Genomic DNA, 288,358 nt, shown 5'->3' with positions numbered 1-288,358 from the left:
CAATGGAGCCTGATGCTGCTGAAAAGCCATTGGACCCAGGGTTAATTAGCCTGCCATTCTCATCTGTCTCATGTTGCCCTTTAAATACAGACGGACCTGCCCAGGGGAGGTCTGGGAAAATGATTGGTTGCCCACTCCACAGAAGGGAGCAGCCAATTATGGGACATTAAAGCCCCAAGTGGGTTGATTCTGTGGCATTGCCAGTGCTTTGAAAATGACAGAACTGCCCTCAATCCTGTGCAGAAACCCACCAACTCTTTGGAGGCAATGTTGCTGCTCCATAGTCCATGCATTAAAGCACAGGTGAGGATCAGCAGAGGGCGTTTCCCCTCCACCATGGTGGAGCTACCAGCCCAGGTCCTGTTTATTTGATCACTGCTGTGCAGGTCAGCAAAGCCTGCTTGTTGAAGCCCACTCAGAGTTTCCAGCCAGATTCAGCAGCACTCACCTCTCCTACTTGTGATGCCAAAGCTCTCAAGTTGCCACCCTCTGATTAGACCACCAGCTTCAGGGGCCCAACCACCATCCTTAATAGGATGGAGAGTGTGGAGATGGCCAATTAGGAGGTCGTGTACAGGAAAATTTCTTCATGGTCTTTCCACCATCAAGTGTCCACCTGGTCCTGCCATCAGGGACATGAAGTCCACAGAGAAATCCACTCCTTCATTTCAGGCCGGTGATTCTTCACCGTTCTTGTTACCTGAACCATTTCTTATATTTAACATGATTACTGGCTGGTCGATATATCAGTTTTCTGCAGCTCCATTGCTCCAGCTAACCTCCCATATTATTAATATGTGTTCTTACTTGACATTGACTTTGAGTTGCGAATGACACTGGTGGGACATTTGACACACAATAAATTCTAACAATCCGCGAGTGCTGGGGTGATGTTTGCGCACGGGCAGCAGAGTTTTAAATGAGAAAAGTTTACAGAGTGCGGCAGTTGAAAGACTGACCAAGAATATGTTGGAATAGCCAATTCTGAAGGTAAAACAAAAGGGTTTCAACAACAGCTGAGCTGAGACAGAGGCAGCGTTTGGCTGGCATGTCTCTGTCTGCACAGTAAGAGTTTTAACAACACCAGGTTAAAATCCAACAGGTTTATTTGGTAGCAAACACCATTAGCTTTCGGAGCGCTGCTCCTTCGTCAGATGGAGTGGAAATGTGCTCTCAAACAGGGCACAGAGACACAAAAATCAAGTTACAGAATACTGATTAGAATGCGAATCCCTACAACCAGCCAGATCTTAAAGATACAGACAATGTGGGTGGAGGGAGCATTAAGCACAGGTTAAAGAAATGTGTATTGTCTCCAGACAGGACAGCCTGCAAGTCCAGGAGGCAAGCTGTGGGGGTTACTGATAATGTGACATAAATCCAACATCCCGGTTTAGGCCGTCCTCATGTGTGCGGAACTTGGCTATCAGTTTCTGCTCAGCGACTCTGCGCTGTCGTGTGTCATGAAGGCCGCCTTGGAGAACGCTTACCTGAAGATCAGAGGCTGAATGCCCGAGGCATTCAGTGAGGCATATTTGTTTATTAAGGCTATAGGTCTTGCAATTCGACCTGAAATTGAACATCGGGCATTTGTTAATTTCAAACCGCTTTGTGAGTTTTCATCTAAATGGAAACATTTAATCATGTAATGAGCAGTGTGTTCAGGAACGAAGCTCTAATCTTTTGGGGCAGATGTTTTATTTTCCAATTGTTCATAAATGTGGCTTTTCAATCTCAACTCCCACTCAGCTGCATGAAAATTGGCTTCCATCTCCACATCTTCATATCTTAACAGTAGCAGTTTTAAACCAAACAAAATTGAATTTAGCACTTTGGCTGTTGTGTGTCCCACTAATTAAATAGCTCTCTGCTTCTTGGCTGAACATAAACTAATACACTATAAAGACTCTTTTTTCTCTTTACTGGGCCTCTGATATTTATGAATGGATGCTATTTTTCCCCATTTATTATAAGGATTTTACTCCACACATTCGTGATAGCTTGTGCATCCCAATGAATTAGATCACGAAGGTATAAACGAAATAAAGGCCAAAGCTTTAAAGGGAGGCTGTCTTTATCAAAAGAAAATTTGCAAACCTTTTTGGTTTGGGGAGGAAAAAAGACCACAGTTTCCTCTGTTAAATTTGTAATCCAAGAGAGCCACCGTTTGGTCGTCACCAAAAAATGGGTTTGGATAGATTGGTCATTATAAGGACATGCAGGGACGTTTGTTATAACTAAATTAAGTAGATTAAGGTATAAACAAATAGTTCGCATGTTATCAAGTTATTGGAAAAAAATCACCACACAAGTAGATTAATTTGTGATTTAATGGAATGTAAACTTTCGGCAGCTGAATCTTTTAAACATATTCTAAATCTCTTAACAATGCAGAGCAGATCGAAGCACAGCCAAGTGTTACTCAATGTCAGCTTGATCTCAGGAATAATATTCATCCAAGTTTATTAATCCCTAGCTTGTAGTAGGGACTGCTGTAGAAAATCATTTAAAAATAAATAAAACGCATTCAACAAGTGAATTGCACACATTACTAATCCCTGGATTGGCAGAGCTTCCATAAAGGGAAGACACTAAAGGCTTATAACCCAGAATAAACAAGAATGAGTATCCTATTTTGGTATATTTGCTGTGAGTAAATGTGGAGTTAGCACTCTTGTAATTCTGATACCAACATGGACATTAACAAAGTCGAATCAGGCCTCAAGTGTAATGGCAAATGAAATGTATTCAAGATCAGCTGAAAAACAATTTAAAACTATTGTATTTTCATATGATTCATAAAAAACTGAGAAATAAATGTTATGAGAATGTTCATCTGGAGTCTTCCATGTTACTGCAGAACTGCAGGAGCCGGCACAGTGGTTAGCACTGCTGCCTCACCGTGCCTGGGACCTGGATTCAATTCCGACCTTGGGTCATTGTCTGTGTGGAGTTTGCACGTTCTCCCCGTGTCTGTGTACGTTTCCTCCGAGTGCTCCGGTTTCCTCCCACAGTCCAAAGACATGCAGGTTAGGTGGATTGGCCCTGCTAAATTTCCCGTTACTATCTAAAGATGTGTAGTGGATTATCCTTGGCTGTGGTAAATGCCAGGGGGAGGGGGGGAATCGGTTATCGGGATAGGGCTGGTGGGTGGGCCTGGGTAGTTTGACTCTTTCAGAGAGTCGGTGCAGACTCGATGGGCCGGATGGCCTGTTTCTGCACTGTAGGGATTCTATGGTTCTATGATTCTATGTCGAGCAATGGTCAATCTTCTAATCTCACTAAACTACTGACCCTCTGACCCCCGCGACACTCCAACTCTTGCCTGGCCCTCGAAACTCCTTGACGATCGGAGGGGCGGGGTGGAGGGCTGCACGAGAAAGCTGTTAAATAAATGTAAGGCATTTATTTGTGGACAGGAGAAACAGAAATGCTGCTTCAGGCCACACATAGGAATTACAGCCCACAGCTGCATCGATCTTCCCCATGTAAACCTGCAAAATGTCCCAGAAGCTCCCACCACCACACTTCACCACCACCAACCTCCAACTCCCCAACTACTGAATGCCCGACAACTTGCTTGATTGCCAGTATAACAGCCTCAAGACTGCTTGATCTTCATAGATCCAAAGGAGGCAAGCTGTGGATTCTCACATCAGGTTGCCAGTTAGCTGTTGCAATGTTAGTGAAGCCGCAGTTGTTAAAATAGGTCAGTACAACTCCTGGGCAGATGGCATGTGTCTCGTCCTGCCTTTCCCTTCAGGAGTGAGATTCAAGTCGTCAATCCAGCCACTCGGGAAGGGTACTCACCAAGAGTGTTTTCTCTTCATTTCACTGTTTGCATTCTCAAGGTAGCAACGAGCAAGAATGATCAGGTTTTTTCTGGAAAACTGAGAGGAAGACATTAGTCGCTCGGAGTACAAAATCTCTCACTGAGATTCCTCCCATTTCAGTGGGCAAGAATGATTAATTCCCTCAATTCAATTTTCTATAAACTGGACATCTCCTTCCAGTCTGAACCTCCATCATCAGTTGAGTTGAAAGATTATTACTGTTGAGAAGTAAGGAACATAGAATTGCGTTGTACAGACAGCTTAGGAGATTCAGGACTTAAAGTGCAACCTTCAGTGAAATATTTATGTGAAATATTTTGGGAGCACACAGCAAGGTATGAAAAGTATCAAAAGGGTTAAGAACATTGTGTTTCAAACTATATTATTCACTGGAAAAGATAAAGCAGACAATCTAAAGCCTGGTGCATCTGTATCCGATATTATGCTACAGCCTACAAAAACGCCCACAATTAGAAGAAGCATTCACAGTGTAATTCAGTTTTCTAATTGGAATGACCAAAGTTCAACAGAAGGAAATTTTTAAGTAATTATAAAATACTTGCTGCTTGTCGTGTTTCTTTATTTGATTTTATCTCTTCCACGCCCCTTCCCACCCCCCACCCCGCACTCTTCCGGTCATCACCGTAAGGGATTCTTGACAGGCTATGATCCCAGGTGTTTCGGCACTTTTAGTGAATTTATCATGTTAAACCTAGTCAGTCAGGATCAACGGGCTATTCGAACAAAGGGCACCCACTGTCAAGCTCTATTCTATTCTCAATTAATAACAGTGTCTGCCTTGGTTCAATGATAACCCTCTCATCTCTGATTCAGTAGGTTGTAGGTTCAAGCTGTATTCTGGAGACGAGAGAATATAATCAAGGCTGACACTTCAGTGCAGGGCTGATGCTGGATTGTCAGAGGTGCTGTCATTTGGATGGAAAGTAATGCTGCGTCTTCCTTCTCAGGTGGGCATTCTACAAGGAAACGCTAGGCTGTGCATTCTGTAATGCTTGGCAACACTTGTTCCTCAATCAACATCGTTAAAAAAGGATCATGGAGTGATTTATCTCATGGCCATTTGTGGATTTTTTTTCTGCATAAAATAGTTGTTGTGTTAGACTAGAATACAACTGTGATGATAGTTCCTCAAGGATGTGAGAGGCATTATATAAATGCAACTTCTTTATTTCTCAGTTCTGAGGGTAAAGTGAAGCTATGAATATAATGAACGAATCATGATTGATATAGGTTGTCAGCAGATGCATCAAGGAAAGGGAGGTGATGAACTGAACAGTATCTGAGATAGTGGCACAATTGAAACAACATTTTATTTAACGATGAGTGCATTGACCTTGTCCACTTACGCACAGTCATTGAACTTCTTGCAGCACTGCACCCAGGTTCTAAGGGTCACAGTGAACAAAGAACAAAGAACAATACAGCACAGGAACAGGCCCTTCGGCACTCCGAGCCCGCGCCGCTCCCTGGTCCAAACTAGACCATTCTTTTGTATCCCTCCATTCCCACTCCGTTCATGTGGCTATCTAGATAAGTCTTAAACGTTCCCAGTGTGCCCGCCTCCACCACCTTGCCCGGCAGCGCATTCCAGGCTCCCACCATCCTCTGTAAAATACGTCTTTCTGATATCCGTGTTAAACCTCCCCCCCCTCACCTTGAACCTATGACCCCTCGTGAACGTCACCACTGACCTGGGAAAAAGCTTCCCACCGTTCACCCTATCTATGCCTTTCATAATTTTATACACCTCTATTAGGTCACCCCTCATCCTCCGTCTTTCCAGTGAGAACAACCCCAGTTTACCCAATCTCTCCTCATAACTAAGCCCTTCCATACCAGGCAACATCCTAGTAAACCTCCTCTGCACTCTCTCTAAAGCCTCCACGTCCTTCTGGTAGTGTGGCGACCAGAACTGGATGCAGTATTCCAAATGCGGCCGAACCAACGTTCTATACAACTGCAACATCAGACCCCAACTTTTATACTCTATGCCCCGTCCTATAAAGGCAAGCATGCCATATGCCTTATTCACTACCTTCTCCACCTGTGACATCACCTTCAAGGATCTGTGGACTTGCACACCCAGGTCCCTCTGCGTATCTACACCCTTTATGGTTCTACCATTTATCGTATAGCTCCCCCCTACGTTAGTTCTACCAAAATGCATCACTTCACATTTATCAGGATTGAACTCCATCTGCCATTTCGTTGCCCAAATTTCCAACCTATCTATATCCTTCTGTAGCCTCTGACAATATTCCTCACTATCTGCAAGTCCAGCCATTTTTGTGTCGTCCGCAAACTTACTGGTCACCCCAGTTACACCTTCTTCCAGATCGTTTATATAAATCACAAACAGCAGAGGTCCCAATACAGAGCCCTGCGGAACACCACTCGTCACAGGCATCCAGCCGGAAAAAGACCCTTCCACTACCACCCTCTGTCTTCAGTGACCAAGCCAGTTCTCCACCCATCTAGCCACCTTTATCCCATGAGATTCAACCTTTTGCACCAACCTACCATGAGGGACTTTGTCAAACGCTTTACTAAAGTCCATATAGACGACATCCATGGCCCTTCCCTCATCAACCATTCTAGTCACTTCTTCAAAAAACTCCACCAGGTTAGTGAGGCATGACCTCCCTCTCACAAAACCATGCTGACTATCGTTAATGAGTTTATTCCTTTCTAAATGTGCATACATCCTATCTCTAAGAATCCTCTCCAACACCTTCCCTACCACGGACGTCAAGCTCACCGGCCTATAATTTCCCGGGTTATCCTTCCTATCCTTCTTAAATAACGGGACCACATTAGCTATCCTCCAATCCTCTGGGACCTCACCTGTGTCCAGTGACGAGACAAAGATTTGCGTCAGAGGCCAAGCGATTTCATCTCTCGTCTCCCTGAGCAGCCTTGGATAGATTCCATCAGGCCCTGGGGATTTGTCAGTCTTTATATTCCCTAAAAAAGCGAACACTTCCTCCCTTGTAATGGAGATTTTCTCTAACGGGTCAACACTCCCGTCCGAGACACTCCCAGTCAACACATTCCTCTCCTTGGAATGACCATGTCAGCTATCTGATTCCATTGTATTTCCAGTCTGAGGTCTCTGTCAGAATTGATAACCTGCTTCAACAGGTACACAATCCAGCTTTATGTTGTGTTAACCTCACACGTGCTTATGCCACTGGCTAAGGTGTGCAACTACCCGATAGGATGTTTGGCACACTGGTCTGCATGCAACTTTCATTTGAATTAACAGGCAACATGAAGCTTACATACCGTCTTAACAAGAAGTAATGGGCACAGGTTAATTGTACGTTGCTATTTCCGTACCCACTTTCAGGTGCAGTTGAATTTGCCCCTTATCTCTCCTATCTAACCCACTGGGCTGTGACTTCCAAGCAATTACATTCAGAATCAGATTTCCACTCTGTTCCTGGTTACTTACCTTGAAACGATATATAGATTGTCATGGCAGGAAGCTGAGCCCATCGACAGGAGGGCACACACCACAGGTCGAGGGGGCACTCACAGTTGGAGCCAGGGAGTTGAGTAGAGCAGTCGCATTGTAATTTAGTCTGACCTTATGGTATATATTATCCTTATTGTTTGGCAATAAAGTCTTTGTTGCTTCAAGCCACTTCGAGTAACCCTCGATCTGTTACATAATTGGTGATAGCAACCCAGATATATTTCTCAGCTGCAATGGAAGAGGTGGCAGAGCAAATAGGTGCCACAGGCATGTTGCCAACACACAGCAGCCCTGCAAGAAAAGATTTAATCACATCACCAGGACTGTCAAGATAAGAATTCACTGGATATCTCTCTTAGTCTGTGTGCAGCCCTGTTTTATGCCCAGTAATATCAATCTGCCCCTTCTCTGACACTCATACCTTCCAAACAAAGCAGGAGTCTTTATTGAATCTCATATAGTTTGCACACACACATATCGCCTGCTACTACTCTCACTGCAACTTCACCAGCACTTGCCGCATTTCCCCCATTGGGTGCATGCTGATTTGCTTTCCACATACCAAAAACCGTTTGACAGGGTGTGCAATAATTAAGTTTGATTCTCCTTGCAGGAGAAATTAGTAGTGAACAGAAGGGAAAGTTAAAAAAAAAACAGGAGGAGGACCAGCCTCTGTACAACCAGTGATCCCAATGGAAGCGGCTGCCATTGGCATAGAATAATAGAATCATACAGCGCAGAAGAGGCCCTTCAGCCCAGCGAGTCTGCACTGACACATTAGAGGCACCTGAACTCCCAACTATTTCCATTTGCCAACACTTGGCCCATAGTGTTGAATGTTAAGTCGCGCCAAGTGCTTATCCAGGTACTTTTTAAAGGATGTGAGGCAATTTGCATCCACCACCCTCCCAGGCAGCACATTCCAGACCATCACCACCCTCTGGGTAAAGAAGTTTTTCCTCACATTCCCGCTAAACCACCCGCCCCTCACCTTGAATCTATGAACTTATGATGACAGAAGACAGAGAGGATTGTTTTTCAAACTGGAGGCCTATGACCAGCGGTGTGCCACAGGGATCAGTGCTGGGTCTACTGTTCTTTGTCATTTATATTAATAATTTGGATGAGAACTAGATTAGTAGGTTTGCAGATGATACCAAGATTGGTGACATAGTGAACAGTGAAGAAGGCTCTCTCGGATTGCAACGGGATCTTGATCAATTGGGCCAGTGGGCCAATGAATGGCAGATAGAGTTTAATTTAGATAAATGTGAGGTGATGCATTTTGGTAGGTTGAATCGGGGCAGGACTTACTCAGTTAATGGTAGGGCGTTGGGGAGAGTTACAGAACAAAGAGATCTGGGGGTACACGTACATAGCTCCTTGAAAGTGAAGTCACAAGTGGGCAGAGTGGTAAAGAAGGCAGACAGCATGCTTGGTTTCATTTGTCAGAACATTGAATACAGGAGTTGGGACGTCTTGTTGAAGTTGTACAAGACATTGGTAAGGCCACATTTGGAATACTGTTTACAGTTCTGGTCACCCTAATACAGAAAGGATATTATTAAACTGGAAAGAGTGCAGAAGGGATTTACGCGACTTAATGGTTTGAATTATAAGGAGAGGCTGGATAGACTGGGACCTTTTCCCTGGCGGGTAGGAGGCTTAGCAATGATTTTATGAAGGTCTATAAAATAATGAGGGGCATAGATCAGCTAGATAGTCAACATCTTTTCCCAAAGGTAGGGAAGTCTAAAACTAGAGGGCATAGGTTTATGGTGAGAGGGGATAGATACAAAAGGGTCCAGACGGGCAATTCTGTCACTCAGAGGGTGGTGAGTGTCTGGAACAAACCTTCAGAGGCAATAGTAGAGGCAGGTAAAATTTTGTCTTTTAAAAGCATTTAGACATTCCATAGGTAAGATGGGTATAGAGGGCCAAATGAGGGCAATTGGGACTAGCTTAGTGGTAAAAACTGGACGGCATGGACAAGTTGGGCCAAAGCGCCTGTTTCCATGCTGTAAACCTCTATGACTCTATAACTGACCCTTCAACTAAGGGGACCAGGTGCTCCTTATCCACTCTACCCATGTCCCTCATAATCTTGTGCACCTCGATCAGGTTGCCCCTCAGCCTTGTCTGCTCCAACAAAAACAACCCAAGCTTATTCAACCTCTCTTCATAACTTAAGTGTTCCATCTAAGGCAGAAACCTGGTGAATCTCCTCTGCACCCGCTCTGGTGCAATCACATCCACCCTATAATGTGGTGACCAGAACTGCACACAGTACTCTAGCTGTGGCCTCACCAAAGTTCTATACCACTCCAACATGAATTCCTTGCTTTTGTAATCTATGCCTCGATTAATAAAGGCAAGCGTCCCATTTGCCTTTTTCACCACACTACTCAGAGTACGACACCACACTACTTCAGAAATCTGTGGACAAACAAGCCAAGGTCCCTTTGTTCCACAGCACTTCCTAGTGTCTTACCATTCATTGAGTACTTTCTTGTCAAATTACTCTTTCCAAAGTATATCAACTTACACTTTTCAGGGTTAAATTCCATCTGTCACTTATCTGCCCATTTGACCACTCCGTCTATATCTTCTTGCAGACCAAGACACTCTGCCTCATTTTTAATCACCTAGCCAATCTTTCTGTCATCTGCAAACTTACTAATCCTACCTCCCACATAGTCATCTATGTCATTTATATAAATAACGAATAATAGGGGATCCAACACAAATCCCTGTGGTATGCTACTGGACACTGGCTTCCAGTCAGTCCTGGCATCATTGATACAGAGCAGGCATGTGGTATTGTAGATGATCAGATCAGAGGCAAGTCACTGCGGTGTGTTTAAACATTTTCCTTCCCTTTCTTTTGTAATTAGCACAGTCGTACACACAATTACACAATCAGGGTGACACCCTAATGCATCATTGCACTGTCACATTTCATATTGTTTACTCCTAGCCTTGTGTGCCAACTCTTGTCTCTCTTTTTTCTAAGTGCTTCAAGTTAAAGTTAAGTTAATTTATTAGTGTTACCAGTAGGCTTTCATTAACACTGCAATGAAGTTACTGTGAAAGTCCCCTAGTCGCCATACTCCAGCGCCTGTCTGGCTACATTGAGGGAGAATGTAGCCAATGCACCTAACCAGCACGTCTTTCAGACTGTGGGAGGAATCCAGAGCAAACCCACGCAGACACAGGGAGAACGTGCAGACTCTGCATAAGACAGTGACCCAAGCCAGGAATCGAACCAGGGTCCCTGGTGCTCTGAGGCAGCAGTGCTAACCACTGTGCCACCCTGCTTGCATGTGCACCTGAGAAGGAGAATCCTCATGAAGATACAAAACCCCTTTCTCATCCTTCCAAACACCAGCAAAGAAATCAGCACCTTGTGCGACATAGATGGTGAATGAGAGATGGTGATTCATTAAGCATAAGCAGATGGCCCAGTAAACAAAGTATTGGAAATCTGACTCTTGTCTTAATTCTGAGAAAGTGCTGGCTGTGTACGAGGAATTTCTCAATGCATTGAACTGCCTCCCGGGGAGATTCCATTACATGGTAGAAAGTGTGGATAAGCACACACCAACTCGTTTTGGATTTGGACACATGGCATTGATATTCTGCAGTCAGCAATTGAGTCTTTGATCACCTTTGTGGATGCTATCGCCGAGCTCCACCTGCAGGATTCTTTTACACCATTTATGACATCTCTCATGGATGCTGATAGTGAAGTCATGCAGCTTTAACCTCAACCACTTACACAAGTTGAGAGACTAAATGAAGAGAGGCTTCAGTCAGCTCAAGAATCTCCTCAAATGTTTGCCTTGCAATGTGTGAGAGTGCCAAACTGTAGTCCAATTGTGTTGGAGAATGGACATGTGGACATTTCTCAGGGTAATGAGATATTTGGACCTTCACACCACCTCAACCAACGCCCATCCTTGTACAAGAATATCAGCTGGAATAGATTGCCTGGAATTCACAGGTTTACTGTAATCTACAGTTAACAACGAACACTTTATGAATGCTCGATTAAGATTCAGCGGCCTCTCATCTTTCATGTTGTAACACCTCATGGGAGTATTAAAGTCAAGGAGCAGGACACTACTTCGTGTTAAGCATGTATATAAATTTTGAAACTTAGAATCAGCATGTAGAGGGGTGGCACGGTGGCACAGTGGCTAGCACTGCTGCCTCACAGCGCCGGGTTCAATTCTGGCCTCGGGTCACTGTCTGTGTGGAGTGTGCACGTTCTCCCTGTGTCTACATGGGTTTCCTTTGGGTTCTCCGGTATCCTCCCACAGTCCAAAGATGTGCGGGTTAGGTTGACTGGTCATGCTAAATTAACCCTCGTGTCAGGGGGATTAGCAGGGTAACTATGAAGGGGTATGAGAATAGGGGCTAGGTAGGATTGTGGTCAGTGCAGATTTGATGGGCCGAATGGCCTCCTTCTGCACTGTAGGGGTTCCAACTTTTTGAAACTTTTTTGTGCAGGGAGTATCGTTATATCTTGAAAACAACTCTGCTCTTTGGGAGGATGCAATTTATTTGATTGTGGAAGGAATGGGACAGATGTTGGATCTGACTATTAAGAGAGGGTAACAAAATGGTTCAGTTGGAGCACTTTTAATGAACTGCTCGTAATGAGCCCTGCCTGCAGGAAATTGCAGGAACTTGTTTCCCATATCCTCGGTGTCTGTTCACCCACTGTGCTGAAGGTACTTCTCAAATGGCACTGCCATGTGTTGTCTACATTCCAGAGCAAATTGAGTAGTATAGGATTCAGCACAATCATATATGATGCTCTTTGTAGTCTGTGTTTGCAGGAAGCCTCCCATGATCTGTAACTGGTTCTAATTCTGGCGACTGCCAGAAAACAACAATGCTAAAATGGTCGTGGCAAGATAAGTTCAGCACTTGAATTTCAACTTCCTTCCTGTTTGGATTTCAGCACGTAGAGGGAGCTAATGTTGTTTCGGCATGGATTTTTATCCAAATAGGCCAATGGAAATGGACATATCCAAACATTAAAATTATGTACAGAATGAAATAAACAGGTTTTAGTAATGAAAGAAGTGTGGCCTTTTGACCATACATAATGCATGACCTTTCAATCAAACTGCCTGCTTAGATTTTGATGAAGGGGTGCAGATCAAAAGTAACTTAATATGAAACACATGGCAATCTTGTCACGCAGGCAATTTCTTTGTTTAAAATGTACTGCATCCCTTACATGCCTGATGTAAAGGCAAAATACAGACTGAGAATTATCATAACTGTAAAAATTTCTGTGTGCATAGCATAGCGAGAAGGACAACTGCAAACTCACTTATGCATATAAAATTAGGTTTGTCTTTCAGAGACGTGAATCTAAACTAAACCATAAAAAGAATGGTTGAGGCAGGAGATATACCAGTGTTTAGGATGAGTCTGAAAGGGCAAATGAAGGGATCTCGGAACAGGTTTGGTAAATGTGATGAGAACAACTTGTTTGTGTGGAGAATAAATGTCAAAATGGACTGATTGAGCCAAATAACTTGGATGCATTTCTCTGAAAGGTTACACCCTCACATCTACAGCTGAAACCTTAGGTTAACCTTGCTTAAAATTAGACCTTAAAAGTATGCGGTATGGTTTATTTTAAACAGGCATACACCTTCACTAAAATGAAGGCATAACATTCAAATAACCAAGGATAAGAAAAGGACGAGGGTGCCAGTTCTTTCACAGATCACAGAAACTTGACTCATCATGGGGCTGTGTGAATCATCTTTCTCCAAATATTGAGGCAAAGTTTGACTGCAAACTTACACCCGATGTTATTTATCTTTATCCAAGTTGTTCCCAGGGAACAATATTTCCATGGAATCAGCAGCTTGGAAGTAGAGTGTAGCTGTATGTGTGTCAGAGTACAACATTAAATCTAATGTTTGCTTTTTTTAACCTTTAGCTTTAATTTACTTATATTGATCATCTCAATTTTGGGAGGATGTCTATTATTTAATTGGTTCACTATTAGTCAATTTGAGCAGTAAGAGGAAAATTTATTTATTAACACATAAGATAGTTGAACTTAAAAGAGACTTGTGGTGCAAAATGTAGATCCATAGCACCAAAAAAGCAGTATGAGATGTCCTGCTTCTCCTATTACATTTTGGGTACTATGACTGGTTATAAAGTTCCACAATGGTATCTGCGGCACCCCTTCCCCTGTGTGCCTTGCCAAATAAATATTTGATGAGAGCATCAATGTGCACAGTGAGAGTCCACCAACCAAGTGAACCTCTGGGCAGCCAGTGCTGCCATTTTGTAGCTCTACAGACCAGCTAACACCATCTGTACACACATTTAGCAGCAGGCGACACTTCGACCAGTCCTATTTTAAGAGATCATTAGCAGCAGGGCAGCATGGTGGCACAATGGTTAGCACTGCTGCCTCACAGTGTCAGGGACCCAGGTTCAATTCTGGCCTTGAGTGACTATCTGTGTGGCGTTTGCATGTTCTCCACGTGTCTGTGTGGATTTCCTCTGGATGCTCCGGTTTTCTCACACAGTCCAAAGATGTGCAGGTTAGGTGGGTTGGCCATGTTAAATTGCCCCTTAGTGTCAGGGGGATTATCAGAGTAAATAGGGTAGGGTATGGGGATAGAGCCTGGGTGGGATTGTTGTTGGCGCAGGCTTGATGGGACTTTTTCTGCACTGTCGGGATTCTATGAACTTACAGATTTAGTTGCTGTTTGATTTTTACTGACTTGTGAATTTGTGCAATTCATTGGTGATTTGAATAAGTTTTTTAAGTTGCTAAAGTTTACAGGGAGTAATACGGCAGGTGCCTGTAAACTTTGACTGTGATCACAGGGCTTTTGCACAAACCACGTGCTCCAAGGCACGGGTGTGGGAATTTGCATTCCCCTTTGATATACGGATCCATCCCCTACGGACAAGCCCTCCATATACTCAGGATTTGCTTGGATGAGGAGGATCACAACAGACACCTCCAGACGCTGAAAGATGCCCTCATAAGAACAGGATATGGCGCTCGACTCATCAATCGACAGTTCCGACGTGCCACAGTGAAAAACCGCACCGACCTCCTCAGAAGACAAACACGGGACACGGTGGACAAAGTACCCTTTGTCGTCCAGTACTTCCCCGGAGCGGAGAAGCTACGGCATCTCCTCCAGAGCATTCAACATGTCATTGATGAAGACGAACATCTCGCCAAGGCCATCCCCACACCCCCACTTCTTGCCTTCAAACAGCCGCACAACCTCAAACAGACCATTATCCGCAGCAAACTACCCAGCCTTCAGGAGAACAGTGACCACGACACCACACAACCCTGCCACAGCAACCTCTGCAAGACGTGCCGGATCATCGACACGGATGCCATCATCTCACGTGAGAACACCATCTACCAGGTACACGGTACCTACTCTTGCAACTCGGCCAACATTGTCTACCTGATACGCTGCAAGAAAGGATGTCCCGAGGCATGGTACATTGGGGAAACCATGCAGACGCTACGACAACGGATGAATGAACACCGCTCGACAATCACCAGGCAAGACTGTTCTCTTCCTGTGGGGGAGCACTTCAGCGGTCACAGGCATTCAGCCTCTGATCTTCAGGTAAGCATTCTCTAAGGCGGCCTTCATGACACATGACAGCGCAGAGTCGCTGAGCAGAAACTGATAGCCAAGTTCCGCACACACGAGGACGGCCTAAACCGGGATGTTGGGTTTATGTCACACTATCAGTAACCCCCACAGCTTGCCTCCTGGACTTGCAGAATCTCACTGGCTGTCCTGTCTGGAGACAATACACATCTCTTTAACCTGTGCTTAATGCTCCCTCCACTCACATTGTCTGTATCTTTAAGACCTGGTTGGCTGTAGAGATTCGCATTCTAATCAGTATTCTGTAACTGGATTTTGTATCTCTGTGCCCTGTGTGAGAGCAGATATCCACTCCATCTGACAAAGGAGCAGCGCTCCGAAAGCTAATGGCATTTGCCACCAAATAACCCTGTTGGACTTTAACCTGGTGTTGTTAAAACTCTTACTGAGTTTACCCCAGTCCAACGCCGGCATCTCCACATCATGACTACCTTGCAACTCTGCCAGCATTTTAAATCAGGCATGTAAATCAAAGCACTCACTTAGCAATTGCCCCATGTGCCTCTGTCTGTCCAAGTGCTCCTGCACATTGCTGCCCTAACGGCAGTAGCATCGCTGGTTTAAGACTGCTGACCCCTGGTGGAGGCAACTGCAAATGGCTTTGGAGGATTATCTTGGGCACCTCTATATGGGGCAAGAAAACCCAGCTTCAGCATAACTGGCAGCAGTCTGGGCTGCCTGACTGATGGACAACAATAGGGGGCATTGGCAGACTGGCAGTGTTGCAAGGACGAAAGCTGCTATGCTGAGAGAGAACAGTAGGCATTTGTTTCACAAAGCCACTGTCACTCCCCAGGGGCAGTAATCCCAGTAGTGTGTTTGAAGACAGACTGCCGGACTGCTGTGAAACACTGTAAACCCCTTTGAACATTCCTCTGCAGCCTTGATAGCAGCGTGCTGAATTTGCATGATGGAATTCTGGACTTCTACTGCAACACCCAGACTTTGAGTGGCTTCTGCTCATGCTGCAACCGAAGCCAAGACATCAAACCACCAAATGCTGCACCATGGTTGGGTCCACGTGTATGGTAATAGAGTTGGCAACCACCCTCATTCTGGAAAGGATGACTCAAAGCTCTACTCAAAATCCTGTGTCGACTTGGTGCCAGACCTCTCTCTGCTCCTTGACATTTTACACAGGCTTTCCGACATGTCAATGTACCAAGTGTTTTACTGTGCATACCAATCAGCCTTCTTTTGAACTCTGCACCATCAGAGCTCTTATCTGAGCCTTCTACAGAATTAGCATGGCCAATGCACCTAACCAGCACGTCTTTCGGACTGTGAGAGGAAACCAGAGCACCCGGAGGAAACCCACGCAGACATGGGGAGAACGTGCAACCTCCACACAGACAGCGACCCAAGCCAGGAATCAAATCCATGTCCCCTGGTGCTGTGAGGCAGCAATGCTAACCACTGTGCCACCGTGCTGCCCATGTGCAGTGTCATGATCTGAGCAGGTGAATGTGTGTAAGATCATGTCTCTTCATCATCATCATCATCTCCTTCCTCTTCTATCTGTTTCCCCTCCATCACTGCAGTTCTTGAGTATCTGGAAGGAGAAAAGCTTGTATGGCTGTGATGAGAGGAGAGGCCTGGGGAACGTAAGGGGCACTTACATCATTTTAAATCAGATGAAATTATGGGAAGTATGGTGTGAGAAGGAGGTTAGGTACAACAATACCATCTTCAGTTCTCACGCTGGCCATGGCCTGGCCAAGAATCATATAACTGATGGCGAGCACCCTCTCCTCCATGGGGGTATCAACAGGCAACCATGCCTGCTAAATGTGTTAGGATGAGATGAAGTTGCGAATGTTAGTTATGGGTCCTGATTGATAAGAGATTGGTAGATGAGTGATGGTAGTGTGGTAAAATTAAGCAATGTTGACAATAGCGGTAGAGTTGATGGGATATTGTATTTGAAGATGTGTTTACTCAGGTTGACTGCTCATGTATGGTCATTGAACATCTTCTGAATTATTTGGAGCGCGATTCTCGGCATTGACCACCAGTTTACTGGTCCTACTGCCTTATGGGAAATTGTCTGCTCGATCTCCAGAGTTCCTCTGGAAAAAGCATACTGTTCCTCCACTCTACTGCTTTGCCTAAGCCTGAAGTGCGATTCTGGGAAATATTGGAGTCCACCTATTTTCTGCCATTCAGATCAAAATCAGTAGAATGATTTCCAGCACCTGTTCCAGCTACAAATCAGCTCCCTTTCTAAGAAGTACAGTCTTGCTTTTATGAGTGCAGGCTAACTTAAAACAGTGTTAGCCTCTCATGATTGGGGGACTCTGTTGAGCCATGCAGCGACAAGGCTAACTCTGGCTGTATGCTGCAATTGAATAAATGATCAGGCAGCTCAAAGTTGGTACATTAATTGCAAGCAATAGCTTCAGGTGAATCGTGCTTATCTTTGTGGGCTATCTACCTTAGCCCAAATGCTATTCAGCCTGCAGGTTATTACTCTCAGAGCATTGTCTCTCAGAGCATTATGAGGATGAATATTTTTGTCTATAGAATCTGTTACAAAAGCTGTTGGCATAGGGTGGCACGGTGGCAGAGTGGTTAGCACTACTGCCTCACAACGCCAGGGACCCAGGTTTGATTCCCGGCTTGGGTCACTGTCTGTGCGGAGTCTGCATGTTCTCCTCATGTCCACATGGGTTTCCTCCGGGTGCTCTGGTTTCCTCCCACAGTCTGAAAGACGTGCTAGTTAGGTGCATTGGCCATGCTAAATTCTCCCTCAGTGTACCCAAACAGGCGCCGGAGTGTGGCTACTAGGGGATTGTCCCAGTAACTTCATTGCAGTGTTAATGCAAGCCGACTTGTGACACGAATAAATAAACTTCAATCCTTTCAAATCACTTGCTCCATTTCAGTGACACTCCTCAACAAATGTCTGCAAATATCCTTGAGGCCATGAGATTGCCCAGAGTCAAAGGCACATTATTCTAGCAGATGGGTAATGCTGACCCACTGGAGGTTCAGTAAAATCAAAGCAAGTTGGAAGGTCTCGGCCATTCTGTTCAAAGTGAACAATTTAATGCATAAACACTGGAATCAACTCTGTTTCAACGCAAAATATAAAGCAGCCTTTCCGCACACAAATGTTTTAACAATAAAACTTATGAGAAAGTGTGACCTTAATACCAGTCTCACCAGTTGAAATACACAGAACCGTAGGAAGGACAATAAGTGCATCTCAGTTATCAAGGGGGCGATTCTCCCATCCCGACTTGCTAATTGTTCAGCGCGGCGGCCCAGGAGAATCGTGTGTGGCCGATTCGCAGGATTGGCGATGCGATCTCGACGCGCGTGCATCTCCGAGTGTCGGATATCCGGCGAGGTCGGGACCACGCTGGAAATCAGCAGGAACAGCAGGTAAGTGATTTTAATCTACTTTTAATCTTATTTTAATGTCATTAGCGGGCCCGGGATTGAATTCTCCAGGCCCGCGAGCATCTCTAACCCCGTCAGTGCAATTTCACTCCGGCGGGGTTCACACTAGCTCCCCACTTCACTTCACTCCACCCCACTGGAGTGAAGGGGAGGCAATCAAGGCCCCGCAGGTGATCGGGCAATGGGGGGATGGTGCCCCCTGGGCATGGGCACACTGGCAGTGCCAGACTGTGACCCGGGCACTGCCCAAGGGGCAAAGTGCCCATGCTCAAAGGGCACCTTGGCACTGCCCACCACGCATGGGTCAGTGCAAAGGGGGCTGGGCCTGGGGTGCGGGGCTTTGGGGTGATCGGTGGTGGTAGGGGGTTCCTACTGCCACTCTGCATTGGGGTGATCGGGGCTGGAGGGAGGCTAGTGATCTGGGCAGGCCGGGGGGTCTGCCTCCCGTGGGGAGGGGGAAATCTGCCAGGGTGGGGTGTCTGCTATGGGTCTGCTTCTCATGGGGAGGGGGATTTGTGGGGTGGGGGGGGGGTGATCGTCACTGCTGGGGGGGCGCTGGAGATCGGGGTGCTCTGGGATGAGAGGGGTTCGAGGCTGGCCTGGGAATGGATGGGCAGAGCTGCAATCGGGCCGTGGGGGGAGCTGGGGTGGCAGAACTGCGAGGGTCCTGGGCTGGCCAGCAAACCAGAGGCTGACAGATCGAGGCCACTGCGCATGCAGTGTGAACAGGCCCCGCCCCTGAGCTTTTAGTGATATTCACGATTGTATTTCGCATTGTGGGAGATTCAAGTCTGAACTCCCACTGAAAAACAATCGAGATTTACACTAGTTTTCCTGCGAATTCAGCACTTGGAGCATTTTTGGGAGAATCGCCCCCCAAAATTTTTTTAATTTTATTTCTGAATTCTGCAACTCTTTTATTGATTGTCCGTATAGCATAGCTTTCACAGAAGATTTGATTGTAAAACAAAATGTATTTTAAGAAGGCGCATTCCCTATTGTGTTTGCCATCACCACCTTCTCAAGGGCAATAATGGATGATCAGTCAATGGTGGTCTAGCCAATGACTCCCACATCCTGTGAAACAATAAATAAACATTGGAGTATGAGAATGTTTGACAATTATAGTGGAATACAGATGCTGTGCATTTTTTTAATGTGTGCAGATCTGTGTTATCTGAATTTCTGTGCTGATATTTTATCTGAAAACCATGCTTTGATGTATTTCTTAAGTTAACGGAAGGTCATTTCTTACGAATTTCTTGTCTGTTTTCTTTCCAAAAACTGAGGATCTTAAGGAAAATTTTGTTCAAATTAAAATCCATACGGTTCCCGGATCCAACCTCACGCCAATCAACACCAATCAACTGCAAAACAAGGAACCTCACTGAACCACACAGCACAGAATGATACCCAAGATCCACTGGGCTTATCCCAACTCTTGAAACAGCTGTCCATTTCGTCCCTCACCACCAACCCTGCTCTTACCTATTGCCGTGTAATTGTTTTCTCCCTTGAGTGCAATTTCCATATATGAGGAAATTATTAACATTCCCTTCACACAAGTGATCCCTGGCCACCAACAAAGTTATGTTCATCCTGGAGGTAATGTCAAGTAGTTGGCTTTGAGATGTCACCCCTGAGCATGTCAAAATCCAAAGAGGTTAGGCATATAAATTATCTGGATGTCTAGAGAAAGAGATATGGATTGCTTGCACAAACAGTGAAGTTAATTAGGGAGGGAAGAGTAAGTGCCAATTGAGGCAAGATTAGAAAATATGAATTCTGAATATTTCATTTCAATTTTTCCATCAAACTAAGTTTTTTTGGGTTAAAGTCAGTGAGAGTATGCTGAACAAAATAGGCTCGCCATCATCTTCACATAGCTATATTAATGCGGGCACTGCAGAATGAAATATTGGCATAATTTCTGTCATACAGAATATGTATACTTGTCTACCAAAATAGGTTTATGTGTAAATCTCAAGGACAGCCCTTTTTATTCTTGGAATAATTAATACCATGAGGGCTAATTTAATTCTGTTGTTCTAATGTAACACAATGTCCCTCATTTATCAATGTATACCTCTTATTTTTATGCCCAAAGGGAGATGCCACCAGCAATGTGAAAACTAGGTCATACACAGTTGTGATAGCAACATCTGAAAAAGGTGATACAGTATTCCAATCATTGTCATTTTATGACTGTCATTTCGGAAATCGTTCAGCTCCCAAACAACAAGAGAAACAGTTCCATCTTTATAATTGGGTTTCTTCATTTTCCTTATCCCACCAGCTATTATTCTATCACTGGCGGTTAACTATTTGAAATAAATGGATTACTGCTGGCGTTAAATTAATGCTGCTCGAAAAAAACCAGTCTTAAGAACTGCAGTTCTATGTAAAGTGCTACAGAATTTATGTTATAGCTCTAAAGCTGGTGGATATTAATTTCTTTCTCACAAGCCTCTTTTTTCAAAAATTGCCTTCTATCATTGCTGCTGCAAAGTTTGTGTCAAGATCCATTTAATTTGTAATCCACAGGGTTCTCAGTGATTAATTCAAGGGGATGTAAGACATGCAGGTTGTTTAAAACTATGACCTATAGCACTAAGATAATTTGGATGTCAAAACATATCCTTGAGCATGAAAATAATAATTGCTCCGGCAGCTAGTTTGTCCATTCAAACAAAATCATGATCCAATTAATTTGAATCCAAAAATAAGCATTGACTTATTTGGTTTACTTCATAAACTTTTACAGGTCTTGGCAGTATAACATTTACAGATTTATGAGTTTTCATAGCTGAGGAATGACCAGGGACTTGGCGATATAAAGGATTCAGTCGCCTGCCTTTTTGTACTATGGGAAAAGCCTTAAAAATCCATACAGTTGTAATGTTATTGCAACATCAACAGCAAAAAAAATGCATGTTTATCTGAACAAATGTACTAAATAAAACTCAACAAAGCATTAATTGCTCTTTTATTTTCACCCTAATCCAAATTCCATGTTCTAAATATAAGTTTACCTTCTCATAATGCACTTTAAATTGATTTCAAATCATAACATGCAAAACTATTCCAAATGCAGACTGCAAAGAAGCTGAGGATTTAGCTGCAGCAAAAGCCAGCTTTAAGGGCCTTAAGGGGCTTGATCCTTCAGTATTCCACATCTGGAAAATATATTCCAAACTTCAAAAAAGAATAAACTCAATGACTGATCCTCTCATTGAAGCCATGATATTTGCCAGAATTTTGAAACATGCTTGTCCTCATTTGCTTTTGTCACTCAATTGAAAATGCACGTTCCCTCTAATGTTTCGAGAAGGTTTTTTAGCTCCCAAAGTTTAGTTCCCCAGACTATTCCCCATGTCAAGCTGACTTGCCCTAAACCTCTGCACCGCTTAAAACTGATTATTAGGCCCTGCGCTGCGATTCGCCAATTTACCTGAAGGATTTGAAACATCCAGATGACTTTCATTTGTGTAGGTTTCCTCTCTTTGGAATCTCACACAGGTGAGGTTGGAAACACAGTGGAATCAAGGAGGACATAATGACCAGTGTTGTAACAAGCACCTTTAGTTTGGAAAATATTTCAAAGTACTACGCAGGAGTGTACAGACAAAAATGCCAACTGCACCAAAGAAGGAGATATTAATTTCATATGTAGCCCATGGAAAAAAAAAGATTGTTACAATCCCAGTTAGTGTTACTACAGGACGGGATGATTGCAGATTGGAACACTCACTCAAACGATCACAACTTTATTTTAGAAAATGTGGAGGGAGAGTGTCACAGGACCGCTAATTAGTTTTTGACAACAAGAAAAAAAACATTAATGAAACATGAAAAATTTGATTATGGTACAGTATGTAGGACAAACAGAGGGACAGAAAGCAAGTCCCAGCAATTAAAAAACAATCAAAAATCAGGGAATGAGATCAAGGAGATTTCCAGGAAGTTAGGAGGGAGGGTTTCAGATATCTGGACCATTAGGGTCTCTTCCAGGGCAGGTGGGACCTGTACAAGAAGGATGGGTTGCATTTAACCTGGAAAGGCATAAATATTCTGGCCAGGAGGTTTGCTAGTGTCATACGGGAGGATTTAAATTAGTTTGGCAGGGGGATGGGATCCAAAGCAAAGGTGAACTAGCTGAAGGGGAACCAGAGAGTAGGGCCAGTAAGACTCAGAGAAACAGCAGGCCAGGTGCTAATCAAAGAGGTCTAGTGGACTGAAGTGCGTTTGTTTCAATGCAAGAAGTGTAACAGGTAAGGCAGATGAACTTAGAGCTTGGATTAATGCTAGGAACTATGATGTTGTTGCCATTACAGAGACTTGGTTAAGGGAAGGACAGGATTGGCAGCTTAACATTCCAGGATGCAGATGTTTCAGGCGGGATAGAGGGGGATGTAAAAGGGGTGGGGGAGTTGCACTACTGGTTAAAGAGAATATCACAGCTGTACTCTGGGAGAACACCTCGGAGGGCTGATACAGCGAGGCAACATGGTAGAGCTCAGGAATAGGAAGGGTGTAGTCACAATGTTGGGAGTTTACAGTAGGCCACCCAACTGCCAAAGGGAGATAGAGGAACAGATATGCAGGCAGGTTTTGGCAAGGTGTAAAAGTAACAGAGTTGGTGTGGTGTGGAGATTTTAACTTCCCCTATATTGACTGGGACTCACTTAGTGCTAGGGGCGCGGATGGGGCAGAGTTTGTAAGGAGCATCCAGAAGGGCTTCTTGAAACAGTATATAGATAGTCCAACTGGGGAAGGGGCCATACCTGACCTGGTATTGGGGAATGAGCCCAGCCAGGTGATCGATGTTTCAGTAGGGGAGCAGTTCGGGAACAGTGACCACAATTCAGTCAGCTTTAAGGTACTGATGGATAAAGATAAGTGTAGTCCTCAAGTTAAGGTGCTAAATTGGGGGAAGGCTAATTACAACAATATTAGGCAGGAACTGAAGAATGTAGATTGGGAGCAGATGTTTGAGGGCAAATCAACATCTGGCATGTGGGAGGCTTTCAAGTGTAAATTGATAGGGATTCACACCTTGGTGAGTTGATGATTCTCCGGCACTCTGTTCATTCACCATCTTCTTTCGGTCATGGGTTCTTTGTTGCACCTCAGCCTTCAGTTGCCTGTAGGCTTGTTTCCTCTCACTTGAGTTTTGATGGAGCTGCCAGTTCAGAAATGCCTTGCATTTGCAGTCAAAGAGATCCAGACATCTTTGCAGTCCCTTGCTTGGATGATGATATAGTCTATTATGTACCCCTACTTGGAGTGGGATTGTTGCCATGAAGTTGTCTGCTTGTCCTCCTGACGGAACAGGGCGTTCGTAATGTCCAGGTCATGTTCTAGACATTTTGTCAGGAGGAGGACTCTATTGGCATTTGTTTTCCCCAAGCTTTCTTTGCCTAACACACCTTTCCAAAGGTATGTGTACCTCACAACTCTAGCACTGAAGTCGCCGAGGAGAATCAGCTTGACTCCCTTTCGGATGTGGGACAGAAATTGGTCAAGGCAGTAATCCAATGCCTCTTTTATCTCACAGTAAGGAGTCTCACAACACCAGGTTAAAGTCCAACAGGTTTATTTGGTAGCAAAAGCCACTAGCTTTCGGAGCGCTGATTCTTCGTCAGGTAAATGGGAGTTCTGTTCACAAACAGGGCATATAAAGACACAAACTCAATTTACAAAATAATGGTTGGAATGCGAGACTTCCACTCAAAGACTCGCTTCCACTTAAAGACTCACATTCCAACCATTATTTTGTAAATTGAGTTCATTGAGACATCTGACCAATTTCTTTTATGGCAAAGCCAAAAAACTAGAAATTGGGTAAAATAATTCTCTCCACAATAACACTGGCTACAAAAGTATTTCAGTGGCTGACAAGTTCTCTTGTAAAATTGTGAAAGGCAATTGAGAAATGCAAGGTTGTTTCTATTTAATACTTGATAACACATACTTGGAAACAAAAGTAATATGTGTCTAAGGGATAATATAATTACAGCAGCAACTTCCAATTTAGTCATACCTGCCTTTAAAAATATAACTGTTTTGTATTAGTGAAGGTCTGAGCTTCAGTCTTCGATCGAAAGCTTCGCTTTTGCCATTTGGCCCCAACATTAGTGTCTCCCAATAAAAACTGTCCAATTCCAATGCTTCCTATTTCTAATTATGAAGCGGTGCTGCTGAAAGGATTAACTTTTATTGTCCTTGTATTCTTCCAGGAGCCTTTCATTTTCTGGGGTCTAGCAGGGGGGTGGGTGAATGTTTTTCTAAAGCTCTAGTGAACAAATTTACTGATTGCCAGTTTTGGAAGGTGAGTGAAGTGATTGTAGCTTTTTAGGGGAGGGGTGGGATCTGAACCATGGTTGTTGCTAGATGTCCACTGACAGCAACTCAGTTGCCCTTCTGCCAGTTTCAATGTGGGGTTTTGCCCTTTGGATAGTAAGTCAAGGCCAATGTAATTAAGGCTTGTTGAAATTGTTGAGATTGAGGAAGATGGGCTGCACTTTTGGGAGCACATCAGAGGTTGGTCATTGCTGTCGTTGGTCATGCAACAAGTATCAAGTGAGTAGTCTGGCTTTCTCCTGGAAGATGTGAATATGCCAACCTGCTTTGCACAGGCACAAGTTTTCAGCCATGCATGAAGACCCATTCAGACAATTGTTCCCCCAAAGTGTTGTTGTTGAGGTATTCCCACATGTGATATTGTTTATTGAAGTCACCAATGTAAATGGCTGAGTGTGCTGCAAGCGAAGTTGCAATTTTGGGCAGAGACCATTTAGTGGCTGGAAGGCATTTGTGATGGTCAGCTTACATATTTTATTGTTACGGCCATTCGCGCTGGCGGGATTTTCGCATCCCATTGCAGTGAACAGAGATTTGGCTGGCCACCAAATTCTCAGACCTTGCTGCAGTGGGAGTGTGGCATGAATGGCTGATAAGATCACGCCCTAGGTCTTTTGTGTCTGGTGAGGTTTTCTTTGACGTAGGTGGCTGGGCTGTATATCTTGTGATCCCTGTTTGCGATGAGTTGGTAACTGGGAATTTGGACTTAATGGCTGGTGAGATCCACATGGTGACTTTCTTCCAGAGTACCTATGTTCACATTTCTGTCAGAGTTTTATTGTGAGTGGTGTGTGATTTGCCTTGGATTGGCCTTCAATGCTTAGCTGAGCTGATATATTCTTGTTGCTGAAGGAAAGGAGAAAACACTCTTCATATGATCCTACTGATAAAGCTGTTGTTTAATTATACTAATATAATATCTTGCGCTTATTTAATGTATAAGATGCAAAGCACCAATTGTTCATAAGGGGTAAACGTATTGTGGCTTCACTTATTAAGGCCAGGCACATAAGAAGCACGGTAGCACAGTGGTTAGCACTGCTGCTTCACAGCTCCAAGGACCTGGATTCACTTCCCAGCTTGGGCCACTGTCTGTGTGGAGTTTGCACATTCTCCTCGTGTCCGCGTGGGTTTCTTCCGGGTGCTCCGGTTTCCTCCCACAGTCTAAAGATGTGTGGGTTAGGTTGATTGGCTATGCTAAAATTGCCCCTTAGTGTCCTGAGATGCATAGGTTAGAGGGATGAGCGGGTAAATGTGTAGGGATATGGGGGTAGGGCCTGGGTGGGATTGTGGTCGGTGCAGACTCGATGGGCCAGATGGCCTCTTTCTGCACTGTAGGGTTTCTATGATTCTGAGACGGTTCTTTAATTTCACCCATTGATCTGTGGGATTTTCATTCTTACATGTTACCCCCGGTTGCATTTGAGATTTTGTCCTCGATGCAGTGAGACTGAGCAGTGGTCGAGGAGCTGGAATGATTTGCCCTTGATTATGTCTCATCATTGTGGCTTTCACAGGAACTTGTTTTGGAATAAATCTTTGCCACCTCAGCAGTTGCCACATATCTTATGTGGGATCCCTGGGTGCAGACATGTTCCAACTGGAAATCTGACATTCTCTACCTGCATTCTTATTGTGCATGTTGGTCATCTTCTTTTGTAGTTTTAACAGTTGCTCTCTCATTTCTGAGAGAATAGAATAGGTTAGAGTTGGTAAATTAGTAAGTGTTGGTCTACCAAACCTGAGCTCTGTGCTGATGGAATAGGTGCACTGATAGGTGTCACTCTCAGACGTAACATTGCAATGTGTAGATCTTGTTTGGTCTGTCGACATCTGTGAGTTAGGTATTTCGCCATGCAAATCATTCATTCAGCTAGGCTGTTGGATCCAGGGTAATGAGGAGAAGTAGTGTAATCAATATTCCACTTCTCACATATACCCTGAAAAGGCTTACCAATAAATTGCGGATTGTTATCCGTAATGATCTCCCTCAGTACACCAAATGAACTGAGAGCAGCACTTAGAACGTACGTGACAGTTGTTCTTGACATATTGGGTGGAATTTTACAACCTCTGCAGCCCCTTAGCCATGACCCTCTGTGACTCTGCTATGTTCTCAAGGGCTGCCATAACCTGCTGTGTCATTGCACTGTCCTGCTGGGTTGCTTGCAAGCTCTGGAGCCTTTCATGGGCAGCAGAATCTCAAGAAGCCTGTTGAGGGCCTCAGCAGTGGGCCTCTGGGACTCCAGTGTGGCCTGCTGTGACTCGGCCATAGCTTGGACCCTGCAACTCATGGTGATGATTTCTTGCCCAAGGCTTTCCACTGCAGATGCCATCCTTGAAATTTTGGGAACCACACAAAACAGGCAATAGCTGGTCGACCTGAAAGCTCTGTGACTCCTCCCAACAGCCTCACAATCGATCCAGTATTGCTGTCAGCGCCTCCTGCATTCCCTGGCTCTGTTGCTGAGGCCTCGGACATTCCCTCCTCCACCCGATGTACATTAGCAGATGTGTCGTGCACACACCAGAGAGTGACCCAGATGCTTCTCCACTTACTTGACCCACCGATGTGAGAGTCTCTGGGGTGATGAACTGCGAGGTGGAAGCTGAATCAAAACTGGTGCTGGCCTCGGAGGTCCCATCAGTGGCTTCCTCTGAGGAGTCTTCCGAGCTGTCATGGGAGGATGGGTTGGAGCAGCTGTGGGGGGGTCGCGTTGCCAGATGGACCGTCGCGTCGGGGTCCCTTCCTGCAACACAGGGGCTGCACGCAACTTACTTCAGATAGCTCCAACAAGTGGAGGATTAGCAGGTGCTCACTTCTGCGCTCCAGCCCGACCTGGCTGTTACTCATAGTGCAGATCACCTCTCCCACAAGCTTCAGTGCCCACTCCTCAAAGGGGGTGAGGACCCGATCTCAGGAGCACCACATCCTGTCCTCACCCTCTCCTGGTGATTATGGGCATTCTTCTCCTGTGGGGACAGAAGGAGCCATGTAAAATCTGATGCCAAGAGTCCTGGAGCATATCAGGGGGTGGCCCTCAGAGGGCAAAGGTTGTGAGGCTCTTGGGGTTGAGGTGGAAGGAGGTGCTAGGGAGTCAGGAGCTGGAAGCATGCAGGGTGCTGGGGGTGGGGGGACCTAGGGGTCTTTTGGGGGAAGATACTCGATCAGGTTATTTCCAAACTCTGTCGCCGGGGACTCGGCTCCTCCCTTTGCGACTGGTTCTGTACAAAGAACAAAGAACAATACAGCACAGGAACAGGCCCTTCGGCCCTTCAAGCCTGCACCGATCATGTGTTCCAAACTAGACCATCCGTTTGTATCCCTCTATTCCCAGTCTGTTCATGTGGCTATCTAGATAAGTCTTAAATGATCCTGGTATGTCTGCCTCAACCACCTTGCTTTGTAGTGCATTCCAGGCCCCCACCACCCTCTGTGTAAAATATGTCCCCTGCATATCTGTATTGAACCTTGCCCCCCTTACCTTGAACTTGTGACCCCTTGTGTTTGTCATTTCTGACCTGGGAAAAAGCTTCCAACTGTTCACCCTATCTTTGCCCTTCATAATTTTATAAACTTCTATTAGGTCGTCCCTCAACCTCTGTCTTTCCAGGGAGAACAACCCTAGTTTACTCAATCTCACCTCATTGCTAATACCCTCCATACCAGGCAACATCCTGGTAAACCTTTTCTGCACTCTCTCCAAAGCCTCCACATCCTTCTGGTAGTGTGGCGACCAGAACTGGACGCAGTATTCCAAATGTGGCCGAACCAACATTTTATATAACTGCAACATCATATGCCAACTTTTATACTCTATGCCCCCTCCAATAAAGGCAAGCATGCCATGTGCCTTCTTCACCACCTTTTCCACCTGTACTGCCACCTTTAAGGATCTGTGGACTTGCACATTCAGATCCCTCTGTGTGTCGATACTTTCTAACCCACAGACCGCACTCAGCAAGGATAGGTAACAACACCTCCTCCACGATCATCTGCAACATTGGTGCCTCACAAGGCTGTGTCCTTAGCCCCTTATTATACTCCTTATGCACCTGCGACTGTGTGGCCAAAATGCCCTGCAACTCGATTTTCAAGTTTGCTGTTGACAACACCATAGTGGATCGGATCTCAAATAATGTCGGAACGGAGTACAGGAAAGAGGCAGAGAATCTGGTGAACTGGTGCGATGACAATAATCGCTCCTTCACTGTCAGCAAAACAAAAGAGATAGTCATCAACATCAGAAATTGTAAAGGAAACATTAACGGGGACCAAGTAGAAATAGTCCAGAGCTTCAAGTTTTTAGGTGCCAGATCACCAACAAACTGTCCTGGTCTGTGCATGCTAATGCTATAATTAAGAAAGCCAATCAACACCTCTACTTTCTCAGAAGACTAAGGAAATTTGGCATGTCTGCTATGATTCTCACCAACTTTTACAGATGCACGATAGAAAGTATTCTTTCTGGTTGTATCACAACTTAGTGTGGCTCTTGCTCTGTCCAAGACCGCAAAAAACTACAATGGATCTTGAACGAAGCTCAGTTCATCACTCAAACCAGCCTCCCATCCATTGACACTGTCTACACTTCCCGCTGCCTTGGAAAAGCAGCCAGTATAATCAAGGACCCCCGCGCATCCCGGACATACTCTCTTCCACCTTCTTCTATTGGGAAAAAGATACAAAAGTACCAACCGACTCAAGAACAGTTTCTTCGCTTCTGTCATCAGACTTTTGAATGGACCTACTTCGTATTAAGTTGATCTTTCTCTACACCATAGCTATGACTATAACACTACATTCTGCACTCTCTCCTTTCCTTCTCTTTGAACGGTATACTTTGTCTGTATAGCGTGCACGAATCAATACTTTTCACTGTACACTAATACATGTGACAATAATAAATCAAATTGAATCAAATTCTAAACACTCACCCTTGCTGCCCGGATTAGGTCATTCAGTTTCTTTTGGTACTGCTTTCCAGTCCTCCTGGCTAGTGCCCTGGCACTCACGCATGCTACCACCACTTCCCAGGCTGCTTTGCCATCCCTTCCCGTGGGGCGCTACCCTGCTGGGGAGAAGAGAATCTTCCATCTTGCCTCCACAGCCTCCAGCAACCTGCCCAATCAGCATCTGAAAATTGCGGGGGGCTTCTTCCTTGAGACCATATCATTCTGCACTGCCTCCCTGTCTATCCATCCTTGGGGTTTTTATGGATCTCTCCCTTGTTAGGGCAGATCAGCTGCAGGCAGTTTGGGTGGGTCATGCATCCATTAGAGTATTCCAATGAGCTTAATGCATTTTGCTTTGTTACCATGGAGGGGAAGCAAAGTCAGCACTTGTAGGTGTGCTGATGGGGGAGGAGGGGTGGGGAGCATGGGGGAAATGTGCTTCTGTGATGATTGGGTGCAGGGGAGAGAGAGGGTCATGTCACTCAACAATCGGAAGCAGGGGGATGATGAGGGGCTCGTGTGCAGGGGAATCCCAGGGGTGGGGGGGGGGGGGGGGTGGGATTGGGGATCGGTAATGTTGGGGGCTAGGGTCCCTGATATCTGTGGGGGGGGGAGAGGCTGTATCAGGCCCAGGGGGGTTCTGTCAAGATAACTGCTGTTTGTTAGCTTTTTCTTTGCATGTGCAGTCTGTGGCTCCAATCTGAGCAGCAGGCTGCCTGGTGAGTTAAGCCCTGCCCATTGTTTCTAAAGGCTAGAAACAATCTAGCCCATATTTGCAACGTCAAATTCCATAAGATTGGGAGTGAAAATACACCCAAACATTGGATCAGGAACTCTCCCATTTTCACATTAGCTGGACACTTGGAAAAAATCTCATAAAATTCTTCCCATTGTGTAATTGTCGAATGAAGGGGCCTGATCCTCTCTTGAAGAATACACTTAACGCACATCCGATGTTCTCCTTTTGTGTTCCATCATATTCCCTATCTCCCTCGTCATCCAAGCAGTCCTGTTTGGTTTTACTGCCCTTCTGTCTTCCTAAATTGCAACTCACCCAAATCTAAAATATCTTAGATCGCCTTCAGTTGCAGCAATGTTTTTTTCCCAGCTACTTCATAATTATATTTATATTTATAATTATTATATGAGGAAAGTGGTATTTTCTGGGAGATTGAAAATTCACAGAAATATCAGATAGAAGATTTTTAGGCCCAGGTGTTCAATAGTCAGCAGATGGGTTCGAGGTGTACTAACTGAAGTCCAGTAACTGAAGTCAGGAAATTGGCCTCATATAAGAAAATGACAGGGGTGGGTTTAGGAAAGAATTGCATTAAGTAAAAGCAAAATACTGTGGATACTGAAACCTGAAACTAAAACAGAAAATGCTGGAAAATCTCAGCAGGTCTGACAGCATCTGTGGTGAGAGAATGGAGCCAACGTTTCGAGTCTGGATTACCCTTTTTTTAATTTGCTTTATTTTTGTCACATGTATTAGCATACAGTGAAAACTATTGTTTCTTGCGCACTATACAGACAAAGCATAACATTCATAGAGAAGGAAACGAGAGAGTGCAGAATGTAGTGTTAAAGTCATAGCTAGGGTGTAGAGAAAGATCAACTTAATGCAAGCTAAGTCCACTCAAAAGTCTGATGGCAGCAGGGAAGAAGCTGTTCTTGAGTCGTTTGGGTACGTGAGCTCAGACTTCTGTATCTTTTTGCCGACAGAAGAAGATGGAAGAGAGAATTCCGGGGTACATGGAATCCTTAATTATGCTGGCTGTTTTGCCAAGGCAGCGAGAAGTGTAGACAGAGTCAATGGATGGGAGGCCCCTCTGTGACTGGATCCTGAACTTCTTAACCCACAGATCACAATCAGTAAGGATAGGCAACATCTCCTCCACGATAATCCTCAACACCGGTGCCCGACAAGGCTGTGTTCTCAGCCCCCTACTATACTCCCTTATACACTTACGAATGTGTGGCCAAATTCCCCTCCAACTCGATTTTCAAGTTTGCTGACGACACCACAGTAGTGGGTTGGATCTCAAACAATAACGTGACAGAGTACAGGAGTGAGATCGAGAATCTGGTGACCTGGTGCGGCGACAATAATCTCTCCCTCAATGTCAACAAAATGAAGGAGATTGTCATCGACTTCAGGAAGCGTAAAGGAGAACATGCCCCAGTCAACATCAATGGGAACGAAGTAGAAAGGGTCGAGCGCTTCAAGTTTTTAGGTGTCCAGATCACCAACAACCTGTCCTGGTCTCCCCATGCCGACACTATAGTTAAGAAAGCCCACCAATGCCTCTACTTTCTCGGAAGACTAAGGAAATTTGGCATGTTAGCTAGGACTATCACCAACTTTACAGATGCATCATAGAAAGCATCCTTTCTGGTTGTATCACAGCTTGGTATGGCTCCTGCTCTGCCCAAAAGGGGCTTAGAGCTCCGAAAGCTTGTGTGGCTTTTGCTACCAAATAAACCTGTTGGACTTTAACCTGGTGTTGTTAAACTTCTTACCAAGATCATTCATCAGAGCTCAAGTATTAAGTAGGTTGAAGGGTTTTTGCCATCTAAGTGTTTACTGTGATTTAAGGTAAATTGCCTTGGGTAGGAAGGAAAAACTGCACTTTAAATGATATGTAATTTGAATTCCTCAAAATATTTAGATTCATATCCTATGTGAACTATAATTTCCATTAACGAACAGTAAGTTCTCAAATATACAATAACATAATTTTTGGAAACAGGAAAAGACTATATTGTTCAGTAAGCCCATTTCGCTTTCATGAATCCCAATTGATGACTCCCTTACAATAGCCTGGGAATAGCTTGGAGGCACATTGCATTATAGCAGTGGCAAAGGAGTGAAAAGGGGTAGCAATTACCTTGTCTGGTGTACTTCACAACTCCTGAGCACCAGGCAGAAAATTGCTGCAGGGCCTCTCAAGGGGTGTTACACATTCTTGCACATACTGTGAAGGTTATTCAACATGTAAGTCTCCTTACCACTTCTGAAACATGTAATATTCCTTCTTGTCTTCATGTGGCCTTTTCACCTCGCCCCTATTAAAAGAGCATTATATTTCTTATAGAAAAGAATCGTGGAACGATGCAGCATGGAAGGAACTTATCTGTCCACACTGTCCTATGTTAGCACTTTAAAAGAAAGCCCTGGTCTTTCCCCACAGCTTTGCATATATGTTAGTTTTCATGCATATACTCAATTCCCTTTGGAAGATTACCATTAAATCGACTCCCATCACCATTTCAAGCAGTGTATTCTGATCATAGCCATTTACTGCATAAAATCTCTCATCTTCCCCTTGGTTCTTTTACAAATTATCTCAAAACTTTGGTTACTGACCTTCCCAACAGTGGATACAATTTTGCCCTGACCATTATATCAAGTCTCTTTTAAATTTCATTAACTTTCCCAGATCACTGAGTGGTTGTGGGACACTCAGAAGGGGGAGGATGAACAGCCAGAGGTCATGGTCCATATTGAGGCCAACAGTGCAAGTAAGAAGAAGGATGCAGTCCTGAAAGTCAAATATAGGGAGCTAGAAAGTAAACTAGAAAGCAGGACTTCAAAGGCAGTAATTTCAGGATTACTCCCAATGCCCCGTGCTAGCAAGAGCAGCAATAAGAAAATAGAACAGTTGAATGCGTGGCTAGAGCGATGGTGTAGTAAGGAGGGATTTGGATTCATAGAAACATAGAGGATAGGAACAGGAGGAGGCCATTTGGCCCTTTGAGCCTGCTCCGCCATCCATTACGATCATAGCTGATCATCCAACTCAACAGCCTAATCCTGCTTTTTTCCCCATAACCTTTGATCCCATTCGCCCCAAGTGTTATATCCAGCCGTCTCTTGAATCCATCCAATGTTTTGGCATCAACTACTTCCTGTGGGAATGAATTCCACAGGCTCACCACTCTTTGGGTGAAGAAATGTCTTCTCACCTCTGTCTTAAATCGTCTACCCTGAATCCTCAGATTGTGACCCATGGTTCTAGACTCCCCCACCATTGGGAAACTTTTACAGTCTTTTACTCTCACCAAACTTTTCGGGGCGGCACGGTAGCACGGTGGTTAGCACTGCTGCTTCACAGCTCCAGGGACCTGGGTTCAATTCCCGGCTTGGGTCACTGTCTGTGTGGAGTTTACACATTCTCCTCGTGTCTGTGTGGGTTTCCTCCGGGTGCTCCGGTTTCCTCCCACAGTCCAAAGATGTGCGGGTTAGGTTGATTGGCCATGCTAAAATTGCCCCTTAGTGTCCTGACATGTGTACTTTAGAGGGGTTTGCGGGTAAATATGTACGGATATAGGGGTAGGGCCTGGGTGGGATTGTGGTCGGTGCAGACTCGATGGGCCCAATGGCCTCTTTCTGCACTGTAGGGTTTCTTTCTTTCTTTCTTTCTTTTACTCTCACCAACTTTTACAGATGCAGCATAGAAAGCATTCTTTCTGGTTGTATCACAGCTTGGTATGGCTCCTGCTCTGTCCAAGACCGCAAGGAACTACAAAATGTCGTGAATGTAGCCCAATCCATCACGCAAACCAGCCTCCCATCCATTGACTCTGTCTACACTTCCCACTGCCTCGGCAAAGCAGCCAGCATAATTAAGCACCCCAAGCATCCCAGACATTCTCTCTTCCTCCTTCTTCCTTTGGGAAAAAGATACAAAAGTCTGAGGTCACGTACCAACCGACTCAAGAACAGCTTCTTCCCTGCTGCTGTCAGACTTTTGAATTGCATTAAGTTGATCTTTCTCTACACCCTAGCTGTGACTGTAACACTACAGTCTGCACTCTCTCGTTTCCTTTTATATGAACAGTATGTTTTGGCTGTATAGCACACAAGAAACGATACTTTTCACTGTGTACTGATACATGTGACAATAACAAATTAAATCAAATCAAATCAAATCCTTCCTGCATCTACCCTCTCTAGTCCTGTTAGAATTTTGTAAGTCTCTATGAGATCCCCTCCTCATTTGCCTGAAGTCCAACGAAAACAATCCTAACCTAGTCAATCTCTCATTATAGATCAGTCCTGCCATCCCCGGAATCAGCCTGGTAAACCTTTGCTGCACTCCCTCGACGGCAAGAACATCCTTCCTCAGAAAAGGAGACCAAAACTGCACGCAATACTCTAGGTGTGGCCTTACCAAGGCCCTGTATAGTTGCAATAACACATCCTGTACTCAAAACCTCTCACAATGAAGGCTAACATGCCACTTGCCTTCTTTACCGCCTGCTACACCTTCAGTGACTGGTGCACAAGGACACCCAGGTACCGCTGCACACTCCCCTCTCCAATTTACAGCCATTCAGGTAGTAATCTGCCTTCTTGTTTTTGCTTCCAAAGTGAATAACTTCACATTTATCCAAATTATACTGCATCTGCTATTGATTAACCCACTCACCCAACCCATCCGGATCCTTCTGAAGGATCTCTGCATCCTCATCACAGTTCACCCTCCCACCCAACTTGGTATCATCTGCAAATTTTGAGATGTTACATTTTGTTCCCTTATCCAAATCATTAATAATAATGTGAATGGCTGGGGTCCCAGCACCGATCCCTGTGGCATCCCCATTAGTTATTGCCTGCCAATTTGAAAAGCACCCATTAATTTCTACTCTTTGTTTCCTCTCTGCCAACCAGTTTTCTATTTATCTCAATACAGTTCCCCCAGTTCCCCCAATCTTACACGATAATCTCTTATCCAGGACTTTGTCAAATGCTTTCTGAAAGTCCAAATATACCACATTGACTGGCTCCCCCTTGTCGACTCTACTAGTTACATCTTCAAAGAATTCCAACAGATTTGTCAAGCATGATTTCCCCTTCATAAATCCATGCTGACTCTATCTCTCTCAACAGATGCTGCCAGGCCTGTGGAATATTTCCAGCTTTTGCTGTTGTTATTCACTTCTATCAAAGAATTTCTTTTTACACAGAATCTACAGTGCAGAAGGAGGCCCTTTGGCCCATTGAGCCTGCACCAATAACAGTCCCATCCAGGTCCCATCCCCATAACCCCATATATTTACAGTCCTAATCTCCCTGACAATCAACTAAACCTGCACATTTTTGGAGTGTGGGAAGAAACCGGAGCACCCGGAGGAAACCCACGCAGACACAGGGAGAACATGCAAACTCCATACAATCTGTCACACGAGGCCAGAATTGAACCGAGGTCCCTGGTGTTGTGAGGCAGCAGTGCTAACCACTGTGCCACCGTGCCGTCCACGCAGACAGATATCGAAATGTGTTTGCCCCCACTATCGAAAGTAGTGCCCCGAAATGTTGGTCTCCCAAAAACCAGGGTTAGCATGAGAAAGAGCATAAAATCATAGAATCTCTACAGTGCAGAAGCAGGCCATTCAGCCCATCGAGCCTGCACCGACAACAATCCCACCGGGGCGCTATCCCTGTAACCCCCACCATATTTACCCTGCTAGTCCCCCTGACACCAAAGGGCAATTTAGCATGGTCAATCAACCTAACCCGCAAATCTTTGGAGTGTGGGAGGAAACCGAAGCACCTGGTGGAAACCCACACAGACAGGGGGAGAATGTGCAAACTCCACACAGACAGTGACCAGAGGCCAGAATTGATTCCGGGTCCCTGGCACTGTGAGGCAGCAGCGCTAACCACTGTGCCACTGTGCCGCCCTTCTGAGAGGTTTACAAAGATTCTGTTGCAGAAAACAATTTCTCTCTCAAGGCAGAAGTATCGTACCCTGAGAATGTCAATAATCCTTATGGTATGGTGTATGAATGCCGTTATTACATGCAGAACTGTGAGGTTGAAGTGCCTATTAGCCTGAAGTTAATTTCTGGCCAATTATCTTCTGCTCAAAGTATGAAATGGAAATCATTTTAGGAAAATTGCTGTCTGCAAACATGTGGAAACACATTAATTCACTTCAAAATGAATACGTTCACCTAACAGGCAGCCGAGGAAGCAGTCATCTGTCTCAAGACCCTTGGGATAGCACAACTGGGACAGAATTAGTGCGTCAGGACAAGATCTAGAAACATTAATAAGGACAATTGTGATGAGCTCTGCATCAATAATTTGCAAAACGCAGCACTTTCCGATTGTTGAATAGAACAACGATTTTAAGATTTGTAAATATGTCAACATACTGGTTATCCTGAGGATTCTGGGGAAGCCTTAAATGGCACAGTAATTTAACAGGGATTTATTTTGAATTGGGCAAACAGATGTAGTAATCTGCCACTGTGAGTAAAAGCTGCTATTACTGGCATGATGCAATGTTTTACGATTGAATAAAGTCTCCCATATTGTGTCCCGGCATTTGAAGTTTATCTGAAATATTGAAAACTGTTTACATGGATTGCTTTTGGCAGGGCTATGTGCAGCGCTGAATCTGTTTTTATTAACCTTCAACACCAATAATAACCGTTTACTTATCAAAATAAAATATTTTGATTTCTATGTCGGATGAAGAAGTCGTAGCTGGAAATTAATCACAAGTAAAAGCATCCTCATTTTATGCATTAAATGTACATTGCAGTTCATGTTGGACTCGATACTTAATATGTTTAAAAATCATTAAAAGCTACAAAAAGGTGTTGCCTGTGGTTGACCTGAGTTTTCTTGCAGATCAAAACACATCCCTGTCTCAAGAATGAACAAAATGAACTTAGCAGACTGATGTTGACTCGACGCCCTTTCCTGAAAGCATTCCAAAAAGGAAATTTCAAATTAAATGGGTCATTCGGATGCATTAGATACAAAGATACTACCTACTTCAAACTCTCAAGGTGTGAAAGTTATCATATAGGACTTATAGAACATAGAACATAGAACATTACAGCGCAGAACAGGCCCTTCGGCCCACGATGTTGCACCGACCAGTTAAAAAAAAAAACTGTGACCCTCCAACCTAAACCAATTTCTTTTCGTCAAGCTGGTTACCCAACTTATTTGAAAAAGACTTAGGACTTGTAACAGGTCACATGGTGAAACAGGCGTATTTCTTGCCTGCCTTTTAAACAGCATAAAGCTGTTCTGCAGCCATAAAACTAGCTGAACTTCAACTAAGCAGCCAAATTAATAAACAGTAATACCTTGGAAGATCGGAGAAGGACTCTCCCCAACTTGTTTCAACTTCAATTTCACCTGAGAACCAACCTCCTGGCAAGACTTACTGAAAATCCTCTGCAGTACAAGTCCTTCACTTCAGCTAGCACATCAACTCATCTAAGAAACTACTAGCCTGCCATAAAAGAGAGACTGTGACAATCATACATTGTAATTGTAATGTTTCTTTCCCCCCTCATTGGTAAATAATCTTTGTGTGAGTGATAGTGTGGGAGAGCTGAGCAAGTAAGACCTCCCATTTATTTTAAACGTCTAGTGCAGGTGTGTGATCTGATGTCCCTCTCTGTTTCAAGGAGACAACCATCATCCCAGTACCAAAGAAAAGCCAAGCAGCGTGCCTTAATGACTATCGTCTGGTGATTCTGACATCCATCATTATGAAGTGCTGGGAAAGGCTAGTCATGGCCCAAATCAATTCCAGCCTTCTGGACTGCCTGGACCCACTACAGTTCGCCTACCGCCGCAACAGGTCCACGGCCGATGCCATCTCCCTGGCCCTGCACTCAACCCTGGACACACCTAGTCAACAAAGACACTTTTATGTCAGAGTCCTATTTATTGACTACAGCTAAGCCTTCAACACCATTACTCCTATGGAACTCATCTCCAAACTCCGTAGCCTGGGCCTCGGCTCCTCCTTCTGTGGCTGGATCCTGAACTTCCTAACCCACAGACCACAATCAATAAGGAAAGGTAACAACACCTCCTCCACGATCATTCTCTCAACACCGGTGCCCCACAAGGCTGTGTTTTCAGCCCCCTACTATACTCCTTATACACCAATGACTGTGTAGCCAAATTCCCCTCCAACTCAATTTTCAAGTTTGCTGACGACACCACCGTAGTGGATTGGATCTCAAACAATGACGAGACAGAGTACGGAAATGAGATAGAGAGTCTGTGGCAACAATAATCTCTCCCTCAATGTCAACAAAACGAAGGTGATTGTCATCGACTTCAGGAAGGAGAACATTCCCCTTTTTATATCAACGGACACGAAGTAGAAAGGGTCGAGAGCTTCACACTTTTAGGTGTCCAGATCACCAACAACCTGTCCTGGTCCCCCCATGCCGACACTATAATTAAGAAAGCCCACCAACACCTCTACTTTCTCAGAAGACTAAGGAAATTTGGCATGTCAGCTACGATTCTCACCAACTTTTAAAGATGCACCATAGAAAGCATCCTTTCTGGTTGTATCACAGCTTGGTGTGGCTCCTGCTCTGCGCAAGACCACAATAAACTACAAAAGGTCGGGAATGTACCCAATCCATCACACGAACCAGCCTCCCATCCATTGACTCTGTCTACACTTCCGGCTGTCTCGGCAAAGCAGCCAGCACAATTAAGGACCCCGCGCATCCCGGACATTCTCTCTTCCACTTTCTTCTGTCGGGAAAAAGATACAAAAGTCTGGGGTCACGTACCAATCGACTCAAGAACAGCTTCTTCCCTTCTGTCGTCAGACTTTTGAATGGACCTACCTTGCATTAAGTTGATCTTTCTCTACACCCTGGCTATGACTGTAGCACTACATTCTGCACTCTCTCCTTTCCTTCTCTATGAACGGAATGCTTTGTCTGTATAGTGCGCAAGAAACAATACTTTTCACTTTATGCTAATACATGCGACAATAATAAATCAAATCAAATCAAATGATAAATTACCTTCCTTACTTTTAAATTCACAAAAGGTTTGCCGCTAGAGTTATTTACATCACACTGAGGGTAAGAAAGTACCTTTTCCTCACATACAGAACAGACTGATCATGGGCAGTAAGAAAACATGTAAATTTTGCCCATGGCAGCATGATAATCACAGATTTTAATTCAATACACATTTGTATTTTGTATGTATAACCTGTAATATATACTGCTTGTAGCACCTCAGTTATCACGAATGATCCTAATCAATTCATCCTCAAAAAAGCCACTCACTGCTTCATCATTACAGATATGCTGTTTTCACATCAGATTTCCTTGAAAATAGGAGAGAATATGAAATAAGATGAAATTCTTTGCGCTAATAATGCTTTATTTTTTTGAAACTGTAAGAAACAGGTTGGATTTTCTTTAAATTGTAGGGATACTATTAGATTTTACCTGTTATGTGAGGATGTATAAGTCAATTTAGATGCAGCCACTACTGAATTGTTAAATTAAGGCTGACCTTAAAGCAATGGTCGGCTTGGACCGAATTATAATACATGTGATTGCCCACCGCAAAGAACATTAATCTGTTGATAACAAGTTCTGCAGAAGGAAAAATCTGCAACTAAATTATCCTTTTGAGAAGCAGGTGATTGTTATGGAATGGTGCAGATATATAATTACAAATTTAACTTGGTAAAATAGTCATGAGTGAAACATCATTTAAAAAAGAAGTTAGAAGTCACAGGCACAGATCAGGCAGCCAAACTCTGTTGTTTATACATTAAATAAGTGAGCAATTTTAATCTCCTTTTCTGAGGAAGGATGTTCTTGCTCTCGAGGGAGTGCAGCAAAGATTTACCAGGCTGATTCCGGGGATGGTGGGACTGATGTATAAGGAGAGATTGACTAAGTTAAGATTGTTTTCGCTGGAGTTCAGATGAAAGAGGGGGGGAATCTCATAGAGATTTACAAAATTCTAACAGGACAAGACAGGGTAGATGCTGGGAGGATGTTCTCGATGGTCGGGGGGGAGTCCAGAACCAGGGGTCATAGTCTGAGGATTCAGGGTAGACTATTTAAGACGGAAGTGAGGAAACATTTCTTCACCCAAAGAGTGGTGAGCCTGTGGAATTAATTACCACAGGAAGAAGTTGATGTCAAAACATCGAATGTATTCAAGAGACGGCTGGATATAGCACTTGGGGTGAATGGGGTCAAAGATTATGGGGAAAAATTAGGATTAGGCTATTGAGTTGGATGATCAGTCATGAATGAATGGTGGAGCAGGCTCAAAGGGCCAAATGGCCTCCTCCTGCTCCTATCTTCTATGTTTCTTTGTTTCTATGTTAAAAGGGAAATCTTGAAGGTAATTACCTGCCTGAGATCTATAAATGTAAGCACTGTCATGAAGTTGGGAGTTACGGATCTAATGTTGCAAGGCTAAGACATAATCAAATCAGTGTTGAATAATAACTATAGAATGTAACTGCGAAGCGTGCAAATTGTCAATATAAAAGGTGTGAGAAAAAGATACGAAAAGTATTTGTTGGAACAGATACTTCAGAATTTGATTAAGATCTGATTAACTTGTATACCAAGCTCAGATCTATAATATATTTGAAACATGTGAATACAACTCTCAAGGTTTTGTCGTACTGACTTCAATGTACATTTAATTATTGTATGCTTAGTAAATCTGCGACCACTGGCACTCAATGCCGTTTGATTTGAAGAATAAATTTCACTCATCTTTAGCAGTACAATTTAGAATCTGCAATAAAATAGACTCACAGTCCATGCTTCTATTCTGACCAGCAGCTTTACAAAGGTAATTTTTCTAAGGTCTCAGCAGCACAGGAAGCAATTGCATTCCTTGGCCAATTTAGCCAAAAGTTCAAAATGCAGCAAAGGCAATGGTAAATTCATCCCAGTTCCAGATGACCAGAGGCTATTCTCCCTTTTGAGGGGGAGAGCTGACAGGTGGTGATTTAACTTGAGGATCTTCACATCTCAGACGAGAAGCAAGGTCCAGAAAGTCGGGCCTTCATGAGTAACCTCAGCCCGTATGGGAATTGAACCCACACTGTTGGCATCGCTCTGCATCACTAAACAGCTGTCCAGCCAACTGAGTTAAACCGAACCCCTCACAAAATGCGCAATTATAGTTCTTTTAGTCTTAAGAAAACATTCAGGCGATATACAGCACAGCTCTTGGATCACAGTCCTAGCATTACTGCTTCATTCTAAGATTGAACACTGATGCTTTTGAGAATTGTTGCTTTTGCTAGACAACAGTGTTCCCCATCTGCGGCACAGAGCAAGATCCCAGATTGAGGCAACAAATTTAAATATGAAATAGCAGCATGGCTGCCAATCATGCCGTCAGTTCAAACTCTCATTTTTCATGTTCACCTTTCTAGTTTCTGTCTGTCCTCGCCAGTTCAAATTGATATGCGTAACACAGCCCCCCTCGGCCCCTGCCACCACCTATGCCTCTCCTGTCAGTTCACAGTTAGGAACATTTAAGCGGTTATTGGATAGGCACATGGAGCACACCAGTATGATAGGGAGTGGGATAGCTTGATCTTGGTTTCAGATAAAGCTCGGCACAACATCGTGGGCCGAAGGGCCTGTTCTGTGCTGTACTGTTCTATGTTCTAGTTATCCACTGTTACCACCCACTTTAGCATCACAGCTCCTAACTTGGCTGCATTGGGGGATCAGTAGAAGGAAGAAATTCTCTTGCATGTTTTGCAGTATCAGGAATCCTGATCTCAAAAGAAGAATGCTGCAGGAACGTTGCAACACTCCGAATCAACAGATGAGGTAGCCAAAGTAAGGAAATTTTCCTTTAATTGGTTCAATGATTCCTTGTGGTTCAGGCTTGAGTGTATTGTTCAAATGTAAGTTATCACTCAGTCACAAAATACAGTAGCTATATTGTTTACATAATCAAAATATACAACCTTATATCCTGCAATCCCAAGTGATCAGACTTAGCTTCTGTAGTCTGGGCTTTAAACTGCCGCGATATCTTAACGCAACTTATTATTCATGAAGTTCAATGAGTGATTTACAGGCTCTGCCCCTGTAGGTGATACTTGAAGAGTTGGGTAGATAAGGTGCTTGGAGGTTTGTGATGTCTCTCCAACACCTCAACTTCATCTCTGCCTGTTCCTGATGAAGTGTCTACATATATTCAGAGCCGTCTTGAACGAACCTTCTCCAGTCACAAGCCATGGACTCCTTTGAGTCAGCAGGGAGTTAGGCATCAGCAGGGATTAGATCTCTTCAGGAATGTTTTGAGGACATTCCTAAAACATTTCCGCTGCCCTCATGGGAGTCTCCTGTCATATCCAAGATCTGAATCAAACAGTTGTTTGGGGAGTCTGATATTGGGTATATGAATGACATGCCATACACAGCAGAGCTGGTTTTGAGTGATTCGTGCCTGAATGCTGGGTATCTTGGCTCGGGAGAGGATGCTGCTGTTGGATCATTTTGCCACTGGATTTGGATGATCTTGTGAAGGCACCACTAGCAATGCTTCTCCAATGCTTGGAGGTGTCTGCCTTAGGCTGTCCAATTTTCCAAAGCATATAAATGTCTGCTGGGGATTACTGGGTCTTAGTTTAGGATTAGAGATCTGGGTCCCCAAGTGTTCTCTTCCTTAGCTGTCCAAAGGCTGTCCTGGCACATTGAAGATGATAATGAATCTTGCTGTCATCTGACCTCATCAAGAAAAGTTTCCCAATGGTTCACATTCTTCAGGATCTCACCAAGGATCTTAATCAAAGGAGGAAAGTGTTGTGCTGTGGAGCTGGTTATTCAAAGATCTTAATTTTCTGGGCTTTTATTGGAAGCCTATTTTCTCATTTGATTTGGAGAAGGAGTCAACAATGACCAGGAGCTCTGTTCTGAGTGAGGGCACACATAAGTTCATCTTCTGCTCCTGCTTTGGTTGTGTCGCCATCACAGGCTAACATGCACAAGCTGCAAACATTTATGTGATTAGCACAGACTGAATCAGCTACAGCCCACTGATATGGTAGTCATGATAATGAAAAGCTTATAAATGGAAATAATCCAAAAATCGGTCTTTGAAGATGAGGCTGTGATATTTTGATAGTTTTGTTCTATTGAACAACTGTCCTTGGGAAGAACTATTGTTGACACACTGTCTTGGAAATAAATAATCTGCGTCGTTTGTTTGGACATTGAAGCTCAATGATACATGTTAGAGTGATTTTTGTTTTGGATTGAAGAATGGGTTAAAGTGTAAGAAAACTCCATTGTTCCACTAACCTCCAATGTCAACACAAATGCTTATCTGATAATCACATTGAGATGTGATTAACTTTGACAGTACACAAAGCAAATTCAAACAGTATGAGTTCAGTGCCTAGTTTTGCTGCCTCAGTGGTTTAAAAAATGGTCACAGTTTAATTGTTCCTCATTACATCTGTGATCCACAATTGGATTATTCTGTCATTGGGGGTCATTGCGCTAAGATATCAGCCTCAGGATCTGCATGCATTCAAAGTACCCAAGTTACGCTGCTGATTGTACATCATAGTCTGGTGACAAAGGAAAGCAGACATGCCAAGTACTCAGCTCACCAGCAGCTTTATTTTTAATGTTGTAAAAATGCCAAGGACTTCCTTCTGCAACCCACTTTCAACCGCATTAAAAGGTTCCATTATATGTTTCAGGGAGAGCTGATAAGCTTCATCACCACATAATAAATGTGGTTTGGCACTAAACTGGAGTTATAAGGCACATTATGAACTGAGCTATTAAGAGAAGCCTGATATCTAATGGCACGAGGGAATCAAGTCAGGATTCCAGTTACACCATTGCTTTCATGTCAATGTACAAAAAAATACTGCTACACATAGATAGTGTTAATATCATGCACTGTTAAATTACCCTTATTTATCTGCCACCGAATTTCATTCAGGGCTTTCTCTTGCTGGCCTTATCAAAATTCCTCCCCAAACAGTTACTGACAGTTGACTAGCCATTTATCACATCACCACTTGTGAGACAATGGAGCTGGATGGCTGCATTGTTCTGCTTATGTAACAACAATCATTATATGTCAGAGATTAGTTTAATGTGTAGATTGTTTTGAGATCTTTCAACATAATAAGGTTATATATAAATAGAAATATTTTTCTTTTCATATTATTAGGTAACTCAGTCCATCACGCAAACCAGCCTCCCATCCATTGACTGCCTACACTTCCCGCTGCCTCGGTCATGTATCAAGCAACTCATGAACAGTTTCTTCCCTGCTGCCATCAGACTTTTGAATGGACCTACCTTACATTAAGTTGATCTTTCTCTACACCCTAGCTATGACTGTAACATTACATTTGCACCTCTCCTTTCCTTCTCCCTTATGTACTCTATGAACAGTATGCTTTATCTGTAGAGAGCACAAGAAACAATACTTTTCAATGTATGTCAATACATGTGACAATAATAAATTAAATAAAGGAATTGTGAGTACGCATTTCACCCCTGGAGCCTATGTCACCATTCAATAAGATCTGTGAACCTAACTTTATATGCTCACTGTGCACCATTTCTCTTAATACCATTGGATACTACCTATTAACGCTTGTTTTTTGTCAGCATTGCTTTACTTGAATGCTGGGTTCATTTGGCACAGCCTAACACACCCGAAAGCTGATGGAGTACACAGAGGACTGGAGCATAGAATGTACATGGGGCTGACAATGTTTGGTGTTGGTGGTGACAAAACCAGGATAAAGGTCAGGGTGTGACATGCGGTATTTAATAATATTCTGTGACACTAACAAGATATAACTAATATCTGCAGGGCTACAATCACTGGCCAATCTAACACACTGGGATCAATGCAATCTTGTCTCCAGTGCACAGAATCCAAAATGCTTCAATACTGAGATGCCCCACCTTAAATTATTCCCATTCTTCATGTAACCATTGAGAGACCTATACCGACTCATTCTTCATCTGCAGACTTAAACTAAGTTTGGAAGGTCAAAATCTATAGGTCCAGAATTTGCGATCTCCATGGTGGTACTCAGAAGGTACCCCAGAAGATGCGCTTGAAGTTTAAACTTCTGTTGGGAAGTTACTTTGCACTTGGAACCATCCTAAACTCCGATTTAAATTGGAGACTTCAGACCATTCTAACTTTCTTAGCAGAATAATTATGCAGAAATGGGTAGAAGGATTAAAACTACTACTTACTCCGAGGTAACTTATGGAATTGACGAAAAGATATCCAACCCTGACTCCCCCAAACTCCCTCACACCCCCAATTAGCTCCCATCCCCCCGACTACCTCCATGACTGCCCGACTACCCCCGACCATCCTGATGATATCCCCCACCCCTTTTGAATACTCTGATGACCCACTGGCTACCTCCAACCCTCTGACTGGCAATCCAACTCCCTCCCATCCGACCCTCTCACCATGCTAAACCACCAAAGCCAGCATACACCCCCACCCCATCCTGTCCACTTACCTCACACACTGACTGACTCCCGAGCTTCTCAAAGTTCATTTAAAGCATTAATTGCCCATCCCTAATTGCCCTTGAGAAGGTGTTGGTGAGCCAGCTTCTTGAACCGCTGCAGTCCATGTGGTCTAGGTACATCAAGGTGTTGTTTGGGAGGAAAATCAACAACAGTCAAGGAACAGCAATATATTTCCCAAGTCAGGATGGTGAGTGGCTTGGAGCAGCCCTAAATTGTACTACTCACTTTCATTATTCAAAGAATAAATTTTTGACATGTTTATTGTCAAGTTACGTTAAAACCATAGAGACTTAGAATGGCTATTAGACCACTTTTATGTTGGAGAGTTTGGATTTCAGCTGGTCTTCCCTCTGTGACACACATGTGCCTGGTACTTTTGTTTTTGAAATACCTCCAAAATCCACAATTATTAGTCTTTATTAGACTGTGTGATTTCCTCCCATAGCTAATGAGCTTGGTGCGTGTGATTCCTACCATGACTGATGAACTTTGGCCTGTAGCTGTGTGAGTTCTGACTCCCGACTTCACGCACCCATGACCCCAGCGCTTTCCCTGCTCTGGCCCCCGGTCCCCGTGCTACCACTGCTCTCATTGCCGTCCCACTGCTCTAAGCCCATGACAATCTCTGGCCCGCTGCAAAGACTGAGCACGGCGCAGGCCCACCATCACAAGCTCATTTACGCCTTGGGAGTGGAGTAAAGAATCAGCCCCTTGATCTTAAAGGAGCCGTGTCCTAGGAGAGAGACAAATAGGAGAGAGTGGGGGATTGTCTGGTATTCTGGAGGTCCATCAGTAGCCAGATACCAGTGACAAACTTTTACTCCAGATCTGATTGCACACAGGCACAGACTGCTTCAGTATCTGAGGAGTTGCAAATTCATTGCGAACACTGTGCGACCGTCAGTGAACATCGCCAAATCTGACCTTCCTTTGGAGGTGAGATTGTACAACCACAGCTATTCTCTCAAATACTAATATCATGAAGAGATAATGGTGTAATGCTAAGGCAAAGTAGTCTGAATGCTGCAGATCAAAAATAAAAACAGAAAATGCTGGAAATTCAGCACCTTGATGCACTACTGCCACCAGGGAATTTCCTAAGTCGTGGTCAGGAAGTGAGCCTGTATGCAGATCAGTTGCCTGCTGTACCGAGGCGGGCAACCAATTTGAAATATTAAGGCCCCAGTTAGGAGCCAGTAGGCAAGACCACCGGCACTTTGCCAGCATCAAGGTGACCTGCTGCACTATGCAGCTTCATGGAGGCAGTCTGCCAGCGGCAGCCCAGGCAGCCACCTGGGCCAGAGGCTCCAAAGCCAAAGAGATGGCCACGAGCAGGGAAAACAACCCCCGCTGCCCCAGTGATCCTCCATGAGGGATTTCCTCTGCGTCTCTCAGCCTCCTAAATTATTCAGTTTCCATTTGTTTTCTTGGAGGTGCCCCGCGGTCACTTCTGCCTCAGCAGCACTCACCTCTTCCAGTGGGGCTGTTGAGGCTTCAGGACTGCCCACCTTCTGATTGGCCCAGCAACATCAGGAGCCCTGCTCTGTCCTTAATCAAATGGCTAGCCTGGAAGCAGCCATTTTGGAGAACATCTGTGGTCAAACAACTGAACCGGGCCTACTGTCTCCATGTGGAAGCTCAAGACACCCATTTGGTCATGCCCATTGGGTCTTGATGGTAAAATTCAACCCAGAGCTTCATGTCCACGACCTTTTAACGAACGGTCAGAAACCTCAAATGGTTTCCCTTTCCAAAGTTGCTACCCGACCTGCTGAGTATTTCCAGCATTTTCTGTTTTCAAGCTGAATTGCTCATTAGTGTCCCAAGATGTGTAGATTAGGGAGTTAGTGAGGTAAATACATGGGTTTACAGGGATAGAGCCTGGGTGGGATGCTCTGTCGGAGTGCTGGTGCAGACTCAATGGGCCAAATGGCCTCCTTCTGCACGATAGGAATTCTATGATTCCATTGCAAGGCTGTGTATTTGCTTGCTGTGGGATCTGGCCGTGCATGGATTGATTGCTTAATTTCCCTGCATAACAACAACAACACATCAGAAATAAGAATCATTGCCTGTGAAGCATTTAGGTGAGTCATCAAGATGCGATAATGCACAATATAACTTGCAGTTATATTCTTCCCTCTTTCAATACTGCCTTGCATGCAGCCCTGTCTTCCATTCCCACTTGAAAAGTTGATTTACTGATGTTGAAGTCTTTAGCTAATTGTCTCTGACTTTTGGAAGCACCGCTCTATATTATTCCACTTTAAAGAGTAAGTTCAGATCATTTGATTGTTTTATGGATCCAGGAGGCAACTTGTCTTTTTTGTTGTTGAAGGTAAAATAAATGTTCCCAAATTCCCAGAAGTATTTATACGAGAGTCTACAAGCACAGTTGCAATTGAACATTTAACTGATAGATTGTTTGAAGCAATCAAACAATGAATGAATCATCATCGAAGAATAGGAGGTAAGGATCGGTCACATTTGAAGGAGCTGCTCGGTAGCGACACAAGAATTTAAGCGTGGCACCATAATAAGAGGTCAACTTCCGGGATAGAGTTAAAAACACAAAACCCATATGTTACCATTGATTTTTAAACAGACCTTTAAATGTATGGTTCACTGTGCATCGTAGCTATGATGTGGAGATGCCGGCATTGGACTGGGGTAAGCACAGTAAGAAGTCTCACAACACCAGGTTAAAGTCCAACAGGTTTATTTGGTAGCACAAGCCACAAGCTTTCAGAGCGCTGCCCCTTCATCAGGTGAGTGGGAGTTCTGTTCACAAACAGGGCATATAAAGACACAAACTCAATTTACAAAATAGAACTCCCACTCACCTGGTGAAGGAGCAGCGCTCTGAAAGCTTGTGGCTTGTGCTACCAAATAAACCTGTTGGACTTTAACCTGGTGTTGTGAGACTTCTTACTCACTGTGCATCAGCAGTGATACAGTGGGAGGACTCTCACCTCTTACCAGAAGGCTGTGAGTTTGTGTTCCATTCCAGACACTGGAACATGTAATCTAATGCTGGCCCGGAGTGCAGCGCTCCCTCAGTCACGCACTGCACTACCAAACATATGGTATTTTCAAATGAGAAGTCAAACTATGGCCCCATCTGCCTTGAAGGATGAAGTTAGAGAGCCTACACACTATTTTGAAGAACAACAATGGTGCCTTGGCCAATATTTATCCCTCAATCATTAAAATAAACTGAACTGGATATTACCAGCTTGCTGTTTCTGGGGCAATGTGCATTTATTTTTTAGTTCATGGGATGTGATATGTTGTTGGCAAGGACATGATTTATTACCTAGCTTTAATTTCCCATGAGGCTATGATAGTGGGCCACCTTCTTGAACTGTTAGAGTTCATCAGATGTAGAGACATCCACAAGGCTGTTAAGAGGAAGATCCCAGATTTTGACTCAGCGACAGTGAAGGTATGGTAAAAAGGTAAAGTCGCCATTGTCTCAGATGACCATAGGCTCCTCTCCTCTTTGAGGGGGGAGAGCTGACTAGTGGGGATTTTAAACTGAGGATCATCACACCTCAGGCGAGGGGCAAGGTTGAGACAATGGGCCTTCATGAATAACCTCAACTGGTACATGAATTGATCCCGCGCAGTTAGCGTCACTCCTCATCACAAACCAGCCGTCTAGCCAACTAAGCTAAACTGACTGTGGCAAGATGGTGACAAGTCAGGATTGTATGTGACTTTGAGTGGAGCTCAAGATGTTGGCTTTTCCACACATCTGTTAGCTTTAGATACAGGTTAGCAATTTGAAAATTGCTAGTGAGGCCTTGGTGAGCTGCTGCAATAGAAACATAGAAACTAGAAGCAGGACTAGGCCATTCGGCCCTTAGAGCCTGCTCGACTGTTCATTTTGATCATGGCTGATCATCAAATTCATTATCCTGACACCCGCTCCCCCCACCCCTTCCCCCTATGTTCTGGACTGCCCCATCATTGGGAACAATTATTTCTGAATCTACACTGTCTAACACTGTTAGAAGTTTATACGTTTCTATGAGATATCCTCTCATATTTTCTATGCGATCTCCTCTCACTCTTTTAAACTGCAGTGAATATAATCTTAACCAACTTCGTCTCTCCTCATATGACAGACCTGCCATCCCGGGAATCAGACTTCATTGTACTCCCTCTGTAGCAAAGACATCCTTCCTCAGGTAAGGACACCAAAATTGCACATGATACTCCAGATGTGGCCTCACCAATGCCCTATACAATTGCAGTAAAATATTCCAATCCCAAACGCAAATTCTCTCGCTATGAAGGCCAAGATATAATTTGCCTTCTTTACTGCCTGCTGTATCTTACTGCTGTAAGTACCTGCTGTAAGTGCGAAAGTAAGTCGCACTTACTTTCAGCGACTGATGCACGAGGACACCAAGGTCTCGTTGAGTATCCATCTCTCTCAATTTACACCCATTTAAGTAATAATCTATCTTCCTATTATTGCTACCAAAGTGGATAACCTCACATTTATCCACATTATACTGCATCTTCCATGCACATACCCAAACACTCAGCCTGTCCAAATCACACTGAAGCATCTCTGCATCTTCCTCACAGCTCACCCTCCCATCCAACTTTGTATCATCTGCAAATTTGGAGATAATACATTCAGTTCCCTCTTCCAAAGCATTAATACATAACAAGAGTGGTTGGGGTCCCAGCACAGGTTCCTGCGGAAACCCACTAGTCACTGACTGCCAATCAGAAAAAGATCCATTTATGCCGACTCTTTGCTTTCTATCTGCGAACCAGCTTTCTTACAGATGGCACACACTGCTGAAAGTGTGCTCCAGTCGTGGAGGGAGTGAGTGTTTGAAGGTTTTTGAAGGTCTGATCAAGTGGTGCATGGACTGCATCATTATCTGAAGTGTTGCAAATGGTGGCAAACTGCGCAATCATCAGCGAATATCCCTGCTTCTAACCTTCTGTTGAAGAGAAGGTCATTGATGAAGCAGCTGAAGATGGTTGGGTTGAGACCATTGCCCTATAAAAATTCCTGTGGTGATGTCCTGGAACTGAATTAATTGGCTTCCAACAGACACAACCACATTCCTTTACTCGGTATGACTCCAGCCACTGGAGAGTTTCCCATGGTTTCCATTGACTTCAGTTTCGCTCGGGTTCCCTAATGCCACACTTATTCCTATGCTGCCACAACAACAGAAAATGCTGGAAAATCTCAGCAGGTCTGCCAGCACCTGTGGAGATGCCGGCGTTGGACTGGGGTAAGCACAGTAAGAAGTCTCACAACACCAGGTTAAAGTCCAACAGGTTTATTTGGTAACAAATACCATAAGCTCTCGGAGCAATGCTCCTTCGTCAGATGGAGTGGTCTCTGTTCTCAAACAGGGCACAGACACAGAAATCAAATTACAGAATACTGATTAGAATGCAAATCTCTACAGCCAGCCAGGTCTTAAATGTACAGACAATGTGGGTGGAGGGAGCATTCAACACAGGTTGGAGGGAGCACCTGTGGAGACAGAAGAGAGCTAACATTCCTAGTCTGGATGACACTTTATCAGGGCTGAAGACAACTGGAAATAGGATGAGATTTACACAGTTGTAGGGGGTGGGGGGGCTGTCAGAGCTTGTTAGAGGGACACCGTTTGGTGGCAGCAAGGGAGAGATTGGCAAAGACTTCATGGGCAAAAAGGCAAATGGAATGTAAATGGGGATGATCAAGGCTAAAAGGGGGGCTGATAGCGGCACCTTAAGAGATCAGGGTGTGTTAATGGCAGATCGAAGATAAGCAGTGTGTCAAAGGACCTGCTAACAGATGGCCCTAGTGGGGTGGAGTGGGAGAGGACAGACAGTGACAGAGGAAAAAAGGTGGAAAGCAGGATAAAAAACGGGGAATGGAAAATAAATGAATGGAAGAAATGAAAGAAAAAAAATGATGGAATTGAGGTGAAGGTGGAGGGGGAGTTGACAATCTGCAGCTGTTGAATGTAATACTAACTCTGATTCGGCAGTGAAGATAGGGCCTCTGAGAGAGATGGCTGCTGCTGAGGAAGCAAAGGAAAAGAATGGTTCCTCCTTTTTGAGGCATTCTTGGGAGGTTGATTATTGAATATTTCTTTATGTGTGTAAAAAATGCACGGTCCAGAGAACAGGGCAGGGTGGGGGGGGGGGGGGGTGTAGAGGGGTGGGTAGGGAAGGAGACCTGCCAGTGGTAGCATTACGGTCACAGAAGCATCATTTGCTGCTGATGGCTCCCCTCTATGTTAAATCCTGTTGTACTGAGGTTCCCCTCAATAACCGCTCTTTATAAAGTCTATTCCTTCCACACTCCAAACATTGACTGCCCATTCTGGGTGGATCCCAACAGCTCAGCCCACACCAGAGGTCACATTACCCATTCCGTTAAAGAGGCTATGCCCCAACATACATAACACCCTGCATCACGAAGCCTGCCACTCTGATGCACCCTCCTAGAGACCTGCTAGGAACTCAACCCCTGCACAGCCGATGGCCTCTCCATGTGAGAGGGTTGGTGTTTGACTCCACACTGGGAAAATGTCAGCAACCCCCAAAAGTTTCCCTTAATTGGGCTATTAATGATTTAAATTGGGTCATTAATGATTCGGAAAAGTGGGACAGCACCAGGAAGGTGACCAAATACATGTTCCAGCTCCCCCCACCCAGCCACCCACATCCCTTCCTACCATCCAGTGACACCCATGGTTTACAACTTACAAACAAAAGGTTTCATGGTGTTCCAGTTGATAAAAAATTCACACCCACTCAATACGTTTGATTGAGAATCACACCCCAATCCTTTCACTCTTCTGTCCTTGCTAATGGACACCATTTCAATTGATGGAATCTTCATATTTATCAACTTTAGATGAACACATCCAGTAAATTTAGCCCAATACCATCGAGTGCAATCAATTTTCTCGACATTGGTTGCTTGGTGCCACCACGCCTTTTTTAATCTCTCACTCTGCTTTTCTGCTGTTTCTTTTATGAGGTCGAACAAACTCTCTGGATTTTATGAGGTCAGCTCTAGTTAAACATTCAAGTGAGCTGCTGGCCCACACTGAGCCTGAAATATGAGGGTCCATCAAAGTGAATCTGAGGAAATCACAAACTGGGAATACGTAATTTTGGAATATGTCCCACTGACAAGCTGCAGGAGTAGTACAATGAAATTCTTATCCTTTCACAGCCTTATGCATACTGAATAATGTAATAATGTATCCTGACTCTATAAGAGCTCTGAAATTGCCAGCCTCCACTCCCAAAGTGCAATGTCATTTGCTTGTAAAATGGATTGGCGAATGGGGGGTGAAATCTGACTCAGACTGATTATTCATGTGTCTTGTAAAATTCAAGCAGCATCTTTGATTTTAGTTAAGATTGGTGCATTAATTTAATTAGCATATTGTTCCTTTGATGTCGGGAAGTGTTCCATTGAAAACCCTCGCATGTTCAGTGGAGATGTGCGGAGTACTGTTAAGGAAACAAGATAAAATAAAGAATTTACACCGATAGAAATCCTTCACATCCTCAGGACATTACTAAGCCGGTCGCACCACTGAAATGTCAAAATGATGTAGACCAAACAGTCTGTTTCTAATTAATTAGAATTGTATATTAAGTACGTTTTGCATTTGTCCAGCAAAATAGAATAGAAAGTTGTGTAACCAGGGAAAGAGAACACCGAAGAGATTTGCTTTTAGAGTCATAGATGTTCACAGCATGGAAACAGGCCCTTTGGCTTTTGGTACATCTGAAGTTAATAGCAGGAGGTTTTAAATGCTAAAGCAGCTATTTAGTGCCTTAATTTGTTATAGACTCTTCAATTTAAAATAAAAAGATATAAGCTTAAAAGAAGAGCTGGGAAAGGCTGGTCTCACCTTCTTGTCCCAGAGTGAACTAAACTGGCAATGAGGGCCTCAAAAAGGTATTAGGTACCAGCGGTGTAGTGGGAAATTTTGAGATGCAGGATCTCTCAGAAAATACATTGGCCATATAATTTCCACATCTACAATTACATTGTTTTCCTGTGCATTCATCATTTGAGTCCCCTAAACAATGCTTTTTAAGTAAAAAATATTTGTGCCAGTAAGCATTTTATTCATAGAAATCATAGAAACCCTACAGTGCAGAAGGAGGCCATTCGGCCCATCGAGTCTGCACCGACCACAATCCCACCCAGGCCCTACCCCCACATATTTACCCGCTAATCCCTCTAACCTACACATCCCAGGACTCTAATGGGCAATTTTTAACCTGGCCAATCAACCTAACCCGCACATCTTTGGACTCTGAATGATGTGACATTTTGAAACATTTGTCTTCAACATGTCATTATGATTGAGAATGATGAAGGGGATGAAGGGGTTGACGAATGAGGAGAGATTAAACAGTTTGGGCTTCTAGTCGTTGGAGTTCAGAAAGATGAGAGGAGATCTGATCGAGGTATATAAAATTTTAAAAGGGATTGATAAAGTAATTGTAGACCAAATGTTTCCTCTTATGGGACAATCTAGAACAAGAGGTCACAGGTTTAGGTTGAGAGGCAGCAGATTTAAAACTGAAATAAGGAGGAACTACTTCTTGCAGAGGGTGGTGAATCTGTGGAACTCGTTGCCCCATAGCACGGTGGAGTCTGAATCATTGAATGGTTTCAAGAAGGAGATGGATATATTTCTAATGAAAAAAGGGATGAAGGGATATGGGAAACAGGGCGGTATTTGAGATCAGAGAGAGATCAGCCATGGTCTGATTGAATGGCAGAGCAGGCTCGAAGGGTCGAATTTGCTTACTTCTGCTCCTAATTCCTATATTCCTACGCTGTTCATTATGCAACAGTTTAATTATTTAATTCAGTCCTGTTGAAAGCATGAATTGCAGAAAATGTAACTTACTTCTGACTGGGGGATGGTACATGGCAGGGTCACTGCTTTTCTGAAATTATATTCATAACCTGGGTGTACAGGGCACAATTTCAGAATTTGAAGATGATGCAAAAACTAGAAGTATTGTGAACTGTGAAGAGGATAGTAATAGACTCCAAGAAGCTATTGACAGGCTGGTGGAATGGACAGACATGTGACAGATAAAATTTCATGGAGAAAATTGTGACGTGGTACATTTTGGTTAGAAGACCGCGAAGATGAAGGGTATGATTCTAAAGGGAATAAAGGAGCAGAGGGACCTGGGTGTCTATGTGTATCAATCATTAAAGGTAGTAAGAAAGGTTAATAAATTATACTGAATCCTGGGTTTTATAAATTGGGGCACAAAGTACAAAAGCAAGTAAGTTATGTACCTTCATAAAACATTGGTTTAGCCTCAACGGGAATTTTGTGAATGTTTTTGAAAAGGTGAAAATAAAATTACAAGAATGTTTTGAATGATGAGTGACTTCCGTTCTGTGGATAGATTGACAAAGCTCGGGCTGATCTCCTTGGACAACAGACGGTTGAGAGGAGATTTGTTATTTAAAATCATGAGGTGTCTGGAGAACGTAAATGGGGAGAAACTGTATCCATCTGCAGAAGGTCGAGGACCTAAAGATGATGAACAAAAGAACCAGAAACGACATGAGGAAAATCTTTTTCTGCAACAAGTGGTTTGGATCTGGAATGCACTGCCTGAGGGTATGGTGGAGACAAGTTCAATTGCAGTTTTCAAAGGGAACATTATCTGAAAGAAAAATATTTGAAAGGGCTACACGGAAAAGATCAAGGCGTTGGAACAGCTGAGTTGCTGTTGCAGAGAACTGACACAACAACAATGTGCTGAATGTCCCCCTCCTGTGCTGTAACCTTCAATGATTCTATTCTAGATTTATTCAAGGTAGCTGTTAGATAGCCAATGCACCTATCCAGTACATCTTTCTGACTGTGGGAGGAAATCCACGCAGACACAGGGAGAGCATGCAGACTCTGCATAGGCAGTGACCCAAGCCGGGAATTGAACCTGGGTCCCTGGCATTGTGGGGCAACAGTGCTAACCACTGTGCCACTGTGCATTAAGAGTTTTAACAACACCAAGTTAAAGTCCAACAGGTTTATTTGGTAGCAAATGCCATTAGCTTTCGGAGCGCTGCTCCTTCACCAGATGGCGTTGGCCGGCATCTCCACATCATGGCCACTGTGCATGGCCAGTTTATGTGCAGTAGATTCCACGTAAAGGTGTCAGCAGGGAATTAAAAATACGAGACCATGTCTCACATCCTTAGGCCGTTACTGGCAAGGAACTAATGTGAATCACTCTCTCCCCCCCTCCCCCCTCCTCACACACTCTCTCTCTTTTCCAACACATTCTCTCCCCCCCACCCCAACCCCACCGCCAACACTGTCTCTCACTCACACAAAGTCTCCAGTAACTCAATTACTCGGATGCCAGTGGACTTCACTGCTCCAGCTACCTCTCCCAGGCCCCTCAGTGTTGCTCCAACTGCCTGTCCTGGCCCCCACAGTGCTGCTCCGACTGCCTCATGCTTCGGGCTCTGAAACATGTACTCAATACTTATCTTCCCCCTCTTTGCTGCTTATCCAGTCACAAGCTAGTTTCTCTTTGTTTTGTTGTTGATAGACTCACTAGTGAGTGAGCTGTGGTGCGCTCCAGCTGCATTACACTACTCTGAGGCACAGAATCCACATAAGCAAGCAAATTAGCAACTCATTGAATTATAAAATCCCCACAGTACAGAAGGAGGCCACTCAGCCCATCGAACCCACACCGACAACAATCCCACCCAGGCCCCATCCCCAGAACCCTATGCATTGACCCTGGTAGTCAACCTGACACTAAGGGTCAATTTAACATAGCCAATCCACCTAACCTGCACATCTTTGGACTGTGGGAGGAAACCGGAGCACCCAGAGGAAACTCACGGAGACATGAGGAGAACATGCAAACTCCGCACAGACAGTTACCCGAGGCCGGAATCGAACCCATGTCCCTGGCACTGTGAGGTAGCAGTGCTAACCAATGTGCCACCCTATAACTGGTTCAGACATGAACCTGAATATTTTTCATTTATGGCAAGCACACAGGCTGGAAATAAGGCTGCCTGCTGTGGGGTTTAGGAGGTGGTTTATACCATTTGACCCTGTCAATCGGACAGGCCTGCGAGAGTTTGGGGAAAATTGGCTGTCCAGTGAAGCTTCTCAGTCTCACCTGCTCTTTCCATGCACTGCAGTGTACTGCACGGTTTGACACTGTTAGGGGACCCCCTCTAGGGGTCCTGCATTGAGTTGAATCCAACTAATACAAAACCTGTGAGAGACAGTGTGTAGTAAAACTCTTTATTTGACCAATGCGCATTGGGAGAGAGATGCCGGATGCATTCCAACTTCTCTCTAAAATTACATCACATGATCACATTTGATATACTATTTTTGAAGATTTGTATTCCCCACCCAATCTGTCATACAAATTGGATGGTCCAATTACATTAATACACATTATTTATCTTGGCCAACAGCATTCTACCTCTTGGCATAACTAGGAATTCATTGGCTACTTAGACCCCAAAAGTCTTTCCTTCATTGCTTAGCAACCTGCTTACGCACATCTGACAGGTCCAAGTTTCACTCCTGCCACCTGCATTCTGTGGAAGCTGAGGGAGTCACCCTGTCAAACTGGTTACCTTATCAGGCCAAGCAGGAGCGGAATGCTCCTAATCATTTTAATTAGCAGTCGAATCTTTCTATTCATTATCTAGTATCTCACAGTTGCAAGGTCTTCCAAAGCCTCTCACTGATTAAGTTCCATACTTCATTGTTCCATTTGAATTTGGCTTGTCTGGTTCTGCTTTTTCCCACTATGCTGTTGGGTAGTTGCTTTTGACCAAAGCTCACAAATATCTTCAAAATTACATTTGAAAGTTATAATACTTGTTGAAAATTCATTAGCATTAATTATATTGTGTTTAAGGCAATTCCTTTGTATAATATATGTAGGAGGCAGATTGTGGTACCTTTGGTAAATATAAGGCACATTATGTTCCCTATTTTAGACTAGTCCACTTTGTTTTAAAAGCCCTTTCATAAGCAGGGATTTCAGCATCCTCTGCTACAGACACCATAGCTTCAGGATGAAGAATAGAGTTAAATGCGGTTGTGCCCTCACCCTCATTTTGTTTGGCAATTTCTTCTCCATGCTCCTGACCTTTGTCTTCGCTGCAGATTTGGAAGGAGCTTATCTGAATACAACATCATACAACAGATTCTACAATCTGTACAGACTGAAAGCTGAGACAAAATTACAGCACGTCTTGATCCGAGAACTCCTCTACGCTGATAATGCTGTGCTAGTCGCTCACACGGAAACTCTGCTCCAGAGACTCAGAGATTTTCTCTCCCATGTCTGTAAATTGCTCTCTGTTACCATAAGCATTAGAAAATGGACATGGTTATGGGACAGACTCTCACTTCTCTGTCCTTTGATCACAAGTAAGATCCCCATTAGAACTTGTTAGCAAGTTCTGCCAGCTTGGGTCCACAGTGATAGACATCTCTTGATGCAGAACTCAATACACGCAGGGAGAAAGCAGCTTTGACCAGCTCACATAATGTGCATGAAATAACATCAAGCTAACTCTTACAACAAAGATCCTAATTTATGAGGCCAGTGTTCTCAGCACTTTGTTGTATAGCCATGAAACATGGGTGACTTATCAAGAAAAGAAGCTCAACAACTTTCATCTTCACTGTTTGTGGCGCATTCTGTGCACTTCTTTTATTCGTTGTGGGTGTCGCTGGCTGGGCCAGCATTTATTGCCCATCCTTGAGGGCATTTAAGAGTCAATCACATTGCTGTGGGTCTGGAATTGCGTGTAGGCCAGACCAGATAAGGACACCAGATTTCTTTCCCCAAAGGGCATTAATGAACCAGATGGGTTTTTATGACAATCAGCAATGGCTTCATGGTCATCATCAGGCCTTTAATTCCAGATTTTTTGTGACATTCCACACATTTGTGAACCAAATGGGTTTTTACACAGTCATCATTAGAATTTTTAATGGAATACAAATTTCACCATCTGCCATGGTGGGATTCAGACCCGGGGCCCCAGAGCATTATCCTGGGGCTCTGGTATACTAGTCCAGTGACTATACCACTATGTCACTGTCTCAGGGAAGGAGAACTGAATCACCAATGAAAAGCTTCCACTTTCCCATTCTGCACCAACCCCAAGTGCTTTCTGATCCTCAAGATCACAGCCTCCTATTTCTCTCTGCATGCTCACTGACCATCCATTCATAGATTTAATTTTCCTTGCCTCTCCCACACCTGCTCATTCATCCGCTAATCATAGTTTCCCCCTTAATTTTCTCTGCTGCCACTCTTGCGAATTACCCAAGAGTTCTGCAGTTTAACCAGCCAGTGAACTCCTGGGTGATCTCATGGTGATGGGGAAGCGGAGCAAAGATAGGTTGTGGATAGCAACAAGCTATGAATTTGACAATTTTTTAGTATTTGTTTGAGAGTTAGACTGATGGAGAATGAATGTTCGTGCCGTTTTGCTGTATTTATTTGGAAAAATTAATTGGCGGGAGCAGAGGATGGTGGCACAAGTCTGAACCTTTACTTAGGGTAGCCAATGCTCGTGCATGCCCTGTATGGAGTGAACTTCACTGAATTTCAGCAGACAGAAGTCCTCCCCAACCCACATTGCATTGCGGGTCAATTGATTTACAAGCCTTTATCAGAAGCAAATGACAATAAGGATATTCAATTGAAGATAGCTATTCCTTTCATAGTTTTATTTTCATTTTATACCTTTGGGATTTTTCATTTGTCACTCTTCTTAAAACGAAGAAGATTAATTATAAAATATCAGCTGAACAGTGCCAGGTCTGCTTGTGCAGAACTGCACTTAAACTGCGTATGCATCATAATTTGACCTCAGATCATTTGCTTCAATTTATGATGTCGTAAGAATGCTATAAATGTAAAGTCGCCATGGTCCTGGATGACCGTAGGCTGTTCTGCCCTTTCAGAGGGCAGGAGCTGACTGGTGGTTATTTAACTCGAGGATAATCACACCTCAGGTGAGGGGCAAGGTTGAGATTATATAGCAGGTATAAACTAATTGGGAGAATTGTAACTAGTAGTATCCCACAAGCATTTGTGTTAGAGCCTCGATACTCCTGGAATTTATTAGAAATTTTGATGATGAAATAGAAAGTCATAGATTTAAATTTGATGATTGGCCATGCTAAATTCTCCCTCAGTGTACCCGAACAGGTGCCGGAGTGTGGCGACTAGGGGATTTTCACAGTAACTTCACTGCAGTGTTAATGTAAGCCTACTTGTGACACTAATAAATCAACTTTAAAACCTAAAAAAAGGATGAAACAGAGAGATGTGGTACTACATCACAGGCTTTGAGGATAGTCAGCAGCAAACTGCCAACAGAATCCATGGTGCCACAGAAGCAGCAGAGGTGCAACATTCAAATAAAGCACTGTATTAGGGCCACTAATGATTGTTAGCATACAGGAAAGTGTATATATTGTCTGTTGCTATGTGCTGATGACAAGATTGAGTTTAGTTGTAATTGAATACCTTGCTTACATTCAGACATGAAGAATGGCTGTTTAAGTGATATGTCAAAGATCTGCTCACACGCATAGGACCAGGTTGTAAAAATCAAAGGAGAACAGAAAATTGGGAAAGACGCAGCACATTTTCATCCCATAAAGTGTATTAGGATGAAAGAGCACCTCGAGATTTATGATCACATATTTAATATTAGAATCCAACATAACCCTCTCCCAAGGCTTGGATGAAGTGCCGGATGCATAGTTATAGCAAAAGCCAAAACAGTTTATTGAACAGAAACACACATTTAGCAAGTAATTTTCTGTGTGCACAGAATGCACATCAAACCTGCTGGTCACTCTCTTCACACGACACAGCACTGTGCGTAGTAAAGCAGGATATTAATATGGTTGCTCGCCAAGCCTAAAACATTCTGTTAATTCTCGGCCGTGCTACTTCCAGGCACATATAAATGACTGTTTAGTCTTAGTATTGTGACATTTGGAAACCCCACAAACAATTGGCCCTGTGATCATTGATGAGGAGTTTGTATTTGCCACTCTAATATATTTAATGGTAGCAGCAGGTGATGGGCAAAGTGCCACCCTTTCACTCTTCCAGAAAGATCGGCCATTCCAGACTGTCTGTTACCATAGAAATTAAACCACCATCTTGGTGAATTTTAATTTACAGACTCTCCAGGGTCTTTACCTTTACATAATAGTTTTTGCAGAGAAAAAATAGGTTAATTTTGCTATAGTTATATATATATATATATACATATATATATAGATATATGTACATTTTGTCTGCATCCAGTTTTTCTCTCTTTGCTCTTTGCAATGACTTGGTTGGAATGACTATTGCTCTGTCTCTTTCTTTCTCTTTTTTGCAGCATGTAAAGCATTAGTTTAGTTTCATGAAGCTCATTTTGAGGCTTTGGCATAGCCAATGAAGAAAAGAAAAAGGACTTACATTTAAATTTAGTCACCTCTCCTAATGTCTTTGTCTTTGGCTCTTATTCCTTGATTACATTCCTGTGAAATGCCTTGGGACGTTAAACCATGACAGCAGCACCATATAAATCCAAGTGGTTGTTATTATAGAGCACCTTTCATGAACTCCATAATATCCAAAAGCTTTTTAAAGTTAATGAAGTATTTCTTGAAGTAACTCACTGTTGCAATGTAGGTAAATGTGGCTGGCAATGTGTGCACAACAAAGATCCATAAATAGCAATGGGGTAGAATAACAATTTGCATTTACACAAAGCTATCCAGCAGAATTTGATATCAAGCAACATGTGGAAATATTAAGGCAGATAATCAAAGGATTGGATAGAGGGGTAAGTTCCAAGAAGGGACATGAGAGACAAAGAGAGAGAGGGAGAGAGAGAGGTAGAAATGTGGAAAAGTTCAGAAAAGTAATTCCAGAGATTAGTTAAGGTGTGAGACCAGAAAGGAGAGCATTGAAATGGTTGAGTCAAGATGTAGGAAAGGCATTGATGAAGGTTTCAGCAACCAATGACTGAGGCAGAGGAAGCTAAGGGCGGTTTTACGGAGATGGTGTTAGGCGATCTTGGTAAGAGAGCAGATATGTGGTCAGATCTCATTACATAGCCAAATGGGAGATCAAAGTTGCAAACTGACTGGTGCAGACTCAAAGAGTGGTCAGGGAGAGCGATGGTGTGAATGGATAGGGAAGAGAACCTGTGCAAGGTTCTGATGACATTGGCGTCAGTCCTTCCAATAGTTAGAGGAAATGTCTTCTGATTCAATATTGGATATCAGACAAACAGCATAAAATTAAAACAAAAACAATGGAGGGTTTCAGCAAGGTGACAGGGAGGTAGAGCTCGGTGTCATTCGGGGTGGTGTCAATGAGGGGCAGTATATGGATGGGAAATAGAAGTGGCCTAAAGGATAAATTAGCTGACCAGGGCCTCAATGCAAAGGGAAAAGTATTCATTGGTCAGTCTGGTAAACATTTTTCTTTCCCACTGAATAGCATTCCAAAGTCCCTACATTACACCAATTTCTTGAAGTGGACTTAATGATGGCAGTCCCCTTTGGTGATTTGGACACTTCTGTTCTGCTTCTCTAGCATCGTAATTTATTTTGCCGTTCCCATCCTCTGGTACACTGGGAGTCAAGAGATATGGAGAAAGTGAACCCGGGGTCAAAGATTAGCCGTGATCTTACTGAATGTCCTCCTCCTATTTCTAATGTGACAATCTTTGTCTAAGTCCTGAAGCTCATCAACTGCACCTTTAGGATTTTGCTGTGCAGTTTTCAGGTTACAGTATGGATGTATCTTGTGACCACAGGCAGCGATGAAAGGCTGCTTTTCCAAAGCTTTGAAAAGGAAAGTATCTCTGGTTAAAGCTGAGTTGCCAGTTGCCAGCTTCCAAAAACATTGTGAATGATCTCTGTGAATGTATTCCTGTGCAACAGTGAATAAGGAACACAAACTGCAAAGAGCCACATGGAAGTAGAGTTTCACAATGGCTTAATGCCTTCCTTATACCTTCTAAGCTCTAATGTGTTGGACATTAAAGTTGCTCCAGTGAAATGGAGTGTAGCACCTGCCATTTGTGATCGTGTCTCCAGTTGGAACCTATTTCCTTGACTTTTGTGCAATCCTGTCGGATCAGATGAACAATAGTCTTGTGACATTGTAAGTTGAAAAAGCACGTGAAGTGACAGACACATAAACAACCTGCTGCTCATGTATCAGTAAATGTGTCTCTGCAAGTAGGTTATGTTTGTATTTGATGTGTACAACATACTGAAAGTATGAATGTGACAATACTATCAATTGCACATTGCACCTTGAATATGGCCTCCATTGAAGTATGGGGATGCATGAAATGTAATGAATGAACAATAAAGTTGCCTGAGAGCTTGCCAATGGTGAGCAGCAAATATCTGAAACTCTAAATAATAGGCTGATAATATGTTTGGCAGAATTATTTTGAAAGCATATGCTTGTTGTACCTGTTAATTCTCAGATACTTTCGACCATAGAACCATAGAAAATTACAGCTCAGAAACAGGCCTTTTGGCCCTTCTTGACTGTGCCGAACCACTTTTTGCCTAGTCCCACTGACCTGCACTTGGACCATATCCCTCCACACCCCTCTCATCCATGAACCCGTCCAAGTTTTTCTTAAATGTTAAAAGTGACCCCGCATTTACCACTTTATCCGGCAGCTCATTCCACACTCCCACCACTCTCTGCGTGAAGAAGCCCCCCCTAATATCCATTTAAACTTTTCTCCTTTCACCCTGATGCGCGATATAACACACGAGAGGCGTGATGTACTCGGGAAATAAAGGCTTTTATTGCCAACAATAACAGAGCTACCATATACAGTACACGATCCCAGACTAAAGGGTCACCAGGCAGAGCAGTGACCTTTATACCTCTCCCAGGAGCGGAGCCGACTGGGGTGTACCATAACAACTATATTAACAGGTAAAACAGCCCAACCCTAACCCCAACAGTAACATATATACAGACTCATAGTACTGGCCAGACCATGGCTCAGCACTACCTAGTGGGAACCAACAATGGTTCACCACATTCACCCCTCCTTTGAAAACAAAGGCCGGCGGGGTACAAAACACAGAACAATTGTCCATTTGTCTATAAGTTCAGACGGTCTGGGGGACCGCACCGTCGCTGTGACCTCCTCAACAGCGGCGATGACACCGGTGTAGGCACTCGCGGTGGCGTTCTCTCCAAGGCGGTGTCCAGCGACTCCTCCAGTGCCTCACGGGCCGGTAGACCCCGAGGTGGTGACAATGCGCTGAACTCGGGCACGCCTTGAAGTGGCGACCATCTCCTGGACTCAGGCAAGCTGTACACGGGAGTAAGAGGGTTAAGTGGTGGTCCCGATACTGCCCGCGCCGTGTCAGGAGGGGAAAAAATGGTTGGGGGGTCCCTAACAGTAGGTGTGGGAGCGACAGGGGTTTCCAAGCCCCCTGCTGGCGCCAGATCTCGAATCAAGACCGTGTCCTCTCGCCCGTCAGGATATGAGGGTTGGCGTGGAGGAGATGGACCTGTTCAACCAAAGGGTCGGACTTGCGGGTCCGAACATGTCACCGCAGGAGGACAGGTCCTGAGTACGTCAACCAAGACGGTAATGAGGTCCCAGAGGAAGACTACCTTGGGAATGAAAACATTCTCTCATGAGGAGTAGCGTTGGTTGCCGTACACAGGAGTGAGCGTATGGAGTGGAGCGCATCAGGGAGCACCTCTTGCCAACGGGAGACTGGAAGGCCTTTTGACCTCAACGCCAGTAAGACAGCCTTCCAGACTGTAGCATTGTCTCGTTCGACCTGTCCGTTAGCCCTTGGGTTGTAGCTCGTGGTTCTACTAGAGGCAATCCCATATGAGAGCAGGTATTGCCTCAGTCATCGCTCATGAACGACGAGCCCCTATCGCTGTGGGTGTAACAGGGGTAACCGAACAGGGTGAAAAGATCATGAAATGCCTTGATAACCGTGGCAGCGGTCATATCAGAACAGGGAATGACAAAAGGGAATCGTGAGTACTCATCAACATCATTGAGGAAGTACACGTTCCGATCTGTCGAGGGAAGGGGGCCCTTAAAGTCCACACTCAGTCTTTCGAAGGGACGAGTGGCCTTAACGAGTTGTGCCCTGTCAGGTCGGTAAAAGTGCAGTTTGCATTCCGCGCATACCCGGCAGCTTCTGGTTATGGACCTGACATCCTCCACCGAGTAGGGTAGATTCCGGGCTTTTATGAAGTGGTAGAGCCGAGTGACCCCCGGATGGCAGAGGTCATTGTGGAGAGCCTGCAATCGATTCTCCTACATACTAGCGCATGTTCCACGCGACAGGGCATCCGAGGGCTCGTTGAGCTTCCCTGGACGATACATGATATCATAATTGTAGGTGGAGAGTTCGATTCTCCACCTCAAGATCTTATCATTCTTGATCTTACCCCGTAACGTGTTGTTGAACATGAACGCCACGGACTGCTGGTCCGTGAGCAGAGTGAACCGTTTGCCCGCCAAGTAATGGCGCCAATGCCGAACGGCCTCCACAATGGCCTGGGCCTCCTTTTCCACCGCCGAATGTCGAATTTCAGGGCCTTGGAGGGTGCGAGAGAAAAAGGCGACGGGCCTGCCCGCCTGGTTAAGCGTGGCGGTCAGGGCGAAATCAGACGCATCACTCTCCACCTGGAAGGGGATGGACTCATCGATAGCGTGCATCGTGGCTTTCGCGATGTCGGCTTTTATTCTTGCAAAGGCTAAGCGAGCCTCTGTTGCTAGGGGAAAAGAGGTAGACTTGATGAGCGGATGGGCTTTGTCCGCGTAATTGGGAACCCACTGTGCGTAGTATGAGAAGAAGCCTAAGCATCTTCTCAGTGCTTTGACGCTAGTGGGCAGGGGAAGTTCGAGGAGAGGACGCATATGGTCTGGATCAGGGCCAAGGACCCCGTTTTCCACCACGCATCCGAGGATAGCTAGGCGGCACGTGCGAAATACACACTTCTCCCTGTTGTAGGTCAGATTCAGGCGAGATGCAGTGCGTAAGAATCTAAGAAGGTTGGCATCGTGGTCCTGCTGGTCATGGCCGCAGATGGTGACGTTATCCAGGTACGGGAAGGTAGCCCGCAGCCCGTTCTGGTCCACCATTCAGTCCATAGCACGCTGGAAGACCGAGACCCCATTCGTGACACCAAAAGGAACCCTTAAAAAATGGTACAGGCGACCATCCGCCTCAAAGGCCATGTATTGTCGGTCCTCTGGGTGAATGGGGAGTTGGTGGTAAGCAGATTTTAAGTCAATGGTGGAGAACACCCGGTACTGCGCAATCTGGTTGACCATGTCAGAAATGCACGGGAGGGGATACGCATCCAGCTGCGTGTATCTGTTGATGGTCTGACTATAGTCTATGACCATCCGGGGTTTGTTCCCATTCTTAACCACCACGACTTGCGCTCTCCAGGGACTAGCGCTAGGTTGGATGATCCCTTCCTTGAGGAGCCGCTGAACTTCAGATCGAATGAAGATCTGATCTTCAGCGCTGTAACGCCTGCTCTTTGTTGCGATGGGCTTGCAGCCTGGCACGAGATTCTGGAATAGGGAGGGTGTGGTAATCCTAAGTGTTGAGAGACTACATGTGGAGCACGTTGGGCAATTTAGAGGCTGCGGGTCTCCCACTGAAAGCGGAGGGAGTGGCCCACCGTACTGCAGGGTTACACTCTTCAAGTGGCCCATAAAATCTAGTCCTAGGAGTATTGGCGCGCAAAGGTGCGGTAACACAAGGAGCTTGAAGTTCTCGTAGACTGTGTCCTGCACCGTCAGATTGACCACGCAACTCCCTAGCACGGTGACAGACCGGGACCTTGACGCCATCGAAATTGTCTGCTTGACAGTCCGAATCTGGAGCCCACACCGCTTCACGGTGTCTGGATGAATGAAGCTCTCCGTACTCCCGCTTTCAAACAAACAATAAATCGGGCGTTTGTTTACCTGTATGTCCATCATGGACTTGTCGAGTCTGTGAGGCTTGGCCTGGTCCAGGATGATCGACGCCACTGTTGGTTTGTGGGCACAACTGCAGGCAGCTGAGATGGTTGATGATGACCCCTGCTGGTCATTCGCGGTCGGTGCCGACCAACATGGCTGCCTCCATAGGTCGCATGTGGACGATGGCGCCAAAACCTGCGGCCCCTGCAGGTCGCACGTGTCTTGCGACTCCGTCGTTCGGAATGGCGACGTCCTGGAATCACACATGGTAGAAGACCTTGAAGATGCAGAAGACAAGGAGGCCGGCTCCGGGGAGTCACACGCCGCACTGCTGTTCTTGGATGGAAGTTTGGACTGGCATACCTTGGAATAGTGCCCCTTCTTGCCGCAGGCAGAGCACAACACCGCTTTAGCTGGACATCGCTGCCGAGGGTGTTTCACCCCCCCACAGAAGTAACACTGCGGGCCACCTGGAGCTGCTGCCGTCATCAGGTCTGAGGCTGGGAACGCAATCGCGCAGTTTTTCGGTCCCGCTGAATGAAGTGGGGTCTGTGACTGCCCCTGCCACGCTGTCTCCACGTGGTCGTCGGGGTACATCACCAGACTTTTGGAGGCCGTTTCTAGAGCATCAGCTAACTCTATGGATTTAGTGAGGTCGAGGTTACCTTGCTCCAACAGCCGAAGGCGGATGTACGACGAGCCGATTCCCGCCACGAACGCATCTCGAGCGAGGTCGTTCATGTACTGGTCTGCCGACACTGACTTGCAGTTGTAGGCTCTGGCTAGCTGTTGAAGCTCGCACGCGTACTGTTCCGTCGTTTCGCCGGGCTGCCGCCGTCGAGTGGCTAGAAGGTATCGAGCATGCATCTCATTCGGCGGTTTGTTGTATCGCTTCTTGAGAAGCTCGAGGGCCCCTTTGTAGTCAGTGGCCCCACGGATCGCTAGGTATACAGCGTCGCTTACCCTCGCGTGGAGGACCCGGAGTCTGTCGGTGTCGTTGTTGACCGCTGTGGAGGCGTCGAGGTAATCCTGGAAACACTTCAACCAGTGGTCGAAAGTGTTCGATGCGCCCGCCGCACGTGGGTCCAACGTAAGCCGTTCGGGTTTAAGCATTAAGAATTTATTTGTTGGCAATAAAATTGATGCGCGATATAACACACGAGAGGCGTGATGTACTCGGGAAATAAAGGCTTTTATTGCCAACAATAACAGAGCTACCATATACAGTACACGATCCCAGACTAAAGGGTCACCAGGCAGAGTAGTGACCTTTATACCTCTCCCAGGAGGCGGAGCCGACTGGGGTGTACCATAACAACTATATTAACAGGTAAAACAGCCCAACCCTAACCCCAACAGTAACATATATACAGACTCATAGTACTGGCCAGACCATGGCTCAGCACTACCGAGTGGGAACCAACAATGGTTCACCACACACCCCTAACCCATGCCCTCTGGTTTTTTTCTCCCCTAGCCTCAGCGGAAAAAGCCTGCTTGCATTCACTCTATCTATACCCATCAAAATCTTATACACCTCTATCAAATCTCCCCTCAATCTTCTACGCTCCAGGGAATAAAGTCCCAACCTATTCAATCTCTCTCTGTAACTCAGCTTCTCAAGTCCCGGCAACATCCTTGTGAACTTTCTCTGCACTCTTTCAACCTTATTTAAACCAGTTTGCTTACTCTAAGGTTTTACCCCGGTGTCCTTATTTGCGAGATGGACAAAGGACAAACACAAGTAAAGGTTCAACAAGTTTATTAATAATAACACTATTAACCCTCAAATTACCCACATAAAACAAAAGGATACCCCAGATTCAAGTATACTGCCTGCAAAGATGGTTTGGTTAATCCTGCAGGCTCAATTCTCTGAGTCCCTCTGGTCCGTCGTCACGAAGGTGAGTCTCGATGGCAGCTTCTTCCTTCCTTCCTTCTCTGGTCAGTCTTCCGAATGGTCAAGGTCGTCTCCCTCATCGAGTCTTCGCTGCTGGTGTGTCTGAAATGTGTTTCTTTATCCCCCTGGCTGCTTGCCTTTCCAGAAACTTCTCTGGCTTCTGGCCAATGAGGTCCCAGGAGGGGGTTCCAATACCCAGTGGGTTTCTTGATGTCTGCCTGACAGGGCACCAGGGTCCGCCCCCAGGTGTCCATCTCCATGCTGTTGCTTACATGTAACTGCAGGAACTTTCGGTGACAGAAAGTCTGGCCCGATCTGGGCTTCTAACAATAGGCCGGTGCATTTCAATGAGGTGCAATGATCTCCTGCTAAGTATCAGTAGAGTGCAACGACCTTTGATGGGTGGTTGATGTGTCAGGCCCAGACATGTTTGTGTATTTGTACAATTGGCCTGCCTGAGGTTTGACTGTGTTTGATTTTAATATGCCCAATTCTTTAATTTAGGATATCCAATTCTATCAGCCTTAAAACTAGGCCCTGTTTATATCACCACATGCTTTATTATATCAGATGCTTAGCATGATCTCAAGTAAGGTACCCAACATGACACCATTCTGTCACATCTATTATCACATCCATTGCAACGTTACTTTGCAAAGTTGACTTATTATGCAGCAGGAGGATAAAGAGGCTGAGTTACTACAGATGGCAGAAGGGAACAGCAAAGGGGAGGGAGAGGTGGTGGCATCACAGTATTGACTCTGGACTAGTAATCCAGTGAGTGAGTGTAATTTTCTGAGGACGAGGTTTCGAATCCCACCATGGTAGATGCAGTTATTAATGGAGAGACAGGGAAGTCTGTTAGATGGTGAAAATCTCAGTAATGAATTGAATTAAATTCAATTTAAAAAATTCTAATAATGACCATGATTGTTGATTGTAGTAAAAACCCTGGTTCACTGATGTCCTTTATGGAAGGATATTTGGCATTCTTACCCGATCTGGCCCACATATGACTCCACAACAATGTGGTTGACGCTGAACTGCCTCTGAAATGGCCCAGCAAACCATTCAGTTCAAGGGCAGTTAGGGGTGGGAAATAAATGTTAGCCTTGCCAGTGATGCCCACATCCCATGATAGAATTTTTAAAAATATACAAATTATGCACAATAGATAGACAATCTGTTCCTGCTTGTCTCAGCTAGGGAATGTTTATTGTCCAAGAAGTAATCCATCTAGTCTCGCAGCTCTTTCAAATAATGGTGACATGGTATGTCAGTGCAGATATTCATGGAAAGACAGGGAAGTCTGTTAGCCAGTAACGCAAGTGATCTGGAGGCCATAACTTATTTAAATACAAAGGCCAAATACCGTGGATGTTGGAATCTGAAGTAAAAACATGATATGCTGGAACTATGCAGCAGGTCAGGCAGCATTCATGGATCAATTTGTTCAGAGATTTGTGGAGGTCATAGACCTGAAACGTTAGCCGGAATTCTCCCACCATTCGACATCAGGGAATTCCAGTCATTAACTGTTCCTCTCACCACAGATGCTACATGACGTGTTGAGAATTTCCAGTATTTCCTATTTTTAATCCTTCTTTAAATGAATCAGTGCCGACCCTCCCAACAGTTGGCCAGATTTACTGCCTGGCCTGGGGACAGGGGTAGAAATTAATGACAGGATGTCACAGCTGGAGATCCTGGGTTACCTGGGCTCCGGTGTTATCTGGATGATATTTTGGTGAAGGGCTTCACCGAGGACAAGTATTTGAAGAACCTTGAAGAGACCTTCAGAAGGTTGCAGGTACATGGCCTGCAAGTGAAGAAAGAAAAATGAGAATTCTTTAAGGATTTGATTGAATACATGGGACACATCATTGATAGAGGGGGACAAAGGCAGCAAAAGCAATGGAGGCCATCATGAAAGCACCCAGATCACAGAATGCATCACAATTGTGATCATTCCTGGGATTGATAAATTATTATGGTGAATTTGTGCTGGATTTGAAACCTTTACACTGATTGCTTGGTAAAGGCTGACCATCCAGATAGACCCAAGGGTGTGCTTTATGAAGTTCGGAAGTGTTACTGAATTTCAACCCAAAACTGCCATTGCAATTTAAATTCAATTAATTAATTTGGAATTTAATAAAAAACTAATCTAATGAAACCACTGTCATGAAGACCCATCTGGTTCACTGATGCCCCTTACCTCGATATCAAGAAACGGATGAAGGCACTGAATACTGCAAGGGTTTTGGATCCTGACAATATTCTGGCAATAGTACTGAAGACTTGTGCCCTAGAACTAGCTGCGCTCCAAGCCAAGCTGTTCCAGTACAACTACAACACTGGCATTCACACAGCAAAGTAGAAAATTGCCTAGGTTTGTCCTGTACATGAAAAACAGGACAAATCCAAAATGACCAATTGCCGTCTCATCAGCCTGTTCTTGATTGTCAATAATGTGATGAAAGGGGTCATCAGCAGCACAATCAAGCAGCACTTGCTTTGCAATCACCTGCCTTCTGGCAGGATCACTCAGCTCCTGACTTCATTACAGCCTTGGTTCAAACATAGGCAGAAGATGTGAACTGCAGAGGTGAGGTGAGAGTAACTGACCTTAATATCAAGACAGCATTTGACCTTGTGTGGCATCAAGGAATTCTAACAAAACTGGAGTCAATGGGAATCAGGGTGAAAAGCCTCTGCTGGTTGTATCTGGCACGAAGGAAGACAGTTGTGGTTGTTGGAGGTCAATCATCTCAGTTCTAGGATATCATTTCAGAGCTCCTCGGGATAGTGTCCGAGGCCCAGTCATCTTTCAGCTGCTTCATCAATGACCTTCCTTCCTTCAATCATAAGATCTCAAGTGGGGATGTTCACTGATGATTGAACCATTTGTTACTCCTCAGGCTCTGAAGCAGTCTTTATCCAAATGCAGCAAGACCTGAACAATATTCAGGCTTGGGGTCATAAGTGTCAAATAGCATTCATGTCATACATGTGCCAGTCAATGTCCAAGAGTGAATCGAGCCACCTCCTATTGACATTCACTGAACATTCACATTCACAATGTCACTGAATTCCCCACCATCAACATCCTGCAGGTTACTATTGACCAAAACTTGATATGGACATGCCATATTAATACTATAGCTACAAATGCAGGTCACAGGCTGGAAACTCTGAGGGGAACAGTTCATTTCCCGACTCCCCAAAACTTGTCCACTGTAAAGCACAGGTCAGGAGTGTAATAGAATACTCTCCACTTACCTGAATGGGGGAGTCCATCTGCATGCTCATGGAGCTCATCAAAATCTCTACAGAGAGGATGCAGATGCCAAGGAGATCAAGGTCCAGCAGTTTGTGCTGGATATGCACCCAGACCAGCTCACCATTGATGTAGTCATGGCTGTTCCAGCAGTGGCTAAGTGAGAGGGGGGCGAGGCATGCAGATCTCTGTCCAGGTACTCCTTCTCCTCAAGGAGTCAGAAAGGAGCTCCCAAAGGGAAGAGCATCAGTTAGATGTCCCAGAGGCCTTCACATAGGACATTGAAAAGGTGTTCACGCATTCCCAGTCCACTTTGCCTGTGATCCAGGTGTCACTCCCTGAATTCCAAGTTTAAGAGCAAAATGTATCACGTAGCACTGTTCTAGTGTTGTTCAGCTGCTCAGGCTGAGAAGGATATACATGCCTTGTGCAGGATACCTAAATCAGACTGGGGTCCTCCAGACCTCGGACCTCCTGAGGTCATCCACCAAATTAATCACAAACAAGAGGGCCTGGTTTTCAGCAGGCTGGCCACCTCTGCTGCGAATGTCGGGGATGCACCTAGATGCAGCGAGCGGTCGGGTTAGAAAGATTAAAAAGCTCTGAGTGTACCTGGTGGCACAGGTGTACAATAGTTTGGACATTTGTAAATATATGCTAACTTGCACTGCTTGGAAATTTTTTGGATTCATTCTTGCTGCTAGCTGTTCTAATGTTCATATGCACCCTATCTCTTCCAGGTGAAGGACATCCTAGAGGCAAGGATGGGTATACTACCCCATGCATATCTGAGCATGGAGCTATCGTACTTTGAAAAGGGTGATGAGAGCTATGTGCAAGATGCCTTCCTCTCACAATTTTCCACTTGTCTCTATTGTTCTCGAGATTATTAGAGAGACCTTTGTCTTGTCGTATTAGATAGAATAACCATGTGAGCCCTTGTGAGACAGGACAATTCCCCCAGGAATTGGTTAGCAACCGACTGCCATCCACCTCCCTCAGCCAGAAGGTCAGAGCTGAGATCAGACACAGAGGGGAACCAACAGCTTTGATATACAGGTGCCTGAAACTGATAAGGATCCTGTTAGCTGCAACACTTCAAAGAGACAACAGAAGCGGTCAGGCAAAACCTTCCTGACCTGGGCCCCACTCCACCAACCTCCGAGGTCACCCACTTCCCTCCAACTCGAAACCAATTGCCCCCGTTGAGTCATACATGACCCCCAAGAGAGAGCAAAAAGTTTTAAAATAAGCACATCTCCCAGCTCCCTCTCAAATGCCTTGCTGCCATGTCCCCACTTTTTAATAGTAACACCAAACTACGCTCACGTGACTTCAGAGAGCAAGGGTGGGTGAATACCAGGTGGCCATTGTAGCTGGGGTCACTCTCGTTACTGACATAGAGGTGAAGGTAGTTGCATAATTATCGGGTTGCTGTCCACTCTGGGCAGGAACCCGATTGGGGCCGATGGGGCAGGGTGGGTGAATCTCAAGAACAATCACGTCCGTTGGGAATCCCCATTATCGAACAACGCCCCAATTGCCAGGGCATCGGGATTCCCGAGTGCCGTCTGAAGAGGTGGGAGAATCAGGCCCATTAACTCTGTTTTTCTCTCTCCATTAAGACCTGCTGAGTATTTTCAGCACTTCCTAATTTTTGTTCCACTTCTAAAAGGTGCTGTTTGCCTTTAAGTGAAGTTTCTGCCCTCCCATAGGCAGCTCTGCTATCTACAACGCCAGTACCTAACACAATAATGAACTAGCAGCACAAATGTTACAAAGCTAACAGAGGCTTGAGAATCTAAACCACAGTCTTCCACTCACTCTGATATTTCAGTGATAAATACAGCGAGGATCAGTGAGTCGAACACATACTGCTATTCGAAATTTGGATTTAGCATCAAACATCTTATGAGTGTGTGTAGTTACAATAGGATCTTGAGTGATATTATGAAATATGGCCTGTGTGTGCTCGCAAAAGTGACATTTTATGCTCACTGCACCTTTGGGAACCCAGCTAGTGTAATCAAAAGTTTTGTCAAAATGTCCAAAGTAATTCCTCAAGTCACTGGTACTTTGCTGAGTATTCCCTTTCATATCCTATCAGTTTAACGACATAATCAGAGCGAGAGCAAATAGCTTAGAAGGGATTCTTTGTCACTGTTGACTTTCTCAGCGTCTTGGGTTTTGATAGATTGATTCCACACGCCCATCTGTGCACCTACAGAGAATTCATATATTACTGCAACGAGCAAGTCTTCAATTTTAATAATGTGCAGGTGGTATGTGAAACAGGGATTATCACAGATGTACATGTCATCTACCCCGGCAGTCCTGTGACTCATTTAACCTTCTCGATTCTGACCAAATTGAGAGGCTGAGTAAACACGTCATTCCAACCCTGACTCAGCCTCAAATATTTCATGTCCTCTGGGGGACTTTTAATTTTCTTTCATTTGTCTGTTCATATTTTCAGCACGTGCTCCAGTTTTGTTTCGGGTCTGTTCTTCTGGCGGGGGATTCTCCGGGCCCGCTAGCACCGATCGCGAATCGCAACGGTGCGGAGAATCAGAAACCGATGGGAAAGTAGGTTTTGTGCAGGCCGGCAACCCCGCTGTGACCACACACATTCCCCCCCCCCCCAGGCTGGGCCGCATAGCAAGCCCTGATCGGGTTCCTAGCCAGAGCAGGCAGGAACCCCAATGCATATCCAAATCTACACTTTTAAATGTAATTAGCGAGCTTACAACCCAAATCAAGTGCCCCTCGCTATTCACCTGCCTCCCCAGAGGGAACTGCACCGGTGGGCTTTGATACAGGCACTCACAAGCGAGGACATGGTGTGTTGGACCCCAAGGGTTGAGGAAGCAACACCAACACCTCAGCAGTGTCAGGTATCCTCCCCCCACACTGCGCAGGCATGAGGTTTATCCACCCAACTCCCCACTCAGGACCCCTTCCCTTAGACCCTCCAAACAGCCTCCCTTCCCCCTCAGACCCCCACCCGGCCTCCCTTCAAGCCAAACACTTTAATAGCGCCAACACTGCACTGCCCCTGGCACTGACACCCTGACCTGCTGCCTCGGGCCCCTCTGCTGCTGCCAAGCTCCACTGGAAGGGTCCTGGAGTTGGGTGGGCTCAGGCTGGGGATAACGAGTTGACCTTGTCAGGGATGGGGTACCGTGGCTGGACTGCCCCTTCTAGCCCTGGCAGACTTGAATATCACCCCTGGCATGATGATTTCAGACAGTCCTGTGATCAACATCTGCATTCCTGCCCATCAAACGTGCTGATTCTGATGTGGCCAGATAACTTTATCCTCCATGCCCTCTGGTCACCTGGCAGGATTTTAAATTATTGGAGCATTCCATTCTGCAACAAAGATTTTCCTTTCTCCCTGACAGAAGCTGCTGGTGTGATCAAACTCCTTTGAAGTTCTCTGACAGAGAGGAAATGTCAATTTCACTTGCAGTGGGTGGATGAGGGGCAGGTTCCAGTCTGCCCAACTGTGCACTTAGCCCCAATGTCTGCACACAGACTGTCAATCAGTATTAGACTCAGTCTACATCATGGTTAGGATCAAAGATGTATTTGAGCTGCAGTCAACTGTGAAGGGAAATCCAAATAAACACAGGTGGCTGCAGGATGACAGAAATCTCTTGATCTGACAGCTGAATCTTTTACCAGGCACTGCACTTGATGCAGATCAAAGTCTTCAAGTGCAATGGAGAGGGTTTCAATGATTTCTGCTTGCCGGAAGCCACATCAACTTTAAATTTATATGCTGCCTTTCAAGGCATCCAGAATGATTTTATACCAATGGAGTACATTTGAACAAAGAACAAAGAACAAAAAACATTACAGCACAGGAACAGGCCTTCGGCCCTCCAAGCCTGCACTGACCATGCTGCCGGCTGAACTAAAACCCCCTACCCTTCCGGGGACCATATCACTCTATTCCCATCCTATTCATGTATTTGTCAAGATGCCCCTTAAAAGTCACTATCGTATCCGCGTCCACTACCTCCCCCAGCAACGAGTTCCAGGCACCCACCACCCTCTGTGTAAAAAATCTGCCTCGTACATCTCCTTTAAACTTTGCCCCTCAATCCTTAAACCTGTGCCCCCTAGTAATTGACTCTTCTACCCTGGGAAAAAGCTTCTGACTATCCATTCTGTCCATGCCTCTCATAATCTTGTAGACTTCTATCAGGTCATCCCTCAACCTCCATCATTCCAGTGCGAACAAACCAAGTTTCTCCAACCTCTCCTCAAAGCTGATGCCCACCATACCAGGCAACATCCAGGTAAATCTTTTCTGTACCCTTTCCAAAGCCTCCACATCCTTCTGGTAGTGTGGCGACCAGAATTGAACACTATATTCCAAGTGCGGCCGAACTAAGGAACTATAAAGCTGCAACATGCCTTGCCAATTTTTAAACTCAATGTCCCGGCCGATGAAGGCATGCCTTATGCCTTCTTGACTATCTTCTGCACCTGCATTGCCACTTTCAGTGACCTGTGTACCTGTACACCCAGATCCCTTTGCCTATCAATACTCTTAAGGCTTCTGCCATTTACTGTATATTTCCGATCTGTATTAGACCAGTATTAGAAATGCAGGTCAATGTTCTAACGTGACAGGCAATTTACTAATTGAGGCATGAATGTTTTTCAGGGCACTGAGGGAATCTCCACTGTTCCTTGAATTATACCTTGAGACCCAAGTCTCTGGAGTGGGATTGGAACTCGCAGATGTCTGACACAGAGGCAAGAATGCGACCACTGAGCCAAGGCTGACAGCTCATAAAGTCAAATGAAACAACTTTTTTCTTCTGGATGTTAATATGTAAATCACGCAGGAACAGAGTTTGGCATGTAAAGAGCCTGTCAAGCACAAATGAATGCCAACATTTAAATATGGTTGTTTGCTTTCCATCTCACATTGCATCTCTGACTCATGCCACAGATGTCCTGCAGATAGCAGATGTGAAGCCTGGGACACAGAAGAAGACATGTCGAACAAGTCAAGACTTCCAATCTACACAACTTCATGGATGTCTTAAGGAACCCCACTATTCTGAATGCACTGGAGGAGGAACAAGAAGCATAGTGGACAGTCATTGAAGTCTGACATGGAATGTGTAAAAAGGAGCCAGTGCAACAGAAATATCTCTGAGCAACAATGTGTAAAGATAATTATACATGAATGATAGTCCCAGAAAGAGCTGAAGTAGATGACTCTGGTTGCATATGCGCATGCAGAACTTTAATCTGTCATGGAATCATAGAAACCCTACAGTGCAGAAAGAGGCCATTCGGCCCATCGAGTCTGCACCGACCACAATCCCACTATTCTGAATGCATATCCCTATTCCCATATCCCCACATATTTACCCGTTAATCCCTCTAAACTACGCATCCCAGGACACTAAGGGGCAATTTAGCATGGCCAATTAACCTAACCCACACATCTTTGGACTGTGGGAGGAAACCGGAGCACCCGGAGGAAACCCATGCAGACATAGGAAGAATGTGCAAACTTCACACAGTGACCCAAGCCGGGAATCTAACCCAGGTCCCTGGAGCTGTGAAGCAGCAGTGCTAACCACTGTGCTACTGTGCCACCCCAACTGTCATTCGACCTTATTCCTATTGTGTTGCCAATGTAAATTTAGCACAACTTGCTCAGATGCCAGCTCATGCAGGAGGAAACTCCATTTGGAATTTAGGCATTTTGGGCTAGAACTTGGGGCTTACACATCTAAATACCCCACTATTGAAAAACCAAGTTATCCATTAAGCAACCAGGGCATTTAACATGTTATATTGGTGTTATTAGCACTAATCTTTTTAGTAGGGGCCCATTTATGTGATTGTTTCCCTATCTAGTCTTATTTTACATTAAAAGAAAGACAAATCTGAAAGAATGGTGGCACAGTGGTTAGCACTGTTGCCTCACAGTGCCAGAGACCCACGTTCAGTTCCGGCCTCGGGTGACTGTGTGGAGTTTGCATTTTCTCCCCGTGTTTTGATGGGTTTCCTCCGGGTGCTCCAGTTTCTTCCCACAGTCCAAAGATGTGCGAGTTAGGTTGAGTGGACATGCTAAATTGCCCCTTAGTGTCAGGAGGATTAGCAGGATAAATATGTGGGGTTATGGGAATAGGGTCTGAGTGGAAATGTTGTTGGTGCAGATTCGATGGGCCAAATGGCCTCCTTCTGCACTGTAGGGATTCTATGAATAAGAGACTGGGAGACATCCAGAGGAAATTAGGCTAGCAGGATGAGCTTATTGAAATGTTTTCCATATTTTGAAAAGTGGGTGAAGCTGAATTGAGTCACTTCAGCAGGGAGCAGGGAGGTTGTTTCCACTGGCAGGTGAAACTAGAACTAGCCTCAAAATAAGGGGGAGCAGATTTAGGACTGAGTTGGGGAGAAACTTCTTCACCCAAAGGGTTGTGAATCTGTGGAATTCCCTGTCCAGTGAAGCAGTTGAGGCTACCTTGTTGAATGTTTTTAAGGCAAGGATAGATAAATTTTTGAACAGTAAAGGAATTAAGGGTTATGGTCTGCGGGCAAGTAAGTGGAGCTGAGTCCATGAAAAGATCAACCATGATCTTATTGAATGGCGCAGCAGGCTGGAGGGGTCAGATGGCCTACTCCTGCTCCTGGTTCTTATGTTCTTATTGCAAATGGTTTGTGAGAAGCCAGTATGGACATTTGTTTTTTTTTGAGTTGGAATCCAACAGAAACTGTTCTGGTGTGTTGCCCATCTGAAGTGCCATTAACACTGGGCTTCTGGGATTATAGTTTTGGGAAATATGATTCTGGTTTTAAGTCTGTGACCTAACTTTGTTTTCTGGTAAATTGTTTTATGGACAGGCATAATCACAAGAAATTGGTGAAAACAAATTAATTTGATCCAATTGGCAAATGTCATGTTAATAAAATCTACCAGTGGGTTCAAGAAGCCTTAACATGTTCACTGCAAAGTGCCCATTGACTCATACAAGATACAAGAAAGTGCATTTTAGAAAACAACCACCTCAGTCTTTTTGAATGAGGCCATTGAACAGGTCACCTCCGTGATATTCAAGGATTATAATTCGATATAAATATGCCAGCGTGAGATAATCGACCAAAGTTTGTATGAGAAGGTTTTTTTTTTAAATAAAACTTTGAATTTTGCATAGAACTGCAAAGGAGATATGGGGTGGGATTTTCCAGCCGCGCTCGCCCCGAGAATGGAAAATCCCGCCCGTGTTCAATGGACCTTTCCGTGGTCCACCCTTCACCTGCTCCGATTCCTGTGGTGGGACAGTAAAATTCTAACCATTGTTTGAAACTTGGCATTTGACCCAACTAATCTATGCTTGTGTTTATACTCCACACAAGACTCTTCCCATCCAGTAACTTACACATGAAGTGTATCATTCAAAGCCACCCGATTCAATTGGTAGGATTGTCAATTCTCTAGGAATGTTCTGGAGTCTCCATGAAGTGAAGAGTAATCTCTTGGCTTGCTGGGAGCTACCTGGGAAGCATACCTTTAAGTTCATCTATGACTGTCACAAGTAGGCTTACATTAACACTACAATTAAGTTACTGTGAGAATCCTCTAGTTGCCACACTCCAGCGCCTATTCGGGTACACCGAAGTAGAATTTAGCTTGGCCAATGCACCTAACCGGCATGTCTTTCGGACTTGTGGGAGGAAACCCATGAAGACATGGGGAGAACATGCAGACTCCACTCAGACAGTGACCAAAGCCAGGAATTGAATCCAAGTCCCTGGCACTGTGAGGCAGCAAAGCTAACCACTGTGCCACCATGCCACCCTTTAGTGGCATTATGAAAAGTATTTATGTTATTTGTCTTCTTTCACTGCTTTTCTCCATAAGTTATAAAGATATTGGAAATGGGGGACAAAGGATGAAGTTGCTGCTGGCAGAAGGTCATGTGATCAGGCCTCCAGGAGTATATCTACCAGGAAAACGTAAAACCAAATTTGAGAACACCAATTTTTTTTAGCAGCTTTGGCAGAACAAAAACAATTTTAAGACTATGTAGATCGAGTGCTCACATGATGCCATGATGATGCGACTACTGAAGGGGTCACACGTTGGAAGCGTGGGAGTTCTTCCCAGAGAGCGGGCAGAGGTACAGCATGCAAGAGCTGTTCAGAGTACTTCATAAACTGTCATTGATATAAGTCCTGGGTTGCCAGTTATTGGAACTCACAATTCAAAGACTGCTGTTAACATTTTTTTTGAAAAACAAGTGAAAGATGCAGCCATACTTTCTTCCAAACATAGCTAAGTTAATGACATTTTTTGATACTATAGATATTGAAGGCATCACCATTTATATTAATTGACTCCTGGCAACCTGCAAATGTTGCACCAAGTCAGAAATTGAAGAGCCCACAGGTTGAAGGAACACTATGGAGTCACATGAATTAAAATCATCATTACACAAATTAATCCGCCTCTGCGATGTTTATTCATGACTAAACATTTGTGATAAATTATTTATGCCCAATTTGTAATGCACATGATATCTGATGATGATATTATTTTAGACATGCATTCACTTCATTTTATGCAGTAAATTTCCAAATTCGAGGAGTGGGTTGTCACCTTGTCTGTCGCAAGCACAAAATGCAAAAAAAAAAGTGCATTGTCCATGATACATGCTGGTGGTTATCCAAGTGTCTCGTCTGTGCCATGAACTTGGGGATCTTAGGGTTACTTGATCTCTTAATCCAGTCAATCCGGCATCCCTTTGCTTTACTCCTGGGTGCTGCTGAAGTGACAACTGCAATGATCAATCCACAATGTTAATCTGTTCCAGGTGCTGGCTGACAAATGGATTAAACAGCAGGTGTGCAGGAATGCACAGCTACAAGCTGGTCAGCTACACCACAATATTGATGACAGCTCTGCTTGGGCAATACAAACACCACTCTGCTTCTAATTAATTACTTCAAGAAAACATTTCTCCCCATAAGCTATTGATACTTGCCAGCTTAGTGGCAACGTCATTTTAGTTTTAAATTTAGCACCAATAAAGTTTAATTAAAAGTAGAATTGACAGAGTCACATTGGTGGGGGGTCGGGTAGGTGTCACAGTGGAATTGTAAGTGGACTGGTAATCCAGAGGGCAATGCTTGGGAGGGAGCCGGGTTCGAATCTCACCACAGCATGTGGTGAAATTTGAATCCGATATATTTAGGGGGACACAGTGGCACCGTGCTCAGCACTGCTGCCTCACCGCGCCAGGGACCCACGTTCAATTCCGGCCTCGGGTCACTGTCTCTGTGGAGTTTGTACATTCTCCCCGTGTCTGCATGGGTTTCCTCTGGGTGTTCCAGCTTCCTCCCACACTCCAAAGATATGCAGGTTTGGTTGATTGGCCATGCTAAATTAACCCCAGTGTCAGGAGGATTGGCAGAGTAAATATGAGGGGTAATGGGAATGGGGCCTGAGTGAGATTGTGGTTGGTGCAGACACGATGGGCCAAATGGCCTCCTTCTGCACTGTAGATTCTATCTATCTATCTTGTAATACTAGATGTGTCAGGTGACCTGTGGCAGCTATCTTAATTCATTGTCTTTGCTTGCTTTACAAAAAGTTCTTTTAAAAAAGTTCAATATATATTTGACCAGCTAATGTGATTAAACTTTAATATTCCACATGTGCATGTCACTTCAACCGTGAGTAAAAGGTTGCCTAACTTGTTTGCTGACTTATCGACCTTGTATTGCAAAACATTTGCTAAGCAAATGGTATTGATTTCCTGTCCTGTTGGTGTTTAAAATCAATAACAGAGATAGTGATCACGTGGATTTTAATATGGTTGTGAAACCAGTCAACTGTTACCTTTCCTTCCTACAGCTTGACAGTTCAAGCTCCAGTTCCTATTTCATTCATTTTCAGAAAAAAAATCATAATTGTCAGCACTGAATTGGAAAATACAGGCCATTTCATCAATCATTTCACAAGATAGGGATGAATTTTCTGTCATTGCTGTGCCACATCAGAATCAGGTTACGGAATCAAAAAGGAATGAAGTCCTTAATGTAAGACATAGGGCCTAATTTTACCATTTTGAGTCTAAGTGCCGAATCTCGGCGTCAAATAGATCCGCGCCTGGAATCCTCTTTCCAGCGCGCCCATATGTGTTTTTCCGGCTCCAGTCTGATTCGCGCTGTGGGCGGGGCTTAGCGCTGGCGGACCGATCGGAGCTCTGAACTGCGCATGCGCAGTTCGAAAAAAATCTGACAGAGCGCGCCTGGGCCCGAAACCAAAAGCAGAAAGCGGAGAGTGCGGCTCTCTGACGGTCATCCTCTGGTCGGGGAGGGGGGTGGGACCCAGATCATCCTCTGGTCGGTGGGGGGGGGTTCCGCTGCCAGTCTGCTGCCGATGGGTGGGGAGGGAGGGGGCAGGGGGATCCGCCGCCACTCTGCGGGCGATCCCTCCTCCCCACCGGAGGAACGAATCCCGCCTGTCGGAGTGGACGTGCGGCCATGCCATCCCACAAAACCTTCAGGATGAAGCGATTCCTCGCTAAGAAGATGAAGCAGAACTGGCCGATTCCACAGTGGATCCGCATGAAAACCGACTACAAGATCAGTACAAGTCCAAGAGGAGACACTGGAGAAGGACCAAGCTGGGCCTGTAAAGGGATACACCATCACTGGTACACTACCAGCCATAGCCATCTCTCCCGCTCTCTTGCCCCTGCAGGGAAGAGTAATCTGTGGCTGGTAGTGTACCAGTGATGGTGTATCCCTTTACAGGCCCAGCTTGGTCCTTCTCCAGTGTCTCCTCTTGGACATGTACTGATCGTGTAGCCGGTTTTCATGCGGATCCACTGTGGAATCGGCCAGTTCTGCTTCATCTTCTTAGCGAGGAATCGCTTCATCCTGAAGGTTTTGTGGGATGGCATGGCCGCACTTCCACTCCGGCAGGAGGGATTCGTTCCTTCGATGGGGAGGAGGGATCGCCCGCAGAGTGGCGGCGGATGCCCCTGCCCCCTCCCTCCCCACCCATCGGCTGCAGACTGGCAGCGGACCCCCCCCCTCTCCCCCCCGACCAGAGGATGATCTGGGTCCCACCCTTCCCCCTCGTCCCACCCCCCACACTCCCCTCCTCCCACCTCCCCCCCCACCCCAACCAGAAGATGACCTGGGTCAGAGAGCCATTGGAGGCTCTGACCCCGCTCTTCGGAAGCTGCAACGATGACTTCTGACTTTTATTTACCAGTTTGTTAAAAGCGCGGATCTGGATCGGGCCAGAAGGCGGTAAAGTGGGATTTGGCGGTAGAGTTGGGCGCGTGGTTCATTAAGTCGATTTAAATGCATGCTCATGCATTTAAATTGTCGGGCCGCCCAATTCGGGCGCGGGTCCGGCCCGTGCCCGGATTGGGTGTTGGTAAAGGCGCGATCTGCTCGGAATTGGGTGCAGATCGCCGTATAGGCCCGACGCCCAACTTTACCGCAATTTCGGGCGCGAAGTTTTGGTAAAATCAGGCCCATAAACTTTTCATATGATGCACATTGGCAGAGGACAATGGGATAGAGTTTTCAAATTACATGGAAATCTCGTAGCGAAGATGCATTTGTGCCTTTCAAGTCACTTCTTGCCTTTGTGCTATATACATCATTTCTAATTACTGCCATTGTAAATATCAATTAAGGACTGCCAGGTGTTCAGCATGTACATGAAAGGATTTCTGCATGTTTAGCATTTATGCCCCCTTTAACTTTTCATTTTTACTCTTGCCGGCATGGTGGCACAGTGGTTAGCACTGCTGACTCTCAGCGCCAGGGACCTGGGTTCGATTACAGCTTGGGTCACTGTCTGTATGGAGTCTGCACCTTCTCCCTGTGTCTGCATTAATTTTCTCTGGGTTCTCCAGTTTCCTCCCATAGTGCGAAAGACGTGCTGGTTAGGTGCATTGGCCATGCTAAATTCTCCCTTAGTGTACCCAAACAGACGCCAAAGTGTGGAGACTAAGGGATTTTCACAGGAATTTCAGTGCAGTGTTAATGTAAGCCTACTTGTGACACTAATAAATAAACTTTAAACTTTAGATTCTCATTTGTCTTTCTTGCAGTTGTTGATTCCTCACCTCCTGACACCACACCCTTCCCTCCACCCCCAACCAAGCATCTTTATTGCAGTTTTCTAGTGCAGTTGTTGCATCACCTGACTCGTAATCCAGAAGTCTTGATTAATAATCCAGAGGGCATGGTTTCAAACATGAGACTGGAATTGAATCGAGGTCTCTGGCGCTGTGAGGCAGCAGTGCTAACCATTGTGCCACCGTGCTGCCCACTGTGCCTTAGTAAGTGCTGAAAAGCTGCTGATCACTAATTAGGGAGACTGCAAATGGCCTTGGAGGGAATGTCATCATCCTGAGAGAGTTGGTGTCTCAGGAACTCTACTGATTGATGGACGGTCAGTTCCCAGAATGATAACCCGGCTCAACAGGCCATAACTTTTACTTTTTGTTTAAAGATGTAGAACAGAATCACAGGACTGCCAAACAACTTTCAAAGAAAGAATAAAACTTTTATCACACAAGAAAAGATTAACTATAATGCATTACTCCTTCACCCTACCAATATCAACATACATGCACACAGATTTGTAAGATAACACAAGCTGTAAAAGATATCTCATGTTATTATTAAGTACATACTCCATGTAAACCAATTGGCAAACTGTGGTCAAACACTCCACATTCTTTCTCTCAGATGCCTTTCCCAAGGATCCACCTCCAGGATTTCAATATCGCCTTTCAAGTTTGCCTTTCTTGGGTTGCCTTGTGCTTTCCACACAACCTCGCAGGTACCCAGTCATGCCAACAGAAAACTACAGCTTCATACGCTGTATTTAGGAGTCTCCAGCCTGAGGATTACTTCAGATGATTGCATTCTTGCGAGCCAATTTCTTCAGGTCTGCACCTTTCAACTCTGTCTTTAATTGGGTGCCTCTCTCTGTCCCTTTCTTTAATGTTAGTGAATAGTAAGTACACTGTTCAGAGTCCAGTTCTTCTCCCTTTGACTAGTCTTCCTGGGATTTCTATTTTCATTCCCTGATTTCTAGAACTATCTGTTCTTTAGCTTCTGGGACATGGTTTCTGCCCCTTATTCCATTGTATTGCCTATCCACTGGCAGTTTATGTGAGAGCTGTTTGTTTCTCAAATACCTGGTTCCAACTGAACAACACATGCTTCCGTGTTTCAGTGTGGTCCTGGTTGCTAAGCAACAGCTGTTCTGAATTTAAACCCTGTTTGATTTCACATTGTAAACTCTTTAAATTACAATACAGGCACAGTTTGAAGTGAAACCAAAAACCCACAGACATGCAGGCACCTTTGTTTAACATGAAGCTAAGCAAAGTTTTTAAACCTTTCTTATACAAAAATACAAAATTAAACTGACTTAAAGCTATATCTTGTTTCTAATACCCACAATTATAAATATAGATTACTCAAAACTACCTCTATTTCCTGACATTTGGGAAACTTTGAAAGTCCCCTTGAACAGTAGTATCTAGAATCATAATGGCAGCAGTCTCAACATCCACTGCAGTACTCATGGAGGAGACACTGCTGGTCATCATGGAAATCCAATGATGAGGGTAGAAGACATGAAAGATGAAGTGAGACTTGATTGCACTCTCACAGCAACCAGGTTATCAGTTGACACAGCACATAATTTGCAGGCTAAGATAAAGGTGCTTTGTGGCATAGACCCAGATACCAGACAGCACTGTCCTATTCCTTTTCCCCCACTGAATTGTAAGTTTCCACTTCTTGGTAACTGAAATTAAAAATAGACAAGAAGAGGGTTATGACGAAGGAGAAGGTGCTTGTGCATCAGAAGAGATTGTTGAGTGATAGAGAAGTGTTCAAGTTAAGTTTATTTATTAGTGTCACAAGTAGGCTTACATTAACACTGCAATGAAGTTACTGTGAAAATCTCCTAATCGCCACACTCCAGCACCTGTTCGGGTACGCTGAGGGAGAATTTAGCATAGCCAATGTACCTAACTCGCAAATCTTTTGGACTGTGGGAGGAAACCAGAGCACCCGGAGGAAACCCAGGCAGATGCGGGGAGAACGTGCAGACTCCGCACAGACAGTGACCCAAGCCGGGAATCGAACCCGGGTCCCTGACGCTGTGAGGCAGCAGTGCTAACCACTGTGCCACCATGCTGCAATGGGAGGTTTATGTGTGCAGCTACCTCTCACTGTATTCTCATGCTGACCAGCACAGTTTCCTCCATGGGGTTTCAAGCATGCATGTACACTTTTCTTCCTCCTGTTCTTTGCTATGCCTGCTGCTGTGTGTCGCCTTCCTTGTAAGAAAGAGGGAAATATGTCACAGAGGGTTCCGCAATAAGTGTTGGTGATGGAGCCATCGGGGGTGACTATCTGCCAGTGTGTGTGAAGTGTGGGTACAAAGTTTTCAACAAATTAACTGTAAAGGTGAAGTAAAGCATTGGAATTAAATTATGTAAATGCTCTCATAGGAGGAATTTGACTCGATTGAAAATTGAGAGCAAAGGTGGAAGGAGGAGCTGAATAATTTAATTGAAATTTAATTACATAAGAATAATAAAATAAATATTCTTCAGAGAAAGAGTAATTGCACATGTCAGTGTTGTGCATTTCCTGCAGAATGGGTGTTTGGAGCAGCCCTTGTTAACTCAGGCAAATGCATCTCAGAGAACTGTTTTCAAATGAGGTTACTTGAGTTGGAGCAGATTTGAAAGCAATCTGGCACATTGCAAAGGAGCAAAGTACATGGAGCAATTATTTCAGAGGGTTGACACCCCACTGCGAGTTAATGAGTAAGGATGAAAGGACTGGTCAGACAAAGTGAGGAGCCAAAGGAAGCGGGTGAAATCCTTGATGAGTACTTTGTATCGGTATTTACCAAGGAGAAAGACATGATGGATGCTGAAGTCAGGGATAGGTGTGTGAACACTCTGGAGAATGTCAATATACCGAAGGACGAAGTGATGAGTATCCTAAATTGCATTAAAGTAGACAAGTCCCCAGGGCCGGATTGGATCTATCCCAGGTTACTGCAGGAGGTAAGGGAAGAAATAGCTGAGGCCTTAACAGATATCTTATTTGACCACAGGTGAGGTTCCAGTGGACTGGAGAATAGCCAATATTGTTCCCTTGTTTAAGAAAGGAAGCAGGGATAATCCAGGAAATTATCAGCCGGTGAACCTGACATCAGTGGTGGGGAAGTTTTTGGAGAAGATACTGAGGGACAGGATAAATGCACATTTGGGGAAAAAAATGGACTAGTTAGTGACAGGCAGAATGGTTTTGTATGGGGAAGGTCACGTCTCATCAACTTGATTGAGTTTGATAATTGATGAGAGAAGGGCTGTAGATGTAGTTTATATGGACTTCAGTGATGTGTTTGACAAGGTCCCACATGGCAGACTGGTAGAAGAACTAAAATCACATGGGATTTGGGATTGGCTGGCTTGATGGAGTATTTGGAGGATTGACTGAATTTCTGGTCAACACACTACCAGAAGGACATGGAAGCTTTGGAGAGGGTGCAAATAATATTCGCCAGGATGTTGCCTAGTCTCAAGGATCATAGAGTCATAGAGTCACAGAGGAGTCACATGGAAACAGGCCCTTCGGGCCAACTTGTCCATGCCGCCCTTTTTTTTTAAAACCGCTAAGCTAGTCCCAATTGCCAGCATTTGGCCCATATCCCTCTATACCCATCATACCCATGTAACTATCTAAATGCTTTTTAAAAGACAAAATTGTACCCGCCTCTACTACTACCTCTGGCAGCTTGTTCCAGACACTCACCACTCTCTGTATGTGAAAAAATTGCCCCTCTGGATACTTTTGTATCTCTCCCCTCTCACCTTAAACCTATGCCCTCTAGTTTTAGACTCCCCTACCTTTGGGAAAAGATATTGACTATCTAGCTGATCTGTGCCCCTCATTATTTTATAGACCTCTATAAGATCACCCCTCAGCCTCCTACGCTCCAGAGAAAAAAATCCCAGTCTATCCAGCCTCTCCTTATAACTCAATCCATCAAGTCCCGGTAGCATCCTAGTAAATCTTTTCTGCACTCTTTCGAGTTTAATAATATCCTTTCTATAATAGTGGCCAGAATTGCACACAGTATTGCAAGTGTGGCCTTAGTAATGTCTTGTACAACTTCACCAAGACGTTCCAACTCTTGTATTCAATGTTCTGATCGATGCCGAATGCCTTCTTCACCACTCTGTCCACCTGTGACTCCACTTTCAAGGAGCTATGAACATGTACCCCTAGATCTCTTTGTTCTGTAACTCTCCCCAACGCCCTACCATTAACTGAGTAAGTCCTGCCCTGGTTCAATCTACCAAAATGCACTACCTCGCATTTGTCTAAATTAAACTCCATCTGCCATTCGTCAGCCCACTGGCTCAATTGATCAAAGTCCCATTGCAATTGGAGATAACTTTCTTCACTGTCCACTATGCCACCAATCTTGGTGTCATCTGCAAACTTACTAACCATGCCCCCTATATTCTCATCCAAATCATTAATATTATTGACAAATAACAGTGGACCCAGCACTAATCCCCGTTGGCGATGAAGAGAGGTTGAATAAACTAGGATTGTTTTCACTGGAAAGATGGAGGCTGAGGAGAGACCTGATAGAGGTCTACAGAATTATGAGAGGCATAGACGGGGTGGATAGTCAGAGGCTTTTTCCAAGGGTGTAAGTGTAAATTACAAGGGGGCAAAGGTTCAAGGTGAGAGGGGGAGATCTTAAGGGAGATGAGTGGGGGAAGTTTATCATGCAGAGAATGTTGGGTGCCTGGAACGCACTGCCAGAGGAGGTGGTGGAAGCAGGCACATTAACAACATTTAAGAGGCATCTGGATGGGTACATGAATAGGGAGGGAATAGAGGGATACGAACTGAGTAAGGGCAGAGGGTTTTTTTTTACTTTGGTTAGGGCATCATGATCAGCCCAGACTTGGAGGGCTGAAGGGCCTGTTCCTGTGCTGTACTTTTATTTGTTCTTTGTACTCTATTTCCATGTCCTGCCAGTGGCTCTAAAGACAACATGAATTTATATTAGCCTGATATATAGTGCATGCTGGGGTTATTCTCTTGTTGTGTCTCTGCAGTACTCATTCATATTGGTTCTGTACGCACCTTAAACGTATGAGCAGCTTACGCATACAAGCCTCAGTGCTACAGCAGAGGTATGTGCCTGGTCTCGTACATTTGCTGCAGCATTCATTTGGTCCTCTGTGCGGATTAGCCAAGCTACTCGCCTTGCTGGAACGCAATAGGTCATTGAACTTTTTCTGGCACTGATTTCAAGATCTCTGGTGCTCTCCTGCTGCATTCACCGCAGCAGAAATTTCAAGCTAGGCCTCCATTGTGCTGGTTGGAAGATTGCACTGGCCAGCAAGATGCAGCATTGCTTTCCTCTTCTGCCATGTGTCGACTAACATTTGGAGATCCTGGTCTTTGAACCTTGGGGCACCTGAACCCAGTCCATCACCAGTGTCTCCTCCGTGTGAGATTATATCAAGACAACAACTGTAAGGTAAAGAGAGTCATGAACCATACATCTGACAATGTTCTCATTCACTCATACTTCTGGGGTTGCCCACCTCAATTCTTATTATGGCCCACACACCTGGACCAAAAATGTAATGTTTTGGGGCCACTTTTATGGATGTCAGGTTTATGGGCGGCACGGTAGCACAGTGGTTAGCACTGCTGCTTCACAGCTCCAGGGTCCCGGGTTCGATGCTCGGGTCACTGTCTGTGTGGAGTTTGCACATTCTCCTCGTGTCCGCGTGGGTTTCCTCCGGGTGCTCCGGTTTCCTCCCACAGTCCAAAGATGTGCAGGTTAGGTTGATTGGCCAGGTTATAAAAATTGCCCCTTAGAGTCCTGGGATGCGTAGGTTAGAGGGATTAGCGGGTAAATATGTGGGGGTAGGGCCTGGGTGGGATTGTGGTCGGTGCAGACTCGATGGGCCGAATGGCCTCCTTCTGCACTGTAGGGTTTCTATGATTTCTATGAAGCTGGGAATTCTTCCATCTTTACTCACCTGAAGCAAGAACAAAATTTCAGGCCTCAGATACACCACTATCTCCAGCATACTCGGGGCAAGAGATATTTTGAAAATGTTTATGAAGGGGTTCAGACAGGCATCATGGTTCATATGGGAGCTCAAATTATAGTGAAGAACTAACAGTCGATCAAAGGAGTTTCAGAGATTTGGAAGCAGGTTTAGGAGCAGTTTAAAGTTTATTTGTCAGTCTCACAAGTAGGCTTATATTAACACTGCAGTGAAGTTACTGTGAAAATTCCCCAGGTCTCTAACAGTGATTGTTATTGGTATTCTTCCATTTATGAAAGATGATGAGTATGCAGTAAATAATCCATTTCAGCTGGAATGTACAAGGTGCACCTTTGCTGATAAAAGCAAATTACTGCAGATGCTGGAATCTGAAACCAAAAGAGAAAATGCTGGAAAATCTCAGCAGGTCTGGCAGCATCTGTAAGGAGAGAAAAGAGCTGACGTTTTGAGTCCAGATGACCCTTTGTCAAAGCTAAAATGCATAGAAAGTGGGAGATACTTAGACTGCAGGGCGAGGAAATGAAAGATGAGTCATAGCCACAGAAACCAGGGAAACCAGCTAATAGCTGTCCACAGAAAGAATAAAGGGTGTGAATGGCCAAATGGCAGAGAAGCTAAAATGAAGATGTTGCGGGGGGGAGGAAAATTAATGGGACAGAGGTAAGATTTAGAAAAGGAGAAGCAAAGGGGGAGAAAAGGTAGAAAAGGTAAGGGAAGGGGCGTAAAGTAGGGGGAAAGAGTGGGGGGGGGGGGAAGAAAAATGAAGAAAGACAATAAAGAAATAGAAGATAGAGAAAAGTAAAATATTAAGTAAAATAGAATGAAAACAAAAGGGTCGAGGTGGGGTAGAGCAAATCTTCTGAAGTTGTTGAATCCGATGTTGAGACCGGAAGGCTGTAAAGTGCCGAGCCGGAAGATGAGATGCTGTTCCTGCAGTTTGCGTTGAGCTTCACTGGAACATTGCAGCAAACCAAGGACAGACATGTGGGCACAGGAGCAGGATCGTGTGTTAAAATGGCAAGCAACCGGAAGGTCAGGGTCCTGATTGCGCACAGACCGAAGGTGCTCAAGAAAGCAATCACCCAGTCTACGCTTGGTCTCTCCGATATAGAGGAGACCACATTGGGAGCAGTGAATGCAATGCACCAAATTGAAAGAGGTGCAAGTGAAACACTGCTTAACCCTGGATTGAATGTTTTGGACCTTGGATGGTGAGCATAGAAGAGGTAGGGGGACAAGTGTTACACCTCCTACGATTGCATGGGAAGGTGCCATGAGTGACGGGAGAGGTGTTGGATATAGTGGAGGAGTGGACTAGGTTATCCTGGATCGAACGGTCTCTGCAGAATGCTGACAGAGGGAGCGAAAGGCAGATGTCTTTGGTGCTGGTATCACGCTGGAGTTGGTGAAAATGGCAGAGGATTATGCTTTGCATGCGGAGGCTGCTGGGGTGAAACTCTATCCTTGTTCTGGAAGGGAGGGGAAAGGGTGAGGGTCGTGGCGCGGGAGGTGGGCCACACGCTGTTGAAGGCCCTGTTGACAACTGTCGATGGGAATCCACGGTTGAGGAAAAAGAAGCACATCTTAAAAGTGCCAAGTGGCATCATTGGAACAAATGCGACGGAGGCAAAGGAGTTGAGAGAAAGGGATGAAGTCCTTACAGGATGTAGGGTGTGAAGAGCTGTAGTCCAGATAGCTGTGGGAGTCAGTGGGCTTGTAGTGGATATTGGTAGCTAGTCTATTGCCAGAAATGGAGACAGAAAGGTCAAGGAAGGGAAGGGAAGTGTCTGAGATGGACCAGGTGAAGACAATGGAGGGGTAGAAACTGGAAGTGAGGTTGAAGAATTTTTCGAGGTCTGGATGAGAGCATGAAGCAGCACCAAAATAGTCATCGATGTCATCACCTTTGCTGATGGCTTGAGAGGCAGGTTCTGACACATGTAGCGCACATGAAACAACCAAGTGACATTGTGGGTCACTTTTTTTTTGGATTGGGACCTTTTGCTACACTGCCATCGTCTGGCCATCATGAGAGTGCACACCTACCCACAGGAAGTGTCACCATGTTCCTCTATCTTCAGCTAGTGAGCCCCAGGTACGATATTCCATGTTTAGGACCTCCATCTCACACTTGCAAACATTCTTGAGCTTTGGGCTTCCTATTGGTCATCTGACTCCAGCTGCTCTCCTAAACCATCTGCTAGAATCGGAAAAGATGGGAATATTAGGAAGAACAATGTGTGACTATAATAGTAGTGTCAGGAAAAAAAGATTTCTGTCTAATAGGGCATCTATAGCAGTTCAAGGGAAGATGGGACCAATGTTGCAAGAAGGGCTACAACTAAACAGAAAGAGAATGAATGAACCGGCAAAAAAGATAATTAGGGAATGATGTGTTATTTAAACTTGGAAGGAAGGGGAACAGAAAGGTAAAAGCATTCAGAAAGACCAAGTACAGAAGGCTGAAATTTAGCATATATATTATAGATGTAGAACACGTTCGATGTGGTTGAAGAGGAATAAATAGATGTGGGAATAGAGCAGTCCATGGATTTAGTATGACTATTCATATTGAGGATAAACACTGGGTTGGCCAAATTACCTGTTTTCTTGTTCTGCTTCTTTTAAATTTCTCTGTCACAAACAGTTTGTCTTAACTTTACTCTCATCACACTCTCCTTTTTTTCTTTTCTGTTTTATTCTTTAGATTCTGTCTCTTCTCATCTACCAGCCTTTTCCTTATTGGATTCTACTTCATAGAATCATAGAATCCCTTCAGTGCAGAAGGAGGCCATTCGGCCCATTGAGTCTGCGTCGACCCTCTGACAGCGCATCTTACGCAGGCCCGTAACACCACGTACTTACCATGGCTAATCCCCTAACTGAGGCATTTTGGGACACTAAGGGGCAATTTACCATAGCCAAACCATCTAAACTGCACATCTTTTGGACTGTGGGAGGAAACCGGACCACCCGGGGAAACCCCACACATACACGGGGAGAACGTACAAACTCCACACAGTCAGAGTCGTGGAGCAATACAGCACGGAAACAGGTTCTTTGGCCCAACTGGTCCATGCCAACAATGGTGTCTTCCCAGCTTGTCACCCAAGGCTGGAATTGAACCCAGTCCCTGGTGCTGAAAGGCAGCAGTGCTAACCACTGCGCCGCCGTGCCACCCAAACTTATGTTTTCTAGTCATTGCTATAAGCACTGCAGCAACTGTTCCTCTTCTTACCAGTGATGCAATATTAGTTACACATTTTTGAATTGTTACAATTTTTGACTGAATTAGAAAAGACTGAGAGAAATTAAATAAATCAACAGCAACACTTGAGTTGTCATTGCCTTTGGATATAATTCTTAAGTTGATCTTTTAGTTAAATTCATGCCATGTTAAAGTGTGGCAAAAACAAAAGAAATCACACAAGATTAAAAGCTGTTTACTATTAAGTCACTTCTGCCTTTGTCAACAAAATTAGTGGATGATGTTGTTAAACAATTGAAAATTATGCTGCTGACTCACTATCACCTGCTTTATACTGTCATACTAAGTTAAGATCTATCCCATGTGTTGTAACTGCTTACTGGGTAGCATATGAGGAAGCCTAGATCCAGTGAAGCGTAACTTTGAAATGTTAACCATTGTCCCTGTGGATGCTGATAGGAGATGGACAGATGATTGAAATTATCTTTATACCACACTTGGGGGGAAAAAAAGAAAGAATATTAAGTGGACCATAAAGTGAATAATGTTTTCATCATTTCTGATTTTTGTTTTAAATTTTCAGCATTTTCTGTTAGTCATCTGATTTTCATTTTCGACCTGTGAATAAGCACCTGGTTTTCATTCAAAGACACCTATTTATCAGTCTGATGAAATTTAAAAGGTTGTCAGTGGGAGATTTTGGATGTGAAACCCTCCCTATAACTTTATGTTTTATTTTACAATCTCTTTATTTCTTTCCTCATGATATAAAAAAATCATTTCATCCGTGTACCTTTTCGTATTTTTAAAGGACAGGCTTGCAGACAATGAAGGTACAAACAACAAGAGCTTTATTGGAGAGGTTTAGCTCAGTTGGTTGGACAGCTGATACAAAGTGACACCAAAAGCATGGGTTCAATTTCCACACTGGCTGAGGTTATTCATGAGGCCTGCCTTTTCAACCTTGCCCCTCACCTGAGGTGTGGTGATCCTCAGGTTAAATCACCACCAGTTTGCTCTCATAGAATCCTAGAAACCCTACAGTGCAGAAAGAGGTCACTTGGCCCATTGAGTCTGCACCGACCACAATCCCACCCAGGCCGTACCCCCATATCCCTACATATTTACCCGCTAATCCCTCTAACCTACGCATCTCAGGACACTAAGGGACAATTTTAGCACGGCCAATCAACCTAACCTGCATATCTTTGGACTTCTCTTCCCCTCAGAAAGGAGAGCATCCTATGATCACCTGGGACTATGATACCTTTACCTATTGAAAGGGTGCTCACTCTACAGGCTGTTAAGAAAGACTGCCTGTTTGCCTTCACAAATGGCCAATGACTTGACCGCAAAGTTTCTATCCCAGAGTTAGGGAGAACCACATAAGTTTCCTTTTTTAAACTAAGTTTAAAAAAAATAAGTTTCTTGAAGTTCTTTTAGAAGCTTTTAGCTTCTGTACTTACCCCATGTGTATGTCCCAATCAATAATTTACACTTTGTAAAAAATCTTTAGACGTTTCTGAAGAAGTCATATGGACTTGAAACGTTAACTCTGTTACTCTCTCCACAAACGCTGCCAGACCTGCTGAGCTTTTCCAGCTTTTTATTTTTATTTCAGATTTCCAATATCCATTGTATTTTGCTTTATTTTGGAAGGTTTTGCTGTTTCTCGTTTGGGTGTCTGCGAATATTCTTAAACGTGAATGGCTTATCGTCCAGCCTAATTAAATCATTGCTACTCCAGTAATGAAAACTGCAATCAGTTGTAATGTTGAGAGAGGTAAAATTCTTGCCAGATAGATTGCCGGATCGGTCAGTAAGGCTTCATTTGAGTTCGCGATTTTAAAATTGTCATCCTTGTTTTCATATCTCCCTGTGATCTTGCCCCTTCAAGACTCTGTAACCTCCTCCAATCCCACAATCTTCCAGGATGTCTGCACTCCTTAAATTGATTCCCAATTGTAACTGCTCCACCATGACTGTGCCTTCAGTTGGTTCATGTGGTGCCTGGACCCAAGTTCTGAAATTCCATCCCTACCCCTCTCTATTTCTCTACCTTACTTTCATCCTTTAAGTCAATCCTTAAAACCTATCTCTTTAACCTCTTTTAGCCATTAGGCCTAATATCTCCTTATGTGCCTTTGTGCCATGCTTTGTTCGATAGCACCCCTGTAAATGCCTTAAGACATTTATTTACCTTAAAGTCACTATCTGAATAAAAGTTGGTGTCATCAGTGGTGAGCAGCGTTGCTTCAGCACTGAGTGTAAATTCCAGGGCAATCTAACTGGGGTTAACAAAAAACAGAAAAATGCTGGAAAATCTCAGCAGGTCTGATAGCATCTGTGGAGAGAGAACAGAGCTAACATTTTGAGTCTGGATGAATTCTTCGTTACACTGCTAAACTATTTGCAGACATTAACCACTGGCAATCCAAGTCCACATCCGCTGCGAAAGGGACAGGGAAGGCAGAGGAACTCCTCGTGAACCTGTTCCTGGGCCTGGCCAAACTTGCCATCAACAGCTCCAGACAGTGAGCGACTGAGGGGGTCATCCGACCCGACCTCCATGGCCCCTCCACCATGACTGCATTCGCGGCTGGGTGTCCATGGTGAGGGAGCATGCGGAGTCTATGGACATCATTGAGGCCTTCCACGCCCGTTGGGCACCGCAGGGGCTGGTGTGTATTATTAATCCCTTTAATCACATTTTGGTTTGAAGTTTTAAGTTTCCTTACACTTTGATTCCCTCCCTCCCCCCCCCAACACACACACTTTAGGAGCTGCCCTTTTACTTTATCCCTCAGTATGTTTGATTTGGTTTATTTGATCGCCAAATAGATTAGCAACCCAGGTTCACATACAAGCCCATTCCTCACACAAACTCTTCCCATTGAAAGAAACAGATACCTATTTGTCTGGTATATTCCAGCTTCACCTGACATGTAAAATTCATTTGCCAATCGATTTTTTTGTTTGGAAATGATCGATTTTTTTGTTTGGAAATGAGAGGTCCCGGGCTGTGGCTTGAGGTTGGCTTCTCTGAACTGGGAAATGATTGACAATCGCAGTTGTCAAATTCCGGAAGAGTTCAAAATTGACCGTAGAGGATTGTCTGCATCTTTCACAAGGAAGGTAATCGCAACTTTTTGTCCTTACTCTCAAATGTGCACTGGATTTGGTTGATGCAGTTGGGAGAGAAACTGATAGGCAGTTTCTCTCTGGAGTGGGGGATCAGCAGCAGGTTTAGGGAAATTAAACGTTCTAAAATCCGCTTTCCCCGTATTGCAGCGACCCGCAGTGAAGGGGATTCCTGAGTTGCGTCTTACCCACCTTCTCTTCCTGGTTGGGGGGAAATTAGCTTGCAACTGTGTTATATGCAGTTTAAAAAAGGAAGTATTGAGGTTACACTCGTGTTTTTATATAGAGAGAGCAGAAGCTGTTTTACTGCTGTGGGATATTTTCATGTTGTCTGGGACGGCACACACTCACAAAACCGAGAACACACTCTGATGGAGTTAATTATTGTCAAATGCTCCAGTTATCAAACTGGTTTAAACGAATTATTTAAAGATTTCTGTGCCCTGTTTCTTTTGGAAAACGGCTCGCGTTTTCTAGCCCCAATGTTCGGTTCTAAAACTAGATATTCCAATTTTTTTGATGTCGTTTGTTTGTTACCTTCCAATGCAGATCAAATGGTATTTGCATTCAACTTTCATGACCTCAGAACATCCCAGTGGGCTTTACAGTCAAGTAAATTGCGTTTGACGTGGAGTCCCTGTTGTAATGTAGGAAACACAACCGGGCAATTAATTGGGCACTGCAAAGTCCCACTGACAGCAATGTGATAATGACCAGATAAGTTTAAAGTTTAACTATTAGTGTCACAAGTAGGTTTACATTAACACTGCAGTGAAAATCCCCGAGTCACCACACTCCGGCGGCGCCTGTTCGGATACACTGAGGGCGAATTCAGCATGGCCAATGCACCACACCAGCATGTCTTTTGGACTGTCGAAGGAAACCAGCGCACCCGGAGGAAACCCACGCAGAAACGGGGGCGTGGAGGAGGATGGGGCGGGATTTCCTGCCTCGCTCATCCCGAAACCATAAATTCCTGCCTGAGGTCAACGGACATTCTCATGCTCCGCCCCTCTCCCGCTCCGATTCCCGTGGCGGACGAGCCGGTAAAATTCCGGCCACGGAGAACGTGTGAACTCCTCACAGACAGTGACCCACTGGGGCTGGAAAACGCAAGCTGTTTTCCAAAAGAAATACGGCACAGAAATCTTTAAATGGTTCGTTTTAACCAATTTGATAAATGGGACATTTGATAATAATTAACTCCATTAGAATGTGTTCTCAGTTTTGTGTGTGTGGGTGTGTGTGTGTGCCTTCCCGACAACAGGAAAATATCCCACACATTCTGTTTTTGCTCTCTCTATATAAAAACACAAGTGGATACCTCAATACTTTTGTTAACTGCATAAAGAGAAAGTGGGCAAGATGCAACTCAGGAATCCCTTTCACTGCGGGTTGCTGCAATAGGGGAAAGGGGATTTTAGAACATTTAATTTCCCTAAACCTGCTCCTGATCCCCATCAGAATTGAACCTGGGTCTCTGGGCAGTGTGAGGCAGCAGTGCTAACCATCATGTGCCACCGTGCCACCCAATTATAAGGTGTACATTCCAGTAACGAAAACTGAACGGCAGTGTGTGCAGTAATTGGACAGTGTAGCATCAGAGTCTGGCCCATAAAGAGTTAACACAAGACTGACTCCAGTACCACCTATACAGTGATGCAAGAGAACACATGATCCACAACTAGGGGTCAGTGTAGTCTTAGACTGTACAGAAGCACGCATGAGTTCTGAGGCCCTCTTGATGTTGTCTGGTCCACTATTAATCATGTGCTATGGCAATCACCTGAGCCATCTTCCGCTTTATCTGGAGAACAAAAATTGACCATGATTGCAGGGACATGATGTCTAAACCTCTTGATAAAGGGAGAAGAAATGTGTCCAACATCATCATCTCTGTAGCCATCTTTGTGTGCAGTCATATCATGCTGTGCAAACAAGTATCAAGTTGGCTGTTATGGGGAAGAGACCATTTTTTTTGGAATATGCTTTTGCAAAGCAGATCTTGACAAAGATGCAGTGTTTTTTTTTAACGAGGTTTATCCTGAGCAGACCCGTGTTACATGACACTCTGCTCTATGGGTTCTTCCCAGGGACACAGATAAACATGCAGCTGTGCAATGATCAAAATGATGAAAGATGCTCTCTGGTCTGCCAGAACATTTCTGGTCTTTTGGTGCTAAGAGTTGTCCTCACCTGAGTATTGCAGAGTGGTACATCCACAGTATTTCATTGCAGTGTGAATGTAAGCCTACTTGTGACTTATAAATCATAAATAAACTTTATCCCAAGATACAGGACTATGCACTCAGGCTTAGGGCAGCAGCCACTGAGGCGCAATGGGGAAAGGTTGCTTCCTGAGGCGTTTAAGACATAGTACACTGAGGGGCTGGAAAGTTGGTAGAATCCACTTGGGATATGTGTCTAACATTGAATAGGAGTACAAAAGTATTGAAATTATATTCAGAAACATGTTGTATGAAGGAAAGTTGAATTCTGTTGCACTTCTTGTAATTTTTTGAGTTGAAATGTTTTGCCCTAGGCTGTGTCTGAAATGGAACCTAAATGAAGCATATTTTGAAAATATCAAGAGAATTACAATTGTAGAAAGGCATCAGGAGTGGAACATACAGCATGGAGACAAGTCTTGTTTTCATGGCATTTTCTGTAAATTTCAAGTTGAAATGTTTTGCAATGTACCTTCACATGAATAAACTATACTTTTTTGACACAAGCATGGAGAGAGCTCCTGGCTTGGACCTTATGTATATAGTTTCTAGTATTTAATAAGTATTTACTGTTGAACTACCTAAGACCTACCGAACTACACTTAACATCTTGCACATTTTAGCAGTGGTGAGATCTGAATCCATGCCTCCATAAAGTCTGGAGAAAAAAATGTAAATCTTGGAAAACGGAAGAAAAAATATCAAAGAAGTGTTCTGACCCAAAACAAAGCTGAAGATGCAAAGGTGCAGAAGGAAATCAACAAAGAAAGGCTCTAGCGAAAGGCTTGAAAGCTATAGGCAGAATTAAGTTTTTCACTGCAGCAGAAGATTTCATTGAATCCCAAGGTATGCCACCTTCAATACCCAAAGTGTGCAGAGTTATCAGATCTGGCAGGGGTGTGCAAAAAAAAAGAGTATTTTGTCCAATTAGCCATCACATCCAGCTTCTGCCATTATACCAGCTTCCCAAGACGCTCACAGTCAAAATGTGGAGGTCGGAAGCCCTTCTTTAAAATAAAAAGGACAAGGGCTTTGATTTGATTTGATTTGATTTATTATTGTCACATGTATCAACATACAGTGAAAAGTATTGTTTCTTGCGCGCTATACTGACAAAACATACCGTTCTTAGAGAAGGGAGCGAGAGAGTGCAGAATGTAGTGTTGCAGTCAGCTTCCAAACAGCACTGCCAACTTCCAGGTGCACCCGTTTCAATGTGGCCAAGCTCCATCCAAATCCCTGATGGACAAAAAACTCCACACACAGCTCCCAACCCTGCAGCATAAACTAATACCAGGGCTGGTAGCCAAAGATTAGCGAGATATTAAGATCAAGAGCATTCCTATAGGCAGAAGCAAGCTTCCAACTACAACAAAAGGTATCACACTAGATACTTGCCACAACTACCAAAAGGATGACAAAATCTGGATTGTAGACCTTGAGAGAGGAGACTATCATTGACCAACCCTGATCGTACCTGGTAGACATCCCAGTTGGTTCGATCAGGAGAACCAGGAGGAGACTGTTCCTCATTCCTTGAAGAGTCCTTCCCACCCGAATGTGGAGAGAAATTGCGGAAGACTCTCAGATGCCAGAAGAACCTGCTGATTCAACGAAATATTACCTGCGGCAACCAGAGCTTACCACTCCTTCAACATAATAAGAACAAGACATGGAAGGATTGAGGTGGCCAGATTGCCTGAACTTACGAATCTGGAGGCTTGAGCATTAATGATTTAATACCAAGGTTAAACTGGGATGACTTGTAAATACATTGGATAAAGACATGGAGAGGTGAAATAAAAGGGTCTGGCACATAAAGGGTTAACGTGGAACTGCTGCCCACACGGTGGTGTAAGTGAACACATGGTCTGCACCTATGGATCAGTGTAGTGCTGGACAGAGCCTTATGTAGAAACAAGCATGGAGACAGCTGCAAACATGGATCATTTACTGTTCCCATATATAAGGGGGGACGATGATGAGCACACACTTGCTGTCTGCGGGAATGGTGACAGGCTTGATTTGGCAAAACCCCAGAAGTTGCGGATCTTGCCGACGAAATACAACTTTAAATTTTCACCTCCCCTGACAGATGTCTTACTCAGGTTTATGTCTAGAATGGGAATGAGCCTGATTTACATTCCTTTTAATACATTTACATTTCCCTCCAACTCAATTTTCAAGTTTGCTGATGACACCACCGTAGTGGGTCAGATCTCAAACAATGACGAGACAGTGTACGGGAATGAGATAGAGAGTCTGGTGAACTGGTGCAGCAACAATAATCTCTCCCTCAATGTCAGCAAAACAAAGAAGATTGTCATCGACTTCAGGAAGCATAGAGGAGAACATGCCCCTGTCTACATCAATGGGGATGAAGTAGAAAGGGTCGAAAGCTTCTCGTTTTTAGGTGTCCAGATCACCAACAACCTGTCCTGGCCCCCCCCATGCCAACACTATAGTTAAGAAAGCCCACCAATGCCTCTACTTTCTCAGAGGATGAAGGAAATTTGGCATGTCAGCTATGACTCTCACCAACCTTTACAGATGCACGATGAAAAGCATTCTTTCTGATTGTACCACAGTTTGGTATGACTCCTGCTCTGTCCAAGACCGCAAGAAACTACAAAAGGTCGTGAATTTAGCCCAATCCATCACGCAAACCAGCCTCCCATCCATTGACTCTGTCTACACCTCCCACTGCCTCGGCAAAGCAGCCAGCATAATTAAGGATCTCACGCACTGTGGACATTCTCTCTTCCGCCTTCTTCCTTCGGGAAAAAGATACAAAAGTCTGAGGTCACGTACCAACCGACTCAAGAACAGCTTCTTCCCTGTTGCCATCAGGCTTTTGAATGGACTTACCTTGCATTAAGTTGATCTTTCTCTACACCCTAGCTATGACTGTAACACTACATTCTGCACTCTCTCGTTTCCTTCTCTATGAATGGTATGTGTTGTCTCTATAGCGCGTAAGAAACAATACTTTTCACTGTATGTTAATACATGTGACAATAATAAATCAAATCAAATCAAATCAAACATTTCATTAATCCATCCCTCCCACTCGATGTATATTGACCTCCTGCAGTATATTCAAACCCCTGTCGTATATTCAAACCGCGCCGAGATGCTGTATGTCAGCACAGTTTACCACAAGTTCCCCCAGACTTGAAGTTGTTGTGGGAATCCCCAAGAGGTATAGAAGCGTATTTAGCCCTTGGGGGAAAGAAACATGACCAGGCAATGCCCCGGCATTGCCCCTTGGCACAGGTTGACACCGTGCCGACATTCGGGGGGGGGGGCAAAGGGAAGGGGGGAGGTGTGCTGGCACCAACTGCTGGGGGAGGGGCTGGTGGGTGGAGAAGTCATGCTGTGGAGATGCCGGCGTTGGACTGGGGTGAACACAGTAAGAGTTTTAACAACACCAGGTTAAAGTCCAACAGGTTTATTTGGTAGCAAACACCATTAGCTTTCGGAGCGCTGCTCCTTCATCAGATGGAGTGGAAATGTGCTCTCAAACAGGGCACAGAGACACAAAAATCAAGTTACAGAATACTGATTAGAATGCGAATCCCTAAAGCCAGCCAGATCTTAAAGATACAGACAATGTAGGTGGAGGGAGCATTAAGCACAGGTTAGGCACAGGCAGCATTAACCTGTGCTTAATGCTCCCTCCACCCAGATTGTCTGTATCTTTAAGACCTGGCTGGTTGTAGGGATTCGCATTCTAATCAGTATTCTGTAACTTGATTTTTGTGTCTCTGTGCCCTGTTTGAGAGCACATTTCCACTCCATCTGATGAAGGAGCAGCGCTCCGAAAGCTAATGGTGTTTGCTACCAAATAAACCTGTTGGACTTTAACCTGGTGTTGTTAAAACTCTTACTGGGTGGAGAAGTGCCAGCTCTGATCGTGGGGTGGGAGATGTGAATGTCGGCTCCAATTGGGAGGATGTGTGGGGGTGTGCCCCTCAGACCTCCATGGTGGTGCACTGAGGGGGGAGGTCATTGTTTGTCCTCACTGTGGCATCCATTAAACATGCGTCCCCAATCTCAGTGCAGCTGGGCTTTACCAGAGTGTTGAGGCCCCGCCCCCCTACATGACGGCGTGGAACATGCCCAGCCTTATTTTTGTGACAGAGAATGGAGATTTGGAGAGAAAAGAGAGAACCCATGCCATTTTCCACACCGCAACCGAAACTTTGTTTGGTAAGATTTTGCTTTGAGTATTTACTGTTGGACTGCCCAAGACTATAAGCCTAGCACCGTACAACAGGGAGATGAAAGCTTGCCCCATAGTTCTTCATCATATGTGCTATAATTTAGAGTGAATTATTGATGCAGTAGTTTGTTTGGATAATATTTTTGCTTCCTGCTGACTCCACATCTTGGAATAAATTGTTTTTTTTTAAATAACACATAAATGATAGGTGCTGCTACATTTTTATGCTCGTAGTTCATAATTAAACTGTCGTGCATCTGCTTTAAAATTAGTTTGGTCGTTAGATTATTTCATTGTGGATCAATAGTTTCCGCTGAAGGAAAATCTTCATCAGGGCAAGCAGCCAGAGGTATGCATCATTTATGGGGAGCCAGAGGTGCGCATCATTTATGGGGAGAGATGCCATGGTTTTTGACATTAATATGTGAACTCTCCAGAAAAGCACAACTCCACTAGGTTACCAGGAGTTGAAATGGCAGAAGTGGTAGCAAAGGCCAATCTCATCTTCCTCTAATGAGGGCCATTATGGATCAGATGTGCGATCACAAGTCAAACTTAACTCGGTCTAATTAGAATGAAAGGCTATCTTGGGGATGGATGCACATTTTAATGTGGCATAATTCCTCAAGGCCTGGAGTTAAGATTTCTACTTGAATATTTCTTCTAACTTCATGTGGACAATCAGGTTCCTACCCACCTTGTTGCACCACTAAATTGGCCCTAATCAAAGGAAAAATCTTTTGACAGTGACCATGACCTCTCTGCAATCTTTGAACTGGTCGATCCCATCCTAATGCCTCTCCTCTGTTGTCCGCTCAGTGGAACTGCTCTTCCTTGGCATTACTCTTACCTATACAGCCATAGCCAGAACATCTCCATCGATGGCTTATTCCTGCCCTGGTCCCTTTCCTCCCTCATTTACCTGTGGCTTCTTGATGACATATCTGAATAGAGGACTCACATTTTTTCCTATAAGCTGACAGTAATCAACTCTATCTCTGTCAACCCCAACACTGTTACTGGACTGTCAGATTGTTTGTCTGACATCTAGCGCTAGCTAAGCCATAATTCCCTCCAGTTAAGTATTGGGAAGGCAAAACCATCATGTTTAGCCTGCAGCATGAACTCAGCGGGATCCCGCACCCCCACTGATTGCCCCAGAGAGGCCCTGCCCCCATTAGGCCCCGTCCCTTTGGCACTGCTAATGCCCAGTGGGCAGTGCCAAGGTGCCCCCGGGCACTGCCACTTTGCCCCTTGAGCAGTGCCAGGGGGCCAGGCTAGCACTGCTTAGATGGCAATGTCCAGGGGGCACCCCCCCCTTTACCTTCGACCCTCTGAGGGGCCTCAATTGCCCCTCCCCCCTTCTCTCCAGCGGGGTCTGGCTGCCAGCTCACTGCAAACAGGGAGCTATAATAAAACACTACAATCAAACTGAAACTCCCTGACCCTGTTTGCGAAAATTCAACTGTGGAGAAAATAATCAGAGTGGGGTTGTGTAAACATATCCTAAGTCGGAACTTTAATAATTCTGTAAAATATTGGCAACCTTTAATTCCGCAGGTGTTTAAACCGCTTAGAACCTTTGGACTCCGTTAATGTGGCAAAGATTCTGCAGTTGCAGCTTTTTTAAACTAAGCTTCTAACTTTAATTCAGTTGATGGCTGCACAATTGAAAAATGTGAAGATAATTATTATTCTTTCATTTGATTTGATTTATTATTGTCACATGTATTGACATATAGTGAAAAGTATTGTTTCTTGCGCGCTATACAAAGCATACCATTAATAGAGAAGGAAATGAGAGAGTGCAGGTGAGATAGAGAGTACAGCCTGTATATTTCCTCACCTTACACCTCCTCTGTGCATTTGTAGTTCTTGCTGATGCGGCATTAGGCAGGTTGTTTGATCGGAGAATTTCTAATGAGTTGAACTTTGCATAGATAATCCAGATGAATGGAAATACCAATCAGGGACTTTTAAAACAAGGTGGTTGATTCCATCCTCTTCCACTTCAGGGTTGCAGGTTGAACTCAAATTTAGCGTTACCTTTTCCTCACACCTGACTGAACTAACCTTAGCCATAAGTAATGATACCTGATTTCTCACTTCACTCTCCCTCTTCTTGTTCACAATGTACAGTTAGTGAATCACCTTGCTTTTGGTCAGCATATCCTTAATAATAAAATTTCCCCCCCTCCTCCTCCAACATAGTCATATCTTCTGCTAAACTCACACAATTTCATACAATCCCTACAATGCAGAATGAGACCATTCAGCCCATCGAGCCTGCACCAACAACAATTCCCACCCAGGCCCTATCCCCATAACCCCACGTTTGTACCCTGCTAATCCCCCTGAGACTAAGGGTCAACCTAGCCCATGTTTGGAATGTGGAAGGAAACCAGAGCACACGAAGGAAACACACACAGACACAGGGAGAACGTGCAAACTCCACACAGTCACCCGAGACCGGAATTGAACCTGGGTCCCCAGTGCCGAGAGGCAGCAGTGCTCACCGCTGTACCACCATGCCGCTTCATGGAAAAAACACCAAATCTCTTCCTAACTAACTGAGAGGTGAAGAGAGTCTGAGGAAAAACTCACGACTTCTACAAAATACGTAGAAAGACATTATTAGATCATCTGCGGAGAGAGACAAAGGCCCCTACGTTTTGAAATTAAGATCTAAAAATTATCTCCATACTCTCGATCGATTTGAGTGACACTGGTGCTAGAAAGGTGCACCACTTCACTTGTTAATTACCTTTGATAAATGTGAGAATCGGTGAACTGTTGAGGCATCGTGTTGCCCGGAGTGTGACAGACTTTGTGTTTCATTTCCACTTTATCCATTAAGCTTCCCTGAGAGTTTTTTTCCCCCCCACACAAATGGAGAGGTGTGACATCTTTATGTCTCATTAGTTGCGCGTCTAAATGGTTTGAGTTTTCCTAATGGCTTTATGACACCATTAAGGCATGCCTTGTGTATATATAAATCTCCTTGGTGTAATTAACTTACAGATTTTGTGAGTTGATTACCTGGTAGCTGCTATTTGAACTCGCTTCAATATTTCCCAGCATCCAGTTTTATTCCATCTTCCCGTTTTTGTGCGGACAATTTTCAAGCGAAACTCCACTTCAAGCAGCTATCAGAACAATTCCCCTTTTTACAAATCTCCAACAGCGTTCTTTGTACAGTATCTTAGGAAGTCAAAAGACAGACATGCATGAGACTCTTTTTGCAATTTCTAAAGCCATATAATAGAAAGATTTGTCTGGCCACTTGGTATCTACAAGATGTGGCACGGCTCATGATGGTGAAGGCATTGGTTCTTGCTTCAAGAGTGTTGTTCAGATCCTTTTCTCTCAGCCATGGATGCAAGAAGAATAATGAGCAGAGCAGGACAGATTGTTGAAAAGGGGAGAACGAAGAGGGAGAGAAAGACATTATATAGGAGGCCGCTTCCATCCAAAGTCTTCACGGATTATACAGGTACCTCAACCGAAGTCAGAAACTGTGTTTTAAAGTTTTTAATTTACTTATTACTGTCACGAATAGGCTTACATTAACATTGAAATGAAGTTACTGTGAAAATCCCTTAGCTGCCACACTCCAGCGCCTGTTCGGGTACACTGAGGGAGAATTTAGCATGGCCAATGTACCCAACTTGCACATCTTTGGATTATGGGAAGAAACCGGAACACCTGGAGGAAACCCACGCAGACACAGGGAGAACATGCAGACTCCGCACAGACAGTGACCCAAGCCGGGAATCGAACCTGGGTCCCTGGCACTGTGAGGCAACAGTGCTAACCATTATGCCACCGTGTGTTGGGACAATGGTTAGCACAATGTCTCCATTTTGCTAGGGTTGTTACTGAAATCTGCCGCATCGTGCAGGCAGACTTGCAGCCCCAGAACAGGCTGAGAACAACATTGCCCATTGTTGTGAAGGTAACCAAGCCATGAACTTTATGTTCAGTTCCTTCCAAGCTGGGGTGGGGGCGAAGCAGGCTTGGGTGGTGGAGTGGGGGGGGGGGGGGGAGGTGGTGGGGGAGGAAGGGGTGGGGGAGGAAGCGGGGGGAGGAAGGGGAGGGGAGGCAGGGGTAGGGGGGATGGTGGTGTCTCAAACCCTAGTGTGGGTTCCAAGCAAAGAGATGCGCAAGGTTGGTGGTGAACTCCCGCATGCTCCCTCACATGGCTGCAAACTTCCTGGCAGACCAGTGGACTTCAAGAAATAATGAATATTTTTACTTTTTAAAATTAACAGCTTGGTATATTGGCATAGGGACAATTTACCTTGACCCAAGATGGAGTCCAGGTGGGTCAGGTGACTTTGATTTCTGCTCAGACAAGGGCTACCTTGTGTCTCTGCACAGTCCATAAAATGTTAATGTCTGTGTGGCAGACCCTCCCTTGAAAGGCTATTCTAAATACAACAACAATTGCAGCCTATTATGTTAACGAGCGAAGTTCAGGCTTTGTCTCTGGATCTTGTTTCTTTTTTTGTGTGTCCGGGTGTGTGTGTCCGTATGTGTGTCCGTGTGTGTGTCTGTGTGTCCGTGTGTGTGTCTGTGTCCATGTATGTGTCCGTGTGTGTGTGTGTGTCCATATGTATGTTTGTGTGTGCGTGTGCGCGTATGTGTGTGTGTGCACGTGTGTGTGTGTCCGTATGCACTATATTTGGCGTCCTTCTAAGTTTCAAGCTGGCAGGGGGCCCCAGCAAGGGAGTTGAGAGGATTGGGAAGCTTATGGATGTCGGTGGGAGGACAACTTGGGTGAAGCAGGGCAGGGGTAAAACTTGGGGTGCACAAAAAACATGAGAGAACCTCAACCCCGGCCTGGCGTGAACCCACGCATGGAAATCTGCCTGTCTGAACACTTGGCGTGGGCCTAACTGGTGACAGTAAAGTGAGGCCCTTCAGAGAAATGAGTGGGCTGTGGGCAGCTCCCCATCTTCAAGCCCATTAGCGAGGGAGCGACCAATGGAGCTCTCAATCAAGCCCAATTTGTTAAGGAAATCTGAAACACTTTTCCTGCAAATCGGAGTTGATGCTGAGTCAACTATCAATTTTAAAATTTGTGATTGATTTACAAAATAGCCAAAGGTATGAAGGAATATGGGATCAATGCAGGTTTATGGAATTAGTTCATAGGTCAGCAAAAATCTCACTGAGCAGCTGAACAGACTTGAGGGACGATATAGCATTCTTTTATTCATGTGTACTTGTCCAATTCCCATCCCAGGGTACTTGTCCCAGGGCTGGTTAAACTGGAAATAGCCAGTTTAAATTCCTCCAGCGGTTTCTCAATAATTCCTTATCTGTCACCTTCCAGGCAATTTGTGTAGCACTTTCTGAATTTAGTCAACTTTCCAGGCATGTAACCTCGACAGTCAGTTTAATAGTTCTTTTAAACAAACTCAGCTTACTTTAGCAGATAATGAATGGATAGTTCTCATTAATCACTTAGTTTGCTTAAAATTAGCACTGAGAAGACCGGAGGTCCTTCTTATGTTCACATAACTAATACTTGTGCCTCCTCCATATCATCAGAATCTAAAGCTTTCATTATTTTAAATATCTCAATCAAATTGCCTAAAAATCTGTTCTTATAATTAAAAAAACTCCTCATCTTATTTTTGGCTCTTTTGTCACCACAAGAACATAAGGAATAGGACCAGGAATAACCGTTTGGCCCTTCAAATCTGCTCTGCCATTCAACAAGGTCATGGCTAATCTTCTATTTCAGCCCAATCTTCCGCACTATTTTTGTTCCCCTTTATATTCTATCAATCTCTGTCTTGAATATGCTCAATCCCAGAATGTTCACTGTTCTCTGGGGTGGAAAATTACAATCTTCTCTGGGATATAGAATTACAATGATTCACAATTCTTTTGAGTGAAGACATTTCTCCTTATCTCAGTCCTAAATGATTGGCCCTTTATCCTGAGACTATGACCCCCATGTTCTAGATTCCCCAGCCAGGAGAAGCACTTTCTCAACATCTGCCTTGTCGAGTCCCTTAAGAATTATATATGTTTCAATTAGATCACCCTTTCATTCTTTTGCACTCCAGGGAATATAGACTTAGCCTACTCAATCTCTCATCACAGGACAATTCCTTCATCCCAGGATCGAGTCTAGTGAACCTTTGTTGCACTCCCTCCAGGGCAGGTATGTCCTTCCTCTGGTAAGGAGACCAGAACTATGCACAGTGGTTTGATCAATGCCCTGTATATTAGTAGTAAGACTTCTTTATTCTTATACTCCAATCCCTTTGTAACAAAAGCTAACATACCATTTATCTTCCTAATTGCTTGCTGCACCTGCATGTGAACTTTCTGTTATTCACGTACAAGGACACAAAATGCCTCAGAATGCAAACATGTCCCATTCTCTCACTGTTCAAAAAATGTTTTGTGTATCGCTGAATCCTGTTTAAAAAAAAACATATTTCAAATCAGATGAAATGCCGTGAAGAATAATTACAGTTACTTGTATAGAAACTTTACAGAATGAATCCCTGTTGAGATGGTGTTTATGACGAGTTACTTTCTCACTAATGAAAATCTTCTTCAGCATTCAAATAACACTAATCAGACGATCCAAGAGTTTACACATAATAGTCGATGTGCTGTTCAGTTTATATTTTCTGACATGTCACTGTGAAATGTTTATTTTCCAATATAAGCAATATAAGCCTGTTGTGCAAATCCAAAGCTATTGTTCAATTGTCATGATGATAAATGCCTTCCAGAGCATCAATTACTCTTTTTTTAATCCTTTCCTGGGATGTGAGAGGCACCGGCAAGGCCAGCCTCGCTGTCAATCCTTAATTGCCTTGAGAAGATGCTGGGTGATCCGCAACCTTGAACTGTTGCGGTCAATCTGGTATAGGTACATTCAGAGTGCTGCTAAGAATGGAGTTCCAGCACCAGCAACTGTCAAGTTAAGAGTTGTTTGTGGCTTGGAGAGGAACATGCAGGTGGGAGAGTCTGATTCCCTCGTCCTTCCAGATGGTAGAGATCACAGGTTTGGAAAGTGCAGTCGGAGGAGGTTTGCTGAGTTGCTGCAATGCATCTTAGTGCCAGCAGTATGTCCAAGCAATATGTGCTGGTGGTGGAGGGTGTGAATGTTTAAGGTCATGGATGGGTTGCCAGTCTAACAGCCTGTTTTTTTCTGAATTGTATTGAGCTCCTTTCTGGTACATACTGCTGTCACTATGTTCTGGTGGTGGAAGGCATGAATATTTAAGGCAGTGGATAGGTTGTCAGTCAAGCAGGTTGTTCCTTTCCGGATTGCATTGAGCTTCTTGAGTGTTGATGGAGCCCCACTCATCCAGGTAAGTGGAGCACATTCCATTACAATCCTGGCCTGTGCCTTACAGATGGGGGACAGACTGTGGGGAGTTAAGAGGTGAGTTACTTGTCACAGAATTCAGAGCATCTGAGTCTATTCTTGTAGCCACAGTGTTTATATTGCCAGTCCAGTGCAGTTTCTGGTCAATAGCAACCTCTGGAATGTTGATGTGGGGGATTCGGTGTTGGTAATGTCAAAGCAAGATGGTTTTATTCTCTCCTGTTAGAGCTGGTTATTGGTTGATACTTGTGTTGTGTGAATGTTACTTGCCACCAAGTAAGAATGCTGTCCAGGTCTTGCTGCATATTGTGGCCAAACGGGCCACCTAAGATAGTGGTTTGCAAGAGCACGCTGGTATAATTGGACAAGCGCTGAAACAGACAGGCTGCAAACTCAAAACAAATTGGTCAGGGAGAAACAGGCTGCAGCTGCAAGAACTGGAATACGCAATAAATCCCCAGGACAAAGGACACTTTCTGGTTTACCAGACATAGGGGCACCTTAACCGCTTATTTGGGAGGGAGGTATGTGACCTATGTGCCTCCAGCACCTACAGGCATGGCTGTAGGGTACACACCCAGAGATCGGGGTGGCAGTACCTGATTGGACCCGATCGATCAGGGTGATCAAGTCCTGATTGATTGATTGGCAATGGCCAAGAGGGCACGAAAACCAACAAGATATAAAGGACGCTGTGTAATGGAAGAATCTCTCTCTCCCCCAAATAACGACAACAACGGTGACCACCACCAGCAATGACCAGCATGAGGAGAGCCATCCCACCCAAGAAAGAAGGAAAGCCAGAGCCAGAGTATCAGATCAAACCAAAGGATCAGACTACGCAGAGGACTACAGAGACCAATATGTGGATAAAGGCCAATATCTGCTGGTGTACTTGCCAGTCATGCAAAAGTTAAGCCAAGGTCTGGTACTGGGCTTGAACTTTACTATTCTGTAAGGTAACTTATTGTTGATTGGGTGGGTATTTAATAATTGTGTGTAAATAAATATTATTGCACTAACAAGAAGCCTATTCACAATTCTTTGCCCACGGTATAAGGGTTAAAACAGACTGTGCGGCAGGCGACCACGGTGGCCTCACCTAGGAGACGTATTTCCCTGGACACCTCCTCATCCACTTCCAGGTTCAAACCAGACCCTTACCCCTATCACGCTACAGCCAAAAGCCTCTTCCACAATTGAAGTGTCCCTCGGTGTACTGATCGATCCGGACATAACAGGAGACTTGAGCACCCTAGGACAGGCTAGATATTGGCCCTCGCACATTACAGATTCCTCTATAAACATAAGCTTTACTAGCCCCAGACCCAACAGTAAGGTCCTGACTAAACGACACCGGGTTATTTAGATGGGTACACCCGATGCTGCATCCCCATCCTGGGTAAGGGACCAGACACATAGATTGATTAGAATGGGAAATGAGGATGAAGAAACCCCGAACCCAGAACCGTACACCGACCCCACAGTGCAGTCCAACGAATAGACACGGGTATGGAGGCCAGGTGATGATGTAATGATGGAGCCCCATGAGACAAATGATTCAGAGGATGAGTCTCTGTTGCGCAATTTGTTGACAGAAATGCTGAATGATGAAATCTAAGGTGCTCCAAATGATGAAATTCGACCTACAATGCAGACCAATGCAAGGTACAAAAATCTCGGATGGAAACACCCACTTACGAATCGCTCAACCTGCAGATCCATTGTGACCGACCGACATTAAAATATCCACAATTAAATGCAACCAATTCATTCCCATGCCGTCCGTACAATGCTAGTACAATTAACCAGGTTACTTCACAGTCTGATACCATGATCTTTCGCCACCTTTCTTCAGTTAAGACAGGACTCCTGGGCCTTGGTGTCAAATCTTAAAATCGCCCAGGCAACAGTGCTAAATTTCAAAATCGCCGCGGCAACTGCTAAATTTTAAAATCATCGAGACAACTGTGCTACATTTTAAATTCATAGAGGCACTTGTGCTAAATTTTAAATTCCTTCTGCCTTCAAATCCCAAGACACTCATGGAACGGGCACCTTATCTAACCCATGTCCCACAAAACGTACTGATGCCAACCTCTTCAGGTCATTATAGACCAACTCCAATGCTATTCGAATCCCAAGGGCCAATGCTGACTGCTGAAATAAAACAGGCGGCCTTGATTTTGCTGGCCAGTTTAAACAAGCTCTTTTCCGACCACTCCACAACTCGTACATTTATCGATCTGAGCAAAAATTTGCTCAGCAGTGGTTCACAATTGGAAAGAAAACAACAACAGATGCAAGTGACAATCGATATACCGAGGTCCTCCTGACCACACCACTGTTGATAGTATTCAAAAAAAGAACTGGGTTGGGGGGGGCGGCGTGAACAGAAAATACATGTATATACATCAAATATTAGATGCAATAACAGCAGAAATTACATTGATCTCCTCAGGACAATGACGGACGATGACAAAAGATGCACCTTAGGATCTACCTCAGCAGACCCATCATTAGGATAAGCACGCAGGACACCCCAAGCAAGATGAACTTTTTGTATCCCAGCTATTTATGGTTTGGCCCACCTGGCATGGGGGAATGTGAGGATGGTGTGTTTTGGGTGCATCCCGATAAGAGTATAATGTTTGGGTGAAACAACCAGCGGCTGATATACAAAAAACCAAATGGCAGTTCAGCTGAATGTTATCTGAGTGTCACCGTTGCAAGGGATTGGTGGGGATTTTCAAATAATGGGTGCCCCGAAATTGGATGTCTGGATAACAGCCCAGAGAAAGGGTTAGAGCTCGGGCAGCGGGACACTCATCGAGAAATGGGCTGAAGCCAGCCCCAAAAACATCCCACTCTGTTCTGAATTCACCCCCGGACCACAGGACAGATTGATACTAAAGCACACAGGGAAAACCCTGTATGACAACATCCACCACAAATTGGTACCTGTGGCGGGAGATATAGCTGGGACCCCAACTGCCAGAGTGGTGCTCTCCCCAATTTAAGAGATTATACCTCCACCTGACTTGCAGACTGTTAGGGTGGAAGATAGGAATGGACGAAAGACAGGAAAGATCCAAGAGAGTGTTAGTTAACAAAATGGCCACAGCCTACGGAGCAGGGGTAGCAACCTTCAACGCCCTTGATTTAGCCAACCTGGACAGTAAACTGAGGATCCTGACCCTACAGGTTAAACAGACACTAAATTCCATTAATGAGGACAATCAGCAAGATGCTGAAGGGGAATTGACTGGGAACGCAGCCAGCAGCCACATGGCCGCTGTATTAGAAGGACACGCCAAGACAATCAATCAAATTATCAGGGAAAATTGGAGGATGATGACCGACAACAGAACTGGACTTTATGTAGTGCACACGGATAGTGGATGATAGAACAGCGAAGGGAAAACGTAGAGCAGGTATGCAGTGGACAGGTTCAGGTGAACAGATGGAACACCTATTTACGGGTAAGAAACACCCAAAGTTATCTGGCTGCCAGATGCGACAGTTGACCAAAGTCTGGTTCAATGACAACTGCAAAGGTACTCCAGGGAAAGCCCTGGGAATGATATTAGGACGACCCATAATCACTGATGACCGGGTTGGACTGAGGGTCTTTGAAGTGGAAAATATAGGGACTATCCATGAGGATATCTGGATCGGGTATGATGGCACTTTACCGTACACAGTGGAGAAAGAAGGGAGACCCATAGTCATTACTCTGGGCGGATGTCAGCAAACTGACAAAATAATCGCATGCCCGTACCCAGTTTACTTAAATGAGCATGCACTATGTGGCTTTAAACAAATGCTAGCCTAAATTGCTCAGTAGAAGCTTGTAGCCTGGACTCAGACATAACTCGGGTGGCTTACAAAGGAGCAGGGAAATATTGTGTCACCACCTCCCTGAAACAATATCAGTATGGAACAACACATTGCGACATTACTAACACTACATTCCGCATCAAACCAGACATACCACCCAGGGTGGGTCTCATTCAACTAATAGACGTTCACAAGAGGGAGAGGGTAGATTTAAATGCCACTGACGAGCTCCGACAGACCCTAGGGGAGTACCATGAGAAGTATGACACAAGCCTAAAATCCCTACTGGAGGAGTTGAACCAGATTCGGATAAAATTGGCTACAGCCCACAGAACCTTCACCAAAGTAATACAGCAGACCCAAGAAGTGAAAAGGAAAATTAAAGAAATCAAAGCCACCTCATGGTGGAATGATTTTTGAAACTGGGGCTCAAACATCCAAATCCACCCATTTGTTCACATAATATCACACCTGGCGGTGTTACTGATTTTGTTCACCCTGGTGTCATTGTCACATCATTGTCACAGTCCAATTCAGCCGATGGAAAAAGGTCACCCTGAGGCAGGACGTAGGGTTCACCCTCGAATCACTGTCCCCTCTAATTCAATAGAGCTATGTTTATAGGAAAGCTGCCGGTTTGCGATTTGCACTAATGGACAGTTGGAAATCCTAAAATTGAAATGTACCCCGGGTTCGTGAATACTTTATTGTAATGTTGGTTTGAATGTTTGTTTGTAATTGGCTTATGGCAACGATGGTGTTTTAGAATATGTGGTTGTTTATATCTGTAGAATGTTGCTGTCTGTAGCTTCTGGAATGTAAATATGTTGTAGGGATGTGTTATTATTTGCATGCCAATGCCTGGGCCTTACCTGGCTGTTGAGTGACTGGGGAATTCCTGACAGATATTGGTTCTGAGTCTGTGATCCAGCATGCTTTGCGTTCAGGATCAACAGGAGGGACTGTGGCCAAATGGGCCACCTAAGATAGTGGTTTGCGAGAGCACACTGGGATAATTGGACAAACGATGAAACTGACAAGCTGCAGCCTCAAAAGAAATTGGTCAGAGAGAAACAGGCTACAGCTGCAAGAGCTGGAATACACAGGATATCAGCAATCTCCAGGACAAAGGACACTTTCTGGTCAAACTGGGTTGTTTACCAGACATAGGGGCGCCTTAACCCCTTATTTTGGAGGGAGGTATGTAACCTACGTGCCTCCACCACCTACAGGCATGCCCGTTGGGTACACACCCAGAGATCGGGATGGCACCACCTGATTGGACTCGATTGATCAGGGTGATCAAGTCCTGATCGATTGATTGGCAATGGTCAAAAGGGCGTGAAAACCAATGAGGTGTAAAGGTGCTGCGCAGTGGAAGAATTTCTCTCTCTCTCTCTTCCCCAACGAATGACAACAATGGTGACCACCCACCAGCAACGACCAGCATGAGGAGAGCCATCCCAGCCAAGAAGGAAGGAAGACCCGAGCCAGAGTATCAGACCAGACCAAAGGACCAGACTATGCAGAGGACTACGGAGACCAACATGCGGATAAAGGTCAATATCTGCCTGGGTACCTGCCAGTCACGCAAAAGTTAAGCCAAGGTCTAGTATTAGACTTGAACTTTAGTATTCTGTAAGATAACCTATTGTTGATTGAGTAGGTGATTAATAATTGTGTGTAAATAAATATTATTGCACTAACAAGAAGTCTATTCACAATTCTTTGTCCATGGTATAAGGATTAAAACAGACTGTGCAGCAGGCGTAGCAACAATATTAACATGGATGCTTTAGTATTGGAGGAGTTGTGAATGTTACTGAACATTGTGCAATTTTCAATGAATATCCCCACTCCTGCCTTTATGATGGAGGGAAAATCATCGATGAAGCAGCTGAAGATGGTTAGGCCGAGGGTTCAAGAAACTCCTTCTGCAATGAGGCTGAGATGATTGGCCTCCAAAAACCAAAACCAATAACCTAAACCTGGCCTGGATGGGGTACCTGGATGAACACTCAGATCCTGTGTGGACCACCTGGCGGGGGTATTCACAGACATCTTCAACCTCTCTTTACACCAATCTGAGGTCCCTATCTGCTTCAAGAAGACAACCATCATCCTGAAAAGAAAAGCCAGGCAGCGTGCCTTAATGACTTTGGCTCAGACATCCATCATTATGAAGTGCTTCAAAAGGTTAGTCATGGCACGAATCAACTCCAGCCTTCCAGATTGCCTGGATCCACTGCAGTTCACCTACAGCCTCAATAGGTCCACAACAGACGCCATCTCCCTGGCCCTACACTCGACTCTGGAACACCTAGATAACAAAGGCTCCTATGTCGGACTCCTATTTATTAAGTACAGCTCAGCCTTCAACACCATTATTCCGACAAAACGCACCTCCAAACTCCATGGCCTGGGCCTCGGCTCCTCCCAGCGATTGGATCCTGAACTTCCTAACCTGCAGACCGCAATCAGTAAGGATAGGCAACAACACCTCCTCCACGATCATCCTCAACACCGGTGCCCCACAAGGTTGTGTTTTCAGCCCCCTACTATACTCCATCTGCACCTATGACTATGTGGCCAAACTCCCCCAACTTGATTTTCAAGTTTGCTGATGACACCACCATAGTGGGTCGGATCTCAAACAATGGTGAGACACAGTACAGGAAAGAAATAGAGAATCTGGTGAACTTGTGTGAAGAAAATAATCTCCCCTCAATGTCAACAAAACAAAGGAGATAGTCATCGACTTCAGAAAGCATAGTGGAGGACATCCCCTGTCTACATCAATGGGGATGAAGTGGAAATGGTCGAGAGCTTCAAGTTTTTAGGTGTCCAGATCCCGAGCAACCTGTCCTGGTCCCTCCATGCCGACTCTATAGTTAAGAAAGCCCACCAATGCCTCTACTTTCTCAGGAGACTGAGGAAATTTGGCATGTCTGCTACAACTCTCACTAACTTTTACAGATGCACCATAGAAAGCATTCTTTCTGGTTGTAACACAGCTTGGTATGGCTCCTGTCCTGTCCAAGACCGCAATAAATTATAAAGGGTCATGAACGAAGCTCGTGAAGGCATGAAGATTGTGAATGAAGCCGAATCCATCACTCAAACCAGCCTCCCACCCATTGACACTGTCTACACTTCCCGCTGCCTCAGAAAAACAGCCAGCATAATCCAGGACCCCACGCACCCCGGACATTCTCTCTTCTGGCGGGAACAACATACAAAAGCCTGAGGTCAAGTACCAAACGAAACAAGAACAGCTTCTTTCCTGCAGACATCAGACTTTTGACTGGACCTGCCTCGCATTAAGTTGATCTTTCTGTAAACTCTAGCTATGATAGTGACACTACATTTTGCACTATCTCCTTTCCTTCTCCATGTACAGCATGCTTTGTCTGTATAGCATGCAAGAGACAATACTTTTCACTGTATACTAATACATGTTTATAAAATGATGAAGGGGATAGATAGAGTGAACGTTCAAAGACTATTTCCTCGGGTGGATGGAGCTATTACAAGGGGGCATAACTATAGGGTTCGTGGTGGGAGATACAGGAAGGATATCAGAGGTAGGTTCTTTACGCAGAGAGTGGTTGGGGTGTGGAATGGACTGCCTGCAGTGATAGTGGAGTCAGACACTTTAGGAACATTTAAGCGGTTATTGGATAGGCACATGGAGCACACCAGGATGATAGGGAGTGGGATAGCTTGATCTTGGTTTCAGATGAAGCTCGGCACAACATCGTGGGCCCAAGGGCCTGTTCTGTGCTGAACTGTTCTATGTTCTATGTTCTATGTGACAATAATAAATCAAATCATTTTCCCTGGTGCAAGATGGAACCTGAACCAATGGAGAGTTCCCCTGATTCCTATTGACTCCAGTTGGGGCGGTGATGCGGGATTAATCCACTCGGGAGGCTAGATCGTACCCGGGAATAAAGGCTTTTATTCGCAACAAGAATAGAGCATACTGCTTAACAATACTATCCCAGACTAAGGATCACTAGGAAGTGGCAGTGACCTTTATACTCCTATAAGAAGGCGGAGCCAAACGGAGTGTACCACAGAACAATGCTAACAGGTGGAACACCCCAACCCGAACCCCAACAGTAACAAGAGTAACATATGTACAAGTACCCATAGTGATAACCATCTATGGTTCACCACATTCACCCCTCCTTTAAAAACAAAGGCCGGTGAGGTAAGGAGACAATACGAACTGTCCACATGTTCACAAGTTCAGTCGTATCGGAGGTCCGCACCGTCTCTGCGACCTCCGCAGCACTGGTTCCAGTGCCGGTTCTGGTGACCGTGGTGTCCCTCTCTCCAAGGTGGTGTCCAGTGACTCCTCCAGTTCCTCACGCACCTGTGGACCTCGAGGTGGCGACAATCTCCTAGACTCAGGCAAGCTGTACATGGGAGTAAGAGGATTAAGTGGAGGTCCCGATGCTGCCCGCGCCGTGTCAGGAGGGGAGAGAATGGGTAAAGGGATCCTAACCAGGGGTGCGGGAGTGACAGGGGTTTCCAGGTCCCCTGCAGGCGCCAGATCTCTGATAGAGACCGTGTCCTCTCGCCCGTCAGAATATGCCACATAGGCATATTGAGGGTTGGCGTGGAGCAGATGGACCTGTTCAACCAAAGGGTCGGACTTGCGGGCCCTAACATGCCGCCGCAGGAGGACAGGTCCTGAGTACGTCAACCAAGATGGCAGTGAGGTCCCAGAGGAAGACTTCCTAGGGAAGGTAAACATCCGCTCATGTGGGGTAGCGTTGGTTGCCATACACAGGAGGGACCGGATTGAATGGAGCGCATCAGAAAGTACCACTTGCCAACGGGAGACTGGAAGACCCCTAGATCTTAACGCCAGTAAGACAGCCTTCCAGACTGTAGCGTTTTCTCTTTCGACCTGCCCGTTACCCCTGGGGTTGTAACTCGTAGTCCTACTTGAGGCAATTCCTTTAGAGAGCAGGTATTGCCTCAAGTCGTCGCTCATAAACGACGAACCCCTATCACTGTGGATATAACTGGGGTAGCCGAACAGGGTAAAAAGACTCCGCAGGGCTTTGATGACCGTGGCAGCGGACATGTCAGAACAGAGGATGGCAAAGGAGAATCGGGAGTACTCGTTAACCACATTGAGGAAATACACATTCCGATCTGTTGAAGGAAGGGGGCCCTTGAAATCGACACTCAGTCGTTCAAAAGGGCGAGTGGCCTTAATGAGGTGTGCCCTGTCAGGCCGGTAGAAGTGCGGCTTGCACTCTGCACATACCTGGCAGCTTCGAGTTATCGACCTGACATCTTCTATGGAGTAGGGCAGATTCCGGGCCTTTACAAAATGGAAGAGCCGAGTGATCCCCGGATGGCAGAGATCATTGTGGAGGGCCTGTAGTCGGTCCTCCTGCTCACTGGCACATGTTCCACGCGACAGGGCATCTGAGGGCTCATTGAGCTTCCCCGGACGGTACATGATATCATAGTTGTAGGTGGAGAGTTCGATTCTCCACATCAAGATTTTATCATTCTTAATTTTTCCCCTTAACGTGTTGTTGAACATGAAGGCCACGGACCGCTGGTCTGTGAGCAGGGTAAATCGTTTGCCAGCCAAATAATGGCGCCAATGCCGTACGACCTCCACAATGGCCTGAGCCTCTTTTTCCACCGAGGACTGCCCAATTTCAGGGCCTTGAAGGGTGCGAGAGAAAAAGGTGACGGGCCTGCCCGCCTGGTTAAGTGTGGCGGCCAGGGCGAAATCAGATGCATCACTCTCCAGCTGAAAGGGGATGGACTCATCGACAGCGTGCATCGTGGCTTTCGCGATGTCGGCTTTTATCCCTTCAAAGGCTAGGCGAGCCTCTGTTGTCAGGGGAAAAGAGGTAGACTTTATGAGCGGACGGGCTTTGTCCGCGTAATTGGGAACCCACTGTGCATAATACGAGAAGAAACCTAAGCATCTTCTCAGTGCTTTGATGCTAGTGGGTAGGGGAAGTTCAAGGAGGGGACGCATACGGTCTGGATCGGGGCCGATGACCCCGTTTTCCACCATGTATCCGAGGATTGCTAGGCGGTGCTTGTTAAATACGCACTTCTCCCTGTTATAGGTCAGGTTCAGGAGAGACGCAGTGCGTAAAAACTTCAGGAGGTTGGTGTCGTGGTCCTGCTGGTCATGGCCGCAGATAGTGACGTTGTCCAGGTACGGGAAGGTAGCCCGTAGTCCGTTTTGGTCCACCATTCGGTCCATCTCATGCTGGAAGACCGAGACCCCATTAGTGACGCCGAAAGAGACTCTTAAGAAGTGGTAGAGACGGCCATCCGCCTCAAAGGCCGTGTATTTTCGGTCCTCTGGGCGAATGGGGAGCTGGTGGTAGGCTGACTTCAAGTCGATGGTGGAGAACACCCGGTACTGCGCAATCTGGTTGACCATGTCAGATATGCGCGGGAGAGGGTACGCGTCCAGCTGCTTGTACCTATTAATGGTCTGACTATAGTCTATGACCATCCGGGGCTTGTCTCCAGTCTTGACCACCACGACTTGTGCTCTCCATGGGCTAGTGCTAGGTTGAATGACCCCTTCCCTGAGGAGCCGCTGAACCTCAGATCGAATAAAGATCCGATCCTCAGCGCTGTAACACCTGCTCTTAGTTGCGATGGGCTTGCAGCCTGGCACGAGATTTTCAACTTAGGAAGGCGGAGTAATTTTGAGTGTCGAGAGACTGCATATGGAGCGTGCTGGACAATTTGGAGGCTGCTGTTCTCCCACTGAAAGTGGAGGGAGTGGCCCATCGTACTGCAGGGTCACACTCTTCAGGTGGACCATAAAGTCTAGCCCCAGGAGTACCGGAGCGCAAAGGTGCGGTAACACGAGGAGCCTGAAGTTCTCGTAAACTGTGCCCCGCACTGTTAAGGTTACCACACAGCTCCCAAGAACAATAACAGATCGGGACCTCGACGACATCGAGATTGTCTGCCTGACAGTTTGCACGCGGAGAGCGCACCGTTTCACTGTATCCGGATGGATGAAGCTCTCCGTGCTCCCGCTGTCAAACAGGCAATGTGTCAGGCGCCCGTTTACCTCTATGTCCATCATGGACTTGTTGAGTCTGTGAGGCTTGACCTGGTCCAGGATGATTGACACCACTTTTGGATCCCGAGTGTAACTGCAGGCAGCTGAGATAGTCGACGACGAGGACCCCTGCTGGTCTTCTGCAGCCGGTGTCGACCAAAATGGCTGCGCCCACAGATCGCACGTGGTCGATGGCGTTGAAAGCGGCGGCACCCGCAGGTCGCACATGTCTTGCGTCGTTGTCATCAGAAATGGCGGCGCCCGTGAATCGCACGTGGTTGAAGACATCGACGAAGCCGGAGACGAGGAGACGGATCCTGGGGAGTCACATGCAGCACTGCTTGGCTTGGAAGGGGGCTTTGCTCGGCACACTTTTGCATAGTGTCCTTTCTTCCCACAGGCGGAGCAAAATACCGTCCTGGCCTGACATCTCTGACGAGGGTGCTTCGCCAATCCACAGAAATAGCACCGTGGGCCTCCTGGAGCTGCCGCAGCCGTCAGGTCTGAAGTTGAGAGCATTATCGCGCAGTTCCGAGGAGCCGCCGGGTACAGTTGAGGCGGTGGCTGTACTTGCCACGATGTTCCCACGTGGTCGGTGGGGTAGGTTTCAAGACTTCTGGAGGCCGTTTCCATTGCATCAGCCAATTCTACCGTCTTAGCCAGGTCCAAGTTACCTTGCTCTAGCAGCCGCAGGCGAATATAGGATGAGCCGATTCCCGCCACGAACGCATCTCGGATCAGATCGTTAGTGTATTGAGTAGCCGACACCGGTTTGCAATTGCAGGCTCTGGCTAGCTGCTGAAGTTCGCGCAGGTACTGTCCCATCGTTTCGCCGGGCTGCCGCCGTCGAGTGGCTAGTAGGTGACGAGCATGAATTTCCTTTGGTGGTTCATGGTACAGCTTCTTGAGTAATTCGATGGCCTCTTTGTAATCTTGGGAATCACGGATTGTTGCATACACAGTGTCGCTCACCCTTGCGTGGAGGACCCGCAATCTGTCGGCATCGGTCTGGACTGCTGTTGAGGCGTCGATATAATCCTGGAAACACTTCAACCAATGGTTGAAAGTGTTCGACGCTCCCACGGCACGCGGATCCAAGGTTAGCCAATCGGGTTTCAGCATCTGCTCCATTTTTTTTTCTGAACAAAATTTGTTGTGAATAAAGTTGATGCGCAATTAATCCACTCGGGAGGCTAGATTGTACCCGGGAATAAAGGCTTTTATTTGCAACAAGAATAGAGCATACTGCTTAACAATACTATCCCAGACTCAGGGTCACTAGAAAGTGGCAGTGACCTTCATACTCCTCTAAGAAGTCGGCGCCAAACGGAGTGTACCACAGAACAATGCTAACAGGTGGAACACCCCAACCCGAACCCCAACAGTAACAAGAGTAACATTTGTACAAGTACCCATAGTGATAACCATCTATGGTTCAGTACCCATAGTGGTAACCATCTATGGTTCACCACAGGCGGCACGGTAGCACAGGGGTTAGCACTGCTGCTTCACAGCTCCAGGGACCTGGGTTCGATTCCCGGCTTGGGTCACTGTCTGTGTGGAGTTTGCACATTCTCTTCGTGTCTGCGTGGGTTTCCTCTGGGTGCTCCGGTTTCCTCCCACAGTCCAAAGATGTGCGGGTTAGGTTGATTGGCCATGCTAAAATTGCCCCTATTGTCCTGAGAGGCATAGGTTAGAGGGATTAGCGGGTAAATATGTGGGGATATGGGGGTAGGGCCTGGGTGGAATTGTGGTCGGTGCAGACTCGATGGGCCGAATGGCCTCTTTCTGCACTGTAGGGTTTCTATGATTTCTATGATTCAGTGCTGCGAGGTGTCCTTGATTCCACACTTGGTCAAATGCTGTCTGGATGTTGGGAGCAGTCACTCTCACCCAACCTCATGAACTCACCTCTTTTGTCCTTGTTTGGACTGAGGCTGTAATAATGGACAGGATTTACCACGCAATCCACTGTATGTTTCTCAGCAGCAGGCGAGCATAAATCTGGAGGTGGGATCTTCTGATCCCGTCGTTGTCAATGGGATTTCCCGTTGAGTGCGTCACACGTCGCTGGAAAATCCGCGGTGGGGGTGTGCCATCACTGGAACCAGAATATTTGCCGGCATGAACAGCCGGACAGTTCCGGCCAATGTCTAGAACTGAGAGGCCTTGGCGGAACTGAAACTGGGCATTGGTGAACAGGTTATTACTGTGTAGGTAACAGAATCATGCAAATTCTAGAAGTTATTTTAAAATATTATCTTTAACTCTTTATATTAACTCTCCATGAAAGCAAGGTTAAAACTAGAATGTTAACAAGGGTTAAGCCACTGATCTCTTTACTAGTACATGATTACAGTTAAAGTGAAATGCACAACATAGTTTTACCAAGCAGGAACCTTAACTCATGGCATCTTTTAAAGAAGTTCCAAAACCGGTTGCACATTCTCATTTTGAACAGGGTGCACAGGATGTGTCAGATTTTGGCTGTGGGTTCCTCAGCATTGTTAAGCAGGAGCACAATGGGGATGTCTTGCTAGAGGACACAATGAAGGGGGATCATTGTGCTTTGCTGTTTTCCTGTGTCTTCCTTTATCCCCTGCCTACCTGTTCCCCACCAAGACCCCCTACCCCACCTCTTCTCACACCAATGAGGCAACCACTTGTGGACAATTTGATCCAGGCATTTTCATATTTTGTCTTCTGGCAAGTGCTTTCAGTAACAAAGAGTTTTCATTTTCAGTTGCAACTTACTTTGTGCCAGTAACCAATTGACTCTTCACTTTTTTAGACTCAGCAGCCATGGATCACCAGATTGCCGATTCCCCAGGGCAGATTTTGGAACATACTGCCTCCATTTTAGGGTGTAGCATTACCGATGAGAAGCTTGCAACTTATTTGGATGGAGAAGATGAACTGAGACATTTTCGAGATGAATTCTACATGCCCAAAATGAAAGACCTCCCTTCCAGTAAGTTTGTGAATGTGAATAATAATTTGCATTGCAACATAGTACTGATCCTTCAATTCAAGTCAGAGAATGTAAAACTTTAAAGTGTTAAGCATTAGGTAATGATTTCAAATAAAGCATTATTGCATTATAAAATATTATGGTTCCTTGGGTTAATACCATGCATTTTCCCTTTCCAGCACTTTCCTTACAGAAGGGTGCTTTAATTAGTTTTAGTATGTTCATTTAAAGGCATGTTGGCATTAAGAAAAGCTTTGTAGATAGTTTTCAATCAAATTATTCTATGATGGAATTGATTTTAAATCATAAATTTAGTTTTAATTACCCCATTAAGATGATCCTCACATAATTTCTGGAGAAAATTAACACTCAAAAATCATCAGATGTTTGATCAGGTGTCAAGCACGGAATCTAGTCCAATCACTCAAGAAGTGTATATTTTATTGAGAAGTGTTTTAAAATGTGAAGGTATTGCAAAGAGTATATTTTACTTTAGCTCCATAGTAGCTCGAACAATTTTTCCTTTAAAATTAAATACTGGTACAGCAGACTAGCAGTAGGTACAAGTGCACATTCGGTTTCCAAACCAGCATGAGCTTCCATATATTTGTCTACTTATTCAGCCCAGTGTGTTGCTTCTTCAGAAAAAAAAATGTCTCTGGTTTGCATCATAAAATGTGCTACACAAGTCTCTATGTAATGCTATAAATGCAACAATACTGGGAAAAGCAATTGGGAATATGAGTGCACAGGCATAACATTGTGCAGTGAACAGAGAATATATATCTGAATCTGTAAAGCTTGTTGTACAAGCTGGGAACTTTGTCTATCAAGCATTAATATCCTCAATTACATGGGCAGGCTAGTCAATACTTGCACTTTGGTTGTAATCTTTATTTTCTCACAATACACCTTGGAAATGACATTTGAAACTTATTTATTGGATTAACAAACTCCTTTATCAGACTATTGGGTGTTGTTTTGTGCTGAAAATCAAGTTAAAGTTAATTTATTAGCGTAACAAGTAGGCTTACATTAACACTGCAGTGAAGTTACTGTGAAAATCCCCTAGTCTTCACGCTCCGACGCCTGTTCGGGTACACTGAGGGAGAATTTAGCATGGCCAATGTACCTAACCAGCACATCTTTCGGATTGTGGGAGGAAACCGGAGCACCCGGAGGAAACCCACGCAGACACGGGGAGAATGTGCAAACTCCACACAGACAGTGACCCAAGCCAGGAATCGAACCCAGGTCCCTGGCGTTGTGAGGCAGCAATGCTAACCACTGTGCTGCCGTGCTACCCAACATTCAAGTACACTTGGAAACTTCAGAGTTTGGATGACTAATGAAAATGTTGACATCAATACTTTGGAGAATAGGGTAGAGGGGAGAATAGGGGAAGTGATAGCCTAGTGGCGTCATTGCTAGTCTATTAATCCAGAAACTCAGCTAATGTTCAGATTCGATTTTGCCATGGCAGATGGTGGAATTAAGAATCTACTGATGACAATGAAACCATTGTTGATTGTTGGAAAAACCCATCTGGTTCACGAATGATGCTGGAAGGAAACCAGCCTTTACCTGGGCTGGCCTACCTGTGGGGCCAGAGCCACAGCAATGTGGTTGACTCTCAACTGCCCTCTGAACAAGGGCAACTAAGGATGGGCAATCAATGCTGGCCAGCCAGTGATGCCCATGACCCATGAATGAATTTTTAAAAAACAGGATAAAAGGCAGAGATTTGAGAGTGATTTGTATTTTGTTTTAGAATATTGTCTTCAGATATTATCATCTCTTATTAAGATTTTTTTTACCTCATTGGGTACTAATTGTCTTTCCTTTGGCTATTTTTATCTCTTTTCTGAATATTTTTTATGGGGTATCACTGATGTCTGGCATACTCCATCACCTTGCCAATTGATTATCAAGCATTAATATTCACAATTATATGGGCAAACTAGTCAATACTTGCACCTTGCTTAATTTTCCCACAATACACCTTGGAATACACCTGTGTATAAGATGTTGAGAGGCATAGATCGGGTGGACTCTCAGAGGCTTTTTCCCAGGGTGGAAATGTCTGCTACGAGAGGACACAGGTTTAAGGTGCTGGGGGGTAGGTACAGGGGAGATGTTAGGGGTAAGTTTTTCACACAGAGGGTAGTGGGCGAGTGGAATCGGCTGCCGTCAGGGGTGGTGGAAGCGAACTCAATAGGGTCTTTTAAGAGACTCCTGGATGAGTACATGGAGCTTAATAGGATGGAGGGTTATAGGTAGGTCTAGAAGGTAGGGATGTGTTCGGCCCAACTTGTGGGCCGAAGGGCCTGTTTGTGCTGTAGTTTTTCTATGTTCTTCTATGTTCTAAATTACATTTTAAACCTTTTTATCGGATTAACCCACTCCTCTTTCAGACTGTTGAGTTGCTTGTTTTATGCTGAAAGACAAGTATGTTATCAGACAATACAAACTAGTCCCAAACTAACAAGCGCACAATCATATCAACAGGATAGACTTTTTGATTTATCTTCAAGCATTCATAATTCTGAAGAAAATAGTCTGCTTTATGTTGTGGTATGGATGGAGGTATTCCAAAAAATTTTTTTTGCCCACTTGTTCTGATTCAGACATGAGAATTACAGGAAATGATGAGAATAATTAAACTTCTGGATAAATTATCCAACTGTGTTGGGTTCATTCAAAACATTCAATATGAATCTAACAGGGAACCAACAAGGAAACAGGCCATTTTGGGCTGGGTGTTGTGCAATGAGAAAGGCAATCTAATTGTGAGAGAACCCTTGGGGACGAGTTAACATAATTTGGTAGAATTTTTTGTCAAGGTGGATGTAGTTGATTCTGAGACCAGGGTCCTGAATCTCAGTAAAGGTAACTATGAGGCATGAATTGGCCATGTTGGACTGGGAAACATTACTGAAAGGAAAGACAGTGGAGAGGCAATGGCAGGTAGGTTTGTTGTAAAGTTGTTCAGGCTAGCTTTAAGATGCTAGCTGTTTATGGTTTTGAGCTTCCCAGTTCAGGTGTGCATTGACTTAACATAGCACTGGTTGCATGCTGGCATCCTGTAAATTGATGGTAGCAGATCCGACCAAAGAACACACCCGTCAACTCAACAGACTGATCAAGACCTTTGATCCGGACCTTCAGAGCACCCTCTGTGCTCTCATCCCACGTACTCCCCACGTTGGAGATCTCTACTGCCTCCCGAAGATACACAAGGCCAGCACACCTGGCCATCCCATCGTATCGGGCAATGGGACCCTGTGTGAGAACCCAAGCTAAATGTCTACCTCTGTGGTATCCGAGAGGAAGTTTGTCACATTGAATGCATGCAATTATGAGCCCAGTGAGGATAGTAGAGCAGCTGCCACCTCTTGTAGGCTGCATTAGTGACTGGCATGCGTGAGAGATGCTGGAAAAGGCAGCACCTTCAGATGTGTGATTCCGGGACAACCTACTCCTGTTAGCACCCCATTTCAGGAAGGACATCTAATCCCGAGGTCTCTCCATTCTTCAAAGGACCAGGTCAAATTGAGCCTCACGTATAAGTATTCAGACTCCAAGAGAAGGGTATGATTGAAATCAGAGGATAACCATGCTGGTGTCAATGTGGGCCCATGTTGGAGGCCTCTAGTCCAATACAATGATCATGATTGCTCGTCACCCTCTCCTGGAATATGGTGGCTATGAGGGTTTTACATGCATGCCAGCCTCGTCTGGTCACTGCTACGGCTTTGTTCATTGCAGTGGAAGTTTGACCATGTGACCAAGGGGTGAATGCAAGGTCACAAAAACAGAAAATGCTGGAAAATCTCAGCAGGTCTGACAGCATCTGTGGGGAGAAAATAGAGCTAACGTTTTGAGTCTGGACGACTCTTCATCAGAGCCCGTCAGCTGGTGTTCGTACTTGATGCCTTCTCTATTCTGGCCCAGAATGGAAACAAATTGGCTGTTCAAACATGATTTATCAGATACTTGATGGGTTGGAGTGAGCACAACTTCCTGTTATGTGCAAATGTTTTGAAGTTTATTTATTAGTGTCACAAATAGGCTTACATTAAAACTGCAATGAAGTTACTGTGAAAATCCCTGAGCGTCTAAAGCCTTGAACGAGCCCTTTCTATAGGATGAACCCTGCCACTGATAAACTTTTTCTGTTGCTTGTCTCTTATTTGGAGTATTGCGTGCAGTTCTGGTCACCACACTACCAGAAGGACATGGAAGTCTTGGAGAGAATTCAAAGAAGGTTCACCAGGATGTTGCCTGGTCTTGAGGGTGTTGACTATAAGGAGAGGTTGAATAAACTAGGATTGTTTTCACTGGAAAGATGGAGGCTGAGGAGAGACCTGATAGAGGTCTACAAAATTAAGAGAGGCATAGACACAGTGGTTAGTCAGAGGCTTTTTCCCAGGGTGGAAGAGTCAATTACAAGGGGGCACAGGTTCAAGGTGAGAGGGGGAAAGTTTAAGGGAAATGTGCGGGGGAAGTTTTTCACACAGAGGGCCCGATTTTACCATTTTGATTCGAAGTGCTGAATCTGTGCGTGATTCAGATCCGACTTGGAAATCTGGCGCCCCCAAACGCACTCAGCCTGAAAAAAAAGTAGCGAGTCTGAACCACACTGTGGGTGGGGCTTATTGTGCCCGAAATGCTGCTGCTCCAATCAGAGCCTTCAGCTGCGCATGCGCAGTAAAAGAAAATTTGAAAAACACTCCCGTGCAACGTCACTCCTGAGCCACATAAAGCGGCTCGGAGGCGATGGCCCCCACAGACGTTGCCCCACCCCCACAACATAACTGTCCCCCTTATCCACCCACCTCCTCACTACCCAGATCGATCGTGACCCCCTGCCCACTTCCCCCCCATGCAGAGTGGCAGCGGATCTCCCCTGCCCTCCCCCCACCAGAGATCCATTCGGCCCACCTCCCTCCTCCCCCCCACCAGAGAACAATCTGGCCTCCCTCCCCCCTGCGACCAGAGAACAATCTGGCCTCCCTCCCCCCCGTGACCAGTGTGGTGAACCATAGATGGTTACCACTATGGGTACTGAACCATAGATGGTTATCACTATGGGTACTTGTACATATGTTACTCTTGTTACTGTTGGGTTAGGATTGGGGTGTTCCACCTGTTGGCATTGTTCTGTGGTACACTCCGGTTGGCTCCGCCTTCCTATAGGAGTATAAAGGTCACTGCACTTCCTAGTGACCCCTTAAGTCTGGGATTGTATTGTTAAGCAGTATGCTCTATTCTTGTTGCTAATAAAAGCCTTTATTCCCGGGTACGATCCAGCCTCCCGAGTGGATTAATCGCGCATCAACCAGAGAACAATCTGGCCTTCCTCCTCCTCCCCCCCACCAGTGAATGATCTGGCCTGCCTCCCTACGCCACCCCCCATGTCTGTTTCACGCCGAATCTGGACGGGCGAACGCGATGGTAAAGGGGGAAATGCCGGTAAGATTGGGCGTCCAGCTCATTAAGTCAATTTAAATACATGCAAATACATTTAAATTGCCGTCGCGCCCATTTTGGGCGCGGTGCCAACCGCGGCCATTTTGGGCACTTGGTAAAAGGGGAACGGGCGCGGAGGCGGTCGTGGATCGCGCTATTCGCCTCACGCACTACTTTACCAAGTTTTCGCTCCCGAAAATGGGTGCAACGTGATGGTAAAATTGGGCCCAGAGAGTGGTGGGTGCCTGGAACGTGCTGCCAGAGGAGGTGGTAAAAACAGGCACATTAGCAACATTTAAGAGGCATCTGGATGGGTACATGAATAGGGAGGGAATAGAGGGATACAGACCAAGTAAATTCCAAGTGCTCAGTTCTGGTCGCCTCATTACAGGAAGGATGTGGAAAAGATTGAAAGGGTGCAGAGGCGATTTACAAGGATGTTGCATGGATTGAGTGGCATGCCTTATGAGGATAGGCTGAGGGAGCTCGGTCTTTTCTCCTTGGAGAGACGTAGGATGAGAGGAGACCTAATGGAGGTATATAAGATGTTGAGAGGCATAGATCGGGTGGACTCTCAGAGGCTTTTTCCCAGGGTGGAAATGGCTGCTACGAGAGGACACAGGTTTAAGGTGCTGGGGGGTAGGTACAGGGGAGATGTTAGGGGGAAGCTTTTCACACAGAGGGTGGTGGGCGAGTGGAATCGGCTGCCATCAGTGGTGGTGGAGGCAAACTCAATAGGGTCTTTTAAGAGACTCCTGGATGAGTACATGGGACTTAATAGGATGGAGGATTATAGGTAGGCCTAAAAGGTAGGGATGTGTTCGGCACAACTTGTGGGGCTGAAGGGCCTGTTTTGTGCTGTAGTTTTCTATGTTTCTAAAGGCAGAAGGTTTTTTTTAGTTAAGGCATCATGATTGGCACAGGCTTGGAGGGCTGAAGAGCCTGTTCCTGTGCTGTATTTTTCTTTGTTCTATGTTATCTGAAGCACCTGTCTGAGAGGATCCTCTTAGTGACATTTCTTACATGACCTCACCCTTTTAGAATATAACTGTGGAATTCACCTTCACCTTTTGATCTTTCAGCATCTTTGCTTTAGTTCTTGAATTTCTGTGCACTATTGTTAGCCACTTCTTTTCGCCATGTATCTGTTTATGGTGTTGCTAGGCTAACCCACATATCAAAGACCTCACTTTCTTCACCTCAGTCAATCTATCTTCCTACGCCATTCCCATTCAAAAATAGTTTGTTCTCTTTTAATCATACACCCACCAAAACATATTCTCAATTATTAATTCCTTTGCATCAGAAGATGCAAATTTCATTCCATGTTTCTGTTCTGTTCTTTTTTTATTCAATTGTGGGACATGAGCATCGCAGGCTGGTCAGCATTTATTGCCCATCCCTAGTTGCCTGAGGACAGTTGAGAGTCAACCACGTTGCTGTGGCTCTGGAGTACATGTAGGCCAGACCAGGTAAGGATGGCAGACTTCCTTCCCTAAAGAACATTAATGAACCAGATGGGTTTTTCTGACAATCAAAAATGGCTTCATGGTCATTGGTAGATTCTTAATTCCAGATATCCATGGCAGGATTTGAACCCGGGTCCCCAGAATGTCAACAATGGTGATATTTTCTGCTATGCTGATGCATACTGGGATCCGACGCATCGTCCATCCATTTGTTGTCAAAAATATCAATGTCCTGCCTTTGGAAAGCTTGAACATTCACGTTTGAAAAGTGGGTCTCCCAGTAGGAAATTGTTATCTCCTGGAATGTCTTCTCCAGATTCACTGACCAGTAGCCATTTTTATTGTTTAGTTTAGAGAAGAATTTGATAATTGCAAACTAGAGTTAAGCTTCAAGTGTGGGAATTTTGTGAGGGCATCATTTTTAGAGCTGCATTTAAACACCGCTGGTCGAAACAAATTGGCACTAAGGGCTCATTTGGAGAGCTGGTGTAGACATGAAGGGCTAAATGGCCTCCTGCGCAGTTACAGTTCTATGATTCTGTGTTGAGAACCGCCTTTCACATTGACACCTATAATGGAGCTGCGCCTATCTCTGTGATGCTGGACTTTTCGGACTGTGCCATCCCTCTCCACCTTATCCAGTTCTGGCTTCCTTTTTGTTCTGGATGTGATTTAATTTGATTTATTATTGTCACATGTATTAGTATACAGTGAAAAGTATTGTTTCTTGCGCGCTATACAGACAAAGCATACCATACATAGAGAAGGAAAGGAGAGGGTGCAGAATGTAGTGTTCCAGTCATAGCTAGGGTGTAGAGAAAGATCAACTTAATGTAAGGTAGATCCATTCAAAAGTCTGATGGCAGTAGAGAAGAAGCTGTTTTTGAGTCAGTTGGTACGTGATCTCAGACTTTTGTATCTTTTTCTCGATGGAAGCAGGTGGAACAGAGAATGTCCGGGGTGGATGGGGTTCTTGAAATTGCTGGCTGTTTTTCCGAGGCAGCGGGAAGTATAAACAGAGTCAATGGATGGGAGGCTGGTTTGCGTGATGGACTGGGCTTCGTTCACGAACCGTTGTAGTGAATGCTACACTCAGGCAGTGGATTGATGGATGGAGTAGCATCTGCAGGTAGATGCAATGGTGCATCACACTTTATGGAAACCACTTGGTTCAGTTTAACCTCCAGTATTTACAACTTAGCCATTATTAACAAGAAACTTTCCTATTCTGCACTGATTTTGAGGTAAATGTGAGGACCAACTGAAATTAGGCAGAAGCATTGTTACCTGTATGTGAAAATGATGGTCCCATTGTGCCAATAGGATCCTGGTAACTTTTAACAGGTTCTGAACAGGATGATTGCCATGGCCACTTCGCTCTCTGAAGACTGAAAAAGAGATGTTAACTTTTCCTTTGTGGTATCAGGGGGAACTGTGCCAAGCTCCTCCATATATTCCAGAGATGTGCGGGGGAGGTTTTTTACACAGAGGGTGGTGGGGGCTGGAATGCACCGCCAAACGAGATGGTTGAGGCATTCACGTTAGCGACATTTAAGACTTATCTGGATAGACACATGAACAGGCGGGGAATAGAAGGATACAGGCTGTTGGTCCCGATAGGAAATGTGATTGGCACAGGCTTGGTGGGCCGAAGGGCCTGTTCCTGTGCTGTACTGTTCCTTGTTTGTTTTTTATTCCCACCCAAAAGCTCTGGCTGAAATTCTTTCCCCACCACATTTCTTGCAGACCAGCAGGCAAGCTCTGGGCAAATGGGTTTTAACCAACCGACCAACGGCTAACTGTCCTTTTCTGCTCAACTTGGGTGAACAGTTGGTTGGTGGGCAAGTGACTGAGGCCAGGGGGAGATTACATGATAAAACATGTAACATTTTATATAGCATATCATTAGAAATAAGAACAAGCGTAGCTGCAAAAGCCCAGGCCTCCATATCTCTATATCGGGCGTATTTTGCATTTGGCCCAATCCCTATCAGCACTTGCTCCCATTTAAAATCCTCCCCCTCACCCCATGTCTTGGTTCTCACCCAATGTATCTGAGTAGCCCCTTCCTTCATAACACACACAGCTCATTAAAATAAAGTGAATGATATAGACTAAGGTGAAAACGATACAAAAGCCATAAAAACAGGACAGCATATAGCTGGTATACTATTGCCTGCCATAAATCAGGAAAACCTCCTAGTGTGGATTCCCCAGTGGTTCTGTCAGTAAATTCACTGTGTAATGTGGTACGCGTTAAGATGTCATGCTGGATATCTGCTGTGGGCTGTCAACTGATCTCCACTGGGGATACCGAAGCGATAATAAAGTTGACTTCAGCATTTCTAGGCAGGCAGTGAACACTGGGGAGTGGATAAAGTCTGTTTGCTAACCAACAACCACTGCTGGAGAGTTGTGTACAAGGATGTGAGGTGAGGTTAGGGTATGACTCAATTGTTGCACTCTTGAGATTCCATAGAATTAGTATCTAAACTGATAAATGAGAACAATCACTAGGCTCAGGTTAAAATTGGCTTCTGATGTGGTTTCATGTTCATTAGTTTGTTGGTGTTACTAATAATTGAGCAGCGAATTATCAAGATTTATAATGGTTGAAAATAACTTTACATCTAGCAACCTGAGCTTTGGTTGCAACCTCTCATCTTGAAGACAGATTTAAATCCCCTGTTCATTTCCTACCTTTTGCACTTCATGAAGCGCCAGGGGAGTATCGCAAAGTCCTCGTACTCAAACTAATGAATTATTACAGCTTTCAGCCCATGGAACAGTGCCCCAGAATTGGCTTCTACCTTCAGGGGAATAGCTTTGAGAATATGAGATGAATTTTAAGATTGCAGTGTGTTGGCGAGGAATGGTGAGGTGGTCTGATATCGTACCTCTGGTCTGTGACTTTTGAACCCAATTAATGTCAGTGGGTGTGATGTGTAAAATTACCTGTAGAGCTACCGTGATTAACCTGCTCACAGTTAATTGTGCTAACTGAAGATTATTCTGTTACTTTTTGTGAAATATTGTTTAGACACGTGATAGATTTCAAGAATACAGCTCGGGCATGGATGAGAAAGAACTCAGTTTTTGACAGATGTGGATTTGGATCTGGATCCTGGACTTTTTTGAAGATTGGGATACAGGGCAGTGTGACTTTTATTTTGGAAAATTGCAGATTGCTCCAGAATGTTGGGATTGTCTCCGCTGTTGAGATGCAATTTGTGGCAGCTGTCAGATTGCGAGCAGAGTTTTCAGAGCAATTTGTTGGATGTGGCTTGGCCTGAAGCCTGCTTAGTGAGATAGAATCTCTTAATAAAAATATGTATTTTTTTCAACACTGCATTTACAGAGCATGAACCAGGGAGGGAAAAGCCTCAAGGAAGAACTGCATAATTGTATTAATGTTGAGTTAACACAGCCTAACAGAGGTATGTGCTCTACTGAGTGCCCTCGTCACTATTCATTTAACTGATGTTTATTGAATAATTCAAAGGTTTGGAGGATGAGGCAGTCTGTTATAAGAATCCTGATTTCAGGAAAGTGAATGGCTGGTTTGTACCCCCTTGACCACATTGACCATTCAGTCATCTCACAGCAAACAGTGGAACAGATGTCGAGAAGCAATGGAAGTTCAGCATGCTTGCCCATTGGAGAAGGGGAAAATGGTGGCCTCCAAAATACTTGGTGACTGCATTAAATATCAGCTAGCCACTTGGCAAACAATACTTCGTCAAGTTGACTTAAGAAGCATTTAGATGACTCTGAAACACCATAGCAAACAAGACTATTGACCAACAAATCTGATGGGCTGAAGTCCCTCTTTCTGTGCTGTAAAACACTATGGCCAGAATTTTATTGCCCTGCTTGCCACGGGAATCGGAGTGGGCCAGGGACAGACAATGGGAATGTCTGTTGACCTCAGGCAGGATTTTTCGGCTTGAGGCGAGCGCAGCCAGAAAATCCCGCCCATAGATTCATTGGGCGGGATTTTACGGCCTCGATTCCCATGGCGGATGGGATGGGTGAGTCTCTGAGACTCTAAGACTCTCTTAAGTCTCTAAGATTCTCTGTGAAAACAGCTGAAAGTGATTGTTTGCATTATGATAACTTCAAACTTGACATTTTCCTTCCACACAGCCCTCGTATGTCACGTAGGAGGTAACCCAGGTCACTGATGACAACCTCTCAGAGGAGGTCACTCCCACTTGAGTGGAAGCCCACACTGGAGGGTGCAGAGCTGGGACCCATGCAGATATCCTTGATAACACCTCTTATTTAGAGGCAGCGTGATGAGTTAAAGGAAAATTCGTCAGATGTGAGAACAAGTTCAGGCAGTTCTCTCTTGCTCCTCAGCAGAGTTTAGAATACCGCGAGCATCTTGGAGACTGCTGCATACTGAGGGACACCACTGGATCCATCCATGTACCAGGGCATCTTCAACATGCCAATGCCTTGTTTGGTGACACGTCTGGTGTTCCCTTGACATCCCTTGGAATTCTCCTAATCCTTATTCCACAGGTTTCTTAGAGGTTATTAGCCATGTTTTGAGTAGGGTCCTGGGTTTCACAGACTCACAGAATCACAGAATACTACAGTGCAGAAGAGGCCCTTCAGCTTATCGAGTCTGCACTGACGCATGAAATGCTCTGACCTGCCCACCTAATCCCAATTGCCAGCACTTGGCCCATAGCCTTGAATGTTATGGTGTGCCAAGCACTCATAAATTACTCTGAGGTACTTTTTAAAGGATGTGAGGCACCCCGCTACCACCCTCCCAGGCAGTGCATTCCAGACCATCACAACCCTCTGGGTAAAAGAACGTTTCCTTAAATCCCCCCAAACCTCCCACCTCTCACTTTTAACTTGTGTTATCTTGTAACTGACCCTTCAACTGAGGGGAACAGCTGCTCCCTATCCACCCTGTCCATGCTCCTCAAAATCTTGAACACCTCAGTCAGGTCGCCCCCTCAGTCTTCTCTGCTCCAATGAAAACAACCCAAGCCTATCCAACCTTTCTTCATAACTTAAATGTCCCATCCCAGGCAGCATCCTGGTAAATCTCCTTTGCACCCCCTCCGGTGTGTTCATGTCCTTCCTATAATGTGGTGACCATAAATGCACACAGTACTCCAGCTGTGGCCTCACCAAAGTTCTATACAACTCCATGATGACCTCTCTGCTTTTGTAATCATGGAGTTGTATAGAACTTTGGTGAGGCCACATTGATAAAGGCGAGTGTGCCATATGTGGTAAACCACTGTCAGCTTATTACCTGTATAGGTGACAAGCCTGGACACACATAGGGGGAGGCGATGGCCTAGTGGTATTATCTCTCGACTATTAATCCAGAAATTCAGCTAATGTTCTGAGGACCCGGGTTCGAATCCTGCCAAGGCAGATGGTGGAATTTGAGGGCGGCACAGTGGTTAGCACTGCTGCTTCACAGCTCCAGGGACCTGGGTTCAATTCCAGGCTTGGGTCACTGTCTGTGTGGAGTTTGCACATTCTCCTCGTGTCTGCGTGGGTTTCCTCTGGGTGCTCTGGTTTCCTCCCACAGTCCAAAGATGTGCGGGTTAGGTTGATTGGCCATGCTAAAAATTGCCCCTTAGAGTCCTGAGATGCGTAGGTTAGAGGGATTAGCGGGTAAATATGTAGGGATATGGGGGCAGGGCCGATTGTGGTCGGTGCAGACTCGATGGGCCGAATGGCCTCCTTCTGCACTGTAGGGTTTCTATGATCCCTGCCGGCCCTACCCGAGACTCCTCCCCCCCCTGGTCCAGGTATAAAGGCGACTGCTCCCCACCCCCCCGCCTCAGTCTGGACCAGTTCATCGGCATGGATGTGCTCCAAGTCTTTTGCTAATAAACGCCTATTTGTTCTTGCATACAAACTAGTCTTTGCTCGATTGATGGTGCATCAATTTTATTAGCGGAAGTTTTGGGACGGAGCAGATCACTAAAACCCGACAAACTCGAATTGGACCCTCAAGCTGTAGGAGCCTCTAACAGCTTCGATCACTGGCTGCGCTGTTTTGAAACTTTCCTCAACTCATCCTCCGTCGTTCGGACCGAAACCGACAAGCTACACGTGCTCCACGCCCGGGTAAGCGATCAAATATTCTCGATGATTAGAGATGCTGAAAATTACAAGGATGCAATCGAACTTTTAAAAGGCCAGTACAACAAACAGTCTAATGAAATCTACGCCAGACATCTTCTGGCTACTCGCAGACAACAGCCAGGAGAATCAGGTGATCAATTCCTGCATGCGTTGCGAGCACTTGGCAGGGCATGCAACTGCAAGACCGTAACAGCCGCCCAAAACACTGAGGACTTAATCAGAGATGCCTATGTCACAGGTATCAGGTCAAACTATATCCGACAACGACTGCTGGAACAGGGTGGGCTGGACCTACAAAAGACTGTGGCGATTACCGACTCGTTAGAGGTGGCCTTCCGTAATCTCGAGGCCTACATCCCCGACCATGGGGGTGCATCGTGGTCACCGCGGCCGCCGCCACCTCTGTACTCGGGAGGGCCGCAGACCGACGCCACGCCACATCCCACCAATGACCCGACCGCTGCGGCAGTCTCCAGAGGCCCGAAGTGCTACTTCTGCTGCCTGGCGAAGCACCCCCGACAATGCTGCCCGGCGAAGGATGCGATCTGTTCTGGGTGTGGAAAGTAGGGCCATTACGTGAAGGTATGCAGAGTGAAATCGACCTTCAAGCCCAGTAGCGCCGCGTGCAACCCGCGGGGGCCGCCATCTTGGGTGCCGGTATCCGCGTGTGAGCCGTGCGGGCCGCCATCTTGGACGCCATCAGCTGTGTGTGGGCCGTGCGGGCCGCCATCTTGGACGCCTTCAGCTGCGTGCGACTACTCGCAAAATCCAACGGTGGCTTCGATTACGCTGGACCAATCCAAGCCTCACCAACTCACCAGGTCCATGATGGACATCGAGGCAAACAGTCACATTACAAACTGTTTGTTTTACTGTGGGAGTACGGAGAGCTTTATTCACCCTAACACAATGAGTCGCTATGCCCTTTCAGTACTGCTAGTGAAGCAAATGATCTCCATGGCTTCAAAGTCCCACTCGGTGGATGTCCTCGGGTACTGCGTGGCGACCCTGACTGGACAGGGCACAGTGTACAAAAATTTCAGGCTCCTCGTGCTGCCACAACTCTGTGCTGCCGTACTCCTGGGGCTATATTTCCTGAGTCACCTTAAGAGCGTCACCATGGAGTATAATGGGCCTTTTCCCCCGCTCTCCGTTTGCAATCAGCAGTTCTTAGATCACCCACCGCGCACCACCTGCAGCCTCTCGACCCTTAAAGTCGCCCCTCCCTCACTGTTTGAAAATCTCATCCCCGATTGCAAGCCCATCGCCACCAAGAGCAGATGGTACAGTGCTGGAGACAGAGCTTTTATCAGGTCTGAAGTGCAACGGCTCCTAGGGGAGGGGATCATTGAGGCCAGTACCAGTCCCTGGAGAGCCCAAGTAGTACTTGTTAAAACTGGGGAGAAACATCGCATGGTCACTGACTACAGTCAGACCATTAACCACTACACGCAGCTGGACGCATATCCCCTTCCCCGCATATCTGACATGGTTAATCAGATTGCACAATATCGGGTGTTCTCCACCATCGACTTAAAATCTGCATACCACCAGCTCCCTATCCGTCCGGAGGACCGCCAATATACTGCCTTCGAGGCGGATGGCCGTCTCTATCACTTCCTTAGGGTCCCCTTCGGCGTTACCAACGGGGTCTCGGTTTTCCAGCGTGAGATGGACCGAATGGTAGACCAGAACGGGCTGCGGGCCACCTTCCCGTACCTGGATAACGTCACCATCTGCGGCCATGATCAGCAGGACCACGACGCCAACCTCCAAAAATTCCTCCACACCGCCACACTCCTAAATCTGACCTATAATAAGGAGAAGTGCGTATTCCGCACACATCGCCTCGCCATCCTTGGATGTGTTGTGGAAAACGGGGTCATCGGTCCCGATCCCGACCACATGCGTCCCCTCCTGGAACTCCCCCTCCCCACCAGCCTCAAAGCACTGAGGAGATGCCTGGGCTTCTTCTCGTATTACGCCCAGTGGGTCCCCAGTTATGCGGATAAAGCCCGTCCGCTCATCAAATCCACCTCTTTTCCCCTGACGGCAGAGGCTCGCCTGGCCTTTGACTACATCAAAGCAGACATCGCGAAGGCCACGATGCACGCTGTAGACGAATCCATCCCGTTCCAGGTGGAGAGCAATGCGTCTGACTTCGCCCTAGCCGCCACCCTTAACCAGGCGGGCAGACCCGTGGCCTTCTTCTCACGAACCCTCCAAGGCCCTGAAATTCGACACTCCTCTGTCGAAAAGGAGGCCCAAGCCATAGTGGAAGCTGTATGGCACTGGCGCCACTACTTAGCTGGTAAACGATTCACCCGACTCACAGACCAACGGTCAGTTGCATTCATGTTTAATAACACGCAGCGGGGCAAGATCAAAAACGATAAAATATTGAGGTGGAGAATCGAGCTCTCCACCTACAATTATGACATCTTATACCGGCCCAGAAAGCTCAATGAGCCCCCAGACGCCCTGTCCCGGGGAATATGTGCCAGTGTACAAATAGACCAATTGCAGACTCTCCACAACAACTTCTGCCACCCGGGGGTCACTAGGTTTTTTCACTTCATTAAAGCTCTAACCTGCCCTACTCCATTGAGGAAGTCAGGTCTATAACCAGACACTGCCAGGTCTGCGCAGAGTGCAAGCTGCACTTCTATCGGCCAGACAGAGCACACCTCATAAAAGCCACCCGCCCTTTCGAACGCCTCAGCGTTGACTTCAAAGGCCCCCTCCCCTCTTCTGACCGCAACATATACTTCCTCAACGTCATTGATGAATATACACGTTTCCCCTTCGCTATTCCCTGCCCAGATATGACCTCGGCCACGGTCGTCAGGGCCCTGCACAGCCTCTTCACCCTGTTCGGTTTCCCGAGCTATATCCATTGCGACCGGGGATCCTCCTTTATGAGTGATGAGCTGCGACAGTACCTGCTCTCCAAAGGCATAGCCTCGAGTAGGACCACCAGCTACAACCCCAGGGGGAACGGACAGGTAGAGAGGGAGAACGCGACAGTTTGGAAGGTCGTTTTACTAGCTCTGAAATCTAAAGGTCTTCCAGTCACCCGCTGGCAAGAGGTCCTCCCTGATGCACTACACTCGATTAGATCACTCCTTTGCACAGCTACCAATGCTACCCCTCATGAAAGAATGTTTGTTTTCCCCAGAAAGTCCTCCTCGGGGACCTCACTACCGTCGTGGCTGACGTCCCCAGGCCCTGTCCTGCTCTGGAAGCACGTGAGGACCCATAAGTCGGACCCCCTGGTCGAAAGGGTCCAACTCCTCCACGCCAACCCCCAATACGCCTGTGTGGCGTACCCCAACGGGCGGGAAGACACAGTCTCTATTCGAGACCTGGCACCCGCAGGTGCCCCAGGGACCACTACGACCCACAACCCCACACCCCCAACCCCCAACGTTGTCCATACAGCACCCGGGCCACAGCATGCTCCCCTAGCCCCCGTATACAGCACGCCTGAGCCCCAGGAACCGCCACCACACACCCGACAATCTGAAGGGACTACAGACGACTCGAGCAACTACGACCTGGTGCCTGAACCAACACCGCAGCCACATGAACCGACACCACAACCGGCACTACGGCGGTCACAGCGGCAGATCAAGCCCCAGAGAGACTAAATTTGTAATTCTGTAAATATCGTTCCACCCACATCACCCCCGCCGGACTCTTTAAACAGGGGGTGAATGTATTAAACCACTGTTAGCATATTACCTGTATATGTTACATGCCTGGACACATCCCTGCCGGCCCTACCTGAGACTCCTCCCCCCCCCCTGGTCCAGGTATAAAGGCGACTGCTCCCCACCCCCCACCTCAGTCTGGACCAGTTCATCGGCATGGATGTGCTCCAAGTCTTTTGCTAATAAAAGCCTATTTGTTCTTGCGTACAAACTAGTCTTTGCTCGATTGATAGTGCATCACCATATGCCTTTTTCACCACCCTATTAACCTGCCTTTCCGTCTTCAGAGATCTATAAACAAACAGGCTAAGGTCCCTTTGTTCTTCGGAACTTCTCAATGTCAGACCTTTCATAGTATACTTCCTTGTCAAATTACTCCTTCCATAGTGCATCAACTCACACTTTTCAGGGTTAAATTCCATCTGCCACTTATCCGCCCATTTGACTATCTCAGTTTTTTTTTGGATGATTATCTGATGGTCTGATGGATGTGGAATTTGGGAGGGGGGCAAGGGAGGATCTCCTGCTTTCCTTGTCCACAAAAAGTGTTGTAAAATACTGACCTTCTCCTTGAAACTGTCCTTATCTCTGAGCATTCAGCTGGTAAATCTGCTTTGAAATGTGAGGAGGCCAGGGAGAATGGACTACCACAGGATGAAAGCATTAAGACATCTGATCAGGACTCTTGCACAACTTGGGGAATGATCTTTTTGTGGTTAGCACCAGCTGCACAGCGATTGAGTGGAATCCGATCGCCTCAGGATGATCCATGGGTCTCTTAACTGCATGCAGCTGACAGTGCCCTCGATCAGTAGCGTCACAAATCCAAATGCCTTCTCATTCTGACTGTTATCATGCACTGTGAAGTTCATATTATTGCTGGCCCGAAGGACTAAGCCGTCAGTCACCTTTCTTGTGTATTTCTGTGTTGCTGACTCTGAGATCCTGCCGAGTCTCCAGCAGAGTCGTGGAATGACCCAGAGGCAAAAGAACTGAGGGCGCTGATGAACTTGACAGCCACTGTTAAAGCATGCACTCGGTAGCAAATCTGATTTCAGCCGGTTGCAAGTGTCTGCCACCACCTGACATGGCACCCTGAGCCTGTGTTGTTCCGACATAAGAACATAAGAAATAGGAGCAGGAGTAGGCCATCTAGCCCCTAGAGCCTGCCCCGCCATTCAAAAAGATCATGGCTGATCTGATAGTGGTTTAGTTTCACTTACCTGCCCGCTCCCCATAACCCTTAATTCCCTTATTGATCAGAAATCTATCTACCTGTGACTTAAACATATTTAACGGGGTAGCCTCCACAGTTTCAATGGGCAGAGAATTCCAGAGATTCACTACCCTCTGAGAGAAGAAGTTCCTCCTCAACTCTGTTCTAAACTGACTCCCCCTTATTTTGAGGCTGTGTCCTCTTGTTCTTGTTTCCTTTCTAAGTGGAAAGAATCTCTCTGCCTCTACCCTGTCGAGCCCCTTCATTATCTTATATGTCTCTATAAGATCTCCCCTCAGTCTTCTAAACTCCAATGAGTACAGGCCCAATCTACTCAATCTCTCCTCATAAGCAACCCCCTCATCTCCGGTATCAACTGGTGAACCTTCTCTGTACTCCCTCCAAGGCCAATATATCCTTCCGCAAATAAGGGGACCAAAATTGCACACAGTATTCTAGTTGCGGCCTCACCAGTACCTTGTACGATTGCAGCAAGACCTCCCTGCTTTTATACTCCATCCCCTTCGCGAGAAAGGCCAACATTCCATTTGCCTTCTTGATCACCTGCAAACTGAGTTTTTGCGATTCATGCACAAGGACCCCCAGGTCCCTCTGCACAGTAGCATGTTGTAATTTTTCACCATTTAAATAATAGTCCATTTTACTATTATTCCTTCCAAAGTGTATAACCTCACACTTGTCAACGTTATACTCCATCTGCCAGATTAACAGTCGGACATGGGTTCCCCATTTGTAGCTTTATTGATTTATTTTCACCACGTCTTCCAAAGGTCCAACATTTACTTTAGCTACTCTTTTCCTTTTTATATATTTGTAAAAACTTTTACTATCAGTTTTTATATTTTGTGCTAGTTTAGCTTCATAATGTATTTTTCCTTTCTTTATCGCTTTCTGAGTAGTTCTTTGTTGTTTTTTAAAGCTTTCCCAATCTTCTAATTCCCCACTGGTTTTGGCCACTCTGTACGCATCGATTTTTAATTTACTTTATTTCCTTCGTTATCCATGGCTGGTTATCCCTTTTCTTACATTCCTTCTTTATCACAGGAATATATTTTTGCTGAGTACTGAGAAAAATCTTCTTAAAAATCCGCCACTGTTGCTCAGCTGTCCTACCAACTAGTCTGTGCTCCCAGTCTACATTAGCCAATTCTGCCCTCATCCTATTGTACTCCCCTCTGTTCAAGCAGAGGACACTGGTTTGGGACCCTACTTTCTCACCCTCCATTTGTATTAGAAATTTCACCATATTGTGATCACTCATTCCAAGAGGATCCCTCACAAGAAGATCATTAATTTTACCTGTCTCATTACACAGGACCAGATCCAAGATAGCTTGCTCCCTCAATAGGTTCTGTAACATACTGTTCGAGTAAACTATCCCGACAGCATTCTAAGAACTCTTCCTCAAGTCCACCGCATCCAACTTGAGTCAACCAATCAATATACAGGTTAAAATCCCCCATGATTATTGCTGTTCCGTTTTTGCACGCATCCATTATTTGCTTGTTTATAGCCCGACCCACCTCAAAGTTATTATTTGGGGGTCTATAGACCACGCCCACCAGTAACTTTCTCCCCTTACTATTCCTTATCCCCACCCACAATGATTCCACGTTATGTCAAGGAAGCTTATCCTCTGCCTGTGAACCATGTGTGCCAAGTTTACTCCCCTGTGAGCTGCCGCTTTCTATTGATCCCTTCTCTCCTGTGGAGTTGCAGGTCTGTTAGCACCAGGCTGTTGCTGGTGCAAGTCCTGCTTCTCCTGAATCTGCTGGTGGGCACTCAGTCTTGGTCAGAGGTCTGCAGTAACATTCTAAACGGGCAACCATGTTGATATAGTAGGTCATTCCTCCAGACCAGACCTCTGAACCTTCACATTGTATGTGACACCTCTAAAGTTTGTTGAAGGTAACCTCCAAGGTTTGTAAAGTCACATCTCAGCACAAGTAGGTGAAAAAGCAGTTGTGACTACTCAATGCTTATTGGCCCCTTTTTCCCCCTCGATTGAAACTTTCTTCTCACCTTATTTCACTGTTGGGTTTTGGGAAATCCATGAACCAAAGCAAAGTCGGAAAGTCCACGTTGATATTGCTGTAATTGAACCCGGAATTGAGATTGACAATTCACTTCTTGTGAGGGGATTGCTCCCAGGCAGCTGAGAACTGCAAAAATCAACCGGTCAGAATTAACTTCCTGGTGCAGTCTTAATTTTTCATGGATTTCAAACCTAACTCTACCCAAACCACCATCAGCCATGTTACAATTTGCTCGCTATCTGTGTAGTTCACTTGTAACGTGCTTCTTTTTCATTAATTGTCGGGCTCTCCTCATCCCCCTTAATGTCAGGGGATAGGACAGGACCTGGGTGGGATTTTTGTCGGTCAGACTCGATGGGCCAAATGGCCTCTTTCTGCATAGTAGGGATTCTATGATTCTCCATCATTCGTGGAATAGTCACTGGGAGAAATCTTGGCTTTGGGTGACAGTGTAAAACAAGTGGAATTGGATGAGTTGCTCCATCTAAACTTCTTACTACAATATCAGGCTGCCAGTTATAAAATATATACTCCCAATATTTACAAGGGTATACAGGTCATAGTTAACAAGCTTTGCGACTTCTTCTCAGGGTTTACTGCAGTCAAACAATTCACATCTATCTTTTTGCTGTACATTTGCAATTTCTAAGTGATTAAGTATAGGGATAAATGTTCTTACTCTGAGAAGAAAGATGAAAGTATAACCCAATCAGTAGGATTTATAGCACTTTTTAAATGTAAGGGAGGTACAAGTAAAATGATTAAGGCAGTACTTTCAGCGATATCAGAATAATTGATATGTACAGAAATATTGAAGTAAATGTCACATCACTGAATCTAAAAAAAACCTTTTAATGATATTGATTTCACGGCAATATTGATTCAGCTGACATAATGATTTAGAATTGAAGAAAACAATGGAAGAATGAATGTAGCAATGATATTAACTATGCCAGCCATACACACACGTATGGTCTTGTAGCTTGTAACAGACAATTTTTAATATTTGCTTTCAATTCTCTTGTAGCCACGTATGATCAGAGTGCTTAACATCCTGATTTTCTTTAAAAAAAAACAATGTTTTTACTACAATCGAGAAATGGAAGATGAAGGAGGCAAGAAAACATATTGTTATTTTGAGCTCATTTTTGACATTTTTTAATTCATTTGTGGGACATAGGCATTGTTGGCTGGCCAGCATTTATTGCCCATCCCTAGTTGCCCTTGAGAAGGTGGTGGTGAGCTGCCTTCTTGAATCGCTGCAGTCCATGTTCTGTGGGTTGACCCACAATACCGTCAGGGAGGGAATTCCAGGATTTTGACCCAATGGCTACGAAGGAACAGCGATATATTTCCAAGTCAGGATGGTGAGTGACTTGAAGGGAAACTTGCAGGTGGTGGTTTTCCCATTTATCTGCTGCCCTTGTCCTTCGAGATAGAAGTTGTCATGGATTTGGAAGGTGCTGTCTTGGGTGAATTGCTGTAGTGCATCTTGTAGATAGTACACACTGCTGCTACTGAACGTCGGTGGTGGAGGGATTCAATGTTTGTAGATGTGGTGCCAATCAAGAGGGCTGCTTTGTCCTGGATGGTGTCAAGCTTCTTGAGTGTTGTTGGGGCTGCACCCATCCAGGCAAGTGGGGAGTATTCCATCACACTCCTGACTTGTGCCTTGTAGATGGTGGATAGACTTTGGGAGTCAGGAGGTGAGTTACTTGCCGCAGTATTCTTAGCCTCTGACCTGCTCTTGTAGCCACTGTGTTTATGTGATGAGTCCAGTTGAGTTTCTGGTCAATGGTAACCCCAACGATGTTGACAGTGGGGGATTCAGTGATGGTTACACCATTTAACTGGAGGGTATGAACGGAGCAGGCAGTTTGTGAGGCAGAGAAGAATTCAGTTCTCAGTTTGGAGTTCAAACCTGGGTTGAGTTCCAACCTGAGGCCTGGGGCAAATTGCAATTCTTGGGTCTCATTTAAATAATGCAGCGGAACTGGAAGCCAGCAAACAGCAGAAATGAAGTCAGGACTGGCAATCGGGAGTTAAAATGCAGTCATAGAGATATACAGGACGGAAACAGGCCCTTCTGCTCTACTCATCCGTGCCGACCAGGTTTCCTGAACTGAACTAGCCCCTTTTGTCTCCATTTGGTCCATACCCCGCTAAACCTTTCCCATCCACTTACCTGTCCAAATGTATTTTAAATGTTGTAATTGTACCCGCCCCTACCACCTCCTCTGGCAGCTCATTCCACATACGCATCACCCTCTGTGTGAAAAAATTGCCCCTCAGGTCCCTTTTAAATCTTTCCCCTCACCTTAAAACTGTGCTGGACTCCTCTATCCTGGGGAAAAAAACCTTGGCTATTCACCTTAACTATGCCCCTGATGATTTTATAAACCTCTATAAGGTCACCCCTCATCCCCCTCCGCTCCAGGGAAAACAGTCCCAGCTTATCCAGCCTCTCCCTATAATTCTAAACCTTCCAATCCTGGTAATCGATGGCCGTTTAGGACATGGGAGACTCAAGAACAGTCCCTAGCCTAAGTTAGTATTGGGAAGGAGGATCGACAACCGATACCAGTGATGAGTGGAAGAGGCAAGGCAGGGACTGGGAAGACCCCAACACTTCCCTTTGATTCCAGAGAAGCAGCCTTGATATCATTAGCCCTCAAGTTTCTCACGTAAAGCAAATTCAAATCTGGATCATAATTTCTTCATAATGTTGAGCATGAATATAGGTATGAGATAATGGAGCTATGAAGCACATTACCTTAAAATGAAAATACAAATGCATACTGATATAGTGTTTTTCAGCACAGTGATTAACACTGCTGCATCACAGCGCTCGGGACCTGGGTTCGATTCCCGGCTTGGGTCACTGTCTGTGTGGAGTCTGCATGTTCTCCCCTTTGTCTGCATGGGTTTCCTCCAGGTGCTCCAGTATTCTCCCACAGGACGAAAGACATGCTGGTTAGATGCATTGGCCATGCTAAATTCTCCCTCAGTGTATCCGGACAGGTGCCGGAGTGTCCAAGCATCCACAGATACTGTCAGACCTGCTGAGATTTCCCAGCATTTTCTGTTTTTGTTCCCAAAATAGTTTCTCATTTAAATTCCAATCCTTTAGTTCCCTTGTTGGTCTCACTGGCTAATGCAACCAGAGCCAATCATGTCTATTGCTGCTGTGGCATAATGGCACTGGAGGACAATGAGCTCTTTGGGTCTTCCAAGTATGTGTCTTAGTATCACCAGCTCACTTACTTTAAAATGTTGTTGCAAATTTGGAGCTACCAATATTGACAAGAATATGTAGTAACTGGTGTATTAAATTATCTTTCAAATAATTATGTGGAGTTCTTTGAGGGGTGGAGGGGGGTGGGGGAGGGGGGGGGTTATGGTGAACATAACAGTGAAAATCCCATTATATTTTTCTTTTTCATATTTTAAAGTTGACCCAACTTTGATAAAGGCAGAGGATGACTGTGTTTACTTCAACGGAAACTCCCTTGGGTTGCAACCAAAGAAAACAAAGGCTTATATCGATGAAGAACTGGATAAATGGGCCAAAATGTAAGTGAAGCGAACTTTTACAAGTACTGTATTTGTATTGTTTTCTGGCATACCTTCTACCTGGTGCATTCAACAACATTTTCATAGCACCTTTAACATGGACGCTTCACAGCATTATCAAAGATAATTTGGCACCACACTGTAATAACTTCAATCAGGCTATTGAGGTTGGCCTATTGGAATATGAACTCCTTGATTAAGGAGTCGATTGATGGGCCATCCAAGGAGTCTTTTCCTTGCATTTAACTGGGAGTGTCAGTTCCTCTGGCACTCCCAAAGGTAGACTGCTGACTGATAGCACTGTGTGTACTGCTGTTGGAATTGTAAATAAAGGGATTTTGGTGAAGGGACCTCTGCCTCCAAAGACTTATTACACTCACCACGGTGGGAAGTATTAGGACAGATATCCAACAGTTTTGTTAAAACAAAGGTGAACCTTCAAAGAGGAAGTGAGATAGAAAGACAGAGAGCTTTAGGAAGATAATTCCAGAGCTGTGACAAGTGAAGGTGGGGAAATTAAAAGGGGTGGTGGAGGGGGTGGGGGGGGGGGGGTGGGTGGTGCTGCTCATTAGGCAAGGATTGGAGAAGTGCAGGTAACACAGAGGGCTACAGATCTGAATGAGGTTACCAAGGTGAGGAAAAGATAATGCTCCAATCCCAGTTGGTGTTATGACTGTGAGGCTGCTGGGAGGAGTCCCAAGGCTTTCAGGCAGATCAGCTATTGCCCGTCATGCGTGCTTCCAATGCCAACACTGCAAGGGTGGCGTCTGCAGTGGAAAGCCTGGGGCAGGGGATCCTCACCATGGGTGGCAGGCTCCAAGCAATGGCCGAGTCACAGCAGGCCACAGCGGAGGGACTGAGCAGGCTTCTTGAGATTCTGCAGCCCATGGCTGAGAAGCTCGAGAGCTTGCAGGAGACCCAGAGGGACAGCACCGAGACACAGCGGGCAATGGCAGCAACCCTTGAGAAGGTGTCCCAGTCTCAGAGGGCCACAAGTGAGGGCTTGCAGAGCATGGCCCAGTCTCACAGGGCACTTGCTGCAGCCATTGAGAGATGGCCCACGACTCAAGTGGCCATTGTGGAGGGGTCGACCACCATGGGTAGGACGCAGGTGGTCCTCCAGGACTGGCAGTGCCAGGTGACGCCGGAGCTTCTGGAGCTCACTGCAGAAGCACTAGTGTCCCATGGAGTGACCCAGGGGCCAAAAGGGACCCCAAGGGAGGAGGAAGGGCACGAGCCCACGCCGGGGCCTTCCAGCCAGGAAACTGTGGCTATGGCAACACTTTCTGACTCCCCCCTTCCTGACACTGGGGCATCTCAGGGGCAGCAGGATGAAGAGGGTGTCATGGAAACATCCCAGACACCTGGAAGCCGGCCAGGGCCTCCAGAGGACGCCCGCCACCCGCATCACAGGCCACGGGGCGAGGTCGGCAGCTGGCCCCCTCCACCTCCGATGTACATTCTGGTGAGTCACTGAGGCGTAGTGTGAGGCAGCGTACGGTTAGGAAGTTGGAGTTGCACTGAGATGGCACGGGTGAAGGGCTGCACTAGTTAGAAAGCACTGTAGGCACCTTAGTGTTTTTTTTTCATAAGTTTCTGTGTTTCACCAGCTTATCTGAACGCCTTTATTGTAAATAAATGTTTTTTCTCCACAACCACCTGCGAATAGGTTGTTTCGAATAGGATTCCTGCCCCATTGACAATCACCCGATGGATGCCTCATGGTGATATCAGTTGGGGCGGCCCCTCAATGCTGTGTCACTGAGAAAAGGAAGCCATTGGTCTCTCATACCCCACGAGCGATGACCTTCCGTCCCCCAACCCACCAGCCCCAGGGTCCTGTATGGGGGTTTCGGATCCCTTACCCACTAGACAGGTATGGGCCCAGGTGCTGGCGTGCATGTGGATCTCAGGCAGGAGTCAGACCGGTTTGCATCAGGGCATCATCAGAATGGTGCTTAGCGAGTTGTCATCACCCTCCTGCCTGGAAACAATATCGTGAGCACAGAGTACCCAGGCCCACCACTCTGGTGTGACAATGTGTAGGATAAATGGAAGGCATTTTTCAGGGGTGGGGGAGGGGGTGGGAATGGAACCCACAATCACCATCCCCTAGCGACTGAACCGCCTGGTTATCAGAGCCTCCCTCGCCACCCTTGCCATGCCTCAGCTGCGCTGCCAGCCCTGCACCACCTGGCAGGTGTTCCAAGGTGCTCTCATCCTCCTCTTCCTCTTCCTCCCCTTCCTCCTCCTCCTGCTGGTCATCCTGTCCAGTGACGGCTGGCTGGTCATTCTCCACGTCCTCTTCCTCCTCCAAGAGGTCACCTCACTGCAGAGCCAGATTGTGCAGGGCACAGCACACCACCACTATGTGGGAGCAGATGAAGGGGGCTGTACTGGAGGGCCCCTCCGGATCGGTCCAGGCACCGGAATCGCACCTTGAGGAGCCCAATGCACCTCTCTACCGTCACGCGGGTGGCCACATGGGCCTCATTATAGCCGGTCTCCGCTTCAGTCACAGGCCTCCGCACAGGCGTCATCAGCCATGTCTGAAGCGGGTAACCCATATCACCCAGGAGCCACCCCCGCAGCCTGGGCTCCTCCTCAAATGCTTGCGGGATGTCTGAGCTCCTTATAATGAAGCTGTCATGCACGCTGCCTGGATGTCTGGCGCAGACGTGCATGATGGTCATATTGTGGTCACACACGATTTGTACATTCAGGGAGTTCCTATTGACGAATCATCGGGGATTCTGTAGGGGGGCCCTGAGGGTGACATGGGTGCAGTCGACCGCCCCCTGCACATTCAGCATCCCCGCAATTGCAACGAACCCCGCAGCCCGGGCTTCCTGATGGGCCGGGTCCAGGTTGAATTTGATGTCCTGTCCAGCCCGGGCAAACAGGGCTTCAGTGACCTGCTTGACACAGGTGTGGACTGAAGACTGGGAGATGCCACAGACATCTCCGGTTGGGCTCTGGAAGGCCCCAGTCGCATAGAAGTTCAGAGCAGCTGTCAATCTGACAGCCACTGAGAGTGGGTGCCCCCCCCTGCCCCTGGGCGCCAGGTCCTGCAACAGGTTGCACAGGTGTCGCACGGTATCCTTTCGGAGTCGGAGACGTCAGCGGCATACGGTGTCCCACACCTCCTCGAAGGACACTCGTGCACGGAACTGCCGGGGTCTCTGCTCCCTCCTTCTCCGAAGCCCCCGCTCTGGGTGAATGGCGGCCACCTCCTGCCTCTGATGGTTGTCTCCCTCCGGTCCTGCAGGTGGTACGGCCCGGGCCTCCTGGGCCCGCAGTTCTTCCTCCATGTCCTCCTCCTCAGCTCCAGCAGCAACCTTGATTGTTTGCATTGCAAAAGCCATCTCTTCACTCTGAAAGGTGTGTGTGTGTGGGGGGGGAGAGGGGGGGGTGGATTGGGGGGAGGTGGAGATGAACAAATGTTGGAGTCATGCAACGCTGCTTTCCCCTAGCAGACCGACAATCACACAGTCACAGCCCCCCCATGCCCCCCAATCACCCCAGCCAGATGCTCCACACTGTCACAGCCCCTGGTAACATTGAGAGGCTGCAGCAGTGCTATCTGCAAGGGCTTTGTGCACATCCTTCAGCCTGAAGTGAGCTGCGGTGCTCGGACCCAGCAGCACTGCAGGACCCGAGGTCAGTGCTGAGACCCGGGTCCGTGCTGCCAGACAAACATCGGAGATCGTGCACAGCAACGGCCCCCCCTCCCCCCCACCGCACTCGCAGAGCCGCCACCGACCCGAGACAGCGAAATGGCTGCAACAACAGGACACCCGTGAGTAGCGGAGAGCTTTCGGACGCCATGCACCTACCTCCTCGCCATCCATCACTGAGGAAGTGCCTGATTCAGACTTTTATGCAGCAGGTCCCTAAAAGCGCGGTTCTGGATTGGTAAACGCGGTGGTAAAGGGGGAAATGCTGATAGAGTTGGGTGGGCAGTTCATTAATTCAATTTAAATGCATGCAAATGCATTTAAATCGTCATTGCGCCCGATTTGGGCGCGGAACGGATCCCCGCCATTCGCGGATCTCGGTAAAGTGGTGGTCTGCACGGACGCAGGTGCAGATCACGATAAAGGCCTCACACCCGACTTTACCACGATTTCGCAACCGAAAACGGGCGCAAATTGTTGGTAAAATCAGGCCCAATGTGTCTGTGGGGTTTTATTTCATTATCTCAGCTGAGACTCTTCTATTTTAGAGTTTCGGAATGCAGACTCCCGAGAATTGTCTGGCAAACTGTTGGAAGAGCAGACGGCTTCCTTTGTCTTAAACTCTCGCAAAAACCGAGTCAGTTCAGTTGGAGAGAAAGGATGGGCTTCTCAGGTATGCTGGAAGCTGGAGCCTTATAATGAAGTAATCTTGTCAAGGCTAGTGCTCCTCAGAGAAAATTAGAAGAGAACTAGTAGAAGGTCTAGGGATCTAGAGAGTTGTAACAAGAGGATTTCAGGAAGTCTGAAACTCAGTGATCAAAGACTACTGGAGAACAGCTTCTGCTCAGCGAACCAGGAAAAGTTAGGAGAGATCGATTGGTAAAAACTATTAGAAAAAGGCTTTCTAAAAGTAACTCCAGTAATTGTTTTGTTACTGTCTGTGAACAAATTGTAAAGTAGTGACTGAGATCTTAAAGGTGGTTGAACAGTGTAATCTCGTTAAGAGTGTGGAAGGAAACAAGGGCTGGTTGATCAACTGGGCCTTTGGAACATGTGAACTGGATTTTGGAATGTGGACCCAGAATGGAACCCTGGGTCAAAAGATCATAACGGTTATTTTTATTTTTTGTTTTGTGGAGGAAACAGAGTCACAGGACAGCAAATTATAGTCATAGAGGTTTACAGCATGGAAACAGGTTCTTCGGCTCAACTTGTCCATGCCGCCCTTTTTTTTTAACAACTAAGTTAGTCCCAATTGTCTGAATTTGGCCCATATCTCTCTATACCCATCTTATTCATGTAATTAGTTTGTAACAATAAAGGAAAACATTTATTAAACATAAAAAGCATTGTTAAGCAAGATTCCTCTACTCTTCCTTTAGCCAGACACTTACACAAAGGCCTAAGATGAAGACAGACAAAATACATTTGAAGCTACAAAAGCTACAATCATCACATCAGCACACAACGTCAGTATTTATGAAGTTCTCTTCAGAATCCACCCCCGCCCCCCAAATGATTTCCATATGAGAGGGTCTAAACTCCATTCCAAGAAATAGGCTTTAAAATCTTCTCTCATCAAACTTTAATTGAGTGATCCACATTCCAAAATCCAGTTCACATGTTCCAAAGGCCCAGTTGATCAGAGCTTCCGCTCCACTTTTAGCAGTGAATCGGTGCCAGGATTTCAACCAGCCCTTGTTTCCTTCCACACTCTTAACGAGATTACACTGTTCAACCACCTTTAAGATCTCATTCACTCCTTTACAATTTGTTCACAGACAGTAACAAAACAATTACTGGAGTTACTTTTAGAAAGCCTTTTTCTAATAGTTTTTACCAATCGATCTCTCCTAACTTTTCCTGGTTCGCTGAGCAGAAGCTTTTCTCCAGTAGTCTTTGATCACTGAGTTTCAGACTTCCTGAAATCCTCTTGTTACAACTCTCTAGATCCCTAGACCTTCTACTAGTTCTCTTCTAATTTTCTCTGAGGAGCACTAGCCTTGACAAGATTACTTCATTATAAGGCTCCAGCTTCCAGCATACCTGAGAAGCCCATCCTTTCTCTCCAACTGAACTGACTCGGTTTTTGCGAGAGTTTAAGACAAAGGAAGCCGTCTGCTCTTCCAACAGTTTGCCAGACAATTCTCGGGAGTCTGCATTCCAAAACTCTAAAATAGAAGAGTCTCAGCTGAGATAATGAAATAAAACCCCACAGACACATTGGGCCGGATTTTACCAACAATTTGCGCCCGTTTTCGGTTGCGAAATCGTGGTAAAGTCGGGTGTGAGGCCTTTATCGTGATCTGCACCTGCATCCGCGCAGACCGCCACTTTACCGAGACCCGCGAATGGCGGGGATCCATGCATGCATTTAAATTGAATTAATGAACTGCCCACCCAACTCTATCAGCATTTCCCCCTTTACCACCGCGTTTACCAATCCAGAACCGCGCTTTTAGGGACCTGCTGCATAAAAGTCTGAATCAGGCACTTCCTCAGTGATGGTTGGCGGGGAGGTAGGTGCATGGCGTCCGAAAGCTCTCCGCTACTAACGGGTGTCCTGTTGTTGCGGCCATTTCGCTGTCTCGGGTCGGTGGCGGCTCTGCGAGTGCGGTGGGGGGGAGGGGGGGCCGTTGCTGTGCACGATCTCCGATGTTTGTCTGGCAGCACGGACCCGGGTCTCAGCACTGACCTCGGGTCCTGCAGTGCTGCTGGGTCCGAGCACCGCAGCTCACTTCAGGCTGAAGGATGTGCACAAAGCCCTTGCAGATAGCACTGCTGCAGCCTCTCAATGTTACCAGGGGCTGTGACTGTGTGGAGCATCTGGCTGGGGGGATTGGGGGGCATGGGGGGGCTGGCTGTGACTGTGTGGAGCATGTGGCTGGGGGGATTGGGGGCATGGGGGGGCTGTGACTGTGTGATTGTCGGTCTGCTAGGGGAAAGCAGCGTTGCATGACTCCAACATTTGTTCATCTCCACCTCCCCCCAATACCCCCCCTCTCCCCCCCCACACACACACACCTTTCAGAGTGAAGAGATGGCTTTTGCAATGCAAACAATCGAGGTTGCTGCTGGAGCTGAGGAGGAGGACATGGAGGAAGAACTGCGGGCCTAGGAGGCCCGGGCCGTACCACCTGCAGGACCGGAGGGAGACAACCATCAGAGGCAGGAGGTGGCCGCCATTCACCCAGAGCGGGGGCTTCGGAGAAGGAGGGAGCAGAGACCCCGGCAGTTCCTTGCACGAGTGTCCTTCGAGGAGGTGTGGGACACCGTATGCCGCTGACGTCTCCGACTCCGAAAGGATACCGTGCGACACCTGTGCAACCTGTTGCAGGACCTGGCGCCTAGGGGCAGGGGGGGGCACCCACTCTCAGTGGCTGTCAGATTGACAGCTGCTCTGAACTTCTATGCGACTGGGGCCTTCCAGAGCCCGAGTGGAGATGTCTGTGGCATCTTCCAGTCTTCAGTCCACACCTGTGTCAAGCAGGTCACTGAAGCCCTGTTTGCCCGGGCTGGACAGGACATCAAATTCAACCTGGACCCGGCCCATCAGGAAGCCCGGGCTGCGGGGTTCGTTGCAATTGCGGGGATGCTGAATGTGCAGGGGGTGGTCGACTGCACCCATGTCACCCTCAGAGCCCCCCTACAGAATCCCCGATGATTCGTCAATAGGAACTCCCTGAATGTACAAATCGTGTGTGACCACAATATGACCATCATGCACGTCTGCGCCAGACATCCAGGCAGCGTGCATGACAACTTCATTATAAGGAAGTCGGACATCCCGCAAGCATTTGAGGAGGAGCCCAGGCTGCGGGGGTGGCTCCTGGGTGATATGGGTTACCCGCTTCAGACATGGCTGATGACGCCTGTGCGGAGGCCTGTGACTGAAGCGGAGACCGGCTATAATGAGGCCCATGTGGCCACCCGCGTGACGGTAGAGAGGTGCATTGGGCTCCTCAAGGTGCGATTCCGGTGCCTGGACCGATCCGGAGGGGCCCTCCAGTACAGCCCCCTGATCTGCTCCCGCATAGTGGTGGTGTGCTGTGCCCTGCACAATCTGGCTCTGCAGCGAGGTGACCTCTTGGAGGAGGAAGAGGACGTGGAGAATGACCAGCCAGCCGTCACTGGACAGGATGACCAGCAGGAGGAGGAGGAAGGGGAGGAAGAGGAAGAGGAGGATGAGAGCACCTTGGAACACCTGCCAGGTGGTGCAGGGCTGGCAGCGCAGCTGAGGCATGGCAAGGGTGGCGAGGGATAACCAGGCGGTTCAGTCGCTAGGGGATGGTGATTGTGGGTTCCATTCCCACCCCCTCCCCCACCCCCGAAAAATGCCTTCCATTTATCCTACATATTGTCACACCAGAGTGCTGGGCCTGGGTACTCTGTGCTCACGATATTGTTTCCAGGCAGGAGGGTGATGACGACTCGCTAAGCACCATTCTGATGATGCCCTGATGCAAACCGGTCTGACTCCTGCCTGAGATCCACATGCACGCCAGCACCTGGGCCCATACCTGTCTAGTGGGTAAGGGATCCGAAACCCCCATACAGGACCCTGGGGCTGGTGGGTTGGGGGACGGGAGGTCATCGCTCGTGGGGTATGAGAGACCAATGGCTTCCTTTTCTCAGTGACACAGCATTGAGGGGCCACCCCAACTGATATCACCATGAGGCATCCATCGGGTGATTGTCAATGGGGCAGGAATCCTATTCGAAACAACCTATTCGCAGGTGGTTGTGGAGAAAAAACATTTATTTACAATAAAGGCGTTCAGATAAGCTGGTGAAACACAGAAACTTATGAAAAGAAAACACTAAGGTGCCTACAGTGCTTTCTAACTAGTGCAGCCCTTCACCCGTGCCATCTCAGTGCAACTACAACTTCCTAACCGTACGCTGCCTCACACTACGCCTCAGTGACTCCCCAGAATGTACATCGGAGGTGGAGGGGGCCAGCTGCCGACCTCGCCCCGTGGCCTGTGATGCGGGTGGCAGGCGTCCTCTGGAGGCCCTGGCCGGCTTCCAGGTGTCTGGGATGTTTCCATGACACCCTCTTCATCCTGCTGCCCCTGAGATGCCCCAGTGTCAGGAAGGGGGGAGTCAGAAAGTGTTGCCATAGCCACAGTCTCCTGGCTGGAAGGCCCCGGCGTGGGCTCGTGCCCTTCCTCCTCCCTTGGGGTCCCTTTTGGCCCCTGGGTCACTCCATGGGACACTGGTGCTTCTGCAGTGAGCTCCAGAAGCTCCGGCGTCACCTGGCACTGCCAGTCCTGGAGGACCACCTGCGTCCTACCCATGGTGGTCGACCCCTCCACAATGGCCACTTGAGTCGTGGGCCATCTCTCAATGGCTGCAGCAAGTGCCCTGTGAGACTGGGCCATGCTCTGCAAGCCCTCACTTGTGGCCCTCTGAGACTGGGACACCTTCTCAAGGGTTGCTGCCATTGCCCGCTGTGTCTCAGTGCTGTCCCTCTGGGTCTCCTGCAAGCTCTCAAGCTTCTCAGCCATGGGCCGCAGAATCTCAAGAAGCCTGCTCAGTCCCTCCGCTGTGGCCTGCTGTGACTCAGCCAATGCTTGGAGCCTGCCACCCATGGTGAGGATCCCCTGCCCCAGGCTTTCCACTGCAGACGCCACCCTTGCAGTGTTGGCATTGGAAGCATGCATGACAGGCAATAACTGGTCCGCCTGAAAGCCTTGGGACTCCTCCCAGCAGCCTTGCAGTTTGTCCAGCGTGGCCCTCAGCCCCTCCTGCCTTCCCTGGCTCTGTTGCTGCATCTCCAGCAGCTGAGGGAGGAGTGATCTCAGAGGCCCAGCATGTAGCCTGGGGCCAGCTGTGTCCTCCAGCAAGGCCCCATATGCCAAAGGCCTCAGATGTTTCCTCCTCCACCCGATGTATATCAGCAGATGTGTCGTGCTCACCAGAGAGTGACACAGAAGCCTCAACACTAACTGGACCCACTGACGTGTCTGTTTCTGCAATGGTGATTTGTGAGGTAGAAGCTGACGGATAAACGGTGCCACCCTCGGAGGTCCCTTCACCCATATCCTCCGAGGACTCGTCCGAGCTATCGTTCCCAGGATGAATGGGAGCAGTAGCCAGGGCTTGCGGTCCAGAAGGCCCTGGGGTGTCAGGATCTGTCCCTGAAACAAAGGACACAAGGTTAAGTGCAAGGGAGGGAGAGGAATCCAGGATGCCAAACACATGAATCACATGGCTCCCTTGAACATAGAACACTGAACCCAGACAATCACATCACAGGAACAGGCCCTTCGGACATCCAACCCTGTAGCGACCAGACTGCCCATCTGATTTGTTTGCCCCCATATGCCTCTGTTCCCATCCCATTCAGATAACTGTAGAGATGCCCCTTAAATGTCCCTATAGTTTCCACTTCCACGACCTCCCCAGGCAGTGAGTTCCAGGCACCCACTATCCTCTCAATGCAAATGAAATGCCTCATACGTCTCTTTTACACCTTGCTCCTTGCACCCGAAACTCGTGCCCCCAAGAAGTTGCCTCAACGTGAGTGTAGGAATGACAGATACTCACGTCTGGATGGCAGACCGACCATGCTGTTGCTGACAGCCCGCATCTCCCCTTCTCTGGTGAGCTCCAGCGCCCACTCCTCGGACGGGGTGAGGAGCTGGATGTCTGGCTCACCACCCCCTGTCTTCACCCTCTCATGCGAGTTGTGCTCGGTCTTCTTCTGTGGAGACAGAAGGAACCATGAAATAAATGGTGGCGTGACTCATGCAGAGAATCAGATGGTGACCCTTTGAGGGCAAACACAGTGGGGCTCATTGGGGGGAAAGGAAGGAGGTGCTTGGGGGTCAGGAGCTGGAAGCATGCAGGGTGCTGGAAATAGGGGGATCTGGGGGAGATATGGGGGAGCATGCTGAATGGGGTTCAGCACTCACCCTTGCTGCACGGTGCTGGAAATAGGGGGATCTGGGGGAGATATGGGGGAGCATGCTGAATGGGGTTCAGCACTCACCCTTGCTGCACGGATAAGGTCACTGATTTTTTTCCGGCACTGCCTCGCGGTTCGGGGGGCCACTGCCCTGTCACTGACCGAGGCGGCAACTGCCTCCCAGGCCGCATGGCCATCAGCCCCCCTGGGTCTGCGTCCTCCTGGGAGGAAGAAGGTGGCCCGCCTTGCCTTAGCTGCATCCATGCCTCAATGATTAGCGACAGGGGAGGGAGAGGGGGTGTCACACAGCCATCAGAGTGTAAGTGGGATGGGGCCTTGTGCCGGATTATCCGGCCTGGTAGTGATATGACGGGCGCGCTTTTTCGATGTTTTTTCCAACTGCGCATGCGCGGTTCAGAGCTCCGATCGTTCCGGCAGCGCTAAGCCCCGCCCACAGCGCGAATCGGACTGGAGATGGCTGAGAGTGTATGGGGGCGCCTGAAAGTGGATTTCTAAGTCGGATCTGTACTACGCCCAGATTCGGCACTTCAAATGTAAATGGTAAAATTGGGCCCATTGGGCCCGATTCTACCATCAAGTTGTGCAACTTGGTAAAGTCAGGCCTGAGGTGAATAGCACGATCTGCGACCGCCTCCAAGCCCGTTCCCCCTTTATCAAGTGCCTAAAATGGCCGTGATCGGGACCGCCCCCGAAACGGGTGCAATGGCAATTTAAATGCATTTGCATGCATTTAAATTGACTTAATAGGCTGGATGCCCAAACTTACTGGCACTCCCCCCTTTACCACAGCATTCACCCGTCCAGATTCAACGTGAAACAGACATGGTCTGCAAAGGTCCGATTCGGCTGCTCCAGCTTCTGAGGAGTTAAGTTCAGAGCTTCCGGCGGCTCCCTGACTTGGATCGGTGGTGGGGTGGGGAGGGGGGGCGGAGGGGGGAAGTGGGTCAGATGGCTCTCTGGTGGGGGGGAGGAAGGAGGCGAGTCAGATGACTCTCTGGTGGGGGAGGAAGGAGTTGGGTCAAATCGCTCTCTGGCGGGGGGGGGGGGGGGGGGGGGCAGCAGGGGTTCCTGCCACTCTGCATGCGATCGGTGGAAGGGGGGGAGGAAGTGGGCCAGGGGACCGCGATCAGTCTGGGTAGCATGGGGGAGTGCACGGGATAAGGGGGACAGTTGTCTTGTGGGGGTGGGGCAATGTCTGTGGAGGCCAGGGGGGAGGCACTATTCAGCCTGGAATAGGAGCATTTTTCTATTTTTTTTACTGCGCATGCGCAGTTGGAGGCTCCGATCGGAGCAGCAGCATTTCGGGCGCGATAAGACCCGGCCACAGGCTTCTGCAGCACGATTCAGAATCACTGCTTTTTTTCAGGCAGAGTGCCCATGGGGGCGCCTGAGAAACAGGTCTAAAAATTGGATTCTGAAACACTCCCAGATTCAGAATCAAAATGGTAAAATCAGGCCCTTTGTTTCCTCAGTCTGAAAGCTAATCAACAGCTTCCTTGCAAAACACGGAAACATTAAATTAAACCTCCCTGAGACTATACCTTATCTCTAATATTGACCATACAAATATAAATCCCTTAAAACTAACTCTGCTTTTCTAACAATAGGTCCTTTTCTATTGTCAGGAAACTGTTAAATCAAAGGTCATAGATGAGGAAGGAGGTTTTCAGGACATTGGGATGATTGGGAAGTTGCTTGGTGAGGTGTGGAGTGAGTGAGCTTGGTGAAGCAGGTTTAGTAGTGGCTAGCAGCAGCCCCATTATTTTCATGTGGAACCAGCAGGAGCTCCTGCATCTCCCTGCTCCAAATTCAGATAAGTGATGTTTTAAACACATATTAGTGGTTGTGGTTGGAGAGTAGAATGTTAATGATTATGTTAGAAAACAATGTTCAATGAGCATGTAAGCAAAACATCAATATCAGATGACCAAAAAGCAAGATACAGAATATTCCAGAGAACAATATACTTATCATGAAGTATTTGTAAATAGTGTAAATAAATAGTTTCAACAAAAGTGATATACTGACTACCTCCAAATCACTCATTGGGTAAGTGAAACAACATAACACATGGTGGCAGCGCTGGAGGTTGCAGTTTAAGAAACTAGACCATAGACTGGTAATCCACAGGGGAAGAGCTTGGAACAGCTCAACATCGCAATGAAGAAGAACAAAACTAAAACATACCTTGGGACAGTGAACCATGTCTGATGTCAGCAATCATTGAACAGACATTACCCTTTCCACGGCCTTTCCAACATATCAAAAGTTTGCAGCAAAGACAATGATGGCAGTCCTAGTGGTGGCGGTTTGAAAGGCACCAAACAGCTTCCGGCTTACAAAAAGGCACCAAAACACCAAGTCGGTATCCTTCTATACATGTTTGAGGCTATAGCTGATGATTTCCTAGCAAGACAAAAAGATGCAGTGACTTTGGCATCCTATGAGGAGGTTTTGAGGGCCTTTGATAATTAGTTCAGACCTAAGAGGAATCTGGTTATTGAACAGGTGAGATTCAACCAAAAGAGCCACAGACTGGATGATGCCACTGATTTATTCATTAATAACTTATATCGTCTGGCCAGCAGTTGCAGTTATGGAGCTTTAAAGCACAAGTTAATTTGCAACCACACTATAGTTGGCATGCTTAACGATGGACGAGCGGACATTTTGCAAACCAAGGAGGCTTTAATGTTAGAGAAGGCTGAACAGTTTGCAGGGCACCAACCCCCCTCCTCCCCATCCTATCCCCATGACCCGCACATTTAGCTTGGCTAATCCACCTAACCTGCATCTCTTTGGACTGTGGGAGGAAACCGGAGCACACAAAGGAAACGCACCTAGACATGTAGAGAATGTGCAAACTCCACTGTGCCTTGATATCCTACTGAATCAGCATCTTTCTCTGTTAGGAGGGTAGTGTGTTCAGGACTTGGTCTTCCACCAAGTGTTGAAAAGGTAACAGAGGATGATAGTCGAGCCATATTTCAGAAAGCATTTCCCCGGTTGTTCTGGGGACAGGGAATGCTCAAAAGTGAGTATCACACTGCTCCATTCCAGATGCCAAACCTGTCAGCTTATTTACCCTAAGGGGGGGGGGGCGGGGGGCGGGGGGCGGTACCACATTTGCTGATTGAAAAAGTGAAAGCACAAATTGACAGGACGCTGCATCACGGAAAATCAGTCTATGCGTTGACCTGACACAGCTAAATAAAGCTGGTCAAAGAGAGATACACCTGATGGGCGGGATTTTCCAGCCACGCTCGCCCCCAAAACTGGGGAATCCCACCCGAGGTCAATGGGTCATTGCATGCCCCCCCCCCCCCCCCCCCCCCCGCACCAACTGCTATGACTCCTGTAATGGGCAGGACAGGAAAATGCCCCCCTGATGTGTTCTGTTGAAGTTGTCCAAAAGAGTTTGTTTTTATGGAGCTGGATGCCAGCAACAGATTTTGGCAGATTTCCTTCATCAAGAATCACGGGTAGTGACTACATTTTTCACTCCTATCAGTTGCTTTTGTTTCAGTTGACTTCCCTTTCGCTTATCTCCTGTGCCAGAAATGATTCTGTCCAACATCCTCGAAAGCAGAGAAGGAATTATTTGCCGCATGGATGATTTGCTCATCATGGTGCTACCAAAGGAGAACACGATCGTAGAGTCAGGGAGGTTCTACAAGTGCTTGAACAAGCAGGCCTCATGCTGAAGTGCGAGTTTAGGAAATCATCATCAGAGTTCAAGGCCATATTTTACATCAAAACGGTGTAACAGTAGACCTCCAAAAGAAAACAAGATGATTAAATAATTTCCACAGTCCCAGAAGATTTGCTGACATGCAACGATCTTTAGGCATGGTCAATCAGATGGGGAAATTCATCCAAAATCTGTCTGCCATCAACGAACCTTTACAAGATATGCTGAGAAAAGTACAGCTGTGGTTATTGGGGAGTCGAGCAGAAGAATGCCTTTGACAGGATTAAAGAGCTGCCTGTCACTTTGGACATGCTTGTACACTCTGACCCCAAACTGCTGACATTAAGTGGCAACTCAGGCATCACCGATCTTGAAGCCGTTTTGTTACAAAATCAGAGGGAAAGAAAATGTTTACTATGCCTCAATCAGGGCTTCACAAACTTTCCAGCCACAGAGCCCTTTTGCCCTCCCAAGAGTTCTGATGGAAACCATAACATTCTTATTACATTGGAGAGTTAAGTGACAAAAAAAAGTTTTATATTTGCACTAGGTACAAACATACAAAAACAAATTTATAAAAAATGTTTCTATTTCCTACTTATTCATTTATTATAATTATGACTTTTTTTATTTCATAAATACTTACACGTCTTCCATTTTTGTCATTTTACTGGGAGGAGTGAAGCTGATCTTTTGCTCACAGGTTCATTTAATACTGGGAACGCAACTGGAGAGCTGGATTCTCATTTCAGACGCGCGTACACACACGCACAAATACACACAAAGATTCACACTCAAAAGAAGCACAAGCACACACAAACATGCACACTCACCTCTCTCCCACACACACTCATCACACTCTCATGAACACACTCACTCACCTCTCTCTCATGTGCACACACTCTCATCTCTCTCATGTGCGCGCACAGTCACATTTCTCTCTCAAACACACACATACGTGCACATTTACACACCCCTCTCTCTGTTCTTCCGCGTCGGCCCCCAGAGCCCTGGCCCCTCCTGCCCCGTGGATGCGACCTACCTGGTTCCGCTGTCCAGTTGCCTTTGATCTCGCTCTCAACCTTGCCTGTGACTTATCCAAGGCTGGCTTCTCAGTACTTTGGTGTTGATAAGCTGACCAGTGCGCCTACCAGAAGCCAGTGCAGTGTGAAACCCGTCTGTGGTTGGAAGAGCGGGAAGGACAGATACCTTTCAAATTTAAAACTGTTGAACCTACTGTGGATTCCCTGGATGAGTCTTGTGGAACCCAGTTTGAGAAACCCTACTCTTGACCATTTATTGAAACTGAAAAATGTTCTGCGGTGATTGAAAAGGGAACACTAGCAGTGACAGGGACTTGTAAAATTTCAGGTTATTTAATGATCTTATAATTCAGGATTGAGATGGGCCATAAACCTCTGGTGACTCTCCTGAAATCCAAGGAAATTATGAAGATGCAACCAAGGGTGCAGCATTTCTGGAAAGACTCACACTCTACGATAGCACAATATCAGAATGACGAGGGAGCATCAGACAACTGCCCACACCCTTTGGAGATCTACAGTTGACCAGGCTACAGAACATCACTTGACACTGAGGTGGAAACATAAGCCTTATCAATAACAAGTACCCCACCAGCCCTGCAAACAGGTCAGGGAGAGTGGACAAACCCATTTTAAGGACACAGATTACAGGTAACCAGAAGGTTAAATTTATTTATTAGTGTCACAAATAGGCTGCAATGAAGTTACTATGGAAATCCCGTAGTCACCTATGCAAAAGGTGTAGATAAGAGACCATCAGGTGGAAGGTGCAGTCACAGACCAAATACAACATCCACAATCATACCTTCCAAAAATGCCACACTGAGTTCTCTGGAGGAACAGAAAAGCTCTGATACTTTTTGAAGCCATGATGTGGAGATTCCGGCGTTGGACTGGGGTAAATACAGTAAGAAGTCTCACAACACCAGGGTAAAGTCCAACAGGTTTGTTTGGTAGCGAAAGCCACTAGCTTTCGGAGCGCTTGCTGCTGCTTCGTCAGGTGAGTGGGAGTTCTGTTCACAAACAGGGCATATAAAGACACAAACTCAATTTACATAATAATGGTTGGAATGCGAGTCTTTACAGGTAATCAAGTCTCAAAGGTACAGACAATGTGAGTGGAGAGAGCGTTAAGCACAGGTTAGAGATGTGTATTGTCTCCAGACAGGACAGTTAGTGAGATTTTGCAAGCCCAGGCAAGTCGTGGGGGTTACAGATAGTGTGACATGAACCCAAGATCCCGGTTGAGGCCGTCCTCATGTGTGCGGAACTTGGCTATCAGTCTCTGCTCTGCGACTCTGTGCTGTCGTGTGTCGTGGTGCTGTGGTATTAACCTGGTGTTGTGAGACTTCTTACTTTTTGAAGCCACAAGGAGACAATCATTCCAGTGTTATCACGATTGGACTGAGAAGATGGATGCCCCCAGAAATGACACTGTTGGGTCCAGGAACCAAGCAAAGACTAGCCACTCCCCCTCTCCACACACCACCCCCCACCCCCTCCACCCGCCACCATCACCACTGTGATGGAGCCATTAATTTCTGCCCTTTCTTTCTAACTGCATTTCATTTATCTTGCAGAGGTGGCCATGGACATTTTGTTGGTGCCTTTCCTTGGGCTTTGGCAGATGAATGCATAGCTGAGCTAATGGCTAACTTAGTTGGTAAGATACAATTCTTCCTCATGACATAATGCTGACACTAATTATTTTTAATCGAGTTGCTGTTTGATTTGACCATTAAAGGTTATCTGATGAATGTGTGAAATCCATTTTGATCTGATTCTAAGCCATTGCACTCAAAATGTGAAGATGGTACTTGTCATTTATTTCTGAGGAAAGCTGCAGATAAATGGAGCCACTTCAGAGTAGTCATGCTGAATTGTAGTGTTCAACTTATAAATTAACTAGGAAAATCACAAACAGATATTTTATAAATTAAACCCACGAGCGGCTGCACCATTTTCACTGTAGTTGCTCTTGCGAATTTTCTTTTAATGAGTAAATTCCTTCTAAATCAAATTGTTACTACCTCTACTAAGTATTCTGTTCAATTACTTAATGTGGTGTTGTAATCTCCAACCCAACAAAAAGCAATGAAATGCTATGATTTTTTCCATTGTCCCAGTAGAAATACAGAGGATGGGGAAATGCCTGAAATGAAGCTCTTAGAATTCTCTTCATATTGTATTTGCATAATAATTTTAAAATGTTAAAACTTAAGTTTTATTGATTCAATATAAACAAGTAAAATAAAATGTAAGCTTTATTTTCCAGAGTCAGTACAATGTTACAAAGATGCTTGCTAAATGTGCTAACGGACTCCCATCTCAGTTCTTAAAATGAGTGACTGACAGACAGTTGAAGATCAGATGGGTAGAATGCCATTGATACTCGATGCCTGAAATAAAAACAGAAAATGCTGGAAATACTCAGCAGATCAGACAGCATCTGTGGAGAGAGAAAAACAAAGTTAATGGGTGGGATTCTCCAGCCGCACTCACCCCAAAACAGAAGAATCCCGCCCGAGGTCAATGGACCTTTGTGTGGTCCGCTCCCCGCCCGCTACGATTCCCGTGGCAGACAGGACAGGAAAATTCCCCCCAACATTTCACACCGATGACCTTTTCATCAGATCCATTTGTAGTATTTTGCTTTTGTACGCTTGCGGAGTACCCAATGCCATTATCAAGTGGCCTATAAGTGGGTGAGCAGCATCTGAAGAGACAGCAAGAGGCAATGAGCTTGGCATTAAAGGGTGGCAGTGGGGAGGAGTTGGCGGTGATGGTCAGGATTGGAGTGGCCTATGTTCTTTTTGAACAGCCTGGGAGCACACTTGTTTCATCTGACCCACAATGGAACTAATTGAACTTGTTTGATCTGACAGGAAATCTAATGCTGCTGCCACACACAGAGCTCAGGTTAAAACAACAGATTGGGCCTCGATTACATATCGGAGACTAACCTGCTTATTGAGGAAAAACTTGTTGGCTTTGACCCACTGTTCTTTTGCCACCGGCAATTTACAATTCGTGTCGGTCAGATTATTGCAGAAATGATGTGGGTTAGTTCCTAACTCCAATTTAACTGCCAAACATGGGAGGATAAAAGTGAGGCTAACCAGCAACAATCCGGAAGAGGCTTTTCCACAGAGAAGAATGGAAAGAATTGAGTAAGAAATCATGCTGTTCAGAATGTTCACATTGTTTTCAGTAGCCAAAAGCTATTACATTCCAATCAGGGGAAATTAGTTGCAAAAAAAGATAATTCTGATGAAATCTGAGTTAAAGCACTAAATGCTGAAGTTAAACAAAAAAAAGGCGTATTAGTTCTTTGACATCGCACTTTACACTTTGAAGTGACGAGACTGTTTTTCAGGCTGTCACATCTGTTTCTGGAGTTTTTCAATTCTGGTCTATTGCAATGGTGATGTTTATTCTAAATGTGTGTATATTTTGACACCGGTTGCACAGCAGAAATGTGAAGCATTGCGCACTATTGACCACACAATTCACTTTTCAACTTTTCTTCATCATGGAAGATACAGCTTATTGTGTGATCTAAGAAAATCCCAAAAGGTGAAATGCAAATATGCACTCTGTGTGTAAAAAATGAAGTCTCATTCTTCTCTTTTGATTTCTCTTAACACTGTATTTGCATTAATTGTCAATTTAAGATGTTAAAACATATTTTTGAATGATTCAGTATAAACAGTTAAAATAAAATGTAAGCATATTTTCCAGTTGTTAAAATGTTACAAAGGTGCTTGCTAAATGTGCCAATGAACACGTACACTAGGTAAGTTATTTTTGGGTAAGATTTAGCTCTTAACTAATATAATGTTCAAATCTATGTAGTGTTGCAAGATGCTGACATTGATTTTCTAGTTTAATTAAATAGATTTCCATTAAGTTGGTGTAGTCGCAAGCCCCTGTAAAGGGACGTAGTTTCAGAAAGTCATGTGAATCGATCCTGGAGCTGTCGAGGTCGGTAGCACATCCTTGCACTCTGTACACAGTTATAGTTGTTCTAATTATTAGTTTATTGTTCAAACCCGGTGGTCACTAATCACTCAGATACCACAGCTGGAATAGCACTCCTTTTTTCTAACTGTGATATGGCGTTTTCCGCGATCCACCATGGAGAATAGTGTGCTCCCAACGGGTGATTCCAGAGTAGAAAGTCGAACTGTACTGCTGGCTCATCTGAGTAGCACTGAAAGTGTGGACCCAGATTAACTGAAACGCCACTTTTGCTGTTATAAATTATGGTGGTGATGCCTGTCCATCCACTGCCATTCATACTGAAAATCAGGATGGCAGGTAAATGAAAATGTGGTTACCCCAATGGGGCCTATTCATTCTTTTTTTGATTAAGGCTAAAAGTAGACAGCCAACAATTCGGGCCAAAACAGACTAGAGCCCATCTGTAGTTAAATCAGAGAGAGTATTCTTCAAATCAGAATCCTTCACAGGTTGAAGGATCCCAAATACTTTTCATTTTCCACTGGGGGCCCACAACCTATCTCCCCTGCAAACCTCAACCAGGCTGGTGTAAGGATAGCTTGGAGCAATTCTTCCGTGGAGTGGCATTCTCTGTTGGATTGCCACTTTTCTATTTTCTTTCCCTACACTGGAGCTCTCCGGACCTCCGACCTGGACCGGCTGAAAAATGTGGAGCATACTGGTTCTGAAGTCCTTCCCTTGGACTGGAGTAGCGTAGAGAGAAGCCAAGCTATGTCCTCTTTTTACATCACCGACTGCCTTATTCAAGTAAGTTTAAATATCCCAACAACTTTGGCAAACTATTGAAAGGAGGTAGGTAGGTGTGCAAGATGAGGGGCGGGTGGGTCAAGTGAGCTTTGTTGGGAGTTTGAGGGGAGTTGAGGGGGTGGCAGAGAAAAGGTTGAGGTGGGGATAGTCAGGTGGAGAGGAGCAGGCGGGGGGGGGGGGGTAGTCAGGAGGTAAGGGTAATCAGGTGGTTGGTGAGGTCAGAGTGAGGGGGGTCATCAGGTGGTCAGGGGTGTTGGGGGATTAGTCGGGGTCCTGTGGGGAACCAAGTGGTCAGTAGTTTAGTTACCCAGGAGTTTGAACTGGTTTTAATCCTTCTAACTTTTTTGGGGTAACTATTCTGCGAAATGAGTCGGAACCATCTGAAGCCTCCAAATTTAAATTGAAGTCTTGGAGTGTTCCAGTTGCATGGTAATTGTCCAATTGAAGTTGTAACTCCCTGGACAATTTCCATGTTGCCCTTATGTGGGCACATCCGAGGGGGTCCCCTCGCACATCCTCGAGGGTTCCTCTGTGCCTTGGCCATCTGGCATCTTGAAGACCTGGGCCAATGTGTACCAGCTCACTGGGGAGCAATGTCACGTCAGGGTTCTGCTACAGGGAATTCATGAAGTCCCTAGAGCGATGGCACACAGGTTAACTCTGACGAAAATGAATGCTTGTTTTGTGCTTCCTGTTTATTTCAATAATTTCAGCATCTAGCCAGCTCTAATGGGTTGTTATTAACTGGATACATCAGCATAAAACAATATCTTAAGTGGCTAGCACCATGTGGAAACATAAAAAAGGAGCAGGAGTAGGCTATTCGACCCTTTGAGCCTGCTCCACTATTCAGTATGGTCATGGCTGATCCTCCTTATGGGTGGCACGGTGGCATAGTGGTTAGCACAGCTGCCTCACACGCTAGGGACCCAGGTTCAATTCCAGCCTCGGGTCACTGTCTGTGTTCTCCCCGTGTCTGCATGGGTTTCCTCTGAGTGCTCTGATCTCCTCCCGCAGTCCAAAGATTGGCCATGCTAAATTGACCCTAGTGTCAGGGGTATCAGCAGGGTAAATGTGTGAGGTTATGGGAATAGGGCCTGGGTGGGATTGGGCTGAATAGTCTCCTTCTGTACTGTAGGGATTCTATGATTCTATCTCAACACCATACCTCCTGACACCTTCAGAATCCAGAAATCTATCAATTCTTTCTGAAGTATATTCAGTAACATGTCTCCTCAGCCTTCCGTGGTAGAGTATTCCACAGGTACACCACCCTCTTGAGTGAAATGTTTCTCCTCATCTCAGTCGTAAATGGCCTACTCCTTATCCTGAGACTGTGACCCCCTTGTTCGAGACCCTCCAACCAAAGGAAACAACATCCCTGCATGCAGTCTGTCCAGCCCTGTCAGAATTGTATACATTCCAATCATAGAAATCCCTACAGTGCAGAAGGAGACCATTCAGCCCATTGAGTCTGCACCAACCACAATCCCACCCAGTCCTTATCCCATAACCCCACATATTTACCCTGCTAATGCCCCTGGCAGTAATGCTGGAATTCTACCACCTGGCCCACCATGGGAATCAGAGCGAGTGAGGGGTGGACAATGGGAAGAGCCGTTGAGCTTGGACAGGAATTTCCGCCCTCGGGTCGAGCGAGGCCATAAAATTCCACCCTTGGTGGCAATTTAGCAAGATCAATCAACCTAACCTAATCAATGGGATGAGACGCAATCCCCTCTCATTCTTCAAAACTCCAATGAATACAGGCCTAGTTGATCCAATCTCTTCTTAAATGACAATCCTCCCACCACAGGAATCAGGTGAACCTTTGCTGGACTCCCTCTATGGCGAGTACATGGTTTCTTAGATAAGGAGACCAAACCTGCGTATAATATTCCAGGTGTGGTCTCACCTAGGCCCTGTACAGACATCCTTCCTCCTTCACTCAAATTTTCTTGCAATGAAGCCCAACATACCATTTACCTTCCTAATTGCTTGCTGTACCTGCATGCTTGCTTTCAACAACTGGTGTACAAGGATACCCAGGCCCCTTTGTACATCTATCACTATTTGAATAATATTCTCCCATTCTGGTTTTCTTACCAAAGTGGATAACTTCACATTCATTCACTTTATACTGCATCTGCCATGTATTTGCCACTCAGTAAACTTATCTAACTCACCTTGAAGTCTCTTTACTTGCTCCTTAGTATCAGAAAATTCCACCAAGTGTTGTGTCATCCACAAATCATTGTGACATATTGTGAATAGCCAGGACCCATGCACCAACCACACTGGTACCTCACTGTTCACCACCTTCCACTCTGAAAAAGACTCACTTTTTTCCTACTGTTTCCTGTCTGCTAACCAATATTCAATCGATGTGCGAGTAAGAACAGTTGCTGAGATTTGGACTCCTTTAAGCTCATGAGTCATCAGAAATTGGGCTTGTTTCCATTGATCTTCTAAGTGCTATGAATGCCCTTGAGACTCCAAAATGGTGTCCACAAACTTAAATGAAAAGTTACTGAAATGTCGATCTTCCACATGGCAGTGTTGGCATCAAATCGGTGTTGTAGATTGATCTGCAATCCGAGCGAAGCTGTGTGGCTTGTGTTTGCTCCACCTGCTTTTCTCTGGCAAGAGAAAATGAAATTAGTTCCAAACTTACACAACAGTTCATTTCCCCACTTATATTTACAGGCACTATCTGTGCTGTCCTTGTCCTGCTGTGAGTCATGATTTGCCTTCTTGCATACTTCTGACACAGATTCCCTGCAAGCGCGTACTAACACCCTCATCACATTGGCGTCTGGGCATGCTAGATCCCAGAAGTGTTGGAATGTCACGGATGCAATTTTGGAGCCTTAAGGGCATTCATAGCACCTACAAGATCAATGGAAATAATCCCAATTTCTGAGGCTTCGTTTCTACAAGGATTGCTCACAACTGCGGAATGAAAATGCCTCTTAAGTATTTGTTCTGCATGAAACCATTCCTCACATTTCTTCTAGCAGATAGATTTATGGGAGTATTTTATCACTTCCATATATTTTAGCTTTTCCTCTTAACAAAAACCTTAATTTTTATTTTATGTAGCCAAATTTGAGGAAAATTAGGAAGGAATGAACATATCAGGGGAGACAAAAAATGAAGGCCGGGGGGTGGTGCCAATGAATATAGCAAAATAGATGCTGAAGCTTGCACCAGAGGACGGCAATGAAACTACCCTTGCACAATCAATTTTTATACTTTAGGTGCTTTCCAGTGCAATGGTTCCGCCGTTGTTCGATGGGGGTTCCATCTTTTGCCCTTGACAGCAAACCTAGTGGAGAAATGCTGCCTTGGTCCCTTTTACATTCAGTAGCTCAGTTGTAATATCTTAAATTTTAATGCCTTTTCATTTTCTCATATACAGCAGCATTTCACGTTCAAAGGCTAATAGATAATCTGGCACAGACAGCCTGACTTTGATGAAATCTGGATATGGATAAAAAAAATAACTAAAAAGAAGGTAGCAGCAGGTACTTGTTATATGAATGAAGTGTGTTGAGGCGGGAGGAACTGAGTGCTGTATCGGGATCAATGGGTCCCTCATGCTTTCTAATTTATAGTGAAGGGTGTGCATTCTAAACTCAATGGCAATAAAACTAAACCAAGGGGGAGATTGATGCCTGAGGTAGCAGCAGTTGAATCTGATAGGTATTCAAGGACTTACAACGAGAACCAGATAAAATCTGTAATAGGGCCGCAAAATGACAGATGAAATTCAATATGGATAATTGGAAGCTCCTTCACATTGGCGAAAAATGAGTGACATATGGAATCTATGAATAGTGTTGAACTATTTTAGCATATATTGGAAAGAGATCTGTCAGTGTCTGTAAACTTACTGTGGAGCATGTTGAGTCACTGAGGCACACCAATCAACAAAGTTATGGGCCGGTATCTTACGACCTCACCCACCCGAGGCTTGTAAAATCCCGCCTGAGGCCAATGCCTCATTCCATTCTGCGAGCCTCGCCTCACCCGCCCCAATTCTGGGGTGGGCGAGGCGGTAAAATTCCGACCATGATGTTAGTCAGAGGCTGTTTTACAGAAACTTGTGTGCAGTTCTCTGGTCTGAATAATGTGCGACAATTATTAATTGAGTCACAGCAGAAACACTAGGCTGGATTTTGCGGTCAGCAGCAAAGCCCGTAAAGATCTAGCAATCTCTGTGATGTGGATTACCCCGTTTCCCAATGGCAATTTAAATCTGTCACCTAGTCATTGGGGTATCCAGGTGCCCAGCAATAGCAATAACAGAAAGAGGGACAAACAGCCAATCAGATTGGCGTATTTTAACAGACGGCAAATCAGGAAGTTAAAAGCACTGATTGTCGTTCATTTTTCAGTTCAAATTTCAGTGAAATAAGTTATAATGATTGGATTAACGTAAAGATAACATGCCGTAAACAAACTATAAAATCAAAAAAACATTGGAATCTGTATCATAATGTAAAAATCTGACAATCCATGGGTATACAATAAGCTTTTCAGTGCCAGTGAGGGTGATTAGCAGTTATAAATTTGGTATGCTCTTCGAAACCCAGACAAACCTCATTTAACAAGATGGACCTTGTTAAAAGTTCTTCTCTCCTTGGGGGAGGCAGTGGCATAGTGATAACGTCTCTGGACTAGTAATCCTAGGAATCAAGTTTTCACTTCAGACTGTCAGGAACACTGCTCATCATAACAAGGAGCCATGGAAAGGGTGACATTAGTGGGAGTTTATTTACAGAAGAGAACTTTATTGGGATGAATGGACTCCTCCATCAAGCTTCACAATCTGAGGGGTGCAGCAGTGACCCCTTCCTGAGTTTCATGACCTTGTCTTTGGAGCTTCAGCATCTGACGCTTCACCGAGTCCCAAAGGCTCGTCGTCTAACTCAGACTCAGATTTCCTGACCTCCAGCAATCAATCCTCTGTGTGCCGGCACCCTGGGCTGCTGTGGATCAGACAGTGTGATGTGCTCACCAGACTGTCACCCTGAGTCTTCTTCAGCAATCGTCCCACCAGAGTGTGTGTCTGTGCGCTGTGATGGTTCTTCTATTTCAAGGTCTGTGAACTCCTGTTCCGCGTCGCTGTTGGGGCTGCAGTTGAGCACTTGGCTTGTGGACTCCCCTCAGCTGCTTCCAGGATGTGCCTGCAAAAGAAACACGAGTGCATGACAGCAGCCTGAGAAGCAGGAGGCATCATTCACAACCTGGCTGTCTGTTGGATGCTGCAGTGCTGGATCCTCACTTGATCCAGCACCACCATCAGTACAGGAATGGGCCACCTTCTCACCGGCCAGCTGACTGGCTCTCTCCAAATTCGGTGGGGTTCTTTCAGTTCTGGCATCCCTCCACCCATCTGGGATCTCTCTTTCTTGTTGTGAGCTAGCTTGTTCTGCCTGAAAACAGATGGAGAGAGTGCAAGCAGGGTGCGTGCCAGGGAAGATGATAAGGATGCCTGGCATGTGTGGAGAGTGAATGGGACCAGGGAGATGATGAGGACAACGCTCATAGGGGAGATGAAGATGTGCGTGGGAGAGTAGTGATGGTGTCCTTTGAGCTGGCACTGTGTGAAATCGCTGTAGATATCTGATGAGTGTGTGATTTGAGAGTGATGACATGAGTGATTTACCCTGGCTAAGCGGAGAAGTTAATTTATCCTCTTGTAGCATTGGATGGCTGTCTTCTTCCACAGGGCATTGGCATTGACCACCACTGCCACTGGGTCCCATGCTGGATTGGTCACCTTTGCCCAGAGCATGGGTAGAGTACATTGCGGCGAGCCTCCACTACATCCAGCAGGTGCTCGAGGGAGGCATTAGTGAACTTTGGTGCAGAATGCTTCTCGGTTTGGCAGCCATGTCCTACCAGCGGAGTGTGAAGTGTGTGAAGCTGGTAGTTCAGGGGCTGCCTTTTAAATATGGTGCCTGGATCATTGACGTGTTGAATTGATGACAGGACGGGGTGAATCAGAGTCTGGCCACCAGCGATAGGGCATGGAATCCATGCCTGCTCATTTTGATCACTCAATGCTGCACAATGCAGCAAAAGAAAAGCCACCATTTCAATTGGCAGGTTAAAAGTGGCTTTCTTCACCTGAAATCAGTCTTGGTGGATTTCTGAGATGATTTAGCCCTTCCACTCGTTGAAAGGAAGTAACGATGACAAGTCTGGAAACAACTATGATGAGTCTATGTACCTGTCGGTTGGTACGTGTCCTCAGTTTCTGTATCTTTTTCCTGACGAAGAAGGTGGAAGAGAGTATGTCCAGGGTGCGTGGGGTCCTTAAGCAGCCAGTATCATTTAGGACCCCACGCATCCTGGACATACTCCCTTCCAACTACTTCCGTCAAGAATAAGATACAAAAGTCTGAGGACACGTACCAACCGACTTAAGAACAGCTTCTTCCCTGCTGCCATCAAACTTTTGAACGGACCTACCTCGCATTAAGTTGATCTTTCTCTACACCCTAGCTACACCTGTAATACCACATTCTGCACTCTCTCCTTTCCTTCTCTATGTACGATATGCTTTGTCTGTATAACGCACAAGAAACAATACTTTTTACTGTATACTAATACATGTGACAATAATAAATTAAATCAAATCATGTAGGATTATACAAGATAAATAGTCTAGAAAGGGAAAGCAAATGACCACCGGAGCTGCAAGCATGGAGTTATTTTAGAGACAGTGGATGTTTCTCAATGGATAAGCTGAAGTGAGCCATGTGGTTTTGCTCATTATATCCATCCTGTGATTTTGTACTTTGCAAATGGAAATGATTATCTGAGTTTTCAATGCATAGTTGGTGGTGGGAGGGCAGTGAGCAATTGTTAGTCTTATGGCTCTGAAAAAATTTTGTTCCTGTGATTTCCAAAGCCATTTACTGTATCTGATGTTATGCTTTGTGAGTTATTTCCAGATTATCCCTTCTGAATATTGCCGCTCAGTCTTGATAATTTCACTCCATCGCTCTATTTTCATTAAATGCTATCCTGTCATTGTGTAGCTTATACAATGCTGAACGCCATCTTCTTTGATGGATTTTTCTTTGATTTAGTCTTTTTTTAAAAACATCTTCTGTTAAGCTGGTTAATGTGTCAAAATGCCCTGTAATTTTAGTTTTTGATTTTCAGTATGTCATGCAGCTGATTTTGGAAATGATGCCACGGGCACGATGGCACAGTGGTTGTCTCACAGCCCCAGGGACCAGGGTTCAGTTGCGGCCTCGGGTCCTTGTCTGTGTGGAGTTTGCATGTTCTCCCCGTGTCTGCATGGGTTTCCTCTGGGTGCTCCGGTTTCCTCCCACAGTCCAAAGATGTGCGCATTAGGTTGATTGGCCATGATAAATTGTCCCTTAGTGTCAGGGGCTTAGCAAATATAAAGTTAAAGTTTATTTGTTAGTCACAAGTAGGCTTACATTAACACTGCAATGAAGTTACTGTGAAAATCTCCGCGTCGCCACACTTCGGCGCCTGTTCGGGTACACTAAGGGAGAATTTATCATGGCCAATTCACCTAATCTGCACATCTTTGGAGTGGGGGAGGAAACTGGAGCAGCCGGAGGAAACCCATGCAGACATGAGGAGAATGTGCAAACTCCACACAGACAGTGGCCCAAGCCAGGAATTGAACCTGGGTCCCTGGAACTGTGAGGCAGCAGTGGTAACAACTGTGCCACCATGTGGGGTTATGGGGATAGGACTGGGTGGAATTGTGGTCGGAGCAATGGGGCTGAATGGCCTCCTTCTGCATTGTAGGGATTCTATGATTCTTTGATTCAGGCTTGAATCCTGTTCTTGATTGCTGTGAGTTCTCATTTACTTACGTCACTTGGTAGATTCTTCAATCAAGCATAGTGGATGGCCACTTTTCACCAAATGCAGTGACAACATCTATGTTTTATCCCACAATTTTTACTGAATTTCTCATCTACATGCTACCCTTGGTGACATCATCCGTGAACCAATCTCTCTGGATCTCTGCACTGGCTCTGATATATCATCGTGCTTTCCCCACATCCAGCATTGGATGAGCAGAAAGTTTGATAGTTCCTCCAATTAAATGTTGAGAAAATCAAACACATTGGGCAGGATTTTCCAGCCGCGCTCACCCCAAGGTCAGAAAATCCTGCCCGAGGTCGATGGACCTTTGCATGGTCCGTGTCCCGCCTGCTACAATTCCCGTGGCAGGTGGGACGGGAAAATTCCGCCCATCACCTTTTGGTCCCTGCCACAAATTCCATTCCCTTGCATCCCTCTCCTTAGCCACTGTTAGGTTGAACCAGACTGGTCGCGATCGTAACGTCCTACTTTACCCTGACCTGACCTTTTGCAGTCATCGTCTCCATCACCAATACCACTTACTCCACCTTCATTATAACGTCTGTCTCCACCTCAGCTAGTCTGGTAACTGAAACTTTCATCCACGTCTGTTACTCCTGGACTTGACTAATTCCCACCTTATACTCTGAATAAATCTGAACTCGTCCAAAACGCTGCTGCCCGTATCCTAACTCACACCACATCCCATTCACCCCTAATCCTGTGCTGATGTTCCTTGGTTCCTGGCCTGTAAACGCCTTGATTTTCAGATTCTCATCCTTGTTTTCAAGCACCTCCATGTCACCCTATCTTTGTAACCTCCTGGTCTCTCTGCTCATCCAATTCTAGCCTCTTGCATGTCACCAATTTTAATTGCTCCATCATTGGTGGCTCTACCTTCAGAAACCGATGCCCTAAGCTTTGGGATTCCTCCCCAACCACCTCTCTACCTTCATCTCTTTTTAAAGTTCAACTTACAATCTACCTTTTAGTCCAAGCTTATTGCTGCCTGTTCTCATGTCTCTTTATGTGGCTTGATATCAAACGGTGCTTGAGGAGCTATGCTCCTTTTATGTAACTAGGGATGTTTTACTACGTTAGAGGTACTGCCTTAATGCAGGTTGTTGTTATTGTTGCGGCACCGTAATCTTTGCTTATTTTACAGTGTGCGCGTCTTGTGTGATTGGAAAAAATAAAACTTATTGATGACACTACTCTGACATTATGACGAGCATAGAAAATAATTTGCCCCTCACGATCTCCGAGGCAAAGCTTTTCTTTGTTCTGTTTCCATACAGACACAGGGCGGGATTTTCCGCACACTCCCCATGGTGTGTATTGTGGTGGCGGGAGTGACCCGCCCTTGGCTGGCGGGGGGATCTTCCAGTCTCGCTACTATCAATGGGGTTTCCCGTTGTTCATACCCTCTGCCACCCGGGAACCCCCGGCAGGGAGGTCACTGTCGTTGGAAGATCCTGTCGGTGGGAATGGCTGGAAAATCCTGCCCATAGTTTGTGTGGCTATTTGCAATCTTCCTGTTTTCAGAGTGCCCACTGAGAACTTACTTGGGCTGAGTCTGCAAACCGTTTCATTGTCATTTATTTTACGTGGTTTAAAAACATGTTCTGGCATGTAGAAGAAATGAGAGCAGCTATATGCTACCTTGCAGCAACAAATTCAAATGCAGTGCTTGCTAGCGTCACTGGTAGAAATTCATATTATTTGAAAATTTGCAATAAACCAAATGACAACATTTATTACACCTGATACAGCAAATTCTGCAACCATCGTACCATGGAATAATAATATACTAGTATAAATATAATCTATATGTAATTCACCGATTGTGACTCTTCTTAATGCATTATAGCCAAGAAATTCATTTTACAGGCTTAAAGCAAGCACCAAGGTGTTCAATATGCTGAATGTGTACCTCTCGTTAATTTAATAAAGGCTCCATTAATTTGATAAAGGCTCCAATATAAATGTATAGGTAAAAACCACGCTGGTATATGCAAACAGTGTGCTCAATGGCTGTTTGAAATTGCTTCTCAAAACCTAGCTGTGCTGACCAGAGCCTGCACAATTCAGGGTAACCTTGTCTACTCGCTGCCTAAACGGTACTCCCAAATGGACCATTAGAGGTTGCTACTGAAGGGTAGATTTATACTTGTGGAAATGTGGAGCAGAATTCTTCACCTTTGCTCCAAAATAATCCCAAATTAACATACAAGATTCTGAAAGGACTTGACGGGAGAAAGACAGAGGCCGGAATTTTACCGCCTTGCCCTCCTGAGGCTCATAAGATCATGCCCGAGGCCAGCGGAGAATGATGCCTTGATTCTGGGGTAATTTCACCAAGAGAGTTTGCTTCCCCTGGCTGGGGAATGTGGAAGAACCACAGTCTCAGGATAAAGTGCTGATCATTTAAGATTGGGATGAGGAGAAATTTCTTAACTCAGAGGGTTGTGAAATTTTGCTATTCTCTATGCCAGAGTGTTGTGGATGCCCTATCAATGAGTATGTCGAAGATTGAGATGGACAGATATTTTTGGTCTCTCAGGCGATCATGGATTACAGGGAATGAGAAGGAAAAAGAAATTGCATGAAAAAATTGGCCATGGACCCAAATGGTCTATTCTTGCATTATTTCTTATGTTTTTATATCCTTAACGCCTTTGTGAATTGTTGCTTAGTCACAACATAGCAATTTCTAGGCAAGACAAGACCGAGGTCCAGCTAGTTCAACTTCTACTATATTGAAAGTTGAACTATACAGTATTCATGCCCAAACAGTCAATTTCATCTATATATTAGGTGTCTGTTACCAGAGGAAACAAACAGGGACACGAGTCTGACAGTGAACTACAGAAGGCATGGACAAAGACCCCGGTCTGCCCTTCAGTCCTATTGTACCAATGTAAGAAACACTAAGATTTAGGAAATAATTTAGATAGAAAAAAAAGATATTTCATCAGCTGTATAGTTTTACTTCAATGTCTGGATGATAAGCCATTTAATAAGGTTCACATGGAGTACCACACCATGAAAGAATGTAAAAATAAATCTGTTCTGGGGGAAGTGGGACCTGTACAAATTGGACGGGTTACACCTGGGCAGGACTGGGACTGATGTCCGAGGGGGAGTGTTTGCTAGAGCGGTTGGGGAGGGTTTAAATTAATATGCCAGGGGGATGGGAACCTATGTAAGGAGTCCAAGAAGGAGGGAGCAAGGACAAAATGTGGGGAGAAGGTTCCAACTACATCAAAAATCAGGAAAAAAGTTAAAAGGAAGGAGAACTTAGGAGATGTTATTAATGGAAGTGTTAGAATTCAAAAAGAAGGTACAAAACTTTATCTGAATGCTCGTAGCATTCGAAACAAGGTAAATGCCAGCACAAATCATTGCAAACGAGTATAATTTGGTGGCCATTACAGAGACATGGTTGCAGGACGGTCACGACTGGGAGTTGAATATCCAGGGATATCAGACTGTTCGGAGGGATCGACAGGAAGGTAAGGGAGGTGGTGTAGCTCAGATATTTAAGGATGATATCAGGGCGGTAGTGAGAGATGATATAGGTTCTATGGAAAAAAAGGTTGAATCCATTTGGGTGGAAATTAGAAATAGTAAGGAGAAAAAGTCACTGATAGACGTAGTCTATAGGCCACCAAATAATGACATCATGGTGGGGCGAGAAATAAACAAAGAAATAACTGATGCATGTAAAAATGGTACAGCAATTATCATGGGGGATTTTAATCTACATATCAATTGGTCAACCAGGTCAGTCAAGGCAGCCTTGAGGAGGAGTTCATAGAATGTATCCACGATAGCTTCCTTGAACAGTATATAATGGAACCGACAAGGGAACAAGCTATCCTAGATCTGGTCCTGTGTAATGAGACGGGAATAATTAATGATCTTGCAGTTAGGGATCCTCTTGGAAGAAGCGATCACAGTATGGTTGAATTTAAAATACAGATGGAGCGTGAGAAGGTAAAGTCCAATACCAGTGTCTTGTGCTTAAACAAAGGAGACTATAAAGGGATGAGGGAGGAGTTAGCTGAAGTGGACTGGGAGCAAAAACTTTATGGTAGGAACAGTGGAGGACTTTCAAAGCGATCTTTCACAGTGCTCAGCAAAAGTATATACTGGTGATAAGGAAGGACTGTAGAAAAAGAGATAATCAGCCATGGATATCTAAGGAAATAAAGGAGGGTATCAAATTGAAAGAAAATGCACACAAAGTGGCAAAGATTAGTGGGAAACTAGATGATTGGGAAATCTTTAAAGGTCAGCAAAAAGCGATGAAAAAAGCTATAAAGATGGATTATGAGAGTAAACTAGTTCAGAATATAAAAACAGATAGCAAAAGTTTCTACAAATATATAAAACGAAAAAGAGTGGCAAAAGTAAACATTGGTTCTTTGGAGGATGAGAAGGGGGATGTAATAACTGGAAATGAGAAAATGGCTGAGGCATTGAACAGGTATTTTGTGCTGCTCTTCACAATGGAAGACACAAATAACATGCCAAAAATTGATGACAGTAAGGCTATGGCAGGTGGGAACCTAGAAACTATCATTACCACGAAAGAGGTAGAGTTGGGCAAGTTAATGGGGCTAAAGGTAGACAAGTCTGCTGGCTCTGATGGAATGCATCCCAGGATACTAAAAGAAATGGCGGGAGAAATAGCAAATGCACTGGTGGTAATTTTCCAAAATTTGCTGGACTCTGGGGTGGTTCCCGCAGGTTGGAAAACAGCAAATGTGACGCCACTGTTTAAAAAAGGAGGTAGACAGAAGGCAGGTAACTATAGGCCAGTTAGCTTAACTTCTGTAGTAGGGAAAATGCTTGAATCTATCATCAAGGAAGAAATAGCAAGACATCTGGATATAAATTGTCCCACTGGTAAGACACAGCGTGGGTTCATGAAGGGAAGGTCATGTTTGACTAATTTGGTGGAATTCTTTGAGAACATTACATGTGCAGTGGACAATGGGGAACCTGTGGATGTGGTGTATCTGGATTTCCAGAAGGCATTTGACAAGGTGCTGCACCAAAGACTGCTGCATAAGATAAAGGTGCATGGTGTTACGGGTAGTGTATTAGCATGGATAGAGGATTGGTTAACTAACAGAGAGCAAAGAGTCGGGGTAAATGGGTGTTTTTCTGGTTGGCGATCAGTGACTAGTGGTGTGCCTCAGGGATCAGTATTGGGACCGCAGTTGTTTACAATTTACATAGATGATTTGGAATTGGGGACCAAGTGTAGTGTGTCAAAATTCACAGATGACAGTAAGATGGGTGGAAGAGCAAAGTGCAAAGTGAGTGGGGAAGGGTCTGGCAGATGGAGAACAATGTTGGTAAATGTGAGGCCATCAATTTTGGTGGGAATAAAGGCAAAATGGACTATTATTTAAATGGTAAAAATTGCAGCATGCTGCTTTGCAGTGGGACCTGGGTGTCCTTGTGCAGGAATCTCAAGGATTTGGTTTGCAGGTGCAGCAGGTAATTAAGAAGGCAAATGAAATTTTGTCCTTCATTGCTAGAGGGATGGAGTTTTAAAACAGGGAGGTTATGTTGCAGCTGTATAAGTTGCTGGTGAGGCCACACCTGGAGTACTGTGTACAGTTTTGGTCTCCTTACTTAGAGGGAATAGCAGGTAAAATATGTAGGGATATGGGGGTAGGGCCTGGGTGGGATTGTGGTCGGTGCAGACTAGATGGGCCGAATGGCCTCTTTCTGTACTGTAGGGTTTCTATGATTCTATGATTTTACTTGAGAAAGAATATACTGGCACTGGAGGGGGTGCAGAGGAGATTCACTAGGTTGATTCCGGAGTTGAGAGGGTTGGCTTATGAGGAGAGACTGAGTAGACTGGGGCTATACTCATTGGAATTCAGAAGAATGAGGGGAGATCTTATAGAAACATATAAGATTATGAAGGGAATAGATAAGATAGAAGCAGGGAAGTTGTTTCCACTGGCGGGTGAAACTAGAACTAGGGGGCATAGCCTCAAAATAAGGGGAAGCCGATTTAGGACTGAGTTGAGGAGGAACTTCTTCACACAAAGGGTTTAGAATCTGTGGAATTCCCTGCCCAGTGAAGCAGTTGAGGCTACCTCATTGAATGTTTTTAAGGCAAGGATAGATAGATTTTTGAACAGTAAAGGAATTAAGGGTTATGATGAGTGGGCGGGTAAGTGGAACTGAGTCCACAAAAAGATCAGCCATGATCTTATTGAATGGAGGAGCAGGCTCAAGAGGCCAGATGGCCTACTCCTGCTCCTAGTTCTTGTGTTCTTATGTTCTTATATCTAAGAAGCATTGGAAGATTGTGACCAGTGCTCATGCAGAGTATTCTTTATCTGTTTTTATCCTATCCGAGGTTCTTACTACCACCTCCTTTAATGTTACACTGACAGCATTCTCTTCTCATCTGCCTTCAGCCCCATATGATTTTTAATTGTTCCTAATTGATTCCAACCATGCCTTTCACTATCCTTTTATTGTTCGTATGTGGAAAAATTTTGGGTCCCTTTTCATGTTAACTGCCAATCTGTACTGTCCTTTCCCCCTCACATTTTATTTTTAGATCTCTTCTGTGTTTAGCTTGGCTTTCTACTGCATTATAAGTGTTACAATTGACATTTTGTTTTCCTTATTTTTTTCGATCTTTGGATATCTTTCCTTTCCTCCTTGTGGGAATGAGGCTTCTCTATATGCAAACTATTTTCTCCTTGAAAGCCACCTATTCAGTTCATGTTTTGTCTACCAGTTTTTGATTTGCACCACCCCTCTTGAGTACAACAACAACTTCTTTGATCATCACTGGACACCTCTGTCCACTTTCTCCCTTCCTTTCTGCGTCATTCCTGGATATTTTGTGGTCAGAATCCCAATCCTCCCTTTCTTTTAACCAGTTCTCTGTCATTGTCACTATGTCACAGTCCCAAGTGATGGCTTGTACCTGTGGCTCACCAATCCTATTTACACACGTCTGTGTATTTATGGAGATACATTACAAGCTCACCTTAAATTGCCCTATGTTTGATACATGTCTGATCTCTCCTCGCTCTGAAATTTATTTTTACATTTGTGCTCCCTGCCACTCCGAGACTTCGGTACACTTTACTTCTCCATTCTAATGTTTTTATCCTGGTGCCATGCCAAGTTACTTTAATTCCACCTGCAACAGCTCAAGTTAACCTTCTTGCAAGGACTTTGACCCCAGCTCTTGAAAGGCTCCATCTTGAACAGATTCCTCTTGCCTCAGAATTCACCGCCAAGCCCAAGAATCTGAATCCCTCCTTCCTCGACCATTTATCTGGCCGCAGATACTGTTATATTTTACTATTTCTTTGCTTACAAGAGTGTGGCATTGGCAGTAATAGAGCGATTATTACCTTCTGAGGTCCTACTTTTTAAATGCCTCCCTAACCCACTAAAACTCTTGACTGAAGGGCTTCAACCCTTTTCCTATATTATTGATTTGCACACAGACCCTATAACCTCTTCTTCTTCCCTTTCCCCTCGTGAAGCATTCTGCAACCTCTCCTGTGAATTTCATACGAGATATACTGAATTAAATGCATCAATTGACATTGCAGTGACCGTAACATTTTAAATGGTAGGATGTTCACATGTCATTTTGCAGCATTCTTTTAATGGAATGAAGAGATGTGTGCCAGATAGATATGAAATGGATGTAATTGCTGTTTCAAATGCATTTTCTGAAACCTTTTGTTAGCTGTCAGAAGTTGTGATTTATCCCGAAAAGCTTTACTAACCATCATGCTACCCAGTGAAAATTGCTCAGTCAAATTAATTCACATTGGGGGAAAAAAATTGAGTAAAAGGATAACATTTGGAAGGGATGTGCTTTCAAAGGATCTGTAATCTGTTTTTCTCTCGTGCTGTCAGGTAACAAAATTCAGACAGTCTATTCCAGCTGCCATTATAAGAAGCATTATAGTGAAGTACAGATTGCATCAAGATTCTGAAATAAGGTGCACGATTAAAACTATGAACAAATTATTATTTTGTGAAGGTGGAAGTGATTTACGATAGTTCAGTGTCATATCAATGACAGATCCAGTGATTTCTTTGTTTAATTTTTTATCTGATACTGGCACAGCTGTGTAAATTCAACCACAACTTTAAATATATGGGGGTGCAGGGTGTGCGTCGAAGGTAGTCTCTCTGCAGGAGCCTGTCTCCTAGCCGGTTGGATAACTGCACCTGGTCCTCCATGTTAGCCCCAGTTCTTGCCTATGATTCCACGTAGCTGCTTCTTTACAGCAGTAGTCACACCCAGGCAATTGCCCACAGGCCAAACTGCGGGTGGCATGCAAGCTGGTGTCCACGTGTGAGAACAGATGCTTATCTGTAACCACCATTTCTCAAGTGCAGAAAAGAAACTCAGCTTTGACAGATGTAGCATAAGGAATGGTATGGCCTTACAGATAATGGAAGCATCGCAGCGCAGCCATGTTAACAGCTGTCGGCATGGATACAGAAGGTGCTGCAGTTTATCACTGCTGTTGACCCCATCTCCAGTCAACTTGACTTCTCAAGCCACAGGGAACAGATATGCAGAACTGAGAGAGTGGGTCTGGTCAAGCACAATCCATCTCCACTGTAATCAACTCAGGCTCAGGCGTTTCTTGTTTGCACACCATACAGATGCCTTCACATGTTTTGTTAAATCCCAAAATTAACTCAGTTAGAATTTACCCACACCCACACTGTATATTGCGGGTGAAACAAAAAGAAGAATAAATGGGGTCTCTACATAGTTTCATGGAACATAAGAACACTACTTATAAAGACAACAGTTCCTGACCCCGGTGCAGAACTGCTGTGGCTGGCAAGAAGCTGTCATGATACAACATTGCTGCTTTAACCAAAATCTGCCCAGCAGAGAAGTGCCAGCTATCAGAACTATCAACAGACAAGACTGTCTCTGGATAGGCAAGACACAGGGTGAGAGGATGGGCAGGTGTCCACTTTGTTATCAAGTCGGACATCTCAAAAAGATTGGACACCATCCAATGGGCAAAAATGTTCATCTCATTACACCACACCTATCTCTTGTGTATGGCAAGTATGTGACAACCATCAGTGCACATACTCCAACAGTACTGAGGATATCAAGGGCAAATTCAGAGGATCTGGACAGAGCTTTTTGGAAATACTCCACAGGAGGGAATGCTCATGGTAAAGGGAAACTTCAGTTTAAGGACAGTAGCTGACCATCAGGCTTGTATTGGTGGCCTCAGAATCAAACAGTTAGGAGTGGCACAGTGGTTAGCACTGCTCCCTCACAGCATCAGGGACCCAGGTTCGATTCCTGGCTTGGGTCACTGTCTGTATCAAGTTTGCACATTCTCCCCGTGCCTGTGAGGGTTTCCTCCAGGTGCTCCAGTTTCCTCCCACCGTTCAAAGATGTGTGGGTTCGGTGGAGTGGCCATGCTAAATTGCCCCTGAATGTTCGGGTGACTAGCTAGGGTAAATGAATGGGGTTATGGGAAGAGAGCCTGGTTGGGATTGTGGTTGGTGCAGACTCGATGGGCCAAATGGCCTCCTTCTGCACTGTAGGATTCTATGATTCTATGGAACTGCAATAACAAAGGCCCACTCTTCCTGAACCATTGCACCCTCTGTAATATGCCAACGATCAGCACCATCTTTAACAGAAGGCAAAGTGCAAAAACACTTGGGGGAGCTCCTAACATCTAAACACTGGCATCAGACTGACTTTATCATCATTCGGCAGAGAATGATGTCATCATCACAATGGTCATGAGAGGAGCAGAATGCTCCATAGATCATAGGATGCAATGCACCAAGATAGCATTTATTTGCTGCTAAGAAATTATCCCAGGAGATCCCATGGAACCTGCAAAGAAAAAGCTGCATAGGATGGAAGATGCATAGTGGGGCATACAAGTCAGAGAGCTTTAAGTCTATGCTGATCAGCACGATATTAGGAATTTCTATGAAGCTATGAAGACTGTGTTTTGTCCTCCCTCACATGGCTACTAACCTATTCTCAGCACTGATGAGCAAACCTTCCTAACAGGTAGGATATTTATCAAAGAGCTGTAGATTGAAAATTCTTGGGATGTGCTTTACCACCCATTCAGTGTAAATGGGTAGGCTAAGGATAGACAAGCTTCCACATTAGCCCAAATATGAAAACCTGGGCAAAACCCTTTGTTGTTGAGGCTGAAAAAGTCATCATTTCCCTATCCGACAGGAAAGCTCCAGACTCAGATGGAACCCAAGGGAGAATTTACAAATTTGGGGGATTCCAGCTGATAATCAAACTTGCATAATTATTTCACAGAATGTGGGATCAACAAACGACGTGTCAGTGGTCAAGAATGCCATGATCGTTCACTTCTACTGAGAAAAATGACAATGCATGTGTGACAAAGCCAAAAGAATGTTGCTGCTTTTGATAATCAGCATGGCGACAATTCTACTTGACAGACTGGTGAGCTAAATAGTAGAACTGTGACAAGATGCTCACCCTTGAAAAAATACAAGAGAAATGCCACTGAAATGGGACACAATTGACACAATTGAGCCTTTGTTGGCCTGACAAAGGCCTTGGACACAATAAATAGAGAGGCCTTGAAGAAAGTCTGAGCCAAACTTGGATGTACTAATAGAGCCATACATCTGATACCGCAATCATGGAATGATGACCAGTCACAGACTCTGGTCAAGATACTGGTCCGTCGGATGAGCGAAATGTGAAGTCGGGGTGGGTCATGGCCGCTGTGTGCTTCTCCATACACTTTGCTGTCATCTTTCTGGAGCATTTGATGAAAACATTGATGTGATATACATCCAATTCAGAGTGGATGGTAATCTCTTCAACCTGAGATAACTGAGATCCTCAACTAATAACAGGTGATGATGATACAAGAATTGTTGTTTGTTAATGACTGTGTCCTCAGGTCACTGTGAGTATGGCCTTCAAAGAAACATGGACTATTTTCAAACGCTACTGATGATTCTGGGCTAAACATAAGCTAAAGGAAGACAGAAATACTTCACCAACCAACACCAAATTTTGACCAGACCCCACCTTCTATAACTATCAATGAAACAAAAATGAAACTATCCTCACTTATCATGAAAGCACAGTTTCCATTGACCGTGAGATTGCAAATAGAATTGTCAGAGTAAGTTTGGCATTTGCCTATTTATGCAAGAAACTGTGGAAGGAATGAGATGTTAAATTTAAAACAAAGCTTGCTGTGTGCAAAATTGTCATAATGCCAATGCTTCTGTGGGCTTATGAGGTATCGACTACCCACTTCAGGCATATTAAGTGGTTTGGGCTCCACATGAGACGCATTCAACAAATGACGTGTCAGGTGTTCAAGGATGTCATGATCATTCAGTTGTACTAATAAAAAGACAATCTGCGTGTGACAACCCTGAGAGAATGTTCCTTCTTTCGATAGTCGGCAAAATCCTCGTGACAATTCTACTTGAGAACATCATGGATGTCAAATGGGCAGATAACATGCCTACTACTGAGATACTTCAAAGTGCAAAAACATCTGGAATTGAAGCACTCAATATCAGAGCCCAGCTCCAATGGTGTGCACATATCATACGTATGACTGATGATAAAATCCCTAAGGCAGTTAGATATTCACAACTTAAACTTGGACATCCCTTGCGAAGTAGACTGATGTGAAGGTTCGGTGAGCTTCAGGAAAATATGGCTTATCCACCTGGAGAAAAATGCATGAGAAAGAACTACCCTAGAGAGCAATCTCAATTAGTGGTGGAAGTTGAACAAAGAACAAAGAAAATTACAGCGCAAGAACAGGCCCTTCGGCCTTCCAAGCCTGCACTGACCATGCTACCCGACTTAACTAAAACCCCCTACTCTTCCGGGGACCATATCCCTCTTTTCCCATCCTATTCATGTATTTGTCAAGACGCCCCTTAAAAGTCACGATTGTATCAGCTTCCACTACCTCCCCCGGCAACGAGTTCCAGGCACCCACCACCCTCTGTGTAAAAAATCTGCCTCGTACATCTCCTTTAAAGCTTGCCGCTCGCACCTTAAACCTGTGCCTCCTAGTAATTGACTCTTCCACCCTGGGAAAAAGCTTCTGACTATCCACCCTGTCCATGCCTCTCATAATCTTGTAGACTTGCTTCAAACCCCAAATAATACAGGCAGTTAAAACAAAAGGCAAGCGAGAAAGAACAGGCACTTTCCCCGTCAACGCTACCCAACCTCCATCCTACCCTCTCTCCCACCAAAAAAGTCAGACTGCAGTAGGGAAAGCCATGCAGCTCTGCACTCTGTCTTCACAGCTATGTTAGAATACACAATAGATGACTTCACACGCACACAAGAAATGGCCATCCTCGATGACGAAGGGAAACCACTAACAATAATTTAAATCGATTAATTCCAGATTAATTGCCGCATAAGATACAATTAGAGGTGGAATGTCGGTATGCAACTTAAAGAATCTGTTAATAACCAAATTAACTAGAAGACTTATTTAGACTTAATAGCTCCCATGTCTAGAGAGGTTAGGCAGAAGATGAATAATCACTCACTTATAGTTCTTTGTGACACAATTGCAGGACAGCCTCCCTGGTGCAGAGCCTCTTGAGGTACAGAGTTTAAGTTGCAGAATCAGGGTGACAGCGTTGTAGTCTGATCGGTGAACCACATTCATATAAAAAATTGAAGCTTGCAATTTATGCCCTTATTTCTTACATGTAAATCCTTGTACATGGATAACATAAACTAGTTTATGTCAGGCGGATGATTTTCCAAACAAACGATGGTTGCCAGCCGTGCCAGCTATGTTAAATTCAGGAATTGATGTTTGGTGTCTTTAATGTAATAGCGATATTAAATGTGTTGAAGCAAAACGTGGTGGTTATACAAAGGGTATGGTATAACATGATATGGAAGCAAAAGCCAGCTCTTACACAGTATGTACTGTATTTACACTTTTCTATTTCACAGGTGCTAAGAAGGAAGAAACTGCTTTGATGAATGGACTATCTGTGAACTTGCATCTCCTGCTGGTGAGAAGTCATTTTTACTACACTTCATCTTGAAAAATCATGCAATTAGACTGCAATACATTGAAGAACTAGTACATGGTAACGACTTGCATTACAATCATTTTTTCTTTTTGTAACACTGTGCATCATGTGGAGGTCACCTACCCAACTGGGAAAACTTACAGAATTTTTTTGTCTCAAGCTACATTTATGTCATTCAATTTTGGTGAGATTAAAAACCGTTCAATGAAAATATAAGTGCGCAGAAAGATTACTGCCCCTTAGTGCACCTTGTGTCGATTTAAAATCCCGAAAGAATTTTCTAGGGAGTGATTTCAATTAGTGGTGGTGTTTCTAGCTCAACAGGATTTTGAACTAGAAGGACTGGGTCCCCCTGACTCCACGCACCCCCCCCCCCCCCCCCCCCACCCCCACCTCATGGGTGGCATGGGGCACAGTGGTTAGCACTGCTGCCTCACAGCGCTAGGGGCCCGAGTTTGATTCCCAGCTTGGGTTCTCCCTGTGTCTGGATGGGTTTCCTCCGGGTGCTCTGGTTTCCTCCCACAGTGCGAAAGATGTGCTAGTTAGGTGCATTGGCCATGCTAAATTATCCCTCAGTGTACCCGAACAGGCGCCAGAGTGTGGCGACTAGGGACTTTCACAGTAACTTCATTGCAGCATTAATGTATGCCTACTTGTGACACTAATAAATAAACTTTAAAAATAACTTAAACTGTTGCCTGCAGGGAGAAAGCCACACTATGTCACACTATCAGTAATCCCCACAGCTTGCCTCCTGGACTTGCAGAATCTCATTGGCTGTCTTGTCTGGAGACAATACACACCTCTTTAACCTATGCTTAATGCTCCCTCCACTCACATTGTCTGTATCTTTAAGACCTGGTTGGCTGTTGAGATTCGCATTCTAATCAGTATTCTGTAACTTGATTTTGTGTCTCTGTATGCCCTGTTTGAGAGCAGATATCCACTCCATCTGACGAAGGAGCAGCGCTCCAAAAGCTAATGGCATTTGCTACCAAATAAACCTGTTGGACTTTAACCTGGTGTTGTTAAAACTCTTGCTGGGAGAAAGCCATGCAGAGAATCTGTTAATAACCAAAGACCACTTGGTCTTTGTATATCATAGCATGTATCAATCAGAAGTATTTCCTTCAGAAATAATCATGAAAGATCACCGAATGCAGTCTTCTAAAAAAGCAGTTTGTTTTGTTTTCTTTTATCAGTTTTCTCCATGTTATTCTTTTCCTTTGTCTCCAATGCGAACATACAAATTAGGCGCATGAGAAGGCCACTTGGCCCCTCAACTACTCAGCCATTTAATAAGATCATGGCTGATCTGACTGTAACTTCAACGCCGCATTCCTGCCTACCCCTGATAACCTTTCACTCCCTTGTTAATCAAAAATCTATTTAGCTCTGCCTTAAAATATTTGAAGATTCTGCTTCAGTTGCTTTTTTTTTGAGGAAGAGAGTTTCAGAGACTCTCAACCTTCTGAGAGATGACATTTATCCTCATCTCTGTCTCAGGTGAGTGATCCCCTTATTTTTAAACAGTCACCCCCTGGTTCTAGATTCTATGACAAAAGGAAACATCTTCTTCACCTCCACCCTGTCAATACCCCTCAGGATATTAAAGTTTTCAGTCAAGCCATCTTGTACTCTTCTAACCTCTAGTGGATACAAACCTAACCTGTCCAATCTTTCCACATAAAACAACCCCCACCTCCCCATTCCTGGTATTAGGCTAGTCAAGCTTCTTTGATCTGCTTCTAATGCATCTACATCTTTCCTCAAATAAGGAGACCAATATTGTACGCAATATGCCAGATGTGGTCTCACCAATGTCCTGCACAACTGAAGCATAGCCTCCCTAATTTTGTAATCAATTGCTCTCACAATAAATGATAATGTTCTATTAGCTTTCCTAATTACTTGCTGTACCTGTATACTAGCCTTTAGTGATTCATGCACCTCAAGAACTTTGCAATCCCTCACCATTTTGATAATTAGCTTCTTTTTTATTCTTCCCGACAAAATGGACAATTTCTCATTTGCCCACATCATATTCTATTTGCCAGTTTTGGCCTCTCATTTAACCTATTTATGCCTCTTTGTAGCCTCCTTATGTTCACTTCACAATTTACTTTCCTACCTATCGTTATGTAATCAGCAAATTTAGTAACCATCCCTTCAGTTGCTTTATTCTCCTCTCTCTTTCTCCTGAGTACAATTCTGGTAATTATATAGCAATTCAGAAATCCAGGTAAAGGAAGCAATGGATAAAGGTGCAAAAAACAGGCAGCTAGCTTAAGGCATTGGAACTGTGATGTGATACGGTGGAGGACACAAATAGTTTGCCAAATATTAACGATAGAGGGTTGGCAGCAGGAGAAATACTTAATACGATTAATGTTACCAGAGAGGCAGTGCTGGGTAGACTAATGGGACTGAAGGTGGACAAGTCCCCGGGTCCGGATGGAATGCATCCCAGGGTATTGAAAGAAATGTCAGAGGTAATAGTGGATGCGTTAGTGATTATTTATCAAAACTCGTTGCATTCTGGGGTAGTGCCGGTTGATTGGAAAACGGCTAATGTTACGCCGCTGTTTAAAAAAGGAAGGAGACAAAAGGCGGGTAACTATAGGCCGGTCAGCTTAACGTCTGTAGTAGGGAAAATGCTGGAATCCATTATTAAAGAGGAGATAGCAGGGCATCTGGATAGAAATGGTTCGATCAATCAGACGCAGCATGGATTCATGAGGGGAAAGTCGTGCTTGACGAACATGTTGGATTTTTATGAAGATGTGACTAGGGCGGTTGATGGAGGAGAACCGGTGGATGCGGTGTTTTTGGATTTCCAAAAGGCGTTTGATAAGGTGCCCCATAAAAGGCTGCTGAAGAAGATTAGGGCACACGGAGTTGGGGGTAGTGTGTTAAAGTGGATTGGGGACTGGCTATCCGACAGGAAGCAAAGAGTCGGAATAAATGGGTGTTTTTCCGGTTGGAGGAAGGTAACTAGTGGCGTGCCGCAGGGATCGGTACTCGGGCCGCAACTGTTTACCATTTATATAGATGATCTGGAGGAGGGGACGGAGTGTAGGGTAACAAAGTTTGCAGACGACACAAAGATAAGTGGAAAAGTGAATCGTGTGGAGGACGGAGAAGATCTGCAGAGAGATTTGGACAGGCTGAGTGAGTGGGCGAGGATATGGCAAATGGAGTATAACGTTGAGAAATGCGAGGTTATACACTTTGGAGGAAATAATAACAAATGGGATTATTATCTCAATGGAAACAAATTAAAACATGCTACCGTGCAAAGGGACCTGGGGGTCCTTGTGCATGAGACGCAAAAGCCCAGTCTGCAGGTACAACAGGTGATCAAGAAGGCAAATGGGATGTTGGCCTATATTGCGAAGGGGATAGAATATAAAAGCAGGGATGTCTTGATGCACCTGTACAGGGCATTGGTGAGGCCGCAGCTGGAATACTGTGTGCAGTATTGGTCCCCTTATATGAGGAAGGATATATTGGCATTGGAGGGAGTGCAGAGAAGGTTCACCAGGTTGATACCGGAGATGAGGGGTTTGGATTATGAGGAAAGGCTGAGGAGATTGGGTTTGTACTCGTTGGAGTTTAGAAGGATGAGGGGGGATCTTATGGAGACTTATAAGATAATGCGGGGGCTGGATAGGGTGGAGGCGGAGAGATTCTTTCCACTTAGTAAGGAAGATAAAACTAGAGGACACAGCCTCAAAATAAAGGGGGGTCGGTTTAAGACAGAGTTGAGGAGGAACTTCTTCTCCCAGAGGGTGGTGAATCTCTGGAATTCTCTGCCCACTGAGGTGGTGGAGGCTACCTCGCTGAATATGTTTAAAGCGCGGATGGATGGATTCCTGATCGGTAAGGGAATTAAGGGTTATGGGGATCAGGCGGGTAAGTGGCACTGATCCACGTCAGATCAGCCATGATCTTATTGAATGGCGGGGCAGGCTTGAGAGGCTAGATGGCCTACTCCTGCTCCTATTTCTTATGTTCTTATGTTCTTATATTGAATAATCCGGGGTTGTTTACTCTGGAAAAGCTGCAAGAACTGAAGATTCCTATAGGAATAGATAAATTGTACCAAGATTTTGCCATGAACTGTAGAATCAAATCTCGGTTTCGAAGAGGAAAAATTTTTAGATTTAAATTCTTACACAGAGGGTGAAGAGCCTGTAGAGAAGAGCAGCCTTAAGTCGCAATGAAGAATGGTAGTGTAGAAAAACAGAATTAGATTAACAATTAGGGAAAAGGACAGTTTGAGGCGTATTAATATTTGTGATCAGATTATCCATAATATTTTTCTAATCCTGTATTTACCTTCCACTTTTCTTCCTTCTCTCCTTTTCTTTATTTTTAGGACACGTGCTGATTACCATTTTGTATGTCATCCAAATAGCCAATCTTTATAGGTCTTAAACAGTGGGATAGATTTTGACCTTGCATGATAATGTGAAGCAGAGGCTATCCTCCCATTTTATGTCTCCCCTAACATCAATAGAAATGAAAATCAGGAGAGATGTAAAATGCTGCTGATTTGCTATCACCTGTACTACACGATCAGATGTGTAATAGGAACTTGCTCATTTGTTAACAGCTTCTCTTCCTCCTTCAGGGATCATGCCCTAAGAGGACACTGGCAACCATGGACTCACTTCGGAGTGGTCCATGATTGTGTTTGGCAAAGTACTGAAGTGGTCTGTTGTTGCCTTCTGTAGTTATTAACAGCTGAAAGTTATTTTGGCGGTATCTGGCAGTAAATGGCTCTGGCAGTACCGGGTGGGCAATCAATGTTGTGATATGCCTTTAAGGGATGTTAGCATGACATCTCAAGGAGGGAAATATATCATGTGACCCAGTCTTAATTTCACTTTTGGTTTGAGTGGGGCACACACACCCACACACAGATCTGATGCGTTCAAACTTTATGCCTGAGTATAATTGTTCTCATGTGCCTAGTCCTAATAAATGAACCCACAACATGTTTATCTATTCCATTATGCGTGATTGGTTCCTTGTGTTTTCTTCAGGAAATAAGCCCAAGCTTTTATATCATTATAATGACACAGCAGCCATCACCCCTGTCCATTCCTGTTCCGAACTGACAAGGAGGTGGAGAATTCACTTCCTTAATGAAAATGGGAAGGTGTTTATTTATTTTCCTAATCAGAAATTTTCTAATGGAGACATTTTAATGCAGCGTTTTGTCGTGATTCATCAGTGCTCTTGTGCAGCTGTTCACTTCTCTCACTGAAGCTGCCCACATTCATCCCATTCTTCTTCCTTCACCGTGTCCTTCAGTGTGATTTTCAAGTTATCCCCTTCATAAATGTTATGATTGATGTTGCTTTAACTGGCAGCATGGCTTTCAATATCTAACAATTAAAAAAAAAGCTTTGATTCGATGGGCACAACCTTCTAGTCCCACTGGCAGCGCTTCCCCACCGTGTATTTCCTGACAGCATGGAAATCCCATTGTTAGCGGGGGGACCAGAAGATCCCGCCACCGGCCAACACCGCGTTGGCTTCCCGCCAATGAGAAACACACCACGGGGAGGCCAGAGAATCTCGGCATTTGTTTTTAGCACTAATCTCAAATTAATGTCCCATTGTTACTGATTCACTGGTCAATGGGTGTAATCTTGCACTCATTTATACTCCTTAATCTTTTCAAAATTTTGATCGCTTCTGCTGAACCTTACCTGAACTTTAGTTGCTCCAGTATTTGCAACCCCATATTTCAAGTCCCTCATGCTCATATTCTGATATGATGTGGAGAAAATGGGTTTTGTTCTGGTGTCACCTTGATAAATCCATATTATTCCCTTTCTGTGTCTCCAATATCTGCCCTATGATGCGATGTCCTACACCAAATGTAGTATTGTGACTGTTCATAGCAAGTGTCTTGTACTGATTTCAGAAGAGATCTTGCGTTTGTACTTAGTGCCCCCAAACATCAATTAAATGTGGCATTTTTATGAACCTTTTCCAACTGCTTTTAACGCTCTTCATACTTGCGTTCAATGAACTCAGTTCCTCCATAAAATGATTTTCTCTGTTCCTTTATCCTCGTGTCTATTCACATGCCATTTTTTCTCTGTTCATTGCACAAGGCCACATTACAAATGTATCAGATGAGCTTATTCTTCTAATATCCTGATCCTTCATTTCATACAGAACTAATATTGCAGACGAATGCTGTAGACAACTGCCTTGCCTGCATGTTGGGCATGGTGGGTACCTGTAGGGCACATTATTCACAATTTTTCATTCATTAAAATTAATAGACAGAAAATCATGGGCAGCCTGCCCATTTGTGCATCGGCAGAAGAGGTTCTCTGTTGGTAACTTATCTGGAAAATCAGCTCACCCCAGTGAGTGTTTAGCAAGTTGAACTGCAACAGAAGTCTTTGATTCAGTTGCAACTCTGTTCCTTTTCCCAAACTCTATTTGAGATAGAGTAGGGATTTTGATCTTGGCATTGATTTTGATGGCAAATCTTTTAAAACTCATCCACTCTTCAGAGCAACTTTAACAACGAGTTAAAGGCAACGTTGGGGCAATTCTCCCAGCTCGCTGCACTAACGAGGCCATTTAGTGGACTTCCCACTGGGCTCCAAGGCCAGTGAGTCTTCCGCCTCTGGATTTCAGACACTGTCAGTTCTGCACCAGAAATCGGTGCGGAGCTGTATGATTTATTTAAATTAGGATTACCATATCATTAGCAATCCCAGGACTGAATTCTCGGGGCCCGCTAGCCTCTCCCACCCAGCCAAAGTGTTTCACTCCAGCGGGGTTTACAATAGCACCCCACTAACCGGGTGCTGGTGGCCAGACCCGCGAGAATAAAGGGGGGGACCATGGAGGCCCCCTACCAGGTCGGGGGTAAGGGGCGGGGTGACCCCTGGGCATTGCTAACTTGGCAGTGCTAGCCTGGCTCCCTGGCACTGCCCAAGGGGCAAAGTGGCAATGCCTGACATTTTGGCACTGCCCACCGGTATCGGGCAGTGCCAAGGGTCCCGCTGCCACTGCAGTCGGCTATGACAGAGGGAGGGAGGCCAGCGATCAGGGCGGGCCATCTGGCCATCGCAGCAGTGGGGGGACAGGAGGGAAGTGGTGCCAGGATTGAGACTGCAGGGAGGGGGGTTGGGGGGGAGAGGAAATTGAAGATTGAGGCTGGCCAGGGTGGGGAGGCGGGGGGTGAAGGAGGCGGGGGGGCGGGGTTCGAGGCCAGCCCTAGACATGTCTGAGGGGCTAGCAATCGGGCCATGGGGGAGTCGGAGGGGCAACGATGTGGAGTCGCAGGCCTGGCCACTGGTTATACGGGCCACTGCGCATGTGCCAATCCCAGCACTGACAGATCAGCACATGCACAGTATCCCACTCGGAGCTATGCTACCAGCCTCTCGGGTGGGAATATGCCCCCACCCCCTGATTTTTCACAAGATTCAGGCTAGTGCGCCCTGCAACGCACAGAGTGTGGGAGATTCATTTTGGAAATTTACTCCAGATTTTACCCAAATTCAACACTTAGAATTTCAATCCCACCCAACATCTTGTAGTGAGGCTATCCTGACAGAACATTATGAAGCTTGTTATCATCTGCCTAGAAACATCCTGAAGAGAAGATTTCATCAACAGGACTGGAAATATGGCTGTGCAGAGCCTGTATTTTGGGCACTAAGTGGTCTTCAATGTGGCAGGCAGATAGTGCACACGCATTACAAGCTGGAAATACAGCATTTACTGGATTGGTAAAGGCAGTGTTCAAGCCTGGAAGAGGCGTCAGTACAGTTCCAAAGAAGTGTGTCATGTTGGACTCAAAATGTTAACACTGTTTCTCACCCCACGGATGTTGTCAGACCTGCAGAGTGATTGTCCAACAATTTCTACATTTGACCATTTGCATTTGCAGATAAAACCGCTAAATACCTATTTTGAGATCCTGATTGCTCGGAGAAGGTACTATCTCTTAGAGCACAACCAACGAGGCAACATTTGAAAATATATTTACCTGGCAGTGGAGTCAGGAATCATCCTCCAAACCCCTTCTCCTGGTGGACGTTAATACATGTCTGTCTCCAATTACTGTTCATTCCCACACACTTCCAGTTTACTGTTCTCCCCTTCCCAGATGTTGCTACCCCCCTCCTCAACCATCCCTATCTTATTCCAGCAACTGCTACCGCCTGACCAAATAAACTCCTCCTTTCTGATTACACCCTTTCTTTCTTGTATCCCCCTTCCCAGTGATAGGGTGGCAGGGTGGCACAGTGGTTAGCACTGCTGCCCCACAGTGCCAGTGACCCAAGTTCAATTCCGGCCTCAGGTTACTGTCTGTGCGGAGTCTGCACATTCTCATCGTGTCCGCGTGGGTTTTCTCCGGGTAATCCAGTTCCCTCCCACAGTCCAAAGATGTGCGGCTTAGGTTGATTGGCTATGCTAAATTGAACCTAGTGTCAGGGGGATTAGCAGGGTAAATGAGTGGAGTTACGGGAATAGGGTCTGGGTGGGATTGTGGTCGGTACAGACTTGATGGGCCGAATGGCCTGCTTTTGTACTGTGAGGATTCTATGAATTTCCCATTCACCACCTTCATGATTGCCTCATATACCTGAGGATGGCTGCAAAACCAGCTACAGCCCTATTATTGCACTTTGGTAACAAATTGCCTTCTGCTGTCCATAGCCTGATGACTCAGTTGAAGTTAGACTCGAGACCCAAGATGGGGGCACCTGGGTGTCACCGTTCAGTTGCAGGCAATGGCCCCTGTTCTTCCCTCATGCACCCACAATGGGCCAGTCTCATTTTCAACTGACAACTTTCAACTAGCCGAATCTTTTCATTCGTTCAGCCTGTATTTGACAACCAAAAACCTGTCTTTGAATTTGAATTTTATTTTTGTCAAAATCCATGAAATCCCAGCACCTCTTTTGAGATTCTGGTGAAAATGAAAGTGGCAATTTGGAAATCTCATGGGTTCAGAATGTGCTGTCAGTGGTGAATTGACCACGAATGCTACTGACCTCAAAACATAAAGGTCCAGTGATCGCTGTTGCATGGATCTTCCCTTATCCTTACTGTAATAAGTCCTCGGAGGCGGAAGTCCCTTCACCAGAATTCCTTTATTTACAAGATCCAACAACATTATACAGAGTGCTCTCAGTATGCAGTCTACATCCAGAGTACCAGAGGAACTGACACTCCTTTTTAAGTACAGAGCATCGATTTGGCCCTTAATCAGGGAGTTCATATTCAAGCAGGCCAACCTCAATTGCCTGATTAAAGTCATTACACTTACTTTAATTTGAATCAAGGGAATCCCCATGGCCTGGATTTTCATGGGGACAGAGAAGAGCCCGGGCTTAGCAAAAATGTTGCTCAGGCCAGATTCTGGAAGCCCCGGCCTTGAACATGGTAACCACAACATCTACTGGGGATTGGGTGGGAATGGAACGGTTTTAATGTTCACATCTGTGGATCACAGAGGCAGCTGCAAATTGAAAAGTGCAGCTATCTTCAAGTGGATTCAATTTTTGTTAGTGGGGTGTCAAAAACATGACTCTTAGCCTTTAGAATCTTGAGGAAACAGTCTAAAGTTGCCAGAGTTATTTAGAGGTAGGTCCAGATATCCCCTTTGAGAAAGATAAATTTCCCTTTCGGAGATGTCAAAAGCTCTTTGGACGAGGTCAAGTGCTCTTTGAGATTGTTAAATGTGTAGACATGGAATCATAGAATTTGTACAGTGCGGAAGGAGGCCTTCCAGCCCAATGTTATAATCAGATCAGAAACTCCAAAGTGTTTTATGAAGTTTGCCTGGATCATAAGTTTTGCACTTTGAATTTAGCGAGGGTGAGCAAGAGGTATTTCACTTCAGGTAAGATTCAAATGACCCACTAGGGAGCTTTTATCAAACAAAGTTTATTTAAGAATACAGTTAACATGTATGGAAAGAAAATTAGCAATACCTTTTACCAATTACAAACAAGAAGAAAACAATGATTTGGTATCAACCTTAACAGCTAAACATCGTTCCAATGAAACAAATCCCAGAAACAAAACCTTCGCCACAGGTTGAACAGAGCAAAGCCTAATGCCCACGTGATTCTGGAATTTAGTTATTTGATTGAATGCTTGTGAGGCACACACAGACAAGCTTGGAGTCAGAACAGCTTCAGTCCTTTGGTTAGAGAATTGAAACACTGACTTCTCAGTCTTGAAATTTTTAGCAGCCCTCTGGATACACCCAGAACAGTTTGAAATCAGAACAGCTTACCAGAACACCAGAGAGAGAGAAACTCCAAGCAAGCCAACAGCAGATTTTCCACTCCAGGAAGGCAAGAAGCCTTGCTTTTAGCAAACTAGCAGAATTTCCAATACCAGGGAGAGAGCGAGAGACACTGCTTTCATACTGATGTCCACTCCCTTCTATACTAAAACTGAAAATGAATCCTTAGATTTTTCTCTGGGAAGGAACTACCTGACTTTGACTTGTTAATCAGTCTTCCCCTTCACAATGCAAGGTTATAAAAGATCTCAGAGTAAAAATAAACAAAACCCCATTTAAGCCATTGAAGTAGCAATAAAAGGACTTCTAGCAGATGGCCTGGCAACAATGAGAAAAAGAAACTGAAAAGGTCTGCTTACAACTGGAGAGAACATGATTAAAAAAAAATCATAAAGGTACACTAATGTCATACCATTGAGCCTGCACTGACAACAATCCCACCCAGACATTATCCCCGCAATCCCATGCATTTACCTTGCTAGCCCTAGGACTCTATGGGACAATTTTGCATGGCCAATCCACCTGACCTGCACATCTTTGGACCATAGGAGGAAACCGGAGCACTCGGAGGAAACCCACACAGACACGGGGAGAATGTGCAAACACCATACAGACAGTCACCCGAGGCTGGACTTGAACCCGGGTCCCTGGAGCTTTGAGGCAGCAATGCTAACCACTGTGCCGCAGTGTGTGTAAAACACGGATAAACTTGTCAAAAATGTCAAGCTGGCAAGGCATTTAAATCTCCTGTCCGTAAAAATAAAACGACTGTTAAAAAAACTGATGTTATATCACTGTCGATTGACATTAGCCTGAAGGTTATAGGATTTGTGCTGCATGACTAAATTCACAACATATTATGACAGTGCAGTTCACAATTTGATCAATAGCTTTAATTAATTAGAAAGTCTTTTATGTGGGCCTATAAAGACAAATATTTGTTTTTTTATGGGGTTAAGCACTTGAATGCAATGTTTGCCTTTATGGGTATTAATTAGTTAAACGAATGCATATATAGTAAATTAGTTTTTATCAGTGAGTGTTTTGTTTATATTGTGAAGTCATCAATAGACACTTAGAACTTGATGTTATTTCATCTCAGCATGGGAGGTGGTGGTAATGTCACTCGACCAGTAATCAGAGGCCCAAGCTAATGCTCTGGGGACATGGGTTCAAATTTCACCATGGCAGCTGGAGGAATTTAAATTCAATTAATAAAATCTGGAATTAAAAACTAGTCCCCGTCATAGTGACTATGGAAATGTTGCCAATTGCCATTAAAAAAACATCTGGTTCACTAATGTCCTTATCTGACCTAGCCTACAAGTGACTCCAGATCCACAATAATGTGGTTGACTCTTAACTGCCCTCTGAAATAGCCTAACAAGCCATTCAGTTCAAGGGCAATTAGGGACGGGCAATGAATGCTGACCACTGCTGCCCGCACCACATGAAAGAATACATTTTTAAAGATGTCATACAGACTTAACTTTTGTACGTGGTAACCTTTGTGTTTTACAGCTGTCCTTCTACAGACCGACATCAAGTAGATACAAGATTCTCATGGAAGAAAAAGCATTTCCTTCTGATCATGTAAGAACTACTTTTACAGCACTAGAATTAATCAAGTCCTTGTATAGGTTACACAATGATTTATTCATTGACACTAAGTTCTGTTGGTGAAATATTTACTACTTGGCGCTCTGCCAATAGCTTAGCATGCTTTATTACAAGATCACCCAGTATGCATCTCATTACCAATGCTGTTTTTTGGGAGGAATATGCAGCATGATTGATATAACGGTTCAATCTGAGACCATCGAAGTAGCTGAAAACTGACTATATTGATTTTTATGTAGTAAAAGTTAAAGTCTGCAAATCATTAATTAAAACCTTCATTCTTTTTAAGTATGCCGTGGAGTCCCAAATCCGGCTTCAAGGACTAGATCCTGGGAAAAGCATGCTTCTGCTGTCTCCAGTGGAGGTTTGTGTTGATTTTGCCTTGATAGGAATATATACCTTTTTGGGGTACATCATTAGATTTGACCATTCTAACATCACTCACAAGGCATGTACAGTTATAATGCATTCATATACATTTATAGCATGATTTAGTTATTTTCTTTCCTTTGTTTCAACTATTGCCACAAAGAGTTATTTGGGTGAATCTGGATGCCATGTACAGTATTTCGATCTCATGACAGCTCAAGACTTTTAAGTGTTAACCGAGATGAGCCAGCAAGCTTATTGCGGTTTTAGAGAAAGTGGAATAAGATGTGACCGTATTGATATTGTTACATTGCTGACTGAATAAATCTCATTGCTTGGCTAAGGATCGTAAAACCAAGGTCCTGAGGCCATTAAATGGTATTCGAGATGTATTATTTAAGCAGTGTAAAGAGAACAGAAATATCCGCCGACAAGAGTAGTGCTCACACAGCGACCTCCCCTGTCAAACATTGCGTGCCACAGCTTCTATGCTTCCAACAATATGCCCACAATTGCCATTAGTTACATTTCCAGGACATTCCAGAAGTGACTTACATAATTCCCCAAAGCACAGGCAAACTGTTCTGCGTAAGATTCAGTGTAATTACTAATTTGGGACATCACAATCATGATACTTCACAGTACAATTAAGTTGAAGTTGTGTAAAATCATATTTGATATGCCACAACATTATTCAGTGCAACAAAATGCAACAAATAGTCTCTGTGTAAAAGAATAAAAACTAAATGGAAAAATTGAAGTGTACATCTGTCTGCACAAATGAAGATTGTAAATAAATGAAAAGGTAAATAAAATTCCTGTTTCCTGCTTGCTTGTCCTGTTTGTTAAGAATTCATTTGATAGCCAGTTTGTCCCTGAAATTACACAAATGACATGATACATTTCCCACCAAATCGAAAGAGTACTAACCACGATGTGACACTCTGATAAGAAAGCTCACCCAGTACCACACTTTCTTATGGATAAGGTGAGCTATCCGAGTAAAAAGAATAGACTAATTTTCCTGGGATGATATTCTCTGTGGAATTCATTACTACAGGAAGTAGTTGATGCCAAAACATTGAATGTATTCAAGAGGCGGCTAGATATAGCACTTGGGGCGAATGGGATCAAAGGTTATGGGGAGAAAGCAGGATTAGGCTGTTGCGTTGGACGATCAGCCATGATCGTGATGATGGCAGAGCAGGCTAGAAGGGCTAAATGGTCTCCTCCTGCTCCTATCTTCTATGTTTCTGTGTTACTGTTGCCATTTTCAGATGAAGTGTTAAGCCGATGCTTGATTTTCCAGTTTAAGTATATGTAAAAGAACCCTGGTAAATTTGAAGATATAAAGTAGATTTTTCCTTCTGTCGTAGCAAATAGTTTTTCTTCAACAACACTACCAAAAGAAACTAACTAATTATTTGTCTTATTGCTATTTGTGGTACCATATTGGCTTGAAAATTCGCTGCAATGTTTGCTTGCCTAAAGACAGTGACAAAATTTCAAGTGACTCATTGTGAAGGGAGTAAGGAAGAGTTGAGTGCATTTTTGGGATGACTTTTATAAAAGGTTTAGTGCAATGGGTGATGAAGCATTTGGCGCAAGGGAGAAAATCGTTCAGAGTGCTGAGGGAGGTAGATGAGAATAACCTCAGTCGGGGGATATGTAGAGGGAAATGAAGAGCAATACTGACCCGTGTTATTCTTTTAAAGTCAGTGAAGCTTTTGCTTCATGGGATCCTAGATCACACTCACTTCTCTGCAGTCCTGGTGGATGTCAGGGATCATGAATCTTCCTCCAACTTGTCACCTCATGAAAAGACCTTGAAAATGGAAGCCTGCTTCTGATACATTTGTCTATCAATAAACCTTCTTGCTGCAATCTTCCAGATTGGAATGCAGCCCTTATGAAGAGTATTCCAGCTTTACATGGACCTCTGATGGACCACCCAAACATTACACAATGAAAACAGGCAGAAATTTTGCTCCTGATGGCATTTGGTGGGGAACCTCAGCATCCAAAGGTAATGAGGCCCTGATTTGAAATATCCAAAATCTGTAACTGAGGGCAGCAAGTGCATTTCATGAGAAAGGAGGCACTGTTAGAACTAGTTCATGGGAATGAGGTGGGCTAAGTGTCTCAAATATCAGTTAGGGAGTATTTAGGAGACAGCGACCATTGTGCAAGAAGGTCAGGTGAAGTATGGAAAAGGACAAACAAAAAATCCAGAGTAGGAATAGTTAACTGGGGAAAACCAACTTCAATGAGGCAGGAATGGACTGTGTCCAGATAAATTGAAATCAAAAATTGGCAGGCAAAACAATGTTTGAACAATTGGCTGTGATGCTGAATTCCACCACCATCTAGCGAATGTGTACTTCGCACTCTCGATAGACCAGACAGAGCATTCGGAGTTTAAAATCGGCCTCTTATTCATGGTGTAGCGAGGAAATCTGCCTTCCAAAAGGTGGTGTTCAGACTTCCTGAGTGATACATGGCATGGGCTGATATACTTTTGCTTATTTTACAAGTGATTTGCATATATTGATCACAACTGTCCATTTGTTCTGAAGTCTGTGATATTCAATTACAACTAATGGCCGCAATTCTCCCATAAGTGCTGAATTGGCGGGAAAACTGTTCTCGATCCCGACTGTTTTGTCAGTTCAACTTCTCACTCGAATCTCCCCATTCCGCGCACTGCAGACGTCCCAGCTGTGAATATCATTAAAAACCCTGGTTGGCGGGGCCTAATCACGCTGGAGTTTGACAGTTCAGGAACTCTGCGCATGCGCAGTGGCCCCGATCTGTCAGACTCCCCGTTTGCTGGCCAGCTCAATCGCTGGCCAGTCCAGGACCCCGCAGTGTTGCCCCTCCAGCCCTCCCACAGCCCGATTGTGGCCCCCACAACAATTCCCGGGCCAGCCCTGAACCCCCCCTGCCCTGGAACGCCCTGTGTCAAGCCCAGCGGTGGTGATCCCCCGACACCACCCCAGTGTCAGACCCCCTTCCGCCCGGTAGGCAGCCTCCCCCCCCCCCCCCATCCCCACCCGGCAGACCACCCCACCCCTCCCGCCAGACCGCCCCAATCACTGCCCTCCCTCCATCCCAGACCAATTGCCATGCAGAGTGGCAGCGGGACCCCCCCCCCCACACCGATTGCCCCTAGGCCCCGTCCACAACAGGCCCCACTCTCTTCGCACTGCCCGATGCCCGTTGGGCAGTGCCAAGGGGCCCCCTGGGAATGGGCACTTTGCCCGCTAGGCAGTTCCAGGGGGCACAGGCTGGCACTGCCAGGGTGCCCATGTCCAGGAGGCACCACCCCCGCCGCCCAACACCCTAGGGGGCCCCGATCGCCCCACCTTCATTCGAGTGGGGCCTCCCACTAGTTTCCTAAACGTGGGGGGGGCTACTCTAAACCCCGCCAGAATGAAGTACTCCTAGCCGGGTGGGAGATTCAATCGGGACCAGAAAGTTCCTGATAATTACATTGAAAACATATTTAAAATACATTTAACACAGATTCAAACTACTTACCTGCCTTCCCGCCGGTTTCCAGCGTGGTCTGGTCTCCGATTGTTCGTCGGCTCTGGGAGATGCGCATGCATTCCCGGCGCATGCGCAAATCCCGGAACAAGGCCGACGACGCACATCCCCCACCCCGACCCGTCAGGAAAGTTGCGGGTCGTGATGGGAGAATCACGGCCAATAGTTCTGATTATTTCATGAATATGGTTAACCAGTTACAGCCACTTTCTGCTTGTCTAATTATAAAGACTAATCAATAATGAAACACACTTATATGGTGACATCATCCATGTGGATACCAGAGCTCTACCCTCCCCCCCCCCACCACCCCCAAACCCCCCTCCATCCTTCGTGTAGACCATCTAAGTGTGAGAACATATTCATAGCAGCTTCCCAGAGGACTCTGTGCTCTACTGTGTTCATAGGGGACTCTGGTGCATTCATTAATTTAATGCTTTTAACCCTTTCAGGCTGCCTTTAATGTAAAGAGTTGAGACATGGACAAGGTATAGTTCCATGAAATGGAAAGGCAGAGCAAACAAATCCAAGCATCATTCCAGCCAAAGTAACTCTGGCTGTTAGACTTGCTGCCCCCATGAAAATGGGACGTCAGAAAAGACATTCAGAAGGCTACACATGGTTGGAAGGTTGATGGCGGTGTGGTGGAGGGGGGGGGGGGGGGGAGGGGGCGGGGGGGGGGGGCGGTGGGGGCGGGGAGGTGGTAGTTAGGAGGGCGGGGGGGTGGATTCTTTGGCTTCCCCTCAGCATTTTTGTTTTTCTTGGCAGTGGGAGGCAGTGCGCCACTGGCAGTGGGATCCCTCTGATCCCAGTACTGTCAATAGGAATTCCTGTTGAAGCCAACCCATGTCCCCGGGAAACCCATGGTAGAGGGTGTGCCGCCAGCAGGACCAGAGAACCCCGCTGACATGAACGGCTGGAGAATTCCGGCCGGTTTATCATTTATTCTCGATTATGCGTCAATTACATTTCAACCCATTGTGTGGTCAATGGAATACATCAATACTTTTTAAACATCACTGTAACTGGCTGGAGATAGCCAATATCTTATTAATCGACAATGGCAGCCAATGAGTCAGTCTGGGATACAAAGCCTAGGAGGAAGCTGTCTCTCACATGGCGCAAAGAAGAACTCTGACTCGCAAGTCATCTGAGACAGAGAAGTCTTACTTATTCCTTTTACCTGCAAGATTATAGTTCTTCACTGGAAGAACTTGAAAAACTTGGACTGAAGAGCTAGAAGCTTGTCATTGTTCTGTGTGAGCAAGTGTAAATCCATCATCAAAAACCTCCAATCTTCATTTTCCTTTAGTGTATCAAGAGGGAATTCTTCAGGCCTACAACTTTTCAACTATCATCTTGCGGACTGATTAGAAGTGACTTTCATTTTAGTCTTTAAGATAACTAAAGTGCCTGTTGCATACGTGTTTGTGCGTGTGTGTGCTTGTGTGTGTGTGCACACGCATGCGCATTTGGGGGGCGATTCTCCCAATCCGCTGCACGTAGTAGTGCAGCAGGCTGAGAGACATCAGCAGGGGCCGTTTCGCAAGCTTCCCGCTGGGCATCACGGCCTCCACACATCCCCAAGCCTAAGTTTTTTGATGTAAACATTATCTCCATTTCCATATGATTAGCGGGCCTGGGACTGAATTCTCCAGGACCACTAGTGTCTCCAACCTGCACTGAGAGTGGCTCCCTTCAGCGGGGTTTACTACTGCTCACCGCTAATGGGGAACAGGCGGTCCGACCCTGTTGGAGGGAAGAGAGGGTATTGAGGCCCCAACTTCAGAAGATGGGGCTAAGGGAGGGGAGCGGATGCTCCTCAGGCAGAACCTGTCTGGCAGTGCCAGCCTGGCACCCTGGCACTGCGAAAGGGGCAAACTGGCACTGCCCACTGGGCAGTGCCAATGAGGCGGGGTCAGAGGGGGTGGGACGGACCTGCTGCCTCTCTGCAATTGGGATCAGTGGGAGAGGGAGGGGGTTAGGGCGATTGGGGTTGGCCATCAGGGGAGGGGGGTCAGGGCTGCCGGGGGAGGGGGATCAGGGATGGATATTGGGGATGGGGCAATGGGGGGCCCGCTGCGCATGCATGGATCTCCACTCCAACAGATTGGCACACGCGCAGTAGCCCACTCAGTGCTATGCTGCCGGCCTCTTGGACAGGAATAGGCTCCGCCCCCAGATTTCCAAAGTGAATCGCGCTCGGGCACTCTGATGCACAGAATGTCGGAGATTCATTCTGGAAATCACACTAAGAAAAAGTGGTATTTTCCTGCACGTTGGGAACTTTAAAATATTTTTGGGAGAATCCTGGCCTTGGTGCTAATCAGGACAGGGTTTTTGTTGCGTTTTCATTTCAGCAATTGCAAAAAAATAAACGCTTATCCTTTCTTAGTTTTAGACTGGCAAGAAAGCTTATTTTCTTCAGTTCTTTATATTGACATCACTCAAGGAGTTAAACTCTTATCAACTAAAATAAATCTTGTTATAATTAGCTAAGAAGTGAGGAAGGGGAGAAATTATTCCACTTCTTTCTGCACCCGTAACCATCTCCATAAACTCCTCCAGTCTCCACTCACCAAACCCTCTCTGCCTTTCTGTGTATAATCTGACTCGAAATCCAGAATCCTAGCCTAATGATCCAGAGATATGAATTCAGATGGCACAATGACAGCTGGGGAATTTAAATTCAATTAATTAAATGGAATAAAAAGCTAGCATCAGTAATGAAGACCATGAAATGACTAGATTGTTGTAAAAAACCCATCTGTTCAATAATGTCCTTTGGGAAAGGAAATCTGCTGACTTTACCCCAATCTAGTTGATAGGTGACAGCAATGTGGTTGACTCTTACCCTGCCCTACGAAGTGGCCTGGCAAGCCACTCAGTTCTATTGAAGAACGCAGCTTATTACTACCTTCTCAAGGTCAATAAATGTTGGCCTTGTCAGTGACACTCACATCCTATGAATGAATTAAATGATTCAAAATCCAACTCTAATCGAGGCTTTGGATACCTTGGGCCAGGTTTTCACTACTGAGGAGTGTAGCTCAAGTTGGGAATTTTTCCCATTCAGCAGATCTATCTCAATGTGAAGGGCCCCATTACATGCAGGTTTCACTCGGGTTGGGAACATATCTTGCCTGCCACATCCGGAGCTAGACTAAATAGAAGGCCTGCCTTGGTTCTCTGAAGCATCAACCCAGTTTTATAAAAGGCTGGTAGGCCACCCAGCCCTCATCTGCTCCACCCATCCCCATGCCACCTCCATGCTGGCTCAGTCTCCCATGCCATCTCTTTCCCATAATGCCACTTGCATAGCCAATTAGCCCATATCTGGCATCCAGTATGGACAGATTGCAGGAGCCATGTGGAGAGATGAAAACAAAGTAAACTTTGAACTATCGAATAGATTTCTCATTCATATACCACTCCCACTTCAAATTTTAAAAAGTTCAAAAATCTTGAATCCCCCAATTGGATAATCTGTTATAAAAACAAAGTTATATCCATTAACTATATCAAAGACAGTGAATCCTTTAATAGCCAATTAAAACTGTCAATCAACATCTCAGCCCCTTGCCGCGATAAGTGCTTTTGGAGTATTTGAAACCCAGCAAGCATTCATAATGCTTCAGCTGTACTAACAACCTTTGGGAAATGTCAACAATGAAGTCTATGAATCCACAAGAATAGAGTTCTAAACTACACGGTTGCCAGTCAATCAATGTACTCAGGCAGCATGTTGTTAAAACTCTAACTGACAGCTGCAGCCTAGTTTCTATTTTCATTTTTAAAGGGCTTGGTCTTTAAGTAGATTTGGATAGTAACATTTAAACAGACCTTAATCTACCTTTCAAGAGCATTTATGTCTCGCCCGTGGAGTGTGACTCCGACACCGCAGGCTCGGACCTATGGAACAGTAAAATTGGAATCTGTTTGAACTCGGCACCAATTTTAAATGGCCTTGAACGCTCAATTTGGGTTTCTCACCTGTGTCATTCACATCCAGTCCCCTTTCTCCTACCGGCAAAAATGGGATCTTCCAGATATGGGGGTTGGGCATCTGCACCCAGTCCCACCAGCCATGTTTAAAGGCCCTCAGAGTCAGCCTAACTTTGTGAAACTCCAATCCCTTCCATCTCTCCTGCACTGGCTCAACCATCTTCCAGAATTCTCTCCATTAAATGTCTTGAGGTTATGTTTCATGAGTTGCTGCTGAAATTTTCCATTTACCTACTAAAACTATCACGGTGGCCTTATCCAATATAGGAACAGTAATTAGATGAATATCTCATATGCAGTGTGAAAATAAACAGCATGATCTGAGGGTATGGTCAAAATATTCTGCCCGTTCACAACAGTGGGATTCTCTGGTCCCGCTGCAGTGAATGGAGATTTGGCTGAGTGCCAAATTCTCTGTGCTTGCTTGTAGTGACAAAGGGGCGTAAGCGCCCTGAAATTTCCGGCCTATATCTCCAACCTGGTGCCATCAACAGATTTTTTTGCTGTTCCATTTATGCATAAAATTTCTTTGCAGTGACCTGCTTATTATAGGTTCAAAACTACTGTGGGCAAACTCATCTGAACAAAGGCAAAAATGCACTCCTTTTCTGCGTGATACAAATTATTCTGATCGATTGAAATCTTGGCTTTCTCATGTTTGTCTTGATGTGCAAGACAAAAAGCTTCAACAACATGTCTCTCTTTTCAGTAATATTCACATTCATAATTATTGTTACCCTTTAAACGGTTGGGCTCCAAATAAAGTTAGGACAATGGTTACTCCTCTGGTCTGATCAGTTCTGTTCAACTCTTAACTCATGTATTGAGATATCATACAATAGAATCCCTACAGTACAGAAAGAGGCCATTCAGCCCATCGAGTCTGCACCGACCACAATCCCCCCCAGGCCTTACACCCATATCCCTACATATTTACCCACTAATCCCTCTAACCTACGCATCTCAGGACACCAAGGGAAATTTTAGCATGGCCAATCAACCTAACCCACACATCTTTGGACTGTGGGAGGAAACCGGAGCACCCGGAGAAAACCCATGCAGACACGAGGAGAATGTGCAAACTCCACACAGACAGCGACCCAAGCCGGGAATCGAACCCAGGTCCCTGGAGCTGTGAAGCAGCAGTGCTAACCACTGTGCTACCAAGCCGCCATGATACTGAATACTGAAGTGAAACTGAAGTGATACTGATACTGAAGTGAAACATGAATAATAGTCATAGAACTATCTAAACACTTGATTACTGTGTAACATTGAACCCCAATGACAAAATTAATATAGGAACATAGGAATTAAGAGCAGTAGTAGGCAAATTCAGTCCTTTGAGCCTGCTCCATCATTCAATCAGATCATGGCTGATCTCTTCCTGGTCTCAAGTCCACCTCCTTACCTGTTCTCCATATCCCTTTAACAAGTTTTTATAAATTAGAAATGTATCTATCTCTTTCTTGAAACCATTTAATGATTCAGACTCCACCGCACTATGGGGCAGCGAGTTCCACACATTCAACAGTAGTTCCTCCTCATCTCAGTTTTAAATCTACCGCCTCTCAACCTATACCTATGACCTCTTGTTCTAGGTTGCTCTGTAGAGGAAATATTTGGTCTACATTTACTCTATCAATCCCTTTTAGAATTTTACATACTTCAATCAGATACCCCCGTTAATTGATGCAACATACAGTTTTGCATCCAAATTAAACTTTGAACAACTTTGGAAAGGGCCTCGGGGATAATGGAGGCCACCAGTGCTGCCATGTTCAAGTTCAATTTTCCAAGATGGAAAGGGAAAATCACCTAATTGTTCCATCATTCTCGATATCAAGTACTAACATATCCACTGTGTCACTGTTGATATATTTTCCTTGACTATCTGAGATCATTCCTATTGTTCTTTTTTTTCAGTTGAGACTCAGAAAGTAAATCATCTTTGAATGAAATCCTTTCTTTATAGAAGAGTGAAGTGCAAAATTGCATGTTTTATTTTGACTGAGGTGAACGTTTCTGTTAACATAAATACTATGATGTGGAGATGCCGGCGTTAACATAAATACTAGCCATGTATTTAAAGTAGATAGTATAATTCAGAAGCAGATGACTAATTTGAGAATAATGAAGGGTGTTAGATTCTCTCAAGTGCTGGAAATGTTAGAACTATATTCAAAGTTGAACAGAAAGATATTTTAAAAAAACAAATGTTCCCTTATTGTAAAAACTGTAATTCTGTTTTTTTTTAAAATTTTGTATGTAAAGCATTGTCACCTATTTGTTTCTTAGGGAGAAGAGACTCTGAGGGCGGAAGATATTTTATCTACAATAGAAAAGGAAGGTGACAGTATTGCTGTGATTATGTTCAGTGGCGTACAATACTACACTGGGCAGCTGTTTGATATAGCTTCAATAACAAAGGCAGGACACGCCAGGGTGAGTTGAATAATCATCCCAATGTTTGTCAGCTTCTGAAAAAAGATAAGATAATGTCATGCTTTGTCCGGAAACTGGCAAGTAACTTTGTAAGATAGAGTGAAAGAAAAATGAGGAAAAATGTTGCAGACATCAGATATGGACCCATAACCTCCGAGCCAGTGTATCTGGTAAGTATTCCAGAGATACACTGGGGAATCACCCTCGAAAGTTCCCAGGTCAGGATCGCACTATAATCGACCAGGAGTCTCAACCTTCCAGTGGGCAATTGCCCTGCAATGGAAATCATCCGAAAATGCAGTTTAAATCACAAATGTCCGATGGTCCCGACTTCCTTATATTAATAGTTACCCAGAAACAGGTGGAAGAATTAGCTTCTGGGTAACGATTGCACTAACCCACCACTACTCCCTGCCCCCTCTATCCACCACATGACTCCCCACACACTGAGGGGACCAACCTCACCCTCCACGTAACCCCTCCCTTCTGACCAGTCAAGGGTTGCCCTGACAAACCCCAACCCACACGGCACCTCTTGACCGATCTCTCACCTCTCACTCCTGACTAACAGTTCTTCCCCTACTGACACTCCCCACTCCCTGACTGACATACCTCCCATGCGCACACTTCCCCCCCCCCCACCACCCCAATTCTACCCACCTTACACATTTAGCTTCTCTCTGGTCTGAAACTGGTTCATGACACCTAATGCCATAAAATGATGGAGCAGTTTACTTACCTAAAACTCCACTCCCCTCTATGGTATGCCAGCGCACTGCGCTACATAGATCTCATCCGTCCGCCCGCTTGAAGCACCTGAACTTAAAGTTAAGAAGCTGCAAGCGGTGTGGCAATCCTCCTCAATTGCCACTCCATTGGAAGTTATGGCCCAAAGTCACTCCTACCATGGAACGTCAACGAATATGTTTAACAGTCTTCAAACAATTTTTCTGAAAATCTCTGGAGAAATGTGAAAATGGCGAATTATATTTTTTCCCCTCTTTCATGGGACGTGAGTGTTGCTGGCTAGATAATCATATGTTTCACGATAGCATTGGAAAGAGATAGGATCAGGCAGGCTAGGAAAGTGTTTCTCTGGAGTAAAGGGAAATACAGTGTCATCAGGGAGGAAATTAGACGGGTAAATTGGAAGGAGGCATTCTTGGGGAAAAGTACCGAAGGAAAGTGGAGGATTTTCAAGGAATGTTTGTCTGGAGCTCTGCATGACAACGTTCCGATGAGACAGGGGGGTGTTGGTAGGGTACGGGAACCGTGGTGCACGAAGGTTGTGATGAACCTGGTGAATAAGAAAAGAGAGGCGTACAGAAGGTTCAGAGAGCTAGGAGGTGTTAAGGATTTAGAGGAGTATACGGGATGTAGGAAGGAGCTTAAGAAGGAAATTAGGAGAGCGAGAAGGGGTCATGAGAAGACCTTGGCGGGTAAGATTAAGGAGAATCCCAAGGCTTTCTACAAATATGTCAAGAGTAAAAGGATGAGATGTGAAGGCATAGGACCCTTAAAAGGTGAAGGGGGAAAAGTTTGTGCGGAACCGTTAGAAATGGCGGAGGTGCTTAATGAATACTTTACCTCGGTATTCACGGTGGAAAGGGATCTGGGTGGTTGTACTGCTGGTTTGCGGTGGACAGAAAGGATCGAGCATGTGGACATAAAGAAAGAGGATGTGTTGGAACTATTGAATGGCATCAAGGTTGGTAAGTCGCCGGGACCGGATGGGATGTACCCCAGGTTACTGTGGGAGGCGAGGGAGGAGATTGCGGAGCCTTTGGCGATGATCTTTGCATCGTCGATGGAGACGGGAGAGGTTCCGGAGGATTGGAGGATTGCAGATGTGGTCCCTATATTCAAGAAAGGGAACAGGGACAGCCCGGGAAATTACCGACCGGTGAGTCTAACCTCAGTGGTTGGTAAGTTGATGGAGAGGATCCTGAGAGACAGGATTTATGATCATCTAGAGAAGTTTAGTATGATCAAAAGTAGTCAGCACGGCTTTGTCAAGGGCAGGTCGTGCCTTACGAGCCTGGTTGAGTTCTTTGAAAATGTGACCAAACACATTGACGAAGGAAGAGCGGTGGATGTGGTCTATATGGACTTCAGCAAGGCGTTCGATAAGGTCCCCCATGCAAGACTTCTTGAGAAAGTGAGAGGGCATGGGATCCAAGGGGCTGTTGCCTTGTGGATCCAGAACTGGCTTGCCTGCAGAAGGCAGAGAGTGGCTGTGGAGGGGTCTTTCTCTGCATGGAGGTCAGCGACCAGTGGAGTGCCCCAGGGATCTGTTCTGGGACCCTTGCTGTTTGTCATTTTCATAAATGACCTGGATGAGGAAGTGGAGGGATGGGTTGGTAAGTTTGCTGACGACACCAAGGTAGATGGTGTTGTGGATAGTTTGGAGGGATGTCAGAAGTTGCAGCGAGACATAGATAGAATGCAAGATTGGGCGGAGAAGTGGCAGATGGACTTCAACCCGGATAAGTGTGTAGTGATCCATTTTGGCAGATCCAATGGGATGAAGCAGCAGTATAATATGAAGGGTACCATTCTTAGCAGTGTAGAGGATCAGAAGGACCTTGGGGTCCGGGTCCATAGGACTCTTAAATCGGCCTCGCAGGCGGAGGATGCGGTCAAGAAGGCGTACGGCGTAATAGCCTTCATTAATCGAGGGATTGAGTTTAGGAGTCGGGAGATAATGCTGCAGCTTTATAGGACCCTGGTTAGACCCCACTTGGAGTACTGCGCGCAGTTCTGGTCACCTCATTACAGGAAAGATGTTGAAGCCATTGAAAGGGTGCAGAGGAGATTTACAAGGATGTTGCCTGGATTGGGGGACATGCCTTATGAGGATAGGTTGAGGGAGCTTGGTCTCTTCTCCCTGGAGAGACGAAGGATGAGAGGTGACCTGATAGAGGTTTACAAGATGTTGAGAGGTCTGGATAGGGTAGACTCTCAGAGGCTATTTCCAAGGGCTGAAATGGTTGCTACGAGAGGACACAGGTTTAAGGTGCTGGGGGGTAGGTACAGAGGAGATGTCAGGGGTAAGTTTTTCACTCAGAGGGTGGTGGGTGAGTGGAATCGGCTGACGTCGGTGGTGGTGGAGGCAAACTTGTTGGGGTCTTTTAAGAGACTTCTGGATGAGTACATGGGATTTAATGGGATTGAGGGCTATAGATAGGCCTAGAGGTAGGGATATGATCAGCGCAACTTGTGGGCCGAAGGGCCTGTTTGTGCTGTGGCTTTCTATGTTCTATGTTTCACACCTCTAATTGTCTTCTTGTACCACTGCCATCCATTTGGTTTAGCGCTGTTAAGGAAACAGTTCCAGGTTTTTACCCAGCAATAGTGAAGGAACAGAGATGTAGGACAGATTTGTATTTAGAGGCAGTGGCCTGAGCTCCCTGCTTAAAAGTCGGGGTGAACCCACAACCCAGTTGCAGCCACTTTACAGCTGTCAGATTATTCCACCTCCACCTTCATGAGATCTGCCAGCCAGACAAATGACGAGCAAAATAGCCACAATCTCTGACTTCTACCTTTTCAAATTATTGGACAGATAATTGCTTTGATTTATTATTGTCACATGCATTAGTATACAGTGAGAAGTATTGTTTCATGCGCACTATACAGACAAAACATACCATACATAGAGGAGGAAAGGAGAGAGTGTAGAATGTAGTGGTGCAGTCATGGCCAGGCTATAGAGAAAGATCAATTGAATATAAGATAGGTCCATTCAAAAGTCTGATGGCAACAGGGAAGAAGTTGTTCTTCAGTCAGTTGGTACGTGACTTCAAACTTATGTATCTTTTTCCCGATGGAAGAACGTGGAAAAAAGTATTTCCAGTGTGCGTGGGGTCCTTGTTTATGCTGACTGCTTTTTCAAGGCAGAGGGAAGTGTAGACAGAGATAATGCTTGGGAGACGGGTTGGTATGATGGACTGGGCTTCGTTCACAACCCTTTGTAATTTCTTGTGGTCTTGAACAGAGCAGAAGCCATACCAAGCTGTGATTACATCCAGAAAGAATGCTTTCTATGGTGCATCTGTAGAAGTTAGTGAGAATCATAGTGGGCATGCCAAATTTCCTTAACCTCCTGAGAAAGTAGAGACATTAGTGGGCTTTCATAACTATAGAGTCAGCGTGGAGGGACCAGGACCTGATGTCTATCCCTTGGTCGACTTTGATTGTTGTATGGCACGGTGGAGGCACGGTGACACACTGATTAGCACTGCTGCCTCACAGCACCAGGGACCCAGGTTCGATTCCCGGCTTGGGTCACTGTCTGTGTGGAGTTTGCACATTCTCCCCGTGTCTGTGTGGGTTTCCTCTGGGTGCTCCAGTTTCCTCCCACAGTCCAAAGATGTGCAGGTTAGGTGAATTGCCATGCTAAATTCTCCCTCAGTGTACCCGAACAGGCGCCGGAGTGTGGCGACTGGGGGATTTTCACAGCAACTTCGTGTGTGAATATAAGCCGACTTGTGACTAATAAATAAACTTTACTTGTAGTCATCATTGACCAGAAACCTAACTGGACCAGCCACATAAATGCTGTGGGTGCAAGTGTAGGTTAGAGGCTGAGAAATATGTGGTGAATAACGTACCTCCTGAATTTCCACAGCCCCCCCCAGCATCTGCGAGGCAAAAGTCAGACAAGTGATGGAATGATCTCCACTTGGAGATCACTGGATGAATTCAGCTCCAGTAACCATAATGAACCTCGACATTACCTGCTTGATCAGAACCCCAACCACCATCTTAAACATGCCTCCCACGCGCAATTTGGCTGCAGTGTTCACTATCTATAAGGTACACTGCACCAACTCGCCGAGACTTCTTTGCTAACACTTTCAAACTTGTGACTCCTACCAAAGGGCAACAGGCACATAGCAATGCTACTACTTCCGAGTTCCCTTCCAAATTTATTCCTGACTTGGAATTATTTCGCCAGACCATTTTCATCATCACTGGATCAAAATCCTGGAACTGTTGTAACCAGGGATGGGCAATAAATGCTGCTGATTCAAATGATGCCCACGTCCTGTGAATGAACACAAGTGAAGTTTAACTGCTGCATCAGTGAAGCACCCAGCAGGTGCTTAAAATCTCCTTGGGTTTCAAAGTAAACAATATATATTTTTAAACAGTATGTTGGAAAAATGAGCTTACCGTACCATCTGTGAAAGTGATGCTTAGCTTTAATATATCTTTGAAGTGTCATCATTTAAAATCGTGAGAAACACTGCTGAATTGTTTAATTATTTTTAGACATTTTCAGTTAAGCACACGAAATGTAGCGGGAGTGGCACGGTGGAACAGTGGTTAGCACTGTTGCCTCACAGCGCCAGGGACCTGGGTTTGATTCCCAGCTCGGGTCACTGTCTGTGCGGAGCCTGCACGTTCTCCCCGTGTCTGCGTGGGCTTCCTCCGGGTGCTCCGGTTTCTGCCCACAGTCTGAAAGACGTGCTGGTTAGGTGCATTGGCCATGCTAAATTCTCCCTCAGTGTACCCGAACAGGTGCCGGAGTGTGGCGACTAGGGGATTTTCACGGCAACTGCATTGCAGTGTTAATGTAAGCCTACTTGTGACGCTAATAAGTAAACTTTAAACTTTAAACAAAATAGCATGCCTGGAAAGTGACATTGAGGAGCTCTTATTTACCCTCCTTAAAATGTTTCACGTTTTCTTTAAATTGCACTGAAAAAAATTTGGAAGATCACTTTTTAACCAGCTTGACTGGGGGGGTTAATTCTAACCTAACCCACCTGGCAGGAAGCAGGTCAGACCTCCGCTTTACACATGGTCAGTGAACTTAATCGAGTGTCACGTTGCTTTTCCACCAGCTGAATTAGATTAACACGTCTCCGTTTTTCGCTCCTGATGTTTGTCCCTCATGTAATGTTATTTCCGCAGACATTAACAGTTAGCTTCATCAGCAAGGTGCCAAAGATAAAGCTGCATAAAACTTACTCCATTCAACACCTTCTCAAAGACAATTAGGGGTGGGTAACAAAAAAATTGCTGGCTTTCCCTTCAATGCTCACATTCCATGAAAGACTTTTAAAAATGCATTCAGACATATAAACTATTTTGGGAAGGTTTTCCTCGGAAATAGAAGAGCGCGATTTTCTAATACATCAGTGTAAATCGGCATTCCATGTTAGACAAACTCATTATTGCATTTCTGGAGGCAAGATTTGACATTGAGGTTTGAAAAGCTTTATTTTAATAGGTTCACATGAATTTTGCACAGAATCCACACTCTTGTACACATGTGTGTGCTGGACATTCCTGCACATAACTTATATCTAGGAGGGGTCACAAGTGACTGACCTATTTCACAGCTGCCATTTATTTTAAGAGTGAAAACCAATTCAATCGGTGCATCAAGTTGTGTGAACATTATAATCCACATGTCGGTACAATCTTCTTTCTTTATTGTAGCAGCTTGCCCAAGATTAATTTAGTTCGAGGAAACCACATGCCAAACACATTAATGCTAACATTGCTTACATCATGCTGGGCAGTGACATGTGTGCTTTCACGCTCTCATCTCCAACAAGAATCTGCGTAATAGCACAAGCTGATTTCTATCACCCTTCCCCCTGCCCCATGCACCTTCAGTAGTTTTCTTTTGTTTTAAGTTGAATTTTGCTGCCTTTATTATTAGGCTTTTTAAACAAAAGCTCTTTTTTCAGTTCCGGTATACTTGATTTTCTTTAAACTTCAGGAGACCCATAACCGTAAACACCAATTTAAAAAGAACGGAAGGAGAAAGTTCTCAACAGTAAGGCGCTCAGCAGGTCAGAATGCAAAATATACCACAGAGAGCAGTAAATACTTGAGACACTCAAGCAAGTAAATTAGGGTTTCAGAGCAACAACAAAAATAGCTATCCCTTTTTTCTAGAAATAAGACGAACACCACATGGTATTCAACCCCTCAGCATAATCCCTTGGCCTCGATATGGGAGCGGAGGAGAGATGGTGAGGGTCTGGGAGTGGAGGGGAGGGGGTGAGGGTGTGAGAGGTTGTCTTGTCATGCAGCACGAGAGAGCACGTTTTGCTGAATGCCCCTGAAACAGAGATTCTCGAGGTATTGGACATGTGCTTGTTGTACAGCTCTCAAGAGGGGGAATGGAGCAATCAAGATGGGAGATTGAATTGAAAGCAGGTCTGTGGAATGCAAAGTGAGGAAAGCACCATGAAAGAAAGTGACTGTTCAAAGGATAACGAGATTGAAGAGGATGGTGCGAGTAGATATTGTGAAGGGAGCAAATAAGAGAGCGAGCTGCGATAAAGTTGGAAGAGAGGGAAACATTTGTAAACTGTAAGATCAAATAAGAACTGAAGTGAATGTGAAAAAATTGGATATCATTTTGGCGAGAAGGAGGGAAATATCACAGTTTTCTGGATGGTTAATTTAGAAGAGTTGTGCAATTATATCTAGGGTAACAATGGATTGTAGCGTGTGTTTTACTCTTGTAGCAGTACTCACTATTTTTGTGCACATGTTGAAGAGTGAAGTATTTCAGTCATGTACATTTTTTTCAAAGGAGCCCCTTGCAAAGGCAGTGAATACATGACTATGATATCTTTAGTGTGGAAGGTGATGATTTCCATGGTAACGGTAAATCATTGCAGAATCTCTGGCCATTAAAGCAGTGGCTATGAATCAGAAAAATGTGTTAAACTGTTCCCATTGAATATATGTGATTTGCTGTTATTTAGTGAAAGGTCAGACTCGGAGGATCTGAAATGAATATGCTTCCAGGCACAAAACCATAAGATATAATTTATATAAAATACACTTCATTCTACAGCGCCCAACACCAAGGAACACTCTTTATAACAGCTTGTTGTAAAGAGAATATCAAAACCACCAATGGCACAGGTTGTTCTATACTACATAGGCTTTTAAGGCAAATAGATCAAATGGGAAAATATACATTTGAAGAGAGCACAGACGATTAAAAGACAATTTGAAAGTGCTGCAGTGGAAGATATCATTATGATCATGTGTAAAATGTATTCTGAGGGAAAGTGAATTGAAATTAATGAGTTTTCATTACAGTTAGAACAATGCGACAAAGCTTTTTCTGTAAAATGAATAGAAAGCAGGATATTACTTAAATAACATTTTGTTAAAAGGTGGAGGTTTAGAGTATTAAGACTTAAACCTCAATTTGTGGACATTTTTTCCTTGCTTAAGATCATTGGTTGACTTGCTAGGGTATATATCATTTTTAAAATTCAAAGGAAGAATGGGACTTTGTCGGTTGAAAATATGATTATAATATTAATATATGAAAAAATATTCTGCAAAATGCTTTGGAAGTTCTGAATCCCATGGGCGATTTTGCTTAAAAAAGTTGATTGAACAAAAAAAAAACAAATGGAAGGCAGGCTTCTATTGACGGAGATTTTGAGTCATTCCATAATTCTCCTGCATAACCTTGAAAGGGAAGAGCAACAGCACACAAATCTAATTTTGCTATGGTAGTGTTAGAGCTGGAAAATAAAGTGAACTGTGCACTTTCTTTGGGAGATGTGTGGAGGAAGTTTCTAATGCAGAGTGGTGGGTACCTGGAATGCGTTGCCAGAGGAAGTGGTGGAAGCAGGCACATTAGCAACATTTAAGAGGCATCTGGATGTGTACATGGATAAGGAGTAAATAGAGGCATATGAGTAAGGGCAGAAGGTTTTTTTTGGATTAGTTAGGGCATCATGATGGGCACGGGCTTGGAGGGCTGAAGGGCCTGTTCCTGTGCTACTTTTCTTTGTTCTCTGTTTGTTCTTGTGCAGGGAAGATACACCCAATAGGTCAGTGGTGCTCTATTTTTTGGTTGAAGGACCCTATTACAAACAGTTATGACAAACTTCAATTCCTCCCCTCAGCTCCCCAGCCATCTAAATTTCAGAACTATAAACTCCTGACACCTTTACATATCTGGATGCCACATTGATCAGTGCCCTGTTAAAGAGACTTGAATGTCAATAATGAATAGTGATGTGATTGATCATTTATATTGCCTTAAGCCAAAGGGTAACTCTTACCAGTTGAACATCATTTCCTGTTGACTGTTTCACTACACAAATCCTCCATGCTCTTCCTGGAAGGCGGGGTGGGGGGAGATGGTGGGGGGAGGGGCCATTGGGGAGGGGCGGGGGGTGGTGGTGATGGGGTGTCGGAGTGGGGGGGAATGGTGGGTGGTTCAGGGTCTGTGGTGAGGCTCAGTGGCTCCTGTTGGGAACACCCATCTGCACAACTTTCACAACTGCTGAGTGTTTCAAAGGTTTTTGGTTCTCCTCTGTTGTTTACCAGGTTGTCTGCACTGGAGAATTTCATTGACAAGCTGCCTGGAAGGGACACTGCCAGTAACTGAGACCTTGGGCGGGATTTGACGATCCCGCTCGTCCCAAAGCTGTAAAATCCCGCCCGAGGTCAACGGACCTTTCCATGGTCCGCCCCTCACCCGCTCCGATTCCCGTGGCAGGCAGAACGGTAAAATTCCGGCCTGTAGCTTTAGTCAGGATGCAGTCATTGGCCCAGCTGTCATTCTCACTGAACAGATAATGGCTGGATCAGCATTCCAGGTTCCTCAATGAGGCTGACATGGTGGCACCTTCCTTCCCTCTCCAGCTTTGAATCCATTCTCTGTCCCTGCAGCCTCTCATTTCCCCCCTTGGAATTCTCAGTCAGTTTAAGGCCTGCGATTTTTCACTATGTGTCTGGTATCTAGAACTGCCTCGGCCCCAGTGCCCATCGAGCAATTGCTTAACTGTCGCTCATTAAAAAGAGATTAAAAGGCTCCCAGCTCTGACATCAAACCTCCCCGTGTGCGAGCTGTTGGCTATGCTGCCAGCTCGGCAAAGAAATCAAAATGATGGTCAATGGTGCAGGTTTGGCTTGCACCATCACAGCAATGGATCCCATTCATGTTATTTTGTGCAATCTGGAAAGTATCCACAGAAGCCCAGTCTGAGAACCACTGCATTAATTTACTGGTGGTCATTGCAATATTAGGTGAAGTTAATGGGAAATTCTCACCTCTAAGAGGAGCCTTTCATCATAGCTCCATTTTGACCACTGGGGAACATAAACTCTGGAATTAATCGGCGAAACAGAGTTTAATTGGAAGTCTGACTCATTTTGCTAGAATAGCTTTGAGTTAAAGCAGTTCCGTTCAGAATGTGTAAGTGCTCTTAATTTTATTTTACTGCCCTGAAATCAATCACAGACTCTGACAAGTCACATATGTTGCTTGTCATTATGGGATTGTTCTTTTGACTGCAGTATTAATGCAACATTAGAAATTATTTACCAGAAGAAAATAATTTGGGTAACCCTGGCTTCCGTAATAAGGTTGACTGCTGAAGACGTAAAACATGTTGGTCTTACTTGCTAAACACCTGTTTTTGAAACACCAGCTGCACAGCTACCTCTGGAAGTAGGAGCCTTTGTTTCATTGTTGATGGCCACTAATGTTAAATGCTGCATTCGATGCACTTTTTGCTCTTCTATTTCTATTATATCTAAGGATGGCATGGTGACACAGTGGTTAGCACTGCTGCTGCATAGCGCCAGGGACCTGGGTTCAATTCTGGCCTTGGGTGACTCTCTGTGTGGAATTTGTATGTTCTCCTCAGATCTGCGTGGGTTTCCTCCGGGCGCTCTGGTTTCCTCCTCCAGTCCAAAGATGTGCAGGTTAGGTGGATTGGCCATGTTAAATTGCCCCATACTGTCCAAAGATGTGTTATTTGTCACTTATATTAATAATTTGAATGAGAATTTATGAGGCATAATGAGTAAGTTTGCAGATGGCACCAAGATTGGTGGCATAGTGGACAGTGAAGAAGGTTATCTAGCATTGCAACGAGATGTTGATCAATTGGGCTAGTGGGCCGATGAGTGGCAGATGGAGTTTAATTTAGATGAATGTGAGGTGATGTATTTTGGTATATCAAATCCGTGTAGGACTTGCTCAGTTAATGGTAGGGCATTGGGAGAGTTATAGAACAAAGAGATCTAGGGGTACAGGTTCATAGCTCCTTGAAAATGGAGTCACAGGTTGACAGGGTGGTGAAGAAGGCATTCATCATGCTTGGTTTCATTAGTCAGAACATTGAATACAGCAGTTGGGACGACTTGTTGAAGTTGTACAAGACGTGAGTAAGGCCATACTTGGAACGCTGTGTACAGTACTGGTCACCCTATTATAGAAAGGATACTCTATTATAGAAAGGGCGACACGGTGGCACTGTGGTTAGCACTGCTGTCTCACAACTCCAAGGACCTGCGTTCGAATACCGGCTTGGGTCACTGTCTGTGTGGAGTTTGCACATTCTCCCCATGTCTGCATGGGTTTCCTCTGGTGCTCCCTTTCCCACTCACAGTCCAAAGATGTGCGGGTTAGGTTGATTGGCCATGCTAAATTGCCCCTTAGTGTCCCGGGATGCATAGGTTAGAGGGATTAGCGGGTAAATATGTGATGTTCTGGGGATAGGGCCTGAGTGGGATTGTTGCCGAATGGCCTCCTTCTGCATTGTAGGCATTCTGTGATTCTATGATTCTAAACTAGAAAGAGTGCAGAAAAGATTTACTAGGATGCTACTGGGACTTGATGGTTTGAGTTATAAGGAGAGTCTGGATAGACTGGGACTTTTTTCCCTGGAGCTTAGGGGCGATCTTATAGAGGTCCATAAATAATGAGGGGCATAGATACGGTAGATAGTCAACATCTTTTCTCAAAGGTAGGGGAGTCTAAAACTAGAGGGCATATGTTTAAGGTGAGAGGGGCGAGACACAAAAGGGCCTAAAGAGGCAATTATTTTCACTCAGAGGGTGGTGAGTGTCTGGAACGAGCTGCCAGAGGTAGTGGTAGAGGCAGGTACAATTTTGTCTTTTGAAAAGCATTGGGTAGAATTGGCCAAATGTGGGCAATTGGGACTTTCTTAGTGGTAAAAACTGGGCTGCATGGACAAGTAGGGTTGATGGGCCTGTTTCTATGCTGTAAATCTCTATGACGAGGTTACGTGGATTAGCCGTGGTAAGTGTGTGGGGATTACAGGATAGGGCGGGATTGGGACTGGGTGGGATGCTCTTCCGGAGAGTCAGTGCAGACTCAAATGAGCCAAATGGCCTCTTCTACACTGCAGGGATTCTACAATTCTCAGCTGCTCCACGTTGACAATCTCCATTTGTAAATTCTTGGGTGTTTCAATAGTTGAGAACTGGGACTCAACAGTTGGGCCATGGTTCTAGCAGTAGTAAAACATATTCTCAGCATGTCAGTTAGTGCCTGAAGTGTAACTAGGAATCTCCTTCCAATTTTGTGGAAAACTAATTGAGAACAGTACATTTGTTTCTATATACGGCGAACCCTTTGCATGGTACTTTAACACCATGAACTGACAGTATTACCACATGAGTGTAATCAACCGTATGGAGTATGCAGAAGGTTTTCACACTAACTATTATCAGTCATTAGATGAGAAACACTTTACAAAGCATGTCTAATGTCAGCTGGTTTGAAATGTTAGTCATAATGTAGTCAGCTTCAGAATCTCAGATGCATTTTCTACATACCCTCCAGAGCCCCAAAAAAACCATAATTTGCAATGATACAAATTGCATCATGGGTATTCTCCACAAGAAAATGATGCCTGGAAAGATAATGCACTTTTTAATGTTTATCCATGATGACTGTCTATCACTGTTGGGACCACTATAAGCATAATTGAAATAATATGGTTGAAATAAAGAATTAATTGCCTCAATGACATTCATAATTAATTATAAATGGGGAATCAGAAGGCTTATGTTTCAGGTTTATCCCGGTGTTCAGTAAAAATCAACCTAAGTTAATATCACATACCCAGTACACGGCACCTTATAATACTGAAGTATGTTAATTGAAAGAATTGTGGCGTCTCAGCAAGAAGTAAGACACTCCAAGCTCTACACAGGAACTATGTAGTGCAAGTCAATGTTCCGAGTGTTTCCCGGCAGGTTTAAAATTTTCCACATCAGTTGTTGTTTAATCAGTTTCATGCGCAGTTGGAGGCACCGATCGGAGCTGCAGAGTTAAGCCCCGCCCACAGGCTTGTGCAGCACAATTTGGATATTTTTGCAGGCAGTGGGCCCGATTTTACCATTTTCATTCTAAGTGCTGAATCTGGGCGTAATGCAGATCCGATTTAGAAATCTGCTTTCAGGCGCCCCCATACGCTCTCAGCCATCTCCAGTCCCATTCGCGCTGTGGGCGGGGCTTAGTGTGGCCGGAACAATCGGAGCTCTGAACTGCGCATGCGCAGTTAGAAAAAAATTGGAAAAAGCACGCCCGTGTCAGATCGCTCCCGAGCCGCACTCTTCAGAGGCTGGAGCACCCGACTCAGACTTTTATTCAGCAGGTCCCTAAAAGCGTGGTTCCGGATTGGTGAACGCGGTGGTAAAGGGGGAAATGCTGATAAAGTTGGGTAGGCAGTTCATTAATTCAATTTAAATGCATGCAAATGCATTTAAATCGTCGTTGCGCCCGTTTTGGGCGAGGAACGGATCCCCGCCATTCCCGGGTTTCGGTAAAGTGGCAATCTGCTCGGATGCGGGTGCAGATCGCGATAAAGGCCTCACACCTGACTTTACCACGATTTCGCACCCGAAAACGGGTGCAAATTGTTGGTAAAATCGGGCCCAGTGTGTGTATGGGGGGGCCTCAGAACGGGTCTAAAAGTCAGATGTGAAACACTCCCAGTTTCAAGTCCGCCCAGCACTTAGAATCAAAATGAAGAAATCGGGCCCTAAGTGACGAATTCACATCAAAACGAGTAAATCACGCTGGCTTTTTCAGCGGGAGTTTCAAATTGCATCTCCCACACTCTGTGCACTGCAGAATGCATGAGCCTGGATCACACTGAAATTCAGGGAGTGGGGCCTATTCCCGCTGGAGAGACCTGCGGTGTAATGATGAGCGGGCCACTGTGCAGACGATGATCTGTCAGTGTTGAGATCGGCGCACGCGCAATATCCCCACACTGCCAGCCTCCCGATTGCTGGCCAGCCCCATGACCCCTCATTGCTGACACCCCAAACCCCCCATGGCCCAATCGCTGGCCCCCTGGTCATATCTGGGCCAACCTCAGCACCTCCCACACCCCCTCTGGCAGTTCCGATCAACCTCTCCTGCTCCCCCACAGTACAGTTCCCCCCCAGTCTCAATGCTCACCCCCAACCCCATAGCCCCGACCCGCACACCCCCCCCCCCCCCCAACCACGATGGCCTGCCCCGATCACTTGCCTCCCTCCCTCTCTCACCGCCAAGTGTTGAGTAGTAGTGAGACCCCCCACTGATCTCTGCCAGAGGCCCTGCCCCCCATTAGACCATACCCCCTTCTGGGCCCGCCCCATTGCCATTGCCAATGTGCTCCTTGAGCAGGGGTAAGCACAGTAAGAAGTCTCACAGTGCCAGGGGGCCAGGCTAGCACTGCCAAGCTGGCAATGCCCAGGAACCCCCCCTTACCCCCGACCCTCTGTGTGGTCTTGATGGCACCCGCTTCACTCCAGCGGGGTCGGTCTGCCGGTTCCCTGCAAGTGGGGAGCTATTGTAAACCCCCACTGGAGTGAAACAGGCAGCAGAGTGGCATATTGGTTAGCACTGCTGTCTCACAACGCCAGGGATTCAGGTTCAATTCCGGCCTCAGGTTACAGTCTGTGTGGAGTTTGCACATTCTCTCCATGTCTGTGTGAATTTCCTCCGGGTGCTCCAATTTCCACCCTCAGTCCAAAGATGTGCAGGTTGGCCATGCTAAATTGTCCCAAGTGTCAGGGGGAATAGCAGGCTAAATATGTGGGGAAACAGGAATAGGGCCTGTGTGGGATTGTGGTCGGTGCAGACTCAATGGGCCGAATGGCCTCCTTCTGTACTGTAGAGATTGTATGGATTGAAACCCTCCTGGTGGGATGGGGGAGAATGCAATGGGCCTGGAGGCTTCAGTCCTGGGCCCGCTAATGAAATGTAAATAATATTAAAATGAGCATTAGCATAAATTATACAGCTCTGCACTGATTTCTGGCACAGAGCTGACGGCGCCGGAAAGAAACTTGCGGAGGCCGTGGCGCCCAGCAGGGAGCCCGCTAAAACTCCGGTTGTTCATCTCATGGTGCCGATGTCAACAAGAACGGAGAATTTGGCACTCAGCAAATCTCCATTCACTGCAGACATGATGGGAAGAAGGGCCAGACCTGTGGAAAGTGAGCCAGTAACAAAATCAACCAGCAAGAGGGTCAAGCATTTTGGCAGGAATTGGGTCCTGGGGGCAATAATTGGGTCCCATGGACTAGATGCTGGGAGAGAGCATAGGAGGAGAGCAACTAAAGAAAAAAAGTGAGCACAGGGATAGGGCAAGGGAAATAAGACCATAAGACATAGGAGCGGAAGTAAGGCCATTCGGCCCATCGAGTCCACTCCACCATTCAATCATGGTTGATTTCAACTCCATTTACCCGCTCTCTCCCCATAGCCCTTAATTCCTCGAGAAATCAAGAATTTATCAATTTCTGTCTTGAAGACGCTCAACGTCTCGGCCTCCACAGCCCTCTGTGGCAATGAATTCCACAGACCCACCACTCTCTGGCTGAAGAAATTTCTCCTCATCTCTGTTCTAAAGTGACTCCCTTTTATTCTAAGGCTGTGCCCCCGCGTCCTAGTCTCCCCTGTTAATGGAAACAACTTCCCTACGTCCATCCTATCTAAGCCGTTCATTATCTTGTAAGTTTCTATCAGATCTCCCCTCAACCTCCTAAACTCCAATGAATATAATCCCACGATCCTCAGACATTCATCGTATGTCAGGCCTACCATTCCTGGGATCATCCGTGTGAATCTCCGCTGGACCCGCTCCAGTGCCAGTATGTCCTTCCTGAGGTGTGGGGCCCAAAATTGCTCACAGTACTCCAAATGGGGCCTAACCAGTGCTTTATAAAGCCTCAGAAGTACATCCCTGCTTTTGTATTCCAAGCCTCTTGAGATAAATGACAACATTACATTTGCTTTCTTAACTACGGACTCAACCTGCAAGTTTACCTTTAGAGAATCCTGGACTAGGACTCCCAAGTCCCTTTGCACTTTAGCATTATGAATTTTGTCACCGTTTAGAAAATAGTCCATGCCTCTATTCTTTTTTCCAAAGTGTACAACCTCGCACTTGCCCACGTTGAATTTCATCAGCCACTTCTTGGACCACTCTCCTAAACTGTCTAAATCTTTCTGCAGCCTCCCCACCTCCTCAATACTACCTGCCCCTCCACCTATCTTTGTATCATCGGCAAACTTGGCCAGAATGCTCCCAGTCCCGTCATCTAGATCGTTAATATATAAAGAGAACAGCTGTGGCCCCAACACTGAACCCTGCGGGACACCACTTGTCACCGGTTGCCATTCTGAGAAAGAACCTTTTATCCCAACTCTCTGCCTTCTGTCTGACAGCCAATCGTCAATCCATGTTAGTACCTTGCCTCGAATACCATGGGCCCTTATTTTACTCAGCAGTCTCCCGTGAGGCACCTTGTCAAAGGCCTTTTGGAAGTCAAGATAGATAACATCCATTGGCTCTCCTTGGTCTAACCTATTTGTTATCTCTTCAAAGAACTCTAACAGGTTTGTCAGGCACGACCTCCCCTTACTAAATCCATGCTGACTTGTCTTAATCCGACCCTGCACTTCCAAGAATTTAGAAATCTCATCCTTAACGATGGATTCTAGAATTTTGCCAACAACTGAGGTTAGGCTAATTGGCCTATAATTTTCCATCTTTTTTCTTGTTCCCTTCTTGAACAGTGGGGTTACAACAGCGATTTTCCAATCCTCTGGGACTTTCCCTGACTCCAGTGACTTTTGAAAGATCATAACTAACGCCTCCACTATTTCTTCAGCTATCTCCTTTAGAACTCTAGGATGTAGCCCATCTGGGCCCGGAGATTTATCAATCTTCAGGTACATTTGGCTTGAGGAACCCGGAGAAGGGAGGGAAGCAGCAGAGGCAAGTGAACTAATGGCCTCAATCTAAGTGGTAGATAAGTGCATGAGATACTTGTAATTGTTGGAGATTGTGGAGAGGGAAACCAGAGCTTAATTTTGCATTCCAGGATACCCTGGAATAGTGAGCCATTTTGGTCAAGGAAAGCAGGACCTGATGGTACTTTATATGGCCAGCCAGGTCTGGCAGTGAATTGGTAACCTGAACCCTCCACAAAATTCAAATTGGTTTCTGGGGAAAACAAAATCAAGGGCATATGTTATGTTGCCTCAGCCTTAATCTCTGGAATTCCTATTGACACTCGTCTCTTTGTCTTCACTTTTCTGAACTTCTCAGAACCCACTTTTCTGACCAGGCTTTTAGCGATCTGACGTAACCCTGACTCCGGGAGGGGGAGGTGGAATTCTCTGGCCTCGCAGCCCCGTGTTGCTCGCTGGCGGGAGGCAGCGCGCCGTTCACTGGTGGCAGGATTCTCTGGTCCCGCCGCTGTCAATGGGATTTCCCATTGTTGTCACCTGCAAAACCCATGGGTTGGGTTGCACTGCCAGTGGGACTGGAGAATCCTGCCAACGTTAACGGCTGGAGAATTTCCCCCTGTGATGTAGATTTTCTGGTCCTGCCTGCTGTGGGATTTTTCACAGACGGGACAGAAAATTTGATGGATCACCAAAAGCCCCATTGACTTTGGGCAGGAATTTCCATTCCCTCAGTGAATCATAGAAACCCTACAGTGCAGAAAGAGGCCATTTGGCCCATCGAGTCTGCACCGACCACAATCCCACCCAGGCCCTACCCCCATATCCCTACACATTTACCCGCTAATCCCTCTAACCAGGACACTAAGGGGCAATTTTAGCATGGCCAATCAACCTAACCCGCACATCTTTGGACTGTGGGAGGAAACCGGAGCACCCGGAGGAAAACCACGCAGACACAGGGAGAATGTGCAAACTCCACACAGACAGTGACCCAAGCCAGGAATCGAACCCAGGTCCCTGGAGCTGTGAAGCAACAGTGCTAACCACTGTGCCGTGAACGGGACTGGAAAATCCCACCCTTTGTTTCCTTTTTTCTTCCTCAGTTCATTTTGAGCAAATTGATTCCTTAATTTTTTTGCTCCCTCTCCCATACATTGGGACGTTTTCTACTTTAAAGGTGTTTTATAAATGCAAATTTGTGTTGACTCAATGACGATCAAGAATAGTGATTTTATGTTCATTGATATTCTCTGCCGCAGTGAATATATCTTTGATTTGTTTAAAGACTCTCATCATTATAGGGTCTGTGCATCCCAGGTGCATCTATATTGCTATTTTCATGGTTGCAACACCCTTCTTGTACTGGGGTGCGCGTGGTTGAATATATAATCATTATCATCTTTTTAAGTACTTTAAATTGCTCCATTTTAAGTCATTTCTATTTAATGTTGTGTTTTTAACGTGGCCTGTATTCGCATTTAGTGTTGTAAATTCCCATTCCCATTAATGTTATTTCGTGGCAGAAGTGACGTAGTCCCATGGTCCGATCAAGGCCAATTTGGAACAACCTTTCCTACTCCCAAAACCTCCCAGTCACCAGCCTTCCCACTCGCTCACCCTCCCATACCCAATCCATCCACTCACCGAACTTCCTGCTAGCAAGCAGGAGGGTCAGCAGTCACTCGGAGGATCAGGGACCACAGTCGAGCCAGAGGATTGGGGAGTGGGAGATGTGACGAGCAAGAGAGGCATGGAACAAAAGGGCCAGCGAGAGTGCGGTCAGGGGAACAGCACTTTTCAGGAAGGCCACGAGCACATTCAGTGAGGCAATACTGTATATTCCTTCGGCTGTCAACTGAGAGAAAAAGCGATGTGCTTTAAGTTGCATAACAAAACATCTGGCATTCACATATCTAATGCTGATGAAGCCTTTGTGGTTCAAATCGATTGCTACGCTTGCCGATGCAACAGAGTGCACATTTTTTTCTAAAGTGCCTTGGACTGTCATATACATAAGGAACATGGAAATAGGGGTGGGCCATTCAGCATCATGAGCTTACTTAGCCACTCAATTAGATCATAACTGATCTGTCTCTTAACTCGTTTTACCTGCCTCTTCTCATGTCCTTTAATGGCCTTGCCCAACACAAAATCCATCAATGTCACTTAAGAAATTTTCACGTGACTGCTTTTTGAGGGAGAGATAGATGTACAAAGGGAAATTTCATTTTCTGTCGAGAATTAAAATATATTAACAAAATTACCAACTTTGAGAAGTCAAATTTAGTTATTCCTGCCACCTAGAGGCCATGAGGATGTATAAGATGTTTTTTAAAGCATTTCACAAACAGAAGATTTAATTCTTGATGAGTTTATGTGCAACACTATTAAGTTGTATTAACAGTTATGACTTTTGGCTATTTTGAAATATGTTTGATACCAATACAAAACAAATGCTTTGAAATCAAATTTTCCCTTCATTTGATAATTATTAATTTGATTTAAAATCGTGCAAATATGCTTTCTTGTGTTGTTCTATTCACGTGCCTCATTGACTGAGGTGTATAGCTGAACCCTCCCCTCCCCTCTTAACTCCAAAGTCCAACTGGAACCTGACCAGGTGGAGAAAATGGTCAAGGCTCACCACTCAGTACAACTCAATATTATTTTGACAGTTTATCGTACCACCAGTAACTTGCAATCACCAGTCCCCTCCGATAACTTACAAATGTCAATATCCTGTTTCCTTCAAGTTAAAGCAATATCTACAAACTCTGTTCCCATAACTTCCAAACTGCTTTTATCCTATTGACACTCAGAGGGGTACATTCCCATGTGCAGATGATCAGTCTCTCCTGTGGTTAACCTTGTAAGTCGCTGCCCCGTCCCTAAACTTGCAAATCTTCTTGTGCAAAATCACACCCGTGACAATCATTGATACATATCCTTCCCACTCTTGACTATACCTTCTGAAATCTTGCAACAATCCTCTGTCCTCGGTTTAAGAATGGTCCATTCATATATTTGTTTCGATGGCAAAGATTCTGGTTTATCAACATCATCAGATTAGTAAAAAAATTTCCCTCTAATGAAACAGGTTTTAGGAATAGCATTTCGAAGGGATGTGGGTGCACACTCAGAACACCAGAACCCACAGCTTGTTAGCTTGTAAGTATTACATTCAGTTCTACAGATTGACCACCAGAGTGCAATGGTCAAGACAAATAATTTAAGTCTTGGATAGGTGCATATCATTGCGTGGTCTGATTGCCTCTACCATCCCTTGACTAGTATATTCATTGTGTCTGTGTTTTGTTTCAAGTTTTTTTTAAAGGCCAGTTCTAGAGTCCCTTGGACTGCCAGGAGGCCAAACTTGGCCAATTTCTGAAAATTGTCAGTTACAAATGGCCTTTTTCTTTGCTGTGCTATCTCTTCAACTTCAAATGTTGGCTTCCTTTAAGTTGAAAATGTTCTTGGAATCGTAGGATCCTTTAGTGCAGAAGGAAGACATTTGGCTCTTCAAGTCTGCACCGACTCTCTGACAAAGCATCTTACCCAGGTCCTATCCCCATATATTTACCCCACTAAACCCCCTACACATATTGGGACACTAAAGAGCAATTTAGCATGGCCAATGAATCGAACCTGCACATTTCTTGCTGAAGGACAATGGATAATTTTTTTTGCAAAAGGAACTTAACAGGAGTAAAGTGTAAAGCTTATTGTATGATATGCTGTCACTCAGCAATTTTCGCAACAAAGTTTTTTCTTTATTTGAAGCCACATTTTTTTTTATTCCATTGGTTGTTGAACATATGGTTTTCTTCAATAGCAATTCAAAAAGGTCAATTCTAAAACTAAATTAAAATCTGTTGCTCAGAGAGTGGAACAAAAGAAGAAAATTGTGAGACTGAAGAAATATATTAATTAGAAATGTGTTTTCAGAACAAACCAAAGTGAATTTTATTACCTTTAAGTTAAAAAGAATGGATGAGATTTTTAGAATTTTTATTGGATACTTCATTGGCTCCAGGCATGTTTTACTGACTAGAAAGCAAATGATAGTGTAACAAAAAAGCGTTGCCTGGCTCTTGGAAACCGTTTCCTGTTCTCAGCTCTGTGTATTTTGCCTGCATTTTAACAATGTGTTTTATGAGACTTCTTTTTTTATTTGTTCAATCTTCTACACAATGTTTATTGAGTGTAAGGATTGGATTTTTTCAACCTTACATCCAGTGAGAGTGTATAAAAGCAAATACTACGGATGCTGGAATCTGAAACCAAAAGAGAAAATCAGCAGGTCTGGCAGCATCTGTAAGGAGAGAAAAGAGCTGATGTTTCGAGTCCAGATGGGTCATGGAGATTTTCCAGCATTTTCTCCAGTGAGAGTGTGATGTGCTCTATGTCAGGCCGCTCTCAACATATGACCCAAATACCAGAGGAGTTTGTCTCTTTCTCTTTCTATCTATTGGTTGGTTGGTACTGAATATCTGTTTGGCACCAATGCAGTAATTGAACAGGGCTGCATGCATTTTACTGTTATAATTTGGACACTATGGGTCCCAATTTTAAGGCCTAATATTTTTTAAGGCCCAATTTTAAGCCCAATTAAATCCTGAAGAAAGCTTGAAAATGTCATCCCTGGCAACTATCCTCTTTTTGAACTCCAAGTTGACCACTTCTTCCTAATGTGAACACAAAGGCTTCCGATGTGGCACACTTTCCTTGTTTCCATCTGTCTCTGCTGCCCATGTCCTTACCAGCACCAGGTTTCTGCCCACTGATCGCCCTTTCTACTCGCTGGCTTGCAATGAATCCCAGTTATGGTGCACATCAATTTTAAAGTTTGCAGCATTGTTTCCAAATCTGTCTACGGTGTCGCACTTCCTTATCCCTATGGTTGTTTCCACCTGAATAGCTCACTAAGGTATCTGTACTAATCTAATTCTGACCTCTTGAGCATCCTGGATTTTAGTTGCCCCACCATTTGTGATGGTGCCTTCAGCTGACTATACCCTGAGCTCTGAAATTCTCTCTAAACCCCTCCATTACTCCACTTCACTGTGCACTGTTTGAAGCTTACCTCTTTGACTAAGTTTTGGCCAATAATACCTCATGGCTTGTTGCACAATATGACTTTAATAACAATCCTTGGGACATTTTAAATCTGTTCCATAACAAGTCATTGCTTTTTCTCATGACCCCAGAGATAATTCAGAAGGTTCACTCATAAAGCTCATCATAATTAAGCTGTCATTAGTCCTGCATGATGGGGCTTTCTGATATACTTATAAACAACTGAAGAACTGGTAGTCTACCCCGAAGATCTGATAGTCTACCCCAAAGATAATTGTTTTGTCAGGTAATCCAACACAATTTCATTTTACTTCATTAAAAAAAATACTTCTGCTTATAAAACAAGGCCTGATGTCATTGTTGATGTTTACTCATTGGCCCATAATTTTTAAACTCGAGGGCAATGCAACTGGTGAGGACCCAAAGATGTGCTGGGGAATTCTCCCCCCCACCGCCCCCCAGTCCCCTCAATCCCCTCAGAAGTTCTCAGGAAAGCTAAGGCTGTGAAAGAGTCTGGGAAGTACATTAAAGATTCTATGGCACTGTCCAATGAACAGTGGGTATTTGCAGTGTCCGTCAGTCAGTGCTTAAAAAAAAAACTTCCAATCCAGTATATTGGACCTTATACAAAATAGTCTTACATTTGCTTACACAACACCCTCTGAATTTAAGATTAATTCAATCCATGTGAAGCCCTTGTGACAATTTTTGATAGACCTGATAAGATATTCAATAAATGCAAATCTTTCTTTGGTGCCTCGGTTCAGCAGACATCATAATTTAATGTCCTAGATGCTAATAATTCCCCTTTTAAGCCTATGCAAATACAACATTTCAATTTTCCCCCATTGAAACTGCTGTACCAAATAATCTTGGGCTCTGCAAATTGTCAAGATGCAGGCTTTCAAAGTAGATTGACTATATTTTCACAGAATAAGAGAATCATAGAATACAGAAGGAGACCATTTGGCACATCGTGTCTGCACTCCCACCCAAGCCTTATTTCCGTAAACCCACACATTTGCCCTGCTAATCCCCTGACACTAGGGTTAATTTAGCATAGCCAATCAACCTAACCCGCACAGCTTTGGACTGTGGGAGGAAACCAGAGCACCCGGGGGAAACCCACGCAGATACGGGGAGAATGTGCAAACTCCACACAGACAGTGACCTGAGGCCAGAATTGAACCTAGGTCCATGGCGCTGTGAGGCAGTAGTGCTAATCACTGTGCCACCGTGCTAGCATCCCACCCAAGGATTGCTTCGGATTCATTTGCAGTTGCCATCTGCAATTGCATCCCAATGCCGCTACCATCTAGAAGGACAAGAGCAGCAGATGCATGGGAACATCACCACCTGGTGGTTCCCCTCTAAGTCACTCACCATAGTGACGTGGAAATCTATTGTCATTCCTTCACTGTCGCTGGGTTAGAATCCTAGAATTCCGTCCCTAACATCTCTGTGAATGTACCTACACCTCAGGAACTGCAGCAGTTTAAGAAGGCAGCTCACCACCACTTTCTGAAGGGCAACTATGGATGTGCAATTAATGCTGGCCTAGCCAGCCATGCTCATACCCCATTAAAAATGAATTTTTGAACATCCCAATTACAACTGGAAGAAAAGATTGTTATCTCTTAATGGACTTGCCATTAGTAAAAATTAGAGGGGCCAGAAGATCCCGCGACCAGCCAAAGACCTCTGCCACTGCAAAACATGCGACGGGTTGTGTTGAAATTCCTGTCCCTTGCTTGTTTGTATCGCCATTCTGAGCATCATTTCACTTTGACATCACAAGTGCTTCAAACCATGAAGGTGCACTCAGGAAAGGGTTTGAATATCATTTCTTTAGCTGTTCCAGTAACCAAAGTCGTTCCAAATAGATAATCAATTGGGTTTATATTGTTGCCATACTACAAGCAGGGGGCCAGGATCTGGTGAACTACTATGATTCTATGATACTTTTCAGTCTGGTCCACAACTGCTGCCTGGATATTTTTGTCAGGTTTCAATTTGTAAGGCTGCAATTTGGCACATTGTTCATTTTTCTATCATCTACACAGATGAATATCCTATTCAGGGCTGTCACCTTATGTGATAACTCCATCTCAGGGACCGCTCCCTTGAGTTGTCCTGCTTTCGTATGCATCCACAGTGGAGACAGCTGCAGAAAGATAGATTGTGTTTCTTGATGGACTTTGTTCATCAAATAGAAGCATTTTGAATGCACAACTATGATTCTACCGCCCATCAATGCTCACAGATACTGCTGCATGTTCAATTCATTTATAGATGGGGAAATATCATCTAGTTAGTTGTTGCAGTCTATTTGTCAATTTCATGGTGTTGTTACTTGCAGAGCTTTGAGAATAACATTTCCACAAATTCTTCTTCTCCCTCCCCCTAAAATCAGTGCAAGCAGCCACATGGCCTGTTCTCTGGGGTTTTCATTAATGTTACATTGTAGTGGGAGGGAGTTGTGTTGGGAGAACCCCGATGATAATTCTACAACCTGTTATTTAAAGTTAGCTGTTCAGAATTAAGTTGCTGCTTTGGTTGCTTTTCTGTGGTTTTGACATTGGTGGCCAGCAAGTGATATCCAGCGATCCCAAGGCCTCATCAATGCTACAGACAGGAACCAAAGCTTTACATAAATTGAAGCAGTCCACGTTCATATCCACCAAGGCCTGGACAGCATTCAGACTTGGGCTGATAAGTGGCAGGTAGCACAAATGCCAGATAATGACCATCTCCAACAAGAGAGAACCTAACAATAAACCCTTGACTTTCAGTGACATTATCATCAGTTGAGTCCCTCACTATTGACATCATGGATTTCCCATTGACCAGAAACTGAACTGGACCAGCAATATATATATATATATATATATATATACACTGTGGCAAGTACCTGTTGACCCCAAAGTCTATTCACCATCTGCAAGGCACAAGTGTGATGAAATACTTTTCACTTGCTTAGATGACTGCACCTCCAACAACACTTCAGATAATTGACACCATCCAGGACAAAGAATCCCACTTGATTGGCATCCCATCCATCACCTTAAACATTCACTCCCTCCAGCACCAACGCACGTGGCAACAATATGTATCATCTACAAGATGCACTCCAAGAACTCGCTAAGGCTCCTTTGACAGTACCTTCCATATCTGTGACCTCTACCACCTGGAATAACAAGGGCAGCAGACGCATGGGAACATCAATGCCTGCGGTCCACCTCCATCCTGACTTTGAGCTATCGCGTTGTTCCTTCATTGTCAATGGGTCCAAATTCAGGAAACCCTTCCTAATAGCATTGTGTGTGCAGCTACACCAAATGGGCTGCAACAATTCAAGAAAACAGGTCACCTGCCTGGCCCAGGCAGCAATGCCCACATCCCATGATAGAATACATTTTTTTTAAAGGATAGATACACTACTACCTGTAATGGGAGGCAGTGAGCTGCAGGACATCAGCTTGAAAGAATAGGGTGGAGACATCTGCATTCCCTCGCTCAGTGTTTAATTCAGCAGGCACTCATCATGCCCTGACCTCACGGTCATCCCTGCTGGAGATCACATTTACAATTATAGTTGGAGATTTTGGAGGTTCCAAAATCCTGCAAACTCCCTCCCTAACAGCACTGTGTGTGTACCTACACCATATGGACTGCAATAGTTCAAGAAGGCAGCTCATCACCACCTTCTCAAGGACAATTAACGCTGGCCCAGCCAGCGACGCCCACATCCCATAAATGAAGTTTTAAAAATCAACCACTCTTCCTCTGAATCAATTTCCTGTTTTGTAGGGTGCAGAGTATTTGTCACATGCTGCCCCGAAACATTGGGAAATCTCTTTCTTTGCTTGTATGCATGATGAGTCAGATAGGGAGCTTGTCCACATATGCAGCCCAAAAGTGTGCAAGGCAGATTCTGGCAAACCTGGTCCAGAACATTCCAGCTGTTCACACTGGTGGGATCTTCCTTTCTTGCAGATGATGCTCCCCTGCCGCGGGTTTTACAGTGGCAAGGGGTGCATTCAACAGGAAACCCTGTTGACAACGGTGGGGCCAGAAGATCACACGACCAGCCAAAGAGAGGCCATCTCTGCCACCACAAAACATGCGACAGGTTGTGTGGAAATTCCTGTCCCTTGCTTGTTTGTATCGCCATTCTGAGCATCATTTCACTTTGACATCACAAGTGCTTCAAACCATGAAGGTGCACTCAGGAAAGGGTTTGAATATCATTTCTTTAGCTGTTCCAGTAACCAAAGTCGTTCCAAATAGATAATCAATTGGGTTTATATTGTTGCCATACTACAAGCAAGGGGCCAGGATCTGGTGAACTACTATGATTCTATGATACTTTTCAGTCTGGTCCACAACTGCTGCCTGGATATTTTTGTCAGGTTTCAATTTGTAAGGCTGCAATTTGGCACATTGTTCATTTTTCTATCATCTACACAGATGAATATCCTATTCAGGGCTGTCACCTTATGTGATAACTCCATCTCAGGGACCGCTCCCTTGAGTTGTCCTGCTTTCGTATGCATCCACAGTGGAGACAGCTGCAGAAAGATAGATTGTGTTTCTTAATGGACTTCGTTCATCAAATAGAAGCATTTTGAATGCACAACTATGATTCTACCGCCCATCAATGCTCACAGATACTGCTGCATGTTCAATTCATTTATAGATGAGGAAATATCATCTAGTTAGTTGTTGCAGTCTATTTGTCAATTGTGATTTCTATCTTTATAAGGAGTGAGCACAACAGTTCTTGTCAATATTATTTTAGGTGACAACACCTTTTGCATGCAGAGTGCAACTTCCCAAGGGCCCAATTTGAGAAGAGCATATGCCTGAGGTGTGTGGGCAATACTTCTCTTTGAAAAGAACTGACTAATTTGTCTTTTCAGTCAAAAGGGAGAAGACAAGAGAGTCAAATGGTGAACTTGGAACAGCTTTGAACTGTCAGCTGACTCACAACAAGTCAAATCTCACTGACTAGATGTTATGTTACTCTCCATTAAACCCAGCATGCCCATCGGAAGGTAGCTTAAGCACAAACTACATCCACCTTTTCTACTACTACATAAGTAATGAGGATCTCCAAGTTGTCACAAGATCTAACTTCACAGACACTAGCTGCACTGCACCTCCAGTCAGTCATATTTCAGGGTAGGTGAATAACCTTTCATCCCTTCAGTCACATTAGTTGCAGTCTGTCAATTCCTCAATTATCTCAGCGAAGATCAGTGTGGCTTTCATTTCTGAGCAGTATTCTGAAATGAACAGTTCTTAAAGGAAACCACGAGCTGAGAGTGTTTCATATTTTTTTCACTGCTAACCGATAAAATTACTGTCTACTTTGCATAGGCAATTCAGATACCAACTCAGCTACCAATTAATAACATTCACTTATAACAATTTGAACCATCAGGACTTTTTTTGTGTCACTTCCTGCAATGAAAATGTCTGGCTATGATTAACTGCATGGACCCCAATTATACCTGTACAACATTCCCTGTTTCAGATTTTCTCCCACAAATCTTTTTCCAGCACATTGCTAATTGTGTCAATGATGCTTCATGCTCTCATCTGGACCTGGAAAAATGTATTGATTTTGCTTCCAATTTCCACCCCTCTATCACCTTCGTATGGTCCATCTCTGACAATTCCTTTCCCATCTTTAACCTCTATCTCCATTTCTGAGTGACTGTCAATATTACAAACCCAAAGACTCCAAAAGCTACCTCGATGACAGCTCTTCACACCTTGCTTCAAGTAAGGATTCCATCCTAATCTCCCAGTTTCTCCTCATCTGTTGCATCTGTTCTAATGATGCCACCTTCAGAAACAGGACTTCTGACATGGTCTTCCTTTTTTTTTAACCAAGATTCCCCCCCGCCCTTCTCCTCCGTCCCATCCCCCCCACCTCCTCCTCCCGTTGACTGTGGATGACGGAACTCAACCCTGCCCGACCCATCTCCTGTCCCTCTGCCCTCACCCCTTCCCCTCCCTCATAGAACCATGATAGAGTCCCCTTTGTTCTCATTTCTCATGTGACTAGCCTTCACATTCAAAGGATCATCCTCCGCCATTTCCACGAACTCCAGCATGATGCCAACACTCATGATATCTCTCCCCCACCCCACCCATCAACATTCCACAGGGACCGCTCTCTCTGTTGCACCCTAGCCTATTGCTCGTCACTCCAAACTCCCCATCCCCTTCCCACGGCACCTTCCCTTGCAATCATAGAAGGTGCAATACTTGCCCTTTACTTCCTCCCTCATCACCATTCGAGGTCTGAAGCATGCCTCTCAGGTAAAGTAGCATTTCATTTGCACTTCCTTCAATTTGTTCTACTGCATTCACTGTTCCCAATTAGATCTCCTCTACACTTGTGGGAACTAAACGCAGACTGGGTAGTGGCTTTGTGGAATACTTCACTCAGTCTTGCAAGCATGATCCAAAGCTTTTGGTCGCTTGCCATTTCAGCTCACTATTTTGTTCTCAAGGGATCAAGGGATATGGGGGGAAGGGGGGATCAGGATATTGAATTCGATGATCAGCCATGGTCAAAGTGAATGGCGGAGCAGGCTCGAAAGGCTGAATGGCCTACTCCTGTTCCTAGTTTCTACATTTCTATCCTTCATGCCCACATGTCTGTCCTTGGCCTTTGCAATGCTTCAGTAAAGCCCAGCACAAACTGAAGGAACAACAGATCTTCCAGTGAGGCACATCACAGCCTTCTGGACTCAACATTGTGTTCAACAACTTTAGACTGTGAACTATGAACTTCGATCTTGCATCACAAAAGGTTGGTATATAGCTACAGAAGCTGGCTAGGAAAGCTAATAGACTGTTATAATTCATTGTGAAGGGAATTTATTACAAAAGTATGGCATTATCCTTCAATTACACAGGACATTGGTGAAACCACATCTGGAGTATTGTGTACAGTACTAGTCTTATTTCGGAAAATATGTCAGTACTTTACAAGCAGTTCAGAGAAGGTTTACTAGACTAATCCCAGGAGTGGATGGGTTGTCTTATGAGGAAAGGATGGAGAGGTTAGATTTATATTCACTGGAGTTTAGAAGAGCAAGAGGTGACTTTAATATTCTGAGGGGTATTGAAAGGGTGGCTCTGGAGAGGATGTTTCCCATTGTCAGAGTCTAGAACTAGGGGATCACCTTGTAAAAATAAGGTGTCGCTATTGTGATGATACTGTGCCTTTAAGAAATGTATTTTTATCATGTTTCCTGTCAGGGATATGTTTAAAATTCAGCTCTGTTTTATACAGTGCCAATTTGTCTGGGCAACAGATAGTTCAAATGTTGAGAGTGCAGGATTATGACTGATTTTAGCCATTGGTGTGTTGTCAAAACAGAGTTAATGCATTTGTATTTAATTAGGTTTCCTTTTGGGTTTCAAACTAGGGTGTTGATTAGGATGATTGACAAGAGTGTGGTGGCACAGTGGTTAGCACTGCTGCCTCACAGCACCAGGGAAAAGGGTTTGATTCCCAGCTTGGGTCACTGTCTGTGCGGAGTCTGCAAGTTCTCCCTGCGCCTGCGTGGGTTTCCTCCAGGTGCTCTGGTTTCCTCTCCCAATCCGAAAGACGTGCTGGTTAGGTGCATTGGCCCTGCTAAATTCTCCCTCAGTGTACCTGACCAGGTGCCGGAGTGTGGCGACTAGGGGATTTTCACAGTAACTCCATTGCAGTGTTAATGTAAGCCTACTTGTGACCAATAAATAAGCGTAAGAAATTTTACGAGATGGAGGCATGTGTTAATGGAAGGAACTAAGCTAGCAGAGAAGATACACAGTTTCTCTTTTATTTTAAAACGGTCAGTTTTCTGCTTGGTCCTGAAAGAAGCAAGAGGTGTCTTTCTATCTCTGTTTCTCTCTGACAGCTGTATTTGAGGCTGTCAGAAGACAGGTGTCTCTCTGTATCTCTCTCCCTCTCCAGAGGTGTTTAAAAAGTTCTAGGACTGTTAATAAGTACATGGACGTAAGTCTGTCTGTTGCTAACTGATTTTGAAGAGGGGTTTTAAATCTGTAAGAGAAATATTGCTTGAATTGGAACTCATAGGGATAGGTTAGCAGTTAAGAATTATATCTTGTCATTTTTATATATTGTTCAATTGGTAAATGTTAAGCTGTTTCATTTGTTACAGTCAAACAGTATTGCTAAATAAAATTTGTTTGATAAATGTTTCCGAGTGTGTCAGTAGAATCTCACCTGGACTGAAACACCTTATCCTCACATTAATGCCAAAATGGCAAATAGTTGGGGTCCAGTCTAACTTCCTAACACATCTTGGGGTTTCTCATCTCATACCCTAACACTATATAAGAGAGAGATGAGGAGATTTTTTTTCTCTGAGAGTTGTGAGTCTCTGGAACTCTCTTGCTCAAAAGGCAGTGGAAGCAGAGTCTTTGAGTATTTTCAAAGCTGAGCTGCATAGATTCGTGATTAAAAAGCAGGTGAAAGGCTACCGGGGTAGGCAGGATTTTGGGGTTGAAGTTGCAATCAGCTATAATCTTAGTGAATGGTTGAGAGGGTCAAAGGGCCAAGTGGCCTACTGCTGTTCCTAATTTGTTTGTTTGTATGACCTCTTTTTTCTGTTTGTCTGCACCAATGCAAATTCCCACAGGGCCATCTGTCACTTGTTCCTTAGTTTTGTTTGAACTGAGCACTGAGCTGAGTTTTCCAACAGCATCTTCCACTATCTTACCTTTATACCAATATCAGCACCTTCTTTTGTCTTTAACGACACCATTAACACTCCCTTTGTCTTGTGTCCATAACATCTTAGCTCCCATCTATCCCTGATTGTCTATTCTGCTCCACCTTCTGCACCATCATCTCCAACTATATAATAAATCACATTTCTACCCCTCTTCAGTTCTGAAGAAGAGTTGTACGGACTCAAAAAATCAACTCAGCTGCTCTCTCTCCCCACAGATGCTGTTAGACTTGCTGAGATGACCCAGCACTTTTTGTTTTAATAACTATCTGGTCCCTTTGTGGTTAGAATGCAGAGCCTCATCAAGGAAATCAGATTTCTGCAAAAAAGAGATTTTCTCCAATTAAACTGCTGAAATGTAAAAGAAATACATTTGCATAGATCATCCTTCCCCTTTGATAAGGTATTAATAACTTAATTAAGAGCATGGGATGTGGGAGCAGAAGTAGGCCACTCGGCCCATCGAGTCTACTTTGCCACTCAATGAGATTATGACTGATGACAACCTAGTTATTCAATTCCATTCTCTGAGGTATCCTAAGCCCCTGGAGCTGAATGACTGAATTTTAAAAATGTATAATTAAGATACAACCACTTTGTTTGCACTCCAAAACATTGTCATTGAAGGAAACATGCTAATCTGGGACATCCTAATAACCATCTCAAGGACAGTATTCAAAGTTTCTACAAATATACAAAACGAAAAAGAGTGGCTAAAGTAAACATTGGTCATTTCGAGGGTGAGAAGGGGGATAACTGGAAATGAGAAAATGGCTGGGGCATTGAACAGGTATTTTGTGCCGATCCTCACAGCGCAAGGCACAAATAACATGCCAAAAATTGATGACAGGAAGGCTATGGCAGGTGAGGACCTAGAAACTATCATTATCATGAAAGAGGTAGTGTTGGGCAAGTTAATGTGGCAAAAGGTAGACAAGTCTCCTGGTCTCCAGGGTACCAAAAGAGATGGCGGGAGAAATAACAAATGCACTAGTGGTAATTTACCAAAATTCACTGGATTCTGGGGTGGTTCCCACAGATTGGAAAACAGCAAATGTGACGCGACTGTTTAAAAAAGGAGGTAGACAAAAGGCAGGTAGCTTAACTTCTGCAGTAGGGAAAATGCTTGAATCTATCATCAAGGAAGAAATAGCGAGACATCGGGATATAAATTGTCCCATTGGTAAGACGCAGCATGGGTTCATGAAGGGCAGGCCATGTTTGACTAATTTGGTGGAATTCTTTGAGAACATCACATGTGCAGTGGACAATGGGGAACCTGTGGATGTGGTGTATCTGGATTTCCAGAAGGCATTTGACAAGGTGCCGCACCAAAAACTGCTACATAAAATAAAGTGCACGGTGTTGTGGGTAATGTATTAGCATGGATAGAGGATTGGTTAACTAACAGAAAGCAAAGAGTGGGGGTAAATGGGTGTTTTTCTGGTTGGCGATCAGTGACTAGTGGTGTGCCTCAGGGATCAGTGTTGGGACCGCAATTGTTTACGATTTACATAGATGATTTGGAGTTGGGGACCAAGTGTAGTGTGTCAAAATTCGCAGATGACATTAGGATGAGTGGCAGAGCAAAGTGCAGAAGATGCTGAAAGTTTGCAAAGGGATATAGATAGTCTGAGTGAGTGGGGGAGGGTCTGGCAGATGGAATACAATGTTGGTAAATGTGAGGTCATCCATTTTGGTAGGAATAACAGCAAAATGGACTATTATTTAAATTGTAAAAAATTGCAGCATGCTGCTGTGCAGAGGGACCTGGGTGTCCTTGTGCAGGAATCTCAAGGAGTTGGTTTGCAGGTGCAGCAGGTAATTAAGAAGGCAAATGGAATTTTGTCCTTCATTGCTAGAGGGATGGAGTTTAAAAACAGCAAGGTTATGTTGCAGCTGTATAAGGTGCTGGTGAAGCCACACCTGGAGTACTGTGCACAGTTTTGGCCCCCTTACTTGAGAAAGGATATACTGGCCCTGGAGGGAGTGCAGAGGAGATTCACGAGGTTGATTCTGGAGTTGAGAGGGTTGGCTTATGAGGAGAGATTGAGTAGACTGGGGCTATACGCATTAGAATTCAGAAGAATGAGGGGAGATCTTACAGAAACATATAAGATCATGAAGGGAGTAGATAAGATAAAAGCAGGGAAGTTGTTTCCACTGGCAAGTGAAACTAGAATTAGGGGGCATGGCCTCAAAATAAGGGGAAGCAGATTGAGGACTGAGTTGAGGAGGAACTTCTTCACAAAGGGTTGTGAATCTGTGGAATTCTCTGCCCAGTGAAGCAGTTGAGGCTACCTCATTGAATGTTTTTAAGGCAAGGAAGATACATTTTTGAACAGTAAAGGAATTAAGAGTTATGGTGAGTGGGCGGGTAAGTCGAGCTCAGTCCAAGAAAAGATCAGCCATGATCTTATTGAATGGCGGAGCAGGCTCGAGGGGCCAGATGGCCTACTCCTGCTCCTAGTTCTTATGTTCTTATGTTCTTAAACACTTTTGGGAGAAGACATCTTACCAATCTATTTGGCATGGCTGTGGGCAAATTTAAAAAAAATGTACTTCAGCTCTTTTTCTTCAGTGCTTTCTCCATTTAGCATCATAGAATTCCAACAGTGCAGAAAGAGGCCACTTGGCCCATCGAGCCTGCACCAACAACAATCCCACCCAGGCCCTATCCCCATAACCCCACGTATTTACCCTGCTAATCCCCCTGACACTAAAGATCAATTTGGCACGGCCAATCCACCTAACCTGCACATCTTTGGACTGTGGGAGCACCCGGAGGAAACCCACGTAGACACGGGGAGAATGTGCAAACTGCACACAGACAATCACCTGAGACCGGAATTGAACCCAGGTCCCTGGTGCTGTGAGGGAGCAGTGCTAACCATTGTGCCACCGTCTCGCCACTGTTGGTTTAAATGTTTTGTTTATCCACAATATTGAATAAAATCAATTTTTCTGGCAGCAACATTGTGTACAATCCATACAGAATTTGGGATGCCAAGTTAACAAATATAACCATTTCTAACAGTCTGAACCTCCAAGTTGTTTGTATTCACATGGTGTTTGTGCGCTTTCAACTTGTGTTGTACAGGGATGTTTTGTTGGCTTTGACCTTGCTCATGCTGTTGGGAACGTAGAACTATATCTGCATGACTGGAACGTAGACTTCGCCTGCTGGTGTAATTACAAGGTAAAATGAATTATTTTGTGTTTCTCCATTGATTGCAGTTGATGTTAAATCTTTTCATCCATTTGTGTGAAATGAATATCAAATTGCCCAAGTGATATTTTATTTAAATATATTACAGTATATAAATTCTGGTGCTGGAGCCTTAGCAGGGGCATATATACATGAAAGACACCGATTTTCAGTAAAACCAACGTGAGTATCAAGTACACTCGTGTAGAAATCCCAACAAAATCTAGCCAGTGGTATTTCATGTTTATAACATGCGACACAGTGGAGATGCCTCATTATAAAATATTGCTGCCGTACATAAGATTAAATTAAATGTGTGGGGAGAATGTTTAAATTGCAACAGTTGCATTATAACAAATGAAATTTGAATATCAGAGGCCCACCTCCATAGATAATTTCAGAAATATATTTGGGTATTTTGGGTGTTTATTTCTCAGCCATGTTGCCGGATAGAAATTTAATTTTTGGATCTGCGATGTTGATATATCTTTGAGTATTTGTTTGCAAACTGTTAAATATCTGCTACTAGGGTCAGTTTAAAAAATGAAGGTTGGAATCTTTTGAGGTAGTTTGTCATATTGTACTATGTTGCGAAACTGAGTGTAGTTCTCGCTCCTCGTTTGTCCATGCCCTCTGCAGTTTGGCAAGGCCAGAAATGTTTGTCACCTAAACATCACCAGAACTGGTAGCATTTTGACCTTTTGTTAACACAAGTCACCTTGTTCTTTGCAGGAAGATTTGATGCAGCTCTGTTAATATTAATGAACATCTGTGCCAGCTTAAAAAAAAATCTTCATAGACTGTTGCTTAACTTACGTTTCAGTAAGCTGCAATTAGCTGTTTGAAGATTGTATAAAATAGCTGTGAACTACAGCAGCCACTAACTAAAATAATACCGCTCATTGTTTGTGTGCCTGTCAACAGCATAATCACCTTGATTTTGGAGTGAGTGGAAAATGAATGGTGCTCACTGTTCATTGCACCCCACAGAGTTTCCACGTCAATTTACAAGACTGACAAAGTGATTCTAATGCAGAGTCTGTGCCAGGGATTGTAGAACACTTGTGAGCAGGGCAAGCAACAGTATTTCGCTCCAGCCATCCAATCCAGTTGAGGAACTCTTAGTATGATAATTAGGCCTGAACCAGGAAATTTCATTAACTTGATGTAAAATCATGGATATAAAGCAGGATAAAGGCAGGGAGAGAAAGGTGGAATCAAGCTGGAGATAAAAGTGATGGAATGAAAGGTTAAAAAAAAGTATTTTTAATCACCAATGATAACTATGATCTGAATAAATGAGACCTCTCACTAGTAAAACAAATTTCCAGTGCTTCGGAGATTAGTCATAATTAGGACTTAACATATTATTGAAAAAATAATTTGAATGGACAAGTCCTATCTTATTTAGTTGTGTTTAAGGCTAAATGGCTCAATGTCCTTCAAGTAGCTAAGTTTAAGTTCATTTATTAATGTCACATGTAGGCTTAACTTAACACTGCAATCAAGTCACTGTGAAAATCCCCAAGCTGCCACACTCTGGTGCCTGTTTGGGTACACTGGGGGAGAATTTAGCATGGCCAGACACAGGGAAAACGTGTAGACTGCGCATTGACAGTGACCCAAACTGGGAATTGAACCCATGGCTCTGGTGCTGTTAGGCAGCAGTGCTAATTATGTTGCCACTATTCCACCCAATATTCCAATGCCATATCATTTGGTAGGTACTCAGGTCACAATTTTGTGGAGAAGCAGAGGAACTCAAATAGCAACTTCCCTGATTCCATGTTTAAGTATGTGCAAGAAGCAGAATTTCCAGTCTGATTTACTCCATAACAATGTTGTGCACCAATAGCCTAATCATTATTTGTGTCACAAAATCCAGGCTATTTTGTAAAACAGTATGTTAGTAACCAGCAAAGGATAGGAACAGGGACCATTGCAGGACAGAAATCTCTATTTTTGCCAAATAAAAAATGACCGAGGCTTGATGTGGCACTTCCTTATGCGTCAAATCTGTTTAATTTGTGCTGATGATCTGGCTGATCATTCAGGATAGTTGGTATATAGCCCTGCATGTGCAATGCACCAGTTCTGGCCATTCAATTGATTCTATCTCTGGACTTCAGACAGGAATCTTCTAACTGGGCATACCAGAGATGTTGATTCAACTCGACTGTACTTATGCCAGAAATTGAGGCTCAAGGAATTACAGTGTGCAGTGCCAAAGTGCCCGATGGGCAGTGCCAGTGTATCCCTTGGGCAGCGTCAGGGTGTCAGACTGGCACTGTCCAAGCGGTACTTCCTTACCCCTGACCTCTTGGGGGGGGGCCTCAATGGCCTCGGTTTGCTCCAACAGGGTCTTGGTGCCTGTTCCCCATTAGTGGGGAGCAGTCGTAAACTCTGATGGGGGAGACGCTCGCGGGCCCGCTAATATGAGCAGATTATCATATTGAAATTCCAGTTTCAATATGATAATCTGCTCAGTGCTGATGTCCAGTGCGGAGCTGATTACAACAAAAAATGCACCTGGGAGAACCTCACTACTTTGATTTGATTTGATTTATTATTGTCACATGTATTAGTATACAGTGAAGAGTATTGTTTCTTGCGCGCTACAGAGACAAAACATACCGTTCATAGAGAAGGAAACGAGAGAGTGCAGAATGCAGTGTTACAGTCATACCTAGGGTGGAGAGAAAGATCAACTTAATGCAAGGTAAGTCCATTCAAAAGTCTGACAGCAGCGGGGAAGAACTGTTCTTGAGTCGGTTGGTACATGACCTCAGACTTTTGTATCTTTTTCTCGAAGGAAGAAGGTGAAGAGAGAATGTCCAGGGTGCACGGGGCTCTTAATTATGCTGGCTTCTTTGCCGAGGCAGCGGGAAGTGTAGACAGCGTGAATGGATGGGAGGCCGGTTTGCGTGATGGTTGGGCTACATTCATGACCTTTTGTAGTTCCTTGCAGTCTTGGGCAGAGCAGGAGCCATACCAAGCTGTGAAGCAACCAGAAAGGATGCTTTCTATGGTGCATCTGTAAAAGTTGGTGAGAGTCGTAACTGACATGCCAAATTTCCTTAATCTTCTGAGAAAGTAGAGGCGTCGGTGGGCTTTCTTAACTGTCGTGTCGACATGGGGGAACCAGGACAGGTTGTTGGTGATCTGGCACTGTCCAAGCGGTACTTCCTTACCCCTGACCTCTTGGGGGGGAGGGGGGGGGCCTCAATGGCCTCGGTTCCCAAAAACCTAAAAACCTGAAGCTCTCCATTCTTTCTACTTTATCCCTGTTTTTGAAGTCAGGGGCATGTTCTCCTTTACGCTTCCTGAGGTCGATGACAATCTCCTTCGTTTTGTTGACATTAAGGGAGAGGTTATTGTTGTCGCACCAGTTCACCAGATTCTCTATCTCATTCCTGTACTCTGTCTCGTCATTGTTTGAGATCTGACCCACTGTGGTGCCGACAGCAAACTTGTAAATTGAATTGGAGAGGAATTTGGCCGCACAGTCACAGGTGTATAAGGGGTATAGTAGCGGGCTGAGAACACAGCCTTGTGGGGCACCAGTGTTGAGGGTGATCATGGAGGAGGTGTTGTTGCCTGTCCTTACTGATTGTGGTCTGTGAGTTAGGAAGTTCAGGATCCAGTCGCAGAGGGAGGTGCCGAGCCCCAAGCCATGGAGTTTGGAGATGAGTTTTGTGGGAATAATAATGTTGAAGGCTAAGCTGTAGTCAATAAAGAGGAGTCTGACATAGGTGTCCTTGTTATCTCGGTGTTCCAGGGTTGAGTGCAGGGCCAGGGAAATGGCGTCTGCTGTGGACCTGTTGCAGCGATAGGCAACCTGTAGTGGATCCAGGTAGTCTGGGAGGCTGGAATTGATTCGTGCTATGACTAACCTTTCGAAGCACTTCATAATGATGGATGTCAGAGCCACCGGCTGATAGTCATTAAGGCACGCTGCTTGGTTTTTCTTTGGTACCGGGATGATGGTCGTCTTCTTGAAGCAGATAGGGACCTCAAATTGATGTAAAGAGAGGTTGAAGATGTCTGTGAATACCACCGCAGCTGATCTGCGCAGGATCTGAGTGCACGTCCGGGTACTCCATCCGGGCCAGTTGCTTAACGTGGTTTGACCTTCAAGAAAGCTGCTCTGGCATCTGCAATGCGACTCCAGATACAGGTTCATCCAGGGCCTCCAGGGTGGAGGGCATGCTCTCAATGACCTCTCGCTCAAAAGAGGTGTAGAATGCATTCAGCTCATCAGGGAGGGGTGCGTTGGAGCCGGCGATTTTACATGCCTTCATCTTCTAGCCTGTTATGTCTTGCAGGCTTTGCCATAGTCGGCGGGGGTTGGTGTGGCTAGTCTGGGACTCTAGCTTGAGAAGAAGTTTAACAACACCAGGTTAAAGTCCAACAGGTTTATGTGGTAACAAAAGCCGGCATCTCCACATCACTCTAGCTTGGTCCAGGATTGTCTTTTGGCATCTTTGATGGATCTCCTTAGATCGTATCTGGCTTTTTTGTATAGATCAGTGTCGCTTGACTTGAACGCTTCAGATCTGGACTTCAGCAAGCAGTGGATATCCCTGTTCATCCATGGATTTGCTTCTTTGGCACACAGTCTTTTACACACTTAGTGTAATGAAGTCAGTTACTGTAGTGGCGTACTCGTTCAGGCTGGTCGCAGAGTTTTTAAATACTGACCAGTCCACTGACTCCAAGCAGCCCCGTAGGAGATCATCCGATTCCTCAGATCAACATTGCACGACTTTCTTTGATGGATTCTCCCGCTTCAGTTTTTGCTTGTAAGCCGGGAGCTGGAGCACAGCCTTATGGTCTGATTTGCCAAAGTGTGGGCGGGCAATAGAGCGGTAGGCATGTTTGATATTTGTGTAGCAGCGGTCCAGGATGTTTGGGCCTCTGGTGGAGCAGGAAACTTATTGGTGGTAACTTGGTAGTATGCTCTTGAGCTTGGTCTGGTTGAAGTCCCCGGCCACGATGAACAAGACCTCGGGATGTTTCGTCTCAAGGCTATTCGTAGTGGTGTATATTTCGTCCAGCGCGATCTTCACGTCTGCATGGGGTGGGATGTAAACTGTCATCAGGGTAACGGAGGTGAACTCCTGTAGGGGTAGTAGGGGCAGCATTTTAGCGTCAGGTATTCTAGGTCTGGGGAGCAGAAAGTTGCCAGTGTTGCTACGTCTAGGCACCACGAGGTATTGATTAGGAAGTAGACCCCCACCTCCCCTAGCCTTGCCTGAGGCCGCAGTATGGCCCATTTGATGGATTGAGAAGCCCTTTGGTTGCAGGGCACTGTCCGGTGAAGCAGGAGTGAACCACGTCTCCGTGAAACAGAGTACACAGCAGTCCCTCAGTTCTCTTGGGAAAGTGAGTCTGGCTCTAAGTTCGTCTAGCTTGTTTTCCAGAGACTGGACATTTGCAGGGGGTAAGCTGGAGAGAGGGGCCTTGGGACCGCATTGTTTCGCTCTCACCTGCAGGCCTGCACGTTTTCCATGCTTCCTGGAGTGTCTGCTTCTTTTCAAGCCCGGGAGACGGTGAGAGTGGTTTGCGGCGTTAAGAGTATGGTTGTGTCCAATGAGGTTCTTCACTCTGGTCGGTGTGCGGATGGAGGATTTGTTGTCTTGCTTGCAGTTCCTGTGTCGGTAGATGGGTTTGCATGGTCGAGTTGCTGTTTTGGCTTCGTCGGTTGGTAGGTATCCAGACCAAGCTCCGGCCTGGACGGGTCGAAGGCCGGTAAGTGAATGATGTCCCTGGGGTCGCGGTCGCGGGTGAATCCGTGTATCAGGCCCCACTGGCTCACTGCCAGTTCAGGCTCTTCCTTCAGAGATCAGAGGATCTCTAGAGTTGCAAGTGAATTTAAAAGAGCAGTGTTAGTGATTGTGAGGCTGAGAGAGTTTATTTTTAGGAGTGTGGGGCGACTGTAGAAGTGGGGAGGGGAGGGAGTGCTTGGAGCCTGCAGGAGGTCGCAGTTTTCCGGTTCTCCGGGGTTGAGGGCTGGGGGGGGAGAGGGCTCCAGCCTCCTACTTGTCCCTACTGGTGTTTCCTTGTCCACTGCACTGTTCGAGCAGCTGGGAGAATCCTGGCCATGATAACCATTATAGTGAATGGAAATCAATGGCAAATTTCCATATAGGAAATATATTCCACATCACAATTTCCATATAGGCAGACACCACAATCAGCAGTGAGATATTAACCAGATAATTTGTTTTGTTTCAATGATGTTGGTTAAATGTTGACAAGCACTCTGAGTAATATCCCTAAACAATTTAACTTCCAGATTACTCGGCTGGTGGAGCCAAGACATAAAAACCAGATTTGTGATGGATAACAGTAAGTACCAATAGACTTAGCTTGATTTATGATTTATATTGTATAAGAACAATGCAGGTAGGTTGATACCAGAAGTATGAGACTCTGGACTGAAACAGAGTTACTTAATTTGCTTATGTTCAGCGACCATAATCATGATGAGCATATGATTGCTTGTAGCGAACCAAAAATGCTTCACCTTTCAAATTGTATTTCCTCCAGTATGATTAATGCAATATAATGATGGACTTTTACATATACTTTGTTTAATGTTGAACTTGGGAGATGATTAGTACTGGCAAGGCTACATTTATTGCCCATTATTAGTTGCTCGGAATTGCTGCAGTCCTTCTAATGATGGAGTGTCTACAATGACAGTGATTAGGGAAATCCAGAATACCAACCTAGCGATGAGGATCGAATGGTTACATATGAGCCAGGCAGGATAATTTGTGACTTGGCAGGGAAATTGGGAGGGATAATGTTTTTCCCTTTGGTCCCAGTGAATGCAGTGTTACGAAACCAAAACTTACCTTAGTGTTGAGTTCAGAGGTCAGGAGCTCCAAGTCCAAAGTTTCCAGACTTCCCGTGCATGCATAGGCTGAGAGTGGGATACACGTGTGCGGTTCGGCATCTTTACATTCTTCAGGCCCAGGGCAAGTGAGTAAAGAGGAAAGCAGCGTGTGAAAAACACTGGCCAGGTGCCGAGGTGTGGAGCACCATAACCAGCAAGTGTATCAGACAGGGAACAAAGGACGGGGACAGCGACAGGTCCCAAAGAAGGGAGATAGGGTGAGATACCAAAAAGAAAGTCCCCGGTAAAGGACAAAGAAAGGCGAGAGAAACAAGTCCCAGTTAAGTTAAAAAACGAAAGGATCAGAGAAACAGGTTCCAAGTTAAAAAAGGCTTGCGGTGAACAGAATTTAAGTCAACAATGCTCAGGAGACGCCCTGGTAATTGGTGCAAAGATACCCTTTGAAACATCAGCATTCTGATCAGCATGGCTGAAAGTCTGATGTTGTGCTGGTAATTTAGTGCTTGAATGAATACTCAGGAATCCAGGGGAATGGAATTTCGGGAAACAAGATGGTGAGGTAGACCTTTGTTGATGCTGCCCAAGTCGGGATATTGAAGAAGGTTGAAGAGAAACCCTGAAGATCCTGGAAGGCAGCTGAAGTTCGGTGACGCTGTGCTGCACAGTGTTGGGGCATCTTTTGGAGCAGCACTGTTCTTGCTTGGCACAGCCAAAGGGCTGAAATCATGCTTGTAAATTGATGTTTGAGTGTACTCAAGAAGTGGAGATGCCGGCGTTGGACTGGGGTAAACACAGTAAGAAGTTTAACAACACCAGGTTAAAGTCCAACAGGTTTATTTGGTAGCAAAAGCCACACAAGCTTTCGGAGCTCTAAGCCCCTTCTTCAGGTGAGTGGGAATTCTGTTCACTAACAGAGCATATAAAGACACAGACTCAATTTACATGAATAATGGTTGGAATGCGAATACTTACAACTAATCAAGTCTTTAAGAAACAAAACAATGTGAGTGGAGAGAGCATCAAGACAGGCTAAAAAGATGTGTATTGTCTCCAGACAAGACAGCCAGTGAAACTCTGCAGGTCCACGCAACTGTGGGAGTTACAAATAGTGTGACATGAACCCAATATCCCGGTTGAGGCCGTCCTCGTGTGTGCGGAACTTGGCTATCAGTTTCTGCTCAGCGACTCTGCGCTGTCGTGTGTCGCGAAGGCCGCCTTGGAGAACGCTTACCCGAATATCAGAGGCCGAATGCCCATGACCGCTAAAGTGCTCCCCAACAGGAAGAGAACAGTCTTGCCTGGTGATTGTCGAGCGGTGTTCATTCATCCGTTGTCGCAGCGTCTGCATAGTTTCCCCAATGTACCATGCCTCGGGACATCCTTTCTTGCAGCGTATCAGGTAGACAACGTTGGCCGAATTGCAAGAGTATGTACCGTGTACCTGGTGGATGGTGTTCTCACGTGAGATGATGGCATCTGTGTCGATGATCCGGCGGACAAGCCCTCCGTATACACAGAATCTGATCGGATGAGGAGGATCGCAACAGATACCTCCAGACGCTGAAAGATGCCCTCATAAGAACAGGATATGGCGCTCGACTCATTGATCAACAGTTCCAACGCGCCACAGCGAAAAACCGCACCGACCTCCTCAGAAGGCAAACACGGGACACAGTGGACAGAGTACCCTTCGTTGTCCAGTACTTCCCCGGAGCGGAGAAGCTACGGCATCTCCTCCGGAGCCTTCAACATTTCATTGATGAAGACGAACATCTTGCCAAGGCCATCCCCACACCCCCACTTCTTGCCTTCAAAAAACCGCACAACCTCAAACAGACCATTGTCCGCAGCAAACTACCCAGCCTTCAGGAGAACAGTGACCATGACACCACACAACCCTGCCACACCAACCTCTGCAAGACGTGCCGGATCATCGACACAGATGCCATCATCTCACGTGAGAACACCATCCACCAGGTACACGGTACATACTCTTGCAATTCGGCCAACGTTGTCTACCTGATACGCTGCAAGAAAGGATGTCCCGAGGCATGGTACATTGGGGAAACTATGCAGACGCTGCGACAACGGATGAATGAACACCGCTCGACAATCACCAGGCAAGACTGTTCTCTTCCTGTTGGGGAGCACTTTAGCGGTCACGGGCATTCAGCCTCTGATATTCGGGTAAGCGTTCTCCAAGGTGGCCTTCGCGACACACGACAGCGCAGAGTCGCTGAGCAGAAACTGATAGCCAAGTTCCGCACACACGAGGACGGCCTCAACCGGGATATTGGGTTCATGTCACACTATTTGTAACTCCCACAGTTGCGTGGACCTGCAGAGTTTCACTGGCTGTCTTGTCTGGAGACAATACACATCTTTTTAGCCTGTCTTGATGCTCTCTCCACTCACATTGTTTTGTTTCTTAAAGACTTGATTAGTTGTAAGTATTCGCATTCCAACCATTATTCATGTAAATTGAGTCTGTGTCTTTATATGCTCTGTTAGTGAACAGAATTCCCACTCACCTGAAGAAGGGGCTTAGAGCTCCGAAAGCTTGTGTGGCTTTTGCTACCAAATAAACCTGTTGGACTTTAACCTGGTGTTGTTAAACTTCTTACTGTACTCAAGAGCCCAGGGAACAGAATCTCTGAAAGCTAGATTGAAACTCTGTGAGGTAGGCCATTGTTGAAGCCATCCGATCTGGACTGACTTTTGGAGAGAATTCCAAGGAGAGATCTTCAAAGGTGAAGACTGGAAACCCTTGTGGGTTGGCTCATGTCCAGCACTTCTCTTTAGCCTTTATGTGTGATGCGCGTTATCACACACGAGGCTTGATGCTCAGGAAATAAAGGCTTTTATTTGCTGTAACAAGGCAGCTACTAATTACATACACGATCCCAGACTGAGGGGTCCCAGACAGAGCAGGGACCTTTATACCTCTCCCAGGAGGCGGAGCCCGACTGGGATGTACCACAATAACTATAATACAAGGTGTAACAGCCCAACCCTAACCCCAACAGCAACAAGTAGAACAACCCATCCCTAACCCCAACAGCAACATATATACGTACTTGTAGTACTGGCCAGACCCTGGCTCAGTACTATCTAGTGGAAACCAACAATGGTTCACCACATTCACCCCTCCTTTGAAGACAAAGGCCGGCGGGCTACAAAAAAACAGAATAAAGTGTCATTAGTCTATAAGTTCAGACGGTCAGGGGGACTGCACCGTCGTTGTGACCTCCTCAATACCGGCGATGACACCGGAGTAGGCACTTGCAGTGGCGTTCTCCCCAAGGCGATGTCCAACTGTTCCTCCACAGACTCACGGGCCGGTTGACCCTGAGGTGATGGTAATCCATGGAGTTCCGACACGCCCTGAAGTGGCGACCATCCTCTGGACTCAGGCAAGCTGTACACGGGAGTAAAAGGGTTAAGTAATGGTCCCGATGCTGCCCGCGCCGTGTCCGGAGGGGAAACAAGAGTTATGGGGTTTGTAACAGGGGGTATGGGAGCGACAGGGGTTTCCACGTCCCCTGCTGGCGCCAGGTCTCGGATCGAGACCGTGTCCTCTCGCCCGTCACGGTATGCCACATGGGCATACTGAGGGTTGGCGTGGAGGAGATGGACCTGTTCGACCAACGGGTCGGACTTGCGGGCCCTTACATGTCGCCGCAGGAGGACAGGTCCTGAGTACGTCAACCAAGACGGTAATGAGGTCCCAGAGGAAGACTTCCGAGGGAATGAAAATATCCTCTCATGGGGAGTAGCGTTGGTTGCCGTACACAGGAGTGAGCGTATGGAATGGAGCGCATCAGGGAGCACCTCTTGCCAACGGGAGACTGGAAGGCTTTTTGATTTCAACGCCAGTAAGACAGCCTTCCAGACTGTAGCATTCTCACGTTCCACCTCTCCGTTACCCCTCGGGTTGTAGCTCGTGGTTCTACTAGAGGCAATCCCGTATGAGAGCAGGTATTGCCTCAAGTCATCGCTCATGAACGACGAGCCCCTGTCGCTGTGAATGTAGCTGGGGTACCCGAACAGGGTAAAAAGATCACGGAATGCCTTGATAACCGTGGCAGCGGATGTATCAGAGCAGGGAATAACAAAAGGGAATCTGGAGTACTCGTCAATGATGTTGAGGAAGTACACATTCCGATCTGTTGAGGGAAGGGGGCCCTTAAAATCGACACTCAGTCTCTCGAAGGGACGAGTGGCCTTGACTAATTGTGCCCGGTCAGGTCGGTAAAAGTGCGGTTTGCATTCCGCGCATACCCGACAGCTTCTTGTTATGGACCTGAAGTCCTCCACCGAGTAGGGCAGATTGCGGGTTTTTATAAAGTGGTAGAGCCGAGTGACCCCAGGATGGCATAGGTCATTATGGAGAGCCTGCAAACGGTCCTCCTGTATACTGCCGCATGTTCCATGCGAGAGGGCATCCGAGGGCTCATTGAGTTTCCCTGGACGATACATGATGTAATAGTTATAGGTGGAGAGTTCAATTCTCCACCGCAAGATCTTGTCGTTCTTGATCTTGCCCCTCAGCGTGTTATTAAACATGAACGCCACGGACCGCTGGTCCGTGATCAGGGTGAACCGTTTTCCCGCCAAGTAATGGCGCCAGTGCCTGACGGCCTCCACAATGGCCTGGGCCTCCTTTTCCACCGCTGAATGCCGAATTTTGGGGCCTTGGAGGGTGCCTGCCCGCCTGGTTAAGTGTGGCGGCCAGGGCGAAATCAGATGCATCGCTCTCCACCTGAAAGGGGATGGACTCATCAACAGCATGCATCGTAGCTTTCGCGATGTTGGCTTTTAATTTATCAAAGGCCAATCGGGCCTCTGGTGTTAGGGGAAAAGAAGTGGACTTAATGAGCGGACGGGCTTTGTCCGCGTAATTGGGAACCCACTGTGCATAATAAGAGAAGAAGCCTAAGCATCTTCTCAGTGCTTTTGCACTAGTGGGCAGGGGAAGTTCAGAGAGGGGGCGCATACGGTCTGGATCAGGGCCAATGACCCCGTTTTCCACCACGTATCCGAGGATGGCTAAACGGCGCGTACGAAACACACACTTCTCCCTGTTGTAGGTCAGGTTCAGGCGAGATGCAGTGCGTAGGAAATTCAGGAGATTTGTGTCGTGGTCCTGCTGGTCATGGCCGCAGATGGTGACGTTATCCAGGTTCGGGAAGGTAGCCCGCAGCCCGTTCTGGTCCACCATTCGGTCCATAGCACGCTGGAAGACTGAGACCCCATTGGTGACACCAAAGGGAACGTTGAGAAAGTGATACAAGTGACCATCCGCCTCAAAAGCCGTGTATTGTCGGTCCTCTGGGCGAATGGGGAGTTGGTGGTAGGCAGACTTGAGGTCTATGGTGGAGAACACCCGGTACTGCGCAATCTGATTGACCATGTCAGATATGCGCGGGAGGGGATACGCATCCAGCTGCGTGTATCTATTAATGGTCTGACTATAGTCAATGACCATCCAGGGTTTGTTCCCACTCTTGACCACCACGACCTGCGCTCTCCACGGACTAGCGCTAGGTTGTATGATCCTTTCCTTGAGGAGCCGCTGAACTTCAGATCGAATGAAGATCCAATCCTCAGCGCTGTAACGCCTACTCTTAGTCGCAATGGGCTTGCAGCCTGGCACAAGATTCTGGAACAGGGAGGGTGTGGTGATCTTCAGCGTCGAGAGGCTACAGGCGTTTGGCAATTTGGAGGCTGCTGTTCTCCCACTGAAAGCGAAGGGAGTGGCCCACCGTACTGTAGGGTTACACTCCTCAGGTGGACCATGAAGTTTAGTCTGAGAAGTATTGGCGTGCAAAGGTGCGGCAACACCAGGAGCTTGATACGCTCATAAACTGTGCCTTGCACCGTTAAAGTTACCACGCAACTCCCTAGCACGGTGACAGACCAGGACCTTGATGCCATAGAAATTGTCTGTTTGACACTTTGAATCCGGAGTCCACACCGCTTCACAGCGTCTGGGTGGATAAAACTCTCAGTGCTCTCGCTGTCAAACAGACAATAAATCAAGTGGTCGTTTACCTGAATGTCCATCATAGACTTGTCAAGTCTATGAGGCTTGGCCTGGTCCAGGATGATCGACGCCACCGTTGGTTCATGAGCGCCAGGATGACCCCTGCTGGTCGTTCGCGGTCGGTGCCGACCAACATGGCCGCTCCCATAGGTCGGACGTGGGTGATGGCGCCAAACTCAGCGACTCCTGGTGGCCACACATCTCCGACTCCATCGACCGTAATGGCGTCGTCCTGGCCTCGCACGTGGACGAAACCCTCGACGATGTCGACGACGAAGAACCAGGCTCTGAGGAATCGCAGGCCGCACTGCTGTTCCGAGAAGCAGATTTAGATCGGCACACTTTCGAATAGTGCCCCTTCTTACCGCAGGCGGAGCACAACACAGCTTTAGCAGGACACCGTTGCCGAGTATGCTTCGCTCCCCCACAGAAGTAACACCGCGGGCCGCCCGGAGCTGCTGCCGTCGTCTGGCCCGAGTGTGAGCACGCCATTACGCAGCATTTCGAACCCGAGGGACGAGGAGGGATTGGCGACTGCTCCTGCCATGTTGTCTCCACGTGGTCTTCAGGATACAATACTAGGCTTTTGGAGGCCGACTCCAGCATCTCCGCTCATTCTATTGCCTGGGTGAGGTCAAGGTTACCTTTCTCCAGTAGTTTGAGTCGGATGTACGATGATCCGACTCCCGCCACAAACGCATCTTGAGCGAGGTCGTTCATATTGTGCTCTGCTGACACTGCTTTGCAGTTACAGCCCCTGGCTAGCTGTAGGAGCTCGTTCGCGTATTCCTCCATCGTTTTGCCAGACTGCCGTCGTCGAGTGGCTAAGAGGTAACGAGCGTGTATTTCGTTGGGCGGTTTAATATAACGCTTCTTAAGAAGCTCGAGGGCCTTTGTGTAGTCGGTGGCCGCACGGATCGCGAGGTAGACGGTATCGCTTACCCTCGCATGGAGGACCCGGAGTGTGTCATCATCTGTGGTGACCGCTGCGGAGGCTGCCAGGTAGTCCTCAAAACATTTCAACCAGTGGTCGAAGGTGTTAGAGGCGCCCACCGCACGTGGATCTCAAGAGGCTTGGAATACAAAAGCAGGGATGTACTTCTGAGGCTTTATAAAGCACTGGTTAGGCCCCATTTGGAGTACTGTGAGCAATTTTGGGCCCCACACCTCAGGAAGGACATACTGGCACTGGAGCGGGTCCAGCGGAGATTCACACGGATGATCCCAGGAATGGTAGGCCTGACTTACGATGAACGTCTGAGGATCGTGGGATTATATTCATTGGAGTTTAGGAGGTTGAGGGGAGATCTGATAGAGACTTACAAGATAATGAACGGCTTAGATAGGATGGACGTAGGGAAGTTGTTTCCATTAGCAGGGGAGACTAGGACGCGGGGGCACAGCCTTAGAATAAAAGGGAGTCACTTTAGAACAGAGATGAGGAGAAATTTCTTCAGCCAGAGAGTGGTAGGTCTGTGGAATTCATTGCCACAGAGGGCTGTGGAGGCCGAGACGTTGAGCGTCTTCAAGACAGAAATTGATAAATTCTTGATTTCTCAAGGAATTAAGGGCTATGGGGAGAGAGCGGGTAAATGGAGTTGAAATCAACCATGATTGAATGGTGGAGTAGACTCGATGGGCCGAATGGCCTTACTTCTGCTCCTATGTCTTATGGTCTTATGGATCTAGTGTAAGGCGTTCAGGCTTCAGTATCTGCTCCATACTCTTTTTTTTCTTCGACGAGAGTTTATTTACAGCAAATAAAATTGATGCGCGTTATCACACACGAGGCTTGATGCTCAGGAAATAAAGGCTTTTATTTGCTGTAACAAGCCAGCTACTAATTATATACACGATCCCAGACTGAGGGGTCCCAGACAGAGCAGAGACCTTTATACCTCTCCCAGGAGGCGGAGCCCGACTGGGATGTACCACAATAACTATAATACAAGGTGTAACAGCCCAACCCTAACCCCAACAGCAACAAGTAGAACAACCCATCCCTAACCCCAACAGCAACATATATACATACTTGTAGTACTGGCCAGACCCTGGCTCAGTACTATCTAGTGGGAACCAACGATGGTTCACCACAATGTGTTATACCCCAGGGTATGAATTTTGAATGCCCAGGAAATTAACTTTGGATAGTCCATTCTTCCCAGATTGAACCCATTTGGTCTGAAAGGAAGAAAAATCAACAGCCCCAGGATAGATATTTTCCTTGGTTGGGTTTTTAAGGACACTCCATGAAGTGAAAGTTTAATAATAATAATGTTTAATATGTAAAGCCAGCCGATGAGATATCAAATGAATACATTTTTGTGACAGTAGGAGACATTCAGTAAGACATTCAGTCCCTCAAATCTGCCCTGCCATCCACTAAAATCCTGGTTGATATAATTGTGGCCAAAGTTCCACTTTCCTCTCAGCCCCTCCCCAATAAACCCTGACTCCTTTGTAGATCAAAATTCAGCCAATCCAGGCCTGTCTCTCCAGGCCTGATGTGGAGATGTCGGTGTTGGACTGGGGTAAACACAGTCAGAAGTGTTGACTTCCTGGTGTTGTTAAACTTCTGACTGTGTTTTCTCCAGGCCTGTCCATCCAGGCCTATCTTTCCAGGCCCTGTCCATCCAGGCCCTGTCTATCCAGGCCTGTCTATCAAGGCCTGTCTAAATAGGCCTGTCTATCCAGGCCCTGTCTATCCAGGCCTATCTATCTCGACCTTCAATATATTCAATAATCCAGCATCCTCCGCTCTCAGGCAAAGAGAATTTTGCAGACTGAAAAATTCCTTCTTATCTCTATTTTAAGTGGGAGACTCATTATTTTAAACTGCGCATCACAAGTTCTAGATTCTCTCAGAAGAGGAAACATCCTCTCAGCATTCACCTTGTCAAATCCCTCAGAATGTAATTTGTTTCAATAAAATCACCTCTTCTAACCGCCAATAAGTATAGGCCTAAACTGTTCAAGCTTTCCTCATAAGACAACCCCAGAAATTAGCTGAATGAACTTCCAATGCAAGTATATCCCTCCTTCAATAAGGAGGTCAAAACTGTACACAGTACTATAGATGTGGTCTTACCAATGCCCTGTATAATTTTAACAAGATTATCCTGACTTTTATATTCACTCCACTTGCAATAATGGCCAACATTCCCATTGTCGTCCAAATCATTTGCTGTACTTGAATCATAGAATCCCTACAGTGCAAAAGGAGGCAGTAAATCTGCACATTTACCTCATTAAACCCTCTAACCTACACATCTTTGGACTGTGGGAAGAAACCAGAGCACCTGGAGAAACCCATACAGTCACGATAGAACATGCGAACTCCACACGGACAGTCACCCAAGGCTGGAATAGAACCTGGGTCCCTGGCACTGTGAGGCAGCAGTGCCGCCCAGTTGCAAGCTAACCTGTTTGCAGTTCATACACCAAGGCACCCAGATCCCTCTGGACCACAGATTTCTGCAGTCTCTCTCCATTTAAATTAAAATGTTCTCTTCCAGCACTTCACTGGAGTGTTGCGCCATAATTTGTGTTCAAGTGAGATATGAACCCATCAAGATTTAACTCAAAAGGTAAGAATGGTTTTGCTGAGCCACGTTTCCTCAGAGCTTTTGTAGAAAATTCCACAGCAGGAGGTCATAAAATTCCTCATGGAAATGTTAACCTCCATGAAATACCTTCTTGTTCTCTACACTTGGGAACTGATTTACAAAGCAAGTCAAGTCTATTCAGTAGCCGATTAAATAGAGCATTACAAGTATAAAATATGGAAGAAGCTACCGCCAACAATTTCGATGTTCACTCCCTGTTTAAAGTGAAAGCAGGCAAGATAGCCCCATTATTGTAATACTCCTGGTGAATGGAAAAGCTCTTAAGATGAAAGTGGACACCTGTGACTGTGATAGCTCAACATACATTTCAGTACTTGAGAGAAGGAGTCCAGCCATTGAATTTAAAAAGTACTGCAGCAAAGTTGAAGACTTGCTCAGGAGAAACCATGAAAATAATGGGTAAGCTATGGGCAACAGTCTGCCAGCTCCTAGTAATAGTAGTGGACAAAGTCTTCTGGGCCACGATTGGCTTAAAGGAATTAATTTAGTTTGGACCAAGATTTTCCAAGTGTGGAAAGGAGGACTGCTCAAGCTGATGATGAAATATGAGGACGTCTTCAGTGATGAGTTAGGCAAGTTAAAGGGTCTACAGGTGAAGATATATGTGAATTCAGAGGCAACCCCTCGATTTTTAGGGGAAGACCAGTACCACTTGCCTTACGAGAAAAGGTGGATACTGAATTACAGAATTTGGAAGAACTGGGCCTTATCTAGCCAGATCAGTTCATGGAATGGGCAGCACCTGTAGTCCCCGTGAAGAAGCCAGACAAGATCGTCTGCATTTGTGAGGTCTACAAGTTAACAGTTAACCAGGCTGCCCAAGTTGGATAAATATCTAATCGCAAAGATTGAAGATCTATATGCAAAGCTGGCCACAGGTCAATCTTATGCAAAGCTGAATATGAACCATGCTACCAATAACTTGAATTAAACGATTATTCTCAAAGTTACGTCACGATAAACGCACACAAAGGTTTCTTGCAGTATATGCATCTGCATTTTGGTATGTTGCTAGCATGTGCTATTTCCCAGAGGACAAAGGATAGTTTGCTGCAAGGGCTGTCACAAGTTATAGCACACCTTGATGATCTTATGACTGGATCGACAGAAGCTGAGCACCTAGCTAACTTAGATTTGATTTGATTTGATTTATTATTGTCACCTGTATTAACATACAGTGAAAAGTATTGTTTCTTGTGCATTATACAGACAAAACACAGCGTTCATAGAGAAGGAAACGAGAAAGTGCAGAATGTAGTGTTACAGTCATAGCTAGGATGTAGAGAAAGATCAACTTAGTGCAAGGTAAGTCCATTCAAAAGTCTGACGGCCCAGGAAAGAAGCTGTTCTCGAGTCGGTTGGTACGTGACCTCAGACTTTTGTATATTTTTCCCGAAGGAAGAAGGTGGAAGAGAGAATGTCTGGGGTGCGTGGGGTCCTTAATTATGCTGGCTGCTTTGCCGAGGCAGCGGCAAGTGTAGACAGCGTGAATGGATGGGAGGCTGGTTTGCGTGATGGATTGGGCTACATTCATGACCTTTTGCAGCTCCTTGCGGTCTTGGGCAGAGCAGGAGCCATACCAAGCTCAGATACAACCAGAAAGAATGTTTTCTGTGGTGCATCTGTAAAAGCTGGTGAGAGTCGTAGCTGACATGCCAAATTTCCTTAGTCTTCTGAGAAAGTAGAGGCGTTGGTGGGCTTTCTTAACTGTAGTGTTGGCATGGGGGAACCAGGACAGGTTGTTGGTGATCTAGACACCTAAAAACCTGAAGCTGTCGATCCTTTCTACTTTGTCCCCATTGATGTAGACAGGGGCATGTTCTCCTTTACACTTCCTGAAGTTGATGACAATCTCCTTCGTTTTGTTGACATTGAGGGAGAGATTATTGTTGTCGCACCAGTTCACCAGATTCTCTATCTCATTCCTGTACTCTGTCTTGTCATAGAGGAGGTGCTAAAGAGATTTCAAGAAGCTGCAACTCACCTCCAGAAGAAATATACGTTTGAAGCCACTGAGGTAGTACTGTGTGGATGAACAATTACACCCCATGGAAGACAAAGTCATGAAGAAGGCACCGGCCCCCAGAATCACTCCTGAGCTTACGTAATGTTTTGGAATGGCGAATTACGAGGGCATTTTTTGCTAAATTTGTCGACGTTTTAGCCACCTTGCATATGCTGCTAATGAAGCACCAGCGTTGGTTTTGGAAGATGCCTCAGAAAGAAGATTTTATCATAATAAAGCAATTGTTGTATTCTTCAAACTTGTTCGAGCATTTTGACCCACCTAAGAAATTGGTGTTAACCTGTGATGCCTCTCCATCTGGCATTGGTGTTGTCCCATGGGGTGGATGACGAATCTGAAAGGCTGATGGGGTGTGTCTCAAGAATTCTCTCAGAAGCTGAAAATGGTTACTCACAAGATGAGAAAAAAGAATTATCAATAGTTTTTGGTGTCAAGCAATTCCTCCAGTATTTGTACAGTATGCACTTTACTATTGTTTCTGATCACAAACTGCATTTAGGTTTTTTTAAAGAAGACAGGGATATTCTGCCAATCGCAACGGCAATAATTCAGCACTGGGTGGTAATCCCCTCTGTCTATGAATGTACCTTCCAGCACTGGCCTGGAACACACACAGTGAATGCGGATGCACTTAGTTGCCTACCTTTGCAACCTTAGTGTTTGCACCTCCCCTAGTACCACAGGAGATTGTCATTGCATTGAATTTCTTGGACACATTGCCAGACTCGGTGAAACAGATCCAGTGCTGGACCAGTCGGGATCCACTGCTGTCCAAAGTGAAGCAAAGGATACTAATGGGTTGGGTTTAATGAGCCAGTTTCTGAAGAAATTAAACTATATTTTATACAAAAATATGAGTTGAGTTGCCAAGTTGGCATCATAGTTTGTGGAGCAAGAATAATCGTCCCTGTACCAGGAAGAGCGTTTCTCCTAGCCAAATTGCGCAGTGCCCATCCGGGTATATCTAAGATGAAGATGCTCACTAGCAGCTATGTCTGGTGGTCTGGCATTGATGCCATCTTTGAGAGTGTTGTTGAGCACTGTGAACAGTGCCAACCACAACAAGGGTAGCCCCACGGCACCCTGGCTGGCCATGGGTATGAGATCATATTGATTATGTTGGTACATTAATGGGCACAATTGTTTTGCTCCTTGTCGATGCGCATTCAAAGCAGAATGAAGATTTTGAGCTGAAGTCTTTGACATTGCACATGACAGTTGACAAATTAACCCAATGTTTTTCGACCCATGGAATACCTGAAGTCATAATCTCTGATAATGGAACAGCCTTGACAAGTGCTGAGTTTCAGAACTTCCCCAGCCTCAATGATATCAAGTGCCTTACCACCCAGCATCCAATGGATTAGCTCAATGAACCATCCAAACCTTTAAGTCTGGCCTAAAGAAGCAGAGTAAGAAGTCTCACAACACCAGGTTAAAGTCCAACAGGTTTATTTGGTAGCAAATACCATAAGCTTTCGGAGCAATGCTCCTTTGTCAGATGGAGTGGTCTCTGTTCTCAAACAGGGCACAGACACAGAAATCAAATTACAGAATACTGATTAGAATGCAAATCTCTACAGCCAGCCAGGTCTTAAATGTACAGACAATGTGGGTGGAGGGAGCATTCAACACAGGTTAAAGAGATGTGTATTGTCTCCAGACAGTACAGCGTGTGAAATTGTGCAAGTCCAGGAGGCAAGCTGTGGGGGTTACTGATAATGTGACATAGATCCAACATCCCGGTTTAGACCGTCCTCATGTGTGCGGAACTTGGCTATCAGTTTCTGCTCAGTGACTCTGCGCTGTCGTGTGTCGTGAAGGCCGCCTTGGAGAACGCTTACCTGAAGATCCAAGGCTGAATGCCCGTGACTGCTGAAGTGCTCCCCCACAGGAAGAGAACAGTCTTGCCTGGTGATTGTCGTAGCGTCTGCATGGTTTCCCCAATGTACCATGCCTCGGGACATCCTTTATTGTCTGGAGACAATACACATCTCTTTAACCTGTGTTGAATGCTCCCTCCACCCACATTGTCTGTACATTTAAGACCTGGCTGGCTGTAGAGATTTGCATTCTAATCAGTATTCTGTAATTTGATTTCTGTGTCTGTGCCCTGTTTGAGAACAGAGACCACTCCATCTGACGAAGGAGCATTGCTCCGAAAGCTTATGGTATTTGCTACCAAATAAACCTGTTGAACTTTAACCTGGTGTTGTGAGACTTCTTACTCTGCTTACCCCAGTCCAACGCCGGCATCTCCACATCTAAAGAAGCAGCCCAGGATGCTGGAGACTAGAATCTCACACTTCCTTTTAGGTTATCGGACCACTCCACGTGCAGCAACAGGAGTCCCAAGCATTAATATCTGAGAACGAGACTGAGCTCGTGTTTCCAAATTTGCCGGGGAGAGTCGAGGCCAACCATCACTGACCAAAGACTTACATAGAATCCCTGCAGTGGAGAAAGAGGCCATTCAGCCCATTGAGTCTGCACTGACCACAATCCCACCCAGGCCCTATTCCCGTAACCCCACATATTTATCCTACTAATTCCCCTGATACTAGGGTCAATTTAACCTGGCCAATCAACCTAACATGCATATCTTTGGACTGTGGGAGGAAACTGGAGCAACTGAAGGAAACCCATGGTTGTTTTCAGTGGATGAAGCAGCATGTGTGAGAAATCTTGGAAGTGAGTCAAGTTGGGTCCCTGGAGTTGTATCCACAATTGGGCCCCTGTTTTATCAAGTGGACGTGGAAGGAAGAAATCACCTTGACAAGGGCAGTTAGGAATGGGCTATAAATGCTGCCCTTGCCTGTCATGGCCACATCCCACAAATGAATGCAAAAAGGAAAGGGTAAAGATGGGTAAATGAAGTTGAAATACCAATTACCATGGTCTAATTGAACTGAAAAAACAAACTCAAGGGCCTCCTGTTCTTGATTTTTTTTTGTCTTTAACTGCAAGAGTGAGATACAACCCTCTTCATATTCACTATCAATACTTTCTTAAGAGCTCTCCGAATTCAAGAAAAGCTAACTCTTATTGTGCCAGCTTTCCTCAGCTAAGGGGCACTACAGCATAGTGGTGCACAGCCTTTGAGTTCGAGGACCTTATATTAGCAAAACTTGCACATCAACTTTTGATGAGATTCAAGTGCAAAGGATCCTGTGTGCTTGTTACATTCTCAGTTTCTGCTGCTCTTGTAATTCTGCCAATACTATGCCACTGTTACAAGATTTATTTCTTCAGCCTTGGAATTTTTATTACTCGCCTTCCATGCTACTTCCTATCACCTAACAGGAGATAGAATTTGCTGGAGTTAGAAAATGAAAGAAAATGCATTTTTAATGCATTGTTTTCACCGTCAAGCTTTGATGTTTGTGCACTTTAACCCAGGCTCACAAATTGAAGCTTCAGTTTTCTGCTGAAACAAAATCCTGTGGATGCTGGAAACTCAAATAGAAATGAAAAATGCTCTGCAGGTCTGAATCATCTGTGGAGAGAGAGAGAGAGAGAGAGAGTTACATGTTTCAGGTCGACGACCGGTGAAAAACCATCAACCTGAATCAAAACTCTGTTTCTCCCTCTATAGATGATGCCAGACAGAAGACCTGCTGAGCATTCCAGCATTTTCTGTTTTTAAATTTCAGATTAGCCCAGCCCAAATGTCAGCCAACATTGATATTCAGATCCAGAAGCTCTGTGTTAATTACTTCAATAACCATAAAAGAAAAAAAATGGGCAGCAAAACATGATTTGGTTCTTTCTTTGATTTTAGCTTGTCGTCCTGGGCTTAATCCAAGTACCCATTCCTGACATGCACCCCCAAAACTAGCAGCATTTTTGATTAATTTGCTTAAATTAATGGAGAGTCAGAAAAATTTTGCATGGACAGCCAACAAAGAATGCCTTAACTATATTATGATAACTGAATTTGCATATAAATGTGTCACTAGTTTTGGAAATATGTTTTACTCGTTAATATTATGTTTTATTATATTGAATGTTTTATTATATTGAAAGCAATAAGTTATTGCTGAAGTTTAAATTCAACCTATAGAGTTAATTGCCAGAGGTACGTAAAAGATTCAGAATGTTGATTCTGATGGTTTCTGAATGGAGACACCTGGTATCAGATTATTCAGTTTTGCATTTTAGCTAATCCTTCAAAAGTAGCCCACAAGGGCCTATCCTCAAATTTCATGTCTTCAAAGTAATGCTTTCACTCACTAATATAGACTCCACAAACAGGGCTTTCTTTCTCTTTTCTTCCTCTCTTTCTTCAGTTGGTTATCATAGAGAATCCATTGCTGTTTATTAAACTGATTTGGTCTTTGTATATGCATTCCCACCTCTCTTCCCAGCCAGTCTAAGTCAGATAGTGACGCATAAAGGAAACAGAATGGCATAACGGACACATATAGGTTGTAACCTGAAGGACCCCTCTGGACATTAGTGATGCTTAGCTTTTTGTTTGATCCAGTACTGCTACTGACAACTGCAACTTCAAGTGACTGGCAAATGCCATGCTTTTCTGCCTCTTCACCTCAGTGGATGCTGGCCAGGCACTTGCTTGTTTTATGCAAATAGTCTGATCCCAGGGCCTCTTTTGATTTGATTTGATTTATTATTGTCACATGTATTGGAATATTGTTACTTGTGCACTATGCAGTCAAAACATACCGTTCATAGAGTACATAGGGGAGAAACAAAGGAGAAGGTGCTGAATATAGTGTTACAGTCATAGTTAGGGTGTGGAGAAAGATCGACTTAACATATGGTAGGTCCATTCAAAAGTCTGATGGCAGCAGGGAAGAAGCTGTTCTTGAGTCGTCAATCCTGAGTCTATACCCCATTATTAGAAATTCATCATATCAAATACTTGTCACAACTGACCAAAGGTATCAAAGAAAAATTAAGTAGTATCTGCTACAAGTATGATCCTTCTTATTTGAGTTATCTTTCTGTCTACCCTCCAAAGCTATACTTCACACCCTGGCTCCATGGAAAAAAATATGAAAACTCTCTCTCTGTTTGTCTTCTCAAAATCTTAATTTTGAACATCACTTGTATCCCACCTGAGCCTTCTCTGTTTCAATGGAAAAAGCACCAGATTTTCAAACCTTTCTTCATAGCTTTAACCTTTCCTACTTGGTATCGCTGCCAGATTTTTGTTTCCCCCATGGCTATTTCCTATAATGGAGTGTTCAGAATTGAAGACAATACACCAGATGGATCTAAATCCAGATGTAGAATCATTTCAACATTACTTCTTTGTCTTTTTTATTCAATGCCAATAAAACTACAAATCTATATGCCTTTGTATGTGTTTTCTTTCCTGCACTCCCACCTTTGGACCTGTTAGCTCTGTTTTTCCAATCCACTAAGGGTTTCACTAGCTATGGTATACTTCCTCTCACTTATTTTACTGAGAAATTTTTCTTCATTCATCTCCACATTGAACTACAACTGCAACTGATCTGTACATCTCACTCTGATGTCTTGACCCTGTAGACGTTCTCCATCAGATTTTGCCATATTCCTAATTTGACATCATCATTAAACTTTTATATCATTCTTCTTGCATCTATATCCAAATCATTTTGATAAATGGGAAGCAAAGACTTCCCAACATGGATTCTTGAGGCATACAAGTATCCATGTTCAGTCATTCGGAAAAACATCCATTTACCTCAGTGTGCCGGAGTATGGCGACTAGGGGATTTTCACAATAACTTCATTGCGGTGTTAATACAAGTCTATTTGTCTCTAATAAATAATAAATAAACTTTAATTTAAAAACTAGCACAGAAAACTCCCAGAAAATCTGCATGTTCTTTTTCTCTCTGCTAATTAGAAATTGACATAAGCCCTGGTGTGAATGGATTTCGAATATCAAATCCACCCATCTTGTTGGTTCGTTCACTACAAGCTGGCTTAGAGGTAAGTTCCTTGATCGCGTTGGGAAATTTTAGTTTTAAATATCCTTTCATATGTGCAGAAATAATAGAGTCGAATCTAACTTCACGTTTTTATTTGTGTTGCTTAATTTGGCTCAAGTTGTGTTGTGTAGATAAGTCCAAATAGAAATACTTTAAAAAATGTATTCATGGGTCATGGGCGTTGCTGGCTGGCCAGCATTTGTTGCCCATCCCTAGTTGCCTGAGGGTAGTTGAGAGTCAACCACATTGCTGTGGCTCTGGAGTCGCATGTAGGCCAGACCAGGTGAGGACGGCAGATTGGTTTCCCTAAAGGGCATTAGTGAACCAGATGGATTTTTCCGACAAGTGACAATGGTTTCATGGTCATCAGTAGATTCTTAATTCCAGATACTTTTTATTGGATTCTAATTCCACCGTGGCGGGATTTGAACCCAGGTCCCCAGAACAGTAGCTGAGTTTCTGGATTAACAATCCAGCAATAATACCACTAGGCCATCACCTCCCCTAACAAAAAATAAATATGACACTGGTTACAAACTACTTAATCTCGAGCCCACCTTGAAAATGCCAAGGGTGAACAAGACACATTTTACCATCAATCATTTTCTTTCACTATTAGATAGTTCAGGATGATGTGAGAACAAGTCTGGCAATTTTAAAGTACTTTTCACAACCAGAGGACACCACAATAATACTCCTGAAGTGCAGTCACTGTTGTCACCACTGGTAGTAATGGAGTCACCCAATTTGCACATAGCAAATGCGATAAGGGCCAAGCTTTGAGATGCAGCCCAACACCTCGAATTAGTGCCTGAATTCAAACAGAATCCTGTCAGGATTCACTGTTACTAAAACGTTATGTTCATTTGTCGATGATTATTATTACAACCCTTATCCGAAATACATCAGAGTACTGCTTTCCCAACAAGACATTTCACAGATTCCATCAAAACGACACTTTGAACTAAAAATGAATTAATAAATTATAAAAAGGCACTGTTAAAGTTAAAGCAATGCGCAATGTGGGGCTCACATCCTTGACTCCGGGATTAAAAGCCTCATTAACTCTAGGGTGACCACACATCCCAGAATTTCCAGTATTGTGCTGGAATTTGCATTCGTTTCCCAAGCGCCGGGGGTGGATTTCCCAGGATATAATTTGTCCCAGATTTCCCTCCTTGTCACTGCTCCATCATGGTTGGTATTTGTGCATGCATACCGTTTATGCACGTGAGCAACCTAGAGCCAGCACAGTGCATGTGCATAGACACAGGCACAAGGGAGCTGGCTGGCACCGCCAGATTCAGCAATTAGTGGAGGGAGGGGAGTTGGTGGTGGTGATGGATAGAAGTTTGACGCTACCTAGGTGAGGATGTCCGAATCTTTACTGGACAGGATCCGGGCTGGCAGCAGCAGTACTGAGGCCCGACTTGGGGCTTATGTGTTCGCTCCAAATTCCAGATTGGCGGCGGCAGCAACAATGGCCCTCTCTGGCCTAAGTCCGGGAGATCAGGTCCAGGACAGGCCCAAGCCAAGCCCCGGGAGGGATATTTGACAGTCCTGTGGAGGAAGGGAAGGACCTGGACTCGGGAATGGGAAGTCTGGTGAGACCTGAAAGAGGGCGGAAAGATGAACCAATGGGAATGTCCATTGGTCCTGTCCATGCACCATTGCTCTTCAGACCTTACCTCCTGCCACTGCCAATTAAAGTTGTTCACTCTAATTAACTGAACTATCCATGAAATACCTCCACAAAGCATTTCCAAATCACTTCAGAAGACTGCAAATCAAACCAACATGAACATTTATAATATCATTATTCCCTTGTGTTTATTTGCAATGCATTGTAAATTCAATACGTTCATCCCCATAATAAAGAAGAAAGATAATCTGCCATTGCACCCATAGCATTGATGCTCCTGCCAGCAACTGGCACAGGTTTGGTTGCACTTGACCCATAATAGGAGTTCCAGTGTTAACGCCCCATCTGCACCGACACCCATTTGCTTCTTCAGGTTTCAATTTTTCTCTGTCTCCAAATGTCTGGTAATCTGATAATACTAACCATGTCATTCCAAGCTTCACCAAGTCTCATCTCCATCCTGTATTACTGAAATCACCATTCATTTTACTAAGAAAGACTTTGATTGCATAACAGAAGATCTTGAGTGACGACTCCCTTGTCCTTGTCCTTTGGGATTACAATCAAGACAGTCAAATCACACAGAATATGACCGAAATGTTCTTGTCCATGATTCCTGTGGGCGGACCATGCAAAGGTCCATTGACCTCAGGTGGGTTTTTCCGGTTTTGGGGCAGGCACGGCTGGAAAATCCTGCCCTATAGGTCTGCAGTCGAGTCCTTAGTAAAAGCTATTGCCCAAGAAAATATTCACAAAGCGGGACTGATATAAGAATTGCTACTGTGTCTTGTAATGTCCATTCGTTAATTTGGGTGAAGTACTATGTGATCTGTAGATTCATAGATGTTTACTGCACAGATGGAGGCCACTCAGTCCATCGTGTCCATGCCAGTTCACAAAGATCTGACTATATTAATCCCATTTTCCAGCACTTGGCCCATAGCTCTGGAGGTAATGGCAGCGCAAGTGAATATTTAAATACTTCTTGAATGTTATGAGAGTTTCTGACTCAACCACCTTTTCAGGCCATAAATTCCAAACTCCTGGTTGAAAAGGTTTCTCCTCAACTCCCCTCTTAGCTTTCTACTTCTTATCTTAAATACATGCCCCTAGTTATTGACCCCTCCACTGATGGAAAAAGTGTCTTCCAATCCATTCTATCTATGCCCCTCATAATCTTGAACACCTCTACCAGGTTCCCTCTCAACCTTCACTGCTCCAAGAAAAACAGCCCCAGCCTATCCAAGCTCTCCTCTTATCTCAGACCCACCAGTCCAGGCAGCACCCTGGTAAATCTCCTCTGCACCCGCTCCAATGCAATCACGTCCTTCCTACAATGTAATGACCAGAATTGCACACAGTACTCCCGTTGTCGCCTGGCTAGCATTTTATGCAGTTCCAGCATGCCCTCCCTGTTCTTTCATTCTATGCCTCAGGTAATAAGGGCAAGTATCCCACATGCCCTCTTAACCACCTTATTTACCTGTACTGCCACCTTCAGAGATCTGTGGATATGCACTCCAAGGACCGTCTGATCTTCAGGACTTTCCAGGGTCCTACCATTCATATTGTAATCCTGTGCCTCGTCAGCCCTCCTCAGATGCATTACCTCAGGCAAGCTCTATTGGAATTCCTGTTAAATTGTCAGTGTAGAGAGTTAAGGCACAAATTTCACATTCACACCAGCAAATGATACTTCAACGCACAAGGTGTAAAAATCAATAATTAAATTCATTAAAAATCTACGGATATAATGTGTTCCTTTGAAATTTGCTCCAGATTTTCCTTTGAAGCGGAATGCAGTCCAGGACAAATGGAAATCTCATCTCAGTTATCTTTAACTTAAAAAAAACAGCAGGTTTCTGTTCGCAATGTAATTTAATGTATGCATATAGAATGTGGCTGATTTTTGACAGGTAATCTATCAAAATAGCAGGATAGGTAACAATTACCATTTTGTAGTATTACAGTCCTTTTAAGTAAACTAAAAATTCAATCTGCATAGCTAATGCAAAAATTATACATCACTTGAAATATTTGCATTCATCTGAATTTCAAATAGAATCCTTCCTTTATCAACGGGTCATGGTGTAGAAGGTTATGGAAGCTGGTTGAAAGGGCATTTCACCATTTCCTCTTCTAGATAAAGGATATCAAAACTGCTCTCATTTTGAGGGTAAGAAATGGCCTCCAAAGCCTCCAAATTGCAGGCATGTCCATATTTTCACTAGGCAGTGCACCACTCACCATATTGGATAAAGTGATTCCATTAATGATGGGAGCACACAGCAGGAGCATTCAAGGGTGCAAATAATTCATTGCAGAATTAATTTTCCATTGTTAAATGCCCGAGTGTTTCACACACCATGTACAAGCAGGTAAATCAAGTAGAGGTACCAATCAGCCGTGATTGAATGGCAGAATTGAGGGCCTGAGTGACTTTCTCCATTTTTATTTGGTAATTGGGAGAGATTTGGAATTTCCAAATACGTTATTGACGTGCAAATCGTCCTCTTTAACTCTGGACTATTTCTTTAAGCACAGCAATTGAAAATAATTTGCGAAATGTCTGGACGTAATGGTGAAATAGTCAAAAAGGTATGTCAGGGTTGAATGAGTGTTTTTTTTTTGCAGGCTGAATGTTCTAGCTCGTTTCCCTACAATTGTTGCATTGCAAGAAAACAAGGAAAATTATTCGCTGTAATATTTTATACGGACAAAACTAATGTTTAATGCAAAAATGTTGTCATGATTGTATTACTGCAAAATATGATGTATTTACTGTGTGACTTTGGCAAATATATCTGTGATTAATTCCATTTATTTCAGATCTTCAATCAAACTGACAAGAAAGCACTGCGGAGAAAATCTGTTTTACTTACTGGTTACTTGGAGTGCCTGATCAAGCATTACTATTCAAAGGATCCAGATAATCCTCAGAAGACATATGTCACTATCATTACTCCTTCTAATATTGAAGAACGAGGCTGCCAGCTCTCATTGGTTTTTTCAAGCCCTTCCAGCTTGATTTTCATGGAACTGATGAAAAGAGGAGTTGTAGTAAGTAGTGTTTTGGCATTTGATGTTTACTGCAGTCCACGCTTCATGATTGTCGTAGATACACTCTCAAGTACAAAGATAACTTTTAAGCTCCTGATTTACATGGGAGTTGTCTTGCATTGCCCTTAATCTATTTGCACACCCTCATAACATTGGAATGTAAGACAAGCATTCTTATGCAAACTGGATCAGATACTTATGCCATTCAGACATCTGGGGATAGAGATTCATGTGCTCAGGATTATTTCCTCCATTCAAGAGATGTGGATGTCACTGGCTAAGGCATCCTTTGTTTCCCATCCCCAATTATTCTGGAGAAGGTGTTGTGAGCCGCTGCAGCCTATCTGATGTAGGTACATCCACCGTCCTGTTAGGGAGGGAGTTCCAGGATTTTGACCCAGTGACAGTGAAGGGATGGCAATATATTTCTAAGTCAGGATGCTTCGTGACCTGAAGGGGAACTTGCAGATGGTGATGTTCCCAAGCATCTTCTGAGCTTGTCCATCCAGGTGGCAAAGGTTGTGAATTTGGAAGGTGCTATCAAAGGAGCGTTGGTGAGTTTCCACCGTACATCTTATATATGGTAGGGACTGCTGCCATTGTACAATGGTCATGGGAGGAGTGAATTTTGAAGATGGTGAATGGGGTGCCAACCAAGTAGGCTACTTTGTCCTGGATGGTGTAGGTCTCCTTGAATGTTGTTGGTGCTGCACTCATCCAGGCAAGTGGAAGGTATTCCATCACACTTCTGACTTGTGTCTTGTGGATGATCAGCAGGTTTTGGAGGGTCAAGAGATGAGTCAGTCACCTCAGAATTCCCAGCCTCTAACTTGCTTTGGTCGCCATAGTGTTTATAAGGCTGGTCCAGCTCAGTTTCTAGTCAATGGTAACTCCCAGGAAGTTGATAGTGGGGGATTCAGAGATGGTAATGCTATTAAATGTCCTGAGGAGATTGGTAGGATCTCTTTTGTTGGAGATGGTCATTGTCTGACACTTGTGTGATATGAATGTTACTTGCCACTTATCAGCCCAAGTCTGAAGTTGTCCAGGCCTTACTGACATGCCTTACATGACTCCTTCTACAGCACCTTCCTGATCTGTGACCTCTACCACCAAGAGTAGCAGATGCTTGGGAACACCACTTGCAAGTTCCCCTCCCAAGTCTCACACCATCCTGACTTGGAACTATATTGCCATTCTTTCACTGTCACTGAGTCAAAATCTTGGACTTCCCTCCCTAACGGCACTGTGAATGTGTCTTTAACACCATGGACTGAGCAGTTCAAGATGCCAGCTCATCAACAACTCCTCAAGGCCAATTAGGGATGGGCAATAGAAAATGCTGGCTTAGCCAGTGACGCCCACATCACATGAAAGAGTAAAAGAAATGCGGGCATGGATGGCTTTGGTATATGAGGAGTCGTGAATGGTTCTGAACATTGTGCAGTCATCGGTGAACATAGAATCATAGAAATCATAGAGACCCTACAGTGCAGAAAGAGGCCATTTGGCCCTTCGAGTCTGCACCGACCACAATCCCCCCCAGGCCCTACCCTCTTATCCCTACATATTTACCCGCTAATCCCTCTAACCTACGCATCTCAGGACACTAAGGGACAATTTTAGCATGGCCAATCAACCTAACCCGCACATCTTTGGACTGTGGGAGGAAACTGGAGCAGCCGAAGGAAACCCACGCAGACACGAGGCGAATGTGCAAACTCCACACAGATAGTGACCCAAGCCGGGAATCAAACCCAGGTCCCTGGAGCTGTGAAGCAGCAGTGCTAACCACCGTGCCTCACTTCTGACCTTCTGATGGAACAAAGGTCATTAATGCAGTCACCAAAGATGGTTGGGCCTCAGACACTAGCCTAAAGAACTCATGCACTGATGACTGAGGCGATTAATCTCCATCAACCCAAACCATCTGCCTATGTGCTGGATATGTCTCCAACCAGTGGAAAGTTTTCCTTGTTATTCCCTTTGACTCCAGTTCTGCCAAGACTCCTTAATGACACTCAGCCAAATGCTGCTTTGCTGTCACCTCACCTCTTGAGTTCAGCTCCTTTGTCTATGTTTGGACCAAAGCTGTAATGCGCTGAGGAGCTGAATGATCCTGGCGAAACCCACACTGAGTGTCAGTGAGCAAAGACCCCTTCCATTACTTTGTTGTAAGTGCAAGGATGTTTGAGTGCAGGGTGTGCATTATGAGAACTGCCTTTGCTGATTCTAAATCAGCGAGCAACAGGTAAATTTGGTATACTCCACATCAAGTGTAGCATGTGGTGGAGTGGGTTCCATGCTGCTTCATTTTTCTTTGCGTTGCTGGCTCCCTCAGCAGGATTGCCCAGCAGCAATGTGCAGAAACCACATGATGCGCCCGGTCTGCTCTTCTTAAAGACAGCTGTCCCTCTTAAAATGAAACTGTGCTTAATAATATTGGTGGAATTTAGATTATGGAAAGTTGAGCACCAGGAGTGGGAGTGCTCCAGGGCGATGAATGTGATGCGGTGAGAAACTGTTGAGATGTCAATTCCCGATGTTTTGCCCTGAGGATCTGACAGCAAAACCACAAAAAGTGTAATGACCTCCCGTGAATAGGCAAGGTCAGGGTATACATCTTTATATATCTCCTCTCACCACATCCTATCATCCGCCCATCAGCATTCTCTGATTTCAGGACTCAAGCCTAACATTTAGATACTCCAACTCACCCTCATACACCTACCAATTCCGTCAGTCTTACATGCATCCCTGGCTACCCCTACATAGCTCCAATATGGTCAGTATGGAAGTCACACCACTGAACCACAGTGCTACAGAACTTCTGATATTCCACACCCCCGCACCCCACAACCGCCCGACCCTTGCAGGGTGAGGTGGACATAGTAGAAAGGAATAGAGAAGACCTGGTATGGGTAAAGGCACCTGCGTCTCCCGAGTCCCAGAAGGGAGATGACTCTGATCATCTTGGGTTAACAGTAACAAAGCTTGTGTTATCCGCTGCCTCTAAGAACTCTGATGATGGTATGCTTCTGCTTTATGTCTGTTCACAATTCCTGCTACGTCACACTTCACATCTACGTCCTGCTATCTGGAATGATAAGGAAGCAGCTGAAATTCTGGTCATGGACTTCTTGTTTCCTACCCCACTCTGCCCTTCTCTCATAGGAATGTTTGCCTCTGATTTACCATTTCCAGACACTGGAAAACTGTCATCTGCCCAGCCACAGTGCACGCATGAAGAAGCAGGAACAACAACACGAGAGTAATGAAGACACCCCCTCATTTGATCAGAACTCACAGCCATCAGTTCGGAAACTGGCAGTGCATATAACTTGGAGGCCAGTATGGAGTGAGAAACAGTACATTGTGGGTCATCAGAGCACAAGTGGACTGTGAGACAAGGGAAAAGGACAGTCCATTTTCCACTCAAGCAAGATCACAGTCAAGTTCTGGAAAGGACTCAGATAAGGAATGTGATGAGGGGGCACTTGGGAAAGAATACTGATGGGTATTCACACCAAGATGCAGAATGCATTGGCTGCCCCAAGTGCCTGTCACTGTCAAGGAACAGGGAGGGGTCCATTAGCAGGGGGATGTTGCAGAGTCTACCTCACCGCATTCTGTACTCCATTTTCTTATTGTTTTGCAGCCGCTGAGGAACTGTGGCTGCTGCCTCCAAATCTCTCGCAATCTTTGTGGGGACAGGCCACTCGCTTCTCTGCAGTCCATGTGAGGAATCAGCAACATTCTCCTGCAAATCCAGGAATTCACCGCAATATCTTCAAGAATATCTCTGGAGTACTTCCAGTCAGTTTGCAATAGTAGAAGTGCTTAAACATTACCTTATCAGAAACGTGGCTGTCTGGCCCTCTAAGAAACACTGATGCAGAGCCCATCAAGCAGCATCATTGAGTGATGGACAAGTTTGTTGCCTAGACCTGCATTGTCCAAATTTGGTATCCAGGCACCGTATTAGCAGTTTGCTCTGTGCGATTTCGGCATAGGCACATTCACAGGCTTCCAGCACACATCAGAGGTGGCCAGTGATGCAGCAAACCCCAACAAAGCACTGCAAGGCATCTGGAATGTTCCCTCGAGTGACGCTGCAGCAACGATTATTGCAACCCTGATTTGAGTAGAGCAGTTTTTAAAAAACATCCCAGAAAATAATTATCAGGACTTGCTGAATTTTGACTGTCTGATCATCCAGATTTAAAGACAAATTTTCAGTTATATACAAAAATGGAATCAATCATATGGCCTTGTTTAACTTATTTGAGTTATTCTTCTCACCAGCCTGTGTTGGAAGTGGCTTGCAACATGTATTGAAATAAGCTTGATCCAGGGAATTGAACTGCAGTCAGCTGGTAAACTGCTTGTACACTGCACTTTGAGGAACCAATTCAAAACTCGAGGAAACTACTTCATTTTGTCACTGAAGACTGCTCTATGTTTACATGGGCATGCAGGACTGTGAAGTTAAACACACATCATGCTGGGCAAACAGGCCCTGAACCTTTTTGGACACCAATCTTCTCTGCTGTTCTTCAAAGAGCAAATCTACATTTTCAAAATTCAATAAGAACTTTGGCAGTCAACCCCCATAAATGGGCCAATACCTTGACTGATTTTTAAATTCTGTAAGACTGTAAGCTTGTTACAAGGACTGAAGGTTTTATTGGCCTTCTGAGCTTTGTATAAATGCAAAATGTTATAGCTGACACATCAACACAGCGATGGTCCTGTAGCACAAGGCACTTTCCTACTTGAAGATATGAACAGAAAATCCAGCACTGAGTAACTTCAACACATGGGATATCCATATACTGATTTCATCGAGTAAATCAGAAATAGCTGGAAAAACTCAGGAGGTTTACTTCCTCTGTTTTTCCAGGCAGCATCAATAGAGAGAAATAGAGTAGTATTTAGACCATAAGACCATAAGACATAGGAACAGAATTAGGCCACTCGGCCCATTGGGTCTGCTCCGCCATTCAATCATGGCTGATATTTTTCTCATCCCCATTCTCCTGTCTTTTCCCATAACCCCACTTCCCCTTATTAATCGAGGACCTAGTTATCTCTGTCTTAAAGACACTCAATGACCTGGCCTCCACAGCCTTTTGCGGCCAAGAGTTCCACAGATTCACCACTCTCTGACTGAAGGAATTTTTTATTTTTATTTCAGGTTGATGACTTTTACCCGAACTGATGATCAGATCAGGACTGATGCCGCCTGACCTGCCTAGTTTTTCTCCCCTTTGTTGTTCTCATCCACAGTATTTTGCTTTCGTACTGATTTTGTGGCTTTCTTATGGAACAATTAGCTCTGTTGCAGGATCCGGGACAAAAAGGTCTTTCAATATCTAGAATAAGAACTAATTTTCCTTGTTCCGTCTGATTGCAATTGTATCATATACAGCTCATAGACATGTATATTATATCATCATACACAGCTTCTCTAATGATTTCCTATCTTGTTGGGAAACTAGTTCTGAAGCCTTCAGATCTCATGACCTCTCGTTGTGAATGGAAGGCAACATGAGACACAACTGCAGAATTGCCATTTAACAGCTTGGTTCTTAAGAGTCTTTGCCTGACTGAACACAATTTCCTTTCTCCTGTCATAGAACCCTTTTAGCAGCTTGAAAAAGAATCACCTTGAAATACTATGTTATTAAGGGGGAAAACATGATGCTTTATCAATGATTACAACCTCCTGCAAGGTGACATTTTGTATATCTTGTCGTGTTGGTAGATCTTACTTAATCAAGCACTGTCGGTAACACATTTAAAGTCTCATGTTACAGTAGGCAGGAAATTGACTTTGTGAAAGCCTAATTGTCTTCAAATTCATTTAAGATAACTGCTACAATCAAGCAAATTATCTGTCTGCTGCTATTCTCTGGGAATTAGAATTTTGTTTTTCTCAAATGTATTCACATTTGAAGCCATTTTTTTCCATTTTTATCACGTTCTCAGGACGTGTGCAACACTAGAGACATTTCCATGATCTTCAATTTCTGGCGTAATGGTCATTATTGCTTGCAACATTTAGGATTCAACTTTTGGGCATGAACTCCAAGGTTTGGCTAATTCAATATTCTTTGTCACACAATCTGTGCAGTGTCTTGTGTGTCATATAATGTACTTAATAGGGGTTTGTTATGTTGCAATGGTGGTGACTCATTGATAAGATCTCGAAGCTTGAGTGCTTCAATAAAAGCATCTTTATCGGTAGGCTTTAACAATCTACAATTTAACAAGTATGGTCTCGCATGGTGTTGGTGTTTCACCATGCAGGTTAGTTGCCTACAGAGTTCTTCTAAACTGTTCCCTTACCATGTGACGACATACAGCACACTGTGAGCTGTGCCACTCTCCAGTCCCATGTTAACCCGGAGCATCCCACATTATAATGCATGCAGTGTGCAGATCTGGGCTGGAATTCTCCAGCCATTCAGGCCCTGCCACCGCTGCCAGCAAGAACGGACAATTTGACGCCCAGCCAAATCTCCATTCGCTGCAGAGGGACCAGAGAATCCCAGCTGCGGGGTGAGGTCAGAGAATCCGGCCCACGATCTTTTGCTAAAAATTGTGTAAGTTTGAGCAAATCATTAGATGGGATTTTCCGGCCGTGCTTGCCCCAAAACCGGAAAATCCCGCCTGAGGTCAACAGACCTTTCCATGGTTGGCCCCTCGCCTGCTCCGATTCCCGTGGCAGGCGGAACGGGAAAGTTCGCCCTATGGTACGGACTTTTTACCAGTTCACTCTTGTTTCTTCTCAACGTGCGTAGTATTCATGTTCTGCATATAAGTCAAACAAAAATATTTGTCACTCCTATTGTCAATTTCTGACTAAAGCAACAGTTCTTGCCAATCTACTAGCTCGCAGCGGGCAGTAAATCTCTGTTTATTTAAGACTGGTTATCAAGAAAGATGGAGACCAATTCCACCTGTACCAATTCATGGGCAAATACAGGGTTTGGCAACCTTAATAACAAGAAGAGCCATTTCACAAAAATCCAGTCAAAGACACAATATCTTCAGAGCCACAATGCTATTGATGAAATACCAATAATAATGAAAAACAAACCAAAGAAACATTTCATCACATTTTTAAGGTTTTTACAAAAAAGTGGTTAAATGAATGACACTTTCGTGCAATGACGATTGCTGTCTATTTGGAGAATGACATTCAGGAACATTTGATTAACTAGAGTGTCCCATTCTATATCACATCACTTCCTTGGATACATTTTAAAAACAGGGCTCTATGGTGAGCCAAAAGGGACAAATATATAAATTTACTCCCCTCCTTAATTAGAAACTCCCCAAAACAAGTTCAACATGAACAACAGTGAATAGGTTAGTCATTATTATAAAGTTTAAAGTTTGTTTATTAGTCACAAGTAGGCTTACGTTAACACTGGAATTGAATTACTGTGAAAATCCCCTACTCACTACACTCTAGCTCCTGTTCGAGTAATTGAGTGAGAACTTAGTATGGCCAATGCACCTGACCAGCACATTTTTCAAATTGTGGGAGGAAACCGGAGCACCCGGAGGAAATCCGTGCAGACACTGGGAGAACGTGTAAACTCCACACAGACAGTGATCCAATCCGGGAATCGAACCCAGGTCCCTGGCGCTGTGAGACAGCAGTGCCAACCATTGTGCTGCCCTGGAGGTTGTCATACTCAAAACTGTTGATGGTGAACCTCTGGCATTTTATCTTCACACCATTTGTTTCTTCGTGTGATTACTGCTTTAAGTGCATTGTCACATTAAATGATTTCCCTCTGCAAGTGCTTTCCCGCATTAAGACTGTCATATTTTTTCACTGATATCCGCAGCTTTTGTCTGTGTTTTTCCCATGCTTCTGAAGTCTTGGCACACACCTGACTGCTCCTCCTTTGAACCTTGTTCAAACTTTTAAAACTTCACTTCTCCACCAATGGAAAGCTCGGCCAGCAATCTCTGCAGCCTTTTCTTCCCTCAGGCCATTTGGGGAGTCACTTCCACTCTTCTTTTTCATGTGCCTTTTCTTGTCAATTGCATTGCAAAATCTGGCACTCTGAAGATCCAAGGGGCTGTTTTATCAAAACATTTGAACTTTTTTTAAAAACAGATTCTTCCTCCTTCAAAACTTCAGAATTTTGCTGTCTGCAGTCCCTCAGTGCCGGGAACATTGCAACAGAACCCCCACATGCTCTGCTCTGATCGGGAACCCTGGCAAACTCAGCCTCATCATTTTTCCACACTTCCACTTAAAACACTGTCCTCTGTCCTCTCTTTTCCCTCACTTCCAAAAACTCTGCAGCAACTGTTTTTTTCCTGAAGTTCCATTTATTCCCCAAACTCAAAGTCACAGCTCTTGCTTCTGAGGGTTATTTTCTTGCATTAATTTTTATTTACATTTCTAAACTTCCGACTGCATTGGCAAACCGTAGTTCATTCTGCATCCTTCCCTCTGGATCTGGCAATGTACTAACATCTCAAGTAGGTTCACTCACCCAAAGAGAGAGTTTTGGTTGAGTATTCTTTGCTGCAGACTTTGATTAAAACAGGATGTTTACAGGTATACCGGCCAGAGGCTGTGTCATCATAACCCATCCCATCCTTGTCGCCGGTTTTGTTGTGTATTTGGAGAATGGCACTCAGAAAGATTCAATAAACAAAGATAACTTTATTGTGGGGCGTTCTCTCTCATACCTGCTGCTTCTCTGTACCCTGCTCTACATCTCATTACATCACCTCCTTGCATACATTACTACAACAGGGCCATACCTTGAGCCAGAAGGGACAAATATGTAACGACAATGTTAATAACGTTTTTTAAAAATGAAACAAGTGATTTAATTATTATTAAATTGGGCTCCATTGCCCCTTGAGTCCTTAATGATCCACATGTGGCCCCAGAGCTACAGGTTGCCAACCCCTGGGATAAAATATAATTTGTAAACCATTCATAGTTAATTTATTGGTCGTTATTTTCTTTGTAAAGGTGACACAGGATAATACTTTAATTGAACTTAAGTAGTCAATTTCAACCCTGAAGTTGAAAATGAACAGCAAAAGATAAGTAGGTTGTTTATTCACTGAGATATCATCTATTTCCTGCAATAATGTGCACAGTTTTGCAGGGGGATTGAGTGCTCATCCAAAGCAAGCTTGAAGCCACGTATATTTCTGAAAATGGTGCTTCCTGTTATGCCAAAGGCTCCATGCATTTTTAACTGAGACCTGAGTAGGGATGCTGCTGCTGCAACTTTCACATGGGGCAGAAGCAGGTCAATCTGGTCAGCTGACCTGAAGACAGAAGAGGCCCATCAGTTCAGTCTAAAACATTCCCTTGAGGGACTCAGAAGAACAGGAGCATTTCTCAATCCTTACTGTGACTTCCCCACCCTGGACTTCCTCAACCACAACCGTCTTCCCTCTTGAACATTCCTACCACCCCCACCTCCCACCCACCCTCCGCCCCCACCCCCCCCCCCCCCCCCCCCACCCCCCCACCCCCTTCTTGCTATTTACTTGAAAGCTGGCAGAGGAACGAGGAATAGCTAATCATTTCCTTTCAGGAGCTTTTCCAGATGGAAAGTTGTTGTAGTCACTGTAGTTTCCTGCTCCCGCTACTGAATGGGGAGTAATCTCACTGCAGCAACTTACCATTAACAACATATTCCAAGTTAAAATTGGCCCTCTGATCTTAACATTTAAGTCATTGGGATCAGTTCCAATGGGGATAGAGCCAGGTGGGGTTGTGGTCGGTGCAGACTCGATGGGCTGAATGACCTCCTTTTGTACTGTAGGATTCTATGATTCTATGGTGAGTTAATGCTGAGTCAGTTATCCCGCTTCCTAGTGGCAAGAACCCTACTTGTATTCATTAACATCTCATGAATGCTCATTAATACAGCTGCTCGCCAGAATCTCCTCGCTCATCTGTGTCATAAATTTCCCACTTTAAAACTTGCTCCTTTTGTTTCTATTTGTTTACATTGGACAAAGGAGCTTGCAATCACCCCTTTAAGACAGTGAAAGATAATACCAAGCATTTTCTTAAACCCTTCATTGCTTTTAATTCATCAACTTTATTTATCTGTGTAAAATAAATAATCATCTTTTCCCTTTCCAACAGTGTGACAAGCGGGAACCACACATTCTGCGAGTTGCTCCTGTACCTCTTTACAATACCTTTTCTGATGTGTACAAATTCATCAAGATTTTGAATGAATCGATGAAGGCTGCAATGCAACAAAGTGAAGGATAAGATGCAGGATGATTGAACTGGATTTGTCCACTGCAAAATACATTTCCACCTTGATTAGTGATTTGTTTAACTTCCTTCTGCTTATTATTGTCCGTTTGAACTTATTGGGTGATTTTCTAGGTGTCAACATTTAAATTTTAAATGAAGCAAGCATTTATTGAAAGTTAGTCATTGACAAATGTAGAAACATTATGGACTTCCCTTAGCAGTACCAAAGCAACCAGAAAAGCCACTGCTGTGGAGTGACCAATCATTGTGACAGAAATACTAATCAGAAAGGCAACAATGATTGACTCAGACATCATTCTAATTCGCAAGTTAGTAGACAGACGAAAGGAAGACATCAACAACAGAGGCCACACCACACTGACCACTCATTGGGATGAATTTCACAGAGCCACATGTAAACAAGTGGCAGAAAGATTGGCTAATTAAAGGCCTCTATAGGATTACCTTCTCCCTCCCCCCCACCCCAAATGAAAGGTCCACTTGCACCATGCCGACCAGAAACACAGTTGCGCCATGTTTCTTCAGAATGAACTCTTCAAAATGCAGCCAATTAATATACAACAAAACTTACTCCAACTTATAAATCAAAGAAAGGGTTTAATAAGAAAACATCATTACTCCAAACTTGGGGCCTCGCCCTGGGCCACTCCAAGCCCTCCACAATTCTACATAGTTCCTTATTTACAGTGAATCAGCTGGTCAGCTGACTATTACATCACTCTGTAATTGGTTCCATGGATTATTGGGTCAGCTGCCCCTTACACCTTTTTCCCATTGGTCACATTACATCCAATACAAAGTTGACACCGGTTATATTCTAACACGCCACAGGCATAATATGTGGGAGCGGGTAATATCGGGGGGGGGGGGAAGACAAATTGGGTCAAGATTGGACTTCCACCATCCCCCCCCACCATTGTCATTGGCTGGGGTGACAGGCAGCCCACAAAGTTGAAGAATTGATGGATCCTGCACTTCAGGTAAGTCAGGGGTATTGTTCAGGCCTGCCTGGCAGAGCCCAGGAAGGTGGGCAAGTGGTGGGGAAAGGGCTTCTGGGGCTGGTGGAGGGGATTAAATGGAGGTAAAATCTTACAAGGATGCCCCCAGTAGGCACAGGGACCACCACCGCCCCCCCCCCCCCCCCACCCCTCCTGGAAGAGCAACCCTCCCTTTCTGCTACACAGAGCAAGTAAGCTTTTTGGCTGCTCGCTTTGCCTCCACTGTCTCTAGCCATATATAAAATAGCAGCATATGTAGAACGAGGCCTTAAGTGACCGTTAATTGGCCATTTAAGAGCCTCAGAGGGATTTTCGTGAGTTTTATCTTCACAATGTGACACTACCGATGGTTTCCCTGCTTAGAAACCAACATCATTGATAGCCTGGGTTGGGGATGGAAGTCAGATACCTGGATGTGGATTTGAAGCCTGGGAAATGAGGGCCGGGAATATGGGCGCAAAATCCCACTAGAGGCCAAAACCTGGAATCAGGAAAGATGGGAGTCTCGAACCCTAGAGGTGGAGGCTGATGGGAGATACAGGGTACAGTGGGAAAACCTGATACTGAGCCTATTCAGTAAAGTTCCCTGGGAGAGCCTCAATCTAATTATGCACCATAATCCCCCTAGATTTGAGCATATGGCCTTTTCCACAGAAATGATTTTCTTCTGAGACCTCCATTCCTCCATTCATTATCTCAAAGGTAGTTAACGATTATATGAGGTGGAGGGGAGGAGGGAAGTGGAAGCCTTGCCATTTTCCAGTCCAGTGTGGATTGCACTGATGTCTGAGCTGACCGAATGATAATATTTGCATGGATTTGTTCCGTCCTTGAACAACATGGTGTGGTGCACTTTAAATAGATTCGCACATGTACAAGCACGTGCACATTTTCATTCATATTTCCTTGAGTAAATTTAATAATGTGTTTCCAGAATTGCAAACTGACTCGATATTGGACATCTCACTCTGGGTAATTTTTAGACTTTGCCCTGTCCGCAGTGAAACTTCATTTCTGCCAGAAAACATTGGAACATTTTGGGTATAGTGTGAAGCCATGAACCTGAAAATGAACCTCATTAGGTCTGCACAGCACAGCGAGCTCCACAGGTCAGCAGACTATTGAAAAAGTATCAATAACTGAACAATCACCCGAATGTTTGGAGTGTCTAAAGTTCAATACACATTCTTGCCAAGCTGGAAGTGAAGTGCCATATAAAAATGTTTTGATGGCATTATGCATGATGCCCTGCATCATGAGATAATCAAAACTTGTAATCTGTGAGATATTTCTAATTTCCATTCTCTTCCAACTCATGAAAATTCTCATCCTTAGTTAATTTGTAACACACTTTAAATGCTGCTTGTGTTGTAAAATTAATTTGATCGGATAGCTAGATCTCAATTGTCTTTTATGTTTTAAAAGAAACATCCATTAACAGTCTTTTAAAGCTAGAGGTTTCGTGCCAGATCACATTGCATGGAATGCAACACTTTGGAAAAGTACAAGAAAAAGAACAATTAGTGCTTGCATGTGGAAACATAACAATATGTCTTTAATTCTTTATTTTCCAATAAAATGCAAAGAACACAATCACTTGCATGCTTACATCAAATGCAGACCGAACTGAAATATTTTCCAACTTAATTTTCTAAATAAATCGTGATGCTCCATATGGTATAAATCAAATCCATATGACTCAAAAACATTTAATATTGCATGATGAAATCCAATCTTACGATTGTCCCAAAATTGTTTCAGTGATGCTTTTTGCAGTTGTGGTCCAGTGGCCACAGAAATTGCACTGGCTTTGATGGGTAACCTTTTAATTAAATGTTTTCAAAGTTGTTTTTAGCTTTATTATTCAGTATCTAGACAGGTATAATGAAACTAGTAAATTTTTGGTATGGAAATTATTTAAAATGACAATTTTTAATAGTACATTGCTGAGATGCAGTTCTGTAATACAAAGTTCTCTTCCTCTAAAATAAACATACAATGAATGCAATTTTCATGTGTAGTCGACCCAATAGTTTTTAACAGAATAAAGAACACCGCAGCATAAATAAACTAGTCCTCAAAAGAAAAATGTTGCCTCCAAACTGAGCCAGTAACTTGTTTATAATGGAGACTGCCATTGGCATGGGGAAGCATTGATGCTTTGGATGTCTAGCTAAAGGTTTGCAGTATCAAAGTGACCCTACCTCCCTGAAGGTTCCA

General features: G+C 45.0%; 1 protein-coding gene across 3 annotated transcripts; it reads left to right on the top strand.

Moving 5' to 3' along the window:
- Positions 1 to 96,755: 96,755 nt before the first annotated feature.
- kynu (kynureninase) lies at positions 96,756 to 285,548 on the top strand. 3 transcript variants are annotated; one of them, XM_078228015.1, is made up of 14 exons: positions 96,756 to 96,833; positions 124,365 to 124,544; positions 148,053 to 148,173; positions 165,099 to 165,181; positions 189,188 to 189,249; positions 201,101 to 201,172; positions 201,489 to 201,563; positions 211,421 to 211,567; positions 245,529 to 245,627; positions 245,746 to 245,819; positions 251,935 to 251,987; positions 270,060 to 270,145; positions 274,616 to 274,846; positions 285,000 to 285,548. In XM_078228015.1, the coding sequence occupies exons 2-14, from the start codon at positions 124,376 to 124,378 to the stop codon at positions 285,129 to 285,131; spliced, it is 1,404 nt and encodes a 467-aa protein (XP_078084141.1). In that variant the 5' UTR covers positions 96,756 to 96,833; positions 124,365 to 124,375; the 3' UTR covers positions 285,132 to 285,548. The 3 variants fall into 3 exon arrangements, with proteins under 3 accessions (XP_078084141.1, XP_078084143.1, XP_078084142.1); XM_078228017.1 differs by lacking the exon at positions 96,756 to 96,833 and adding an exon at positions 97,957 to 97,996; XM_078228016.1 differs by lacking the exon at positions 96,756 to 96,833 and adding an exon at positions 109,415 to 109,470.
- Positions 285,549 to 288,358: the final 2,810 nt, after the last annotated feature.

Source organism: Mustelus asterias, chromosome 14 (assembly GCF_964213995.1).
Source record: "Mustelus asterias chromosome 14, sMusAst1.hap1.1, whole genome shotgun sequence".
Classification (NCBI taxonomy): Eukaryota; Metazoa; Chordata; class Chondrichthyes; order Carcharhiniformes; family Triakidae; genus Mustelus; species Mustelus asterias.
Note: the sequence above shows the minus strand (reverse complement) of the source record. Positions and strands in the feature narration are given on the sequence as shown.

Excerpts from the sequence above, each read along its gene's own strand:
- kynu (XM_078228015.1), top strand. The coding sequence starts at position 124,376 with ATGGATCACCAGATTGCCGATTCCCCAGGGCAGATTTTGGAACATACT. Across the intron at positions 148,174-165,098 it reads CTGGATAAATGGGCCAAAAT|AGGTGGCCATGGACATTTTG; the intron begins GTAAGTGAAGCG and ends TTTATCTTGCAG. Across the intron at positions 201,564-211,420 it reads TTCTGCTGTCTCCAGTGGAG|GGAGAAGAGACTCTGAGGGC; the intron begins GTTTGTGTTGAT and ends TTTGTTTCTTAG.